General features: G+C 45.0%; 9 protein-coding genes across 33 annotated transcripts in view; 6 read left to right on the forward strand and 3 right to left on the reverse strand.

Annotated features, from left to right (window-relative positions):
* The first annotated feature begins 4,717 nt into the window (after positions 1–4,717).
* On the forward strand, positions 4,718–131,234 carry NTNG2 (netrin G2). Of its 11 annotated transcripts, XM_081179212.1 has the most exons (14): positions 4,718–5,052; positions 5,086–5,615; positions 9,206–10,351; positions 62,837–63,477; positions 88,150–88,322; positions 92,124–92,144; positions 94,388–94,453; positions 97,097–97,171; positions 99,666–99,737; positions 113,483–113,539; positions 116,412–116,486; positions 118,006–118,173; positions 120,707–120,841; positions 130,013–131,234. In XM_081179212.1, the coding sequence occupies exons 3-14, from the start codon at positions 10,139–10,141 to the stop codon at positions 130,234–130,236; spliced, it is 1,920 nt and encodes a 639-aa protein (XP_081035338.1). In that variant the 5' UTR covers positions 4,718–5,052; positions 5,086–5,615; positions 9,206–10,138; the 3' UTR covers positions 130,237–131,234. The 11 variants fall into 11 exon arrangements, with proteins under 11 accessions (XP_081035338.1, XP_081035335.1, XP_081035340.1 ...); XM_081179209.1 differs by having other exon boundaries at positions 4,718–5,615; XM_081179213.1 differs by lacking the exons at positions 4,718–5,052; positions 5,086–5,615 and adding an exon at positions 8,195–8,306.
* Positions 131,235–132,377: 1,143 nt separating this feature from the next.
* Positions 132,378–139,232, reverse strand: LOC308578627 (putative helicase senataxin). 9 transcript variants are annotated; one of them, XM_081179105.1, is made up of 4 exons: positions 139,000–139,215; positions 137,903–138,090; positions 134,822–134,909; positions 132,378–132,487 (listed from the first exon to the last, which is right to left on the reverse strand). In XM_081179105.1, exons 1-4 carry the CDS (start codon positions 139,018–139,020, stop codon positions 132,482–132,484), a joined length of 303 nt encoding a protein of 100 aa, XP_081035231.1. In that variant the 5' UTR covers positions 139,021–139,215; the 3' UTR covers positions 132,378–132,481. The 9 variants fall into 9 exon arrangements, 3 of the variants coding, with proteins under 3 accessions (XP_081035231.1, XP_081035232.1, XP_081035230.1); XR_014004044.1 differs by having other exon boundaries at positions 132,384–132,590; positions 139,023–139,214; XR_014004045.1 differs by having other exon boundaries at positions 132,384–132,590; positions 138,899–139,214.
* A 237-nt stretch (positions 139,233–139,469) lies between these two features.
* SURF1 (SURF1 cytochrome c oxidase assembly factor) lies at positions 139,470–154,943 on the forward strand. The gene is made up of 9 exons (XM_081179261.1): positions 139,470–139,625; positions 140,481–140,562; positions 142,097–142,224; positions 143,276–143,358; positions 146,911–147,102; positions 148,196–148,268; positions 148,366–148,528; positions 151,288–151,369; positions 154,427–154,943. The coding sequence occupies exons 1-9, from the start codon at positions 139,557–139,559 to the stop codon at positions 154,491–154,493; spliced, it is 939 nt and encodes a 312-aa protein (XP_081035387.1). The 5' UTR covers positions 139,470–139,556; the 3' UTR covers positions 154,494–154,943.
* A 431-nt stretch (positions 154,944–155,374) lies between these two features.
* On the reverse strand, positions 155,375–160,239 carry RPL7A (ribosomal protein L7a). The gene is made up of 8 exons (XM_081179276.1): positions 160,191–160,239; positions 159,828–159,948; positions 158,304–158,453; positions 157,825–157,965; positions 157,220–157,299; positions 156,513–156,643; positions 156,135–156,204; positions 155,375–155,542 (listed from the first exon to the last, which is right to left on the reverse strand). The coding sequence occupies exons 1-8, from the start codon at positions 160,191–160,193 to the stop codon at positions 155,438–155,440; spliced, it is 801 nt and encodes a 266-aa protein (XP_081035402.1). The 5' UTR covers positions 160,194–160,239; the 3' UTR covers positions 155,375–155,437.
* An 11,458-nt stretch (positions 160,240–171,697) lies between these two features.
* On the reverse strand, positions 171,698–181,056 carry MED22 (mediator complex subunit 22). 3 transcript variants are annotated; one of them, XM_081179270.1, is made up of 5 exons: positions 180,947–181,056; positions 176,819–176,966; positions 175,897–175,977; positions 174,071–174,279; positions 171,698–171,981 (listed from the first exon to the last, which is right to left on the reverse strand). In XM_081179270.1, exons 2-5 carry the CDS (start codon positions 176,939–176,941, stop codon positions 171,783–171,785), a joined length of 612 nt encoding a protein of 203 aa, XP_081035396.1. In that variant the 5' UTR covers positions 176,942–176,966; positions 180,947–181,056; the 3' UTR covers positions 171,698–171,782. The 3 variants fall into 3 exon arrangements, with proteins under 3 accessions (XP_081035396.1, XP_081035397.1, XP_081035395.1); XM_081179271.1 differs by having other exon boundaries at positions 171,698–171,975; positions 180,925–181,043; XM_081179269.1 differs by having other exon boundaries at positions 180,925–181,043.
* SURF6 (surfeit 6) lies at positions 181,050–187,568 on the forward strand. 4 transcript variants are annotated; one of them, XM_081179247.1, is made up of 5 exons: positions 181,050–181,161; positions 182,305–182,636; positions 183,369–183,614; positions 183,803–183,891; positions 186,823–187,568. In XM_081179247.1, exons 2-5 carry the CDS (start codon positions 182,543–182,545, stop codon positions 187,486–187,488), a joined length of 1,095 nt encoding a protein of 364 aa, XP_081035373.1. In that variant the 5' UTR covers positions 181,050–181,161; positions 182,305–182,542; the 3' UTR covers positions 187,489–187,568. The 4 variants fall into 4 exon arrangements, with proteins under 4 accessions (XP_081035373.1, XP_081035372.1, XP_081035374.1 ...); XM_081179246.1 differs by having other exon boundaries at positions 181,051–181,161; positions 182,308–182,636; XM_081179248.1 differs by lacking the exon at positions 181,050–181,161 and adding an exon at positions 181,179–181,232 and having other exon boundaries at positions 182,308–182,636.
* Positions 187,569–191,046: 3,478 nt separating this feature from the next.
* On the forward strand, positions 191,047–251,022 carry CCDC180 (coiled-coil domain containing 180). Of its 2 annotated transcripts, none has more exons than XM_081179178.1 (38): positions 191,047–191,177; positions 191,865–191,991; positions 200,829–201,022; positions 201,231–201,319; positions 202,042–202,151; positions 205,996–206,124; positions 207,087–207,197; positions 207,848–207,943; positions 208,679–208,842; positions 209,292–209,411; positions 210,927–211,006; positions 211,288–211,376; positions 211,613–211,735; positions 214,247–214,420; positions 215,938–216,053; positions 217,143–217,269; positions 218,131–218,170; positions 219,282–219,583; positions 221,513–221,730; positions 223,697–223,872; positions 224,908–225,088; positions 225,854–226,000; positions 226,660–226,804; positions 226,903–227,019; positions 228,129–228,227; positions 228,878–228,970; positions 229,475–229,668; positions 230,585–230,664; positions 232,774–232,909; positions 234,999–235,082; positions 236,239–236,311; positions 238,167–238,308; positions 238,582–238,742; positions 240,675–240,812; positions 241,460–241,571; positions 244,819–244,924; positions 247,581–247,719; positions 250,470–251,022. In XM_081179178.1, exons 2-38 carry the CDS (start codon positions 191,923–191,925, stop codon positions 250,599–250,601), a joined length of 4,806 nt encoding a protein of 1,601 aa, XP_081035304.1. In that variant the 5' UTR covers positions 191,047–191,177; positions 191,865–191,922; the 3' UTR covers positions 250,602–251,022. The 2 variants fall into 2 exon arrangements, with proteins under 2 accessions (XP_081035304.1, XP_081035305.1); XM_081179179.1 differs by having other exon boundaries at positions 219,282–219,547.
* Positions 251,023–253,085: 2,063 nt separating this feature from the next.
* On the forward strand, positions 253,086–266,523 carry GBGT1 (globoside alpha-1,3-N-acetylgalactosaminyltransferase 1 (FORS blood group)). The gene is made up of 7 exons (XM_081179254.1): positions 253,086–253,361; positions 261,605–261,738; positions 262,273–262,335; positions 263,564–263,614; positions 263,708–263,743; positions 264,744–264,878; positions 265,554–266,523. The coding sequence occupies exons 2-7, from the start codon at positions 261,671–261,673 to the stop codon at positions 266,236–266,238; spliced, it is 1,038 nt and encodes a 345-aa protein (XP_081035380.1). The 5' UTR covers positions 253,086–253,361; positions 261,605–261,670; the 3' UTR covers positions 266,239–266,523.
* An 11,379-nt stretch (positions 266,524–277,902) lies between these two features.
* RALGDS (ral guanine nucleotide dissociation stimulator) overlaps positions 277,903–285,640 on the forward strand; it is a 94,576-nt gene continuing 86,838 nt past the window's right edge. The window contains exon 1 of the mRNA XM_081179198.1: positions 277,903–278,612. Within this exon, the coding sequence (XP_081035324.1) occupies positions 278,592–278,612 (21 nt within the window). The 5' untranslated portion in view covers positions 277,903–278,591. The remainder of the gene's footprint in view (positions 278,613–285,640) is intronic.

The following is a 285,640-nucleotide window of genomic DNA, read 5'->3' on the forward strand; positions in this document are numbered from 1 at the left end:
TGATGTGCACAGTATATATTCATAACTGGGTCAATTATTTGGGAACTGGCGCATGAACACTGGAGGGAAGTGTGTGTGTGTCTGTGTGTCTGTATAAATATCCAGGTTTCCCCTCCCTCCCCGCCCCTGGCTGCTTTTTAGCTGAGCAGATCACCTGCTCAGTAGAGAATAAATGTTCATCCCAGTGCAGAGAGAGAGAGAGAGAAAGTGGAAGGAAAGCAGGAAGGAAGGAGAAAAAGTATAACTCAACCATCTTGTAGAGCTAGCTGATTATGCATTTTCCACATCAAATTGTCAGCATTTATTCAATTACTTCACTCATTATGAACATGTTTTTCAGCTACTAACCTAGAAATCTTTCCCATTCCTATCATCTCCATTAAAATGGATGTGCACCTGGCTCAAAAAGCTGTGGTTTTGAGCAAGAATTGATGTGAGGGGAACACACACACCCACACCCCACTGATTTGAGTGTGCAATTCAGGATTCTACTTTTCCAAGAATCCCTGGTACCAGTTGTTCGAAACCACAGGAGGGAGAAGTGTACTTGTGTGCGAATCCTGCTTGTCGGTTTCTCACAGGCAATTAATGGTCTATTGTGAGAATAGCAGGCTCTTAAATGTTCAATACCAGCTGATGGCCCTTCCACCAAGGTGGAGCCTGATCCTGAGAAGATAGAAGGATCTATCCTTTAATAACAATCAAGTACACCCTACGGCAGGTCTAGACAAATTCAACTCACTGGCCATGTCCCATTATGTGACAACCACACACACTGATATTTTTGCAGTTTCCAACAGACTGCAAAACCAGGATTTATTTCATGCTGGGAAGGGACATAGCTCAGTGTTAAAGCAATTACTCTGCATGTAGAAGTTCATAGGACTAGCCCTTCCAGGATATTGAAGCTGAGGCCTTCTGCATGCAAACCAATGCTCTGCCACTGAGCTAGGTCTCAGGTTCTGTTCCTAGTATCTCCAGTTTATAAGGATTATATTGGAGGTGATGGGAGACTCTCTGCCTGATACTCCAGAGAACAGCTAGCCATAATCAGAGTAGACAATTCTGAACTATGTGAACAAAGAGTCTGACCCTGGTATTAGGCTGCTTCCTACAATGGGCCACCCCATTGTGTCGGCCATCCCTAAAGACACTAAGGAGTCAGAACATATGGACTTGGAGGGAACTGCATCTTATATCCCTTCATAAGGAAGGCTGCTTCTTATCAACAGGAATCTTAAGAGTCATGCCTTAAGGTTCATGACAGTATTGTTGCTGAATGGATAGATGTCTCTCCGTGTTAAGTCAATTTCATTCCTATTACTAGTGAAACCTGTTACCAGTGGAATCCATGTCTAAAGATCCCTCTAGGTGGTGTAAAGCAAAAGAGTTCTAGAGAAGTAACAGCAGAGAGGAATGGGCAATTCTGCTGCAAGGCAAAGTGACACAGCTTGTCCCTTGTGGGTACCCTTAAAGGCAGCATTCCAATCAGACACACAGGGCACAATCTATTGACATCATTGAAATAAGGGAAAGCCCCCTTTCATTTCAATTGGGACTTTAGCTGGAAAATATATAGATTAGGCCACATGTGAATTAGAAGGAGGGAAGAAGAGGGATTGGGGCGCGGGTGGGATTTGGTTCCATTTTTAATACAAACCTCCCAAATTTGCACTTTTTTAAACTATATGTGAAGCAAAATGCAAATATGTTTCCAAATTTGCACCTTTCTAAATTTTGTGATATGGTTCTCCAACCACAGAGATGTACAAAATTCATATATATTAGGGGCAAGTGAGCAATAAATATGCATCTATTGCTGATTATATCATAAAAAAATTTATTAGAAACACTGCTTTCAAAAATGTGTGTATCAGACAAAATTGCATCTAAATTGTGTATATTAGGAGAAATGCAGCACACTAAAAAGTCTGGCAAATATTTATGAGGATTTATTTTTTTCCTTGCAAACTCATGTGGAAATGTGGCAAACTTTAAGACTGGGAAAACAAGAGAAACGAAAAGTGACAGTTTCATCTGTCCCTAGGAAAGGAGTACCATTTAGATGTTTTCCACCAAAATGCCTTGGAGCAACTCCATTTGGAGAAGTTGTTTAAAATGTTTGTTGGACAGGAAAGTTGTGGGAATATTGCAGTCCTCAAGACTGGATGTGGATATGCCACTGGAGCAAAACAGCAACAAAACATCCATCTCAAAACAAATGTCTTCATTTTAATGAGTAGAAAGACAAATTTCACATCTGATGGGTTGCTAATTATAGACTCTGCCTCTAAAAGCTCTCCCCCTCCTGTTTTTGTGCTTGCCTCCTTCCCCAGAGCTGATAAAGATCAGGAATTTTCTTTCTCTTTCCTTGAACATCAAATGGATCTTAAAGCATTTCCTGAGTTGGCTTGGCTTGGCTTGGCTATCCCTGCAATGTGATATATGAGACTCCAGCAGTGGAGGCAAATGGAATACATTTTCCCTGTGCCTTTGGTGAAACGCTTTTCTCTGGCCTTGCCTACACTTAGTGTACTTTATTAACACTGAACTAGCCCAGGACAGAGAAAGAACAGAGGAAAGGGATGGAAGGGGAGGAAGCATTATGAAGTTATTTCAATTACACATGTGTAGAAACACATGCATAGAACACTGGTGCTTGTCTACCCCTACTGAAACTATGGATGGGCTCTTTGCCTTCTTTTGTGTTGCTTTGATGAGCTGTAGCCTCCTTCAGATGTCCTCTTTATTCAGCATTCATCCTGGTTTGCTTCAACAAAGCTTATGCAGACATTAGACTATGTCTAGTCTATATTGAGCATTCATTGTGATTTGTTAGTGGTGAACTTAAGATGATAAGGAACATTTGTTCTGCATTCATCCTGATTTCCTTATGGGCTGCTTAAACATTCTCCCATTCATCATTCATTCACCACACACCTCAGTGCTTTTCCCTGTCACTTTCCAAACTGCAAAAAAATGTGTAGTTTTTTTTAAAAATGCATTTGTTATGCCAGAGCAAGAAAATGGTTTAATCCACTTTAATTGTTCAAATCTAAATTTACAGTAGGGATGCGGATGGTGCTGTGGGTTAAACCACAGAGCCTAGGGCTTGCCAATCAGAAGGTCAGCAGTTCGAATCCCCACGACGGGGTGAGCTCCCGTTGCTTGGTCGCTGCTCCTACCAACCTAGCAGTTCGAAAGCACGTCAAAGTTCAAGTAGATAAATAGGTACCACTCCGGTGGGAAGGTAAACGGCGTTTCCATGCGCTGCTCTGGTTTGCCAGAAGCAGCTTAGTCATGCTGGCCACATGACCCGGAAGCTGTACGCCGGCTCCCTCGGCCAATAAAGCAAGATGAGCGCCGCAACCCCAGAGTCATCGCGACTGGACCTAACGGTCAGGGGTCCCTTTACCTTTACCTTTAAATTTACAGTATGTGCTTGAATCCCTCCTGAAAAATACCGCCAGCCTGGGGGCACCCTATGTCCTGCTTTCTGGTTGTTTCCATTACTTCCTGCCTTGTTGTTTTTTCTTATTGATTTGATAATTTGATAACCATTGCTTTAATTGTTGATTTTATTGTTTTAAGTCTCTTTGTTTTCTTATGATGAGAAAGTAGAATATAAATTTTAAAGATGGGTGGGTGGCTGGTTAGATAGATAGATAGAATTTTAGTGTAGTTGTTTCCAGAAAATTGTTCCAGGTGAAAATAAAGTGGAAGAAGCGACAAGCTGTGTATAATTCTGTGAGCTGTTTGGAGGAAAGGGGGGATATAAGTGATATTGTAAGAGGATAGGGTGTTGGACTAGAATGGGGTCCAGCAAATGGACATTTGGTCTGTCCCCTTGTGATGCTAGCACCTGGATCTTATACATTAATTAATTAATTACTTGGCTTGTTTGTTTCATTAATACTATTTGTATCCTACCCTGATAACATTTGCAGTAAATGACTATGCAAACAATTTGCATTTTTTTAATAACTTTTATTTTTTTAAAAAAAAAATTAACAATAAGAACAATGTGCATTTAAATGAATTTAAATACAAAATAAAACATGAAACTATGAAATCAAAGCAACACAAGTACAACAAGAAAAGAAAACTCACCCTAATCCAAAGTTAAAACACATATTTTAAAATGGAGAGAATCAGACTTGAGGTTTTGTTTTTTTTAATGACCTGGGAGAACTTAAAGTTGTAGGTGACACACAAAGATGGTGCCAGGTGAGGTTCTCTGGGGAGACTGTTCTGTAACAGGGGTGCCACTTACTGGCAAGATTCCTTCTGGGGCAGACTCCCAACCTGATGCCCTATGGACGTCAACTTCCACAATCCCTAACCATTGGTCTTACTGGCCCAGGCTAATGGGAGTGTTAAGAGTCCAACAAAATCTGGAGGGGCCACAGGAGAGCATCCTCAAAGGGACCTACAGCTCTCTAACCTGCGGCAGCAGGCGAGGGTCCTTTGCGGGGAAAGGGCTTGTTCTGGCTAAATGAAGGTGCATTGGCTGAAGAGCTCCTTCAGCAAGACGCGGCTTGTCCTGCTTTTACGTTTTCCCCTCCCTTTGGGATTTACTTCTGTTTTCCTTTTTTTGTTTTGTTTTGTTTTTTGTTTCTTTCTTACAAGCGCTCTCTCTCCCTCTCTCGCACCGTGTCCCCCCCCCCCCTTGCCCTGCTATGGCTGCGTTTCCTTCCCGGCTGCACCTTTAAGAGCGCCCGGCCGGGTGGGATGGTGCGTGGTGTGTGAAGGCAACACAGAGGAAGTTACGCAGCCTGAATCAGGCGCGGGGATAAAAGCTCTGCTGGTGATTGAAAGTGATGGCCAAAAGGATTTGAGGCTCCGTGCCTGAACTTGGAGAGAGAGAGAGAGAGAGAGAGAGAGAGAGATGCCAGCTATCTATCCATCCCTCTCTTTGCATCCATCATCTACCCGCCCTTGAGTGCCAGCGAGGGGGATCGGAGCCGTCCTGCCCGCAGAGAGGCTGAGCAAAGGAGAGCCAAGGCTTCTTATCTGCGCTGTGTGTGTGTGTGTGTGTGTGTGTGTGTGTGTGTAAGTAAAACCCTCCCCAGACCGACCCGGGAGGGGAGGGAGGGGGAGCGTCGGGTGGGGAGCGAAGGGGATGAAGGAGAGCGGGATCCTCTGGTGGGGCGTTTTCTTTCCGAAAGGAAAAAGTTGAACTTGGCTCCTCTCTCCATCCACCCTCCCGGGCGCTGCCATCGCACCCAGACCTCGCTTTGGAAGCCCAAAGGAAGGAAGCGGAGATTTTAAAAAGCGAGAGGAAGGAGAAGAAAAGAGAGGAGGAGGGAGGAAAGGGACTTCTCTCGCCTCCTTCCCACCACGACCCCCCTTGGCCGGGCAGTTCGCTTCGTACACAACTTTGTGTATTGCAGGGGGGCGAGGATCCCCCAACGGCGTCCAGATCGCGGGCGGGACGCGCTGGGTTCCCGAGGGCACCCCGGAGGCAGCGAGCGAGGCTAGGGCTCGCCTTGCGTTCAGGGAAGCCATCCATCCCTCCGCCCTGCGCGCCGCCTCGATCTGGGGCTCTCTCTCTCTCTCTCTCTCCTTTCTCTCTGCTCCGTCACTGCGCCGGATTACAGGAGCTGCGGATGCCGGTAAGCCAAGCAGATCCCCAGCCCCAGCAGGGCGTGAGGAGACCTGGGGTGGGACGGGAGGCGTCGCCGCCGCCGCCAGCAAAGGAGCTGTTCTTTAGCACTCCCGGGCAGGCGAGTAGGGAAATTCCCAAGCGCCGCCGCCGCTGTTTAGCAGAGGGAGGAAAAGTTACCTAACAAGCGGCTCCTCCGGGTGGAGATGCGGCAGGCTTTGTATTGTGTTGTATTTTATTTATTTATTTGCTTTTATGGCTCTCACTATTTTCTTCTGAAAGCACCCTCTTATTATTAGCCCTTCCCGGTTCTCGCGGCTGACTTCTTCATCTAGGGCTACTTTTCTTTTGCCTCTGAGCAAAAGGCACTCAGGAGTCAAAGCAATCTGTATGGTGTTTAGTTACAGGTCTCTCCCCCTCCCCACCTTCTGACTTTCTCTTCTCAGCCGGCCTTTTCATCTGCTGCATTTTGACTAGACTACCCAGCGGTTCACATTTAATCTATTGTTATTATTAGGTCATATCCAGTGTTAATCCTACTCAGCAGAAACCCATTGAAATTGATGGGCACAATTTACTAAGGTTTCCATAAATTTCAGTGGCTCTATGCTGGGTAGAACTTCACTGGATTCAACTTCTTCTCCCTCTCCTTCTCCTTCTCCTAACAGTAAATAAATTAGGATTCACCCTCCTGATAACATCCTGCACACACACCCCTCTTTCTCACTCCCCCTGCCCAATCTTTCTCTGTAACTAAAATGTGCTTTGCTCCATGCATATGCTAAAATTATTTACAAAATTATAAGGGCAGGGAACGAGATACGCATGGACTTTAAAAAAACCCCTCATATTAATATTGATTGATTGGGCATAACTTTCTGAAATCCATCCACTCCCTACAGTTTGCTGTGTCTGCTGCTTCACCTCCTGGTGCAAGTTTTAAAGACATGGTCTCTAAAGTGTTTTGCCACTTGGCTTTTAATTTGCAAAAAACTTAATTTGTCTCTCCACAATATGCTCCCTCCCACAATGCCTAACTTTTTTCAGGTTCTTTGTCAGAGCCTTCTCATACACAAGTGAAGTTACTTGCAGATCTCTCCATCTTCTGCCAGAGAGTGATGTCATCCCCAATTGATTTTAAGACCCCAAAAATAAGTTCGTGCAAAGCAAGGGGCAATTTTATGACATCTTATTTCCTGTTTTCTAACCCGAGTCCTTGAAACATCTGCATGTAAAACATCAGTTTGAAAAGGGAACTGGATTTAAGGACGGGAACATGGAACACTCTGGGACTAGAAATATATTGAGGATGGCAGCTACTTATGAATGAAAGTTTTGTTGCTTCTCCTGGGAACATAATTCCTTCTCTGAGCTGTTAAACATTCTATTACTGTGTCTGTATCTCTTCTGTGTAGCACATTTCAGATTTATTTTCTAACTTTTTTAAAAAAAGACGATTAAAACAACACAATCTGTTTGAAGAGGATAGGGGTACGCCCCAAAATAAGTATCCAACTCCCGCCAAACCTCTCCCCCAAACAGATTCTTGTACAATCTGTTTCATACTCAGGCTTTCCCCCTTTCTTTTAAAAGTACCACTTCTGGGAAAGACTACATTTAATTGCCTGGTGGAGCAATCAAGTTTACTTTCTGCACTTAATTCCCCAGCAGGGCATTGTAACTCTGGGTTGCCTCTTTATTTCAGAAGCATGTTAATCCAATAAAAGAGAAAAGAAGGAAGTCCAGATACCCAGATAAAATCTAATTTTGTGGGGCTGGCTATCAGTCCCCTGTGACTGCCTTGTACTCTTAAAAGAAAATAAAGGCATTGATTCTGCTCTTCCTGGGAAGTGCAGTTTCTTAATAAATATCAGGTGAAGATTTATATTTTTGCAGTAGGAATTGAAACCCAACCTTAGCCAAGCTATTAGTTCCAGACCTTTTTCTTTTTTAAGAGAAAAAAATGACCCAATACTTACACCATATTCTTTGAAGGCAATGCTGGCAAGCTCTTTCCACAAAACACCTGTGATATTGAAATGCGGAATTTAATAATGAGACAGCTTGCCTCTTTGGCTTTCCACGAATACACACCAAATCAGTTTTATATTGTCTGCTGGGAATGTGTAGCATTTAACAAATGCAGCAACATAGCAACTGATATTATAGATGCCTTTCCTTTCTTTTCCTTTCCTTTCCTTTCCTTTCCTTTCCTTTCCTTTCCTTTCCTTTCCTTTCCTGTCAACCTGCTCCAGTGTAAAATTTTGATATTTCTACATTTCTGAAAATAGATTTGTCAGTTTGTCAGCTTGTTTTCCCCATTTTCAACTCTCTGCCACCATCCCCAGGCCCAATCCAAAACTAAATGTGGGTTTGGGATGACAAAACTATTACGCCTCTTATGTTATCACAAGAGCTCATGACAAATCTGATGTGATAAGGAAATTGTTTCATTTTTTAAAAAAAATCACTGAAAAGGCAGACATGATGTCAGCAAGGCTTATAGAGCAATTTGTGTCTCACTTTGCTTCATTATTTCCTCCCCACCCCCAATTTACTCATGACTTTAAAAATAGCAACCAGACTACCTTTCTTTGGGAGTTTATTCTGGGCCAATGCAGTTCAGAAAGGTGCCTCTAAACAGCTAGAGGGCAAAGCATAGAAGACGGGTCTTGCTTTTTTATCTGACTATCTTGATCAGGTTAGCTTTCAGCCTTTTATTATTATTTTTTAAAGGGTAGAAAAAGCATGCTTACTGAATAGGTGTGCCATTTCCCCTCTCCCCCCCCCCTTTCCTCCTCCCTTAATGTGCATGGAGATGTAACTGAAGATTTTGCATAGAAAATGTAGACTAACCAATAAATAAATACTCTGCATATCTTATTCAAGTGGTCTTTTCATAGGGTTGAGAAGTTGTAGAAGGGATGGGAAATTTAGTCTGCAATCAAGCTTTTCTCCAAACGCCACCATACTTTGTAGAATCTGCAATGGGATTTTGTGTGTGTGTTTGTGTGGGAGCAGTTTTGGCTTTGCAATGTGAGTGTTCATATGTGTGTTTTGTTCTTAGTCATTTTGATTTATGATTGAGGGTTTTTGGGTTGTTATTTTTCATATTTTTATAATGGCTCTATTGGAATGGGAGTGGGCAAGACTGCAGAGATGTTGAATTAAAGTCCAGTGAACAACGGGAGAGGTCACTGCTCTTTGTGTATTAGGAGAGCCTTAAATATGATTAGTCCTTCAAATTGTTTTTTATTAAATTTCATTGATCAAATAAATCCTCTGCATGGAGGCTGGACTGTGCCTCTGTTTGCCTGGTTATGTTATTTATTTAGCTTGGCTCTTTAAGACTTACCCATTTTCCTGTCTGGCCTCCATGCCTTGTCTTGCCTGTTCATGGTCCATTCTTCTTTTTCTTTAGGGGCTGTAATTTTTTCATCTGTCTGTTTATGGTAACAGAGATGTGACAATTCTGAGAAAAGCCTTTGCATAACCCACATATAACGTTAACAACCTTGAGAGTTACGCTCTCCCTTAAAACATTCTGTGGGGAACTCTCTTTTGCAGGTTTGACTTTTTCAATTTTTGTTGTGGTTTCAGGCAGTTTTCGCGAAGGAGTTAGCTGCTTTCTCCTTATGTCGTCAAGGAGAAGCAAGAAAAACTCAGGAGGATCCCCAGTCTGTAGCCGGAAGCTTTGGATACTTTGCGATAAAGTTGGTGGAAGCCAGCAGTAGTTTTCTATGAGTGCCTCCCTTCTCTTGAAAGAAGACAAAAGCACACCAGAAAACACCCACAGATATATCCAATTTTTGTTTTTTGTTTTTAAAAATAGATAGGCCACAGCTCCATCAACAGTGGACAAATTTGCCAAGTCAAACTTCCCTTGAGCCACACACTTACTTTCAAGGAAATTGTACTCCCAAAGATTTGATTAATGCCCTTTCCAAGTTCCATATCATGCTACATTATTTTTTTACATAAAATATTTTTCCCCTTAAAATAAAACATAGCATATTGCAGCTTCAAAGCACTTTAGAAAGCTTCACGTTGTAGCAGATGGGGAAATAAGATTGAAGAAAACTTGATCTAGCCCCAACCGCATTGCCTCCTTATACCCCCCCTCCTTCACTGATCAAATTTCGTCATAGAATCAGAACTCGATAGTTCTATCAATTGATTGAGGAGAGTCACCTCTAGATATTTTCACACTGATTTGGATGATCATTTATGCACACACACACACACACAATGAAGTTAAGGAAGACTTTTGATGACTGATCAGCAGGCCTGGAAAGTTTTGCCCAAATTCTCTGAACACGCTCATCTAGAAATGTATTGGCTGTAACAGAGACTTTCTTCTTGCCTAAACACGCATTTCAAGCGTCATCACCTGGACCTCCTAAGTGTTTGCTGTTTGTATTAGATGTGGAGTTTCCATGCTGATCCCGAAAGCCTCCCCTTGCCAGGATCTGCCTTGCTCAAAACTTTAGGCATCTCCTTTGCCCAGGATCCTTGCGCTTAGTCACAGCTGCCATGCTGCACCACGCTGCTTTCTTATTGCACTGCCTCCCACTGGTCATGGGACAGTATGACATCTGCAAATCCTGGGTGACCACAGACAATGGGCCAATGTGGGAATTTTACGCTTGCCAACCCAGGGCCGTGCCCATGAAGGAATACGCAACAGTACGAGTGGAGCCATCAGGAATCACCTGTGGGAACCCACCCCAGAAATTTTGCACTCATGTGAGTAGAAGTATTTATATTTTCTCATAGCAAAGTGAAACTAATGTGTCTTAAGGATCCTCAAGATCAAACACAGTTGTGTGAAGAGAGTAGGGTAAGTCAAGATATTGGGTTGTATTTAAAAAAGTAATTGAAATGAATGGGTTGTGTACAACATTGGTTAGAGTAGACCCATTTAAATGAAAAGACATGACTAACTTAAGTTTATCAATTTCAGTGGGTCTATTTTCAGTAGTCGGATACAACCCATTCTTTCAGAAGGGACCATGAGTGAGTGATACATCACTTGCTTTGCCTGCTGAAAGTCCCAGGTTCAGTAGGAAACTGTCCTGTACTGAGTCAGGCCATTGGCTCATCTAGCTCAATACTGTCAGCATGGACAGTAGCTCTCATGGTTTCAGACTGGGGATATTTCATCTGTACCTGGAGTTGCAAGGGATTCCACCTGGGACTGTAAAGCAGATGCTCTTCCACCAACCTATAGCCCTTTTGCCCCCATAATGGTATCTCCAGGTGTAGCTGGGAAAGATTCCTATCTGAAATCCAGGAGAGCAGCTGCCAGTCAGTGTAAGCAATATTAGGCCAGATAGGCCAATGGTCTGACTAAGTAAAAGGCATCTTCTTATGTTCAAAAGGCACAACGCCTAAAATAAGTGGAGGGTAAATGATTGGTTTAAAATGGGGGGATGGAATTTGTATTTGTATTTCACAAACCTTTCAAACAAATGATATACAGACAGAAGGGGGAGGGCCATAGTTCATGCGTTCATAGTTCATAGCATGCGTTTTGTATCCTGAAGTCCTGGGTTCAGACTCTTGAGATCTCCAAGTAGCACGTTATGAGGAAAACCTTTCTTTGCACTGTAAATCATCGTAGAAAACTTTGAGTTAGATGGCCTGGCTCAGTATAAGGCCACTTCATCTGCTCCCCTTGGCAGGGAGGTAGTCTGGGCATAGGATAGCTTCCCCTACTGTTATTACTGATGTACCTAATAGTTTGTGTTGTGCTCCTGATTTTAACTCTGTCTGACCTTGACCAAAGTCATCAGGGCCTTCATTAAAGATAAAGCGTTGCTGGCCCTTTCGGCTAACTGTATTGTCTCCTTTATGGGAACATGCATTGAGTGGTACTGGGAGGTAAGCTAGGTAGCTGCTTTTCCCACTAGTGTCATTTAACCATCCTGCCTGGTTGGTTAATGCAAAAGCAGTAGTGTTTTGTGCATGCTAACATAAAGCCCAGGGCATACAGACATTATTTTACCCGCCTCTCACTCACTGAAAAGCGATGTACACACCATAAATTTCAAGCAGATTTCCCCCAAAGCATATCAGGATCTGTAGTTTACCCCTTACTGATTTACAATTCTTGGTACCCTTAACAAACTTACAGTTCCGGGGATTCTTGCCATGTGTTTTCAAAGTATGGTTGGTATGCAGCTAGGACTGGGAAGAACCAGGTTCAAATCCCCACTCACTGGGTACCTTCAACCAGTCGCTATCTCTCAGCCTAACCTACCTCATAGTGTTGCTGACAAGGTAAAATGAAAGGGAGGACTATGCTTGGGAGGGAAGCAGGGTATATAACAGACACAGTGATCTTTTCCCAGTATATTTTTGACTTGCTTAACCAGTCGTCTTAATACTTCACTTCAAGTGCAGATACAGAACTTGTCCTGCCCTGGACAAACTTATATTTAAAAAAGAAAACAGCAGCAAAACAGGGGTGTACCTGGTGCAGTCATTTTGCTCAGGCAAATCAAGTCCATGTCAGTGCTTTGATGGGAGATCTGCCTCAGGTACCCATGTAGAGCTACTGTAAAGAAAAGTGGGATGAATGAATAAAATGGAACTAGGTTTTGTTGAGTTTGGACGCACTGACTGATTTTGCAAGATCAGCCCTTGGCCAAGCCTAAGCACCTGCGCCTGAAACAACAGCAGATGGCTTCTCTGTTCGCTCCTGCTTCCCTTTTTCAGTTTCCCTATGTATCAGATTTTAGCTTGAAAGCTCCTTGGGGCAGGGTCATCCTTTTGTACTCTGTAAAGTACCATACACCAGTGGTGCTTTATATAATTAAATCAATGCTTCAAAGCTCATGGGAAAGCCAATTCATGTTAACTTTACAGTGTAGAATATAGTTGTGTGAAACCAGCCCAATTCTGGTTTTCTATCTGCTTATTTGTATTTCCACCTCTTTGGAGGCGCTTCAGCCCATGCAGGATGTGGGAAAGGGCTGTAGCTCCATGGCAGAGCATCTGCTTTCCAAGCAGAAGGCTCCAGGCTGAATCCCTGGCATCATGTCCAAGTAGACCTGAGAAGGTCTCCTTCCTCAAATCCTGGAGAACCTCTGTCCATCATGGTAGAAGACAGCTTCTTGTGTTCCTGTTAAGCTGTCTTAGGTCTAGCCATATCATTTCACATAAATAAATACTTAAAGCACAGAGGTCACCATAAACAATTCCATTTTTATGGAAGAAATTTAGTCCATCCTACTGTCAAGCCCTTTGCTAGTTCAATAAAGACATTGAGGGGAATTGCTGCAGCTCAGGGATAAAGCAGCTGCTTTGTTTGCAGAAGGCTCCAGGTTTAGTCCCTGGCAGCCTCTACAGTTAGGGCTGGGAATACCCTCTGTCTGAAACCCTGGGCTGCTGCTGCCAGTCCATGTAGTCAATACTGAGCTAGATGGACCGGGGTCTGTCTCATTATAAGCAGCTTCCTGTGCTCCTGAGTTCAGAAGTTGTGTCTGCAGGACAACTTTATTATGAGTGACGAAGGAGTATTCATACATCTATGAAACCAATATGTGTGTGTGTGTAACATTATTCACTTTGCTTCACTTTTCCTGTTGTGAAATTAGAAGGCTAATAATAATGAACTATTTTCCTTGTTGGAGCTGGTATATAGAGGCATGTTTATGAAGTTACTGCTTTAAACCAGGCATAGGCAAACTTGGCCCTCCAGCTGTTTTTGGACTACAACTCCCATGATCCCTAGCTAACAGGACCAGTAGTCAGGGATGATGGGAATTGTAGTCCCAAAAATATCTGGAGGGCCGAGTTTGCCTATGCCTGCTTTATATACTACTTTCAAGGAACACTATTAATAGCTCATTAAGTAATACAACAGTCTTGCAAATCAGTCTATAAAAGCTATGAGCCCATGGAAAAAGAATTACTAGCCTGCCTGTCTACACATGTGCCTAAGCTAGTTATTTCAGAGGTACTGAATTGCCTGAAATAAAAAGGGAAAAAGCCATCCCCCTTTCCAGTTCACAAAAAACTTTCTCTAACTGGAGGCAAACCTTACTTGCCACAGGGCAGTGGGCACACGGCTTCTGACAAGCTTGCCATAGGACATGCCCAGCTGTTCATTTGTTTTTCACACCATTCATCAATCTGCCAGAAACTCTGCTGCATGAAGGCAAGTTGACAAAAATTTGGGGTCCTATTTAAGAAGCCTGAATGGCAGAGGGACTGATCCTGATCAAGGGAACACAATCTGTGAGGGATTTCAAAAAGAATGGAAGTGCTCTTGTGCAGCTCCTGCTCATTTCAATTGTGTGTCTGTGTGTGTTGCAAGAGAACTTCCCTATGGATTTCATCCCATGTTAATTTGCGTGAAGTGAGGAACGAAACTGTTCAGATTTCCTAGCTCTGGGCACCAGGATGTCCTGGGTCAGCTTTGACTCTGCTTGTCTTCCTGTAACACATAAATGGTACAGCCTCAGCAAAATGGTACTGAGGACGAGAGTGCTGCCTTGCATAACTTAAGGCACAAAGATAATGATCACCCAAGGATCAAAGGTAGAACTCAGAAAAACCTAAAGGTCGGTTTTAGATCTCATTATCAGCTAGGGGCTGCTGAATAATGGATGGAGAGGAGCATTAAGGGCAGATTTTCCCCCCTTCCTTTTTTAAAAAAGAGAATTTATTGAGCACCAGGCCTGTGTCTTTGTTGCCAAGCATTAAGAACCAGTGTTCGAAATGCTTGACATTTATTGGCTGTAATTACAGGCTGGGGGAGGAAAAAGAAGAAGACAATGATTTAATTTGGCTTGCTGGGTTTTGGTCTCTTAATCTGTTTTCAGTACTGTGGCTGAACTTTGAGGAGGTGAAGTTGTAACTGCGGAAAGAGCTCCCAAGCACATGCAGAGTGTAATAATCTCTGCAGGAAGATCAGAAGAGCTCTGCTGGATCAGACCAAAGACCCATCTAGTCCAGCCTTCTGTCATCACAGTGGCCATCAAATGCCCCAGGAGGAAACCTGTAGGCAGGACATGAGTGGAAGAGGCCTCTCCAAAGCTGCAGCTTCCATTCCATGTTTTTGGAATTTGCTGGGCGTGGCTGGACCCTGATGGATCTTATCTAAGAAATGAAGCCTTAGAGTGGGCAAGCCAGGCATCTGGTTGGCCTCTGTGAGAATGGGATGCTGGACTAAGATGGGCGATTGGTTTGATCCAGCAGGCTCTTCTTATGTTCTTAAGCCAACTGAACTGGCGGGTGCAGGAGAAACTTCATGGGCACATATCAAGGAGCAGAAGTAACAGGCCTCCAAACATCCTATTTAGTGATTATTCATAATGATTTGTACTTTGCTGCTGCTGGGGAGATCACATGTGATTGTACTTTCAATACTGTTTGCGCCTGCAAAAGTTTTGAGGTAGTCATTTCCAGTCAATGCTTATTCTGTAACTTCCTGCTGAAAAAATCCCATCACTTTTTATTTCACAAATGTTTCTGGTTTATTTTGGTTGAAGAACATGCTGCAGAATACATTCATAATAGAATACCAGTCTCTAGGAGCCCAGAGCTGGTAACAGCTTATGGTCACATCCACACCATACATTTAAAGCACATTACTTCCCTCAAATAATCCTGGCAACAGTAGTTTGCTAAAGGTGCTGAGAACTGTAGCTCTTTGAAGGGTAAACTACAGTTCCCAGGATTATTGGGGGGAAAGCCATGTACAGTGGTACCTCGGGTTACAGACGCTTCAGGTTACAGACTCCGCTAACCCAGAAATAGTACCTTGGGTTAAAAACTTTGCTTCAGGATGAGAACAGAAATTGCGCGGTGGTGGTGTGGCAGCAGCAGGAGGCTCCATTAGCTAAAGTGGTGCTTCAGGTTAAGAACAGTTTCAGGTTAAGAATGGACCTCCAGAACGAATTAAGTTCTTAACCTGAGGTACCACTGTACTTTAAATACAAGGTGTGATTGTGGCATAAGTGAGATCCAGGCACAGCTCAAAACATCTTACTTCCTGGAGCAAAGGATAAGATGGTGCCATTCTCCACTCCCATACAAAATGGCTGTACAGTGGTACCTCAGGTTAAGAACTTAATTCGTTCTGGATGTCCGCTCTTAACCTGAAACTGTTCTTAACCTGAAGCACCACTTTAGCTAATGGGGCCTCCTGCTGCTGCCTTGTCGCTGGAGCAAGATTTCTGTTCTCAATCTGAAGCAAAGTTCTTAACCCGAGGTACTATTTCTGGGTTAGTGGAGTCTGTAACCTGAAGTGTATGTAACCTGAAGTGTATGTAACCTGAAGCATCTGTAACCTGAAGTGTATGTGACCCAAGGTACCATGTACTGGCCATTGAATCTTACGTTGACACTGTAAATGAGGCAGTATCTTTTGCTGGGTTTGAGGCAGCAGGCTAGCTTCAAAAGCAGACCACATGGCACACTCAGCACTGGCAGAGGAAGGTGGGTGCAGGGGGGGGCGCACTGCTCCGGGTGTCATCCCCAAGCGGGTGTGACATTCGGTGCTCCGCCTGCCGACGACTCGGACTCCCACACCTCCCGCGAGCCATTGGGGGAAGGGGTGGGGGGAGCTGCTACTCTACTTTGCTGGTTTCTTCCTCTCCCCTTCCTGCTCGCCTGCCTCCTTCCCATCCTCTCCCCTGCCTGCCTGCCTGCCTGCCTCCTCTAGCCAGGAACGTGGCGCAGCAGCTCCCCCCTTCCCCTGAGGGCTGGCGGTGCATCGCGGGCGGGTGGTGCCCTGTTGCCCTGTGCTCCCAGCTGGAGGAGAGAGGCAGGCAGAGGAGAGGACGGGAAGGAGGAAGGTGAGCAGGAAGGGGAGAGGAAGGAAGCAGGATCAGTGGGTGATCGCGCGGCTATCCCGCGCCTGGGAGGGCACCCTCTGTGCCCCTTGGGAACGTGCCTGCTCTGGGCAGCGTGGGCATATGCTCTGCCACTTACACTCAGCTCTCTCCTCCAACTCTACCCCTCGCGATCTGCCACCTGAGGCAGTTGCCTCATTCTTCTTATTGGTAAGGCAGGTCCTGGTGACATGTACTCCATGCTCTGGTAACTTTCAGACTGCATTATTGCAATGTGCTCTACATGTGGCTGCCTTTGAAGATGACTTGGGAACTTTGACTGATCCAAAATGCAGCGGCTGTCAGGGGTTCTATTTCAGATGAATTGCTTGCCAGTTTGCTTCTGGGCCCTATTCAATGTGTTCACATGAATGTTTAAAGCCGTAAATGACTCAGGCCCCAATTATCTGAAACAGCACCTTCTTTCCTACAGACTGTTTAGTTGTTAAGGTAATTCTTCTACCCTCATGGAGCTCAGAAGAGGCCTAGGATAGGGCATTATCTGGGGCAGCTTCTAAACCATAGAATTCTCCTTTCTGCAGAGGTGTGCCTGGCACCTTAATTATGTAGTTTCCTTTGTATGCTGAAGACACACCTTTTTCTCCTGCCCTTTGACACCCAAGATATATCTTTCTAGTATTCATCCTATTCTCCTGACTGTAATTAGTCTCAACTGATTTTAATATTGTATTCTTAAAATATTGCAACCTGCCCTGGTATGTCATGGTGAGAGGCAGGTAAGAATTGAATAAATCATCATCTTGCGCCTTGGTGCGGATTAGTTGCCGTATCTCCTTTCCTGATCTTCATCTGACCAGCTTAGATCTTATGGTGGAAGGGGTCAGTTGAGTCATTTTTGATCATGTGGTTCTCTACCCCTTCACCCACACTTCTGCACGATAAGAATTTTTGTTTCTAATTATGGTTTTAAGTGATGTCTTAATGTTATTTAGTAGCTTTTATTGAATGAATACGAAAGGGACATGGGTGGCACTGTGAGTTAAACCACAGAGCCTAGGACTTGCCGATCAGAAGGTCGGCGGTTTGAATCCCTGCGACGGGGTGAGCTCCCGTTGCTCGGTCCCTGCTCCTGCCAACCTAGCAGTTCGAAAGCACGTCAAAGTGCAAGTAGATAAATAGGTACCGCTCCAGCGGGAAGGTGAACAGCGTTTCCGTGTGCTGCTCTGGTTCGCCAGAAGCGGCTTAGTCATGCTGGCCACATGACCCGGAAGCTGTACACCGGCTCCTTCGGCCAATAAAGCGAGATGAGCGCCGCAACCCCAGAGTCGGTCACAACTGGACCTACTTTTCTAAGTTGGGGCTGCACTTGCTGTTGGAGGGTGCATAAAGGGTCATAAATAAAGTCAGGGTAAGTGTGCTGCAGGCTGCATGGACTGGAAACACAGCCTTGCATTTCAAAATATCCCATTGTAGGCAAGCTTTGAACGTACGAAGGGTTTTTCCCCTCCTTCTCTTCTTCTGTTCTTTCCCTCTCATCCAACCCTGGCATGAAAGACATAAAGGGCAGGAATCAATCTGCCTTCACACACACACACACACACACACACACACACACACACACACACCCTTTAACATATTTCCCCCTTAAATATTAATTGTTGCCTTTTATTCCACCTGGCTCAGAGCTCAGCAGGAGAGGCATTTGATTTACCATTCACAAGCCTGGCTTTGTTTAAAGGGTCAAAAAAGAAACAGCAAAAAAGAATAGCCTCAGAGTTCTTTTGCGGCTACGCAGTCTTACAACTGAGGTGAGCCACACACACGCTCACAGAGCAGCAAACTTCACCTGAAAGGATCTCTCCCCTCCCCACCTCAATAACTGCATTTGAAGATTGACAAAGAGCCTTTGATAACAGGTTTTATATCACTGTAGCAGGTTCTGCTCCCCCCTCTCATGTCCCAAAATTATAGTTAATTTGCTTTGTACCATAGAACTCAGTGGTCTCTACCAATAAGTGGACAGTTACTTGCTACATTAGCATAGCCCATGGATGGGGAACCTCAGGGCCTGGGAGCCAAATTCTGCCCTCCAGGATTCCAGTCCAGCCTACGAGCTTATGTCCTCAACAAAGACATTTCACTCTTCAATTCTGTTTCAGCAGAAACTCAAACTTCTGTGGCTCATAGAAGCCAGCAAGCCTCCTCAGCCCTCCTTGGGCAACATTGGAGAGAGATGTCCCATTTTAGTGTTATTGTTATTATTTGCACTTCTGCAAATGTGAGAGTTCCCCCCAAGCATGCAAATATCCCTATCTATCTTTTTTCCTCAGTTGTCCTATTTTGGATCATCGCAGGGGCATTGAGTTTGCCTAGTATTCAAGGTTACTCTTGTGTGCGATGGGGCTTTCAGTGCTCCAACAGAACTTTCAAGGCCCCAGAGAATCAGGACCCGCCTCCCCGCCAAATGCAAACTTTTCTGGGTGGGATTTGAAAAATGGAGTGGGGTAAAAAGGTAAAGGGACCCCTGACCATTAGGTCCAGTCGTGGCCGACTCTGGGGTTGCGGCGCTCATCTCGCTTTACTGGCCGAGGGAGCTGGCGTACAGCTTCCGGGTCATGTGGCCAACATGACTAAGCCGCTTCTGGCGAACCAGAGCAGCGCACGGAAACGCCGTTTACCTTCCCGCCAGAGCGGTACCTATTTATCTACTTGCACTTGACGTGCTTTCGAAGTGCTAGGTTGGCAGGAGATGGAGTGGGGTAGGCCATAGCAATTGCTGAGGACTTAGAGAGGGAGAAAATTCCTCTGAAAAGCAACCTTCCAAGTTCTGAAGCCCATTCTATTCACATCTGGCTGCTCTTTCCACTCCACGGCGCATCCTTGCTGCTTATTAACGCCAAGGGTTTTGTTTTCACAGTTCTTGAACTCCTTCTTGTTCCTGTCAATGCCCTTCAGGCAGGGACACCTTAAAAATGAATTGTAAATTTCACATAAGATGAGAAGGAGGGAAGGAAGAAGGGAGAGAGATAGAGTACGTATGCCAGACAACAAATCGAATGTGTCCGTGATTGAAAATGGATGAGAAACTGTTCACCAGAAATACCTGTGCAGATGTAGCACATTTATGGTATGGCTAAAAGAAAAGAACTTTTATATGCAGACTTGCCCAAGTTGCATAATTTTGGACCCACTGCAGATTTTCACTTTTCTTGGCACAGAATTTTAATGTGTTTATTTAATGTAGCTGGGATAGTGGGGGTGGCTTCTCTAGCCCTGAGCCCACCAACCATATTTCCATTGCAGGCCTGTTTGTATTAGCGTGTCTGTGAATGAATCTCTCGTCCCTTGTGCAGGTGGTGCTTCTTTGAGACAGGAATGGAGCTCTTAGCATTATTGATGGGAAGGAGGGGCAGAGGAGTCTTTTGGTGGTGTCAGCAAGCTTTATTTTACCAGTAAATGGAGGCTGTTAATTTTGGCCCCAGTGTGTGGAAGATGCTGAGGGAAATGAGTGGGAAGCGGAGTGGGTGGCAGTGGGAGAGGGGGAGTATTTGCTTGTTTACCTATCAGTGATGCATTCACCTAAATTTTATTCCACTTTTTGAAGAACCTTTCCTAATTTTGCCAACTCTACAGTGCTTTTGTATGAATACCATTTCTTGTTAGTTTTCATTTTACATGTTTCTAGAGGTGTTGGGATTTCTCTTCGCTTGTAGAAACACAGGTGTAACGTTCAAGGGGATTGGAGTTCTCAATCAGTACTATATGTGTGTACTTGAGCTGTGCATGTGAGCCCCCAGTCTGATTCAGGGCCTGATCCAACCTGGATCTGATTCAGGGGCCTTGCACATTCATACGGATGGAAGGTGTCAGGGAAGGAGACATGCCTCTTCCTCCCCCCTCCCCCAGTATATTTAATCAGGGTTGAAAACCCTAATTAAACATGTGTTTGGGAGTGGGAGAAGGTGCACACAGGTTACCTTGGTGTCCTTCTCATTCCTCTCCTCACCACTAGACCACCCATCTTTTGACAGCCCAGGATCACACCATGCAGACTGATCCAACCCAGAGTGACCCAGGGCTGTTGATGCAGACAAATCCCATGCTGACTCAGATCAGACCAGTGCACAGCCCCAGTATGTACTCCACTCTAAAAAGAAACAAAGTTTTAAGAAACCTATGTTTTAGCATAGGGCTGGCGAAGGGCCCATGGATCAAATGTGATCCTCCAGACAGCTCTTATCTGGCCCTTGGGATACTGCTCAGGCCACACCCACTTCTCAGGCCACTACCGCCCCTCAACAACTATGCTCTGCATCCTCCTCAAGTGCTCCGACATGTGCTGTTGAACTGAAATAATGCTTCTTGCTTGCCTGGAAGGCAATAGAGAGATGTTTACATGTCTTGCATGCATGTGACTTTTGGGTGGCAGGTGTCCTGCCTCAGGCCCAACACACATAGACAGAGGCTCTTATGTGTAAGTTAGAAAGACATCACTATTCAAGCAAGTAACGGTACAGGCTTAATAGTGGACACAAGAGTTTAAGAGGTCTGATTCAAGGCAAAGCGTTCAGAACTGGACAGCAGCAAGTAAGGTGTCCCAACAGCTTCCATGCATTGCTCCACCCACCAAGCTTTTAAAGAAAAGGCATGATATGTTCACTCACAACACATGCTCACTTTGCAAGAATGTTTGCAACATATTGCCCTTTGGTGTGGATAGGTCAGTTCTCATCTGCAGAGATAGTGCCTGAGTCTAAGTGATGAAGCTTCACCCTCTTGTTCTGACTCTCACCTCCTGAGTTGCCTCTCCCCTTGGTTACCCATAAAGGTAAAGGGGCCCCTGGCCGTTGGGTCCAGTCGAGGACGACTCTGGGGTTGCAGCACTCATCTTGCTTTACTGGCCAAGGGAGCCGGCGTACAGCTTCCGGGTCATGTGGCCAGCATGACTAAGCCACCTCTGGCAAACCAGAGCAGCACACGGAAACACCGTTTACCTTCCCGCCGGAGCAGTACCTATTTATCTACTTGCACTTTGACGTGCTTTTGAACTGCTAGGTTGGCAGGAGCAGGGACTGAGCAACGGGAGCTCACCCGGTCATGGGGATTCGAACTGCCAACCTTCTGATCGTCAAGCCCTAGGCTCTGTGGTTTAACCCACAGCGCCACCAGCGTCCCATAGCTCTCCACAATTTCCATTAAGACTGCTGGAAGGCCGGAGAGAAGAGCCAGCATCCCTGCTCTTCTTTCCAAAGTGACTAGAGTTGAGGCACACCAAGGTGAGCCCCCTCCTTCAACCCTGGTTCCCACCAATCAGCCGTTCCCCGTACCCTCCTCCTGCATTGTGACTTGCCAACCCCATGCCTTATCCTGATATCACTGTGGGGCTCATGGCAGTAGGAATGTTGTCTAGTGTGCAAAAGTAAGAACCATATATGTTGCTCCACCACTTTTGCTTCAGGCTTGCCAATGTTTTACTTCTGACCATAGCTACCTCTGACCCTACCCAGCACTGGTGTGCAGCCCCTAGTATGTTGCCTAGAAGGAAATATGTCTCATGGTCTTGGGGGGGGGGAATCCTAATCCCTGCTTTAGCACAAAAAAATGTAAAAACAGAGATCTTCTTGAAGCTGAATTCTACACCAGTATTTGAATGTGTGAATTCCAACAGGTTTGCAACATCCACATAGCCCCGCTGCTTGTGTTTCTCTGCCATGGCAGTTTCTAAACTCTCCAAAACCTGAACAGCTCTTGAAGATGTTAGAATTACTTATTTGTTGTGTCTGTGTCCTGCTTGTCCTCCAAGGAGCCTGCAGCAATAGCTGAACGCTTCCCAGCTAGTTTCTCAGCTTTCCAGGGAGTACTCAAGGCCAGAATTGCATAGCATTTCAGAAGCAGAATTGTGTCTAATGTTTTCAAGCCATGAACCCCCAGTTGTGCCAATGTCTGTGCTATCAATTACTGTTTTATGTGAATGGCTACTGTTAAAAATGTAATTATCACTGTTTGAAGTCTTTTCAAACTTAGTCTGGTTTCTAACCAATACACTACATTGGCTCTGTGATGAAACTGTCTTAGAATTGTCAAGCATGAAAGCGTTTGGATATCACAGGATTTGGGATGTTGTGGTATGAAGGTTTGGGATCTGCTAGAGCAGGCAATGCCAACCTTTCTAGGCCTTTGTACACATCTGGCTGCCTTCCACCAAATCAGACTGAAAAAGGTTCCCAACCCCTGCTGTAAATCAAGAGGTAGGTGTGAGCTGGAAAGAACAGTTTCAAATAGATTGATTTCCATCAATCACTTTGGCTTTAAAAGCTGAAGAGGGTAAAGTGACTGTGTGTCACTATTAGGGATGGGTAAATCTATCAATTTCGTCTCCATTGGTTTCTCTATTTTCCAATCAAAGATTCAGTTCTCCACCTTTCTGCGGCAATGTGTGAATTTTGTTTTAAAAAGAATCATCATGAAAACCAACATTTTAGGGATGATCTCCTAATAAGCACATTAAATTGTGTACAGTTTTGTCTAATGTACTTTCCAAAGGGTAGCTGTGTTTCATTTGTTCAAGACATAAAATTAGGTGGTTTCTTATTAAAATACAGTGGTGCCTTGGTTTACGAACTTAATCCGTTCCAGAAGTCCGTTCTTAAACCAAAGTGTTCTTAAACCAAGGTGTGCTTTCCTATAAAAGGAATGCAAAATGGATTAATCTGTTCCAGACTTTTAAAAACAATCCCTAAATCAGCAATTTAACATGAATTTTACTATCTAACAAGACCATTGATCCATAAAATGAAAGCAATAATCAATGTACTGTATAATAAAACAGTATTGTAGATGATAAAAATGAAAATTAAATTTTTTTCTTACCTGCACTGATTATAGTCATTGTTTGGATAGGGGGGCTTTTATCCATTTCTGCAGTCAATCAATCAATCAGTAGCTGAACTGGGATCCACACAGATGCCCCCCCATGCTGCTGCGGGAAATGCTCCCTAGAGCGTGTGCCTCCCGCAGCAGCATGGTGGGAGTTGCGCTCCCGCAAACCAGCGGGTGGGTGGGTGTGCAGCTTCCCTCCCTCACAGCTGCAGGAAACACTCTCCTGCTGTAGCGGCACTGGGGGAGTTGCGTGCCTGCAATCCAGCTGGCTGGCGGGCGCACAGCTTCCCTCCCTCACGGCTGCAGGAAACGCATGATGACCCCCTTCTCTGCTGCTGAACAGCAGAAGTGTGGCACTCAAAATGGAAGTGCACCCCCAAACAGAATATGTTCAGATTTTTTAAAAAGTTCCCTAACTGGAACACCTTCTTCCAGTTTTGAAGTGCTTGCGCAGGGCCGTCTTACCCATAGGCACCAGGCTGAGAATCCGGGGCCTGAGAGCTGAGTCCTGGGAAGAGCCCGCCTGTCAGTTGGAGCGCCACGGTGGGCTCTTCTGCTGTGGGCGGCTCTGCACTTCAAGTTTGGAGGCGACCAAGCCAGTGAGACGCTGAGGCAGCAAGCCGGCCCCGCCCTCCTGCACACTTGGGACTGGGCAACTGGGGAGGGGCACCAGGTGAATCTTTGCACCCCGGTGCCGCATATGCTTAAGACAGCCCTGTGTTCATGTTCCAAATAGTTCATGAACTAGGCTGTTCGTAGACCGAGGTTCCACTGTACAAACAAAATCAAATTTCTCCCTACCTCTAGTCACAATTATGAGTTCCTTGTACCAAATTGCCTCCTAATATGGCCATGTAGTTCACTGCTGCTGAATTTGACATTTGTGTTGAGGACACCTTTCTGACTGTTGCCTCTTGAAGTTGTGTGTTTTTTTGTTTTGTTTCCTTTATCTATTGCTGGCAGGAGAAGGTTTTCTCTTCCACCCCAAAGGTTGATTCTGGCCACTCTGGAATTTGAGTCAGAGAACATACAAAAGGATCCAAAAGGAAGTGCCACTCTAGGTCTTAAATTAGAACATGCTGTGTATATTGAGTTTCCCACACAAGCCTTAGTTAAAACAGTTCAATGATCTATTTTATACTGCCTAAAGCTGGACTCAGTCTAACAGGAAAATAGGATCCCTCTGAACAGCAGAGCCTGCTCAGAAAAGAGACAGAAAAAACACAGTCTGCTCTTATTTGAAGACACTGGGGCAACAAAGCCATTTAAAACCCCTTTAAACACCACATGGTATTCTTTCCCCAAAGTTTAGCTTTTAATAAGGGCATGTATAAGAAAGGGAAGAAAGGGGGGATCACAAAGGAGGAGTATACGCAAGTAGCCAGCAGTTGCAGGGCGAATGTCAGGCAGGCTAAAGCTCAGAATGAGCTCAGACTTGCAATAGTTAAATATAATGAAAAAGGTTTCTTTGGTTATGTTCGAAGCAAGAAGAACAAGCAAGTAGTCCTCTGTCCTCTGCATGGAGAAGACAGAAATGCTTTTAAATCATAGCTGTTGAATGTAGTTAAGTGAGAAAAGTGTGCTGCACAAATTTAAGACCACGCTGCTCTTTAATAGTACTTCATGTGTCCGAGGCAGGGTGGTCCAACGTATGACCCATGGGCAACATGTGACTCTCAAGACCCTTTTTTTTGGCAGCTCTTGCTACGTACCAAAGAAGCATCACCAGCAGCAATGGGATTCCAAATACCTGGGGTCAGGGCCTTGCAGAGCCAGGCAGAGGCCCAGGCCAGGTAGATAACGTGCCCCCCCTTTTTTTTACCCTGGGGATAACTGAAGTCTTATAAATAAGTAAGTATATAAATAATTTCCACAAAAGTTATGCTGACAAATATTTTATTTCAAGGCTTGAACCGTATCTGCATATAAAGACAAAATGGGAAATATGCTGACCCAGGCCCCCTGTGGAATCGGAGGCCCGGGCCAAGTGCCTGCCCCCCCCCCCCCCCGCCTGGGCCTGCCTGGGGTACCTCCCCTCCTCCTGTTAACAACAGGCAGCAGCAATGAATCGTTGGTGTCAGAATCGTTGGCAGCAACAATGAACCCACGGTGTCCAAAGTCCTGCCTCCCCACTTTACCAGCTGTGGGTGTGCAAGGTGATTGGATGCGGCAGACTTTTGGTAGCAGGGGTTCTGCCTGATCAGCTATGGCATGGGTAGGCAAACTAAGGCCCCAGGGGCCAGATTCGGCACAACTGCCTTCTAAATCTGGCCTGCGGACAGTCCGGGAATGTGTCCTTTTATATAGTCCGGCCCCCGACAAGGTCTGAGGGACAGTGGACTGGTCCCCTGCTGAAGAGGTTTGCTGACCTCTGAGCTATGGTGTGCCACAAGGTATCCTTAGCTGTCCCCACAGGCTGAGGCTCCTGCTGCTACAGCTGTCTCTCTGTTCTTCCCGTCTATGGCTGGGTCTGGAGGGCAGGAGGCAAATGTCTGATGGCTGTGGCTGAATGGCTCTAGGGCACCTGCAGGGCAGGGCTGAGGCTGGGCAGCCCCTCCCCCATGGCCTCATTGCCCTGCATTGCCTTGTTCTCCTCCCCTTCCACCTGGGGGCTTGGACCTTACAGATGAGCTTAAGAAGGGCATATATAAGAAATGGAGCAGTAATCACAAAGGAACAGTATGCACTAGTAGCCAACAGTTGCAAGGGGAAAGTCAGGCTGGCTAAAGCTCAGAATGAGCTCAGGCTTGCAATAGAGGTTAAAAATAATTTTTAAAAACGGTTTCTTCAGCTATGTCCGAAGTAGGAGGAAGAACAAGCAAGTGGTAGGTCCTCTGCATGGAGAAGATGGAGAAATGTTGGTGGGTGACAGAGAAAAGGCGGAACAACTCAACGCCTACTTTGTCTCTGTCTTCACCCGAAAGGAAAGTGATGCCCAAGAAGGTGATAAGGAAGGAGCTGCAGCCCAAGATACTTAAAGAGGTAGTAAGGGAACACCTAGCTAATTTAAATGAATTCAAATCTCCAGGGCCTAATGAGCTGCATCCAAGGATACTAAAGGAGCTCGTGGATGTAATTTCAGAGCCTTTGTTTATGATCTTTGAGAATTCTTGGAGAACAGGTGAAGTCCCTACAGACTGGAGGTGGGCAAATATCCCCATCTTCAAAAAAAGGGGGGGAGGAAGACCCAGGTAACTACTGACCCACAAGCTTGACATCAATACCAGGGAAGGTCCTAGAACAGATAATTCAAGTACTGTTGTGGCCTACTTTGTCTGAGAGGTGGACCACCCCAGTCTGAGGGCTTTGAACATTAGCCCTTTGTGGGAAAGATGCACAGCATGAATGGAGAACCTCAGTCCCTCTAGGTGCAGAGGTGTCATCTAGGAAGGGCCAAGGCCCCCCCAAAAAAATTTCAATAAGAGGGCCAGTCCCCCTCAATATTCTGTGGCATGCAACAGGCCTCACAGGACCTCATCACAGCTGCAGCAGGCCCCATTGGACCTCCCCACAGTTGCAGTGCAGGGACTTACCCCAAAGCCACCCCCCTCTCCCCAGGGGTCACCATTTACCAGATCCACTTTGCACCCACCTTGATTTTTGCCTGGCTGGAACTTCCCTAAAAGTAGCCTCCTATACAAAGGTAAAATTCACACCTGTTGCTCCACCCACTTTTGCTTCTGGTCCTGCCAACCACTGGTATGTTTCCCCAGGAACTTGCCCAAAAGGGAGTGCATTTCCCCATGTCTGTTGTAGTGCATTTGCTTTGCATTCAAAAGAATCCAGTTTCTATACCCAGGTAGGACTTGGGAAGACTTTTGTCTGGGGAGCATCCATTAGGCAGTGTAAATCAGCCTTCCCCAACCCTCCAGCACCTTTCATGTGTTTTTGACTCCGATTCCCATCAGGCCCAGCCATGCTGGCTGTGAACTGATGGGAGCTGTAAACCAAAATGATTGGGGGGGGCAGCAGCTTTGGAAAGTGGTGCAGACAATTCTGAGCTAAATGGACCAACAGTATGGCTCTGTTGTTCTGTCCTGAATAGGGTGTGGGGCTCCGGTTAAGTTTTCCATGGAAGAGAATCTTAAGGGAGAATATTCACAATACTCCTGCTGGTGTGTATCAGGGGTGCCAACTTGAATAAAATACAGTGGTACCTCGGGTTAAGTACTTAATTCGTTCCGGAGGTCCGTTCTTTTTTTTTTTTTTATAAAATTTTTATTGGGTTTTCCGCTTTTATAGAGACAATACAGACACAAAAATAACACAAGACACAAACATGTATAAATTCAGCAGATCCTCATTTCATAACCTTGTTCCCTGACTTCCCCCCACCCCCCCTCGTGCATCCCAATTCCCAAGATTATATCAGCAAGTTGGTATTTCTCCTCTTAACCATCTTATTCATTTTGTTACCTCTTTTCTAATAAAAAAATTGATTTTCCTAAGTTGGACTTAAGTTCTCTTCCATCGATTTTTCATTTTATCTTGATTAAAAGTCATATTAACCAAACCCGAAAGTCTTAAGAGTTTTTAAGTATCTCCTCTTCCCTCCCTCCCATACCCGGTTTTTGTCCCTTCCCAATAAAAATCCCAAATCAAGATTCTCAGCCTGGGTTCCTCACGTCCGAGGCTTTCAAGTCTCTTTCAGTCCCTCTCCGCCGGTCTTGTTGGTAGTCCTTTATGTCAGTCGTCGAGTCTGGAAAAAGATCTTTCACCATCAAAGCATATTCTCTTCCCACAAGGAGATTTGAAAGCAACTGCTGGAGTATTTCCACAAAGCCTGTATCTTCAAAATCAAAGTCCAAACGGAGGCCCCAATCATATTTCTTTATTTTAAGTTCCTGTATTCCATATTGTCCCAGAACCTCCTCCTTCTTCTTCTGCGTCTTTCGCAGACTTGTGGTAGATATGTTCCCAGAGTCTCCTTGCTTGTGTTCCACAGATGTCAGCTTTTGGTTGTTGATTCCCAAGGTTACTTTCTCTTTTTCTTGTTTAGTCTCTTCCTCCTCTGTAGACATTGTTTCCCATTCAGCTGTGGATTCTTTCTCATTCAGGTCCTCAATACAGACAGCAGAGTTGCCTGTTCCCAAAGTCATAGTGATAAGTTGTTTATTCATGGCTAAACTCTGCTCTTGTAAGATTCCCACCAATTGAAACATCCTTTCGATTTCCACTAGTAACTTTCCATCCACAGCCATTGTATCCATTGTAGTTTCACAGAATTCCCCCTAGGGGGAATCTGGTTACTTATTAGTCTTTTCTCCAACAGTCCTTTAGCTTATTATTATTACTTTGTTTCCAACAATTTTAGCTCAATTATAACTCGTCTTAATCCAGAGGGATCTTAGATAGTAATTTTTCCACTTTAAACTGCCCGTTTGGCAGCTTTGACAGCTGTCAAACTCCGCAGCTCTTACACAGGCACAAAGGCAGGACGTTCCCGAGCCCGGGAGGGGGGGTTGTTTAAAACATAAAGAGGGTCTCCAAAACTCCACTCTCCAGCACAAAATTTCCTTTAGCTAAATCATGAAAGTTAGTGTCCTTTTTAACTCACCCCACCAAGGGTAGGCTCTCCAGCTTAGCTCTTATGTCGTTGCTTAGATCGTCTGCAGGGGGGGGGGTGCGGACTTCCTTTTAGCACACACCCCGGTCGTCTCCAATTCAGGGTAAAATTTTTAAAGTCCCAATCCGTCTTACTCACGGGTAATTCTTTCAGTCCAGATTTTCAAGGAAGAAAGTCAGCGCTCTCTGGTCATGGCTCGCGGCTTCGCTCCACCGAGGTAGCGATCGACTCTCAGTGCCACGCCACCCCCCGTATCCTCTCCGCAGCCTTTAAAAAGGCTCTTCGTGGATCAGGGGGGGCACTTAAGGCACCCGCCGAGTCTTCAGTCCGCAGGCTTCCGCGCCTGCGGTTTTTAAGGGTCCCCGCGTCGCCGGCGCGGAAAGACCCGTCCTCAGTAGAGCCGATTCCCTCCGCAGCTCGGAGGGAATCCGCCATTTCCAGATCGCGTCAACCCGGAAGTTCCTAATTCGTTCCGGAGGTCCGTTCTTAACCTGAAACAGTTCTTAACGTGAAGCACCACTTTAGCTAATGGGGCCTCCTGCTGCGCCACTGCTGCACAATTTCTGTTCTCATCCTGAAGCAATGTTCTTAACCCAAGGTACTATTTCTGGGTTAGTGGAGTCTGTAACCTGAAGCATCTGTAACCTGAAGTGTCTGTAACCCAAGGTACCACTGTATTGGGGGGGGGGGAGAGGCAGTAATCCCCGCCCCACATAATTAATGACATGACACTGCATGCACATGCCATTTGAATGACAGTGCCCCAAAATGGCAATCCCTCAAATATTTTATTGGGGGGAGGGGCAAAGACACTTTGGCCCCTAGGATGTGGCTCCCATGGTGTGCATCCCCCCCCCCCGCCAAGGCAGAAACAGCACTTGCTTCACTCCCTGGCGATTTAAGTTTCATTTTAGCACCACAAAACATAACCTGGCTTTTTTGCCCTTTGCAAATTCACCCTTTGCCTGTAAGGAACATATTGAGGTTGATGGTGTTTATATTAATGGAGAAATGTCTGAATTTGAGATTAGTACGCTGAAAGAATGGAATAACTTGGCATCTCATTTTATGCCAGTGATACAGCATTTACTGTAAGGAGGAACAAACAAAGGGCTCCAGAGACATGAAACTGTTAGAGAACTAGGTAAATTACAGAGGCTTTTTTATTAGAATTCTTGGAATATATTAATAGGGTGAAGTAATAAATGTTAGTACCCTGCTCTACAAAAAATAAATAAAAATACAACCTAAGTCAGTTTTTACCTGTGCAAATAATACTTTCTCCTTAGGCCTGTTCTGTGACTTCTTAGCTCTGTAACCCTGGTCAAGATTCTTAACCCTGCTGTTAAGTCATCCTTGAGTGTTAATGCTACCATATCACTCAGCACACCATTGGGATGTGCCAAGTAGCCCAGCTGCCAGCTTTCACACAAAGTGTGCAACTCTCTGTTGTGACTGAGCTTCATACACTTTTAAGGGTTCTACATCACCCAGAATTCTGATTGCACAGGGTTCCAGATCTCATGCAAGCCTTTGCACTGGTACAGCTGTGTTGCTTCAGAAAATTTTGCTCTTTGCACAGAAGCTCGGGGGCATGTTCTCAGGTCCTGTGTTAACCAACACAAGTGTTAATTCAGAAAAAGGACTTTTCAGTTTATTTAAACCAGCAGTAGGGAGTATCCATTCCAAAAGCCTGATTATGCCTTCATATTTGGTCCACCAGGCCATTTTGGCCAAGTCACACCCACCTGCCCTATACCTCATATCATAAGTGATGCCAGGTATGGGGTGGGTAAAGACCTAACTGGGTCAAATGGGGGCTTGCAGACACTGATGAGTGGCTGATGGGCAGTGTCTGCAGAGCCCTGTGCACAGCACTTACAAGCACCTGCTGTCAGCTGGTCATTGAGGTTTGCATAATTGCTGTGCACTGGGTTTAAGAATATAAGAAGTGTGCTGCTGGGGGTCAGACCAGAGGTCCATCTAACCTAGCTTCCCGTTCTCACAGTAACCAACCAGATGCCCTAATGGGAAGTCCACAAGAAGGACCTGAGTACAATACACTCTCCTGACCTGTGATTCCAGAAGGTGGCATTCAAAGGCATTGTGCCCTCAACAGTGGAGGACAAACATAGCTAGTAGTCACTGGTTGCCTTTTCCTACAGGATACTTTGACAAGCTCCGAGGATCAGCTGAATGGTAGCTTCCTTAGAATGCCATTTTGTTACTTCTAATTGGGGACTACTTCCTCTGTTTTTTCCTATACTGTATACTCATACTATTGAAGTTACCAGGAGGCAGTATCTAGATTGGTGGGGAAGGGAATGAATGGAAGAGGAAGGGTGAGTTGGAAGAGTAAGTGTTCTAATTCCCCACCACCCACAGAAAAGGGCTTGACTGCAAACAAGGCATATCTCTGTGGATGAATTTGACCTGCATGCCAACAGAAGGGTGGGAGTAAGGAATGTATTAAGAGAAATACTTTGTTTTGAAAGGATCTAATTGGTTTAAGTTATGGGAGGCTAGATTTCAGTTCAACATTAAGAGAAATCCCTTGCATCTCACAGGAGCTGGACAGTGGAACGAATCACCTGGGAGAGGCAGTAGGCTTTCAATTGCTGTAGGTCTTCAAGCAGAGGCTATGGAGACATCTGTTGGGGTTGCTGTAACTCTAGATTCCCTGCATCAAGGAGGCAATACAACTAGCTGGTCTTACCAGGCCTCCTCCATCTCTAGGATTCTATGAGTGTGTCACAGTAGTGCTGACAAAGTTGAACATTGGGTAGTGGTGGCTGGTGCCCAATGGAACAGGGAGCTTAGGGGAGGCAGGGAGCCCAATAGGAGGTGGAGCCAGGGCCAATGACAGGTGGAACCAAAACTAGATAAACTACGTTTTGTCCCCATCTTCCTCCCTGCTGACTTCTACAAGGGTAGCACTAAGACTAAGGAGAAGGAAGCTGACAGTCACCACCACCCCTTGGACAGGTAGCAACAAGGAGGGAGGGAGGTGGGGGCTGTCTGAGGGCAGACTGAGGTTGGTGGGGGCAGTGCCCCATTCTCCCTAATGGATCAGCCTCCACTGATTTGGGGGCAGAAGCCCATTTCAGCATAATGAGCAGGAGGGCCCCAAACATGGGCCTAGCCAGGATTTTTGCTAGTGGGGGCAGGCCTTTGTTAGGGGGAGCAGAACCTCAGTTAAGTATTTTTATTGATTTTGCCCCCACCCCACCCCACCCCAGCTACGCCTATGGCCCCAAACACAGCTGGGGGATGGCTTGCCAGTTTCTGAACTCAGTGATGGAATATACATTGCCATCTAAAGGGACTCCCTGCCCTCTCCTGCAATAAGATTGTGCCCAGAGTCAAAAGGATCCTAAGTGCACCACTGCTGTTCCCTTCCTCCCCCATGCTTAATAAGAAGTCTGAGGCACTTGGGTTCTCTGCACACCCAAAGCACTGCTAAGCTGTTGTTGAGCATGCATGAGTGAGTTGTGCATTTTGTTAGCTTGACAGATCCTGAAGCCACGCCTGTATCGGCCTAAATCTACCCTTATCTCCCCACCTCTGTAGTGGATTGGAAATAAGAAGTTTGGTGATTTGCAGCCTTTAAAGAGAAGGTACAGAGAGGGGAGATTTCAGTGCGGTAATTGGTTTACTGTCCACTTCTCCAAATATGAAGAGCCTTCAGGGTCCTTTGGATGGACTTGGGAAGCCTGAAATCAAACTAGTGATGGACAAATATGTTGATCTTGTTTTCTCTCAATTTCTCATTTTTAGCATCAATCTGAGCATTTTTTAAAAAAGCAGTCTTCACACAAAAATTCACCAGCCTTTTCGTGCAGTTCTAATATGGCGGTTTAGAAGGTGATTAATAAATCAGTGGTAATAACAATAATAACGATAACATGCACATTTTTGCAAGCAGTTTCCCTAGTATCATGAATCTATGCATGCTTTTTAAAATAGTAGTATATGCATTTTTGGCACACTGTGCCTCAGTACACACATTTTTGTACACATCACATGATTGGAGAACTGCATCACAAAACTCGGAGAAGTGTGAAAATTGAAGGATAGCTACATTTCTGTTTGTATATTATTTGAGGACATGCAGATTAGGCAGATGCTATTCAAACAAACACAGCCTTGTTTTTCCATTGGTAAAGTAGAATTAGTAGTAGTATTGGTAGTAGTAGTTTTGTTACATGCCAACCCAATCTCAGAGCAGTGACTCTAGGAGTTCCAAGCACTTTCCCAAGCACTAATTTTTTTCAAAATGAAAGTAAGCAGAGACAATGGTGTCCTTAGAATATCTGGTTTTATTCGCAAAGATATGCAGGCTGAGCATAGGATGGAGGAACTCGCAGCATTAACACTCCCAAAATCCTCTTTAGGTTTCCAGGGAGCTCCAAAGTTCAGCCCAGAGCAAGACATCTCTCTCTCTCTCTCTCTGCAGCTTCTGCTTTTCCCTCTTTCACCCAAAAACTCTGGCTATCATTCTCCTAGCTACCAACCAGGTGAGGTAGGTGGAAGAAAGGCCAACCCAGTTGCTCTCTGGCAACAGAGCAACGTCTTTGGATATGCTAAATTTATTAGCAAGGCAAAGCCATTACCTTGACTAAGGAACTGGTTTGGCAAGCTTCCCCTTATATATGGGCATAGCCAGGATTTTTTTTGGGGGGAGCAGGCTTTTGTTAGGGAGCCAGAACCTCAGATTTGTATTGATTTATATTGGTTTGTACTGATTTAGGGGGGGCAACTGCACCCCTGCCCCATCCCGGCTACTCCCATGCCCTTATACATTCTGCACTCACAGATACACAATCCCAAGGATTATAAGGGAACCAGGGTATCATACAGACCCCCCAAAGTCATAACAACAACAACAACAAAAAAAAATCACAGGCGTACAGATGCAAAGCACAGATGTAAATTGTTGTAACCTGCCCTGGGACCTGCCTGGGTGAATGGTGGGTAATAAATTTAACAGCAGCAGCTGTTAATATAAACAAGATGAAACCAGTGTCCTTCATATACAACAAACTGTGGTGCCTTGAACCAAACTCCCTGGCACATTTCCAAGTCACAAATCACCCTGTCAAATTTCAAGCCCCACTTCAATATTTTTATAAGAGAGGAACTTTCCAAAAATCATCTGCCGATGGAACTTTGCAGGGGCTCGCCCATGTTACAAAAGCAAATACAGCTGAAGTGGGGGTGCCTGTGCAATCTGGTGCATACGAGAGATAAAAGCAGCTTTTCAAATGTCATTTTCTTTCTTGCACTGTATTCCCTAACAATGATCCCTGTGATGAAAGTCAGGAATCCTTAGCAGCTGTCAGGGCTGTGGTCTCAAGTTCTCATGCTAGGGAAGAAGCATCGATACCTCCCCTTTCTTCTCGTGCCTCCGGAACAGCTAGTTGGATAAACAGCCTAATGTTAATTCAGGGCCAGTCATGAACTGCAGCTGAGGGATAGAAAGATAAATCTGCTGAGTCAAAATCAGTCTGTCCACAGACTCCCAACTGGATGCAGATATGATCTCTTCATATATCCAGTCAGGGCAGCTTGTTGTGGAGACCTGACTTGGGGTCATCACAAGAACATGACAGCCTGCTAGATCAGTCCTATGACCTGCAGCCTGTCCTTAGGGCTTTTGGTCAGACTTAGGGAGGAGAGCAGTGGGACATGCATGTTTTCGAAAGGCCAGGAATCAAAATTCCCTGTGTAACCATCGTCATTATTATATTTTTCTTGGATGGAATCCCTGACAACCTTTTCAGAAGCATATCTGGCTGTTCTTTGCTCCGCTCTCCTTTATCCTGCCATTCCACCTTCCCCTTTTCTCTTTCCTTGTCCTTCCCATGCTCAAAATTATCCAGGCCCCTGGTTTTTTTTTGGTGGTTTTTTTTAAACATAATAAAATATTTATGTCAGCATCGTGAGTCTGCTCTGCAAGGCCTGCAACTCTCAAGCTCGGGAAGCACACAGGCTTTTAAAGAGCAGGACAATTTCCCAACGTCCTAAGCATTTTCTGATTCTCTGAATCAATAACGCACTTTGCTCTATACAGCGACTGGCTTGTCTACTGCAGTTGTGCTCCTTTTTTCATATGATCCACCTGCTTATGTGTAAGTATGCATGGGAATGTGCGTTATTCCTTTCCTTAGTGAGAGCCAAGCCCTTCCAAAGCCTATAAGGAAACTGCTGAGCGTGGGAGCCAAGAAGCTTAACTCCTGGATGCCCTTAGTTGCAGCTAAGTGATAGGAAGTGATTCAGAGAAGTGTGTGTGTGTGTGTGTGTGTGTGTGTGTGTGTGTGTTCACCTGCAAAAAAGAGGAAACTGATCTATGCCTCTGTAAGGAACTGTTGTCTCTAGAGTTGCTAGACCAGGAGCATCCCAGACACTAAGAATTCAGGGCCCAAACCTGATACTTAGGGGGTGGCCTCTGGTGATGTCATGGGACAGGTCCCTGGAAACAGGTTGAGAGTGTGGAGGGCAGATCCCACCGAGTGTCTGTGCTATAATTTGCAGCCAGCTCCTCCCAGACTGAAGCTTACACTCTGCATGCACATTCTTATTAATATATCTATTAATTAAATACACTCTTGTCCACCTGTAGATTTAGGCCCTCCACCTGCTGCCATCTGGAGGGGGCCAGGCAAACATGGAGACATCTGGTCAGACCTAGAGGTCTGGTAACTCTAGGTGTCTCCCAGAGCACAGGGTACTTTTTGCCTTTGCATCATTTTTTAAAATATTGTTTTGTAGCTTGTTTGTTCCTCTACATTCCTTTGGGAGGGAGGGCGGTATACAAATGTAATAATAAATAAAAATCAAATAATGCAACTTTTGGTACAAGTTAGGATAGGGAAGGGCAGAAATTCAATTCAGTTCACATTGAAAGGCAAATTTGGATGTTCTTAGACAATATGGGAACCAAAACATAACCCTCCTCTGAAATTCACATGTTTCTTCATTTTGCAAGACCATGCTCCAACCAGTGTTTCAGTGTTCAGAAAATTGGCATCTGGTTGGGCACTGTGAGAAGATGCCAGGCTAGATGGACCATTGGCTTGATCCAGCAGGGTGGTTCTTACATAAAAATGAGAAACCAAGATAACCAAAATTATCAGATCCTTCCATCCCTGGAAACAGGTGACTGCAGTTTCTGATGAGATTTCTCAGGATTCCTTTTGGTTCTAGTGCCGTTACTTTTTAACTTGTGGCAATGCATGAGTGTGGCTGTGGAGTAGTGGCTACTTGGCCTTAAAAGGCAGATACAGTCATACCTTGTGGTGCGTTTGCTTCAAGTTGTGCATTTTCAGGTTGCGTTCCACGGCGACCTGGAAGTACCAAAAAGGGTTACTTCCGGATTTTGCCGCTCGCGCACGCGCAGACACGGCAAATCACGACCTGCAGATTCAGGTTGCATTCTGCTCATGTTGCGAATGGGACTCTGGAACAGATCCTATTCGCAACCAGAGGTACCACTGTACAATACCACTGGAGCTGGCTTGAAAGAGGAGACAGTTAAGTTCTAGGACAACAAACTTGAGCTACAAGGCCCAGTTCAGAGAAAAAAAGCTCCCACTTCCCTTTCTCTGTCTTTCCAATGCTACTTCCTAACCAGATTTTAAACTGTAGCTCCCAACTACAATGGTTGGAAGGAAACCATGGTTGATGCATACCATAGTTTGCCTGATTCATACAGCTTTGCAAGCAATGGTTTGCTCAAATCAGGAATCAAGAGAGGGTATGGGAGCACATAAAGGAGAAATGTGAAGGAGGCAGCACCTGAACCTCAAAGCCTGTTTCTTGCTCACAGTGGCCAAACCATGGGTATACCTCTGACGATATAATTTCCATTTCCCCCCTAATATTCTCCACAAATCCTCTACTATTCCTTTGCCTCCTCAGGGCTGGCTAGATTGAGCTGCCTCCACCTACTTCTGCAGTACTCAGGTTCCTCCTCCCGTTTTCCACACCCAGGTCAATGTAATAACAAGCATTCCCTCTATTAGCAACATTCAGGGTTGAATGCCCATTCTTATGTAGCCGAAATGGCACCACCCACACAAAAGGAAGGTGTCAAAGGACTCAGGGGTCAAAAAATATTTGGGAAAATAAAACTCTAAGGAACTTCACATGCATTACTCATGGCATTTTTTAATCCAGTAAGAAAGGGCATTATTATTATTATTATTATTATTATTCCCATATACCAAGACATTAGGGAGAACAGCACCGTGGATTTCCTAAGGCCAACAAATGACCTTGTAGCTGAGGCCTACTTGTGGAGACAGCATAGGAATCTGCGTTGTACTGAGTCAGACTATGAGCTCAGTGTCCTCCATACTACCAGCCAGGGTTTCAGGCAGAGAGTCTTTCCCATCCCTACTTTGAGATGCCTGGGATTGAACCTGCGACCTTTTGCAAGCAAAGCAGATGCTCCATCACTGAGCTACAACATCCCCCCCCCTTGCGTCTGAATTGTGTCACTTCAGATTGCCAAGTGAGGACTCACACAGCTGAAAGCTCCTCAGTACTTATAAATTCCCCACACATTAAAAATGCCTGGGACTGCTGCTATATTGTGCACAGTTCCTTGGAAGTGAGCCTTGTGGAATTCAGCATGACTTGCTTTTGAGTAAACATGTGTAGGATCGGGTGGCGCGTCACTCTGCTGCCAGTCGTGATCAAAATCGCAAACAAGTGGCTGCAGCTTCGTGTCTGTCCTTTATTTGGAATTCTCACTCACCCTAAGAGGATCAGAAATTTCTAGGTGGGCTATAGGGTGAAGTGAGGCTGTCATGGGGGCTCGGGGGGGGGGAGTATGTGTGTGCACTTGCGCAGCTGAAGCTGCATCAGATGGTGATGCGATTACCCCTTTAGTATGAAGGAGGCTCTTACAAATCACTCCCTGGAAGCTGGAGCTCAGGGTGTTGTTGTGTGCCTGGACATGCCCAGCCCAGTTGACAGAAGAGATAATCTTCTTAGGAACACAAATTTCAGCCCAGAATGTCATTAACCCCTCCCCCCTCTGCTATATAACCTATTTCTCTCTGCTGGGAGTTCGGATGCTTGAGTGAAATTCCAGCCATTTTTTTCACTGCAAAGATAAAAATTTAAAATGCAAATTGCCCAGTAAGATAGAGCATTCATCACAATGACATTTCACCCCACTCTCATGTAAATCACAGCACCTTTTATGTTCAAGTGACACCAAGCACAGAGTCCTGGTTAGCATTGTTTCATTACAGTGGTACCTCTTGGTACGAACTCAGTTCGTTCTGGAGGTCCGTTCTTAGCCTGAAACTGTTCTTAACCTGAGGTACCACTTTAGCTAATGGGGCCTCCCGCTGTCGCTGCTATTTCTGTTCTCATCCTGGAGCAAAGTTCTTAACCCGAGGTACTATTTCTGGGTTAGCGGAGTCTGTAACCTGAAGCGTCTGTAACCTGAAGCGTCTGTAACCCAAAGTACCATGGTACTTGGGAGCCAGGGAGTGGGAGGAAGGATAGCTTTGATTTGTTGCTTTAACAGGAAATTCCCTAGTAAGTTTTTTTTATAAAAAAAAAGCCATTCGCATCCATGTTTCTTTTAAAATGAAGCCATTTGCTTTAATGTGCAAAGTGTCATGCAGCTGAAAAATTGGGGAGGTGGAGCAATCAGTGGGAAATGGCATGTTAATATAATCACTATAACCTTGGCTAACTGACACTTTGTTATTGTGTGTTATTTTCGTGTAGCACATGAAAGAGCAAAAGAACAACCAACTTCTGTTCACTATGTACACAAAAAGAACCCTCCTCATAAATAGCAGAAAGCCATTTGGGGGCTGGGATAGTTTGGCCCAGGGGTCAGCAAGGTTTACCTCGCCTGGACCGGTTCACTCCAGCGGAGATCCCTTCTGTGGGCTGGATCGCGCGCACCTGCGATTTCCAGCATCTGTGTCTGCACAGACGCGATTTCCAGCGCCGCAGAAGCAAGTCCCAGCGCTGTGCTGCACCAGTTTAGTGCAGCACACAGGGACTCGCTGAGCAGGTGGCTCGGTTTGGGGCAACTTGTGGGCCAGTTAAACGACCCCTGTGGGTTGCTTGTGGCCCATGGGCCTTAGGTTGCCGACCCCTGGCTTGGCCTCAACAATCTATGCTCTGATAGTGTCCTGCATAGACTGCTGCAATACATTTTAATGTGGAGCTTCTCTTGAAGATGGTCCAGTTGGGCAGTACCGTCTTACACTGCATTAGAGTGCCTGTGCTATTGCTGGGGCAGAGTAAGGACTTCAGAGATTTCAATCAGCAACAATAACGGGAAGAGAAATTTCCATAATCTGCATGCTCATCTGGAGGTCAGGAATGGAAATAATGCAAGCAAAAAGGAGTGGTATTTACTGTCATAGGTTTTCGTTAGTCCACAAATAAACTAGTTTTTAAGGATGCTCAGAATTGTAACTGTGAAGGAGAAACTAGAGTCCCCAGAATTCTTTGGGGGAAGTCATGTGCTTTGGATGTGTGTTGGTGTGTATGATGCAGCTCTGACCTTAAGAAATAGACAGTAGAGGGTTGTTGTTACAAGGGAATCCCACCCTCACTCCGGGAACTGGCAACTGGAGCTGCCACTAGTTGCTGGCTTTTGACCTAGATGTTTCCAATTTTCTACTTCTCTTGTGTATTCAGACACATTTTTTTCCTGCCTCTCATTTTCTTTTAATACTATAATCTCCTAATACATACAGACCTAATATCATTACTGGGTTGAGAATGAAGGAGATGAAATAGAATAAGTGAAAGGAATTGTTGGGCCTATCTGTCTCTCTTTGTTTATTTCAATCTATTGAGATTACTGCTATCCCCCCCCCCCCCCGCTTCTGATGTCATGTTGCATATTGTTAGGAGTCCTGAGCTTCTCTGTTGGAGTTTGAAAGAGGGGTCAAAATACTAGTATATAAAAAAAGATTAAAATTGTGTAATAAAGCACCATGATTTTCTAAGCACAGTACAGAGATTAAAAGATAATATCAGTCCCTGTTCACAACCTCACATATTGGGGTAGGGTGAATTGGGAGGGAAAGAGGTAAATGCAAGTTCATATAATTCTCTGTTGTGGATGTTGTGCATGAAGGAGCAGACATGTACTCCTGTGATTGCTGAGGAACAAATAACACATAATAATAATAATAATAATAATAATAATAATAATAATAATAATAATTTTTATTTATACCCTGCCCTCCCCAGCCAAGGCCATGCTCAGGGCGGCTAACAAGCAATAATAAAAACAAGTTGAATGAATACAACTTAAAAACATGATTAAAATACAACATTAAAATATTGAAACATTAAAATATTAAAATGCAGCCTCATCACAGGAGGAAAAAGGAAAAAGGGAAAAGAAAGAGGGGGAGGGAATCAAACTGGCTCCAAGCCAAAGGCCAGGCAGAACAACTCTGTCTTACAGGCCCTGCGGAAAGAAATCAGGTCCTCCGGGGCCCTGGTCTCATGAGGCAGAGCATTCCACCAGGCCGGAGCCAGTGTTGAAAAGGCCCTGGCTCTGGTTGAAGCTAATCTAACTTCCTTAGGGCCCAGGACCACTAGGGTGTTGCTATTTATGGACCTTGAGGCTCTCCGTGTGACAGAGGCGGTCCCGTAGGTACAAGGGTCCTAGGCCGTGAAGGGCTTTAAAGGTCAAAAACAATCACCTTAAATCTGACCCTTATGTGGTTCATGTTGTTAAGGAAAAATTCCGGGGTGAGAGACTACTCAACAGCCCAGCTCATCGGGGTGAAAGTCCCCCCACGGGTCCATGCAGTCAGTAAAAGAAGGAAGTTCCAGCCAAGTAATTTGGAGCAAAACATTGGTCAGTAGACCACGACCTTTATTGTTGCACAACAGGTCCCCACAGGAGTAAGAACCCCAAGCATGGGGTGATATCCTCTTTTAAATCTTCCCTCTTTCCCCCAGAATACACTTCAAGCAGCATCATTGATATATCATCACTACATCACTGGCATGCCACAAATGGGGAGGGGTTTACAAGGGATGTGGGTGGCACTGTGGGTTAAACCACAGAGCCTAGGACTTGCTGATCAGAAAGTCAGTGGTTCAAATCCCCGTGACAGGGTGAGCTCCCGTTGCTCGGTCCCTGCTCCTGCCAACCTAGCAGTTTGAAAGCACTTCAAAGTGCAAGTAGATAAATAGGTAAACGGCATTTCTGTGCACTGCTCTGGTTCGCCAGAAGTGGCTGAGTCATGCTGGCCACATGACCCGGAGGCTGTACACCGGCTTCCTCGGCCAATAAAGCGAGATGAGCGCCGCAACCCCAGAGTCGGCCACGACTGGACCTAATGGTCAGGGGTCCCATTGTGTACACAAGCGTTACACAAGTCAACATTAGGTCACTTTATCAGACACCTTTCCCAACACCTCTTAAGTACCACCACCAAAAGAACAATAAAACTCTTTACACATCCTTGCCCTCAGAACTCTGGAGATGGGCTTTCAGAACACCTGACTTTCTAAACTGCCTCTGCAGATATCTATTGTTGCCCCCTTGGTCACTCCCTTGGTGGGGTGGGGTGTATGTGCTCTCACGCTTGGGGAATTATGGCGGGATGCCCTGTTCCTGCTGCCTACGTGACTTCCCACTTCTTGGTTCATGGAGGGAGATGGAGCCCAAATTCACCTTTCTTTAAGGGTTAAAACAGTGTTGGAATGAGGAGAATCAGTTAAAGTATGGATTTTCTACAAATTTATAAAGCCAGGTATCTTCCCTGAGCCGTCAAGTCGAAAGGATACATTCAGGCATAATATTTGCAATATTGTAACAACTTTAGGCAATCAAAAGATGTGTGTGTTGTGCGTGTGCGACTGATGGGGAGAAGGACTTGCGCTCATCATCCCGAGGCTTAAGAGTAAAGGGGGGAGGCGGAAACCCAATCTTAAAGATGTGCCCCCCTTTGTCATTTCCGTAACAATGTTATATTGCTCTATTATCATTAGTGCCAACTAGTGACTTTAGCTGTAACTGCGCTTACTTTACAACTACCCAATCCCATTTATTACCATTGGTGAAGCTAGGTATGTCCTGTTCAGGTGTTCTAAGTCCCTTATGCAACGAGGAGGAGGAGGCAAGTTCACTAGCACTGCTTGCCTGACACCAACCCTGTCATTTCTATACAAGTAGAATGATACAGTGGACGCTTGGGTTGCAAACGTGATCCGTGTGGGATGCACGTTCGCAACCCGCAGTGTTTGCAACCCGCGCCTGCGCATGCGCGGGTTGCGATTTGACGCTTCTGCACATGCGCACGCGCGATTTAGCAGTTCTGCGCATGCACGACCGCCGAAACCCGGAAGTAACCCGTTCCCGTACTTCCAGGTTTCGGCGGTCCGTAATCTGAAAAACACAACATGAGGCGTCTATAACCGGAGGTATGACTGTAAGGGTAATAGCTTTAGAGGAAGGACCATAGCTCAGTGGTAGAGCACCTGCTTTGCATGCAATCCCAATCACCTCTAGATAGGGCTGGGAGAGAACCCTGTCTGAAATCTTGGAGAGCTTCTGTCTATCAGTGTATACAATGCTGAGCTGGATAGGCTGATTGTCTGACTCAGTAGAAGGCAGCTGCCTAGGTTTCCCCATTTAAACCAGTCCTTTATTCAGAATAATGAGGACTGGAGTCAGACTTGGTTTTTAGGGGAAGGGTCATAACACAGTGGTTAGAGCATCTGCTTTGCATGCAGAAGTGTCCCTGGTTTGATCCCCATCGTCTCCAGGTAGGGCTGATAGAGACTCCTATCCAAAAGACAGAGAGCCACTGCCAGTCAGTGTGAACAATACTGAGCTGGATGGACCAGTAGACAGAGCTGCAATCCCCAGAGTTCCTGGGAAGGGGGATTGCTTGTTAAACCACTTAAGGCAGCGGTTCTAAACCTGTGGGTCCCCAAATGTTGTTGGACTACAACTCCCATCATCCCTGAGCTCTGGCCTTGCTAGCTAGAGGTTGCTAGCTAGAGGTGATGGGAGTTGTAGTCCAACAACATCTGGGGACCCACAGATTGAGGGATTGTAGCTGTGAGGGGAAAGGGGTCTCCTAACAATTCTCAGCACCGCTAACAATCTACAGTGCCCAAATTTATTTGCAGGAAGCAAGTGACTGTATAAAATGGTATCATAGCATTTCAAATGCATGGTTTCGAATGTGGCCTAGGAGAAAGATAAAACAGCAGTCCTTTGGGGAGCGGACAGGATTGGGAAGTGTGTGTGTGTGTGTGTGTGTGTGTGTGTGTGTGTGTATCTCCCTGACTGCATCCCTTGTCATCCTACCCTGTCTGTAAAATGACCAGCAAATTCCTCAGTTCTGAGGGTATGTTTATTAAAGTGAAGCTTACTTCAGTACAAAATTTGTAAAGAAGTACCCCGTTAAGGCTCCTGAAATCTCAAGTTGATTTGCATAGCACTGGGGTTACTCAATACTGCCAATACAAATGGCCTAGACTGTTTATATATATATTAAATCCTCCTAGAATTCTGCGTGCACACATTTTTTTAAAAAAAAGATAGAAAGGAGCGAGACACTGCTTGTTTCTCTATTTCTGTCCATGCACTAAGCAAGTCCCAGGAGAATGCATGAGCTACATGATGTTCATAAAAGTAAATCTGCTTTGGTTTGGGCTAAAGGAAAAGAGAGAGAAAGAGAGATGGTGGGAGGGGGGCGGTCTTGCCAAACATATCCCAGCTTATATGATTACTAAAGCTTATTCCAGTTGAACTGGGTGTCTCTTTCTGCTGATTCATGGCAACTGGAAAGGAGCATCCCTGAAAACTCCCTCGCTTCGGCCTGCCCCCCACCCCAAAGTTTCTGTAATGTGACCTTGGACTCAAAGAACCTTTTGGCTAGGGAGCTTAAAGGGGAGGGAGAAGGTAAATAGAGAACAATCGATAGCCCCAAAACCACAATGTGGGGAGAGGAACGGAACGACACCTGGGTGAGCCAGCATTCAGGCACCCTGTTTCCGCCGTCTGAATAATTCAGCACAGGCCTGACCAGGCTTACCAATAAACAGGAAATGCCTTTCCAGGTGGGAACATTGCTTTCTCTCTAACGGGTGCAAACAAACAGGAGGAGCAGGAACGAAATATTGAAGGCATAAATCTGTGAAGGCTAGTCCGTTAGGGTGAATAGGATGCTACCCCACCCAGAGCCGTAGCTTTGGGGGGCTAGCCAGGGTTGTGGGTTTTTTTGCCCCTGGTGAACCTTCAGAGAGTACCATTGAGACTCCTAGCCTGTGTGTGCGTGTGTGCACACGCACACACAAATGCACATAGGTGTGTGCGTGCTAAACTGGGTCTTTGATCCAGGTGAAATAAAGTCTAGTTTTGCCCCGCCACACCAATGTCTGTCTGTCATCAGCCAGTCCCTACATGCTTCCCATGTATTACCATGGTATTACTCCACCTGTCTTTGGCTCTGGCTACACCTGCTTTTGATCTTCCTGATCTCTCTGCCCTATCAGTGGAGGCTGGTCCATTAGGACAAACAGGGCAGGGCCCCCAGCTGCCTGCCTTCTTTCTTACACCCAGTCCAGGGTGTGGGTTTAGCAGCACTGGCTGTCAGCGCTCTCCTACTTAAGCTCAGTGTTGACCTTGAGAACTCAGCAGAGAGGAGGAGGGAGACCAAAATAGTCTCAGTGGGCACTGGCCAAAATCCTGACAGAAGCACTCATTCTCCCTTCTCTTTAAATGTCAATTGGCCAATACCATCACCCTAAACGGAGGGTGGCAAAGGCAGACCGCTTCTAGCGTTTTCAGCAGGATGTTCATCATTATCATCATCATTCATTTGACTGCTATCTTTCCACAATTGAACCATGCTCAAAGCGGCTTACCACATCAAAATATTTACCTAACAGCAAAACTATTACACAATTTAAGTAGTAATAAACAATAAATGAAAACAGTTTACCAAACATACAATAAGATTAAACAATCCCCACACGATTCCTAACAAGATCTAAGAATAAAGATTCAAAAACATTGTATTAACAGCAATAAAAATAAGCATCTCCAGGGTTAAATCTTGAACCTGATTAAAAAAACACTTCCAGACAATACCCCACCATGATATTCTCCAGGGATCTTGGAAGGCAGTCCTGAGTCTGGTCAGACAAGGTTCACATCAAATATCCTCCTTGTGGGAGGGGCCACCCCAGACTGACCCTGCCTTGCACTTGGAATGGTCAGGTCCTGTAGAGCTCCTTGGGATCTCAGTCCTCCTCCCCTACTCAGTTTTGTCATCAATTTCCCTCTGCCTGTGCTATCCTCAAGCCACCCCGCCCCCAGTTTCTCCCGCCTGATCTCCTTTGGAGAGCAGGGGGATGCTCCGGAACTTGTAGCGCCTCAGAAAGGCACCCAGAAAGACTACAGACCTCAGCAGGAGGAAGAGGAGGTGTGATAAGCAGAGAAGCTGCGAAACTGAGCCCAGTGGTCCTTACTCCGCCACTTTCCTTCCCTCCCAGTCTCTCAGGGCTGGTTGGGGAGAGTTTCCTATTGGAGCCCACAAAATGCCTGGCAGTGGAACTGAAGGCATCCTATCAGAGGGACCCCCATTCGCCTTCACAGCAAAGACAAATGGGGAACCAAGCAGTGCACAACCAGTTAGAGCAGCCTTTCTCAACCTTGGGTCCCCAGATGTTTTTGGCCTACAACTCCCATAATCCCTGACCACTGGTCCTGTGAGCTAGGGATCATGGGAGTTGTAGGCCAAAAACATCTGGGGACTCAAGGTTGAGAACCACTGAGTTAGAGACAGTGTAGTCCTACTCTCTCAGAAACTCCCAAGGTGACTTTTTGGGGGGAGGGGCATTTCCTGGTGTTTATTAACTGGATCAAGGGCATTGTGGCACGGACGGCTAGGGGTACTAGAGTCTTTCCCTCCTCAGCCCTTCCACCTCTACTGCATTCCCTACCAGAAGCCAAGGCTTCTGTGAAGAGAAGATCTGCCAAACATAAAAAGGGAAGAAGAGGAGAACCAGGTCACCCTCCCCCTCTTCTGCTTGTTCCTCCTCATCATTCCACTCCTCCTGTACCTCTCCCTCCACATCCCACTCCACTGTTTTGGTGTCTGACCACCCCCACAGTGGAAGTCATAAGGGACATAAACAAAGTGCAAAGCCTCTAGGGCTAGTGGAAAAGGGGGCAAAAGGTCTCACAGTAAACGGGTGGCAACTGGCCTCAGAATCTTCTCAGACTCAGGCTGATCAGACCAATGCATCAGAGGACAAGGAGGAAGGGGAACTCTCTGAAGAAGAATTGGAGCCACCACCCCTAAAGGATAGGCTCTTCCAATCCGAATTCTTCTCAGCCATCATGGCAAAGGCTAGGAGAGTCTTCAAACTGCCCAAAGAGCTTCCTACAGAGGCAGAGTCAACAACGACTTCCACCAAAGGGGCAAAGAGCGGGGCTTTTTTGGAAGGACAGCCACGCATGACCACTCTTCCATTTCTGGATGCATTCCAAGAAATATGTACCATTGAATGGGTGACTCCAGGACGCCAGAAGGCCTTCTATATGCTGGCCAACAAACATCTTTTTCTCACTAAGATCATGGGGTAACTGGTCACAACAAGCATGGATTCTCCAGTTGCAGCATTGTCTTCTTCAGTGGTTATTCCTACCAAAGGAGAATGAGAACCAATGAATGTATGTGACAAACAGCATGAGGCAGCCCCCCATAGCAATTCTGAGGCAGAAACATCGTCTTTCAGAGCTTCAGTAGCTACATCCATCATGGCTAGAGTAAGTATGCTCTGGGCTAACAAACCAGCAGCAATGGAAGATGTCCCACAAAACATCAAAGGCAGTCTCAAACTCTCCATAGCTGCCACCTTTCAGGCAGATGTGGCACAGGATGCCCTGCGGTTTCATGTGAGAGCCAATAACCCTGGGAATAGAAATTCATGGTACAAATTTCTGTTTTCCTCTGGGCATCCTGAGCAATCAGACTCACAGGAGGAGTCAGCCAGGACCCCACCTTCCCAGGCCTGGCTGCCAAATCAGACCAAAAAATTCAATCTAGTCTAGCGTCCTAGTGGCCAACCAGATACCCTACAAGCAGGACCTGAGCAGGAACAATTGGCATGGTTTAAACACACATTCCAGCTAAGCAAACATGTTTGAAGATTGTATGATGCAGTGCTAGTGAAGGGTGTGTAGCCTAGGGAAAGTTCCAACGGCCTGGAGGGTTACATTTGACCCTGAGGAATGAAGTTTACCTGCTGCTGAATTCTCAAATTATTTATGCAATGTACTGCTTGTGCTAGATATTAAAGTGGCTTTTGATACTGTCAAGCAGCCTTTTGGACCACTTAACTGGGTTGGGGTGGGCAACTCTTTCTTATGCTGGCTCCTGTCCTATCTGAGGGACTTACTAGGTAACAGTGGAAAATGATCATTTGGCCCCAGGGCTTTTTACTTATGAGGTCCCATTCTATCTTGCCTCCTACTTTTTTAAATGTTTACTCAACAATGCCGGGAAAGGTTATCCAATAACCTTTCATGGGCCAATAGCATCCAATTCTGTCTCTCCAACAGATTCTGGGGAGGTAGTAAAGATACTGAAACAGTGCTTGATAGTGGTTCTCCAGGGTTTCAGAAAGGGGACAATTTCTACCTGGGAATACTGTTGGGGATTGAACCTGGGCCTTCTAAATGCCAAGCCAATGTTCTACCAATGAACTAAGGCCAGTGTGCCTTATCTGTACCTTGTAAATTGCACTTCTAGATAGGATTAGAGCTGAGCTGAAATTCCTTAGAATTTAATTGTGTAGATTTTAATTTTTCTCCGGCACCACCCCTCTCCAGAAAAGGCCACTTTGCAGAATATTCTCTTATTATCCCCCACCATTTTGTATTTTTACTTGTTTGGTGGCCGCTGTTTTTGCTTAAGAAATTTCACAGAGCAACAGCAATGACAGTGCCACCCCCTGAGAAACTGTTGGATAATTTCTCTTCCCCCTGCAGAAATTCAGTGTAATGTCCTCCCCCTCCTAAATAAAAATCTGCCCACAAATAGGCTGGAGAATTTTGTGAGGCCATTTGCACATAGCTTCTGGATAGGACCACTTATTTGTCTTTAGTTTTCCACTTCCAACAGAAGCCAATTGCAAAGTTTCAGGGGAACTTTATAAACGTACTCACACTGAAAACAGGTAATGAATTTGGCCATGATTTGTGGGAAGAATTGTACAGAGCCCTCATTTTTAGTGGTAGGAAAGCCGATGTTCATTTACACTGGAATGTGTGTGTTTCAGCCCTGCTGTTTGATAGTCTCTGTGCTCATGTTTTACCACTTAACCAGCTATTAGCAGTAATCACTCTAAATTAATTATGGCTGCTTCCTTTCCCTAAATCTGTGAGTGGAGCGAAAATTAATTGCCAGCGAATATCTCCAGTTCAATGGGAATTCCATCCTGATCTCTTTCAGGTTATCAATTTGTGCCCTGGAGCATGAAATTTAATTACCTACAGATGTTATTTTTGGTTCCTGAAATCATCTTGCCCTTTCTCAAACTCAACAACATAGTTTGACTCAGAAAGCAAAAAAGCACTGTGATATTTTATTTTATTTTTTATTTGAAGAACATTCTGTTTTGTGGTTGGATGAAACATTCCTCCTCAAGCATGCCCTATAAAGCAGTGATAGAGAACCTCAGGACCAGAAGACCAAATGCAGCCCTCCTCCATGCCTCTATGTCTGGATCTCCAGACACTCCTCAGTGCAGGTCATGTCCTTAACCAGCTCTATTGTGGTTTGCCCCATGGGTGTATTATCCCCCTGGATGGAATGTGTCCTTGAACTGTGATAATGCATCTTGCTTGCCTGAATAGAACACGGAGAAATGTTGTAGCGTCTCATGGGCCTGGGTAGGGTATTCCCTGTGTGAGAAAGGCTTGCAATGGAAGCAGGAGGTTTTGAGAGAACCTCAAAAGCTGTATTACAACAGCAATAAATTATGTGTGCATTAAAATACACAGAGAGAGAGACGTGGGGGAGTATGCTTAAAGGCTACCAGAAAAGGCCAGGTGGAATTATCAGGGGGCGGAATTCCACAAGTGTGGAGTCACCACTTTAAAGATCCTGTCCATGCTACTCACCAGCCTGATCAATGTTTTTGGCAGGCCAGAAAGGGCCCCTGGACCAATCATGGGGATCAGACATGCTGGCATAGAGCCAGCAGCTCTTGAAACAATTTGGTTCTAGACCATCCAGTGCTTCAAAAGTTAGTATTAGCACTTTTAAATCGAGCCCTTTTTTTGAATATTTTTTTGAATATTATAACAATTAATGATACCAATCTCATTCATCATGTTATTTACAATTATTCTCCCTCCCCTCCTCTGGGCATCCCTCAACACCCCCTCTGCTGAGTTATTTAGTTTTATTTATCGTATCCTGCTTTTCCTACACAAAAATAAAATCCCTTATCATTTCTCTAAACTATCTGTTACTCAAATGAAGTTGTGAAAGTTTATTTATAGTGAATCCAGTCCATTCTGTTGTTTCTGCAAATAAACTGTAAATGGTTCCCAGACACTTTTGGAGTCCTTTTTGTCCTTCTCTCATAGTTTGTCTGTTAGCTTAGCCAATTCTGCATAGTTCATCAGCTTTTCTTGGCATTGTTCCTTGGATGGTATTTCTTCCGTCTTCTAATACAGTGGTGCCCCGCAAGACGAACGCCTCGCGAGACGAAAAACTCGCAAGACGAAAGGTTTTTTCATTTTCGATTTGCTTCACAAGACGAATTTCCCTATGGGCTTGCTTTGCAAAACGAAGCTTGCCCCCGCACCCCGGACCTCTTTTGAAGCAAGGGGCGGCAACGGGGAGAAGCAATTCTCCCCGCTGCCCCTTCCCTTGCTTTAAAACAGGTCCGGGGACAGAGGGGAAGGCGCGCGCGTGCCTTCCCCTCTCTCCCCGGACCCCTTTTGAACCAAGGGGCAGCCCCTTCCCTTGCTTTAAAACAGGTCCGGGGACAGAGGGGAAGGCCCGCGGCGCTTCCCCTCTGTCCCCGGACGGTCTCCATAGGAACGCATTGATTGATTTTCAATGCATTCCTATGGGAAACTGTGCTTCGCAAGACGAAAAACTCTCAAGAAGAAAAAACTTGCGGAACGAATTAATTTCGTCTTGCGCGGCACCACTGTATTGTGCAATCAAGATTCTAGCCACTGTTGTAGCATGCATAAATAATGTCCATTTATAAATAAATAAATAAATAAATAATTCCATTTTTCTTTTGGTAGCTCTTGATTTGAGATACCTAACAAAAAGGCTTCAGGGTGTTTGACAAAATTCATTTTAAACATTTTTTTTCCAATTCATCGTATATCATTTCCCAATATTTTTTAATGCATTTGCATTCCCACCACATATGATAAAATATTCCTTCCTTTTCCTTACATCTCCAATATCTGTTATTTTGTTATCTTCTTTGCCATTAAATCGAGCCCTTTTAAACAGATGGGTAACCAACTCAACTAGGGATGCCAGCTCCAGGGGACTGAGCCCATTTGGCCACTGCCCCATATTTGGGGGGTAGGGGCTGGGCCCCCCAATGTCCCAAAAGTGCAGAAGCAAAATGCAGAGCCAACTGCAGTGCAGCTCCGGTGGCTGGCTCCTCCTCCTCTGACTGCCCCAGCGGGGAAGTAGGGTTGAAACAGCCTCCTGCTGGTGGCACTCCCAGGTGGAGGAGGAGTCACAGGCCATTGAAGATGTACAGCTGTCAAGTTTGGCTCTGCCCCCAGGCAGCTCCTCCCAAGGTGCTGATGTCATGCACATAACATTGGGGTGTTAGGACATCATGCATGTGATGTCGGGACACTGGGACATCACGCTTCCAACATTGACACGCCCCAAAATCTCCCTCGTGAGCTGGCACCTCTGAACTCAATTGATTCAAAATTAATATAATAGGTTCAAACTCTACAGCCCTCAAAAGGACTAAATTTTACAGCAACTTAAATTTCCAGACTGTCTTTAAAGGCACTGCAGTTGCCTAGTCTGGATGCAACTGATGTATTAGTGCCTGAGGACAATTGACATTATTCTTCGTTGGTCCACAAAGCCACATATACAATAAAACCCACTGCCAGATTCTGGTAAGCAGAATCCTAGGAGTAGTCTGGAGAATTTGGCTAAATGTAAAGAACAGAAATGGGAAAGCTCAATGCAGAGGAATGATAATTCTAACCCTCTCTGTGTATGCATGTCTATGCTTTAAAACCAGGGTGGAGAACTCCTCAGCTTGTGGGCCTAATCTGGGCCTGCCTTGTGGTCCACTAAGACCCTCAGCAATTTTGGTAGGCAGGAAAAAAAATACTGTCTGCAACACTAGATAGTATAGAAGTTTAAACCTCTACACCCAGCCCAGTGCCATGATGGGGATTCAAATCAGCAACCCCCATTCAACATATTGACCTGAATCTCCATCACAGCACTAGGCTGAGCACAACAGATGCTTGCAAAAAGCAGGTTTCTTTCCTCTTCCCATCAGCTGATCGTGGGGGAGATGGGGGAGAAAGATGCTATCTTTTGTAGCATCAGCTTCACAAGGGAATTCTCCATTGCAAATTGCAAGTTTCTTTCTCCCCTCCCCCTCCACCCCATCAATTGATGGGCAGGACATAAAGGCACTTTGCTGGTCCTATGCTTGGTGCTTGGAGCATAGGGCTGGCAATGTCCTGTGCAGGGCAGTTTCCAAGTGCCTGACAGCCAGGTATTGGGAACCCTGGACAAGGGATTATGACAGCTGGGCAAAAAAAACAACCCACTTGGTAGTTATGTGATGTCATAATGACACCAAGTGATTGGCAGGTGGATTGTGCCACCCACCAGTCAAAGTGGGGATGGAACCAGACGAAGAGCAGGCCAAAAAATGGTTAATAAATAAAAAAGGTCCCTGCCCCATTCTGCAATCAGCTGAAAGCTGCAATGGATATTTTAATGCCTCTCTGTATGTCTTGCACCTGTGTCCTGGGTGTGGTGTGTTTATGCATGCCTGTAGTCCCTTCGAAGCTTGTCCAAAGGTGAATGTGGGCCTCAGGCTGAAAAAAAAAGTGAGCCAGCCTTGCTTAAAGCAACACCAACACCCAGCTGCTTAAAAGTAAAAAAAGCAAATCCTCACAAAAATTACTCTGGTAAGCAGCATTCCTTACAAATAGAATTTCAGGCTCTTGCTGTGCACAGGAGTTGATGCATGCAGGAGAGACGAGGAATGCAGAGTGCTTGGACTGGTTGTAGGGCTTATTTATTCTGGCTGCTGTTTATTAAAACCTTTCCCCAGCAGGAGCAGGCGCGGTAAATACACAGGCTGATTCATTAGTGCTCCTGACCATCTGCTCCTCAGAGCTGGGGCTGAGCTTTTGACTCCACAAGTTGGGTCAGAAGGAGGGGGTAGGGGGGCGGTCTGTGGCAGCAAGGTTAGAGATCTACACATCTCCCACGTCTGTTGGGTGTCAGACTCTGCCATGACGGAGAAGATTTATTTGAGGCATGGGGTGGGGGGGTGGGGAAAAAGAAGCTGCAGAGGATCCACTGTTTTCACCAGAGTGTGTGAGGCATCAAGTGGCGTTTGCATGCGGCTGCTTCCCACTTTCCTGTCCCCCTCCCCCTCCTCTCATAAAGTACCATTGTTTCAGACACAAGCAAATTATTGTTGACATGGTTCCTTCCTGTGACATCTTGCAGGATCTGGAGGAAATTCTATCCTAACTTAAGCGCTTTGCTGCTGTCCTCAGCAAAATGGGAACTTCGTAAACTAATCGGGTAATCTTTAAGCCAGAGGCCAGCAGCAGTGTCTTAGGACACCCAAGCTGGTACATAAGGAGCTCTCAAGGGTGTGACAAGGTCCTTAAGACTCCCAATGTCCAAGGGAGAGGGGGGGGGGCGCTGATAAAGGCTCCCATCTGAGACAGGGGATCAGTTCAAAGCCAGGGGCTCATATGGACACTGCCAGGCTCCCATAGCCTGCAGGTGGATTGCCCTCTGAATTAGGAGTGTGAGTGGTCCACAAACTGTGCAGAGAATCAGAGAGATATCCTCGTTCCTGTCATCACCCATTGACACAGACTTTGCAGGATCAACACCAAAGAAGCAGCCAGAGCTCTGCAGCAGGTGTCCCTTCGAGAAAGAAGTTCCTGTTTCAGGAGCTGCCTGCTTATCACCCCTGCTCCTAAGTAAAGTGCTCCTATAGGCAAGAGGTTTTTTTGCAGGTGGGTTGTGCAATATGACATTGGCGCAATAATACTGCATTAATGGTGGATTTCTATGGGACCGTCCACACATAATTCTGCTTCATTAGTTGTTCTGCGATGCTTACCCCCTCTGTGATGCTGGGGGGGGGGGCTCTTGCACTGAAGCACAACAAAAGCAGGACACATACAAAAAATCCCAGAACCTCCTTCGGTAGGAAAAGGATTTTAGCAAGAAGCTATGTGACATGCACAGTGGAAGTGAATTAGTGTGTCCACCCTGAATCTTCAGTGGATACAAACAGATTTGAAAATGGAACAATGCTTGACCAACCCAATACCATAATGGGCATGAATAATCAGAAATGCACAGTAAAAAGCATGTCTTGGGGAGATGCAAAGGTTTAGAGTGGCAAAGAACTGAAGGTCAAAATTCCCAATATAATCTGCCAGATATTGCCCCTGTGTGGCAAATAGTGTTGTAGAGACTAGACAGGGAGACTTTGTTCATTGTTGGCTTACAGAAACACACTCACTGATCGGCAAACTGCCACATAAGGTTTGGTCACTGAGATTGCTCACATCCCCATACTAGGGATGGATGAATTTGTCCATTTTGGTTTCTCATGTTTCTAGTCTTCAGTACGCTACATATCCGCATAGGTATAGACATCTTCACAAAAACGCATCAGATTTTTAATGCACATTTCTCTTAATATAAGCATTTTCATTTGCAATTTTGCCTAATGTACACCTTTTATTTTTGCAAGCCATTTCTCCTACCAGAATGCATTTTTGTATGCTATTGTCACTGATAGATGCGTTTTATGCACACTTTCCCTAATAATACAGAGTTTTGTATTTATTTGGGGGGGGGGTTGGAGAAGTACATTTGAAAATTTGGGGACAGGTTAGTTTTGAAGGAGGGAAGCAGTGTTTTGGTTTGGATGACACTTCCTAGTGAGGGTAGTTCTGCTAGCTAAACCGCTTTAAGCTTCTCATGCAAGCACCACTGGTTTCGAATCTGCTTTTGCCTGGGAAAAGCTCACCCAGATTCTACTGAGTATGATTAGAGTTCCTATATGATCAAGGGATTTGGAAAATAATGAAAACATAAGCATTGTATTTCAGTAGGTTCAGGTCGCATTCACACCATACATTTAAAGCACTATTCTGGGAGCTGGAGTTTGTTAAAGGTGCTAAGAGTTGTTAAAAGGCCCCCGTTCCCCTCCCAGAGCTACAATTTTCAGAGTGATGTAACAGTCAAGACCAGAGTTCAAATCCCCCCTGAGTCATGAACCTCACAGGGTGAACTTGGGCCTGTCACTGCCTCCATACCTAACCCATCTCAGAGGGTTGTTGTGAGGATAAAATGGGGAGAAACAGGAGAAACATGCATGTCAACTTGAGCCAGTGTGGTGTAGTGATTAAGAGCAGTGGACTTGTGATCTGGTGAACCGGGTTCGTGTCTCCGCTCCTCCACATGCAGCTGCTGGGTGACCTTGGGCCAGTCACGCTTCTTTGAAGTCTCTCAGCCTCACTCACCTCACAGAGTGTTTGTTGTGGAGGAGGAAGGGAATGTTAGTCGCTTTGAGACTCCTTAGGGTAGTGATAAAGTGGGATATCAAATCCAAACTCCTCCTCCTCCTCCTCCTCCTCCTCCTCCTCCTCCTCCTCCTCTTCTTCTTCTTCTTCTTCTTCTTCTTCTTCTTCTTCTTCTTCTCCTTGGAGGAAAGGTTGGATAGAAACGTAGTTGTTAATAATAATAATAATAATAATAATAATAATAATAATAATAATAATAATAATAATAAATAATGATAATGATAATGTATTCCTCTGTGTGTGAGTGTGCTTGTGTGTATGTAGAAACATTCTTTCATGTGGATTTTCAGTCTCACATCAAAAGAGCCCTACTGAATCAGGTCTAAGGGGGCTCATCTGATCCGGCTTTCTGTTCTCATAGTAGTCAGCTAGATGCCCCAGTGGGAAGCCTACAAACAGGACTAGAGCACAACACCCTTGTGATTTCCAGCAACTGTATTCAGAGGCTTAGTGCCTCCAACACTGAAGGTGTAACATAGCCTGCATAGCTAGTAGCAGCCACTTATAGCCTTATCCATGAATTTTTTGTCTAAACCCTATTTTAAAAGCAGGGCAAGCAAACTCTTCCGCATGACATCTTATTCTATGTACAACACGTGGGGGCTGGCAGTTAGTACTGACTCTAGAGTTGCTTCCAGATGACGCGGCACAGGATTTCAAGTGGCAGGGCTGCTGACTCAGTGGGCAGGAGCACCTGCAAGCCATACGCCATCCCTGTGCCCTTCACTGCCAATCCAAACAGCAAGCCTGACTCTAACAGGATCAGAACAGATGGCACTGTCCAAAACAGTTGCTGCAGCTCGAACACCCCTGCAATAGTCTCTGCTCTTCCTAAATTCCCCTCCCCTCTTCTGATTGAGTTCTCCAGAGCTAAATCTGCCATGGATAAGGGTACAGTTTGAATGCAGCCTATTTGTTTTTGTTTATTATTTATGCCCTGGCCTTTCAACTGCAGCTGCTCTTTCTCTGGCCAATGGAGAGGGCCAGACTGATCTCCCCCTTGCTGCAATTCTCCTCTGGAGAGCTAGGGGTGCTGCCTTCCCATGACCCTTGGTCCTATGGCCAGTGGCTGAGACCTCAGTATTCTGCCCTTCAACTCTACAGTCACAGAACAACTGGCAGTCTGAACTCAACGTTCTTTCTGGCAAGGAGAAAGGGGAAACGGCTGCCATTTTAGTTTCCCCCAAATGCACAGCATCTATTCTGGGCAGTGTGGAAAATATTAATGGTTGCTACTGAACTTAGTTCAGGATGGGTGCAGAGACCATATTCTGCTTGGAGTGCTGGCCCTTGGCAATTTTTGCAGGTGCCAGGAATGGGCCTAGCTTGATCCTTGGTTATGCCCAAGGCTACCAGGTGAGCACTACCCAGCTATGGGAAATTTTTTGCTACTTATTATACAGTGAACAAAGGTGGTTTGGAAAGGGAGCTGGGATTCAGAAGAGTCATCTAAATGAGAAGAAAATGGATACATTTAGGCTGTATTGAGCTGAACTCTAAGCAAGAGTAGGCCCATTGAAATGAATAAACCTAAGTTAGTCTTGTCCTTCAGTTTCAATAGGTTTTCTCTGAATAGAACTAGCAGTGGACACAACACCCTGTGTTTGTGTCCTAAGATCAACCTACACTGACTGGCAGCAGCTTTCCAGGGTTTCTGCCTGAGGTCTTTCCTAGCCCCTCCTAGCGATGCCAGGGAGTGAACTTTGGATCTCCTGCATACAGAGCTGGTACAGTGGTGCCCCGCAAGACGAACGCCTCGTGAGACGAAAAACTCGCAAGACGAAAGGTTTTTTCGTTTTTGAGTTGCTTCGCAAGACGAATTTCCCTATGGGCTTGCTTCGCAAAACAAAGCTTGCCCTCGCACCCTGGCCCTCTTTTGAAGCAAGGGGCGGCGGGGAGAAGATCGCTTCTCCCCGTTGCCAGCCCCGCAATATCCGGGGACAGAGGGGAAGGCGCGTGCGCGCCTTCCCCTCTGTCCCCGGACCCCTTTTGAACCAAGGGGCGGCAACGGGGAGAAGCGATCTTCTCCCCTCCGCCCCTTGCTTCAAAAGAGGGGACAGAGGGGAAGGCGCACGGGCGCCTTCCCCTCTCTCCCTGGACCCCTTTTGAACCAAGGGGCGGCAACGGGGAGAAGCGATTCTCCCCGCTGCCCCTTCCCTTGCTTTAAAACAGGACCCCTCTGTCCCCGGACGGTCTCCATAGGAATGCATTGATTGATTTTCAATGCATTCCTATGGGAAACCGTGCTTCGCAAGACGAAAAACTCGCAAGAAGAAAAAACTTGCGGAACGAATTAATTTCATCTTGCGAGGCACCACTGTACTCTATATCAGTGTTTCCCAACCACTGTTCCGCGGCACACTAGTGTGCCGCGAGATGTTGCCTGGTGTGCCGCGGGAAAAATTAAAAAATTCGAAAGATTTTTTTTTTTAAAGTCAAATTTTCGATTGGGGCGCCGTCACTAGATGACCCCTGGGGTTCCCTCCCTCCCTCCCGCTCTGCGCCTCCCTCCTCCTCCTCCTCCTCCTCCGGGGAGGCCCTTCCTGGCTCTCGGCCAAGGCTTGGCAGCTGCCACTCACTCACTCGCTCGCCCACCCGTCCCTCCATCCCTGCACCCGGCCTCTCCCCCTCCGTCCCCGGCGCGGGGGCTGCCGGGATCCGTAGTCCCCTTGCCCTTGGGCTCCGCGCCCGCGCGGGGTGCGCGAACTACGTTTCCCAGCGTGGCCTGGCGGGCCGGGCATTTTGTTTGAAGCGCTCTTCTCCCGGCCATGGAATAAGCGCGGCGGCGGCGGCCGGCCGGGCGGGCAGGGGCTCTTCCGCACAGACCCCGCGCAGCCTGCCTGCGCCCCCGCGGAGATCGGGCGGCAGGATGGAGCCCGGGGATCCCCGCGGAGGCGGAGCGGCAGAGGCGGAGGCTGCCCCCCAGGTAGGGCTGTGTCGGGGGGGGTTTATTTTTGCAATGCTGCATCCGCGCCGGAGGGGACGCATCGGACCGCGGGGAGACCCCTTGGCGGGCGTGCAAGGCAATGCATGCGTGCAGGCGTTGCATGGAGTGCCGTGCAATGCAATGGCAACGCGGCGCCCTGCATGCATGCATGCAACTTCCACCAGCGCTCCGGACTTGGCAGGTGAGGGGGGTCCCCAGTGGGCGGCAGAGAGAGCCGGGAGGGCGAAGGGGAGCCGGGGGGAGCAGCGCTGCTCCCCGAGCCGAGCCCGGGGGGAAACTTCGGTGTCGTTGCACCGGGTGTTGGAAGCGGAGGCTGGCGGGGGCCCCTCACCTGCAAAACCTGGTCGCCTCTCATATATTTCGTGCATTGCATTCATTGCCCGCTTTCTCCTCCAAGGAGCTCCCGGGGGCGCGCGTGGTTCTCCCCGTGTTATCCTCGCAACAACAGCCCTGCGAGGTGGGTCAGGCGAGTGGCCCAAGGGAGCACCCAGGGATTGTCCTGGCCAGGTGGGGTGATTTGAACCCTGCTCTCTGCCCGGTCTTCGTCCTCATTTAGCCCCCACATGTGCATGACTGTGCATGACTGAGGTTTCCCCCCCTCGTCTTGGCTATGGTGTGAGTCTGTCCTGTTAATTAATGGGGTTCTGCCTTCGGAGAAGATGAGCCAGCCCTCAAGGAGGTGATTATGTAATTTGCTAGCAATTCATGTCCCTCCCGGCGTGACGCTGCGCGCTGACGTCACGGGGCTGTAATGGTGGTGTGCCTCGAGATTTTTTTCATGAAACAAGTGTGCCTTTGCCCAAAAAAGGTTGGGAAACACTGCTCTATATCACCTTCTCCCGAATAACTCCATTATACGTTCAGGCACACTACTTTTTGTTTAGTGATTTAAATGACAGTACAGTGGTACCTCGGGTTAAGAACTTAATTCATTTCAGAGGTCCATTCGTAACCTGAAACTGTTCTTAACCTGAGGTACCACTTTAGCTGATGGGGCCTCCCACTGCCGCCGCGCCGCTGGTGTACGATTTCTGTTCTCATCCTGAAGCAAAGTTCTTAACCCAGGGTACTATTTCTGGGTTAGTGGAGTCTGTAACCTGAAGCATCTGTAACCTGAAATGATTGTAACTGTACCACTGTATTGACAACATCCCCCCCCCCCAGTAAGGCAAAACAGGAACACAGGGACCATAAAATAGAAGTAATCAGAAACAATTGGAATGTGTACAGTGCTTTAGATAAGTGTCCCTAGGAAAAGACATAATCTGACCCACTTTGAAGCCCATCTGTTTGTCTCTGATCTCAGGCAGCCACCCTTATAAATACTAATCTCTTGTCTTACCCCCATTAGGAGGCCCTGGCATACATCTCTCTCTCTCTCTCTCTCTCTCTCTCTCTCTCTCTCTCTCTCTCTCTCTGTGTGTGTGTGTGTGTGTTTAAATGAGATTGGTATTGTTTATCATTTCATTCTGACAGTGATAATAAGCTGAGGGTTTGGGTGGGCATTTCTTAAAAGCTATCTCTGCAGCTTTTACTGTTTGCAGCAGATGTCTGCTTTATTTAAAATACTCAACAGCTTAGCCACTAATAGCATAATTTCACTTAAAATATATTATGGGGGGGAGAGGAGGTTGAGCTACAAAAAAACTATGAATGTTTTGATCAGTGGGGTGGGGGAAGGAATTTGCCTTTTCCATCAACAGCCCAATCCTAGTGGTCTAAGTGGAAGGTGAAACTTCGGTTGAATTTGAGGGTTGCAAAAACAGGTTTTGGCAGCAGAGTGAGTTTCATAAAGGGATAACCTTGTTTAGCTTCATCCTTGTTGTTTTCACATCCCCACTGCAGTTGTTAGGGATGTAAGATAATTTTAAAGCAGGCCAACTTAAGTCACAGTTCCTGGACTTATACGAGGATTGGAATGCATTAATTCATTGGATCGCATACTTCTCTGGATTTTCTGAGGCACTTTTGGGTTGTTGTTTTTTTAAAATAAAAATATAGATAAATAAGTGCCTTTTGCAGGAAAGATGTGCACAAAAATGTTAATTTAGGGGAAATATATAGAACAGTACAGCCCCCAAAGAAAGGTTAGGGGGGATGCTTACAAAATGTTATTCAAGTGGGAGGTGTTCCTAAAATGCAAATATTAAGGGGTAATCCACAAATTAAATGTGGATTTTTTTATGTTATTGCTACAAAAAAAAAATGTGCAGAAAATGAAGGACTGATTAATTAATTAATATACCATTTGATGCCAAAATAAGCTTCTAAACAATTTTGGTTGTATGCATGCATAACTGTCACAGAATGGAAACAGGATGTAGAACAGACTCCCGTGAGAGGTGGTGGACTCTCCTTCCTTGGAGGTTTTTAAGCAGAGGTTGGATGGCCACCTGTCATGGATGCTTTAGCTGAGATTCCTGCATTGCAAGGGGGGTTGGACTAGATGACCTTCAGAGAACCTTCCAACTCTACAATTCTATGATTCTATGAATGGAAGAGGTTGAGGTTCCTAGCTGTTAACCATGATGGATAATGGATCTCCTATATATAAGAACATTATGTCACTGAAAAACAGGTGCTGAATTTGAGTGGGGGCAAGGAGATGAGACAAGGGAAGGCTCTTGTTTTAAGCCCTGATTCAGTGGAGGTTAATCCATGATGGCAAGTGGGGCAATGCCCCACCAACTCCAGTCTGCCTCAGCCAATCTCCACCTGCCTACCTCCTTGCAACCAGTGCAGGAGGTGGCATTGTCTGTCAACCTCCCTCCTTCATCTCAATATTCCCTAAGTGGAACGCAGCAGGGAGGATAGATTGTCCTAGTTGGCCACTGTAGAAACAAGATACTAGACTAGAACTTCTGATCTGTTCTAGCAGATCTCCTCTTATGCCCAAGTAACTGTCATGAGTTTCGAGGATAAATCTTGGAAGGACCGGTCAGATGAGGAAAAGCGGTGGGAAAATTGCAAAGAGCTGGAGGCTGGTGATCCTGGGAAGGAACTGTGTCTGAACCCCATGAGACATCAGAAGTGTATGGCGGGTGGGGAGCGTGACAAGCAAGGAGTTTGATTACAGTGGTACCTCGGGTTAAGTACTTAATTCGTTCCGGAGGTCCTTTCTTAACCTGAAACTGTTCTTAACCTGAAGCACCACTTTAGCTAATGGGGCCTCCTGCTGCCGCTGTGCCTCCGGAGCACGATTTCTGTTCTCATCCTGAAGCAAAGTTCTTAACCCGAGGTACCACTGTATAGGGAGGGCCTCAGTGGGGTATCACTGGATCAACCCTTGCCAATGTGTGACATTTTAATGTATTCTTAATCTTTGTTGGAAGCCACCCAGAATGGCTGGGGAAACCCAGCCAGATGGGCAGGGTACAAATAAATTATTATTATTATTATTATTATTATTATTATTATTATTATTATTATCCGGCCCAAAGTTCCTGTTCCACCTATGCTGCTGGACTCTCCACTCCCATCAACTCTAGCTGACAAGCCTACACGTACAGAGGGGCGTCAGACCCAGTCCATCAAAAGGAGTTCCCATTTGCTCACCCATCCTACTTACTATGCTAAAGCCATGCCCACCTAACTCCTACATCGGGGCAACCCAAGGGGCATGTCAACTGTTGGATCAATGACTTAACTCACTTAGCCGTGCATTGCACCTACTGTACCTTTGACCCTTGTCTTGCTTATGTACAATAATTATTTGAGCATTAAAGCTTTGAGCAGAAACTGTAACCCAAGTTCAAGCTGTTCATTCAGTGGGAGCCAGAACAGTAGCAGCCCAACTAAAGTGACTTGTACTTGGTGCTTGCACTACAATAAGGAGGCCTCTGCAGGCAGACCCTCTATATCCATGGAGAGGGACACCCACCAGATCCAAGGAGCCTTTTCTTCCCAGAAACTCCCATAGAATTCATTCATAGATATTATGGGTGATTTGCCCCACATGTCCAGAGGATGCTCTTCTGCAAATTCTGACATATCCTCCTGTTGGGTGATTTCCAATTAAATCATGCTTATGGTAAGTTCATACATAATGGGGTCCATTGATTTTGGTGGATTGCGACTACTCTTGGGTTATCCCTTACACTTAGGTCAACTTCCATTTCAAAGGTCACAGAAGAGTTATTAGAGGAAAGGAATAACATCTCCAAAGGTACATAAAAATTCTAATGCAGGAGAGAGCTGGAGAAGAAATGTTCTGACTCGTTCCATGATGTAGGAAGGGATATACTGTATTGAGGTGACATTTCATGATGTATGGAGTCATGCATGACTCACATCATTTGTAAAACTCTTACCTTTCTTTCAAGTTTTGGCACAGTGTTGCTTCCTTAGAAAGATGATGTGAGGATGATGACGATGTGATTATTAAAAAGTATTTGCTTCTTGTCCTTTTACAGCATTATGGAAGAGCTCGTAACTCATCACAGAGCATTAGGAGCATAGGAAGCTGCCTTATACTGAGTCTGACCATTTGTCCATCTAGCTTAGACTATTGCTGGCAGTACTTCTCCTAGGTTCCAGGCAGGAGACATTCCCAGCCTACCTGGGGATGCTGGGATTGAACCTGGGACTACCTGCTTGCTAAGTAGGTGTTCTGCTATTGAGCTACAGCCCTTCTGCATGGTTTCATGCCAGAGGCCCAAAGTTCAATCCCTGGTGCCTCCAGTTAGAGCTATAAAAGGCCCTTGTCTGAAAACAATGACAATGATGACATTGAGCATATTGGACCAATGTTTTTGCTTTCTTTAATGTAGCTTCCTAAGTTCCTATTCAGTTTAGAATAGTCATGATCAGTAGTATCCTTTCCAAAACTATCAAAGTGACAATTTTGCAGTAAAAAGCCCTTTTGTATCTAATGATTTTGTTTTTAATGGCTGCCATCCTGCATCTCTGCAGCTGCATAGGAACATAGGGACCTGCCATACACTGAGTCAGACCACTGATACATCTAGTACAACACTGACTGGCATCACCTCTTCAGAGTTTGAGGCAGGGAGTCTCTTCCAGCCCTACCAAGAGATGCTGAGCAGTTTGAACCTGGGACCTTCTGCATGCAAAGCAGATGCTCTATCACTGAGGCATGTCTCCATCCCAAATGAATCCCCTGTTAGTTCTTGCTCTTTGCCATCCCTTTCTTCTCTTGTTACTCTTGTTGTCCTTTCAGGAAAACCCATATATGTGTGATGAGTGTGATGCATCCAACCCTGACCTGGCCCATCCACCCAAGCTGATGTTTGACAAAGAAGATGAAGGCCTGGCGACATACTGGCAGAGTGTGACATGGAGCCGTTACCCGGAGCCTTTGCTGGCCAACATCACACTTTCTTGGAACAAGAGCATTGAGCTGACTGATGACATCATAGTGACTTTTGAGTATGGGCGTCCCACAATGATGATCCTGGAAAAGTCCTTGGACAATGGGAGGACTTGGCACCCATATCAATACTATGCAGATGATTGCAACGAAACCTTCGGCATGCAAGCGCGGAGGGTCAGGAACCTCTCCACCACCAGCGCCAACAGGGTCATCTGCACAGATGAGTATTCCCGCTGGCCGGGCTCCAAGAAAGAGAAGAATGTACGCTTTGAAGTGAGGGACCGCTTTGCCATTTTTGCTGGGCCGGAACTCAAGAATATGGACAACCTTTACACCAGGCTAGAGAGTGCCAAAGGGCTGAAGGACTTCTTCACCATGACGGACTTGCGGCTGCGGCTGCTGAGGCCAGCACTAGGGGGCACCTACGTGCAGCGGGAGAACTTGTTCAAGTACTTCTATGCTGTCTCCAACATTGAAGTCACGGGCAGGTAACAGGAGATCTATTTCCTTCCTTCCTTCCTTCCTTCCTTCCTCCCTCCCTCCCTCCCTCCCTCCCTCCCTCCCTCCCTCCCTTTTCCATACCTTTTCTTGGAGAGGAATAGTTGCTACTGAAGAATTTATTTACGGTAGTACCTCTGGTTACGAACTTAATTCGTTCTGGAGGTCCGTTCTTAACCTGAAACCATTCTTAACCTGAGGTACCACTTTAGCTAATGGGGCCTCCCACTGCCACCACGCAATTTCTGTTCTCATCCTGAGGTAAAGTTCTTAACCCGAGGTACTACTTCCGGGTTAACGGAGTCTGTAACCTGAAGTGTTTGTAACCTAAGATGTTTGTAACCTGAGGTATCACTGTATTTATTTATTTAACAAAATGCAGCGCTCTAGTGTGCTTCAAAGAACAATTTTCCAAACCACTATCTGTAGTGCCTCCCCACTCTGTTAAACAGCTTGCCTAGGCACTTGCTTCCCATACTGCTTGCTCACCTGCCTGCTGGTCTCCCATCATGCTGAAGTTGCCATGGCCACCTATTGAACTTTAGCATGACAATAGCCTTACAATTTTATTAGATAAAAAGAAAACATTGATCTTCTCATTAAAAAACAGGCATTTAGAAACATTAAAATGATAATTAAAATCAACAGTAACTAAGAAGAGATAAAATATATGTAATTTCTACATTTCTGGATAGGTTTGCCTAACAAAACTGGTTAGGCAATAAAAATTATTTTAAAATATCATAATATAATAGTATAAAAGACAAAGTAATCTAAATGAGAACAAAAGCAGAAAAAGAGAAGGAAAACAAAATATAAAGGTCTTTCTCAGATCTTAAACTTTGTCTCACACAGAAAGGGTGGACTATCTCACCTAGGAGCTTACCTTTCCCCTTCCAGTTTTCCACCCTGGGAAAAACAGAAACAAACAAACAAACAAACAAACAATAAATAAATAAATAAGACATGATTTTCTGTCTGTCAGTTACATTCCCAAAAAAATTATTCAAAGTATTCACTCTTAGGATGACATCCTTCACTAAGCAATATTGTCACTTAACAGCAATGTTTTAAGTGGGTGCTGAAAAGAAGAAGGCATCAGCAGGCAGGGAGTTCCAAAGTGTAGGTGCTGCCACACTAAGAGATCGATTGCTTACAGGTGCAGAATGAGTGTTAGGTGGCAAATGCAATTTAGTTTCATTAATTAAACAATTAATTATGGCGTAAGCTTCTGTAAGCTACTGTCTACAGATCTGCAGAGTGTTATCCTAAGTCAGCAGAAATATATGCACATGGGGGTAGATTGAAACAAAATTCAAGAAACTGGTCTGTGTCAGCGACGCTGCAAAATAAGCATAGTAACAATGGACAGATTCTGTTTACTTTAATTTCTCTCAGTTTCTCGTTTATTCCAATTTTAAGTTCAGCTTCCTACATTTCTGCATCTGTTTGCTACCCCCCACCCCACAAATTCTTCATGAAAATTTGTCAACATATTAGAGCACATTTCTCCTAATATATACCTTTGTGAATGCAGTTTTTCCTAATGTAAATTAATACTAATTCCCCCTAATATCACATTTCCCACTTTTTATGCACACATTTTTTTAAAGACATTATTTATTTGGAGAGCTGCGTCATAGAATTCAGAGCAGTGTAATTGTCAAAGGAGAGCTGTGTTTGGGCTTGTGGACTGTTTTAGGAAGTGTGAATTAGATACGTTTACATTAAAATGCCAACTGTATGGAATTTCTTCCCTACCCCTACTAAGGATGATGACATCTCCAACAGAGAAACTCACAGTTGGAAGTGTGTGTGTGTGTGTGTGTGTGTGTGTGAGAGAGAGAGAGAGAGAGAGAGAGAGAGAGAGAGAGAGAGAGAGACTCTATACCACCTAGATGGTTTGGCAAAGGAACTTGGCGGTTCCAGCAGGTAGCTCAATAGTAGAGCATATGCTTTGGAGACAGGAGCCCCCAGATTCAATCCCCAGCATCTCCAGATAGGACTGGGATATCCCTGCTTGAAACCCTGGAGAAGTGCTGCCAGTCAGTGTGGACAGTATTGAGCTGGATGGACCAATGGGTCTGACTCAGTATAAAACAGCTTCTTAGTTTCTTAACTTTGGGGAAGGGTTGTAGCTCACTGTTAGAGCCCCTGTTTTACATGCAGAAGGTTCCAAGTTAAGTCTTCAGAGCTAGATGGACTACTGGTCCATCTTATATTATTATCCATCTTATATTATTATAAGAACTATTAAATTATTACTCTGACAACATCTGTAGGGTCACAGGTTTCCCTTGGCTGATTGATACCACAAGACTTTCCTTCTCTACACTTGAGACAAGTGAAATCTGTGTTTATTGTTTATGAAGGGTGGTTTAGAAATATCATCATCCAGTTAAGCCCTTACTGTATGTTCCTTTTCCAGAGCCTCTCCTCTTCCTCTTCCTCTTCCTCTTCCTCTTCCTCTTCCTCTTCCTCTTCCTCTTCCTCCTCTCCTCTCCTCTCCGCTAGTGTGGCAGAGCACACACACCCCATCAAGCCCTACACAGCCATTCTTTAGGCATGTAGCTGGAGGCTGCTCTGACAGGAGACAATTACAGAATCAAATTACTGCCCCAAGAGGGATGGTTTCATTTGGAACTCTGTGTTTTTTGTGCTCTAGATTGGGATGCAAAGTCAGAATCTCCCCATGAAAGTCAAGTTATGGCATCATCATCATCATCATATTTATTCCATTGGGTAAATGTATATAAAATGTAATTTGTGGGAGCCAACCTAAAGGGGCTTTTCCTTTCCTGACATCAAACCCACCCAACCCCAGCTACTGCAGACTTCTTCCTACAAGTATAGAACATCAGACATGTGCAACCTTCTCAACATATTCTAACATGAATGCACTTCCCATGTTTTGTAGGAGCATAAGAAGCTGCCTTATAACAATGAGTCAGACCACTTGTCCTTCTAGCTCAGTATTGTCTACATTGACGGGCAGTGGCTTTCCAGGATTCCAGGCAGGGGGGTCTTTCCTAGACCTACCAGGAAATGTCAGGAATTGAACCTAGTGCCTCCTGCATGCAAGACATATGCTCTGTCACTGAGCTACTTAGCCACCTTCATTTACAAAGGAGGCAGGGAAGGTGAAGACCCCATCTGTGCTGTGAAGAGATTGAGGTGTGACGCTTCTGAATCAGCTCTGATTTCTGACCATTGAAGCATTTATATGTGATTCAGTTTGTAGGGAGATGGTTGAGACAAGCAATATGTGACCTCACTGTGTACCTTGGGCCAAGCAACCTGCAGCCCTCTAGTTCATGCTACTCAAAGTGCTGGTCCATGGACCTCTGCTGGTCTGCAAGCCATTGGCTGCCAATCTGTGGCGACTCCACCACTGCCTGGGTTGGGTGGAACACTTAAGAGATCAAATATGGTGACAGACCCTAACACATTGTGGAATAAAATTGTTGGTCCACTATATAATTTGAGAAGCACTGCTTTAGTTGTTGTGCTGCAGCTCCCATCATCCCTGAGTGTTGGCTATGCTGACTGGGAGCTGATAAGTGTTGGAGTCTAACATCATCTGGAGGGCCACGGGTCCCCCCATCCCTGCTGTGAGAGATATTGAGTGAGTCATTGGCCTTTCATCTTTTCTTTTGAAGAGTTAGTAGCAAAACATATTTCTTTAATGGGCACCAGTGGCCAGAAGTTGCTTGCTTAAATAAGTATATGAGCATCAATGGCTAGAAGATGCTTGCTTAAACAAGCATTGATGACTCTTGTTGGTTGGTAGCTATTTTAATGGGTGCACCTGACCTACTTGAAGAAAAACATTTGGCAGGTGCAATGTAGCCAGAAAAGGAAACGGAAGTCTTGAGCTCTGCACCTAGCTGGAGAAAAGGAGTATTGAGAATGCTCAATGGGCATGTTGTTTGCTTCTGTGGGGAACTGATGCTACTTGATAGACTAGCATGGCCTCCAAAGGTCTTCTTGCCTCTCCAGCATGCAGGGATTTGGTCTGCCTTTCTTCATCTTTTGGAAACTGAGACTCAAGGGACCAAGTAAAATACAGTATACTACTTGGAAAGTCCAGTTTTTAAAAAGGAACTAGTTCCAGTTAAAGTTTGAACTTTTACAAAACAAATTAGTTCAGTCCAAGTTCATCAAACTATTTTCTCGTTCGTGAAAGGTTCATCCTTGGCAAAAGAATTAATAAGTAAAAATCAACATTCATAATGTTGCAAACTGCTGTGCTGAAATACAGGGTCCAAAAGTAAATCAGGAACCACACACACAAGCAATAAGATGTCTGACAGATCAACGGTGAAACTTTCCCTATAATTGTATTTCCATACTGGGAAAAACTTACCCAGTTTAATTTTTGCCAGCAACTCAGCCTGCAAGTTGCTTCTGTTGGAAGACAGCTTATCTCTTCAGCTGCAAAGATACAGAAAATGCCTCACATTCCTTCTTTCTATTTGCTTTGCAATAGTGATTAATTGACTAATCACCCTTAGTGCTTCCGTGTAGCTGCCTAATAAGCCTTAGAGCACTGCCATATTTTAGAGAGGAGATGCTTCCATTAGCTGGGTACTACAACAGAAAAGACAATTCTTTATCACTTGGTCATGCTGAACATCCAGGCAGATTGTTCTTCATTGCTCCAGAGGGCAGGACTAGAACCAATTGGTAGAACCTGGATTGAGGCTAAATGTTAGAATAAATGTCCTAAGGATGAGGTGTTTGACAGTGGGACAAAATTGCTTCAGGATGTGTTGGGTGCCCCTTGAGTGGAAGGATTTAAGCACCTGCCAGGGATTTTTCAGCTGCTTCCTGCAAAGCAGTTCCTGCTCGGGGGGAATCTCAGAAACTCTCGTGGACAGTGAAGAGAAAAACTGACAGTGCTCCTAACTCCCTAATAGGCAAAACATCTACACACCTAAACCCAAACAAAACACAGAGTCTCCCTTCAAAAAAAGCAACCCCTCCCAATCTACCAACCAAAAGAAGAAGCACCAACCATAAAAAAAACTCTTTTTTAAAAATTGGGAGAGCCTTGGTGGTTACCATGGGAGGGCATGGGGGGGCATGTTGCTACGTTGGCAAGGCCAGGACTTGATGACCTCCCAGATTCCTTCCAACTCAAAAATTCTCTTTCAATGAGGTTATTTGTGAAGTTTAATTCCCTTGTGTAGCTTTTCGCTTTTCTACCAAATTCTTGTTTTTATTTTTCCGCCTCTCTGTTCCATACCATATGTTGTGTTTCGACCTCAAGCCAAAAAGAAGCAAAGTAAGGTGGAAAGGGGGGGGGACTGCAGAGATGGCTGGTTTCCCATCCTGTTTATGCGTTCAGTTTGTGCTAGACTTTTAAGTAGGAAGGTTCCGGGGAAATTTTGACATTTGGAGGGGGAAAGGAAGGGGTTTTTACCTACCTGTGTTAGCTAAGAACTTTTTAGTCACCACATGATAAGAGAAAAATTCAGTTCATTTCAAGATGTTTTGGAACTAAAAGGTGAATCTGCATGTTACTTTGATGAGTGGGCATCCCTAACCCTGTTTGCAGATAAGTGACAGAGGATGAGGAGGGATTCCATAATGGGAATTCAGGGCAGGAGGATATTTGCAACGGAAAGTGGGAGGAAGGGATCTATGGATCTCAGGAGCTACTGTGATCTATAGGAAGTTCCCTCGTGTGGCGAGCCCCTGAACCACAGGTGGTAGCTTCTCCATGGAGTACCTTCAGGCCCTGCACTGACTCCATCCATCCAGACTGGCCACTGACTCACCCAGGACAGAGAGGAGTATAAGATGACTTCCTGTTTGCAGCTGAGCCTTGCTCTGTTGACTGGGGCCTCAATCTGTAGCCAGTTTCTTCAAGCTTCCCTCATCTGACTTGTTTTCCATACTCATGACCAGCTTCACTGCCTTTCTCTAAACTTGTTTCAATTTCACTGTTTTCTGTGCTCAATGTTACCATTCCTCTGCTTCCCCCAAATCCCAAAATGGTTGTGGAGGGGAGGGCCATGTGATTGGAGATCAGTACATATCCATTTCACCATGTGGTTACAAGTGTCATACTGTGATTGCCTGCCACATAAAGCCTAGGTGTTTTAACCTATACTATGCTGTGCTGGTAGGAACAAGTCACTAATCAAATTCAATCCACTCAACAGTGCTGGTACCAGTGTTGAAGACAGGTCTCAGAAAGGTCAAGAGAGATCATGCGATTTCCCTTTCCTAGTGCTGTCATAAGTCTCCATCTTGAAATGTTTCTTTAGGGTGTATTTGTTTAACCATTTGAGATCCAAAATGGTCCTGGTATCACAATTTTTCTTTGGCCCTAAGAAATACATTTATTAAACCCCTGACTTCCTCTGAAGGATTGACAGGTTTGATGGCTCCTATCTCTGACCTAAACTTCCAAGTGTTTCTCTGGAGATTGAGGCATTGCAACAAAGAAGTTGTGAAGACGGGAAACAAACTCTAGAGCATAGCCTTGAGCAACTGTTTCCAGAACCCACTGATCCAAAGTTACCCTCTCCCAATGGTGTTCAAAAGCCAGTAGACTCACTCCCACTGGAAGAGAAGCAACACTAGGGTCTAAGTCAGGAAGAAACACCTTTGTTTCCTCCCCTCTGATTTTTTTGAAAGGAGGATGACAAATTTCCAGGCTTAAAGAAAGACAAATGCCAACCTTCCTTATCCTGCCTACCCCAACAGTTTTCAAAGGGCGCAAATCCCCTATTCTTGGAAAACTGATGGTTTCCAAAAGAGTCAGTGTGGTGTAGTGGTTAAGAGCAGTGGACTTGTAATCTGGTGAACCGGGTTCGCTTCCCCGCTCCTCCACATGCAGCTGCTGGGTGACCTTGGGCTAGTCATACTTCTCTGAAGTCTCTCAGCCCCACTCACCTCACAGAGTGTTTGTTGTGGGGGAGGAAGGGAAAAGGAGAATGTTAGCCGCTTTGAGACTCCTTCAGGTAGTGATAAAGCGGGATATCAAATCCAAACTCCTCCTCTTCTTCTTTCCTCAAAAAATACTTTTTCTTGTCCTTGGTTTCCACCATTTGGGTTCCAAAGACTCCCCTAACAGTTTAGCACCAAAGAAAGGCAAGGTCATGAGACGAGATTGAGTAGCAGCATTCACTGCCCACTGGCGTAATGAAACTTTCCTGCCAGCTACCATGAAGAAAGCTAGGGAATGAGGTGTACATTGCATATCTGCAAGTTCAGATGCATAAGCCATAAAAGAAAGCTCAGCAACTTTGCCAAAATAACTTTTGTGTCTGGATTTTCACGTTTTGAAATATGGCAACCCTGCATCTGATAGAATAATGGAAGAAGATGCTAGGGCATCTATTGGAGGATCCACCACTGGATTCTTTAAACGGTTCATAATCCTGTCTGCGAAGAGGTAGTGTTTGTTAACTCCCTTAGAAGACAGCTTAGCCTTACTAGGGATATTCCATTATGCACCCCAAATCTCATCAAAGGCTTTTGAGAATGGAATGGTAATGAGTTTGTGATTAGCAGAGGGAAAAGCCTCAGAAGCTCCAGTGCCCCCAAGGGCTGAGTGTTCAGTGGAGTTCACCGGCTTTTCCTCATTTAACTGTAACATGTGTCTGGCCTTAGCAAGCAAGGCCATAAAAACAGAAGTAGTAAATAGTCTAGGTTGAGGCTTCACAGTAATGACTTTCTCCTCAGACAAGTCCCCCTCCACCTTATCTGACTTCAAGGGTGATCTATCTGAGTCCAATAGTTTCCCCTGCATGACCACACATTCTGGGCAAACTGTGTCCATTAATTTAGGGGGTCTGAGAGCCAATGCAATCTGATGTAGCTGTCTTTTGGGCCACCACCTGCTCTTACTCCACCTGATGGATTGCAATCTGTCCTGTCCCAATCTCCACCCAAGTCCTTTTGGGAAGTAAGGGAGGTCTATTCATGGAAGATGTTTGGCTGTGTTTGAAACAAGAGTAATAACAAGCAAGTAGTAGGTCCTCCGTGTAGATAAGATGGAGAGAAGGCAGAACTGCTCAACACCTACTTTGCCTTTGCCTTCACTCAAAAGGAAAGCAGTGTCCAACCTGTGATGGCAGACTAAATGATGCAAGGAGGGAGCTGCCACCCAAGATAGGAAAAGAGGTGGTAAGGGAACACTGAGCTACTTTAAATGAATTCAGATATCCAGGGTCCGATGAGCTGCACTCAAGAGAACTAAAGGATCTGGCAGATATAATCTCACAGCCTCTATCTATAATCTTTTAGAATTCTTGGAGAATGGGTGAGGTCCCTCAGACTGGAGGCGGGCAAATGTTGTCCCCATCTTCAAAAGGTGAGGGGAGACTTCTGGGGAGGAAATGGTGGGATGACTGTCTTTCTGTTGGCTCTCCGCTGGCAGAAGATAATGATGTGGTGATTGATGGTAGTCAGAAGAAGGTCTGGCTATCAAATCACTCTGGGGAAAAAGAGTATTTCAGGGAGTAACCTCAAATGCTCTGATCAAAACTGTTTTCTGCTGTCTGTGCCTAGGGGCTTAAAGTAAAGGTAAAGGGACCCCTGACCAATAGGTCAAGTCGTGACCGACTCTGGGGTTGCGGTGCTCATCTCGCTCTGCTGGCCAAGGGAGCCGGCGTACAGCTTCCGAGTCATGAGGCCAGCATGACTAAGCCACTTCTGGCGAACCAGAGCAGCACATGGAAATGCCGTTTACCTTTGCGCCGGAGTGGTACCTATTTATCTACTTGCACTTTTTTGGTGTACTTTTGAACTGCTAGGTTGGCAGGAGCAGGGACCGAGCAACAGGAGCTCACCCCATCGCAGGGATTCGAACCGCCGACCTTCTGATCGGCAAGTCCTAGGCTCTGTGGTTTAACCCACAGCACCACCCGCCTGGGGGCTTAGATGGGGACTAAAACAAGCTGGTTTGCATTCGAAGACCACATAAAAACCCTTCATAGGTATAAGGTTTGCATCCTCTCTTTCTTAAACATTTTTTAGAGAAGATAAGCTGTAACTTCTCTCTAATTTCCTATAATTTCTCTGCCTACTGATTAAAACTCACAGTTGGAAAACTTGTAAGAGCTGCTTTCTGTCTTTAAGAAGAGAGTGTCTAAAGCAAAGCAAGAAGCCTGATTTATGGTTGACAATAAAGATTAAATGAACGAGGGAATTCCCTGTGTGAAACATATTTGTTTCTTTTTCTTCTTTTGAAAACAAAAATATTGCTGAGAAACTAAAAGTAATTTGGCCATTACTTCCTCTGTGGGAAAGAATCTTGTTTTGACTGTGATCTTAAGATGAAAATCTTAAGGCAGAGTTGAGACATATAAACATCCAGTATGGCAAAGGTATCTTTGGAGTTCCCAGTGACTGTTGGTATTGCATGGCTGTTGATGACTGAACAATTAAAAATGACCAGATCAATGTTTGATGAAGGGGGAAAGAAAATAAATCAGAGAGATTTGAACTGAAAAACGGAACTGTAGATGACATTGAAACTTCAGGCAAAATTGATGAAAAGCTGGCAGGACTGGATGATGAAACAGCAAAATTGGAGAAAGCAGATGGTAAGATGGAAATGCCTTTCATACAAGGGTTTGGAGAAGAAGGGCAAGAAAAAACCATAAATGGAGAAATGAAGAGTCACCTGGATTTGGCATCGATAGAGCTGAGAGAGAACAATGTTTTGGAAAAATTTCCGTCCTGGCTCTTCATCAGTTCTAGCAGAGAGAAAGCATTGTGCATACGATCTGAAGTGAATTTGGAGAATGATGTCACTAAATTTATGGTATGCTCCCTGGAAAAAGATTGGAAGAAGTGGAAGGTTCAATCCTAGAGGATATTGGAATGCTACACACAATAGAAAATGGAAATACAACAGGAAATGGAAACTGAATATACTGAACTGGGTGTGAATTAAAAGATATATAACAAGAAAAGAATTATGGAATATTATTTCAATATGTGATTTTAACATGGGCACAGATGGAAGAATTTACTATTACTCAAGATGGAGACATGGTTGTGGGAATTACTGGAGGCAAAGTTGATATTAAAGTAAAAACACAGTTGACATTTACAACTAATAATAATAATTTAGGATCCGCTCTTGGAATTTTTGTAGAAAAGTTATGAATTATTCTGAGACACTTGGATTTAAAAGAAACATTGTTTAACAGAAAGTGGAGAAGATGGGTGTTATCATGGAGTGAATGTATTTTTAAAAAATGTAACTGGAAGGTGAAAATCAGAATTTTTCTTTGTTTCTTTCTCTCTCTCTTTCCTTTCTTCTTTCTTTTTCCTTTTCTTATTCTTGTTTCTCTTGTGCTTTTCCCTTCATTTCTTCTTTGCTTGGGGCCTTTATTATGGTCCAGAGATTGTAAATGCATTGGGGTAGTAGATGTTTGATGGGGGGACTCTGGGTCGGAGACATAGAAAGGAAAGGAGAAACAAAGATCCCAGGCGAGAGCTGGAATGCGCTACTACCTTCTGTGAGTGTTAAGGGTTTAAAACTACCTTTAATAGAGGACTCCATACTCTGTTTTAACTTTTTGTAGTTGTTTTTTGTTTTATTTACATTAGTTTACTGTATCTTTTTGTATCATGAATAAATTTTAATAAAAATCTTAACGGCAGTGGGGGAGAAGACCCAGGTAGCTACCGACTGGTTTGACATCAATACCAGGAATAGTCCTAGCACAGATAATCAAATGATTGGTCTGTGAGCACTTAGAAAAGGATAATTACTAAGACTCAGCATGAGCTTCTCAAAACAAGCTATGTCAGACAAATCTCATTTCTTTTCTTTTTATAGAGTTACAAGCTTGGTGGATCAGGGGAATGCTGTGGGTGTAGTGTATAGTGATTTCAGTAAGGCTTTTGACTAAGTCCCCCATGATATTATTGTGGAGAAACTGGTAAAATGTAGGCTGGATGAGGTAACTGTTAGGTGGATTTGTAGCTAGTTGACTGACTAAATCCAAAGAGTGCTAACTAATGGTTTCATTTCATCCTGGAAAAAAGTGATATTGGGTGCCTCAGGGTTGTGTCCTGGGCCCATTGTTGTTAAATGTCTTTATAAACAACTTGGATTAAGGTATTGAGGGGATGCTTATCAAATTTGCTGATGACACCAAACTGGGAAGCGTAGCCAAAGCTACAGGACGGAATCAGAATTCATAATGACTGGAGAACTGGGCCCAAACTAACAAATAAATTCCAATAGGGACAAATATCAGGTACTTAGATACTTAGATAGGAAAAACCAACTGCAACAATATAAGATGAGGGACACTTGGTTTGCCAGTAGTACATGTGAAAAGGATCTAGGGGTCTTATTAGACCTCAAGCTCAGCACGAGTCAACAGGGTGAAATAATTGTAGCACTCTATTCTGCCTTTGTCAAACCACCTGGAGTACTGTGTCCAGTTCTGGAAATCACAATTTAAGAAGGATATTGACAAGCTGGAACACGTGCAGAGGAGGGTGACCAAGATGACCAAGAGTCTGGAAACCAAGGAATAGTTGAGAGAGTTGGATATGTTTAGCCTGGAGAAGAGGAGACCGAAGTTAGCCAACTTCAAATATATAAAAGGCTGTTTCACAGATGAGAGAGCAAGCTTGTTTTCTCCTGCCCTGGAGGCTAGGACCTGAAGCAATGGATTGGTGTTACAAGAAAGGAGATTCTGAATAAACATCAGGAAACTTTCTGACGGTATGAGCCCTTCAACAGTGGAACAGACTCCCTCAGGAGGTTGTGGGCTCTCCTTCCTTGGAGGTTTTTGAAGCAGAGGTTGGATTGTCATCTGTCAGGGATGCTTTAATTGAGATTCCTGCATTGCAGGGGATTGGACTAGATGACCCTCAATGTCCCTTCCAACTCTGCAATTCACTGCAGGCTTGCCTAGCCCATATTCTGAGGTACATTGGAGAGCTTGTGCTCAATCAACAATGGTCAGCTCAGGTCAATGATGTTACATTGGCAGGACAAATTATGCGATGCTTGCCAAACTTAGCTTTGGACCTGGCAAATATACTTGCTGGTTTCTCTCAGCACGTAGCATGTGATAACCTCCTCAATGAAATAATTTTTTTTTAAAAATTAAAAAATTGTCCGGTAGCATGTTAGAGACCAACTAAGTTTGTTCTGATACCCAGAACAAACTTAGTTGGTCTCTAATGAACTACTGGACAATTTTTAATTTATTTTATTTATTTCGACTGTGTCAGACCAACATGGCTACCTACCTGAATCTCCTCAATGAAGTTATTGAACAAGGAGTGCAGTTCAGTGGTAGAGCATCTGCTTTGCATGCAGAAGGTCATAAGTTCAATTTCTGGCATCACCAGGTAGAGCTGGGAATGTCCCCAGCTTGAAACTCTGGAAAGCCACTGTCAGTCAGTGTTGAACTAGATGAACCAATTGCCAGATTTGGTGTGAGGGACCTTCCTATGTTCTTTTCAAAGCAAGAATCTCTCACCTGGTAGCTGAATGCTTGCCTCTAGAGTAATAAGGTAACAAGTGACAAACAAAAACATCACATTTTGTAGTTTTGTTCGTAAGGTTAACCTGATTGGATTTGTAGTAAGGAATTGCTATTTGATGTTTCACAGCTTCTCTCCTTCCTTTGTTCTACTCAGCGCCATTTATTTAGAATTTATAAAGCAGCTACCCATGATGAAAATACTATAAAATCATTGAAAGTGCTAAAATCATTAAAGTGCTAAAATCATAAAATGCAGAATGAATGGTCAACGCTGAATCAAATTAACTCTCTGAAAACACTTAATGACACAAAAATGTTTTCATTGAGTGGGGCGATATCAGAACTGGAGGTGCCTGTCTGATTAAATAGGAACATGGTTGTAAAATGCTGATCACACAATGGGAAAAGCTGTAGTTCACATAAAAACCAAATATGAGATACCTGTGGGGAAGTCAGGAGTGATTTGACTGGTGTATAAAGCACAAGGCTGTTCTCTAGGTAGCCTGGTCCTGGGTTGTTTATACTAACAATATTTCCTTGAACTTAGCTTAGTGAACTACAAGCAGCTAGTGCAGATCTGCTATGGCCAAAAGGTAGCCTGTAACATCCTGCAGCAGCTGCAAATTCCAAAACAACCTTATGGGTCTCCTCAGCCTCTGTAATGTTGATCAGCTTGAAGAATACCAACTTTCCTGGTTTTGGTCTCTGTGGATGAGCCAAGGATTGAAATGGGGTCCTCTGCTATTCCAGAATGACCTTAACAGTATTCATTCCCTAGTCTACTGAGGGGCAATTTTAAAATCAGGGTCTTCTAATATGTAATCACTGCTTGGCATGAAAATACACTAAGGTAACTTCCAGATGAGCACTTTGATGTACATTCAGCCTGATTTGTTTGTGGAGCAATTAGATAACACTGGCTGTTTAATGAGCATTCATCCTGATTCAGTTGTGGGGAAAATAGATGGTGTTGTGGGATACCAACTGGAAACCGAGTATCACCATTATCCTATATTTCCTAAAGCAAATTCCTACCACTTTCCTCAAAAAAAGTCTGAACTTTTGGGGAAGAGGGTTTGTGTTGCAAGGGCTCCAGGTCAGCTTTCTCTGTGTAGCCAGAGCGATTGAATCCCACCCCACAAAATAGTGTTAGTGTGTCAGTACCCTAAGCCAGCCAAACCTAGCTTTTGGCCTGTGTCCTTGAGATTGAGAAAAGTTAGAAGCATAGCCAAAACTGCTGCAATGGGGGAGGGGGAGTGGCCTCTAGTTCTGGAGGACACGTTATTTTTATGCATCCTCCCCTCTCCCCTCTTTTCTTTCTTATATTCTTTTTCTTCCATCCTGTTCCTATTGATCCAATGGGTAACCAGAGAGGCACAGAACCTGGGACAGGAATAGAAATGAGAAAGCCCTTACTTGGCTAGCAGGCTCAAGTGCGTCAGACCAGAGAGGAGTAAATTGAGGAGAGGGAAGTGGAAAGACCTTTTCTCTCCCTGCAGATTTCTCCAGGGTTGTGTTCTCTTAACCTTCTGAGATACAGAGAAAAGAAGGCTCCCAGTATCTCCTTCCTTTGGCATTGAACGGGGATCAATCAGCAGGTGAGATGGAAAAGGCCAATGTTTGTTCTCTCTACCTCTCTCTCACACACACTCTTTCTCTCTCTCCCTTTCCTTGTATTCATGTATTCCCTTGCCGACATAATTTTCTCCCCTATTTAATATCAGGTGGATATTCAAGTTGCATGAGCAGGCAGGATGTTAATTGAAGTTAATGGGGTGCGTTCTGGACACATGGCTTCAGTTATGAGGAAACCGTTTTGAGAAGCGCAAATCAATTACTGACTCATGATGAAGGCTTCTCTCTTTGCCTTTACTGTTTTGTGCATCCCTACCAGCTCTTTAATTTTATTCTAAATGTCTTCTTAAAAAATCCTCCACAATTAACTAATCCCATGGGAAAGAAAGCTCAGTGCTGTTTGTTAATGCTACAAAATGCTTAGCAGCTGCAACCACAGGGAATAATAATATATAATAACAACAACAGCAATAACCACAGCAATGAAGCCCTGGCAGCTCTAGCATTTATCAAAGCACGGATTAATTAATTAGAATAAATTATTCAATAAATTATTTTTGGTTTTCTGCTTCATGTGGTGCAGTATCTTCTGATGGCCTGCAACACATTGTGTTAACAGCCAAGCGTTCTCTTTTTAAAACATGCTAAGAACCTGCATTTTCCTCCTGTGGCATGCTGTGGATCCTTCTGTCCATGAAATCCAGTCCAAAGCTATTTCCACAAACCAAAGGCCAGACATTGGCGGCCTTGAGGGTTGGGGTTAGGGTGAGAGGCAGTTCAACCACTTCATCAAGGCCCTGCAAAGCTCTGTTATAGGTCAGAAGAGTGCTATTGTGGTCCTCAGACTTTTTAGGGGGGTGAGAGGTCCTCCCTGGCAACAGTTTTCCTCCCATTATTACAAATGGAAGTTAATAAACTACAAAAGCTCCAGGGTAAAGCTCCCTTTCTGGTGGAAAGCTCCCATCCATGTCCATACAAGCATTTCCTTCAGATGTAAATAGCAGACTTACCTGTAAGACAGATTCTATAAGGATGGGGGAGAAATTTATTAAAGTCCACATTTGAAAGTGAACCTACCTAACGCAGTTTTCAAAACAATACATGAACATAGCCATCATAAAATTTGGAGACATGTGAATTTTGAAGGATAGCTGTGTTTTAGTCCACATATGTTTTCAAAATTTGTGAATTTTGTAGGTTCACATTGAAATGCAAACCAAACCAAATTTCTCCCTCATCCCTAGTGAACAACCACCTACTTCTGAGTGACAATGTGTTCATCAAACTTTGGGATTCCACTAAAGGTAAAGGTAGCCCTGCCCGTCAGGGTCAGTCGTGTCCGACTCTAGTGTTGCACGCTCATCTTGCTCAAGAGGCCGGGAGCCAGCGCTGTCCGGAGACACTTCCGGGTCACGTGGCCAGCGTGACTAAGCTGCATCTGGCAAGCCAGCACCAGCGCCGCACACGGAAGCGCCGTTTACCTTCCTGCTCGAAAGCAGTCCCTATTTATCTACTTGCACTTAGAGGTGCTTTCGAACTGCTAGGTAGGCAGGAGCTGGGACCGAACGACGGGAGCTCACCCCGCCGCGGGGATTCATACCGCCGACCTTTCGATCGGCAGGTCCTAGGCTCTGTGGTTTAACCCACAGCGCCACCCGCATCCCTTGGGATTCCACTAAACCTGCTCAAACCTTTGCATGGATTGTACTGTTTTGGCTACATATTAGCCAGCATGCAAATAACAAGTTTTCTTTTAGTGTTTACCAGGGATGGGGAACCCATGTCCTTCCAGATCTTGTTGGATTTGCAACTCCCTTTAGTCCCAGCTAGCATGGCCACAGTGATGATGGGAGCTGTAGTCCAACAGGCTTCTGGAGATGTTCCCCTTCCCTGGCACATAGGATGATTCAGTAATAAACCCAGAAGTCCCAGAGTGGGTCACTGTAGCATCACCCATCCTGGAGGCTTTCCCCTTTTGCTTTCTCACGTCCACTGGGAACCACAGCTCTGCTTCCTCTTACCTTGTACATCCCTGGCACTGACACTCCTCTCTTGTATCTGTCCAACCCCCAAAGTGCTGACTCGTAGCAACAGATGTTGCAGATGACTGTGAGAGAAGGATGCCCTTGTCCCCGCAACCTTTCCTTGGTGCCCTGCTGCCAGCATGCCTTACCTGTCCAAGAGAGCCTGCACATGTGTCCAACTGGCAGCTTTCAGACCTTACCTCATCATTTCCAGAGGAAGGGGGAAAGGCCTTGTATTAAATATACATAAACAAGCAACTCACTCTCAGCCTTCTGCTATCTCTACAATAAGTCCATTTTATCCTAACTCTGTTAGGATCAAATGCTGGATAATTCAACTTGATTGTGGATTGTTGAAGGTCCTGGGTTCAATCCTTGACAACTCCAGGTAGTGCTGAGTATGTCTGCTGCCTGAAAACCTGGAGAGCTGCTGCCAGCCAGGGTAAACTGAGCAAGATAGAATAGTGCCTTTCAACCAGTGTGCCGTGGCACCCTGGGGTGCCTTGAATGATGGTCAGGGGTGCCGCGGGCAACACTGGCCTCTGTCCCTCTTTCTTTCCCTCCTTCTTCTGATGCCCTTTTGCGTCTCTGCCTCCCAAAGGCTTGCACAGCTGTTTATTGCAGCAGCCCTGGCTATAAGCTCCGCAGGCAAATGGTGCTTCTGGGAGGCACCTCTCTTTGGGGCAGGGGGCGCAGCTCAGAGATCAGGGGCAGCAGCATCAGCTGCCTGGAGCACTCCCAAGGAGAGGGAAGAGGGGAGGAGGCTGAGGGAACACTCCACAAGGGAGGGTGTTTGGAAAAATGGTGAAGGGCTGCCAGCTCTGCAGGCAAGGGGTGACATAACTGGGCTCCTGAGTTCCACAGGGGTGCCTCAGAAAGAATGTAGTTGGTTAAGGGAACCATGGACTCAAAAAGGTTGAAAACCTCTGAGATGGTCTGATTCAGCATAATGGTCTGATTCAGCATAAGGCAGCTTTCTATGAGTTCTTAAATAAGAGCAGGGATTTAGGCTATAGAAATGATGCTGCTATTCCTGTTTCCAAGCCCACATGTGTGTACCTTGGCTGGTAAGGTCAAGGGACCCCTGACCGTTAGGTCCAGTCGCAGACGACTCTGGGGTTGTGGCGCTCATCTCGCTTAATTGGCCGAGGGAGCCGGCGTACAGCTTCCAGGTCATGTGGCCAGCATGACTAAGCCGCTTCTGGTGAACCAGAGCAGCGCACGGAAATGCCGTTTACCTTCCCACCGGAGTGGTACCTATTTATCTACTTGCACTTTTTTGGCATGCTTTCAAACTACTAGGTTGGCAGGAGCAGGGACCGAGCAACGGGAGCTCACCCCGTCGTGGGGATTCAAACCGCCAACCTTCTGACTGGCAAGCTCTAGGCTCTGTGGTTTAGACCACAGTGCCACCCATGTCCCTTCTACTTTGGCTAGTAGTCAGGCCAAATAAACTCAAGTTAAAGCAGAGCCTAAGACTGGTGCTCTAGCAAATGGGTGGTTTAGACAGGGATTGTGCGAAGGAAACTGGGGAGGTAGAAACATTTCCTCAAGAGGACATCCCCATCAGGGGTTGTCAGTCTTGGCCTTTTGGAGCTGTTCTGCTGTTCCTTATTAAATAATGCATCCTGATTGATTGGTCTGAAAACTGCTGTGTTGTGGGGTCAGGTTGCACAGGTTATCGTTTTCTGATTAGATTGATGATTCTCAAAGGTCAAATTCAAAAAGCAATTCTCTGACAAGATTGATCCTTTGGATGAGGATACTTCCCACCACCCTGCAGATGGGGCCTGACAAAGAGAAATGGCTGACCTGGAGCTGCAAGGGATGGAGCAGGAAGATTACCTGGATATTCCTAATGCATCTTACAGATGGTGTAAACTCATGTCTGTCTTTGGGATGCTAGGTCAAACAGTGTTCCTTGCAAGACCTTAGTTGCTGGAACAAGTTAAGCTTTGTAGAACTTCAGCTGCAACTCAGCTAAGCTAGGAATTGATATAGAGGAGATAGCAAAAAATTAAACCTGCTGCTTTATCAAAAAGCATTTTTAAAAATTAATGTCCCCCATCCTTTTGAAATCTATTCAGGAATGTTATCATAAAATAAAAATTGCAAAATCACTTGCCTTGGTTGAGATGTTTAGTGAAGGGTGGGCAATAAATGTAATGAAAAAAAATAAATAGTGAAGACTTTCACAAAGAAATAGCGGATAATCCGTCTCTCCTCCCCCTCCCCCTCCCATACACCTGAATGAGGACTGATCATTCTGATGATCAGTACAGCGATCATCATATGAAGAAGAAAAAAGGGGAAACTGGGAATGGGGGTGGATTGGAGTATCCTATCCATCATGGTATGAAGGTGTATCCTCAGCAGTGAGGATACCCCTCCATACCCTCATTTTAAAGTACCTCTCCCTACCCTAGTCATCTGGAAGAAGTGTGGGTGTGAGTTCAAATGAGGGATTCTCTAGCCCTGCCTCTGACTTTCTTGGGTGCTCTATTCAAAGTGAGAATGGCATGTGGTTTGAGGGTGCTGGGCATTTTCTGGTCTTGAGACCCTGGCAAATCCTCAGCCTCATCTCTATTCAACTTTGCCACCCCTCTGATTCTCAAAAACAAACAAACCTTTTTCAGAAGCAACTTGATAGCTCAGCTACAGGGCACAACTTTGCATACTGAAAGTCCCAGGTTCAGTCTTTGACAGTACCAGTCAAAAGTGTGGGAGCAGTCAAATTTCTAGAGAGGGATTGTTTGTCCAGCAGTAGATAAACCTCTTGTTTCCTCCTGGGCTGGGACAAACTTCCTCTACATGTGACCAGAGGTTATTATATTATATTATATTATATTATATTATATTATATTATATTATATTATATCCTCTCCTGCCTCCTTGAACCTTCTCACAAAAAGGAATTCTGGTTATCATGGCTGGAGTGGCGGCTGGATTTGGGGTGGCACGGCAGGTTTTGTTCACCCTCCATGCACAGCCCCTGGTCCTGCTTGGTGTGCACATGAGTGTGCCCCGGGCGCCAGCAAAGGATGCAACACCACTCTGTAACCCCCACTGAACTCAATGGGACTTATTTCTGAGTAGACATGCATAGGATTGCACTGTCAGTTTGTAATACTGATGTGACCCAATATATAGCAGGATTTCAAATATATCTTGGGAGTAAGTCCTAAGCAAACTGGAAGAGGCTGAAATGGACCTTATTGAGCTAAGGTGGACTGGTAGGCTAACTCCGTAGAAGGCAGCTTCCTATGTTCATACTGCCCCTTGGTTTGATCTGTGCTTGCTTCTGTAAGTAGGACTTTTCTCCCTCTACATCCCTAGGTTCTGTACCACAGTGAAGAGATGATGACCTGCAGTGACCCACGCTAGTTTGCTTTCCCTCTATGTGTATGGGCTTTTTTCCCTTCTTCTTTTTTTTATTTAAGGAAATTGCAGTAAGAGACGAAGGCAATGTTCCGTGGGCGTTCAATAATTCAGAGAGTCAGGCTCTGTGGCACCTGAGCTCTGGTCATTGCCTATTCAAAAGGGTGAGGACAGTCGTGCAGAAAACTCTGATCTGTGGGGGCATAAGGAGAAAGCCGTCAGAACCCAGACACAGGGCTACCTTGATTTGTATAATCTGGCAGAGGGAGAGAGAGAGAAAGAGAGAACTTCACATGCGCGCGCGCACACACACACACCACTATCACCCCAGACTGCCATTTGCAGTAACCCGCTCCCCAAGTATTTAAGTGTGATAGGTTTAAGTTATTTCCACTCTGTCCTTAGAAGCCCTTTCTGCAACTGGCTTTTGCTAGATATCTTGTTTGTTGGCCACATTTGCCAGCTCTTTGCTCCAGATATCAAATCTGTTCCACTTGCACCCCTTGGAGAACAAGTCCCCCGCTCCCGCCTCTGCTTCCCTGTGTTGGTTTTGGAGTGGAGCAGAACAAAGTGTCATCTGGTGAGTGAGAAGCAGGAGCGGGGGCTGCTCACCCAGCTTCTTCCTGGCCTACGAGTAAACAGTTGGTTGGAAAACAAGAGCAAGGATAAAAATAGCTCTGGCAGGGTTTTGGTTTTAATTAAAAAGTAATAATAATAATGAGGGACGCGGGTGGTGCTGTGGGTTAAACCACAGAGCCTAGGACTTGCCGATCAGAAGCTCGGTGGTTCGAATCCCCGCAATGGGGTGAGCTCCCGTTGCTCAGTCCCTGCTCCTGCCAACGTAGCAGTTCAAAAGCATGTCAAAGTGCAAGTAGATAAATAGGTACTGCTCCAGCGGGAAGGTAAACGGCGTTTCTGTGTGCTGCTCTGGTTCGCCAGAAGTGGCTTAGTCATGCTGGCCACATGACCCGGAAGCTCCCTTGGCCAATAAAGCGAGATGAGCACTGCCACCCCAGAGTCGGTCACGACTGGACCTAATGGTCAGGGGTCCCTTTACCTTAACAACAACAACAACAACAACAAATTGAAATCTACCAGCAACACACAAATGGCATTGAGGTGTGGGCAGGATTTGCTGTATCCAAAACCTTAGAGAATGTGTCAAAAGAAAGGTCCACTCACTGACTATTCATGGTGTTGAGTGCTGATTTTGGTCTTAAGTGATTTTGGCAAAGGAGTTGGGGTAAAAACATAGTAAGTAACACAAGCTATGAAACAGGGTAGCTGCTGTTTAAGCTACCCAGAACTTTTTCTGGAAACAAATAATCTCTAGTACTCAGTCTGTCCATTTGACCCTTCTGATGGACGTTGTTGAGAATATCCTAATGAAATCCTTTCAGATAAGCATGAGCTTCACTAGAAGATGATACCAAATCAGGCTGTGGATCCAACTTGCAGAGTATCATCTAAAACGACCAGAAGCAACTCTGCGGAGTTTCAGATGGGAACCTTGCAACTTGGAAAAAAAAAAATCCATTCACGTTTAAAGGCAATCCTACGTAATTTGTACTTTAAGCAACAATATGGGAACTAAAATGTAGGCAATCCTTAAAAATTCACACATCTCCAAATTTTGCAGGGCTGTTCCCCAGACAAGTAATGTGTACAAAAATGCATATACTTGGAAAAATGTACATAAATACGCTTATTTTAGTAAAAATAACACAGAGACAAATGTATTATATTAGTGGAAAATGCTCTGCAAAAATGTGAATATTAGGCCAAACTGCATACAAACATGTGAATACTAGGATAAATTCACACTAAAATCCTGATAAATGAGACCCATTAAAAAAAAAAAGAATGGCAAACTGACGTGGAAATGTAATAACCAAATTTAATATTAGAAGCATTAAAAACTGAGAAACCAGAATTGGCAGATCTGCCTATCCCTAATTGCAGTGTAGGTGCCAGTCAGATTTCTAGGGGGAGAAAGCGTTCCATAGCCAAGCTTCTCTCACAGAAAAGTAACTGCTCAATGGCAGCAGAGTGAGTGATGCTCAGGTGCTGTGGGAAGACAGGTAAACTCCCAAATCTTGTTAAATTTTGAAATGAGTCTTCTTAGTGGAAACAGACAAAGGAAAACAAAAGGAAAAAATCACCAGTCGGTAATTTTGTTTCTTACGTAAGCTGGAGATATACTGTAGAATTGGGACCAACAACAAAATATTGTAGCATGGAACGTTCTCTTCAGCATCCTTCTTTAGGTTACTCCAAGTCACGTTCATTCCCACCCAGTTTTCCATTTCTGCTCCACCTGCTTCTCTGACCCTCAGCCAGCATTTATCGGCCACAATGAACACTTGGTCTGCATTGGGTTTATTGGACTTCTCCCTAGTACTTTTTCTAAAGATTTATTGTACTTATGCAAACTGTAGTGGTGCCCCAGGGCAGGAGCCCCAGATTGTGAGCTTTCATTTTCATTTTAAAGTAAGTTTCTAGCCCTCCTAGAAAGAACATTGTGGGGCAAAAAATTGTACAGTGTACCTCTGGTTACAGACGCTTCAGGTTACAGACTCCACTAACCCAGAAATAGTACCTCGGGTTAAGAACTTTGCTTCAGGATGAGAACAGAAATTGTGCTTCGGCGGTGTGGCAGCAGCGGGAGGCCCCATTAGCTAAAGTGGTACCTCAGGTTAAGAACAGTTTCAGGTTAAGAACGGACCTCCAGGACGAATTAAGTTTGTAACCAGAGGCACCACTGTACCTTCTAAGTGATTTTTGTGACATGAGAGTGGTGTGACTGCCTTGTATATTAATCCTGGAAACTGAGGAATATTCCCTCTTGTTATTAGACAGCAGCAGCATGTCTAACAGCGTGTGTGTGTGTGTGTGTGTGTGTGTGTGTGTGTGTGTGTGAGAGAGAGAGAGAGAGAGAGAGAGAGAGAGAGAGTTGGATAGTGTTCCATAATCAGGACCTGCAGGACATAGCTGGCTTCCCATAAGGTTGTCAGATGTAGTTGTCTCTCTCCTTTTGTGATATGCCCCATCTCCCCCATGGCAGCCATTTTGTAGCTTTTGCCCCCAGCACTCTCTGAAAATACAAAATTTGTCCACTAGTCCAAAAAGGTTGGCAACCCTGGCATCCAAGATAGTCTTTGCTCTGGTTCCTCCAGTCTCTGCTTCTTCCATACACACACCCCAATGCCAGTTTATCCTATAATGCACCAATGTATTTTTGGCAAGAGTGGTTTCATTAGTGCCAGCTTGCACCTACAATGTCATGTGCCAATGTCATGTGACACTGTGACATTGCATGTGCGATGTTATGCAACATCATGACTCCCTGTGTGTGATGTCGCACAGCATCATGACATCCCATGCGCAACGTCGGCACTGGATATAGAGAGGGCTCAGCCCCCTCTTTAACTTCGGAACAGGCTAAAGTGCTTCCACCCCCAGGAGCCAGCACCCCAGAAGGACCTTGAGTGCTAGAAACTAAACTCTTCTTTCTTGGGAAAGATGTGTACATGATTTATAAGCTTGTTATGAAATTCCCATGGAAACCTTGGTGGAATGCCTGCAGGTTACAATAGCATTTCTAATAGAAATTTAAACAAGGATTTAGTTAAACCCCACCATGGTCAACTGGGAGAGTGCTTTGAGTGTAGCTGCCCCAACTTCACCTACTGTTTTTAACTTCTGCCCAAAGAGTATTTCAGGATTTCACTTCTTCCCCCTGCCCCTTGCTTAAATGTGTGTTTATATTTTTGCACACCTTGAGCCCAATTGACACCTGCTTGTTGTGTATGGGTAGTGCTGTTTTAGCTATGTAAGGACTGACACTCAGTGTCTGAATAATAGAGGGAATGGTTTTTATTTATTACACTTCTATACTGAAGTTATATGGGTGGTTTACAATAAATTATCCTTGCTTCTTTCATGTTTTCACTTCTTTCTCTCTTTATTTACTCCTGCCTGTCTCTTACCATTAAACTAGCCATGAACACTGGAGCATTAGGTTATATCCCACTTTCAGGAACCTTTAAGAAGCCAAAGTGCTGTGTGTGTGGATCTATTTTGAACTGAACATGATTGACTATTAACAACTCCAGCCAGCCTTGGAAATGGAGAAGCAATTGTAAATGGGCCCTGAGTTGTAATGAGAGGCATTCTCTGATCGTTACTTGCATATGCATTGATTATTTGATTTGGAACATCAATTATCTGTGTAAAAGGCTTTGACTCTAAAGAAGCTCATGTGTCAAACATGAGAAGGTAATGGAAGGACTTAAAAGTTGACATGGATGGAACAAGTGAATGGAACAAAAATCGAGTCCAGGGAGGGAAGGCAGAAGGCTGCACGACTTGTACTTTGTGTCTGTGTTAGTACTGTGCCAAAAAAAAAAATTCTCTGTCCTTTTTTACCATTTGCCATCCATTAATGAAAAAAGAAATTGCGCTATAGAACTTGTTATACACTATCACTTCTTCTACAAATGGGACTTTGGTGCTGATCTTCACATGAAGGCCCATAAAATATCAAGGTTTTCACCTGGTGCAAAAAGACACACGCAAGCACACAAAAAGCTGGGTGTACCTGTTTTCTCCCTCTAAACATTTATCTAGCACCTGCAGCCTCCCTAGCTGCCTATGATTCCTGCTATGAAAAAAGCCCATCAGAGGAGTTACCTCATGATTTTCTCCTCGGGCTTTGATTGAAACATGGACACCTGGGGAGGGTGCAGGTTACATGCAGCTGGTGTGATTATTTGTAGAATGAAAGAAAGGACACCTGCAGAACCCCTTGACCACTTCAAAAGCAAGATAAGCACATAACTGCCCCCCCACACTGCACTTGTAAGAATGACACTGAAATTTTCACTTCTGCTTTGACCATTTTCAAGTTGAATTTCTTTTCTCATTGGTTAACAGAGAACAGTAAAATAAACAAAACAACTGAAAAACAGAAAAATGCAGCACAGCACTGTCTTTAATCCATCACCTGTTTTCGTCACAGTTCAGAAATTGTGGCGTTTTGATGAATTTCTAATGCTTTTATATTGTAATGTTTCTGTGATGTGTCCATGGCTTTTTGTCAGCTGAAATTGAAAAAGAGCATTTATACATTTTTAAAGACTTCAATGGATGAATAAAATAAGAGCCAATCGCAGCCAGTCTGTCTTCTTTGTTCCTCTTGTAGGTGTAAATGCAACCTCCATGCCAATCTGTGCACCTTCAAAGAGGGAAGCCTCCAGTGTGAGTGTGAGCACAACACAACCGGTCAGGACTGTGGGCGATGCAAGAAGAACTTCCGCAGCAAGTCTTGGCGGGCAGGATCCTACCTGCCCCGCCCCAATGGCTCTGCTAATGTCTGTAAGTAGCTGTGCAAAACTGTGCTGATTTTATCCTGCCCTCTCCCTCAAGTGGTCTTTCTGCATTGGTGGTACTGCTGAGCACCAGTCCTGTTCGGAACAGGGTCTGCAGGGAGTATCAGCAATGCTTGGCCACAGACCAGGACCATGGATAGCTGCCCAGGCTAGAATCAGGTATAAAAATATATCTAAGTCTTCCACGGAAAATGAAAACAACAACAAATGGTACAAAAAAATAAAATAACAAATACAAATTGCTAGGCAGTGATTATTGATAATTACTAGCTTTGGAAACCACAGATGGAGGGAGGGAGTGGTCTGGTGCTCAAATCCTGCTTGTGGGCTTCCCATGGGCATCTCAGGATGTTGGACTAGATGGACCACTGCCTTGTTCCAGCAGGCTTTTCCTACGTTTGTATGATCTTATTGTGTGTGTGTGTGTGTGTGTGTGTGTGTGTGCGCGCGCATGTGGATAGAATAGATAGATAGATAGATGATAGATGATAGATAGATAGATAGATAGATAGATAGATAGATAGATAGTTCTCCTTCTCAGTGGCGTAGCGTGGGGGGTGCAGGGGGACCGGGCGCACCGGGCGCAACATCTGGGGGTTAGGGTTAGGGTGCGCAAATCCATGGGTTAGGGGGCGCAAATCCACGGGTTAGGGGGCGCAAATTACTTGCCTTGCCCCAGGTGCTGACAACCCACGCTACGCCACTGCTCCTTCTGACACACTTCCCTATGCAACACTTCCAAGGCCCTGGTCCTCACCCAGGGCCCCAACAAACTCACAGATATCACTCCTCAAAATCCCACCACAAGGAGGGTTCCTAGAACCTGCTATCATCACCCTGCACCACATTCACCCCAAACATTTAAAGCCCTATCTTAAATACTCACAGCTTCCTCCAAATAATTCTGGGAGTTGTAGTTTGTTAAGGGTGCTGAATGTTCTTAGGAGACTCTTCTCTCCCCCCACAGAGCTACAGTTTCTACAGTAGTTTAACAGTCAATCCCTCTTCCCAGAGAACTGTAGCTCTGTGGGGGAAGAGAAGAGTTTCCTAACAACGCAGCACCCATAACAAACTACAGCTCCCAGGATTCTTTGGGGGAAACTATGACTGCTTGAAGCAGTATCATAGGGATTAAAACGCATGGTGTGAATGTGACCCTAGCCTCTCCCACTAAGGTTTATGAGCTGGTACCCAGGTCTGATAGAGCGTCCTCAGGTTGGCCACCACTGGGTCCCATTCAGCACTCAAATCAGTGGTACTGCACAAATCCAGTTCCAGGTGACAGCAGATTTGGTTTGGTGAATTTTCCAGGGGGTCCAAAGGATGGTAAATAGGACTGCCCTCTGCTCACAGTTCTGCACACCTCTCCTCCTGCCTTTGTCATGGTGGAAGAGCAACTGCCACACCACTGGCTTTTTAAGCATCCTAAAGCATTTCCCAAAGATGCCACATTTTGTTCTGTCCTTCCTTCCCACCTTTGAGTGAAAATGTATCGGCTTTAGGGTGATCAAAGCAGAAATCCAGTCTCAAAAGGCCATGACAGGAACGCTTTGTTTTTGCCAGGAACCTGAAGACGTGGGCCCTTTGAAAGGGAACAAACTTGTCAGCTGCTGCTGAGTGCCTACGATCTTTCAAAGGAGCGACAGAGTTTTTTTGGTGCTGACAGGCACCAGGAGCTGCTGGCTCCCCATTATTCCATTATGCTTGCTTCTCACACTCAGAACACAGAGCCCAGGTGTCCTGCGTAGAGCCAGAGTCTGCAAGCTCAGGGCATGGGTGTCTACAGGGATTTTTCTAGGGCGTGTGCAAAGCCAAAACACTGAAACAGGTGGAACAGGCTAGTCTCACACAAAATTTGAGAAGAATGGTGCCCATGCATTTTGCCTCATAACTCAGGCTCAACAAATGCAAGGAGCTCATTATTATTATTATTATTATTATTATTATTATTATTATTATTATTAATGAAAATTGGGAATCTGCAGGTTATGTTTCATGGGGGGGGGGGGGCGAGGAGGACTTTCCTACCTGTCTCTTCACCTGTGAATGGCCATAGCTCAGTTTCCCTGTGTTAGATAAACCAAAGGAAATGAAGACGGGACTCCTGGTCCTCTAATAGTTGCTTCGCACATATAATTGTGGCAGACCTGTCTATATTAACCCTGCCATGTAGAGCAAAAATCCAAGCTTAGGAGTTTGCAAAAGCCTGGGCCAAAGTACGTTTTCAGGAGGTGCCTAAAACTGAGACTGCTGCTTCTTTGAAGGTCAAGACTGCAGGGGTCAGCAAACTTTTTCAGCAGGGGGCCAGTCCACTGTCCCTCAGACCTGGTGGTGGGCCGGACTATAATATTATTTTTTTGGGGGGGGGGGATGAACAAATTCCTATCCCCCACAAATAACCCAGAGATGCATTTTAAATAAAAGCACACACTATACTCATGTAAAAATACCAGACAGACCCCCAAATAACTCAGACATGCATTTTAAATAAAAGCACACACTCTACTCATGTAAAAACACGCTGATTCTTGGACCATCCATGGGCTGGATTGAGAAGGTGATTGGGCCAGATCCAGCCCCCAGGCCTTAGTTTGCCTACCCATGGTCAAGAGAGTCATTACAGTCAAACCGTGCAGCTCAACCCACAAAACAAAACTTTTGTTCAAGTTCTTGGTCTTGATGTCACTGGGTGACAGCTCAGCCATTCACAAGGTAGTTTCTTAGCCTCAGTCACCATCTGTAACATGGGAACAACAGCCTGTTGTGAAGACAAAGGTGGTAAGAGTGAGTACTGAGATGAATGCTCTCTCTGTCTGATTGTCTCCTCAGTTACTGTGATTTTGCAGGTGTCAAACCCTCCCCCAGGTCTTTAATCCAATATGTTTTGTAACACTTCTCAGCTATTTACAGTTACCCTATCCCCATGGTTTTTCACTTCTGCTGCTGTTTTACTATCCCCCCCCCAATTGCTTCCTTCACATAACCCCCCCCCTCCGCACCCCAACCAACCAACCAACCAGGGATCACATACTGGCTTTGATGACTTCACAATTATATCTAGGCAACTCCATTTAGCTAGGTGCTGTCATGAAGAGCAAAATAACTTACTGGTATAAAGGAAATAATTTTTATATTATTTACATGAGCACTGCAATTCTAATGAAGCATTCTGCAAAACTGCCTGTCCCTTCTCTACCCACCCACCCAGCCATACCCCACATTCTAGCTGAGCACTAGTAAGAATTGTACAGTCATACTTCATGTTGCGTCCACTTCATGTTGCGTCTTTTCGCGTTATGTCCTGCAGCAACCCAGAAGTAACGGAATGGGTTACTTCCGGGTTTTGCCGCTCATGCATACGCAGAAGCGCCAAATCATGCCGTGCACCTGCGCAGACACAGCACTTTGAGTTGCGGGCATTTCACGTTACAGACGGGCCTCCAGAACAGATCCCGTCTGTAAGACAAAGTACCACTGTACTAAACTTCATGCACTTGAAATGTGACTTATTAGTAATAAGCTGTTATGCCAAAACTGACAAGTATATATGACCCTACCTGGACACAGGGCAAAGTAAAAGAGCACTAATAAGTTAGGTTATCAGTTGGCTGATCCCCACAGGTCACTGCAGGTTACCTGGGTGCAAACCCCACCTCTGTGTTTTGCCCTGTGCCAGCTACCTTGACATCCGTGTGCTTATGAGCAAGCTTCCTGTTAATTAGCACCATGCCCTTCTTTGTATTTGCTGACCCTCTTTTTTCCCCTTGCCCTTCTTCTTTTCTTCCAGGTGCAGCTCCAAACTTTGGCAGTAAGTAGAAAATGAAACTTGAAACTCTGGGATTTGACGTGTTTGGTGCATGGTCCCTGTGCACGTTCCTTGATGGGGAGAAAGAGCGGCTGTTTTCACTGTCCATTAGCACCTTCTGGGCAATATGTCTGCTCCTCTAATTGTGCCTCATTTCCCATCCTGTCAAAAGAACCTCCTTTGACTTCCGTAACCTCATTGTCTCTGCTGCTCTGGCATGTTTTTCCCTCCCCATGAGGTTTGTTAGAACAGCAGAAGGGAAGGAAATAAAAGTGTGTGCGTGTTACCAAAATCACCAGTGGATGCCGTGAACTTTTCCCCTCAAGTATCACAGGCAGGACATTAAGTTCTCGCTGCCACTAGGAGAAAATTGTGTTAAGATTTTTCAGCTACAGAATCTAGTCTCTTTCACTTTCATTAGACTAAGGTGTGCCGTGGTGTGTGTGTGTGTGTGTTTGTGTATTAGGAAGATATATCGGGACATTTCAGCTGAGTATATGGACCTACTTTTTCCACACAACATATAGTTAAACTATGAAATTCACACTCACAAGATATGGTAATAGTCACCAACTTGGATGGCTTTAAAAGAGAATTAGGCAATTTATGGAGAATTAAGCTATTGATGGCTAATACCTCTGCTGGCAGAGTCAGTATGCCTCTGAATGCTAGTTGCATTGGACACGATCCATTGGGTTCAAATAAGTGGATAGCAATCAATTCCATTCTCACAAATGAGCTCAATAATACTTACTTCTGAGTAGGCATGCATTGGATTGTACCGTAAGTGTGTATTGTTGATATGGCCCAAGATACTGCTGGAAAGGCTTAGTACTTTAAATATAACTTGAGAAAAAGTCCTGAGAAAACTATCCTATGGTTTCTTTCTCCTCTCCCCATCCCAATCCTTATTTTTGTTTTGTTAGCAAATGAACGATCAAAGCGAGTTACTACCACAAAAGCTACTACCACTACAACTCCCAAAACCACTTCCACCACCACCACTACCACCACCACCACCACCACCACCACTACTACTACCACTACTACCACCACCACTGCTGCTCCTCCTCCTACTTCCACTACCACTGCTGCTCCTCCTACTACTACCACTACCACTGCTGCTCCTACTACTACCACCACACTTGTTACAACTCAGCAGCCAGGTGGGTGCCAAGCTGTAGTTTGCTAGGCACAAGCTCCTCATCCCCTTACTTGCTCATGTAGATCTACTAGAGCTGATTCTGCTGTTCAGTCTTCCGTCGCCCCCTCCCTTCTGCAACAGCTTTGTATGCTGCTTCACTATATTAAGTAGCAACAAATAATGCCATAGAAGGATGACTCTAGCCTCACTAGCTTGCCTCTTCACTTGCCTTGTAGGTGTGGATTGGGGTACGTGGGGGGGGGAATTACATTGTGCTTCTGCTCAGTTCTTTCCATTTGTCAGCAAAAGTGCTTGTTTGTTTTCAGACCTAATTAATACAGAGAAGGGCATTGGCAGGACAGCACACATTAATAATGTGCAGCTTCTTTTCCTTTAGGGCTGCAGCTGCAGTAACGCCTTAAAAAATGGGTGCTATGATGAGATGGGTGAAGGGGTGGGTGATCGGGTGATGTGGCAAAAGGGCAGATGTTCTGATAAGGTGAGCGAAATAACAGATGCTCTGATGAGGTGCAGGGCCACAGGTTAGCCACCACAATTTAATGTATCTAGCCATCAGTCTGAAACAGTGCCTCTGGTTCAAGTACCCATTTCGACCGTGAAGTTCATTAGGTGGCCAGTCATTCCCTCTCAGCCTTACCCGCTTCACAGTGACACCTCCTAGATCTTCTTGGAGAACACTCAAGATATAAATATAAAATATAAAGTAATATCCCACGATCCTTTGAAATGCCCAGGAGTTCTGTAGCAGTAACTCTGAGTTGTACTGTTAACATGTGAACATCACTGATTAAAATTTGCCCTCGCCAGTTAGTCAACTGAAACCTGAGCTGATTAATCTACAAGTTGAAGTGGTTAATTTTATAGCCCTGCTAACTCAGGAATTACCTATGAGACGTTGTACAGATGGTTATACTGTGCTTTAAGTTTCTCCAGAATTTTTCATGCTAGTCTTTTCCTAGGGAAGAGTTTCAAACACTGCTGAGAATCTTTCTCTGTACTTTCTCTTTTAATGTGTGTGTGTGTGTGTGTGTGTGTGTGTGTGTGTGTGTGTGTGTGTGATTCTTTTGTACCCTCTGAGCAGCCACTGTTAAGCAACCAGCTGATCTCCCTCCTTCTGTGTCTGTGCAAGAGGCAGAGATAAAAACAGGTATATTTTACAGATAGCTTGATGCTCCTAGTTCCTTAGCTAGTGCTTGCTTTTCTGCAGTACACCCAAAAGCAACAATAAACCAACGAAGGCAGCCCCAGACTGCATAGTATGGGAAACAGAGAGACCTTCCCATTGCCAGCCATTTTCTGGGTTATGTTGTTGTTTAAAAAAAGCAAATGCGGCTTTGGAAGCTATTTCATTAGACCAATGGTGGTAAGGAGGAGGTACTTAAACCTTTATCTTCCCCTATCCCTGCTTTTTGCCTTTCAAGGAAAAAGAGGTATCTATTGGCAGAGGTGGGTATGGGGGCCAAGGTCTCATAGTCATATAAAGGTTGATCCCTTACAGAATATGGGGCACTACTCCTCCAACCTCAGCCACCCTACACCTGCCTGTTTTCTTATTTATAACCAGTCCAGGGGGTAGCAGAATTGTCTGCCAATTTCCTCCTCCTTACTCACAGTTTTGCCCTTGCAGAACTCAGCAGGGAGGAGGATGGAGACAATACTAGTTGGCTTTGCCTGCCTTCCACTCTAACTAGTCTCAGTGGGCATCAGCCAGTACTGAACCAGAGGAGTTGTGGTGGTAAGAAGGCACATGAGGGCAGGCTGAGGTTTCTGAGACAGTGCCTCACTCACCCTCATGGACCAGCCTTCATTGCTGATAGCCCTGCTAGGTTGCTTAGGCACTAGCACCTGCCTGGGGGAGCCAGGCACTGGTACCGACCCTGGCCCCAGCTGCTCCCATCTCCATCTCTGCCATTCGCTCATGCTTGCCTGATTGCAATGTAAAACCATCCATGAATGTCACCGAGACACAAGGCTAAACATCTCAGGATAAAGTGAATTAATAATTCCCCCTGTTCTGTAAAAGCTGAGCCAGTGGAGGTGTGTGTGAATGACTAAAAAGCAAAATGCCTCCGGGGTGACTTTTTATTGTGACTCTAATTAAGCCCTTGCCAATTTGACGGGGGCTGTCATGGTACTCTGATTTAACGCCCTTATTAATATCAATTGGCTTCTGTCTCCCATTTCAACAGGACACGATCTGTTATCCACCTTTAAAGTGTGGCTTTAAAAAAATGGGAAAAGTTTTTTTTAAAAAAAATGAAAAAGTATATCCCTCTAAATTGTTTATGATCCAGCCATACTGGCAAGAAAATTACGTTTCTGTCGTTTCAGATTTTTCAGCTGAACACACTTCTTGACCCCGTCTCCTTCCACATTCCTCCTTAGGTTACTTAAATTGAGTTTTGATTTTTGTTTTTTTGTTTTGTTTTTCAAATTAATCCCTTTTCTGCCACTCCTTTTTATATTTTTGAGCAGAGACTGATAGCCCATAAAATTGATGTGGGGAAAGTACTGGCTGCCGAATAAATTCTTTTGTCAGCATTAGAGATAGGGGAGAAATTTGATTAGGTTCTCATTTAAAGCCAAATTTATCAAATTTTCAATTTCTGAAACAATACAATAACCAAAACAAAATTCATAATTATATATATAAAAAAATTGCCAGGCAGTTCTACAACCAAATAATATTTACACAAATGCATATGTTAGGGCAAAGTGTGCCTAAAAATAAATATATTAATGAGATAAACATATAAAAACGCATCATATTGTGAGAAATTGCTTGCAGAAATGCCTGTATTAGTCAAAACTACATATAAAAATCTGTTCTAAGGGAAATGCACACAAAAATGCTGGGGGAAATTCCAGTAGGGGTTTTAAAAAGAAAAATTGCAAATTGCTGCAGAAATGTTGGAGAGCCAAACTTAAGATTGGGAAAAATAAGAAACTGATTATTCCATCCGTTGTCAGAGATGACCAGATCCTTGCATCCCTAGTCAGAGGTGACAGGATCCAAAGGTCTCTCTTTGTGACTTCCCACATGCTACTTGTGGATTGAACATTAACAGCACTTGATTACATTCTGGGAGCAGGTGTAGGCAATTCATATTTCGCCCAGCAACCCAGCTCTTTCCTGGTGTTGGTGTTGTTGGAGTGTGCAAGAAGAGATGCATCCTTGTGCATCATGGGATATGGCATGGGTACATTTGGCAGGGAATTGTGGCTGAGCCACTGCCCCTCCTTGATATACATGGCCGCTGCTGTGGCATATGAAACATGTAGTTCTTTTGGGAGGGTGCCACCACGTTTCTGGGAAAAACTGGAATCCAGTGGGTTCCACCATGGTTCCAGTGACTTAATCATCATTGTAGGGTGCACCACATCAGCTCAGGAGGCTTCTGGGAGTGCACATTTCCCCTGTTCTGTAAAAGCTGAGCCAACAAAGCCTCCATGGATCAACAAAGCCTTTGCTGGATTCTGCTTAGTTTCTGTGGCTCAGCTGGGCCTCTCTGGAATCAGATTCTGGATTCCCATTTCTGGGTGTCTAGTGGAATTCAGAAGCTTGTGGTCTCATCTACTTCCATCTACAGGCAGCTTTAGGGTATGAGCAGAGTTTGTGCAGGTCCAGATGGCCTCACTACAAAGGGAAAGACTTTGCTATAGGGAAGTCAGAGTGGATTTTCATCACCTAAAGCACCTGGTGTAATATTTCTTGAGCCATCCATAAGACCCAAGTAGCAATGCTTTAAATCCCTAGCATAATACAGCTCTCCTATATTGCTTTTGCAAGAAACAACCAGCTCTTCTGGCGTGGCCCCCTTGCAAGCCAGCTCCTCCCCGGCCAAGACTGATGCAGGAACTGAAGGTAGGAAATACTCTGCTGAGACAAGCTGTCATAGCTAGCGCCCCACTGTCTCGGGGTGATGCTTAGGAGCTGCTTCAGCATATAGTAGAAATGGAGGAGAATTTTGATTCAGTTTGCATTTAAAGGTGAAGGGTTGTTGCCAGTGCTAATCCTACTCAGAGTATACCTATTGAAAATAATGGACATGCTTAACTTCTGTCCATTCATTTCAGTGGGTCTGCTTGGAGTTGGCTAGAACCCGAACTCACAATTAACACTTTCTGAAACGACACACAAACCGAAAGGTAGCCATCCTTCGGAATTCTCACTTCTCCAAATTTTGCAAGATGGCTTTCCGGCCAAGTAATGTAACAAAAATGCCTATACCAGAGGTAAAGTATGCATATAAATGCATATATTTGTGAAAACAATATACGGAAATGCATTGCTTTAGGAGAAATTGCATTGCTAAAAAAGTGCATATTGGTTGAAATTGCATCGGATATTAGGAGAAATTTGCACTAAAATGCTGATGCATTTTCATTAGGGGTTGGGGAATTCACAAACTGAGATAGAAATGTAAAGAACTGAAATTCAGATAGGAAAAGTGAGAAGCTGAAGTTGACATATTTGGCCACACCTGATAACTGTTAGGACACCTGCTTTGCTTTCCTTGTGTTAACTCTTGCTTTCCACAGACACCCCCCCCAAAGTGCAGAGCTTGATTCTTTTGTGTGGTTTCAACTGTGCTCTGCACACACAGATGGTGAGATGGGATTGAACCTCAGGGTTTTGACAGATGCATCTAAGGAGAGTGGTGATTAATAGCAGAAGTGACTGTTCTCAGCTCACTACTGTGGTGATATGAGAAGGCCATGGAAACCAGGCAGTTGTATATAGTTTGTATATAGTTGCTTGTGCAAAGAGAAACCAGTGTGGTATGTAGATTAGAAGTTGTTTAGACTAGCATAGGGCAATTCCCAACACCCAGTCTGTTGTATGTTTTCTGCTTGCCTAAAATGTGCATGACTGACATTGGTTCACAGAGACCTAAAAATCACTGTTGGGGTTGTTTATTTATTTATTAAAGTATCAGCAATGTTACCCGCCCCTTGCCCTTCCAAGTTTGTGCTATGGCGCTTTCTGTTCTAGGACAAGAACATGAGAAGCTTCCTTACACCAAGTCAGATCATTGGACCCATCTAGCTCAGTATTGTCTACACAGCCTATCAGCAGCTCTCCAGGGTTTGAGGCAGGAAACACTTCCAGTCCTACCTGGATATATATCAGGGATTGAAACTGGGACCTTCTGTGTGCAAAGCATATACTCTGCCACTGAGCTACGTGGCCCCTTTCCAAATAAGAACACAAGGAGCTGCTTTGTAGTGAGCCAGACCATTGGTCAACCAAGCTCAGTATTGTCTACACAGCCTAGCAGCAACTCTCCAGGGTTTGAGGCTGTGGCCTCTGCTGAGGGTTGAACCTGGGACCTTCTTCATGTCCAAAAAAAAAAAAGAGAGAGAGAGAGAGAGCAGAAGGCAGAAAAGCTTACTGTCCCCTGGTGTAGGTAGACATGAGTGTACAAGGAAACAGTTGCATCATCTATATTGAGCACTGTCTTGTAAGAAAGGAAGGACAAGAATCCAATCCGGTGGAGAGGGAACAGGGCTGGCCCTCCCAGTAGGCAAAGTGAGGCAGCTGCCTCAGGTGGCATAGGTTGTGGATCAGGGAGGAGTCAATAATAAGGTGTTTTGAGGCCACTGCTGTGTGTTCCACACTGCCTTCTCTATATGTCCTCAACTCACCTGATATACTCACCTTGGAGGCAGTAATGGCAGACTCTGTCCCATTGCTGCTAATCTTGCAGTAAGGTACAACTGACATGGTCAGTTCTTATACAAGGAAGAAACAGGTGTGTGGGCACCATCTTGTTTCTGCACCTCAGGTAGCAAAATGCCAGGGGTCCCCCCTGCCCATCTTAGGCTTTAAAGAATTTTTTTGCAAAGGCATAAAAAATTACCAGCATATGGTCACATCCATAGCATGCATTTAAAGCACATGACTCCACCCCTCCCCAAATCCTAGGAACTGTGGTTTGTTATGGTGCTGGGAATCGTAGCTCTGTGGGTAAACTACGGTTCCCAGGGTTCTTTGGGAAAAGCCATGTGCTTTAGTTGTACGGCGTGGATGTGACTCAGTCTCAGGCCATATACACACCATTTATTTAAAGCACATAATTTCCCCCCAAAGAATCCTGGGAACTCTAGTTTACCTCTCACAATTCCCAGCAGCCTTAACAAGCTACGTTTCCCAGGGCTCTTGGTGCACATGTGCTTTAAATGTATGGTGTTTATGCAGACTAGGTCATTATCTCTCAAACTCCATCTCTACCTCTCTCTTTACCCATCCCAGCTATACGTGAATTCTGCTTCTAAGTAGTCTTTGGGAGTCTTTTACAATAAGCCACAGTACTGCCTTAAAATGAAATATTCTTTCCAACTGCTGAAACACCAAGCTGTTAGGAGCTCAGCGAGACCAGTCATGAAACCCAAGCCTGCGCCAAGGGAGCCTCCCAAAAACATCCAAGGTAAGGTCTGACATTCATAGCCAACGTCAAGAGGGCTGGTGGGCATCAGGCAGGCAGGAGTTTTATTCTCGGCTTGTTCCAAACAATTTCAACTGGAGTGTGAAGCCTGTCATAATAGGTAGCCTTTCACAAATACCTATATACAAATCGACATTGACCTCCACTCTTGCAGCCAGTATGGCTCTGAATACCCGTTTCTGGGAATTGCAAGTGAGGAAAGTGTTGGTGTTGTACTCAGGTTCTGCTTGTTGTCTTCCCACTGGGGGTATCTGGTTGACCACTGAGAGACTAGAATGCTGGACTATAGGGGTCTTTTGGCCTGATCTAGCAGCCAGGCTCTTCTTATGTGCTTGGATTGTAATGCTGTGTATCGTTCTGGGTGTCATGATTTTGAAAGGGTATTGTAGAGCTGGAAAATGTACAGAAAATGGCAACAACCAAAAATGATGAAGGGGATGGAGCAAGCTGCCTGACAAGGAAAGGTTGCAACATTTGAAGCTTTTTAGCTCAGGAGGGAAAGGCAAAATAGGTGGAGCATATTGGAGGCATACAGAAAGTGGACATGAAGATGTTCTTTCCCTCTTGCATAATGTTAGATACTACAGGGTTATTATCCAGTGAGGCTTAATGCTGGGGGAAAGGAAAGGAAAGGTAAAGGGACCTCTGACCATTAGGTCCAGTCGTGGCTGACTCTGGGGTTGCGGCGCTCATCTCGCTTTATTGGCCAAGGGAGCCGGCGTACAGCTTCCGGGTCATGTGGCCAGCATGACTAAGCCGCTTCTGGCGAACCAGAGCAGCGCACAGAAACGGCGTTTACCTTCCCGCCAGAGCGGTACCTATTTATCTACTTGCACTCTGACGTGCTTTCGAACTGCTAGGTTGGCAGGAGCAGGGACCGAGCAATGGGAACTCACCCCGTTGCAGGGATTCGAACCACCGACCTTCTGATCGGCAAGTCCTAGGCTCTGTGGATTAACCCACAGCGCCACCTGCATCCCTTACCTTTGCTTAGTGCATAGCTAAATAATGGAGTTTGCTCTAAGGTGTAGTGGTGGCAAACAACCTCATTGTCTTTAAACGCAGGGTAGAAAAATCATGAAGGAACATGGTAGCACATGGAGTTCTTATAGGTGAACTTGAACTGCCTTATTTAGAAAAACAAACTTACTAAATGTTATACTCTAAAACTTAGAAAGAAAGGGAGGGGGTGCTTCTCAAGGTGACTGCTTGACAGCTTTTTCGTGACTATTAAGTCCATTTCTGGTTTCATTAAGCCTACCCCTCAATCTCAAAACATAACATAACAAACATGGGAATCTGCCTTATACTAAGTCTGGTTACCCCAGTATAATCTACTCCAACTTTTCCCAAGTGGTGCTCTCCAGATGTGGTTGGATTCCAACTCCCATCAGCCTCAGCCAGCATGCCCAACAGCCAGGGTGGTGGTTACTGGATTGCAGCAACATCCTGGGGGGGGGGGTAGGAGAACCAAGTTGGTGAAGCTTGGTCTACTCTGACCAGCAGTGGCTCTCCGGAGTCTCAGACATCTGGTAGCTGATCTTTTTACAACAGACCTAGAGGGATTATATCTGGGGCCTTCAGCATGCAAAGTGCATGCTTTGCCATCATGCTATGGAGATCCCTCCTCCTAAGAACAAACAGCACTGAGTGCAAAAAGGTGGCATAGTTGTGGCACAGCCAGTTGCTGAAACATGGGATGAAAATGCTTTAATTAGAAGCTCCTTTACCCAGGGCATCCAGGAACACCGCCCCTCCCACAAGCCAATCAGAGGGCGAGAGTAATTAGGCTAATATGCCATCCTGGTTTGACACAGTTAAACCTAATTAGTTGATCCTGTGATTCTTAACCCTTCTTCTCCCACACCCCTTTAAGCCTTAAGGGCTAAGCCAGCTCAAGGCTCCAGAAAGCTTTCCTCTCCCAGTTGGTTCAAACCTGGATGTCAAGTTGCAAAAGTGAAAAGGGTGGAGAAAGAATAGCTTTTAAAAATAAGATGTAAAGGAAAGAAAAATGGCTCAATGGCACCTGTGCAGAGCAGGTGGGGGAATAAACACAGGTAGAAATGTGACGTTAGCAGACATTTCTCTTGCCACGATTCTCATACATTCATTAACTCTCTCTCTCTCTCTCTCTCTCTCTCTATATATATATATATATATAACTCCTGCTTGCTTGCTCGAAAGAAAGCCTCTAAGTGAGTTACAAAGAGCAATCTATTCTTTTTTTACAAAGAGCAATCTAAAATATGCATTAAAAATACTAACAAAGGTAAACATTTAAAACAAATTGACATAATTTTTTAAAAATCAAAATATAAATCAGCAATTTTAAAAGAATGACACATAGTAAAATTACATATTAAAGCCCACCTTGCCAAAACAAACAAAGATGGTTTTAATTAGCAAGCATTGAAAACAATGCAGCAAAGTTGTCTGGCTAACATCAACAGGCAGGAGATGCTAAGGACTGAACCTGGAACCGCCTCGATGCAAAATGAATGCTCTACCAATGAGCAGATGCTCTATTTCTGAGTCCTGCATCTGAGTGCACAATTCCTTGAGCCTTGCTCCAGGTTCCCCCACTAAAAAGGTAAAGGACCCCTGACAGTTACATCCAGTCACGGATGACTCTGGGGTTGCAGCGCTCATCTTGCTTTACAGGCCAAGGGAGCGGGCGTTTGTCCACAGACAGTTTTTCCGGGTCATGTGGCCAGCATGACTAAGCCGCTTCCGGCAAACCAGAGCAGCACACGGAACTGCGGTTTACCTTCCCGCCAGAGCAGTACCTATTTATCTACTTGCACTTTTTTGGCGTGCTTTCGAACTGCTAGGTTGGCAGGAGCAGGGACTGAGCAACGGGAGCTCACCCCATTTCAGGGAATCGAACCGCCAACCTTCTGATCAGCAAGCCCAAGAGGCTCAGTGGTTTAGACCACAGCACCACCCGTGTCCCTTTCCCCCACTAAGGCTGATATAATTAACAGGGATGTGTGACAGGGTCTTTTTGGTGGAGGCCCAACAGTTGTGGAACTCCCTCCCATGTGAGATCACTAATGTCCTTTTAGGCAGGCAGGTCAGGCATTTCCATTCTGCCAGGTTTTTAATATGTGTGAATTTTATCTGCTTATGTTCTTGTGCCCCCCCCCCAAACTCATGTTTTATGGTGGCTGAAATTGCTATTTTTACTTATTTATTATTATTGTAAATTTGAAGTGCGGTTTTATTGTCCCGCAGGCACTTCTTAGAACCAAGAGGTGATATAGAATGGTTTAATGAATAATTAAGAGGAAATAAAATAAGAGGCTCCATGCCCTCACCCAAAATTCTTCCACTCCCCCTGCCAAAACTTGAGGGATCAGACAGGGTATTACTTGAATGGCAGAGAAATTCCCCATTGGCACAATTTTGACTCTTTTTGTTGGGCTTGGCAGACAGATGTTTATTTCAGCACCCCAGCTGGGGAGTCTGGAGTTTTATGTGCTGTAACATCCCAGCTTTTTAGTCCACAAGCGCCCAACAGCAGGATTCAGAGCAAAAGAACTGCCAGGCTCTGATCACTGGATGATCAAATACAACACAGAGACAAGGATTGGCAGGACAGTTGCTATGGCAACGTCCAGGTAGTAAGGCTTTCTTTGCCCTCCCGTGGATTGGAGCCACCTGGCTCAGAAGGCATCCCATGGTCCACCTGTTTCAGAGCTGTCAGGGGTCAGAGGGATATCAAGTCTGGTTCATGGCTTCGTGCTGCTTTAATTTCCTCTGATCTCGGAGGCTGTGTGAAATGAGGACAAGGGCTCCGGGCACAAAGGCATGGCATCCAATGGCCAAACACAGAAGCTTGGAAGACAGAAACCGTAACTGCTGGTGGCTTTGCAATCCCTGCAGATGCCAGTTATTTTGCCCTGCAGTCATTTTGGGAGTCTTACATGGGAACATAGCAAGCTGCCTTATCTTAAGTGAGGCCTTTGGAAAATCCAGCTCAGCATCACCTATGATGAGGGGAATCAGCTTTCCAGGTTTTCAAACGGAATATTCCAAGCCCTAACTGGATATACAGTGGTACCTCAGATTACAGATGCTTCAGGTTACAGACGCTTCAGTTTACAGACTCCACTAACCCAGATATAGTACCTTGGGTTAAGAACTTTGCTTCAGGATGAGAACAGAAATTGCACAGCGGCAGCAGGAGGCCCCATTAGCTAAATTGGTACCTCAGGTTAAGAATAGTTTCAGGTTAAGAACAGACCTCCAGAACGAATTAAGTTCGTAACCCGAGGTACCACTGTACTGGGGGTTGAACCTGGGACCTTCTGCATGTAGGCTAGATGCCTATCACTGAACTACAACAATAAAAAAGAAAACTAAGAAGAGATGTACTCCAGAGAGGTTGGGCCTGCATGAGATAACTCAGTTGGTAGAGCATGAGACTCTTAATTTCAGGGTCATGGTCATCAGATTTCTGCATTGCAGGTGGTTGGACTGAATGCCCTGAAACAAGTCACAGACTGAAGCAGCCATAGAAATTGTGCAGCGTAGCGCTCCAGTGTAATGTGTACAAAAATGCATTTACCATAGTAAAGTGATGCAGTGGAAATACCACATACAAAATGCATTGTGTTGGAGGAAGTTGCATTGCAAAACGTACATAGAGTGGTACCTCAGGTTAAATACGCTTCAGGTTACAGGCGCTTCAGGTTACAGACTCCGCTAACCCAGAAATAGTGCTTCAGGTTAAGAACTTTGCTTCAGGATGAGAACAGAAATTGTGCTCCGGCGGCGCGGCGGCAGCAGGAGGCCCCATTAGCTAAAGTGGTGCTTCAGGTTAAGAACAGTTTCAGCCTAAGAACGGACCTCTGGAACGAATTAAGTATGTAACCAGAGGTACCACTGTATTAGGCAAAGCTGCATATCAGGGAAAATTTGCACTAAAATGCTGGTGTATTTTGAAGAGGACTTAAAAAAACAACAACCTGCAAACTGATGTGGGAATGCAGGGAACTGAATATAAGATTGGAAGAATTAGAATCTCAGAGAAATCAAAACTAACAGATTTGTCTGTTCCCTTTCCATCTCTCCAGAAAGCCTAATCCCCACTGGATTGAGCACCTTTAAAACAACAACTCTTGCGCAGTTGTGTGCAAACAGCTATGCCTGCTTCCCCTTTGCCTCAATCCATATGGCCTGCCTTGATTCTTCCTAGCCCATCCCTCATTCTCTCTCAGCCACCCCAGGGGCAAAACTAGGCTTTATTTCACCCAGGTCAAAGATCCAGTTTCGTACACACACACCCCATACACATTTGCATACACACACACATAGGCGGGCAGCCTCAATGGTTCCTCTCTGGAGGCTTCACCTGGGACAAAAAAAACCCCAGCTAGCGCGCGCACGCACACACACACACACACACACACACACACACCAGCTCTGGCTCTGGCAATTCTTTCGTACTGAACTGAATAACAAGCAAAGTTTCTGGGGTATATGAATATGGCCATCTTCATTATTATTATTATTATTATTTTAGCAACTAGCAACTGGAAGACAAAATGCTGCCAGCTTCTCCTTAAAAGAAAACCAGCCCAAGACTACCCAAAAGATTAGGCTCTCTCTGCACGGCTTGCAACAGTTAACAAGGAAATGCGATGGAGGGGAAAACCTTCACCCCTAATATTTTGGCAGGAGCCCAGATCAGCTGTCAAGCTACACTTCTCCAGAGAGGAGGCTGGCAGAGCTAAAGGAAAACACAGTGATCCTTTTAGCTGACAGGCGCTGGGGTGGAGCAGGTGTGCAGCTCTGCTGGGCTCTTTTTGGGTTGCAAAGTGGTGCTCCCTCGAGCCGTCCTGCCAGCTGCTTTGCACGCCAAAAGAGCTGAAGCTTTGAATCTCATTCAGTCCAGAGTCCCTGCACATGCATAGGGGGCAAAGTGTTCACAAGATCGCTTAGTGGAGTTTAATTGCCCCTTCATAGCATCTTAAGCAGTTGTGAAAGGGGAAGGCTAAAAGGGTTGGCTTCCCCCATCCTTCCAAAGAGCAATTTTATGGATTTCAAAACCATTTGTATTCAATGGGTGAGTAACAGCTTGGGACTGAACTTTGGTACCCATGAGAAGGGAGAAATTTGATTCAGTTCCTATTTCAAGACAATTTTATCAAATTCAGTTTTTGAAACAATATGCAGAACAAAACTCAGCCTTCCTTCAAAACCCGCAGTTCTCTGCATTTTGTAGTGCAGTTCTCCAGCCAAGTAATGTGCACAAAAATGTGCATACTGGGGTAAAATGTGCAATAAAATGTGTAAAAGTAACATTCAAAAATACATCAAAATAGGGGAAATATGCTTTGCAACCATATATTTGTCAGGGGAAAAATTGCATACAATAGGGTCTGTATTAGGATAAATTCACACAAAAATTCTGATGAATTTTAATGAGAAACTTTAAAAAGAAAGAAAGAAAGAAAGAAAGAAAGAAAGAAAGAAAGAAAGAAAGAAAAGAAAAGGAAAGGAAAGGAAAGGAAAAGAAAAGAAAAGAAAAGAAAAGAAAAGAAAAGAAAAGAAAAGAAAAGAAAAATAAATGGCAAACTGATGTGCAAATGTGGAACACTGAACTTAAGACGGGGGGAAATGAAAAACTGCCATACCTCCTTGTTCCCTTGGGAAACCAACTCACTTGGATTTTGGAGTCTGTATATGTATCTATATATTTTCCCCAAGCAGAATTGAAACTATGCCTCGCAGTGAGTCTTGCCCTAGATCTTCTTGACTGATTGACAGGTCCGTCCTAAGAAGAAAAGGGAGGGGGAGAAAAATTGTTGCCACAAGGGAAGGGCGAGCTCAAAAGCTTTCCCCAAGAACTGCCAGATGCAAAGCAGGGTGTTTGATAGAGTGACAAGTAAACGGCTAAGCTACTGAGTCTAGAAAGGGTCACGTTTTGGAGCGCTGCAAATCTCTACAGTGGCAGTGATGGTGGTGATTACAAGTGGGACCTGCAACAGAACCTTGCAGTGTTCAGCGCTCCTTTTCCAGGATACTCCATTCCATCCCCATCCCAGTTGTTGTTGTCTATTTAATTTATATACAGCACTTCATTTTAAGACCGCCCACCCACACATTCTCCAACAGTCAACTAGCATGCCATATCAACTGAGCATACTCAGTCCTTGGTAGTTTATGTTGGACTACCTGCCCCCTCCCTCGTTTAGGGTTCCCACCTTAAATACTTTTTGTCCTGCTGCACACCTCACAAAGTGTGCTGATATCACCCTCTAGTGCTACCTAAGGATCTATGCTAAGAGAAGGTGTACGTTGTTTATATTATCCTCGCTCTTGATGGTAATGATGTTTTTCAACAACATGGTGCTGAAAGCAACCTACTAAGGAATATCATACAGCCATAGCTTTTGTTCCAGAGGATCAGGCTGAAATGCCTTGCACAGGCATAGGCAGACTCCGGCCCTCCAGATGTTTGGGACTACAATTCCCATCATTCCTAGCTAACAGGACCAGTGGTCGGGGATGATGGGAATTGTAGCCCCTTGCATAAAAAAGAGCAGCAGAAACAAAAAAGTAAAACACCAAACATTAAAAATGCAGGGCAAGCAATTCACAATTAGAGTTCCCATGAAACGTATGCTTCAGCCCAATACAGATGTAAAAGGCACGTAAGATGGATTTGTCTATTTCAGTTCCCTCAGTTTCCAGGTTTTCCACTCTTAATTCGATCCTCCACATTCTTGCACAGCAAATCACTTTTTTTTAATTTAAAGAAAAATGCTCATGATTTTAAAAAATAATGAAAATTCATCAGCATCTTAGAGCAAATTTCTCCTAATAAACACATTTTTGCATGCAATTTTGACTCGTTTGTACATTTTTGCAAGTAATTTCCCCTAGTATAATACATTTTAGTATGTCATTTTCAATGCTATATTAATTTTTATGCACATTTCCCCATAATATAATATGCATTTTTGTAAACATTGGTTGGTTGGAGAATTTTATCATGAAGTTTGGAGTGCATGAATTTCAAAGTATGGCCGTGTTTCCATTCTCATATTATTTTGCAAAGTGCCTTTAAATGTGAACTGGGTGTGTGTGGACATTAGGCTCTCAGAAATGTTTCTAAGGTGTGCATGGGAGGGACTCAAAGTAATCCAATATTATTATGTTAAAAAATTCAAAAGGAACTCTAAGCATGCTGAAAAGAGACAAAGAATGTCATAGAACTGTAGAAGGAAGCTCTGGGTGCACACTGTTCAGGGCTCAGCCTTTTCTCTCTCAACCTCAACTCACTCACTCTCTCAGCCTTTGCATATTAGCAGTCAGCTCAGCTCATCCCTCCACAGAAAAGCTCTGTTTCCAAAGCACGGCAAGGAAGATGATGCAGTCAGTTTCTCAGTTCTAGGAAAAGTGGCTGCGCTTCTTTCTCTTCTTCTATCAATTAAACCTTCACAACAGCAGTCTTCTTTACCTGATCATTTCTGGGGGGCTTGGCCCCGCCCCTCAGCAATCTTTGGGGACTTGGCCCCTTCTTCCCTCACTCTTCCAGGATCCCTAGGTGGCCAAGAGGTCCTGTGTGGGCAAGGGAGTTCCTCCACACTGGTGCCATCACCAATAAGGTCCTTCTCTGGGCTCTCATTGACTTAAATTCCTGAAAAGGTAGGATACAAAACAGGTGTTCACCAGTGGGTGGGAAGGGAGGAATGTTTAGAAAGAAGTGTTCTTTGGGACCCAGCTTGTCAAGGGCTTCTGTGGTTAAAAGGAGTGCCTCATATTGGACACAGGAAGCCAATCAGCAGGCTATGTCAATGAGCAAGTCTCAGAGTGATGTCTCAACCAGTCAATCCTCCATTTGCACTCTGAGAAACATCCAACCTGCCATTTGTTAGTGGCAGTGTAAAACAGAATATGAGCTGAAAGATGTAACACTTCTGGATGGCAAAGGTGACCAACTGCAGTCCATGTGCATATTCACTTTGGACAGTATCTTCCATGTCTTCCAGTTCAGACATTCTTATCATTCAGATTTACTCTGTCCACATTTCTAAGGACTGTCAGTTGGAGTATGGAGGGTAGCTCTTTACTTCATTAGCATTTGCTTCAATGGGTGGCTATCAGCTTTAAAAATGGATTTGACAAATTGATGGAAGTTGAGTGGCCAACAACAGCTGTAAGGACAACCAAATAAAACCTCTGCCTGTGATGGGTGAGTCATGCTGTGCTTGGAAGTACCAGACAGAGGCACCCAACTGTCCTCTGTTGGAAACAGAAGACTAAGACAAATGGAACTTGGTCTGAGCCAGCAAAGCACTTTGTAACATTAGAGACAAAGGTATTCTCTGTGTTGTTTATCAAAGTGGCTAGGGAGGACTAGTGTGAAGGGACACCACCTAAAGGTGGCTGTAATGACTTGGAGCATCTTATGGAACTCCTGCATACTATGTATACAGAATGGGCCTTAAAGGTAAAGGCAAAGGGACCCCTGACCTTAGGTCCAGTCGCGGACGACTCTGGGGTTGCGGCGCTCATCTCGCTTTATTGGCCGAGGGAGCCGGCATACAGCTTCCGGGTCATGTGGCCAGCATGACTGAGCTGCTTCTGGCGAACCAGAGCAGAGCATGGAAACACTGTTTACCTTCCCACCGGAGTGGTACCTATTTATCTACTTGCACTTTGGCGTGCTTTCGAACTGCTAGGTTGGCAGGAGCAGGGACCAAGCAATGGGAGCTCACCCCGTCGCGGGGATTCGAACTGCCTACCTTGCAATCGGCAAGCCCAAGAGGCTCAGTGGTTTAGACCACAGCACCACCTGGGCCTTATCTCTGATTAAATGAGGGGTGATTCAAACCCAATACCCCATATCAGGGGTCAGTGTGATTGAGCAGCTGCTAAGGCCCACATGTCATCCTAGCAAGTGTCTCCAGAGCCCCCAGGCTCCTTACTGTCACTGAGGAACCGGTGGCCACTCCAGATAATGGAGTCCCAGCTCCATCAGCACCAGCCAACAACACCAGCAGTCACGGATTATGGGAGCAGTAGTCCAGCAACAATTGAAGGATGACAGATTCCTCACCTCTGGCTTAGAGAACATGCTAATGGGGAAGCTAAGACTATATCTTTACTTCAGTTCAGGGAGAATAAATACAGGGAATAATTGACACCACTCATAAACTTGCAGGTTTCACTATCTGCACACATTGTGTTTTCAGGAAATCATTTATTAGGTGAGCGTTCACATAATGAGATAACGATTTCCACTGATTCCTATGGGGAGATTTCTAATGCATTCCCAAACATAGAATTTTGACCCCTAAACATCAAAATACCTCAGGAAAATCTGCTGAAACCTTACAAAAGGCAAACAAGGAAGGACAAAATGCTCTCTTACTTGTCTGATCGCTCCCTGTCCCTCCCAGTATGGTTTCTGGCAAAACAGCTGCCTTGGACCAACAAAACACAAAAAAGTAAAACTTCTTTAAGGCTGCTTATATGTTTGCAGCACTACATGCAAGTCTGACTGTTTGGATATCTGAATCTGCAGTGTGTATAGGAAGGTTTGGGTACCAATTCCTTGTGTTTGGATAAGTGTTTTTTTGCTGTTGTATAATAAGCATTTTGATAGTGGAACCTGTATTTACCATTAAGTGCAGTGCCACCTAGTGGCTAAACCATGCAAAGACACTACATCTCTGCCTGCTTGCCCCCTTCAAGCAGGGAAAATTGAAATACTTTATTGTCACTTGTACAACTTGTATACGTGAGAAAAATAACAGCAGCCTCCCACTCACTTTGATCCCTCTTACCGGAAAGTAATGCAGTGGGTTGCAGAGGGCAAGCAGCAGGCAGTTGTGGCTGTGGAAAAGCCTATTCTACCTATTGCCAAAGAACCTGGGAATCTTCTGCTAGTTGCCCCCTTATCAAGGAAGCCAACCCTTTTTATGCCCTACTCATTGGGAAGTTTTCCTCTGCAAGAACCATGGAAATGATGGAGTAGTGGGAGCTTGTGCAGGAGAATGAATCTGTGGTTTGCACCAATTCTGGACAAAAGACTATGGGCAAATGAACTTGGGCTGTGAGCCCATGTGCTTTAAGTGTGCTAAATGTCCTTTAAATGTAAGGTGTGACGTAGGCTAGATGGACTGTTGATGCAATCCAGTATATTTGCCACCCTCCCAATGTGAGCTGGGGCTGATGGGAGTTGTAGTTCCAAAACATCTAGAGGGCCCCAGGTTGGAGAAGGCTGGTGTATGGCAAGTCATATGAATGTGGGGGATAAGGGGTATCCTTGAGCAGCAAATTTCCTGAAGTCAGCAGATTTTCTCATGCAATTTGCCAGCCCTGAATATCCTTAGCAAGCTGGAAGGCTGCCAGTGACCAGAGTTGGGACAGGCATCACTTTTCCAAGAGCTTGAGATCTGGGTAGTAAATAAGCTGGTAGTTGGGCAAGGGGCGGAGGCGAGACTGATGAAAGCAGCAGCCTGGAGTGAAACATCTATATGCACTCGCTCTCTCTCTCGCTCTCTCCTTGGGAAAATGATTTGCGTCCCACCAGGGCCTCCTCCTCTGCTCTGAGCATGTTCGCCTTCAACAGCTTTGTAACACAAACAGCTGCAGCAGCCTGAGTATTGCGGTGCAATTCTGCATTGGCACAAACCTCGCTCCGTGGGGCACGCAGAACTCTTTGGCACTTTCCTCTGCCCAGCAGCTCTGCCATCACCGTAGCCCCGCAGAGATACTGGCACCCTCTGGGCTTTTTTTTTTTTTTTTTTTTAGAGGACTCTTAATGTGATTGCCGCAGTAATTGAAAAGAGTGTTTAGGGGAGGTGTGTTTGGATAAGGCGACTTGAGGTAAAGGAGGACAGCCAGGCTGCTGCTGGGCCTTGTGGATTTCATATGGTGCAGTCCTTCCCCCACCCCCACCCCAATGCACAGCCATCTGTGCAGAGCCTCAAAGTGTGGCACCCCTGTTCCGCTGCCCAGCTTTGCTGCCTTCTCCCCAGCCTCTGGGGGCAGGGAGGGACCAGCAAGAAAGCTGAACAGAACATCTCCCCTCCTGCTGAATTAGTGAGAGGGGAGGCATTCCAATACCCAGCTTTGTCACCAGACAGGAGGGGGAGATGTCCCCCATCGGCCTGGCAGTGTGACCGGGCTTTGCACTTAAGGGAGAAGCCAGTCCCTGAGCAGGAGGAGGGCATTCAGAAAGGATTTCCCTCCCTGCCTGGCACGGGAGACTTACAGAGTATCCCCCCCCCCCATCTTGCGGGCAACAGCAGGGTGTTTCACCTCCAGTGCTGAAAAGCATCATTTCCTCTTCTGTGCAAATGATTCCTGGCCTCCACTGTCTATGGTTATTCTAGTTACAGTCCACACTGGGCCTCTGGGACCTAGCTGTTTTATATAGGTTTGTAACCCATAAGGTTTGTGTGCCCACCCCCCACTGCCCTGCACAGGACATACTTTTCTGTTGCCCACCGTCAAAAGTCCCTCCCATCTGAAAAATGCAGGTGTAAATCTATTTTGGAAGTTTGTTTCTTCACTGTGCATTTAGACACCTCTTAGGATAACATAACCAGTGCATGATGGTTTTCATCTATGCTTGGATAACCTTGGGCACCATTTTGAATTGAGATGGCAGAGTGAACTTTTCAAAACTGTACTGGTGGCTTTTGGTTCCTCAGAATTCCTAAGCAGCCCCAGGTACAAACCTGCTAATGATAAGTAATAGAAAACTTGATCCTTGACCAACTTTCCCCAAACTGTTGCCTTCCAGCTGTTTTCAGTTTTCAGGTGTTTTGGCTGTGCTGGCTGGGGCTGATTGAAAGTTGCTGTTCAAAACATCTGAAGGGCACCAGGTTGGGCAATAAGTATTAAGTCCAACCCTTGGCTGTCCATTTCATGGCTGCTCTTGGATCCACTTTTACAGCATGAATTGTGGCCTGGTGGGATTCCTTGCAACACAAGTCTGATGGGGCCAACCTCTGAAAATCCCCATGCCTTTCAGAGTTGTGTAGAGAACAGGGGAATTTCCCAAGTGTAACTTCTCCCATTTCTGACCAACAGGCCATACAAATTTTCTCTTCTCAACTTTGAAAGACCCTTTGCTCTTCTCCTGTTTAGAATCTGGACAGGAATGAGGAGCCTGTGGCTCTTGAGATGTTGTCAGACTCCAACTTCCATCAGCCCCAGCCAGCATAAGCAACAGTTAGGGAGGATGGGAGTTGGTCCAACAACATCTGGAAGGCTACAAGTTCCTCGCTCTTGCTTTAACTGTTAAATCAGAACCATTTTGAGAAAGGCTTTGATTGGGGTTCCAGTCACTTCTATGCATAGCCAAACGGCAGAATTCACCAACACAAGAGATGGCAATAGCCACCATGTTTTAATGGCTTAAAAAGAGGGAGAGAGAAATTCAGGGAGGGCAAAACTACCAGTGCCTAGGTACCAGTTCCATTTATCAGGGACTAAATGCCTCAGAACAGCAGTTGCTGAGGATCACAACTGGGAGAGAGTGTGTTGCACTCCTGCTCTGCTTGTCAGCATCCCACGTGCATCTGATTGGCTGCTCTAAGAAAGAGGATGCTGGTCTAGATAAGCCTTTGATCTGATCTAGCAGCCAGGCTCTTCCTACTAATCTTCCTTCTAGCCCTGTTGGACCAGAAGCTGAGAATCCACCCCACCCCTCCCTATTTATCCATTGTTTGTGTATTTGTCTTTCATCTCAAACGCAGCCCCTCCCAAGAGCAAAATGGGTCATGGCGCTGCCAAAAGGCACGGCAAGAAATCAGGTAATTTTCTGATGGCGTGCTGAGAATTGGCTAGTGCGCTTGGTTGAAAGTAGTCACCTTATTGTCTAGCTCGCCTGCTAGTGGGTTTTGTTTTGCTTTGCTTTGTTTTGTGGCCTATAAATCTATAGCTAATGAGCGTGCTCCTTCCCATGCGTTGAAAAATAGGCCTAAGCATGTGCTTCCCTTGAAATAATTGAGAGAGAAACTAAACAGGAATTCCCATTTCTTAAGGAGACTTTAAATTTACTACTACACCCTGTGAGTGACAACTTTACTCAGGTTTAATCCTTTCCTCCTCAGCTGTGTCCTGATGGAAATCTCTTCCTGCAGCCACCCACTGCTACATTAAGCCTTGGGAGAAGGTGGGGGAAGAATCTCATTGATGTGCATAGCAGTTTCCATCATAGGATCATAGCTGGGGTGGAAATAACAATAACAATAATAATTAATAATAGTAATTTATTATTTATACCCTGGCCATCTGGCCGGGTTTCCCCAGCCACTCTGGGCGGCTTCCAACAAAATATTAAAATACAATAGTCCGTCAAACATTAAAAGCTTCCCCAAACAGGGCTGCCTTCAGATGTCTTCTAAAAGTCTGGTGTTCTTTTCTTTGGCATCTGCTGGGAGGGCGTTCCACAGGGCGGGTGCCACTACCGAGAAGGCCCTCTGCCTGGTTCCCTGTAGCTTTGCTTCTCGCAATGAGGGAACCGCCAGAAGGCCCTCGGTGCTGGACCTCAGTGTCCGGGCAGAACAATGGGGGTGGAGACGCTCTTTCAGGTATACTGGACCAAGGCCGTTTAGGGCTTTAAAGGTCAGCACCAACACTTTGAATTGTGCTCAGAAACATACTGGGAGCCAATGTAGGTCTTTCAAGACCGGTGTTATGTGGTCTCAGCAGCCGCTCCCAGTCACCAGTCTAGCTGCCACAAAGGAAAGGGTAAAGCACTCCCCTCATGGGCTGCAGTCCTGAATAATAACAATAACAACAATCCTGGTGTTGTTGCTAATGATACTTTTCATTCCTACATAGTCTGAGTCTAGAAAGGTTCAAGGCAGCACAAAGTCTTTTCCAGCAGGAGTAGGTAGATGTATTTTAGTTTGTGTGGCAAACATGTTTAAAGTAAACATGTTGACAGTTTCCAACCTCTTGGGTTGTTGCAGCAATAACAGCAAAAGATGCTTGTGCCGCTTTTCAGACTTAACAACTTTATTACGGTGTAATTTTTCCTAGACTAGACTCTACAGCAGTGGTCCACAAGTTCATTCAGTTGTCGTGTGCCTGTAAAAAATACAATTAAAAATCTTACAGCATCTAGCACAGCACCTTACCGTTGTTACAACTGGCAGACAAACTGTTAAGTGATCTGCCAAGACCTTCAGCAATTTTCAAAAGTGGTGCAAGGGAGGGAGAGGAAAGTTTGTGAACCACGGCTCTAGAGCAAAAGTGAAGAAGCTGTGGCCCTCCAGGTGTTCCACTTCAGCTCCCATCAGTCCCTGCAGTCAGCATGGTCAGTGATCAGAGATGGTGGGAGATGGAGTCTAGCAACATCTAGAAGTCTACAGATTTTCCACTCTGTTTGAGAGTTTGCTGTATCAGATGACTGGAGCATTCCACACATGGGTGGGTGTGACGAAAAACAGTGAAGTCATAGGAAAATGAATTGCAAAACAACAACAACAACAACAACAACCAGTCCCTGACAACCACCTTGATGCTTAGGTGTATGTAAAATAAGCACAGGAGCTTTTCATGAAACAGTTATGCTGTGAACCCAAACAACCTGGCATTGCTACATTAACTTACACCTTTAATAGGATTTTTAAAAGCCACCTGTTTTGATTTAGGCCACCCACAGATTATATAATTTAATGCTTGCTGTTCAGTGAGGACCATGGAAGCAACAGGAGGGTAATGAAAGGAGAGTTAGGGTTGCAAAGGAATGACTGCAAGTCTAATACAGCCTATCAAGCCACTTTTTTAAAAGGATAGATTCATAGAGGAGACAGCGCTATCAAGGGTTTTAGACAGGGTAGCTAAATGGAGCCTCTATGTTCCATGTCAGTATACCCACCTCTCTCTGAGCACCAAATTCTGGAGCAGACTGCATGCGACGGCTGTTGCCTCCATGCCCTGCTTGTGGGTTACCCAGAAGCATTTGATTAGCCACTCAGGGGAAGCAGAGTGTTGGATTAGAGCAGGCTTCTTCAACCTCGGCCATCCAGATGTTTTGAGACTACAGTTCCCAGCATCCCTGACCACTGGTCCTGCTAGCTAGGGATCATGGGAGTTGTAGGCCAAAAACATCTGGAGGGCCAAGGTTGAGGAAGCCTGGATTAGAGAGACCTTATTCTGATCTACTGGGGCTCTGTGTCTTTATGATCTTCAGCCTATAGGACCCCATCTGCACTCTACAATTAAAGGAGTATTGTACCACTTTAAACAGTTGTGACTTCCCACAAAGGATCTTTGGAAGTGTTAAGGGTGCTGGGGATTGTAAAGAAGCTCTATTGTAGTTCATAAGGAAGCTGTTTTCCACTTGTACAAAAGGAGGTGGGAAAATCAGTCTGGCTTTGGGCCTGACTACTGTGTATGTATGGATGAGCCCCATGAAGGAGGTCTGTAACGTGATGGCACTTTCAAGAGTCAGACTTCGGGAGAAGAAGATGGCAAAAATAGTCACTGTGTGGCAGGGGGCGAAATCTGCCTGTTACTGTGCTGAGACAGGATTGTAGTGGTGTGTCGCTGTGATTGTTATAAGTTGGTCTGTGTCCTGCTAAACCTGCTTCTCTGTAGCATAGAAGGTGTCACCTGTATGGGTCAAATAGGGGGAGGCAAAAAAAAAAAGTGGTGTCTTTTCATCTTCCCAAGAATCTCCCAAGGTTTCCAAACTCATCCGGCTCAAATCTGGCTCCATCCCACTGGCACCCGTTGAAACATTTAAAGGTAAGTTGAGAAACTGGGAGCAATTCAATGGTTGGCATTGAGTGTTGTCTGAAATTAATGGATCCAAGTTCATCCTGTTTGTTGATCTCATTGGGTCTACTCTGAGTAGGACAAGCATCGGATGCAGCCCAGGATAACTCTGAAAAGTTGCAAGTAAGTTGGAATTAAACAGTGATGACTGGTCCTACCGTTAGGCAAATGGCAGCTATTTCCCATGAGCCCCTGACCAGAGATGTGTGTGCCCCACAAACATGTCATGCAACTCCCCTCAACTAGCCCGCTGCCTTCAGGTGTGCCACTTGTTCCGGCATAGTCTTGGTGATATCAGTGGGGGCATCCCTGAGAGAAACAGCCTGGTTTCTTCAGGCTCTATTTTCCTTCCTTTGCTGTATAGTGTGGAGGGGGGAAAGCTCTGCCTCTTGAAACTCATTGGTGCTTTGCCTGTCCATCACTTGCCTGCTTCCTCTTCATGTCCGTGTGCCTTTGTCATTCCCCTGCTTCTTTCGCTCCATGCATTGCAGAATCAATCTTGAACTAATGACTCCAGCTAAAAGTCTCAACTGGAGAATGCATGCCTACCTTGTGTGTCTAGAATGTCATCATCTGCTCTCCCTCTGAAGGGATGGACATGCACAGAATGAGCTATCCTTGCTAAACTGTGAGAGGGGATTGTGACCCCAGCTACTTTGCTTGGGCATGATCCTTCCAGGCATGCCCTGCTTACCCTATCTTAAAATAAGCAAGGTCAAGATGTCAGGCCCTCAATATATTGCTGGACTCCCAGCTCCCATCATCCTTAGCCATTGGCCATACTGGCTAGAACTGATGCTCATTGGGAGGCTAGTGAGATTTGGAGATCCACAGATGTTCCCCATTCCTGATGCAAAAGATCATAGTAGCCCAGTGTGGAGCCAAGAGCTTCTGCGATGAGGTTTGCCTCCAGATAGATTCCTGGGGCCCTGCAGAAACTTACATTTGCTCTGGTATAACTACTGCTATTAGTAAGGGGGACTATTTTCTTCCCAGGAGATAATTTGCAAAATATGCTGTAAACAGATCCAGAGACTTAAAGATTCTAGCTATGAAGGCCTTCTAGTTCTCTTAGATCAGGGATGAAAAATCTGGTGCCCTCCAGATGTTGTTGGGCTCCCAACGCCTACCAACCTTAGCCAGCATAGCCAGTAGTCAGGGACAATTGGAGTCCAACAGCATCTGGAGGGCCAAAGAAGCCACACACACCCATCCCTGATCTAGGATACCAAACAAGGACATTCTGTACCCTAGGAATAGCCCCAAAGAGTAAAGAACCGGACCCCAGAATGGACCCCTAAACAGTGGCAGCTGAGCAATCAACCCAGCTGGTTGCATTCCCCTCTTCATGCGGCTAAAGCACTCTTTGCATGCAGTTCCTCTCCCTGCAAGGTGCCTTTTATTGCAACAGCCCCTGACACTGTATAGTATGCCAGAGAGAAGCTTGATTTCCCACCCACATATTTACCTGCTCCTTTTGCTTCCACAGATTGTGAATGTTACGGTCACTCTAATCGCTGCAGCTTCATTGACTTCCTGAACCTAGTGACCTGCATCAGCTGCAAACACAACACCAGGGGGCAGCACTGCCAGCACTGCCGGCTGGGCTACTATCGCAATAGCTCCGCAGAGCTGGATGATGAGAATGTATGTGTGGGTGAGTAGTGCTCAGTTTTGCTCAAAAGCCATGAAGCCTCCTTGTTGGTGTTGGTGTTACAGGTAGAGACCCTTCCTATTGTTTATCTCAGAGGCTATCCAAAGATGAGGGAACCTGTGGCCTTCTAAATGTTGCTTAAATACAAGGTCCCATCCCTGACAGGGTCCTCCAGATGTTGGTGGACACCCAACTCCCATCAGCCAGCATGGAAAACAGGGATGGTGGTTGGGTAGTGTAGCCAAACATCTGGAAGATCTGGGTTTTCCCATTCCTAGTTTAAAGCTGGCTGGGATAGTTCAGTCCATAAAGCATGAGACTCTTAATCTCAGGGTTGTGGGTTTGAGCCCTATGTTGGACAAAAGATTATTGCATTGCTGGGGGTTGGACTAGGTGAGCCCTGTGGTTCCTTCTTGCTCTACAATTCTAAGATTGTAATTGCCCTAAAGCAGGAGTAGCTCACCTGTTGCCCTCTAGGTATTGCTGGACTCCAATTCTCATCAACCTCAGCCACCTTAGGCTCTGGTCAGAAATGATGGGAGTTGTTGCCCAGCAACATCCATAGACCCATAGATTCCTCTTCCTGGCTTTAAGTGGTGATGGACTGCCTAACCAATTGAGTGAGTTTGTGCGTGTGTGCTGCCTCCCCCTTAACTTACTATTGTTATTTTTACCCTTTTCTGCCCATGGATCTTGTTAAGTAACTTCCATGATTAAAAACAAATCAAACATTGATACTTAGAGAACAACTCCTGCTATAAAAATGAAACAACTTCATGACAGCTGCAGATGAAAACCAACCAAACTTTGGCAATGGTCAAGCTCAAAATCCCTAGCTTTTGCCTAAATGTTGACATCTCAATAAGAAATGCTTCTGCATTGGAGTTGTTTTCAGGTGTTTTAATTGTTCCATCGTTTATGTGTTTGCTGCCCTGGGCTAGTTTTGGAGAAAGGCTGAAATACAATTTCAGTAAATAATAGTAATTATTAATACTACTACAAATCATCATCATAGCTGTGACTTCACAAAAACCTAGTCTTTTTGAGTGCTCATTCCTCCCCATTGACCTGGGAATCAGGAATTATTATTTTTAATCATTTTTATTTAATAAACCATATACACTTCTTCTTCTTCCATACCTCAGTGGTTTACAAAATGAATCCAGCATGGGGTCACTTCTTCTCCCATTTTCTTTGCCCATAGCTGGAGGACAGACTCTCTTTAACTGATAATACATAATACTTCACTTACTTCAGAATGTGGTACGCTATCCTTATTGAATTTGAGGTTTCCCCTGCTCATTCTGCAGCTCATTCTGCTCCAAAGCCCTACCCTGCCAGCCCCACTGCTGATATCCCCTCTTTATGTTGAAGATCAGTTGCTTCAATGCGCTCCACGTGGGGCTAGCTTTGAAGGTAACTCGGAAACTATAACAAATCCAGTATGCAGTAGCTGGACTGGTGACTGAAAGTGACAACCAGGACCATATTGCACCGGTCCTAAAAGATCTACACTGGCTTCCAGTACGTTTCTGTGCACAATTCCAAGTATTGGTGCTGATCTTTAAAGCCCTACATGGCTTCGGCCCAGTATACCTGAAGGAGCGTCTCCATCCCCATCATTCAGCCTGGACACTGAGGTCCACCCCCGAAGGCTTTCTGGTGATTCCCTCATTGCGAGAAGCAAAGCTACAGGGAACCAGGAAGAGGGCCTTCTCAGGAGTTGTGCGTACCCTGTGGAATGCCCTCCTGTCAAATGTCAAGGAGATAAATAACTTTACAAGTTTTAGAAGACATCTGAAGGCAGCCCTGTATAGTGAAGTTTTTAATGTTGGATGTTTTATTATGTCCATATATCTGTTGGAAGCCACCCAGAGTGTTTGGGGTGACCCAGTCAGACAGATGGGGTACAAATAATAACATTATTATTATAATCACCATATTTTTCACTCCATAAGACGCACTTTTTTCCTCCTAAAAAGTAAGGGGAAATGTCTGTGCGTCTTATGGAATGAATGTGGTCATAGCTGGCTCCCTTTCCAGCCCTGCCCCCTTGCCCAGGCCTCCATTGTTGAATGTTCTGCAGAGGCTGTTTGTCTCCCCAGTGACATGTGACTGGTTGATTAGATTATCATCTGGAAACTGTAGAAACGGCTCCCTTTCCTTTCCTAAAGAAGCTGAAGAACTGTGAGCTGAACCCCATAAAAACAGGAATTTTTTTTCCCTTTGCAAAGTAAGCTCAACAACTTTGAGCTGATCCTCAAAAAAAGGGGGCTTTTCCCCTTTGCAAAAGAAGCTGCACAACTGTGAGCTGATCCCAAAAAAACCAGGGCTTTCCCCCTTTCCTCCTCTAAAAACTAGGTGTGTCTTATGGTCAGGTGCATCTTATTGAGCGAAAAATAAAATATGGTATTTGGAAAAGGAACCAGACATTAAGCAGGAATTTCATGTGGTCCCTGAACAACCCCGATCTACGCTGACACAGCTTTTCTTTTTGTCCTGTTTTGTTCCTTCTGCACTGTTTTGGCTTTGACAGATTGCAACTGCAACCGTATAGGCTCAGTGGCCAACCGCTGCAACGAGACCGGCTACTGTGACTGCAAAGAAGGTGTCACCGGGCCAAAGTGTGATGACTGTCTGCCTGGCTACTACTGGAGACAAGGCTGCTTTCGTAAGCATCACTGTTCACCTGTAGCACAGGGGAAAGCTCTCCCACTTGGGCAAGCAGCAAAAGGGGGCACAGAGCTCAATGACAGCAGGAGATGGCTGGGAACAAAGGAAGCTGCCTTACAGCAAGTTAAGCCAATGCCCCCTCTATCTCATTATTGTCCACACTAGGTGTGAGGAGCTTTCAGTCCTCCAGATGTGGATGAATTACAACTCCCATCAGCCCCAGCAACCATGGCCAATGTCCACAGATGATGGTGGTGGGAGTTGCAATTCAGCAACATCTGGAGTGCCAAAGGTTTCCTGTACCTGGTCTACATGGACTGGCAGCAAGTCCCCAGCTTCTCATGTAGGTGCCTTTCTCAATGCTCCCTAGAAATGCTGGAGATTGCACCTGGGGCATTCTGCATGCAGGTCATCGGTTCTACTGATGAGCTATAGGTCTCCTGATGAACATATGGAGCTGCCTTCTACTGAGTCAGACCATTCATCCATTAGCTCAGTATTGTCTACACCAGTGGTTTTCAACCTTTTTGAGTAGGTGCGCTTGAGTAACCACATTCTTTCTGTGGCTCGCCTGGGGTTCCATTACAGGATGTGTGTAAGTGGGGATTTACCCCATTCCGCACCCACCCCACCCTGTTCCGGTGCAGTTTTTGGCATACAGGTAAGTGAAAGTGCACATGCTGACAGGAACACAAGCAATGCCACTGCTCTATAGGGGGACCAAGCCTTTCACAAAATTAGTGTTTGCATGGGGGTGCAGAGGGCAAAACAAGATACAGATCAGAAGCAGAAATCTTTTGTTATTGCAGGGAAGGGAAGTGAGAAACACACAGCGCAAGACACACATGCAGACATGATCCTTTCCTGCAACATTCTCCTTGCCCTACAAAGCTGGGTGACTGTTAAACAGAAGAAGGGTTGCTGGGAGGTGGGGTGGAAGAGGGGGAGATGTTGGGGGTGGAAGGAGAGAGAAACACAGGAGACACTCCACCACTTTCAGTAAGTTTTCCAAATATTACACATAAAATTCTGATACATATTATTTAAAAAAAAATATTTTCTATTTCCCAACCCCTCTTCCCCCTTTTTTCACCCCCCCCCCACTTTGCTGCACCCTATCTTTACTCTTTTTTATCATAATCATAACACAATAATCTTGATATATTTCCATTGCTCATAGTTCGAAACATGGTTGCAGGTTCTTCACATTTTAATATTTCCTCAAATAATCTGAAAAGGACTTCCATTCTTAAAAAAAAGCCAAAAAATACCCAGTCATCATTAAATTATCTTATTTTAGCTGTTCTGATTCAAGTAAAGTCCATTACTTTACTTATTCATTCTTCTTTAGTGGGAACGTCTTTCTCTTTCCACTTCTGAGCATAGGCAGTGGTGTCCAAACTTTTTTCAAAGAGGGCCAGATTTGGTGAAGTGAAGGGTCGTGAGGGCCGACCAAAGTTGTTACCCTTTTTTTAAGATTGAAGTTGTTGAGGTGTTTTTAGGATTTTACCCCAGGAGATAAACTGGCCAGATTAGACCCCTAAAACAGATTTTGGACATGCCTGGCATACAGTATCCTACCTGCTGTACATAAACAACTTAACCATCCTTTTTTGAATTTCTGTCCCTATAATCCCTAGCAGAAAAGATTCAGGTGTTTGTGGTATCCTCACTTTAAACAATCTTTTTTATCTCATCATATATTTCCCTAAATACCCTAGCTTTTTTACGTCTCCCACATATGAAAAAAGGACTGTCTGCTTGTTTATACTTCCAGCAGTTATTCTTCTTATACATTTTAGATAATTTATCAGGTATTAAATACCATCTATCATTTTGATATAATTCTCTTTTAAAGCATAGCAAGTGGTGAATTTCATGTCTACTTTCCACAACTTTCCCCATTCATTTCTATATTATGTCCTAAATCTTTAGCCCATTTTATCATTACCAATTTCACCATTTCATCTTTCGTCTCCCATTCTAATAATAGTTTATACATTTTTGAGATCAGTTCTTCTCTTCCTTCAAACACAATATTTTTGAAGTGATAGTGGGCAGCTTTGTCTAGTGCCCTTTGTTATAGTGCACTTTTCTGTTAGCACTCCATTTACTATTATACTTGAAAATTGTTCTGTATATATTGCTGCTTTTATTCCTCTCACAGTTTTCTCCCCCCAGCCCATAATATCCAATATTTTCCCCATAAAACTCTGCAAAACTTTATCAAACACCTTCTCTGCATCTAGAAAATCATTGCTAATTGCTTATCTTTTCTCTTTTCAAAATATTCTATAGCATTTAGTACAATTCTAACATTGTCTTTTATTTGTCTTGTCGAGAGAAATCCAGCTTGATTTTCATGAATCCAGTCCTTTAAGACTAATTTAAGTCTTCTAGCTAATATTATTGCAAACAATTTATAATCACATTTGAGAAAGGAAATAGGTCTATAGTTCTTCACCTGGGTTGGATCTTGATCTCGCTTTGCTATCAACGTAATATTAGAGTGTTTTCAGGAGTCAGGCATTTTCCCTTGAAACATAATATTGTTCATAACCATTTGTAAAGGTTGGGCTAAACAGCCTCAAAACCTTTATAATAACAAGCAGTTAGGATGTCTGGCTGTGGCACTCTATTAGTCTTTGGATCATTTATTGCTTGGTTCATTTCCATTGCAGAAATAGGGAGATTCAATGCATCCCTTTGTTCTTTTGTCAAGGTTGGCAACTTCCTTTCTTTCAAATATCTGCCCATTGCATCTAGGTCCTCTTTACCACCTTGATATAACACTGAATGATATTTTAAAACCATCTTTATTAGTTTTTCATTATACGTTATTCCTCCATCTATAGACAGTATATCAGATTCAATTTCCTCTCTTTTTTCAATTGCCAGGCCAGCAGCCTTCCTGGCTTGTTAGCAAATTCAAAATGCATCTGCTTCAAACATTTCAGCTTTTGTTTCATCTCTTGGTTTAGTAACACTAATAGCTGGGTTTATAACAGTCTTATCATTTGTACCAGTTTATTATCACTAGGTTTATCAACTAAACACTTTTCACAATTTGCTACTTCTTGTAATATGCCTTACATCTTTTATTTATTTATTTATTGCATTTTCAATTTTACAAACAAGAACACAAAAAAGCAAAATACAAGCATCATATTCCCTTTGACTTCCCTCCCACCTTTTGGTGGAATCCTTACGTTATAATTTTCATTCTGCATCTCCTCACTAACTTCAATTATTGTAAGTCCTTGGTCCATCCATAATTCAAATTTTTACCTACTAATGAATGTAATTGTTTACAATAGTTTTTCAAATACATTATAAACTTTCCCCATTCTTGTTAAAATTTTATTCTTCCTGGCTCCTGATTCTTCTTGTAAAGGTAAAGGTAAAGGGACCCCTGACCATTAGGTCCAGTCGTGGCCGACTCTGGGGTTGCGGTGCTCATCTCGCTTTATTGGCCGAGGGAGCCGGCGTACAGCTTCCGGGTCATGTGGCCAGCATGACTAAGCCGCTTCTGGCGAACCAGAGCAGCGCACTTGTAAGTTTTACCAATTCAGCGTAATTCATTGATGTTATCTGCCACTCTTCCTTCGTCGGAACTGTATCTTCTTTCCATCTCTGGGCTAACAAAATTCGGGCAGCTGTGGTCGCATAAATGAATTTATTCTGGTCCTTCGGAATCGCTGCACCTAGAATTCCTAAAAGAAAATGTCTTACATATTTTGATCTTGCACCTTTTTGATGAGTGCTTTGTTATATAAAGAAGCCTCTGACAACCACATTCCCAGCATCCCATACTGTATTTAAATCTGTACTTTTCCCAAAATTTAACTCAAAGAAGTCAGTCATACATGTAAATCCCTTTTGCTTTATCTCAGTCTTTCTTAACAAGCTGTCATTTAGCACCCTTCTAAAAGCAGCATTTCGTTGGCCTTTGATAATAGCAAATATCAAATTATGGTCTTGGTTGTATTTCAGTTTTCTTAAAACCAGATACTATGGGTTTTGATTTTTTAGAGGCTCCATTTGCTGGCTGAATGATCTATGAAATCTTTAACCAATGGGAATTTAAATCTCCATACATATTGCAGATCCATATTTTGTGCCACCTCAAAAAACACCTTTGGTAACTTACCCTCTGAAACCACATTGGGTGTAGTTGCTCTGTCCATATCCCCTGAAACCATATGACATTTCCATCGTATTTTTCAAAGAGTAGATAGTCCAACTTTTTACAAAATTCTTTTTTCTCATTTGGTGCATAAAGTTCCACCAACAGGATTTTACGTCCCACTGTTGTAATTTCCACACCTATTATTCTCCCTTCTTCATCTTTAAAAACTTGTTTCGGTTCCAATTTTGGATTCACATATAACACCACGCCTATCTTTTTTTGCTTTATCCGATGCAATAAATTCATACACACAGAGACACATATATAATTTTCTCATTTTACATACATTTTAACAAAACAAAATACAGATGTATACAAAAACAATCTACATTTCCTTCAGCTTCCTCCCCTCCTTTCTGTGGTTACAAGGAAGCCCTGCTTAGGGAAGTTTTTAATGCTTGGAGTTTTATTCTGCTTAATATTCTGTTGGAAGCCGCCCAGAGTTGCTGGGGAAACCCAGCCAGATGAATGGGGTATAAATAAATTATTATTATTATTATTATTATTATTATTATTATTATTATTATTATTATTATTATAATTATATCTTTCATCTCAATGTAATAGATTCTTGACCTATTTTTTATTTATTAAAAAATTTTCTAGGAGTCCTTTTGATATGTTCTCTTGCAGACAAATTATATTCAGTTTTTGTTTTAACAATACATGAGGTCTTTAAATGTTACTATTGAGTCCATTTACATTCCATGATACTAATTTATAAGCCATTATTTTGAAATTTTAAAGTCCTTTTCTCACAGAATTGTGTGGTTCCTTTGTATCTTGCTGTTCTTCCTCCAACTTCTCCAGTTGTTCTACTTCTGTTTCCAACTGTTTCTTCCAGGAATCTTGCGGTTTTTGCAAATCTGCACATCTTTATCTCTTAGCTTTGTAAGTAAAACTCAGTCCCTCTGGGTATTCCTATCTAAACGGTACCTTCTGTTTCTTCAATGCCTCAACCAAAAATCTGCGTTCCTTTCTTTTGTTTAGGATCCTTGATGGGATTTCCTTGAGAATTCCAATCCTCTGAACATCTATTTTTAGATGGTTTTGAAAACGAGTTTGTAGAATTTTATATCTCAGCGCTCTTGAAGTAAATTGCACCAAACAGTCCTGTGGGAGTTTCTTAGCTCTCACATATGATTATTTAATTCTATAATCTCTATCTATCAAATTCTCCATCATCTCTGGTGGTAGTTGTAAAAAAAAGACGCAAATTCCTTTCCTTTCCTTAAAATCTTCTTCCCAAAGCTCCAGGAAACCTCTAAATCTTTTTTAAAAAGAGATTCTTCTTGATACGTCTCCAAGACTGCAATCTTGTCCTCTAAAGTTTCTTTCTCAGCCTGGAGAACTGTCACTTGACCTTGAACTTCTCCTCTGCATTTTTTTGTATCTTGGCTCTCCTCAGAAAGTTTTTTTAACTGACCCTTCCAGTGATGTCCTTTTAGCCAAGTCTCTAATGTCACTGGAACAATCTTTAATGTTCTTCGATAACTCAGTCAATGCTAAAGTATTTTGTTCTAGAGGTAAATGAACTCCCATCAAAATTTCACTGGAATCGCCTTCAGCTGGCAGTGACGCTTTTCTGCCACCGGCCTTCGCCATTTTCGACATTGAATCTATCATATCCCTGTTTTACCACCAGATGGTAGTATACCCTCAAAAAATATTTGTTGCTTTCCACACTGATCTTCTCTTGTCATGCATGACCTTATTTCGCCACAAGACGGCAGTATTACATATAGTTTCTAAGAATATATGTCTGTTTACATTCCACAGTGCCCTTTTCCCATGATCCCAATCCCCAAATCTTTGGAACACAGCAAAGGATCCCTGTGGACTCATTGCACCAAACTCAAGTATTTATATTGTAACAAACGGAGTCCTTTCACTACAATTATTAATTGAAAATAATCATGGTAGAAACAGTTCTTTATATAATTATTAGTTTATGTCCTTCTAACCACTCCTTTCTTCCGCAACCCAGTGTTACTGTAATTCATCTTAAATCAGCACACATTCCATTTTAATAATTAAGCTCCTTTCAGTATAATTGTGAGGAAATTGGGGTAAAGAAGGTCTTACCAAATGTTCGTAGAGAAAATCTCCCTGCATCATTTGCCACCCCTGTTACTCACGGCAACAAGATGTTACTTTACTTAAAGTTCTTTAGACCCAGCACACAGATTTATTTTGCAGCTTGTTGTTCACCATTTTCAATGGGCTGGTGCCTTCAGCTCATCTTTGTAGTTTTACAGTCCAAATTAATTAGGATAGAAGAGAAAAGAGCCACTTCATGAACAGCCTGGCGCAACTATTCCTGAGGAATCATCAATGGAGTACCTGAATGGCCCCTTGTACCCATCTCAGACAGCGTCCTCCAGCATCGCTTACAATGGGGAAAGCCTCTTTTCGTGCTGTGGGCACCCTACACCCCCCGGTAACTCCTGGAGGGAACAAGGATGTGGTGCGGTCACTGCCATTTTAAAATCCCTCACAGTCCCGTCCCCCATCCCCCCGGTGGAAGAGTTGGCTTGCTCGCCTACTAGCTGCCCTGGAAGTCCATTCTGGTTTCTCTTCTTTCCGTATTGCTGCATTGCAAATTTAAGCATGGGACCTAGGTGTAAGAAAATCTGGAAGCAGGAAGAATAAAATAGCAGGCAACATTAGGCCAAAACAGACATCAGTTGGCCATAGTAACTGGCAGTCATAGGAGAATGCCATCAGTGTTGACAGCTGCTTTGATTTCACAGTTTTAAATCTTATTTTTAATCCCACCCCTTTGTTTTTCATTTATTGCAAGATCTTTTGTTGGGCAGCATGCAAGTAATGGCCGCAAATAAATTGGGGAGACTTTTATTTCTGTCCTAAGACGACCCTGGAGAGGACCAAACTTTGTGGCTTTTGGGTTGCTGCTAATATTACCCAAGTAAAGGCTCTGCAGTAAATTAAATGTGTTACAGATGCTTCCATCTCTGTCTAAATATGTGGCTTTGCAATCAAGCAAAGAGCTCTGGTTGCCCCATTTTGAAGAGCTACGAAAACTGAAGGAAAGGAATAATGATCAAACCTACCAGAGGGGCTGGGGCAACTTCAGGGTTTCAAATCCTCCACGCTGGGTATGAATCTCACTGGGTGTGACCTTGGGGGCCAGTCACTGGTTTTCAGCCTGGCCTACTTTGCAGAAGGGAGAGGTGGGGAGAAAGAACCACGTACACTACCTTGAGCTCCCTGTAAAACAGACGGATACCATTGTGCTAACACACACACACACACACTGTTGGGACTTACTTGCAAGTAGTAGGGATGAAAACTACAATTTCTCCAGAGCAAGGAATAAAGAACCCTTTCCACAAATGGCACCCTTCTCTCGTCCACCTCCAAAACACACACACACACACACACACACACACACACGACTTTAGCGATCTAGGTGCCTGCATGTACTGTTGGTATTTACTTGTAAGTAGAAGGCAAGCACCAGAGCAGTAAATAAGGCAAACTTCCCACATTGCATAGGCTGCTCCATAACTGGATTCCTCCTGGCTGGAGCAGGAGCAAGAGTCAGGCCGGGCTGGGGAGAGAGACAGAGAGATAGATTGAGAGAGAGATTGCAGATATGCAGGAAGGACGGCTGATGTGAAAGGGAGAGAGAGAGAGAGAGAGGAGGAGGGCCCTCCTGCGGCACCCCTGACCAAACATCAAGTCACTCAAGAGTGCCGAGGCACACAGGTTGAAAACCTCTGGTCTACACGGACTGACAGGAAGTCTCCAGGTTTCCACCCCATCCCCTGGACGTGTCAGGGATTGTAACTTGACCCATCCGCATGCAACATAGGTGCACTGAGCTCTGGCCCTTGAGGAGTAGAATGATAAGAAGCTGCCCTATCTCCCAGTGTCAGGCCACTGTTCCAAATAGCCCAGTATCCTCTACATTGCCTGGCTGCAGCTCTCTGGGGTTCCAGGCAGAGTTTCTCTTCTAGTCCTACCTGGAGATGCTGGATACTGAACCTGGGGTCTTCCACATGCCAAGTGGATGTGCAAAAGTTCCCAGCATCAATTCCTAGCAGCTCCAATTAACAATTCTGGGTAGCAGATGTAGGAAGGATGTGAGACAGACACACAAGGCAGCAGAACAGGCAAGACGGACAGGAGCTACAGCAATGGTGGCAAACCTGTAGCCCTCCTAATGTTGCTAGACTTCCAACTCCTATCTGCCCCTGCTAGCACAACCAGTGCTGAGGGTGATGAAAGTTGGAGTCCAATTACAGCTATGAGGGTGAAGCATAGCTCAGAGATAGAGCGTGTGCTTTGCACGTGGAACAGGCAGAAGAAAACTCACGAGCCCCAGCAGTATAGTCGGGGAACAGGGAGAGCCTTCCAGAGGGTGCTGCATTTCACTTTAAAATGCTGGGGACCTTCCTGTTCCTTCTGCTAGGTGAGGCCCTGGCCTTTTGCCCCAAAGTTCTGCCCTGGCGCCACCATTCTCTTGCCTCCAAATCAGACTGGAAAAGGCACTAGACCAGGAATGATGGTTGTGGTGGTGAGAGTGTCAGACTAGGACTTTGGAGGCCAGGGCACAAATCCCTACTCAACTGTCAAGCTTAGAATGACCCTGAGCTAGTCACTGTCTCTCTGCCTAACCTATCTCCCAGTGTTGTGATGAGGATAGAATACAGCAGGAGAAGAACCATGTACAGCACCTTAAGAGCCTTGGAGGAGAGGGGGAATATGAATGTATTAACAGTGGTGATGATGATCATGACAGTGAGACTCCTGCCCCAGTCCCAGGAAGGATGGGCAGCCATCAGGGGCTAGCAGGCAATAAGCGTCGCATAACAAGTTAACCATCCCTGACCAAGATAACCAACTTCGTCCAGAGTTGTGGTTTGTGTAGGGTTTCAAGAAAGTGGGGATGAGCCAAGGGGGTTCCCCCACACAAACAGAGTTCAGCCGCTCTCCCTGCCTCTCTTTCCACAGCTAATGTGTGCGACGAGGAGCTGTTGATTTGCCAGAATGGGGGCACTTGTTATGACAACCAGCGCTGTCTCTGCCCACCCAACTTCAGGGGTGTCCTCTGTGAGCAATCCAAATGTGAGGGAGAAAACAAGGAATGTGACTCTGCCTCAAGCACGTACCTCAACCTCTCGGCCTTCCTCATCAGCGTGCTGGGCCTGCAGCTGCAACACTTTTTGGACCTTTGAAGCCCAGGAAACCAGGGGGCGGGGGGGGGGGAAATGCCTCATGGAAGGACAAGAGGGGAAGGGAAGGAGGGAAGGTGCTCACAAGTTAAGGGAGCAGGGGGTTGTCTCTCTCTCTCTCTCTCCCCACCACCAGCCTCTCTTTCCTCCATCCAACAGGGAAGTGGGGAGAGAAGCAGAAGGTATTCAAGGGACTGTACTCTCCCCCTTCTGCCCAAGTAGCTGAGGACCCCGGCTGGAGGCAGCTGCAACATTTCAGAGGCAGAACTGACTCTTATCATTGGGAAGAAACAAGGTGCCACAACTTTGGGGTGGTGGCAGTGGCACTGGCAAAAGACTTGCCTCGCTTCCTCTTTCTGTTCAAGGGTGACCTTGCGACCCCCATTCCACTTTGCACAGGAGGAACCTGCCAAACGAAAACGAAACCATGCCACAAACCTCTGGCGCTTAGTTGCTTGGCTATTTCTCCTCTGTCCCCTTTCCTTTCCTCCTCACTCTTATTGTTTTGGAAGTAGCCCTCCTAACAGAGACTGGCAGCTATAGAAAGTCCAGGCTGCGGGGCAGGGAACCTGCAAGATTATACCCACCTTGCATCATCAGCCTGCTCCAGCACAGGCCTAGAATTATATTGTTGCCTACAAATCAAGTTGCTGAATTTATTAAGTTTTTGTACTTTTTTCAGTTTTTATTCCGTTGGTTGTGAGTCTTCGATTCCTCCCTCCCCCTTTTCTCGCACTCAAGACCAGAACTGAACAAGGCCTCTGTATCGCGACAAAAAGTGTAATGTGTGTTATCCAGGCTTCACCGTATAGTTTACGGTTCTCAAATACTTTTTATTTTGGTAGAGAATTATTTTTGTTTGGATTATAAATGTTCTAAAGAGAGAGAGAAGAAGAAGAAGAAAAAGAAAAAGATGAACCACCACAGCCTCTAGAGACACATCTTACCATAAGTGTTATGGTGTAATAATCCTACTACAGTAAAGCAACCTAATAACTGCTGCACGGTCTCAGTTTTTTCCCACCTTCCCACACACTCTGTTAATTTACTGATAAGAGCCTTACCAAAAAAAGGAAAGAAGCAGAAGCAGATAAAAGTCTCGTTGCATTTTCATGACACCAAAGACTTACGCACTACTGCTGGCGGGCTGTTGCAAATGAACACACAGGTTTCTTTTCAAGACTCATATAGCAGAATGCATTTCTGCAATTTCCCCCTAATTATTTTTACGCTGGTAGCCCAAGGACTGCTAATACGCACGGCATCAAAAGCAAATCTGGTCCTACTTGTGTTCCTATAGTAAGGGAGGGGAAGATGAGCAACAAAACACTGGGAGGAGTGTTCTTGCTTAGAGTGGCCTCCAGTGCTGTAGGCTACACCCAAGGGCATTGTAGTCCGGCACCATATTGGCTACTTTCTATATGTATGGGATCAAGAACATCAGTTAACCCACCATTCTGGATTTTATTCTCCCTTTCCAACTGATTCAGCATTGCATCTCAGATCATGTCAGGAGACTTGACCCCTTAAAATTTTTGGAAGTGGTTTTTTTTGGGGAGGCAGACTATGCCTGTGAACCTCAAGGATAAAGCTCTGTTAGACCTCATGGCTTGTCTGGGGGGGGGCACCATTGACTTAGCTTGCAGCAGCAGCAGCACATGACAAGCAAAGTGGCTGCAATCTCCTCTCCAGGAGTCCATGGTTAAGCTTAGCCTTATGTGCAAAGTGGGTCAATGCTATGCTAGACCTATGCGCAATAACCTCTGGTTCACCTCAGACAGGGCTAGAAACTCTGGTTGAGGCCACAACCCCCTGAAAGCAGCCTTAAAAGGCAAGAAAGAAAAAGGTGCTTTTCCAAGTAGCTGCTGAGGCTTTGTCAAATCACGTTTTAAACATTAGGATGAAAATGCACTTTGGCGACTCCTTGCCCAAGGCCTTCAGAGCACAAGAGCCACAGCTCACAGGAAAGGAGAATTCATGCCATGGGCAGCTGGAAGGTACACCTGAACTTAGCAAACTGAAGTTTCGTATCACACACTTTCTTTCTCGCACACCAATGTTTGCATTAGCAGTTACAAAGGGGTATGGGAGAAGGAAGGTTCTGCAGAACATCTGCTTCAAGATCTGCAATGTTTATTTATTACCAGAATGTTGCCCAGGAGCTTCATGTGACTCAGCCGCCACACTCACCGGCCCTCACATGGCTTTCTCCAGCCTCTGCTGTCCTGGCAGAGACTTCAGGATCTTCTTAGCACTACATGCAAAGCAAGGAATACTGTTGACATGGCATTTGAGGGCTTGATAAAGGAGCCTCTTTTCTGAGCATCCTGAATCAAGGCATTACTATTTTAATTTTACTACAAAGGGATTAAACAAAAACAACCACCACCAATGAATTATTAGGACAGGAGACTAGCAAGGGTTGGTGGCGATTTATTTATTCTCTGCTGTGCTGCAGGAAAGTGGGAGTCGATGACTGGGTGGGTCTTGGACTTCCCTTGCTTTTGGAGTGCACCTCTCAAACAGCTATCAGCTGGGGGAAATGGGAGCCTTAACCTGAAAAGTGTTCTTCACCCTTCCTCTAAGGCTGGCTGAATTAATCTAAAACACTAAAGGTAAAGGGACCCCTGACCATTAGGTCCAGTCATGACCGACTCTGGGGTTGCGGCGCTCATCTCGCTTTATCGGCCGAGGGAGCCGGCGTACAGCTTCTGGGTCATGTGGCCAGCATGACTAAGCCGCTTCTGGTGAACCAGAGCACCGCACGGAAACGCTGTTTACCTTCCCGCCGGAGTGGTACCTATTTATCTACTTGCACTTTGATGTGCTTTCAAATTGCTAGGTTGGCAGGAGCTGGGACAGAGCAATGGGAGCTCACCCCGTTGCAGGGATTCGAACCGCCGACCTTCTGATTCTGCAAGTCCTAGGCTCTGTGGTTTAACCCACAGCGCCACCCGCATCCCTAATCTAAAACACTAGAGACCACTAATAATGGGTGTCAGGAGAAATGAGGACAAACTTCCTCTGGATTGCACCCACTGGTAAACAGTGGTTTGTGAACATGCAACAGAGGATCCCTCCAATATGGCCGTACTCGGGCTATAAGGATCCTTCCCTCCTCACTGCAGTTACAAAACAAGCAGCAGCAGCAGGGAAACGAGTGTTTAACAGGAATCCGTTCACAACTCTGAACTTTACAGGAGCAAACCATCATTGCCAGGCCTTCCAGTGGACAAACCTGGATTGGAGGCCCTCTAGTGGCAAAGTCGTTATGGTACAAGGCTGGGGAAAAGGACCACATGAAGACTTTGCGCCCAATATGGGAGTAACTGTGACCTCATGCAGGAAAGTGCCAGGATGGAAAGGGGAGTCCCCCATGCCAGCTGCTTTATCCCCCGACTGGGCTCACTCCCAGCCCAAGCGCCTCCCTGGGAGACAACTGGCAGGATAGGAGTCTGATGGGACAGGGGCAACCAGCATGGCAGAGGACGGCATCCCTTTCTCTGCTGCCCTGCACACAGCTGGCATTCTAGCACAGAGGAAGGAGTGGGGAGCTTTTGTGGCCCCCAGAACTCCATCTCTCACCGCCCCTCATCATTGGCCAGGCCGGTGGCGCTGCTGGGCATCGCACATCTGCAGGGCTGCAGGATCCCCGGCCCTTACAGCATCTCACAAACACCTCCCAGAAATGCCATGCTTGGCCTTGCATGGAAAACCACAGTGTTCAATGGTCAGGAATGATGGGAGTTGTAGTCCAGTCCATTAGCTCTGGAATACCATACTGCCAGTCTAAGATCAATTGGTGAAAGAGCTAAAGTAACGTAAGTTTTACCATCTATGAAACCCGAGTTTCAGGTTCCTCTGGGCGCGCCCACAAGCAGGGACAAAATTGAGATGGCACTGACCCCCCCCCAACAGGACCTTCTCAGTGGTAGCTCCCTCTTTGTGGTGGCCCCCTCCCTGGGGAGCTGCGCCTGTCTCCCTCATTGTTGCCTTTCAGGAGGAGTTTGAAAACCTGTTTGTTTACACAGGTGCCTTCGGTGGCAGAAGGACACGGGATACGGGATGAGAGAATGCCTTTTCCAAAGAGGTTTAGAACTGTAGCTCTTCTTAGAAGGCTCTCTAAACCATTGTTTTGTGTCTGATATGTTTGCCGCCCTGGGCTCTGGAGGGCTGGACCTAAATTCAATAAATGAATGAATACATGTGGCCCAACATTTTCCCCTACCCCAAAGATTCAAAAGATTGAATTGTCTACAACACCTCTGGCCAGCCTAGATCCCTCCTGAAGTTTTGAACTGCAATTCTCACCTGCCACAGCCAGAGCAGCAAATCTGTGCCCCCTTTTCAAGGGCAGGCGGAGAGCACCACATATAGACACAGCGTACTGGGCCTGTTGGCACCCTGCTCCTCCAAACAACCCTATGAAGTAGGCCTGATTTATGGCTTTGGGAGGCAATGGGGGGGCCTTGGGCCAAGCCCCACACACTGCCAGGGCACCCCCACTGGCCCTCCAAGTCCCGCCTTTCTCTACAAGGAGGGCTGACGTATATATCCAGAGAGAGACTTCATGCCTTCTTCCACTTACCATGAGCGTCTTCAGGTGTCCCAGGATGAAGAGGCTGTACTTGGCTCGGGTGAGGGTGACATTCAGACGCTGCAGACTCTTCAGGAACCTGGAGAGGCCAAAACAAGCCACAGGTGAAGCTGGCTCAGGATGGACAGTGCCCCCCCCGTGTCCTCCTAGAATACTAGATGACCACAGTGGGGTTCACTAAATCCCTGCATTTGTAAGTGCACTACTAAAAGGTTGCAGGCATTCCTACCAAGGTTTCCATGTCTATGTATAATTTCAGTGGGCCTCCTCTGAGTAGAGACAACCCCCTGCTGCCATGTTTCTGCTTTACATTTTTTATTGGAGGCCCTGATTTTGATCAATTTCGTTAGTGGTGAATATTTATTAGTGATACTCATTTATACATGGTTTTTTCCCTTGCTTTGCAATATTTTAGCTTCTCTCTGCCTCCCCCATCGGTTTTTTTATGAAATACCTTTTAAGATTATAATTTAAAACACTCAAAATGGTTGTTTATCGATAGCTTTAATTATCATTTAATTCAATTGTTCCTTGGGTGCCTCCTTTATTGGACATCATTTGAGAGCAAAGTGAGAAGCTTGGGGCATAAATCTTAGAAGTCAGTCCATGATCTGCTTTTGCAATTTCAGCTACACCCCCCCACCACCATGTGGCTTCCAAGCACACAGTGCCCTTCCACCCCTGCCCCCAGGTGGAAAGGAAGTGGGCTGGTGGTGGGAACCAGCTTTAGACCTTAGCCACACATCCCTGCAGCACAAACCATTGGCGGATTAATATTATTTGTTGTGATTCATGTGAAAACTCTCTCGTTAATATTTCAAAACTGTGCCTGAATATTTTATTCATTCCAAAGGTGACTTGCAAAACAGAAAGGCACCATTAGCGCAGCTGTGACCTTTTTCTCCTTCTCAAAAAAACAGGAAAAACCCAAACCTGTAAAGAAAACCAAAAGAAGTGCAGCCCTGTTTGCCTGATTTCACCCCATCAGCCGTCCGTGGGGCCAACAATTCTGCCGGGTCACATCTGAGAGCCCCAAACCCCTTGCCTGCCAGGGAGGACAGGGCTTTGGGGCTCCAGTTCTCCTCTCCCCCAGTGAGACACAGCGGAAGCTCCCTCAGAGAAGCCATTTTGCCAGCGTCAGGAATGGGAAGTTCATTGCAGTAAGAGAGCTGCAGTGACGAAGCTCACATGGCCCAGGCCTGCCCTCACCCCCTGCAAAGACTATTGTGGGACCACAAACCTCTCCTCTCCTGGATTCCCTTATGGGCATCGCAGGGGGCTGCAAGAATGCGGCCAGAGACCAAGAGGGGCTCTAACAGACAGCTGTGACTGGTGGACAATGGCCCACACACTTCACCACCCCAAGGATTGACCCGAGCCCTAGAATGGCCAGCAGAGGCACCCCAGTTGACACATCACAAAACAACAGGAGATGTAGACTGGAGAGGTTACCAGAGTCACTGAGTGGGCTGTTGCACCTCACTTGGCCCTTCTTTAAAATGGGAATATATCCTGTTGCATAAAGAAATGATTGGGGGTGGGGTATTTTTGTACTGAGCTATCAATCTGCATACACTTCACTATCATCATCCAATAAGAGAGTTCCCTGCCCCGGGGAGCCTACAATGTACATTTTAACAACAGGGAAACAACAGAGAGAGAGAAGTTTTTATTTTATGAAATAAGTAAGTGCATGCAAGTCCAGCAAGGGATGGCTGCCCAAGTGTTCTTCAGCAGCAGGGAGGGCCTCAAATGAAAGGCCTCACCAGTGACATCACTTTTGAAGGAAGATAGGGAGGGTTATGGCGCACTGCAAGTGTTCTTGGAGAGGGAGTTCCAGACACAAAGGGTCAGCAAGGAAGTATCAGGGGAGTTGTTCAAAGGAACAGGAGGCCTTCCGGCCACTGAGGGTGGCAGAGATGAAGGAGTGAAGGTCACTGGTCAAGTGTTCCAGAGAGCAGGGGAGATGGTGAGTGGAGGAGAGGCTTGTCTGCAGCTGCAAGGAGTGCGCAATCTCCACATGCAGAGGCAGTCCACCTCTGAAGACAAGGTGCCCAGCTTGTGGGTTTCCTAGAAGCATCTGGAGGCAGTGAGGTGTAGTGGCTGGAGTATTGGACTAGGAGCTGGGAGACCAGGCTTCAGATCCCTGCTCAGCCCTGAAAGTGGGTGGCCCTGGGCCAGTCACTGCCTCTCAGCCCAGCCTACCTCACAGGACGGTTGTGGGAATTAAATGAGGAGAGGGACAACCATGTATGGAACCTTGAGCTCCTTGGAGGAAAAGGAAAAGGTGGGATATAAACACAATGAATAAATAAACTGGAGCCTTGGCTTCATCCAGCAGGGAGATTATGGACAGACTACTGCACTTTTGTACACCACAGGGATGGGGGAACCCTGGTCCTCCAGGTGTTGCTGGACAGTATCCCCCCGCCCCCAACAGGCCATCCTGACTGGGGCTGTTGGGAGTCCAGCAGCATCGAGAGGGACACAGCAGGTTTCCCAGCTCTGATCTAAGAATTTCACTTTTTTAAAAAAAAGCTCAGCAGCAGCAGCAGCTTGGAATAAATATAGCTACTTTCCACTATACAAATCCAGAAAAGCATCAAAGAGACATAATTCAACAGTAACATTTCAGAAATGGTTAGAAAGAAAGATTATTATTGTTTACGTATCAAATCAGGTTGCCAGAAGGAGTCAGGATGGATGCCTATGATCATGTGCAGAATTTTCACTCACCTGAGTACTCACCTATAGTGTCTGAGCAAGTGTATTCCCTCCCCCTCTAAAACACGCACACAGACACACACCGGATATGATGTCCAGGTGTTGCCAGACTACAAGTCCCCCCATCCCTGACCACTGGCCCTCCTGGCTGGGGCTGCTGGACTCCAGCAACATCTGGAGAGCATAGCCGACCCACCACTGGACTTGGGGGTTCTGAAAAATCCAGGATAAAGTAGAACCTTTGTCCACATTCAGGTTCATTCGTCCACATTCATTCGTCCACTTCTTCTTCTGCAATGTCTGTTGACTTGAGGTGAGATAATCAATAACAAAAAGGTGACTACGCACATGTCAGTTTTCAAGGCACGGTTGTAGACGTAGTTAGAAGGGAAGAGGCAGATATCAGGGTGCATCCTGTACTGAGTGGTCAAGCGCAGGACTGGAAGCCTGTCAATGACTTTATTCTGGAGCTGCGCATCCAGCTGTCTGCACAGCCGCTCCATCAGAGACTGCCCGTAGCCGTATTCCTCAGCTGTCTGCCAATATGGGAAAGAAGCAAGAGAAAGGAGGAGGAATGAGACTTTCAGTGGGTAGGTCAGGTGCAGACAGCAACTAAAGAACAAGAGGTTGCCATGTGAAATTGCTCCCTGCTCAGGGTACAGTTAACAAAAACTACCCCAAGTAGCCACAAAATTAAGGGTTACAGAATACAATGGTCGGACTTAAGCTCTCAACACATGCCACCAGATACAGTACTTGACACCATTTGAAAATTAATTCTGAACCAAATAAAACAGATAAACCCTTTTTTATCTATACCCTACAAAATACTCAACAAATTAACATTGGGCAATATGATCCTGTAAAACAGTTGTGGGAATCTGATTTAGGCATTAAAATTGAAGAGGTGGATAGGCAAGGCAAAAAAAGAAAAGAAAAAAAAGGTGAATCACTCTCAACTCATATATGAGAGAATACATTTAAGCTATTACATATATGGCATCTGACCCCACTGAAATGCACCTGTATTAATAAATCACTCTCACCTTGGGATTGGCAAGGTTGTAATACAATTGGTACAATTTTCCACATGGGGTGGACAACGAGAATGCGCACAGCCTTTTTGGCAAAAGGTGTTCATATAAATAAGACACACCACAGGAGAAGTACAGTGCACACCAAGTTTAGGACTGTTAACCACTTTCAGGGAAAAACAGCTTAACCTTTACTACAGATAACTCATCACTTATTGTGGCAGCACGCCTATCGGTGACACAGAATTGGAAGAGACTGGAACATTTACATGTTTTTCGCTGGAAACAAGTGTATGGACAATTGCCTTACTGAAAAAAATTGACAAGCGAGTACAAGCACTGAGCAGCACAAGAGCAGCAGATGACTTTATTGACATTTGGAATCCTTTCATTGAGTTTTCAAATGATAACCTGCACAACCGGCATCCTCATACAGTACACGTGTTCTCATAACACAGAAGAGTGCACGTGCCCGCTCCACGTTATCCCCAGGAGGCAGGACACTCAGCGCACGCAGCTCCCAATGGGGAGAACGCTGGCCTGACAACTATTAAAACTTCGGGTTTCCTGCCCTCATTGCCGCCATATGCGGGGTGAAAAGAGAGTGTTACTTATGCGGCGTCCTTCCCTCCTGAGACATTTCTATGTCCGTGAGGAGATGCTCTTTTTAAATAATGATGACGAGTGTGTGTGTGTGTGTGTGTGTGTGTGTGTGTGTGTGTGTGTGTGTGTGTGTGTGAGAGAGAGAGAGAGAGAGAGAGAGAGAGAGAGAGAGAGAGAGAGAGAGAGAGAGAGAGAGAGAGAAAGAGAGAGAGAGAGAGAGAGAGAGAGAGTTAGACGGCGAAGGAGCTCCCTGTGTGTTCTGTGACGGAAGCGCCTCGTAAGACCCACCTCTAAGGAGCCTTGGGAGAGCGGAAGTCGCGTGACCCAGAAGACGAAAGGCCCGTGAAAGGAGTGGGGGGTGGGAAATGTCTGTGTTTTTGCGGTTGCTAGGCGACTTTGCGCTGAGGGGGCCCTTGCGGGCGAAGGCGGGCCAGGTGGGAGCCGTTTTATTTTATTATTTCGATTTCAGTTTTTATTATTTTGGCCGTTTTCATGCTGCTAAATCACGGCTGTCTGTATAAAAAAACCTCGATGCAACCGCAAATAGAAAATGAGTTAAAATTCATAAAAATCAGAATTCCGTTAAAATGCCTGTCGGGACAATCTTTTCCAAAGGCAGCTCCCGCATAAGGCTGCACTGCCGTTTACCTTCGGGGCCTCTCACAGCAGCCTGACAGGTGGCAATTCAACAGGTCGGGCACGGTTCATCGTCCCCAGCCATGCGGGTGGAAGCATCTCCTGCTAAGGTTGCTTTTAAAAACCACAAAGATGATACAGGTCAACTTCGTTTATTAATTTGGGTAGATTAATGTGTCCATTCCTTGACAAAAGCCTCTCCTAAGGGGTTTGCGTGATATTGCTAAGTTGTCATTGGTCTGGTCTCAACTCTTCCTGTGGCTCTTATGAGGGTTATTTCATTCCATTTCTTACACTTTAGATGTGTTGCAAGTTGCCTTGAGTAGTGCCGGACAAGTCTAATAAGTAATAATATTGTGAAGTTCTTTTAACATACAAAGTGCCTTTGAGGCACTAGGGTTATTTTCCTACACAACAGCCAAGTGAGGTAGGCCATCCACCTTTCTATGGATGAGTATGGATGAGGATGAGAGAGAGAGTTACCTCTTTTTCTTCCCTTTTCTCTTTGTTTCTTGCCTGGTTGTTAACACTGGTATCATTGTTCATCTTTTGCAATTAACTCTTTTCCAAAAATGACATCTGAAATTCAGCTTCTTATAAGTTTCTATAATGTAAGGGGGAAATTCAATCAGCACCTTTTGTTTTGCTTTTAGCTCCCTTACTATGTCGGTGGAAGGACGTTGTTTGGATGCACCTATTTTAAAGCACCTTCTGGCCTGCTACGACCACATAAAGGTGAATAAAACCCTTAATACTTCATAATATGTTGACTTAGGAGAAGCTTGTCTGCTGAAGCCTGGTTTCTGTTTTCTTAATTTTATTTGCACAGAGGAGGGTATCCAGATGGACCAAAGAAGATCAGCTTCTACTTTAGCTGGTCGTATTTGCTAACCATATTCTATATTCAGGTTGCACTCCTGTATGTAGTTACCTAGGAGTAAGTTTTCTGGAATTCAGTGGGACTGATTTCTGAGTAGATATTTTAATTATATCTGTTTATTCATTTATTATTGTGACTTTTGAGTTGACATGTTCATTTTAGTTGTTGTTATCATCAAGTCATCTTTGTCGTCACCAGGTAGTTATTTATTTATTTATTTTGTATGCCTTCCTTCAGGTAAATATTACAGGGCAGTTGACCACATAAAAATACAATTGAGAACAAAAAACATAACAAGGCCAAAAAAAACCTCAATAACCCCCCTTCTCCCTCACACACACACATTTAAAAGGCCATAGAATGTTAATCAGCCCAAGGCCTGGTTATAGAGAAATGTTTTCGCCTGGCACCTAAAGGTCAGTATTTTTTTAAAAAAATATTTTTTATTAAAGTTTGGAAAAAGGGATACAAAGAATATTATCTATTATATTTTTATCAAAACTAAAATGTTAGTCTAAATAAAAATGCAGACCAAAAAGAATAAGAAAAAAGAAAGGAGGAATAGAGAAGAGATAGAGGGGAGAAGGCAAGAGAAAGAGAGGAGATAAAGAAAAAGGAAGAGAGAAAGAAAGAGAGAGAGAGAGAGAGAGAGAGAGAGAGAGAATAAAGGAACTTTCCATTCTGTCTGCTATATATAAACATTATTCTGATAATCCACTCCAATATGTAATGAAGGTGCCAGGCATGCCTCCCTGGGGAGTGCATTCCACAAATGGGGATGCATCTGAGGCTGGTTAGGCAATGACCCATTTGCCCTAATGTCTTCTGGCTACTGGCTGTAAAGGTTGGAAGTGTTGGAGATTGGTGGTTACTGCCATTTGCCATTTTTTAAACTCAGGTAGGTAAGAGAGCATCTAGGTGCATTCTCCCTTCCTTGGACCAGCAAAGTGGGGTTTTTTATATTCCAGGGCCATCTCAGGCTCCAGGCAATTGAGGAAAATATTCTGCTGATTACTGAAAAGAGGCAGCGAGGGCATAACTGCACTTTCCTCATGTTTGTTATGTCAGAACCATAGCAAGTTCTGTGGATCAGCTGCATAGCATCTGCCTTGCATGCTAAAAGCCCCAGCATCTCCAGGTAAGGCTGAGAGAGACCCATTGCCTGAAACCCTGGTGAGCTGCTGCCTGCCAGGGTAGACAGTACTGAGCTAGATGGACCAAGGCCTGACTCAGTATAAGGCAGACACCTATGTTCCAGAATCATTAATACAAATGTAGGTTATTGCTGGATATTAATGAATCTGATGCTAGTGATGAACCACGTACTGCACAGTGCTTCTTCCACAGATGACACAAACATTCCTCCCCCCCCCCTGTTGTTTTCCTCAGAGATTCCCCAGAGGCCTGCCTTGTCCAGGATTTCCACAGCTGCTTCTGCCAAATCTGGAGAGGATGTTGTGCTCAGGTGGGGCCTCCTCCTAATCCCCATAGCGACATTTTGCCTTGGAACGTGGCAGGTAAATGCAAACGCTGAATCTGAGGCTTGCTCTGTGAAGTCTCTTGATTCAGGGCCAGTGTTCAGAGATGTCTTCAGTTACAGCTCATAGCCAGTGCAAGAACCTCTACTGTGAGTTGTTTCCAAAATTAGTCATTATCAAAGATTGATATTAACAGGCATTTCTATCATAGATACATTAATTTCATTGTGTTTGCCCAGTTTAACTTAATGGAATTCAGTCCAACTCATTTACTATTGGCTGATGACATGGAGTTTTTATTTGAATAGAACTAATAAGCATTTGGAGTGCCGAGCGTGCTCTGGTCCATGGGGTTACAAAGAGTCCTAAATGACCAGGGACGCGGACTTATAAAAAATATTGGGGGGGCCCGGGAAAGCTCATGAATAATAAATAAGCTCATGAATATGCAAATAAAGTGGCTCCGGCCCTAAATAGGGCAAGCCATGCCCCCCCAGCCAGCCGATTGGCTGGCTGGGAGGTGTGGCCAGTCGGGATTCCCCTGTTCTCGCGGGATTTCCGGCAGTGCCTTGGCAGTGGCGGTGGTGCTGCGAAGCAGCGAGGCAGGAGCCCCCGCCCCCGGGGATTCCCTAATCTCGCGGGGGACGGCCGGGGCTCTCCGATTAGGGCGCGCGGCTGGCTGGCGAAGGAGCAGGTGGGGAGGAGGCGGGGGGCGGCGGCGGCGCTCTGCTGGAAGGGCGCCTGAGATTATTGGGGGGGCTGAGCCCCCCCAAAAATTTTTTTGAGGGGGCTCGAGCCCCGTCAAGCCCCATGGAGTCGGCGCCTATGTAAACGACTAAATGACTAAACCACAACAACAACAAATAAGCATTTACAGAATTTGAGAGGCGGAACCCACATTTTCCTTCAAATGTGCATTTTGTTTTGCTTTAAAGGAGGAAACAGAAAAGCTTACGTTTTTCATAATGCAAATACATCTGTAGTAAATCAGCTATCCTGCCTTGGTGGGAGGGAAATTTTGTGCTGGGGAGGGCAAATGTACGTCTGGTGTTGCCCTCAAGGCCCCTAAGAGCCCTTATGCCCATATCAGATTCAACGGCGGAAATGGAAGTTGAAGTTGATCTCTGATCTGGAAGCCAAGGTGGCAGCAGAACCGATCCCACTCCCAGCAGAGTAAGTATGTGAACTGGCTTGGAATCAATTACCGTATTTTTCGCCATATAGGACGCACTTTTTCCCCTCCAAAAATGAAGGGGAAATGTGTGTGCGTCCTTTGGGGCGAATGCAGGCTCCTTGGCTTCAGCGATAGCAACACGAAGCCCCAAAGCCTGCGCTCCGGAGGCTTCGTGTTGCTTTCGCTAAAGCCAGGAGAGTCTCCTCTTTGAGGCTGGTGGTGGGGGAAAGCAGCGCTTCCCCCCACCGCCAGCCCCACAAGCTGGGGGGGCAGCGGGAAGGCGTGCAACGCCTTCGCGCTACTCTCCGACCTGGTTTGGAGGCTGGCGGTGGGGGAAAGCAGCGCTTCCCCCCACCGCCAGCCCCACAAGCTGGGGGGGGACAGTGGGAAGGCACACGATGCCTTAGCGCTGCTCCCCGACCCAGCTTTGTGGCTGGCGGTGGGGGGAAGCAGCGCTTCCCCCCCACCGCCAGCCCCAAAAGCTGGGGGGGCAGCGGGAAGGCGCGTGACGCCTTCGCGCTACTCTCCGACCTGGTTTGGAGGCTTGCGGTGGGGGAAACAGCGCTTCCCCCCCCACCAGCCCTACAAGCTCAGTCGAAAAACCCACAGGAGCCGCGCGCTCTTTAAAGGGTGCGCAGCTCCTGTGGGCTTTTGCGGGAGATGGGGGAATTCCACCTCCCGCAAAAGCACGCAGAAGCCATGCGCTCTTTAAAGGGTGTGAGGCTTCTGCTAGCTTTTCATTTTTTTTAATTTTTATTGATTTTAATTTGTTTTGCTACATCAGACATTAAAACAAACGAAAAAAGCATACATCACACATACACACAAAAAAGAAATACATAAAAAAAGAAAAATAATAACAAACAAAAGAAAAAACATCTCCTAACATAAGATATCAACAAATTAGGTTACATTTACTAAATAACACACAACACTAATTGACTTCCCTTCATCTTGATTTCAGAATATATTATATGATTTTTTATCTGCGGTTTCTTTTCCTTAAGAAACTCTTTACATCACAAGTGTTACGTCATACCTACTGTAATTTTTAGATTTTTTACCTCTGTTTCCCTGTATGTCATAAATTTATTCCATTCTTTGTTAAACTTTATGTGTTTTTGATTTCTTATTTTCTGTGTCATTTTTGCCAATTCTAAATAATCAAATAGTTTGGATTGCCACTCGTTTATAGTTGGGATTTTTTATGTCTTCCAATTCTGCGCTATTAGAGTTCTAGCAGCCACTGTCGCGTACTGAAAGAGTGTTTGATCTTCCTTTTTGATTTCCTCTCCAATTATCCCCAGCAAAAAGGCTTCGGGTTTTTTTATAAAAGTATATTTAAAGATTTTTTTTTAGTTCATTGTAAATAGATTCCCATAATTTTTTAATAGGCTTACACAACCACATGTGATAAAAATCACCCTCCTTGATCTTACACTTCCAACATAATTTATCACCAGTTTTATATATTTTTTCCAATTTTACGGGTGTTACGTACCACCTGTACATCATTTTATACATATTTTCCCTGAGTGTTGTGCATGCCGAGAATCTCATACCTTTGTTCCATAATGCCTTCCATTTGTCAAACTCCATATTATGTCCGAGGTCCATTGCCCATCTCACCATTACCTCCTTCACTTCTTCATCCTTGGTGTCCCATTCAAGTAACAGGCTGTACATTTTCGATAGGAGTTTTGTTTTATTTTCTAGTATTTCAATCTGGAATCTAGATTTTTTCTCACTTATCCCATTCTTTTTATCTTCAGTCCATATAGATTTAATTTGGTGAAATTGGATCCATCCTGTCAATTTGTTCTTTATTTCTTCATAAGGCCTAATCCTCCAACCAGTTTCTGTTTTTACTAGCAAGTCTTCATAGGTCCATCTTTCTCCTTCGATGTTTGTTTTTTTTATTGTCAGGATATCAATTGGCGATAGCCACCAAGGGGTCTTATGTTCCAATAATTTTTTGTTTCTTTCCCACACTTCCAGCAGTGGTCCTCTAAAAATGTGGTTAGAAAAACCTTTATGAACCTTTTCCTTGTTACGCCATAGGTAAGCGTGCCAACCAAATCTTATGTTGAATCCTTCTAGATCTAACAAGTCTTTATTTTTAATAACAATCCAATCTTTGACCCAACAAAGACACGAGGCTTCGTAATACAACTTTAAATTTGGAACTGCAAATCCTCCCCTATCTCTTTGATCTGTAAGTAATTTGAATCTAATTCTGGGCCTTTTCCCCTGCCAGATAAATTTAGAGAGTATTTTCTGCCAATCTTTGAATACTGAGGTTCCCCTGATTATTGGTATATTTTGGAATAGTTTCGGTAGTAACAGTTTCGGTAGTAAACTCATTTTAATCACTGCCATTCTGCCCGACCAAGAAAGTTTTATTCTATTCCAAGTATCTAAGTCCTTCCTTATTTCTTTCCATGTGGTTATGTAATCGTCTTCCATCAAATTTATATTCTTCATCGTTAACCAGATTCCAAGGTATTTTACTTTCTTAGTTACTTTAATGCCAGCTTGAGATTCAAGATGGTTTTTTACCTCCTCTTTCACATTTTTAGTCATCATTTTAGTTTTTGTTCTATTTAATTTAAAGCCAGATAATTTTCCAAATTCTTCTAACAAATCTAACACCTTACTAACACTCTCCTTTGGATCCTCCAAAGACAACATAAGATCGTCAGCATATGCTTTCAATTTGTATTCTTTCACTCCAATTTTTATTCCGCGTATCTCTGGGGTTTTCCTTATCTTATTTGTAATTGTCTCTAGCATCATGATAAACAGAAGAGGTGACAGAGGGCACCCCTGCCTTGTACCTTTCGAAATTTCAAAGGATTCTGTTAAATTATTATTAATAATTAATTTAGCACTTTGTTGTGAGTAAATTGCTTTTATTCCTTCAAGGAATGTGCCCTCTATCCCTGTCTTTTCCAAACATTTTATAAGAAAATGCCAGGATACATTGTCAAGGCTTCTGCTGGCTTTTCTATGGGGGGGGGGAATTCTCCCAGCTCATAGAAAAGCCCGCAGGAGCCAAGCACCCTTTAAAGAGCGCGCCACTCTTGGGGGCTTTTCCCCGAGGAGGGAGAAGGGACTGACTGGCCATTTCAGTCCCTTCTCCCTCCTGGTCGAAAAGCCCGCAGGAATCACGTGGGGCTCCTGTGGGCTTTTGCGGGAGGTGGGGGAATTCCGCCACCTCCCGCAAAAGCAGGGAGAAGGTCTTGGAGTAGCATACACTGCGTGCAGTCTGTCCGCTGCTCCCAGAGCTGCGGGGGGGGGGGAATCATATTTTTTTCCTTGATTTCCCCCTCCCCTGAAAACTAGGTGCACCCTATGGGCCGGTGCACCCTATAGGGCGAAAAATACGGTAAACGTGTGGAGGGTGTGTGCTGCTTTTCAAAGTGCCTGTGCCACTTTAAACAAAGTAGCCCTTTTTATATTCTGCAGAATTTACGTAGGTGAAGCTGTTCCTTGCTTTGGACTGCAGCTCAGCCTCTCTTTCAAACCTCCTGCTTTCTGTCCTTTGACAGCTTCTCAGAGCTAAAGGAGTTGGAATACAGACCTGTCAAGGTCCGAGGGTATTTCATTCATGACAAGGAGCTGTACATCCTTCCACGTTCGTTGGTTGATTCAGAGAAAGAAGCCAGGGATGCTGGCCAGCTGATGTCCAATCCTGAGAGTGGTGCCAATGTCATCACACCCTTTTACTGCATAGACCTTGGGTAAGTATATTAACTGACAGACAATTTGGGCCACTGCCCTGTACTCATTTACTGGCAAACAATCTCTGTTGAAATCTGGGGCACTTGGCTGAGCAGACATGCATAGGATCGTGACATTAGAGAGGATCATGGCCCTTCAGTAAATACAGTCTGTATATATTCAGATTCTGCCTCATAACCATGAGGACCTGAAATGTTCTGCACTGTTTTTATTTAAGTCATTCTCTGGATTCTGTAAAAGGAGTCATAGCTTGTTTCAGAATGTACTTAAACCTGTGATGATTCGTTTTTGTTTTTTAACTTTTCCAAAAGTATAAGTGAAATTACATGAATTTAATTATAGGAGATAGGCATATCTCCTATTATCAAATGTATGTAATTTCACTAATATGTCTGAATTTTGCCTAGCATAGGTTTCTTTCACGTTGATAACAATGTCTGAACCGTCATAACGTAAAATGTCAATTTTCCAGGCACCTGACCATGTTAGTCTGTTGCAGAAAACAACAAGAAAGAATTCTGTATCTTCAAGGCCAACAGATATCTTCTGCCCTAGAACCTACTCTAAGGTGCATGGGCTGGTTAGCTAAGTGAGTGGATCTACTCTGAGCACAGAGAGGAGAGAGAAAAACCATTGCTGTGGAGTCAAAAGCCAAGTTACATGAAAGAGAACTGTTAGTATGTTAACAGTACTATGTAGGGCACTCATAATAGAATCCAAACAGAGTCCAATCAAATTGTCACAATGCAATGTTGATGGCTGTGTTCTTAACTCTTCCCAGCTGGCTAGCAAAAATAAGTTTTATATAAATGGACTTGTGAGTAAGCCAAATTGAATAAATGATGCTTGCTTCTGAGTATAGAATTACAATGTTAGGTGCCTTACAGCAGAAGTGGACCCTCCAGATGTTGCTGAAGTACAACTGCCATTGGCTCCAGCCAACATACCCAACAGCCAGGGGTACCTGGAGTTGTAGTTCAGCCAAGATCTGGCATGCCAAACATTGTCCACTCCAGCTTTAGGGGGCTGGGATGCTTCCATGCTTACAGAGTTTATTGTCTTCTCTCTCTCCCTTTCCCCCTGACCCTGCAGGATCACAATCCTTGTCAACAGAGGGTTTGTCTCCAGAAAGAAACTTAAGCCAGAGACAAGGTTGCGAGGACAGGTAGATAGCAAGGGATGGAAACTACCACATTATATATCATAAGATATTGTGCTCTTTTTTTAAAGGACAGAAACTGCTATTTGACTCTTCCTTGTAGATCCAAGAGGAAATTGAGCTCACAGGGGTGGTGAGGCTGTCAGAAACCCGCAAGCCATTTGTTCCAAAGAACGACATTGAAAGGAATCGTTGGCATTACCGGGACCTGGATGCCATGGCAAGAGTGACAGGAGCTGAGCCCATCTTCCTTGATGCAGACTTCAGTGAGTTCCCCAAGGACCTGCCTGGCTGTGTAGTCTTGGCTTTTAATAGGACTGGACTGCAACAGGCTCCTGACTTTGGGCCCCATCTGCATTTAAAACAGTATCATACCACTTGACACGGTCATGGCTTCCCTCAAAAAATTCTGGGAACTGTGGTTTGTTAACAGTGCTGAGAGTTGTTAGCAGCCCCCTCCTCCCATTCCTCTCCCAGAGCTACAGCTACAGTGGTGCCTCGCAAGACGAAATTAATCCGTTCCGCGAGTCTCTTTGTCTAGCGGTTTTTTCGTCTTGCGAAGCAACCCTATTAGCAGATTAGCGGATTAGCGCTATTAGCGGTTTAGCGGCTATTAAAGGCTTAGCGGCTAAAAGGCTATTAGCGGCTTAGCGGCTTAGAAAGGGGGGGAGCGAAAAAATATCGGAACACTCGCAAGACGTTTTCGTCTTGCAAAGCAAGCCCATAGGGAAAATCGTCTAGCGGGTTTTCCTTTCGTCTAGCGGGTTTTCCGTCTTGCGAGGCATTCGTCTTGCGGGGCACCACTGTACTAGTGGTTTAATAGTCAATCCCTCTTCCCAGGGAACTCTGAATCATAGCTCTGTGAAGGTAAGTTGGGAGGGGTGATATATCGATACTTTGTTCCTTACCGATATGAACTCCAGACCACAATCAAGGTTTCATATTTTTTCACCCTGTAATATATTGAGAATGCACTGCTCAGCTGATCTTGCAGGCAGCAGGCAGAAAGCAGCACTTTACTGCAAGGTAAACCCAAGTTTACTGCAAAGTAAATGGCCATTTCCTGCCTGCCCAATCTGTTTCCCCCTATAAGATCCACTTGTGTGCCTCTTGCTAGGCAGAATAGAAACCCAGCACGGTATCAAGCTAAGCAGGGTATTGGAGTCTACTCTGCCTAACAAGAGGCATGGTATGTGCCTTAAAACCCTATGGATCTTATCAGGAGAAAAATAAAATTTGTTTGCTTATTGGACTCTTCATTCCTCAGCAGTGCCGTGGGAAGATTCCAATCAGCAAACAAAGTTTCTGACTTGGCTCCTTCTTGTATTCAGGCAAGGAGGCATGAATTTACTTTTGCAGCAAAGGGCTTTATGCATTTTTGAAACTAAGGTGCAGACATTGCTGATGACTAGGCTGCTGTCAGTTCAAATTTTAATTGCTGGTTTTAGATATATTGTCATGTATTTTAAGTATTGTTTTTAACCAGTTTGTTTTTATTATTCTTTATTCTATGACTGATGTTTTTAAATGTTGTAAGCCGCCTTGAATTCCAACTTGGCAGGATATAAATATATTACATAATAAATAAATAAATAAAATAATATGAGAGGCAATGGGGTGGAATCCATGTACATTATTCTGAGGTTTTTTTGGAGGATGAACACTATACAGATTTAGTAAGTAACATATATATTGACATCTCTTTTTTATTGGTTTGGTTCAATATTAAGAATATTTTTAACTAGGATGTTTTTTACAAATTTAAAATATGTAAGACATATATCTACACTAAATTATAGAGTAGTATTGAGTAGAGCTACACACATGCAGAGCTACATACACGGAAGAATGAATTTCAGTGGGGACAAATGTGAGGTTCTACACTTAGGCAGAAAAAACCAACTGCACAAATAAAAGATGGGGGACACCTGTCTTGCCACCACTACATGTGAAAAGGATCTAGGGGTCTTATTAGGCCACAGCCTCAACATGAGGCCACAACCTCAACTGTGTGATGCAGCAGCAAAAAAGCCAAAGCTATTCTAGGCTGCATCAACAGAAATATAGTGTCTTAGTTCCGCTCTATTCTGCCTTTGTCAGACCACACCTGGAGTACTGTGTTCAGTTCTGCGTGCCACAATTTAAGGATATTAACAAGCTGGAACAGGCGGAAAGGAGGGTAACCAAGATGATCAAGGATCTGGAAACCTAGCCTTATGAGGAACGGTTGAGGGAGCTGGGTATGTTTAGCCTGGAAGAGAAGACTGAGAGGAGATAGTGTAGCCACCTTCAAATATCTAATGGGGTGTCACATGGAAGATGGAAGCAGCATGTTTTCTCCTGCTCTGGAGGGGGCAGGATCTGAATGAATGTGGAGTTCCACTTAGTTTAATGCCACTTATGTCAGAGCGCGGGTGGCGCTGTGGTCTAAACCACAGAGCCTAGGGCTTGCCAATCAGGTTTAAATCCCTGCGACGGGGTGAGCTCCTGTTGCTCGGTCCCTGCTCCTGCCCACCTAGCAGTTCGAAAGCATGTCAAAGTGCAAGTAGATAAATAGGTACTGCTCTGGCGGGAAGGTAAACGGCGTTTCCGTGCACTGCTCTGGTTTGCCAGAAGCGGCTTAGTCATGCTGGCCACATGACCCGGAAGGTGTATGCCAGCTCCCTTGGCCAATAAAGCGAGATGAGCGCTGCAACCCCAGAGTCGGTCATGACTGGACCTAATGGTCAGGGGTCCCTTTACCTTTATGTCAGAGCCAGGTGTGGATTGGGTAGAGCAGCCATTTGGTTGGTTTGCTATGCTATACAAAGGGTGAAGTCGGACAGGGAGTTACACAGAAAATCTGAGCATGGGAGAGCTGTATCATTGGCAAGGAGAGTGAGATGGGAGTGGGAGTTGAGAGCAGACTACATAGGTTTTCACTTATTACATAAAAGTAAGCTGCCCCTAGTGTTTGAATTTCTTTTCTAAAGGCTCATATTGCATCTGGTTCTGACTCACTGCTGTCTCTCTCTTGCAACCACAGAAAGCACAGTTCCAGGGGGGCCCATTGGAGGCCAGACAAGGGTGACGTTACGCAACGAGCACATGCAATACATCATTACCTGGTAAGTGACAAAACATTTGGGGTTTTATCTAGAGCTGGGCGATATTGGAAAAACATGATGCAGGAAAAGCTGTGAAAGCCAGCTAATGCTTCTTTATAGCTCCATCCTTATTTCAGACATGGTGATATGTCTGTATATTGTGATGTTTAGCTGGTGACAATATTAAATACAATATTAAATAAAATAAAGCAGGATATAGAAAAAGCAAGATTTTTTTTTAGCAAAACCCCCTAAAGATAAAACATTGTCAAAATATAAAATTATTGCAAATACAGCTTTCAGCATTGCTAAATAATGAGATTGAAAACAACATCAAGTGGATGAAACAAAGATTCTTTGAAGCAGGGAATAGACCAGGACGACTACTCGCATGGCAAATAAAGAAAAAACGAAAAGAAAGTCAGATAAATAAAGTAGAGTACGAAGGAAAGGTTTATGAAACGGAAGATGAAATCAATAAATGTTCTGTAAAATACTTCACAAAACTATATAAAAGAGGGTCAGAAACAGAACAAGAAATTGCAGATTACTTCTCAAAGAGGAAAATACCTAAAATAAGCAACGAGAAAGTGGAACAGTTAAATGCCCCTGTTACGGTAATGGAATTACACCAAGCAATTTCTAGTTTGAAAATTGGTAAAGCTCCTGGCTGAGATGGACTAACATCGTTCCACTATAAAAAATGTGAAGATAACATAGTCCTGCCTTTAAAAAATCTAAAGTTATCAATAGGAGGAAGAGTTTCCATAATAAAAATGAATGTCCTTCCCAAAATGCTCCTTCTCTTTCAAACAATTCCCATAATATCTGGAGAAACATGTTTCGAGGAGTGGAGGAAAGATATGACAAAATTCATATGGCAAAATAAGAAAGCTCGCATAAAATTTAAGCTCCTGACAAAAAAGAGAGGGGAGGTCTGGCATTGCCAAATTTAAAATTATACTATGAAGCAGAATGCCTTGTATGCCTGAAAGAATGGATCACTTTGGAAAAAGCAGATTTATTAAGACCTGGAGGGCTTTAACACGCCTACCTCGCATATGATAAGATCAAAGTCCATAAAGGCTTCAATAGTCACCTAATTAGGAACGCATTATTTAAAGTCTGGAGTAAGTACAAAACGAGACTGGAGCCAATGACACCATGGTGGCTCTCACCTCTAGAAGCCCATGCCATGAAAAAACTAAACATGAATAGGGAATGGGCAACTTACAGAGATTTGATAATGGAAGATCAAGGTAAACTTAGAATAAGACCGTATGAGGAAATAAGGCATTATGTCTCCAACAGAGGGCAATATATACAACTTGGAAGTGTCTTTAACTCGGACTCGAAGAGAGGCTTTGCTAAACAGAATTCATTAATGCATGAAACATTATTAAAAAACAAAAAAAATTCTATCTAAAATGTATAACCTTTTGCTAGATTTGGACATGATTGACGAGGAAGTGAAAGAGACAATGATTAAATGGGCGCGAGACTTTGGCCACACAATATATTTAGAGCAATGGAAGAAACTTTGGCAGGAAGATATAAGGTTTACCGCCTATAGTACAATAAAAGAAAATTTCATCAAAATGTTCTACAGGTGATATTTAACACCAGTCAAATTAGCAAAAATCTATAAACTGAAATCTAACCTCTGTTGGAAATGCAACAAGGAAGCTGGTACAACAATGCGTATGTGGTGGAGTTGCACCCCAGTTAAGTACTTCTGGGGGGAAATACATGAGTTGGAAAAAATGCATAAAATCCCAGAGGCTTACCTACTGGGCCTTTTAGGAAAATACCGAAATCGAAAAAAAGAATTTTCTTATACACGACCACTGTAGCCAGGATAGTAATAGCATCTAAATGGAAAGCTAAAAAACTACCTACAAGGAGGAATGGATTCTCAAATTAAATGAATATTTAAAATTGGCTAAATTAACAGCATCCATACGTCAGCAGTCAAATAAAAAACTAAAAAATGAATGGCAATGCTTTGATGGTTATATGACCAAATATTGCTCTAAAAAAGACATGCTAATAGATTAAGAATGTAAATGCATTAAAACAATAAATTATCAATGACATATGTACAGTGGTACCTCAGGTTACAGACACTTCAGGTTATGGGTTTTCAGGTTACGAACGTGCCAAAACCTGGAAGTACTGGAACAGGTTACTTCCAGGTTTCAGCACTCGTGCATGCACAGAGACACCCAATCACAACCCGCATGTGCACAGATGCGGCGCTGCGGGTTGCAAACGTGCTTCCCACACGGATCACGTTCGCAACCCAAGCGTCCACTGTATGTATATAGAGAAAATAAAAACAATCAGAATGCAATAAGGATAAAATTGATACTAGAGAAGATGAGTAGTGGTGGAGGGAAGTTAAACAGGGTGGTGGGTTTATTTTATTTTATTTTGGATAGTGTATAATGATTTAATGTTTCTTTTCTGTTATGTATTATTATTATTTTTTAATTAAATTGTATGACAGAACATCTAAATAACAAAAAACAAAAATCCTGATTCTCATCAAGGCCACCATCAAAATAAGTAAAGTGCACAGATGTGTATTTTGCAGTTTCCATGATTCTGGTTCTCTCTTGAATTTTTGGGAAATGATTGGTTATTTAAATGGCCAAATCAATGTGCCAAATGAAAGCAATGATGCATTGCAGGGGTTACACTACTCTTGGGTAGGGTTACCATGTCTGGGAGTTCCCAGACATGTTCTTTTAGTGGACAAAAGGCCCATTCAGGGGTACTTATAAATTTTAAAGGAAATGTCTGAGTTGGGGGGACAGTTTTTATTTTGCCTGACTCAGGCTGCTCTGCACACCCTGACCGCTGCCAGCCTGAGCCCGGAGAGGCGTACATGCATGCATTCCCTGGCTGCCGCCAGCCCAAACTGTGTGGCCATGGCCCCGCACACCCCTTTCCCCAGCTCGCTGTCCTCTTTGTACTCATTATGTGGCAACCCTTTGCATACATTTCTGACCCTAAAATTGTGTGCCCTTTGCAGGTTAACCTTGTCTTAACACTAGCTTTCTCCCTTCTTTGCAGGTATGGTTTGTGTGCAGCTACCTCCTACATGTGGTACAAGAAATTCATTCAGAAGGTTCACCTCTAAGACCTACAACTCCTTGGTGCAAGCTTGGCTTCAAAATGCTCACAGTAACTGCAGCCAGTCTGAGGTCACTATACAGAGGAACAGTCCTTCTGACTTGATTGCAGCACTTCAGTGACCAGAGCAAGCAGACCCAAGCAAGGAAGACTCTTGTGTTCTGCTGAAAGTCGGCTGCAATATATTAGAGCTGCAGTCTTGAATTCAGTAGGACTCACTTCTGGGTAGGCATGGTTAAGGGAGGAATTAGGATGATGGGGGCCTTAACAGGGAGGGTGAAAGCCTTTCAAATTGTAGTGCTTATCTTGGGTTGCTTAATGCTATGTAATCAGAAATGACATGAAGGAAATAAGGATTCAAGAGTATTAGTGTTTGTGCAAATAATCAGCATGTTGCTGATACAATATGATGCAAAGTTCCATGTAATGAAGTAGTAAATAAATCATGTCGCATATACAGCTTTGTTTCTTCTTGGCAACAATAATGACATCAAGTCCCTATCAAAACGAAGTATTGTAAACTTCTGAAGTTCATAGTTGCAGGGTATTTCAATTGCAGTCTCCCCTGTGAGCTGATCAATTTCTGTTGTCTTGTCAAGGCAGCTTATGAAATGTTCTAGAACCCAATATACTTGCAGCTAACATTGGCCAAAGCTCCATGAAGGTGTTGTTTGAGCTTTCACACCTGCAGAGATAAGCTTCCAGGGTGCTCATTTTTGGGGCAAATCTTAAATTCTCCCCCTTGGGACAGAAAATGGAGAAAGGAACGCTGGAATATATTCTTCTTAGGTGCTATGGAATCCCACTTCACTAGACAAGGCTACCAGAAGACATAACTGACAGAGCACCACACTCTAATCACTAAAAACTTACAGAAAACGAGAACACTTTTTTTTTTTTTGCTGTATTTTATTTTTATGGGAATAACTTCTTGAGGAAAATCTGATACATCTATCCAAGTTTAGTGGCCAGTTCTTTAGCCTTAGCTTTTTCAAGCTTAGCAATGCGGGCCACTGACTTCGGCCCCAGAAGATTGCCGCCCCAGTGACGACGAATCTGGAAGGAAAAAAGATTGCACACATGTCAAAGTGACTTACAAAACTTACAATTAAAATTTAGATTAAATGGTACAATTTGAGGATTTAACATTCACAGCAATAACCTGAGTGTCTGCTTTTAAGTACAAATTAGATGCAAAAACCACTACTGGAACAGAGACTCAAACCAACTCCACTTCCTACATTATAGCTGTGCTCTAACAAGTAGCAACAGTTTCAAACATTTTAGTACTATAGACACAGACTCTGGAATATTGCTAACAGGCTGTGTAACCCAATGGTGGCTCAAGTCCTTTTCTCCTGTGGGCATTTATAGATTCTCAATCCTGTTATCTTGCCCAAAATATTTTTAGATGCTACCAGCTCAGTGGGTCAACATGATACTGCTGTTCATTCACATTATTTCTGCTACACCATGAGGGAATTCTCTACACAGTGCTAGAATGAATTTTCATATTTGAGGCTGCTAGCAAGCCATTCCTGATTTCAGCAAGCTGGACAGTGGTCATGCCACTGCAAGGGAGGGGGGCACTTTCCAAAAGCAGACAAATTAGTCAATATACCCACAGATCCTATAGGCACAATCTTACCTCATCGTATCTCTCATTGTAGTTGGTCTTGACAGCTTCCACGAGTTTAGCTAGAGCTCCCTTGTCCTCGCTGCAAAGGAGAAAACAGATTCAACAAGTCAGTAATTGAGTCTGAGTTATCCAAGTAGACTACAATTTAAAATACTGCTTTAAGTGCCACTTTTCAGGGCAACGTTCTCTTAAGGGGCCCCACAAAAGTTCATTGAGCTTCAGCAGTTGTGTTCATTCAATTCACCATGGCCAGATGCGGAAGGAGGAAAGGCTTTAGCAGCTGTTTAGCTTGCAGTTAAAAGTGTAACTGCCCCAAACCACACCAGCCTCTTCGGATTCTTCATTTGAATTAGAAAATAGGCGAAAAATGTTTTCAGGGCTACTTACGGATTAACCTGAGTGAAGGCAACACAGGTACAGGTCTTTCGGTGGACAAGGCGGCCCAGCCTTGCCTTGCCTTTGATGATGCAATAGGGCACTCCCATTTTTCTGCACAAGGCAGGCAGGAAAACTACCAGCTGGATCAGAGAGGGGAGAAGAAATGCTTTAAAGTTGGCGGTGGTTCAGTTTTTAATACAGTAGGAATGAGGAACTGTGGCCCTCCAGACTTCACTGGACTCCTAATTCCCATCAGGCCCAGTGGTTAGGGGTGATGGGAGCAGGAGTCTAATATCAGTGCTTTCCCCATCCCTGCTTTACAACAAGGGCTCTGGCAATTGCTCAGGGTTAAAAAGCTCGTATAATTTTGCTCTTCACAGATAGGGGTCAGGTGAAGAAATTCAAACATCATTGCAAAAGCCATACCCTGCTCTATAAAGAGTAAAGTTTGAAGATTTGTTAACAAGACTCAGTGATGTTGTCCAAAGTAAGTTGTACAGCCAAGCACATTTCAACAGTCACCATAGTGGCCTGGCAACATTAAGAATTATCTAGAGCAGGAATGGGTGACCATTTTGTTCAAGTTAAGGAAAGAAACAGCAGAAAACAGCCGTGCCTACAAGAATGCAGTGGCTGCTATTCATTTTTTAAAAAGCCACTTAGGAGCATAAATCTGAGCTTTCAGGTACAAGACCCCGACTCTTGCACCTCCTTACCTCAACGGGGTCTACATCGTGTGCGATCACCACCAGCTGCGCCTTCTTGTTCTCCACCAGAGTTGTAACGGTGTTGACACCTGCAGAAAAAGTCAGTTAACTTGAGTCGGCTACAAAAGTTTATGTTTTCCCATGTAAAAATAAATAAATCCGGAGCTCCCTGCATGTGGAAAAGCACAGTGGCTCAAGTGGTGTTAACAAAGCACCAAGCTGCCAGCTTTTCCTAGCCATGTCAAGGACTAGCAAAGGAAGGGCCTGCTACCGCTCAGGGTTAAAAAGCTCGTATGTTTTGCTCTTCAGTCTGCAGTTCAGGTGAAGAAATTCATACATCATCGCGGTAGCCAGTGTGGTGCAGTGGTTACCTGGGCGAAACCAAGGTTCAAACCCCAACTCAACCATGGAGCTCACTGGGCAACCTTGGGCCAGTCACTGTATTTCAACCCAGCCTACCCTACAGGCTTGTTTGCGAGGGTAAAATGAGGAGGGGGAGAACCATCTATGCCATCTTGAACTTTTTGGATATCAACACAATAAATAAATATGGCCAGCTGTCCAAGCTTTCAATCAACCAGCTTAAATGTACAAATATAAAGTAGGAAGGTTACCTGCTCTGAGCACAGGAGGCCTCTTGGTAGGGACGTCGCCTTTCCCTGCAGCCTTTTGCTCTGCACGGGCCAGCAGCCTCTGCTTCTTCTCTTGCTTCGTCTCAGGCCTGTATTTGTGGGCCAATTTCAGAAGCTGAGTAGCTGTGGAAGACAACTAGAACCGTTCAGAGGAAAGCCTCTCTAACACCATGTTCCCATTATCCCCCTTCCCTAAAGGACATGACTTTTGTGCATCAGCGATCTTGGTGGTTGGGAGTCATCAAGGAAGCTCAGATAGCAAATATTTTGCTAGCATCATCTGCACACAAAGAAAAACCCTTTCTTACTATAGCACTGTGTGAAACTAGTTCTCTCACACTTGCCTCTTTCCAGCAAGCTCCCAAAACATGGGGTGCACATTCAATTCAAGGAGTCTGAATAGCTACCTCACCTCCTTCTGCAACCCCACCTTAGAACCAAGGAAAGGAGCCGGCCTTCACCTGTCTGGCGGTCCAATGCTTGAGTGAACTGGTTAACTGCTGGAGGCACCTTCAGCCTTTTGTAGAGGATGGCTCTTTGGCGCTGAAGTCGGATATAACGAGGCCATTTCACAAAGCGAGTCAGGTCCCGTTTGGGCTGAATGTCCTGCCCTGAAAGGCAGAATAACAATTCAAAATAACTGCTTCCTTAGCAATTACTGGTTATCCTTTTTTATTCCTGGTTTTCAGCCCAAAGCAAAGGTGGCAGGAGCATCAGAGATCTTGGTGGATAAGATTGTCAGCAGCATCACTCAGATAGCAAATATTCTTTTGCATCATTTGCTCACAGCCCAGAGAAGCTTGGCCTTCCAAAACATAGTGGAAACACCAGGCCCTTCTAAATGCCTGCCAGAAAGTTTACTACTACATAGACCCTAATTTAGATAGAAATCCACTGATAAAGAAAACATATTTAGCGAGACAAGCAATTAAGAAATATATGATAGATTTAAATTTAATAGATCTGTGGAAACTAATGCTCCCTACTACCAAGAGAGAATTCACTTCACTTTCCTATCACCAGTGCATCAGAATTTCTTTCAATTAGACCAATTTTTAACGTCTTTTGCTATAGTTGTAATATGGATAATGCTTTTTTGATACACATACTTTTACAATGTTTCACTCTAAGTTTTGTGTTGGATTATACAAATATGTTACTGAGGAATTTCAGATTATCAGACGGGCATATTCTTTTGAACGATATCCCCCTGTACCTATTGTATGGAAAGTGACAATGGGACAGTAAAAATAGATTCTGCATGCCCTAATGGTGGCTAAGGGACTGATGAACTGGAAGAATAGTTTTAATTCTCCATAATCAATAGCTTGATAACATGGCAATATTAACAACACATGAACAACCACTTATAGATGCACTTTCTTTGGATAAATATATTTGGAACCAGTTTATACAGAAAATACTAGGTTACTGGTGAACATATTTGTAACAGAATATTAAGACTATACATTAGTCTTAATATGTACAGAAACATAATTGAGTATTTTTCTTTTCTTTTAATTCTCGTTCACGTTTTCCTTTTCTAATCACTTTTTTAAAAAATGAAATTCTTCCAATGAAATATCAATTTAAAAATTGCTACTGCCTAAGGCCTATACAGACATTTAAGATTAGATCCCTCCTCAATGATCAACTGATGCTTGCTTTAAATTATTTTACTTTAAACTTGCTTTTAATTTTTCTTCAAAAATGATTTTACTGTATGGTTTTATGCTGTTGCATAACCTCAGCAATATATTTCTAGGGTACAGCAGCAGATAAATACTTGTTATAAATAGACAAATAGATAGTAACTGGTCAAAATGCAACAAAACCAGCAGTATTCCCCATACACAGGTATTTTAGAGACAGGCGTATTTCCCACTTCCCGTGAAAGCAACTTTACTCCTGTTTAGGCTCCCTAACGGATCAACAGGGCTGCAGAGACCCATCATTCCAACCCCCAATTCCTTTTTCCAACTCACCGATGCCGAAGTTCTTGGGCCTTTTCTCAAAGAGAGGATTTACAACCTTCTTTGCCTCCTGTTTCTTGACCACGGCAGGGGCCGGAGCCACCTTCTTCCCCTTGGCCTTCTTCCCCTTGGGCTGCGTACGTTGAAAGAACGATTCGGTGAATTCCCTACCAAAAGCGGGCGAGCCGCACACACATCGGAGGCCTGCACCAGGCCCGGGGCCCCAAACCGGTTCCCCATTTCATCCGCTCTCCCAAAATACAAGACGCCAGGGTGTCCCGTGCCTCCCCTGCCAGAAGAAACCCAACCATTAGCCTGTTTAGGGGACCGATGGCGGCGGATTGAAAGTCCGCCGCTACAACAAACACAACTCACCATCTTGGCTTCGGCTTCGAAAAGGAAGGGCAGGAAGCGCGGGGCAGGCCTTAGAAATCCGCGGAGCGGAAGTAAACTCTATAGTTATACGTCTATGGTCGTTGTGGCTTTTTACCGTAGTGATGCAAGCCTATAGGAGGCCGCTCCTCATCCATAGAGAATCCTGGTCCGTGCCTAGAGCGTAACCGGTTTATTGCCGGTGACAGTATCAAAGCGAGCATGCGGCTGCAAACCACGCCTGCGCACGAAAGCAGGCATGAGGAACGCGTGGACGGTCAGCCCCAGTCAGCGTAGCTTGGGGTCACGGGACACTTAGCGTACTCCATGCCGATTATGTTGTGAAACGAGCTATATGTTTAATTAATAATAAATAGTTCAGCAACACCCTTCTTTCCCCAACTGACCATGTCTGCCCAACGTTATTTCCTCACTTATTGCCCCTGTACATAAGACACAGATATTTGTGCAGTGATGTACAACAGCTCCTAAGCATGTACAGTGTGTGTTCCCTTAAGTTTCTAATCAGAGTTAAAATGAAGCCCTACCCACGCCCCAAAGAAGCAAAGTATCCAAGGACACATGGCACAGCTTCTCTCCTAAGCTGTTGGGCTGCCCACGACCAAAATTCCCTGAGGCACTTGTCGCCACCTGTCCTGTATAATACAGGATTGTCCCATATTTGAATGTAAAACGCAACGTCCTATATTGAAACAGTTTCGTCCTGTATTTCAGGTCCGTCCCTCCCCCTCTCGCTGCCAAGCTACGGATCCTCTCCAAATGCATGTGTCCGAAAGGGTGTGTGAAAGGTCATGTATTTAAGCTCTGGGTAGCAAAGCACAGATAAATTCACATGTGTGTGTGTGACAAATTCTAGTGGGGTCATCCGGTTAGGCTGCAATGGATGGTAATGGATTGCTTTGAAGTCACTTCAGCACCAGTGGGGGCGGGAATCACCCACCAAACACCCCACCCTACCCTGTCCTGTAGTTTGCTAGAACAATAGTGGCAACCCTAGCTCTGGTGGCTTGTGTTTATAAAAGAACCACAGGCAAAGTTGAGCCTTGAGACTAGTTGCCGAGGATGAAATCCCCCCCCTCCCGCACCCCTGCCTTCTCTGTTGTAAACTCCACTTCCCACATTTATGGAACACTCTTCCTAAAGGAGAGATTTAAGGTCCCAGATTAAATCCCTAACATTTCCAAGTAGGGCTGGGAGATTCCCATATTCATGGAGTGCTGATGTCAGTCAGTATATACAATACTGACAGCATACCCTCCAACATTTCTCTGATGAAAATAGGGACATCCCATTCCATAATTATAATTTTATTATTTATACCCGATACATCTTACTGGGTTGCCCCAGCCACTCTGGGCAGCTTCCAACATTTATAAAAACAGAAAACATTGAAAAACTGCCTTCAGATGACTCAGGGGTAGGATAACTCCACACCCTCCAACATTTCTCCAATGAAAATAGGGACAACCGAATGAAAAGTGGGACATTCTGAGATCAAATCAAAAACTGGGCAGGCTTTTCTAAATCAAGGACAGCCCTGGAAAATAGGGACACTTAGAGGGTCTGTACTGAGTTAGATGAACTACCGTATTTTTCGCCCTATAGGGCGCACCGGCCCCTAGGGCGCACCTAGGGTTTTTTTGGGGGGGGGGAATAAAGAAAAAAAAATTATTTCCCCCCCAGGCGCAGGGGCTGGGGAAGCCCGAGCTTCCCCCGACCCCAGCCCCCAGAACAGTCTGCTATCCGCAAGCCTTGGGAGCCCGGCGGGAACTCCCACGGGCTCCCCAGGCTTGCGGATAGCTTGCTGAAGCATGGAGAGCGAGAGGGGTTGGTGCGCACCGACCCCTCTTCCTCTCCAGGCTTCAGTGAAAGCCTGCATTCTTTCTTTTTTTAATATTTTATTAAGTTTTATCAATAGAAAAGTTCAGAAAAATACAAAAACAGAAAAATACAAAAACAGAAAAATACAAAATTACAAAATACAAAATTACAAACATTAAACACAAAAAAAGAAAAAGAAAAAACACATATAAAAGAAAACAAAACTCCCTCTTTCTTGATTTCTCATCTTTAGTTAACTTATTTTCCTGACTTCCTCACGTCTCCCTTTTTTGTATCCCTTTTAAAAATTGGTTCAGCAAATTCATATCCTATTAGTTTATCTATTATCAATCCCATCTTACATTTTACCTTGTTGCTAGAACCCCTTCAATTCATTTCAATGTCATCAGCATTCAAAAATTTTACAATATTTCTGTAAATAAGTTTTAAATTTCCTCCAATCTTCTTCCACCAACTCTTCTCCCTGGTCTCAGATTCTGCCAGTCATTTCCGCCATTTCCATATAGTCTATTAGTTGCATCTGCCATTCTTCCAAGGTGGATAAGTCTTGTGTCTTCCAATGCTTTGCGATGAGAATTCTTGCTGCTGCTGTAGCGTACATAAAAAAAGTTCTATCCTTCTTTAACACCGATTGGCCAACTATGCCCAGGAGAAAGGCCTCTGGTTTCTTGGGGAAAGTATATTTAAATACCTTTTTCAGTTCATTATATATCATTTCCCAGAAAGCCTTAATCCTTGGGCACGTCCACCAAAGGTGAAAGAATGTACCTTCAATTTCTTTACATTTCCAACATTTGTTATTGGGCAAATGATATATTTTTGCAAGCTTGACTGGAGTCATGTACCACCTGTACATCATTTTCATAATATTCTCTCTTAAGGCATTACATGCCGTAAATTTAATCCCGGTGGTCCACAACCTCTCCCAGTCAGCAAACATATTATATCCTATATCTTGTGCCCATTTTATCATTGCAGATTTTACCGTTTCTTCCTCAGTATTCCATTTCAACAGCAGATTATACATTCTTGAAAGTATCTTAGCATTGGGTTCTAACAATTCTGTTTCTAACTTTGATTTTTCCACCTGGAAACCAATTTCAGTGAAAGCCTGCATTCACCCCATAGGACGCACACACATTTCCCCTTCATTTTTGGAGGGGAAAAGGTGCGTCCTATAGGGCGAAAAATACGGTAAATGTTAAAGAAAATAAGGAGGTTGGCTTTTGCTGCCCAACTCCCCAAGGGACTGAGTCCACTAAGTCCATGATTGGTCAGAAAGGAATGGCGGTAGGATGCACTGAAAGTAAGGCAGATCTTTATTTTTCTGTTGCAACAGAGTTCCCTCCCCTCCTTGCAAGGAGGCAAGAGAGACCTATAAAGGTGCGCAAGCCCCTATAAAGACTTTGAAAACTGCCCACCCTGTAGCCCAAGACCACCCCAGAAACATCATACATACATTGCAGAAGGTGGTCTCCAGCAGAAATTTGAGTGCGTTGCTTCTCTCCTGTCTACCAGAATACCTGATAACGCCTTACTGATTGCATTTTCTGGGTAGCCTAGCCATTCCTTTGAGATGGTAAATACTTTAGTTCCTGAATCTCCTTTTTACAAATTTACACCTTATTTATAGTCTGCTCAGTTTAGCAGAAACTTGCCAGACTGGATTTGCAGGGAGGATTTGCAAGTGAAAAGACAATTGGAAAGTTTCTCCCATCCTCCTGCTGCAGAGAAATATTTGAGGTCCTTTGGGGAGAGTCAAAATGGTTTCAGGATTGCTCTCTTGTACTATTTTAGACATGTGGTTTATATGCTTATCTATGTGTGTTTACCTTGTGCATTTATGAACATTTATTCTATATATGCACCTGCCTGTTCTGCCTTCTTCCAGTTCAAAAGGGCCCATGCATTGGCGATCACACATCAATTGAATCACACACCTAATCTAGTTCCTGCCTGTATATCAGAAATTGAATCACTTCTCTGCTCTTTCACATGCCTCTAGTATCTGTGTTACATCCAATCAACAACCGTTTCATTTTTATTGTCTACAAAATGGGAAAGACACACTCATATTTTCAGCAAAATAACACAAAATTGACTTTATTCATTTTTTAAAAATGATTTTTATTGAAAATTTTCAAATATACATTTTCATCATTAAATATGTGATAGGAATTTTGAGGTCTTAGATATATGTTAAATGTTCATAAGTGTACCAACCAAGCATGTACATAGATCAGCACAGGAAGACCAACTTGAAACCATTTTGATTCCCAAACTGAGCAAATGTTTTCTCTGCAAGGTTAAAGGAAAATGGAAAAGCCTCCCCATTGTCTTTTCCTTCACAAATCCTGTCTTGAGCTCCAGGGAAGGGAATTAAAAACATCTGTATAAGGCCTTGCGCGCCATTGTTCTGGGTTCCTCCTCCTTCCTGCGTGTGGTGAGCAAGGACCCTGTTGCAACAGATCAATAAAGATCAGGCTTACTAGCTGCTTTGCTTCTCAATATTCTCTGGTTGGCCTGTTATTTTCTCCTACCAATAGGGAACCCGCGTAAGGACTCTATATGGCTCTTGGATACCCCATAAGGGGAAAAGGGCAGATTTTTGTTTACAACAAATAACCACCATTGTAATCTTGCATTCATTGACTTCCCTCCTTCCCCTTCCATGGTTCTTTAAATTTTCCAAGATCTGCATACTCTAAAAGGGAAAATAAATCCATATAATTTAGTCCCGTCCCCCCAATTATATCTGAAGGGGAAAAATCCATTTAATTTAGCCCCCCCCCCCAATTATATCTGACTACTGTTGAATTTACCTTAATGTTTTCACTTGCTTAGAGTTATTTTCCAAATATTCCATTAAGTTTTTCCACTCTTCTTTATAAACTTGACCTTCTTGCTCTCGTAGGCCTGTTAACTCTGCATATTCTACCATTTTGAGCTGCCATTTCTCTTTCTTAAGAGCTTCTCTCACCTTCTAGTTTTGGGCTAACAAAATCCGAGCTGCTGTAATTGCATACATAAATACGTTTTTCTGGCTCCTGGGTACCTGTCTGCACCATTCCTAAAAGAAACACTTCTGGTTTGGGGGTAAATGTTTTTCTAACTAAAACATTTTTTTCCATCTCATTATGCAGTAATACCTCCACGAACGTCCACCTTGTGTAGCGTCCATTCCGACAAACATCTGCAGCAAACCCTAAAGTACCGAAATGGGTTACTTCCGGGTTTGCCGCTCGCGCATTCGCAGAAGCGCTAAATCACACATGCGCAGAAGCACAAACTGCTCCACACGCATGTGCAGATGCGACGCTTTACCCTGTGTCCATTTTGGCTAGCGGCCAGGGCTCCAGAACGGATCCCGGCCGCAAAATGAGGTACGACTGTATATAATTTCCCAATATTCCTTAACTTATCTGCATGCCCACCACATATGTAGAAATGTTCCTCCCACTTCTCTGCATTTCCAATACATATCAGATTTAGATTTATACATCTTAGCTAATCTGCTTGGAGTTATATACCATCTATGTATCATTTTCAGATGGTTTTCTTTTAGTGTGTAGCACGCAGTAAATTTCAAATCTTTCTTCCATGGTTTCTCCCAGTGGTCAAATTCAATATTATGCCCTATATCTCTTGCCCAGTGAATCATTGATTATTTTACCAGCTCATCTTTTGTTTCCCACTCCAATAACAGCTTATACATTTTGGATAATATTTTTTCATTATTTTCTAATAGGATTCTCTCAAATTCTGAGCTTTGGTCCAATTTTTTTTTTTTTTAATTTATCTTGAACCATTCATTTAATTGAAAACACTGGGGAACATTTTTTTTTGTTGTATTGACACCTGCAGTTGTTCTGACCTAATTTTGATGTGCTGATTTCATATCAGAAGTTGGTTTTGTTCTGTACGCTCTAGGGTTTTTTGCAATTCATGTTTTCATTTTTCACCATAATCTTTGTTTTTCACAATGCAAGAATTCAATATTTTATTAAACACAGCCAAAGTAGTACAATATGAGTATAAATGTAAGTGACTTGTATAACATTGAACATGACATGTATAGTATTTAAAATGACGTGTATATCTATGTACAGTTGGAGGTATGCAAAAAAATGTATTCCATTAGGATGCACAGTATACTGGGGAACAATTTTTTCCCATTTTCTCTTGCATGAGCTTTTTCAACTGTTCTTATATGTTCTTTCAATGCTGATTTCAAACCTGAAATTGATTTTTGTGTACATGCTATAGTTAACTTGCAATTTCTGACTTTTGCCGATGTCATATTTACACTGGGGATAAGTGGACACTGACACGTTGATCTACCTTAACCACATGGTAATTATTGTTTTGCAAACTTAATCTTTCTTTATTTTTACAGTTTTGTAACCTAAATATTTGCATTTTTCAGATTGGACCATGGCTTTTTCAAGTAGACAAAAATGTGTAAACAACCCTGATGCCTTTTGTTATGCTATTTTTGTCTGGTCAATACGATGGGTATCGGCAAGAAAAACCGACATGCTGTCGCCTATCCCAGTATTCCTTCAGCAATTAGACCTATCCCGCACTCTGAGGAACTCCCAATTCCAGTTTTTAAGGGGTTTGTCTCTTCTGAAGATGAAGGAAGTGAACATGGTGAGGGAGCACAACTGGATCATCTGTGTGGATCTCAAAATGGTCAATTTCTTGCTTGGACAACAGAAAGGCTTTACCAAGTACCTGAATAACAATTGTAGATACCACTGGGAAACAAAAATAGAAGTCACTTGTGTGATCCTTGGGTTCTTGCCAAACCATGGGAACCCCAAAAGGCATACTCTTCAGTTTTCCTTTTGTCCGGTCTCTAAGCATTTCCTCACAATTGTGACAAACAATATGCGGAGCCCATTTCTTGTCTTGGTCGCCATGGGGAATTTCAAAATAGCTTTTATAGGCATGCCTCACAAACGCTGTTATATTGCATCTTTGACGAGGAAGTGCATAGCAGTCACATATATAACAAAAGGCATCAGGCAGTGTCCCCAGTGTAAATATGACATATCGGCAAAAGAAATTGCAAGTTAACTATAGCATGTACACAAAAATCAATTTCAGATTTGAAATCAGCATTGAAAGAAAATATAAGAACAGTTGAAAAAGCTCATGCAACAGAAAATGGAAGAAAAATTGTTCCCCAGTGATATTGTAACCAATCTGCTACTTTTTTTTTTATTTCTTTCACTGTCTTCAGTCTGAGTTCCTTCTCCGAAAAGTGCAGGAATTTTCTGTATGTCACCCATTGCCTGACCATATTTATTCTTTTCATAGTAATGGCTTCCATTGGCAATAAACACAATGGAGTTTTCCTTTCCAACAAGTTCTTATTTTTCTCCCAGACTCCCCGATTTGAGAAACTCTTATGTATCTTAGAAGGTGCCATTCAAAATATGCAACTTGGCAAATCTCCAGGCCCGGATGGGCTCACCTCCAAATATTATAAGACTTTGAAAGACTTATTGATACAACCGTTGTTGGAGGTTTGTAACCAGATTATGGAGGGGAGGAGGGCACCGGAAACGTGGAAAGAAGCATTCATCACATTGATACCCAAATCAGAAAGGGAAAAGACCCAGCTTAAGAATTACCGTCCCATCTCACTCCTGAATGTGGATTACAAAATATTTGCAGACATTTTAGCGAATAGACTTAAAAATGTATTAAATGAAGTAATTCACAAGGACCAAGCAGGCTTTCTCCCTGGTAGACACATGTCTGACAACACTAGGAACATTATTGATATATTGGAGCTGTTGCGAATTAGAAACACAAGGGCAGCCTTAATCTTCATTGATGCGGAGAAAGCATTTGACAACATTTCTTGGATGTTCATGAAGAAAAACTTGAAAGGGATGGGAGTGGGACGGGGGTTTGAAAATGGACTAGAAGCAATTTATTCAGAGCAAAAAGCTAAGCTGATAGTGAACAATGTGGTATCGGAGGAACTGCAAATTGAAAAAGGGACACGACAGGGGTGCCCTCTATCCCCTCTGCTATTTATTTATGTTCTGGAGGTATTGCTGAATATGATCAGGGAGGACCAGTTGGTGCAGGGTATAGTGGTCGGAGCGAAACAATACAAATTGAAAGCTTTCGCAGATGACTTAGTCTTGACAGTTCAGGAGCCAGAATCTAGTACAAAAAGAGTTCTGGAACTTATCTTGGAGTTTGGTCGGGTGGCGGGATTTAAGCTAAACAAACAAAAAACTAAGGTTTTGGTCAAAAATCTGACACCTACAGAGATAGAAGGGTACCAGAAAGAGACAGAGCTAAGTGTGGTTAAAAAAGTGAAATACCTGGGGGTATCCTTGTCCACTAAAAATTTAAACCTTTTTAAAGATAATTATGAAAAATGTTGGTTGGAAATTAAAAAAGACTTGGATATTTGGTCAAGATTGAAACTTACCTTGTCAGGCCGAATCGCAGCTATAAAGATGTGTGTTTTGCCAAAAATGTTATTCTTATTTCAAACCCTTCAGGTCGTGGACAGAATGGAATGTTTTGGAAAATGGCAGAAGGATATCTCTAAGTTTGTCTGGCAGGGCAAAAAGCCCCGAATAAAATTTAAAATACTAACTGACTCAAAAGAAAGAGGGGGGTTTGCCCTGCCGGATTTAAGGTTGTACTACGAAGCTGCAGCCTTCTGCTGGTTGAAGGATTGGTTTTTGTTGGAAAACACCGATGTCCTAGATCTGGAAGGGTTTGATAATGTGTATGGTTGGCATGCATACTTGTGGTATGACAAGGCGAAGGTTCACAAACTGTTTAGAAACCATATTGTCAGAAAATCAATTTTTGCCGTCTGGATGAAGTACAAGGACTTATTAGAAAGCAAGACCCCGAGGTGGTTATCACCAGTGGAAGCCAAGATTTCTAAAAAAAGGCCCAATATGGAGGCCTACTGGCCAAAATATTGGGAATTGATTGAAAGAGTTGGAGATAATTGGAAGCTCCAAAGCCAGGACAAATTAAAAAATAAGGTGCGAGATTGGTTACATTATGCTCAAATTCAAGAGGTATTTAAAATGGATAAAAAAGTGGGTTTTCAGTTGGAGAAATCGAAACTGGAGACGGAGTTACTAGAACCAAAGACTAAGGTACTTTCGAGGATGTATGACTTGCTGCTTAAATGGAACACACAGGATGAGACAGTTAAATCTGCTATGATAAAATGGGCACAGGATGTAGGACACAACATTATGTCTGAGGACTGGGAAAGGTTATGGAACACCGGTATGAAATTCACGGCATGTAGTGCCTTGAAAGAGAACATTATGAAAATGGTATACCGGTGGTACATGACCCCAGTCAAGTTGGCTAAAATATATCATCTTTCTGATAATAAGTGTTGGAAATGCAAGGAGGCAGAAGGGACATTCTTTCACCTCTGGTGGACCTGCCCGAAAGTAAAGGCCTTTTGGGAAATGATACATAATGAGCTGAAAAAGGTATTCAGATATACCTTTGCTAAGAAACCAGAGGCCTTTCTTCTGGGCATGGTGGACCGGAAGGTGCCAAAGAAGGATAGAACTTTGTTTATGTATGCAACTACAGCAGCAAGGATCCTTATTGCAAAGTTCTGGAAGACACCAGATTTACCCACACTGGAGGACTGGCAGACGCAGTTGATGGACTACATGGAGTTGGCAGAAATGACTGGCAGAATCCGAGATCTGAGCGAAGAAACAATGGAGGAAGACTGGAAAAATTTTAAGGACTATTTGCAAAAATACTATAAGTTGTTTGAATGTTAAGATTCGCACGATTAAGAAACGTCACGCTTCTGCAAATTATCTAAGTAAATGATAAAGTAAGTAATGATGAAAAAAAAACGAGACAAATTAGAAACAAAATATTATGTTTATTAAAAGTCTTGAAAACAAACTACAAACTTCTGAAATTGGTAACATAATAAACTCAAAGGTACAATAAGATGTGAAACAAGATAATAAATTGCTGAACTGGTTAGAATAATGAAAGCAATGTTGAGAGGATGCGAGGAGGTCCAAAAGAAAGGGAATTTGATGATATTTAACTTTTGTCTTCTTTTTTCTATTCTTCTTCATATATACATATAAAAAAAATGTTTCTTGTATGTTGATATGTAAATTAATCTGTTAACCTATGGAAAGAAACGCAATAAAAAATTTTATATATAAAAAAGAGAAACTCTTATGTATCTTAGCTTTCCCATACCATAGACATGCATGCCAGCCAAATTTAAGATCATGACCTTTCAGATCTAATGGATAAGCATTTTTTCAAACCAATCCATTCCTTTAGCCAGCAAAGACATGCTGCCTCATAGTATAACTGTAAAGGGTGAAGGAGGGTAAAGCCTCCTCTTTATTTATTATCTATCAGAGTTTTATACTTAATTCTTGGTTTCTTCCCCTGCCAGATATATCTAGAAATATCTCTGAAGCAGCACAAACTGTTGACAATCAGGACAAACTGGAATAAAAACATTTCATTTTGATGGCTGAAATTCTACCCATTAGGGAAAGCTTCACTCTCCCCCCCCCCCAGCTCCAAAACTTTCTTGATCTCTTTCCAAACCTTTGTATAAAAATTGACTTTATTCAAACAATTTGTTAACAATTAGAGAAATATACATTTTTTCAATTAAACACCCCCCACAAAATCCTACTTTTAAAAATGCCACAAACATGTTACAATCAAGTGTTCAAGTGAACTGGCATCAGAAGACTAATGCTGAATATACAACTAAGGTCTCTTTTTCAACTGGCACTTCTCTTCTGCCTTTAAACAGCCACCTGACACACATCCTTAAACTGACAAATCTCCTGGTTTGGGTGGAGGTAAAACAGAGGATACCAGCCCACATGAAGCTGCACATAGACATGGCCAGTTTGTCTGGTTTCTTTAAAGAAAGGTTGGAAGTAGTTTTGTCAGTAGTTTTGAAATGTTTTAGATGGCCCAGTCCGGTTTTCAAATACATGTATGCTAAGGTCCACATCCAGACTTTTACCAAAGTGTGAGCAGATGGTTTTCAGAGACGGGTGTGGTAGAAAGAGGCATGAGCTTATACAGTAAGTAGTTACATGATAGGGCTTTAATTCCTTATACAGCTGATCGGAAGGAAAAAAACCAAATACTCTAGCAGCTGGAGTATGAGAAAAGGACTAAGGCCTGTTCCTTCAGTCGAAAACAACCCTTGAACATTGCTCCCTGAAGCTACTAAATAGAGCAGGTATTTGCAGGACAGGGAGCCTTAGCTTACACAACTGATACGGAGGAAGAATACAGTACTGAAAACGTAGTATTATTACTTTTTAATAGTTATTCTTAATTTAGTACTAGGGCCACCAATTTTTTTCATTTTGTTTACAGCTTCTGCACCTTCAAGAGAAACCGACCATGTAGACAAAGACACTCTTCTTATAATTTTGTACCCAGTGGCAATAATTTCAATGGCTTAAATTTCTGCCATCTTGGGCTGCCTTGAAGGAGCTCCTGCTCTAAAATTCCCATTCAGATACTAAAATGTCAGACTATAAGCAATAGCATAACTTTTCCCCACAAGAAATTCCATCTAAGAGAGCACAGTTCCCAAGGGATCTCGTAGGCAGGGAACATAATGTTGTCTTGATGCAACCACCGGAACGTTCAACTGTCAAAACGCAACAAAGCTGGGGAGAATTGCAGGCTCCCTTTTCAGGCGTGCTCCGTCGGGCCTGCTCCATGCCCGTTGATGTGAGGGTGAGAAGGAGTGGACCCCTGAGGGGCCGGAATGTTCTCCTCCATCATGGCAGCCGCCAGAGGCATGGCTAGGCCTTCTGGGGAGGACATGGTCAGCTCCTGTCTCCAATATGCTTCACACAGCGGGAGGTCGTTGGTGTCACACAGACTGTAGCTTTCCCCGAATGAGATGCCCGTTAAGGAGAAAAGGACAGTGGAAAGCCACAAGAGGGAAAGAGAGAGAGAGAGAGAGATACAGGAGGGAGAGAAGATGAGAAAAGCAAGACAGAGGCAACAGTGTTAAGAAAATAGCAAAAAAATGGGGGGGGGGGAAGAAGCAACAACTAAGGTTAAGAACGTAAGAGCCCTCCAAGATCAGGCCAAAGGCTCATTTAGTCCAGCATCCAGTTCTCACAGTGGCCAATCAGATGCTAGTTATGGGAAGCCCAAAAGCAGAAAGCAAGTGCAATAGCACTCTCCTTACTGGTAACAACAGCTAGTATTCAGGTTATACCGCATCCCCTCCAAGGTTTTGGAAAGGGAGTCTTTCCCAGCTCTGACTGGAAATACCAGGGATTGAACCCAGAACCATCCTCATACAGAGGATGTGCTCTGCCACTGAGCTATTGTTCTTCACCTAAAAACAAAGCAACACTTCAGTCTTCATGATACTGAATGGCAACATAGGAAGCTACCTCATCCCGAATCACAACACTGGTTCATTGATCCCAGTATTGTGTCCAGCATTTTAGATAGGGAGTCTCTGATAGAGATGTCGGGGACTAAACCTGGGGCCTTCTGCATGCAAAGAAGATGCTATACCCCCCTTTTTTAAAAAAAGATGCTGCAGGTGTGTAACCATTTATCTTGGTCCTTCTTGCTTGTGGAAATCCTGCTCTGAAGCAAACAAGAGGAGCAAAAGAAAATAAAGCAGTGGAAGAGTTTTGGAAGGAGAGGAACAAGCTTTGCATAAGACAAGCAGGGGGAAGGAGGTTTTCAAAAACAAGCTGTGGGTTCGCTTAAAAAAATAATGTAGTTATCAGCTGAAATGACAATTATATTTCCCCACACACACTGCTGTTTTATTTACAATAAAGCTTGCAGCAAATATTTTTAATGGGATATATGTGTGTGTATAATAATAATAATAATAATAATAATAATAATAATATAATGGCATAACAAAAGAATCCTTAAAATATTGCTTTGTTTTGATGCATCTTAACATTCTGGAACTGGAAACTCATGGTCCAGTCATCACAGACAGAAGAAAAAAATGCTTATTATGTCCAATCCTATGTATCTTTACTCAGAAGCAAGCCCCACTCTATTCAGTTGTGGTCCCTTTCAGCTAAGGGTGCATATGATTGCATCCTAAACCCCAAAGTTCCATATCTTCTTGACTGCAGCCCTTCAGATGTTGTTGTTTGACTACCCCATGCTCGTACCATGCATCAGATACCACTTTAAACAATCATGGCTACTCCTGAAGAATTTTGGGAGCTGTAGTTAAGTACTATTGGGAGGCCCTTGTTCGCTTCATAGACCTACAATTCCCAGAGTGGCTTAACAATCAATCCCTCTTCACAGGGAACTCTGGGAATTAATTGTAACCCTGTAATCTCTGCACCATTTGAAAACTACAGCTCCCCTAATTATTTGGTGGAATCCATAACTGTTTAGCATGGCATCATAGTGCTTTAAATGTATTGTATGAATGTGGCCTAAAGCTGCCATCTTCATTTATTATTTATTTCATAAAAATTTATACACCACTTGATTGTAAAAAAAGCTTCAAAGCAGTTTAATCCCACTTAGATAGGAACAAACCCCAATGAATTCAAGAGGACTTACTTCTGAGTAGACATGGTTAGGATTGCAGTTTACACTGACTAGTGATTAGGGTACTCTGGACAGTTCAAGATCTAATACCTGTTCCTGTTTGCAAGTCATTTAGGTGACAAGATCACAGTGCCAATGAGGGGGCAGGAGAGAAGCTTACCTCCACATCTCTGTGGAGAAAGGCCTAGTTACATGGCGTGCTTGCCCTCCAAAATGGCCACATCTCACGTCAAACATGAAGTACTGAATAAAACGGCTTTGGGGCCCGGATTCTTTGGGTGCTGAGAATTTAGGGATGCTTTTTAAAACAAGGACAGTTGTTATTTTCACAAACATTCTGCCCCACCCTACCCCCACCCCATGTCAGAAACAGGAAATTGTTGTGGTTACTATAGGGCAACCGTCCATGGCTTCATTTGTACCTGGAAGAGTAATATTCTTCCTCCAGCTCATAGAGGTCTATCGAGATCTCATCACGCAGGGCAATAAGCTTCTTGTCGCATTCCTCCTGAAGGCTGCGCAACTGTTGGTTCCGCTGGTTGATGGCTTCGTTGACGGAAGGGAAGTCATTGAGGATCAGGAACTGTTTTAGGTCAGAGACAAGCTTCATAAGAGACTCACCAGCCCGAACCTAGAAGAAATAAATTCAAATTATTTATTTTATACTTTTCTTTTCTTTTATATCGTAAAAAGAAAAAGTGTCAAAGCGGTTTACGAAAAGAATAAAACAATGAAATCATAAGAAAAAAGAAAAATACCACACTACTATTTAAAACAGGGGTAGGCAACCTAAGACCCGTGGGCCGGATGCGGCCCAATTGCCTTCTAAACACGGCCAGCGGACGGTCCGGGAATCAGCGTGTTTTTACATGAGTAGAATGTGTGCTTTTATTTAAAATGCATCTCTGGGTTATTTGTGGAGCATAGGAATTCGTTCATCCCGCGCCCCCAAATATAGTCCGGCCCACCACATGGTCTGGCCCACGGCTGAAAAAGGTTGCTGACCCCTGATTTAAAACATTCAATGAATAATTAAAGTCAATGACAAGCTGGAAACCAAATTAAGATGTGTCTGTCTTCTACATGTCTGGACAGGCTTAGCCAAGCAAAAATGTTTTTGGCAGATACCTTGGAGTACAGTGAGGGCACCTGCCTGATGTCAATGGACAGGGAGTTCCAAAGCATCAGTGCTGCCACCCTAAAATATTAATTTCTTACAAGTCCAGAACAAGTATTACAGGGCATTTGTAACAGTGCCTGCTCGACAGATCAAAACAGTCCACTGGGCATATATTTGGTAAGACTATCTTGCAGGTAAACTGTTCCCAAGCTGTTAAATGCTATATATACTAATAATAACACCATGAACATGGCCCAGTAGCAAATGAGCAATCCTTGCAGGTCTCTTAGCTTGGGTGTTATATGCTGCAGCATTTTGCACTAACTGCAGCTTCTGGAATGAGCACAAGGGAAGCCCATATACAGCACATTTCAGTAATCTAATCTTGACATACAGCCCCAAATTACCCTGAATGTACAGTGGTGCCCCGCAAGACGAATGCCTCGCAAGACGGAAAACTCGCTAGACAAAAGAGTTTTCCGTTTTGGAGGTGCTTCGCAAAACAAATTTCCTATGGGCTTGCTTCGCAAGACGACAATGTCTTGCGAGTTTCTGCTGGTTTTTTCCCCTCCCCCCTTTTTTCTAAGCCGCTAATCCGCTTATCAGCTGATCCGATCAGCAGATAAGCCGCTAAAAGCTGCTAATAGCACTAATCCGCTAATCCGTCAATGGGCTTGCTTCGCAAGACGAAAAAACCGCTAGACGAAGAGAATCACAGAACGGATTCTTTTCGTCTTGCGAGGCACCACTGTATAACAACAACATTTTATTGCTCACCCTTCTCCAGCAGGTCCCAAGGCATATTAAAACATAATTTTTTTTACTGAACAGTTAAAACAAATCACATTCAAAGGAATTGGTGGATCCTAAAACACACACATCTCAACAAAAACAAGAAGACACACTTCTGTGAGGAGGGAATTCCACAATCGAAGAGCTGCCCCAGGGAATGAGCTGTCCTAAGCTATCAGCACCCAGAACTTCTGAGGGTGGCAGAACAACCAGAAAAGCCCCTCTGCTGATCTCAAGACCTGAGAGGGTCTGTAGGGAAGAAGGCAGCCTCTCAGGTATCTGAACACACCCTAGAACCCACCCAACATATCCTCCCATTGGATGCTTTTTACTCACAATATTTGCAGCTCTGACTTGCATCTCATAGTTGTCCTGCTCACCTTGGGTTGCCCGAGAAACTTGGGTTTCTTCCTCAATCTACAGCAAATGTTAGAAAAAAAGCTTTTACACTGGGTTCAACATCTTTCTTCCACTGTTCTGCAGAGAAAAACAGCCCTCTCACTATCCTCCATGAGATTTTATTGCATTCCCTCTGCCAGAGGTTCCAAACACTTTAGGCGAAAGCAGGCATGGGGAACATGTGACCCTTTAGATGCTGCTGGACTACAGCTCCCATCATCCCTGACTGCTGACTATGCTGCGTGGGGCTGTTGGGAGATGGAGTCCAAAATCATCAGGAGGAGCCACTGGTTCCCCAACTCCGCCATAGAAGAAGCAACACCCCCAACAAGTAAAATGGAGGCTTCTCATTCAATCCTTATAGGAACATTTAGGCCTCCCTTCTATTCTATAAATTTGAAGCAGTATTATACCACTTTACACAGTCATTGCTTCCCCCAAAGGATTTTGGGAACTGTAGTTTCTTAAGGGCACTGACAGCTTTTAGGAGACCCCCTATTCACCTCACTGCGCAACAATTCTCAGAGTGGTTCAACAATCAACCCCTCTTTACAGGGAGTTCTGGTAACTGTAAGCTCTGGTAGGGGACTAAATATCTCCTAACAACTTTTGACACCCTTAACAAACTACAGCTCCCAGAATTCTTTGGTGGAAGTTATGACTGTTTAAAGTCATATCATAGGGCTTTAAATTGAATGTGAGAATGTGGCTGCAGATTTCCCCTAGCTTTGACTTAAAGCAATGATGAGGTAATATTTTTATGTTCCAATTAGGTAAGCAAAAACTTTGAGTTTGGATGGAAGAAAGAATACCCATAACATGAGGTCCCGCAACCCACCCACAAGTAATCTTCTCATACCTTTGCAGTTTTGACTATTTCTGTGAAGTTATCCATGATAGACTTGATGTCATCTTTCAGCCTCTTGTTGTAAGACTGAAGGAGGGTTTCCTTGCTCTGGGGGAGCACGCGCTGCTGCGGCATTGTGGTGGCAAGTAGAGAATCTTAGCTGCTCACCAAGAAAGGTCAGAAAGAGTTACAACTAAACAACAATTGAAAGTCAAAGCTTTATTACATATATTTCAAGACAACAGTCTTGAATGAATAAGCCATTCATTACAAGCAGTGAGTTGCAACATAACCAGACACTGGAAAGAGCTTTCTAGCACAGTAGACAATTGGTACAAAACAGTTTGGAAACAGCCCTCCTTGACAGAGTAATAAATAAACCATGGTTGACATAATAACAATATATTTTTATTTGGATGCCGCTCATCTGACTGGGTTGCCCCAGCCATTCCAGGAGCCTCCCAACAAAATAGTAAAATGATAAAGTATCAAATCCAGGGACGCGGGTGGCGCTGTGGGTAAAACCTCAGTGCCTAGGACTTGCCAATCGTATGGTCGGCGGTTCGAATCCCCGCGGTGGGGTGAGCTCCCGTCTTTCGGTCCCAGCTCCTGCCCACCTAGCAGTTCGAAAGCACCCCTAAGTGCAAGTAGATAAATAGGTACAGTGGTACCTCGCAAGATGAACGCCTCGCAAGACGGAAAACCCGCTAGACGAAAGGGTTTTCCGTTTTGGAGGCGCTTCGCAAGACGAATTTCCCTATGGGCTTGCTTCGCAAGAGGACAGCCCATAGGGAAATATCCGGGACAGCGGGGAAGCGCAGCGCGTCTTCCCCACTGTCCTCGGACCTCCTCCGAAGCCGGGCGGTGGGGCGGGAACGCCTCCTCCCGCCGCCGGGCTTTGGAACGGTGCTCCGAAGCCAGGCGGCGGGGCGGGAACACCTGCCCCCGCCGCCGGGCTTTGGAACGGTGCTCCGAAGCCGGGCGGCGGGGAGGGAACACCTGCCCCCGCCGCCGGGCTTTGGAACGGTGCTCCGAAGCCGGGTGGCGGGGAGGGAACACCTGCCCCCGCCGCCGGGCTTTGGAACGGTGCTCCGAAGCCGGGCGGCGGGGAGGGAACACCTGCCCCCGCCGCCCGGCTTCGGAGCATCGTTCCGAAGCCGGGCGGCGGGGAGGGAACACCTTCTGAAGGCGGGCGGGGGGCGAAAGTCTTTGCTCCCCCCTGCCTTCCTGTCTCGGAGGGCTTTTGAAGGCAGGCGGGGGGGAGCAAAGACTTTCGCCCCCCGCCCGCCTTCAGAAGGAACACCTGCCCCCGCCGCCCGGCTTCGGAACGGTGCTCCGAAGCCGGGCGGCGGGGAGGGAACACCTGCCCCCGCCGCCCGGCTTCGGAGCATCGTTCCGAAGCCGGGCGGCGGGGAGGGAACACCTTCTGAAGGCGGGCGGGGGGCAAAAGTCTTTGCTCCCCCCTGCCTGCCTGTCCCGGAGGGCTTTTGAAGGCAGGCGGGGGGGAGCAAAGACTTTCGCCCCCTGCCCACCTTCAGAAGAGGTCCAGGACCTCTTCTGAAGGCTGGCGGGGGGCAAAAGTCTTTGTCCCCCCTGCCTGCCTTCCCAGTGGCTTTTAAATCGCCCCGGACAGCGGAGAAGTCCTCCGCTGTCCCGGGGCGATTTTAAAATGCCGCCCGCCAGCATTTTAAGATCGCCCGGACAGCGGAGAAGTCCTCCGCTGTCCCGGGGTTTTTTTAAAATGCTGGGGGTGGGAAGAAAAACCCTTGTCCCCCCCCCCCAGCCTTCAGACGAGGTCCGGGGACAGACTGTCCCCGGACCTGGTCTGAAGGCGGTTTCCCTAGGAACGCATTAATTGATTTTCAATGCATTCCTATGGGAAACCGTGCATCGCAAGACGAAAAACTCGCAAGACGAAGAGACTTGCGGAACGAATTAATTTCGTCTTGCGAGGCACCACTGTACCGCTTTCTAGCGGGACGGTAAATGGCGTTTCTGTGTGCTGCGCTGGTGCTGGCTCGCCAGAGCAGCTTTGTCACGCTGGCCACGTGACCGGAAGTGTCTCCGGACAGCGCTGGCTCCCGGCCTCTTAAGCGAGATGAGCGCACAACCCTAGAGTCGGACACGACTGGCGCGTACGGGCAGGGGTACCTTTACCTTTACCTTAAAGTATCAAATAGTAAAAACTTCCCTAAACAGGACTCCCTTTAGATGTCTTCTAAAAGTCAGATAGTTGTTTATTTCCATGACATCTGAAGGGAGGGCATTCCACAAGGTGGGCACCACTATTGAGAAGGCTCTCTGCCTGGTTCCCTGTAACTTCACTTCTCACAGTGAGGGAACCACCAACAGGCCCTCATTTCTTGATCTCAGTGTCTGGGCTGAAAGATGGTAGGGCAGACACTCCTTCAGGTATACAGGGCCAAAGCTGTTTAGGGCTTTAAAGGTCAGCATCAACACTTTAAATTGTGCTTTGAAATGTACTGGGAGCCAATTTAGATCCTTTAAGACCAGTGTTATATGGTCCCGGTGGCTGCTCCCAGTCACCTGTCTAGCAGCCACATTCTGGATTAGTTATAGTTTCCGAGTCATCTTCAAAGGTAGTCCCACATAGAGCGCATTGCAGTAGTCCATGTGGGAGATAACCAATGAATGCACCACTCTAGTGAGACAATCTGCAAACAGGTAGGGTCTCAGCCGGCATACCAGATGGAGCTGGTAGACAGCTGTCCTGGACACAGAACTGACCTGTGCCTCTATAGACAGCTATGAGTCCAAAATGACTCCCAGGCTGCGCACCTGGTCCTTCAGGGGCACAGTTACCCCATTCAGGACCAGGGAGTCCTCCATACCTGCCCGCCTCCTGTCCCCCCAAAACAGTACTTCTGTCTTGTCAGGATTCAACCTCAATCTGTTAGCCGCCATCCATCCTCCAACCGCCTCCAGACACTCACACAGGACCTTCACCGCCTTCACTGGTTCCGATTTAAAGGAGAGGTAGAGCTGGGTATCATCTGCACACTGGTGAACACCCAGCCAAAACCTTCTGATGATCTCTCCCGGCTATCTCATATAGATGTAGAAAAGCATGGGGGAGAGGACAGAGCCCTGAGGTACACCACAAGTGAGAGCCCAGGGGTCTGAACATTCATACCCCAACACCATTTTCTGGACACAGCCCAGGAGGAAGAAGCAGGACCACTTTATAACAGTGCCCCCTGCTCTAGATGGCCCAAAAGGATATCAATGCTTCGGGGGGGGGGGGGACTCAATTTGCAACAGATCCCAACAGTTTCTCCATCAACTGCACATCTCCATGACCCACCTCAAAATGGATGCATTACAAAATACATACCCACTGGTCACATTCCAGCCTATTTTGCTTCATTAGCCTTAACCAACTTGGTGCCCTCCAGAACTCTACAACTCACATCAGTCCCAACTCTGTGATAGACTTCCTCAGCATAAGGCAGCTTCCTATTTATTTAGGGCCACAAATGCTGGACTGCTACATTATTTTTTAGAGGAAAGGACTATAGCTCACCCAACCTGGGAGAGCTGTTGTTAGTCAGCGCAGACAACACTGAGCTAGATGGAGTAATGGTCCGACTCAGTACATGACAGCACCTTACTCAAACCATCACTTTTAGATCTGGAACCTTATTTCTGAAGAAGGTCCTCATTTCGTGGAGAGCTGGGAGAGTGCAACCCTGGAGAGCCACTGCCAGTCAGTGCGGGTCACATTAAGCTAGATGGACCAGCTTTCTGACTTGCTATTATGGGAATCATAAATCCCAAAACCTTAAAAGCCAACAAGACGGAGAAAGGCTGATCTGAACTCGCCCAGCGCTCAACAAACGAGACTAAGGGGTGCATCACCCCCTGTTTAAGAAGCCTTCCACCCGCAATCGTGCTGCAATACTCCGGGCACCAATTCAGAAAAGTTTCAGCCTTTCTCCCGCCGGAGTAGTAAACACACCTGTCATTGAAAGCACAAGAATGCATTTGAAAAGTGAGAGAAGTCCGGTGCATCGCTCTCCTGCTCTGCAGTCACAAAAGAAGTCTAAATAAAGAGATCGATTATCTAACAAATAAATATTAGTATCTCAGTATCTTACTCAATACATGTAATCCTCTTACAGACAGGCGGCCATTTTTCCTTTTTCTCTTGCGAACGGTTCCTCCTTCACTGGCTACGTCCAGCCCATGGGGCGGGGAAAACGTTTCCTCCTCCTCCTCCCGAAGCTCCTCCAACATCCCATAATCCTTCGCCTCCTCCTCACAGGGTCTATCAATAGAGCGCCGAGCCGTTCACAAAGGGCCGTGGGCTAGTTCCGCCTTCCTCTCCAGCCCAGGTAAGTGACCAGCTCACGAGCTACGTGTAGTGCGCTTTTGCGATTCCTCCAAGAGAAGCGCAAGCGTTGAGGTGAACCACACGGGTTGCAGCGCCTTCTTTGCACGCCCTGCGATCCCGGTTTAGGGGAACGCGTGCCAACCACTAAAAAGCCTTAAGGGGGTGGATCTCCGCCAACTGCTCACTGGCCAGCCCTACACAGGATGGGAGATCTCGAATAGAGTCGGTTTGCCTTACGCCTACACATGAAATGATCTCTCCTTCCTGTGAGCGGCCAGCATGTGTTGGTTCGCACGTGGCGTTAGACGAGCGTACAACCTCTGTACATAAGTTGTTTAGCTGCACGCTCCTACAGCTATTCATATTTTCTTGTTTGGGAAACTGTGTACACAGTAGTTGATCAGTGCACTCTACACGCAAGCGCTTGTGCGTGCGTAGAAACAGCTCTCTTTAATGTGTAACCCTGCACACGTGTTTGCTGGAAAGTAAAATTTAGCTGGCTGATGTGACACGTGGGGGCTGTTCACCCGTTCTGTTAAACAGATGTACAATTTGGGGGTGCCCATGTGTACAAATTAGTTAGGTCTGCTCTTGAACAACCATTCACATGTGATATTAAGGAGTGTACAATATGTACACAGGGACGCGGACTTAGAAAAAATATTGGGGGGGCCCGGGAAAGCTCATGAATAATAAATAAGCTCATGAATATGCAAATAAAGTGGCTCCGGCCCTAAATAGGGCAAGCCACGACCCCAGCCAGCCGATTGGCTGGCTGGGAGGTGTGGCCAGTCGGGATTCCCCTGTTCTCGCGGGATTTCCGGCCGGGGCTCTCCGATTAGGGCGCGCGGCTGGCTGGCTGGCGAAGGAGCAGGTGGGGAGGAGGCGGGGGACGGCGGCGGCGCTCTGCTGGAAGGGCGCCCGCCCGAGATTATTGGGGGGCTGAGCCCCCCCAATAATTTTTTTGAGGGGGCTCGAGCCCCCTCAAGCCCCATGGAGTCGGCGCCTATGTATGTACAATCTGTATACAATAGCTTTACAAGCCAACAGATGTACACTTTTTATTTTCCTGACTTGTAAATATCAATCCATGAGTCTCCTTCAGTTTACTCATGTCATTGAATAATTTCTCTCTCTCATTAAGCAGGATGAAAAGCGAGTATGCAAACGTGGCCCCATGAGTTTTGTCCACTTTGGGTCGACGTAGCAGAAGCAGCCTCACACAGCATTCTGGGTAGAAGTTTCGAAGGGAGGATGATCGGAATGAACAAGACATCTTTGACTTAGAGGCACATTCCCCCTGCGAGACCATCCTACGATTTTATTTTAATTTTTGGTTTATTTACTTTTAACTTTTACCTTCACGAGACTTTGATCCCACAATGGCCAGTTTAGTCAACAAAGACTCTTACCTGCAGAAATTGGCCAAGAAAATTTGCACCCAGGAAGCTCCCGAGCCACGAAAAAGGAAATTTGGTACAATTATCTGATGCTGTCATTTACTTCTCTAGAGCAGGGTTTTTTGTAGTAGTGCAGCCTCCTTGGTTATTGTAATTATTTTCATTTATTTATTTCACAGGATTTATATACTGCTTGTGATGAAACCTCAAAGTGGTAGTACTTAATGTTTTCCCTTATTTTAACCACAGCTCATTTTAGATTATAATCTGCTCAGGAAAGGGTCCTGATGCCACAATGGAATGACAGTAGTGTGTTTTGAAAATGCAACTTGGAAAAATTCAGCTGTCTTGTCTTGGTGCTTCCTGAAGACCTCCAGAAGTTGCTGGACTACAACTCCCATCATTCCTGATCAGCCATACTGGCTAAGGTTGATGGGAGTTGGAGTCCAGTAACATCCGGAGGGCGTTCTAACATGTATGTTCTTAGGCATTTACAGTGGACGCTCGGGTTGTGAATGTGATCTGTGCGGGATGCACGTTCGCAACCCGCAGCTGTGCGTCTGCGCACGCACAGGATTTGGCGCTTCTGCGCATGTGCGACCACCAAAACCCGGAAGTGACCCATTCTGGTACTTCCTGGTTTCGGCGATCCGTAACCCGAAAAAACACAACCTGAAGCGGCTGTAACCTGAGGTATGACTGTATTCCTTGCAGAAATGTTTGCGCAGCATCTTGTCAACCAGATTGCAAAATATTTTCCTCTCTTTGTTTAATGAAGTCTTGTGTCTCTGCCTTCAAACATTCCCAGGAACTGGACTGGGAGACGATAGCACCCAGCCAAAGAAGAAGAGGAAGAAGAAACAGAAGAAGCAAGGCAAGATAGTGGGCACCTCTCTGGGCAAGCAGACAGCACCTGGGGGCAGCCAAGCATCACCAGCCAAGCCAACAAATGCCAGTATTCAGAAATCTGGCCCAGTTATCCATGCTGCACCCAGTTCCAGTGGATCTCAGAATACTGGGGGGAAAGGGGACAGAAGCCAAAACGATGTTGCAGGTGAGAGTGTTTCTACAGCCAGTCAGTTAAGCTACTGGGCTGGTTTCTCACATAACTCTAAGCAATGGTTTAGTAACCCATATTTTAGCATTATGTGTGAACCAGGCCACTGAGTTTAGCTGAGTTGAGTTTAGCAGCAATTTGGGTTGGGACACAGGTCATGTGCTTTCTCCTGTTTCCCCTTACAGGTGGTGACAAGAGCACAGCCGGCTCATTTTCAGCCATGAATCTCTTGCGGCAGAGACTGCACGAGAAGATCCAAGAAATCTCTGGCCAGGTAAGATCAGCACCCTCCTTTAAAATGTTGTCAAGATGTGGAGAAAGCCTGGAGAATCCAAAGCCAATTTTAGCCTGTGGGCATATGCCAGCTTAATTTGGGAGCAAGCCTTGTTTAGGGCAGTGGAACTTGCTCCTGATTAAACACCCACAGAATTGCACTGTTAGATGTGTGGTGGAAATATTCCCATACCTCTAGTATTCTGGTTCCAGTTGATATCATACTGGCTTCTGTTCTACCTTGATTTGAACTAAAACAGTTCACCCATCTTTGGAGGCCAGATTTTGGAGGATGTGATGGGGGGTGGTTGATGTATAATAGGGGTGGGGATGTTGAACAGCCAGCTCCCATCAGCCGCAGCCAGCGTTGCCAGTGGTCAGGGATGGTTAGAAACATCTGAAGGGCTACAGTTGAATGTATAAATATAACACACTCTTCAGTCAGGCCTGTTTGTACTTTGTGATTCTGTTCAAACATAGCATGGGTGAGAAATATTTGGGTGGAAAAAAATCAGCTTTTTAATAATCTTAGCTTTACTGCTTTCACTCTAAAAAGCAAGTTTATAGATCACATGGCTGAAAATATAAGCTTATAGCAATGCATTCTAAGCTTCCAGTGTCCGATGCATCTTACCCCTCCCCATGAGAAAGATAGGCAGTGATCCTATGATAAGCATGAGCCTAAGTGAGCAAATGAAGAACCTTTCTGTTGGTTCAAGGAGAGAGAGAGAAAGGTACAGTGGTGCCTCGCAAGACGAAATTAATCCGTTCTCCGAGTCTCTTCGTCTTGCGGTTTTTTCGTCTTGCGAAGCCCGGCTATTAGCAGCTTAGCGGCTATTAACGGCTTAGTGGCTTTAAGAAAAAGGAAACAAACTCGCAAGAACTCGCAAGACGTTTCATCTTGCGAAGCAAGCCCATAGGGAAATTCGTCTTGCGGAACGACTCAAAAAACGGAAAACTCTTTCATCTTTTGCGTTTTTCGTCTTGCGAGGCATTCGTCTTGCGAGGTACCACTGTGTATAAGAATGAGAATTCCTGGATACCACGATCCAAGTTTGGGGCAAGTACCGTATTTTTCGCCCTATAGGACACACTTTTTCCCCTCCAAAAATGAAGGGGAAATGTGTGTGCATCCTATGGGGCGAATGCAGGCTTTCGCTGAAGCCTGGAGAGCGAGAGGGGTCGGTGCACAGCCCCACAAGGTCGGGGGACAGAGGGAGGCGGAATGCCGCCATCCCGCTGTCTCCTGAAGTGGTTTGGAGGCTGACGGCGGGGAGACCCCGCCACCAGCCCCGCAAGCTCTGGGGACAGCTGGGAGGCGCAGCGCGTCTCCCCGCTGTCCCCGGACCTGATCTGAAGGCGGGCGGCGGGGAGAAGAGCGCTTCTCCCCGCTGCCTGCCCCGCAAGCTCTGGGGACAGCTGGGAGGCGCAGCGCGTCTCCCCGCTGTCCCTGGACCTGATCTGAAGGCGGGCGGCGGGGAGAAGAGCGCTTCTCCCCGCTGCCTGCCCCGCAAGCTCTGGGGACAGCTGGGAGGCGCAGCGCGTCTCCCCGCTGTCCCCGGACCTGATCTGAAGGCGGGCTGCGGGGAGAAGAGAGCTTCTCCCCGCTGCCGGCCCCACAAGCGCCTGGGGGGGAAATAAAAATTTTTCCCTTTATTTCCCCCCAAAAAAACTTGATGCGTCCTATGGGCCGGTGCGTCCTATGGGGCGAAAAATACGGTACTCTTTGGCAAGAGAACACCAGCAGAGATTTGAAATAGCAAAATACACAACAAAGTAAAGTATGGAAATAAAGGTTTTTAGCCTTTTAAAATATGGCACTTAAAGTAAGTCCCAAAGTTTCCCTCTTTCAGTAGCTTTGAAAAAGAACACATTTGGCAAATTAAAAAGTTTACTTACAACCTCTCCAAATGACACATTCATGTGCTTTTCCATACAGCATCCAGAAAAAGCTGCACAGGCAGTAAAATGTGGCTTAATTACAGTGGTGCAAGTTCCTAAATCATTGGTATAGGAAGAGTGACTTGTGAAAGCTGAGCAACCACCATATCGTCTTACACCTGAGCTGCTCATGTAAACTGGGAGAGAACAAAGCCTTGATTATCCAGTCTCTCCCAAAGTGAGCTAAGCACATTGATTGTATGAGGCTAGTTATCCCACAATTCCAATAACATTTGCAGTATTTAGGTTTTTTCTGTAAACATGTAATATATAGATTGTGTGTGGGTGGGTGGGTGAGAGAGAGAGAGAGAGAGAGAGATGAAACTGAGATTGATCCAACACTGTTTAGTTAATAAATAGTGACAATTCTAAGAGTACTCAGGATGGAAAATTTTTAAGAGATGTGACATATACAAATTATCCCTTTAAAATTACTATTATTATTATTATTATTAGCTACAGAGAAATTAGCAGAGCGGTTCTATAATACTGTCTTCAAAGTATGTCCCACTGAGTTCAATGGGGCCTACTCTTGGGTAAGTAGGTTCAGAATTGTAACCTAAATTTTGTTTTCCAGATTAAGTCCACAAGGTATCAGGGTCTTGAGTGTACATCCTCCTGCTATTAAGATGGATTTTATGGTTGTTTTGTAGGAATAAATTGGACAGGTTGAAGCAGTTTCCATTTTGGGGGTCAATAGTGATTTATAAATCATGCATAAAAGTATTTTATCCCCCCACCCAATATTCTGATTGTGGCATCCAGTAATGTATAATTACATTGTTAGTCTTCCAGCTGAAATTCTCTTGAAGGAAATAATCCTTGCTGGCTTTCGTGCTTTTAAATGTAATGGTAAAGATAATACAGTGACCAGATTTACAATGATATATATGTTAGTGCTCTTTTCTAGGCACTGTCTTTTTAGCTTAAAAAGTTCACTTTCCTCTTTTGAACGATTCCTCTTTCTTTTCAACTTGCTGTTTCTTAACAGGGAAACAGCAAAGAGTTGTCCCCAGCAGTGTTGGAGAAGAGGCAACGAAGGAAATACGAGAAGGAGAGAAAGAAACGCCGTAGAAAAGAGTTGAGAATGAAAGAAAAAACAGAGAAGAAGGAGGCAGAGGAGGCTTCAGCAGCCATTTCAGAGCCCCAGGCCCCAAAGAATGACACCAAGGTTGAGATCGTCTTCAATAAGGTTGAAGTCCATGAGGAAGGGCTTAGCAAAGTGGAAAAGAGGAAGGCGCTGAAAGGCAACATTACTCCACTGACAGGGAAGAATTACAAGCAACTCCTGAGCAGATTGGAATCTCGGAAGAGTAAGCTGGAAGATCTGAAAGACAAGGATGAGGGGAAAGCCAAGGAGCTGGAGGTGAAGATGAAGTGGACAAATGTCCTGTACAAGGCAGAAGGGGTCAAAATCCGCGATGACGAGGACCGGCTGAAGGCGGCCCTGAAGCGGAAGGAGAAGCGCAAGGCCCAGCGCCAGAGGCAGTGGGAGAAGCGGACTGAAAACGTAGTGAACAAAATGCAGCAGCGGCAAGACAAGCGCCGCAAGAACCTCCAGAAGAGAAAGATGGCCAAGGTGGAGAAGAAGAAAGCCAAGGCTCGCAAAAAGGGTCGCATCCTGCCCGAGGACCTGAGCAAAGCCAAAATTAAATGAATCAGGCTAGTGGACCATTGGAACCCACTCCAAGGCAGGTGCTCACAGGGCTCATTAATAAAAGCTATTTTGTAGTGGAACATCTGAAATTCTTTATATCTAAATCTCCTTGCTTGTGAGATGACTTGGAGTCATCAGGCTGTGCAGCTAGACCAAGAAGAGGGAGCTGCTACACTTGAGATGCAAAAGAGATATATTTCCACAAGACTGTTTCTGTGGTCATACAACCCTGAGCTATACCAGTTGATCAAGTGGATCTTTTCATCCCTCTCCCTGAGTCAGGATAAGAGAACCTTCAGTCTGGGTGCTAAATGTGGCCTTCAAAACCTATCTTCCAGACCCCCTGGCACAGCTTAACACCCTCCTTGAATATTTTCTACCTTTAACTGTGCTATGTCTTTTTTCCCCCTTGAGTAAAATGTGTATTCATTGCTCCCCTCCATTTTTGCTTTTGCCCTGCCCATCAACTGGCATACAGCCCCTTGAAAATATCCCAGAAGGGAACACAGCCCTAATTTCACAAAATCTCATCAACAGGAGCTCAGGAAGGAAGCAGATGAATTCAATATCATAACAATAATGGGATGCACAAAAGTTGAATGTTATCTTGAAAATACTAATTCCAGAAGTTAATAAACAGTACCACTTTTCCATAAACCAGTCAATTTGAGATTTATAATAGCTTTTTGTGAAATAAGTTTGTGCAGTCCTTTTTGTGGTGGTTCCAGAGTTTTCAGGTATGAGGCAATACACATAACTTCAGTTAGTAAGTTTAATACTGTTTGCAAATCCTGTTTTTTATTTCATTTTCATTTCAACTTTTCAATAATGTATAATTTATTTTTTCATCTGTAGTTAGATGTTAATCTGTTAAATAACCAAAATACTGTTCCAAAAGTGGCTTATTTTAGAACAGACCCCAAAAGTGGGCATAAGATCAACTTGGGAGGTGTGGTATCTTCAATATATATTTGATGAGTTTATAGTATTTAGCCTATGTAGTGTAGGAGATAACTATTTTTTATTTAAATAGGTATATATTTGAAATTTGCATTAATCCAAATTAGGTGGAAAGGAATTATGAAAGGAAAACATAAAGCTGAAGGAGTGTCTTTTATTCGCAATTGGCAAACACTGATTTAAATCTCTATTACTTAAAGGTTGGGGTAAACCCTTTTATAAATAAAACCCCCACTTTTATAGGGGATAGAGTAGCTCCCCTATGAGGAAAGGTTGCAGCATTTGGGACTTCTTAGTCAAGAGAAAAAGCGAGTAAGAGGAGACATTACTGAAGTATATAAAATTGTGCATGGAGGTAAAAATGTGGGCAAAGAATATTTCTCTGTCTCAACACTAGGAAGTCATGGACATGAAGCTGAATGTTCGTGTTATAGGAAAAAACTGCTCCAAGCACCCATATAGAGTCCTTAAGTGGGTTCCCTATCTGTAGGAAAAAATAATAGGCCAATCAGAGAGTATTGATAAGCAAAGCAGCTAGTAAGCCTGACATTTATTAAACTGTTGCGTGCACACTTCTTCAGATAACTGAAGACATCCTTCAACTAAGTGCACATTTAAAATATGAATAGAATGCAAGCCTGTGACCTGTATTCAGGAATTCAGTAGTTATCATAATGAAAGAGTGGCCAGGATGCCCAGGTAATCAAATCCGGTAACCTGGCAGACAGGAAGAAACACCACACCCAGATTTCCACCCCTTCTCTGGTGTATTAAGGGGGTGGTCTTGGGCTACACCCCTTCTGTGATGTATGTATGATGTTTCCGGGGGTGGTCTTGGACTGCAGGGTGGGCAGTTTAAAATGTCTGTATAAGGGCTTGGGCGCATTGCTAGGGTTCCCCCCCCCTCCTGTGGGGGGGAGTACCCTGTTACAACAGCTTTAATAAAGATCTGGCTTACTAGCTGCTTTGCTTCTCAATACAGTGGTACCTCAGGTTAAGTACTTAATTTGTTCCGGAGGTCCGTACTTAACCTGAAACTGTTCTTAACCTGAAGCACCACTTTAGCTAATGGGGCTTCCTGCTGCCGCGCCGCCAGAGCACGATTTCTGTTCTCATCCTGAAACAAAGTTCTTAACCTGAAGCATTATTTCTGGGTTAGCGGAGTCTGTAACCTGAAGCGTATGTAACCTGAGGTACCACTGTATTCTCTGGTTGGTCTCTGTTATTTTCTCCTACTGATAGAGAACCTACAAAAGGACTCTCTGTATTGGTTCTTGGGTACCCCATAAGGGAAAAGGAGCAGTTTTTTCTCATAACAGTTTCCCTTGTACATTTATGAACGTTTACAGTATTTTATATTTGTGACCTTAGAATTCTTATAACACTGGAGAATTCAGGGCTGGTAAAAGAAAATACTTATTCACATAGTGCGGACTGGAATTACCGTAACTCCCAGATGAGGTAGTGAAGGCCACCACCTTGGATGGTTTTGAAAGGACTGATAAATTCATGGAGGATAAGGCTATCAGTGACTCTTATCCACCATGGCTATGTTCTGGCTCCAGTTATTGGCCCCCTTTGGTCTGATCCAGCAAGGCTTCCATTCTTATCAAAATCCCCCTTGATTGGACAAGAAGCTTTTCTTATCTGCATCTGTAAGTTCACAATCAAGGCATTAAAGAAGTACAGTGGTACCTCGGGTTACATATGCTTCAGGTTACAGACACCGCTAACCCAGAAATAGTACCTCGGGTTAAGAACTTTGCTTCAGGTTGAGAACAGAAATCGTGCCGCCGCCGCGGAGCAGCGGGAGGCCCCATTAGCTAAAGTGGTGCTTCAGGTTAAGAACAGGTTCAGGTTAAGAACGGACCTCGGGAACGAATTAAGTACGTAACCAGAGGTACCACTGTGCCCATCTCCTGTTGCTTGTCCTAAGCCCCTGGTGTGGATAGACTGCCTCTGAAAATGGAGTTTTGATTTTGCCACCAGGTGGGGCCTGTGATCTCATTTTATAAGGGGATGCAAAACAATTTCTCCCCAGTTACCCAAGCAAATCCCCTCCATAAACTGTGGGTGCCCACCTGTGTCCTGACAAAAACACACGTATACTAATGAAATCTGCCAGACAGCTCTGCGGCTGGTGTGTGGTCTGTTTTGCTACTTCCCATCTTTTTAAAAACAACACGTTTTTACAATCTCCCCCCCCCCCAATAAAAAAATGGAAAGGTGGTAACCTTCAATGCAGGGCATCTTGAATTGAAAATCAGGATTCAAAATGCAGAAGCATCTTGACGTTATTCTAAGTTTTAAAAGGATTCAAAGTCGGAAAGGTTCTGTACACGCTCGGACTCTTATTTACCACGCAATATTCTGGTGGGGGAAATTATGGAGGAAAACAACTATAACAACTAGTACTCTATAAAACGCTGTTATCGCTGTTTCTAACAAGATTACTGTATAAGTGACCAGGACACAATGACGAACTCGTAAGACAAAACAAGCCCCTGCCGCTCGTAATTTTTTTTTTAACCGCTTTCCGCGTCTCTATGGCAACAACTAGTCACCGGAGCGGCCATGCTGAATCCCGTCGAGTCTCGCGAGAGAATAACACGCACTTTCTCCCTTCCTCTTCCCTGCTCTTGATAGTCACCATGGCAACCAAAAGACGCCGTTCTTGGCCTAGCTGCCTTGAGGCGGCTTTTAGGACTGGCTTTCCAAGGGTTCCTCAGGTAAGGTTCGCTGTCGGGTGAGAGAGGGGCAACGGCGGGAAGAGATGAGTTGAAGAGGAGAGCCCCCCCCCATACGTGACAATGAGTTGCGATCCTTTCCTTTGCCCTAAAGGGGAAAGTAGCCACACGCCCAGCTAAGCATTCTGGGAGAGCAGCACATGGAACGAATCCGTCCCTCCCATCACATTTAGTTTGGATCTCAAATGTATCCCTCGTGGCAGGACCTGATGCGAGCCACAAAAGCCATTTTTCTCCTCTCCTCAACAGGACTTGGGGGGGGGACCCCACTTTTGGTTATTGCCTAATTGCATTTGATGATTTGCATGAATAAGTGCTGTAAATAAATTTGCACAATTAAATGCAATCATTAATTTTATAAATAAATGACAGTTTTGTTTAAAATTGCTCAGGGCACTGGCACCCAGATAGGTAGATGGCAGATAATGGGGAGGGAGTCCACAGTTGCAAATAAGACTACAGCTATAATATCATAAAACTCCACTGAAATACACTGGCATTTACTGCTGATACGTATATGAGTCAGTTTGAGGTGCCATGCAATTACAAAAAAGTCTTGTTCACAGCAGTATCTCCCCCACTCGCCATTCCCAACATCACTCAAGGAATGACACCAAACCATTCAATTATTTCTTTCTTTCTCTTTCTTTGCATTTTCCTTTTTCTCAGCTAACCCAAGAAAAAGTTCAGCAGCAAACCAATCGAGCGCCTAGGAAAAGTCTGCAACATGACCCTAGTGGGGGTGTCCCGTGTTGTCCCCAGTGGGAAAGTCTACAGGCAGATATTTGATGATGAGGTACAGCAATGACAGAAGCTAGAAGACCTGATTGGGCTGGGGCGGGGGTGGTGGGGAATAGCATCCCTTGAAGCAGGGATGGGGAAATGCAGGCACAGAACTCTCCCTGGGCTACACCTCCTCTCCCTAGGCCACACCCCTGTCCAGCTTTGGTTAGTAGATCTGCAGATTAGTAGATCTACAGGTTCTAGTAAAACACACACACACACAGTAGATCCTGCAAGCCTTCGGTTTGCCCACCACTAGACTTAAACTCCAGCAGAGGCAGTTGCAAAGTTGGGTTAGAGCAGTCCTTGCAAACCTAGTGCTCTCCAGGTGTTTTGGACTAAAGTTCTCATCAGTCCTAGCCAACACAGGGTGAAGGCTGTGTGAAATTTGTGTCCTAATTCTTTGTAGGATGTCTTGCACAGGATCACTTGGGGAGTATCTTGTTCATTATGGTCTGTATCAACCATTTTAAGATAATACCCTCAAACCAATGTGAAAACATCTGGAGAGACTTCAAGTCCATAAACTTGTTCTAAGTAATGGTTCTAATTTCATGTTGCTATTAGACTTTTCCCAAGAAATGACAGGCTACCTGCTATTGTTGCAGTTCATTGTATTTTAAATTACATGTAAAAGCAATAAAACATATTCTAAAAGAAGAAGAAGACTTAACACATTTAAGCTTTTAGGGTGTGTGTCAGAGGCTGCCTCAGGTCTCAGCTCACAAAAGACCAACGCCAAGCTCTTCTTATATACAAGGATGTTTATTGCAGTTCATTATTGATTCCACAACCGAGGCGCGCAGCCCCGAGTCTCTAACGTTAGACATTTGAAGTCCCCTCTGAATTGGTCCCGCCCCTGCACCAACTTAAGAGGCTTGTGCTAGACCACCTATTCCTGTCTTTCCTTTTCCGCAGGGTCTTTCTGCCCCCCTGGGTTCCTTCCCTCCTGCTCTCTCCTGAAGCGGATTCCTGAGATGCCTGTTCCCCCCTCCTTCGTGCTTTGGGGCTGGGCTCCTCCTCCGGGCTTTCTCCATTTCCGCGCGCCTCCACATTTGAACTTGGCGCTCGCTCGCTACCCCTGACCTTCCTTTTGACACTTACATTACTCCCTGTACTACTCTCCGCCTCTTCCGCCAGGACGTTCTCCCCAGATCTCCTTCCCCTGTCTCTTTCCTGCTCCGCTCCGTGTGTCACACTGGGAACCCCCCTCTCTTCCCTTCGTTCCTGCTGGGAAGCCGGCCCCGATCTCCCACTCCCGCTCGGGGTTTCCCTGCTGCTTCCCTGCTCCTGGCAGGTCCCCCCTGTGACCCCCCCTTGTCCTGACTAGGGGCGCCCCCTCCTGAGAATCCTCTGATTCACTTGAGAGACTCATGGAAGATCTCAAGTCATTGTCATCCTCTTCCTCACTGTCCTGGGATTCTTCCTCGTCGCTCTCCGTCTCCTCCCTCACCTGTGCCTCTGTCTCTGAACCCCTGACATCCATCCCCCCCTCGAAGCCCCCCCTTCCCCCCTCCCGCTGCTCGGGCGCAGGTTCCGGGGGCTCCGTCGTTGCGGAGGTCGCTGCCGGACACAGGTCGTCGACGTCGATCTCCTCTGCTTCCAGTTCATTGTTTGTGTACTCGAACCCATTGTCCTCTCCCAACATGTTCACGTCCTCCCCTCCCCCTGTTGCCTGGGTGGGGTCTGCTTGCCAAGGACCCACCCGCCACCTCATGCGCCAGTCCTCTTCTGGTTGGTCGTCCCACCAGTAAGAAGGGTCGGTGTCCACCCCCGAACACGATCCCCTTGGAGGGCTCGACGCTGGCGTCGTCTCCTCTGCGGAGGAGAACCCTCGGAAGGTGCTGGCGGAAAGTGTGGGCGTAAAAAGCCAATCGTCGAAAAACTGTGCTGGCATGGGCCTGTGTGGGAAAAGGGCATGGAACTCGTCCTTGAGGAGGGGTTCGTCCAAAGCGTAGTCCGGCACCCAACTGTTGGTACTGGCCAGGGCGCCCTCCCTGGCGAGAAAATATTCTACTCCCTCTTCCCCCCATCTCGAGTCCAGAATCTCTGTGACCTCGTTGACTGGTTCGTCCTTAGGTGACCTCCCCCTCTTGGGCGACTCCCTGCTTAGTTCCGGTGCCGTCCCTGACTCCTGAAATCTGTGTGGGGCCCTGTAGGGGGTGAGCATCGACCTATGAAAGACCGGGTGCATTCTGGAACCCTCGGGGAGGGCCAATCGAAACGCTACGGGATTGATCCTGGCCTCAACTTGGTACGGCCCTAGTTGCTTGTGTCCTAGCTTCTTTTTAGCTAACGACTTGGCCGGCACCGCTTGGGCCGCTAACCATACCCAGTCTCCCACCTGGATGTCTTCCCCCTCCCTCCTGTGTTTGTCCGCCTGCACCTTATAGGCTTGTTTAGCTAGCTCTAAATGTCTCCGTAGCTCGTCGTGCACCTCTTGCAATTCTGCTGCGAAATGGTCGGCTTCCTGTGGCTCCCCCTCCCCCGTCGTTACGAGCCCCGGGAAGGTTCTGGGATGCCTTCCATTGTTAGCGAAGAACGGCGTCACCCCCGTAGACGCATGCTTCGTGTTGTTGTAGGCAAACTCAGCCATCGGCAGGTAATCCACCCAAGCCGCGGGTCGCTGATTGGCGTAACATCTCAGGTACTGCTGCATGATCGCGTTGACCCTCTCTGCTTGGCCGTTGGTCTGCGGATGTCTCGCCGACGACAGGTTGATTTTGACGTGCAGGATCCCTAGGAGCTTCCGCCAGAAACTGGACACAAACTGGCGCCCCCTGTCGGACAGAATGGACCGTGGCAACCCATGCACCTTGAACACGTGGTCGATGAACAGTTTGGCTGTCTGCTCCGCTGTCGCCACCTTCGCGCAAGGAATGAAATGCGCCATCTTGGTGAACAGGTCTACAACCACAAGCACCGCCGTCTTGCCTCGCGAACTGGGCAGATCAGTGACAAAGTCCAGCGCCACCCTCTCCCACGGTTGCAGTGGCGTTTCCAGCGGTTCCAGCAGTCCCGCTGGCTTCTGGTGCACTGGCTTGGACCTTTGGCACGTGTCACACCTGGCGACGTACTCCGCGACCTCCCCTCGCATCTGGGGCCACCAAAAGTCTCTGGCCACTAATTCCGTTGTCTTTTCCTTGCCGAAGTGGCCAGCGCTGGGTGCGTCGTGCAACTGCTGCAGAACCTTCGCGCGGAGATCGTCTCCCGGAACGTAGAGAGCACCTTTACGGGTCAGCAGGCCGTCGCGTATCTGGAACTCGTCGTCCTTCGCTGTGCCCCTCCGCACCTCTTCCATCTTGGACTGTGCGAACGGATCCGCCTGCAACGCGCGACGCACCGCCTCCAGGTCCACGGCGGCTGAAGCGCACGCCCACGCCTGCGGTGCAAAAATGTGCTTGGCTGCCACCGGTGCCGCTGCCTCGAGATACTGCGGTTTCCTGGAGAGCGCATCTGCTATGACATTGTTGTCGCCTGGGATGTACTCTATCCTGAAATCGAAATCCGCAAAGAACTCCGCCCAGCGTATGTGCCTCTGGCTCTGTAGCTTCGCCGTGCGCCAGTACTCTAGGTTCTTGTGGTCCGTGCGGACCTGCACGGTGTGCTTGGCTCCGATGAGAAAGTGCCTCCACGCCTTGAAAGCTGCGTGGATGGCCAGCAACTCCCTGTCCCAAATGGTGTAGTTCTGCTCCGACTTTCTGAGCTTTCTGGAGTAGAAAGCACAGGGCCTCCAGTTTCCCTGCGGGTCTTCCTGTAAGAGGACGGCCCCCACTGCTCTGTCAGATGCGTCAGTCTCCACCCTCATGGGCCTGCCAGGATTCACGTGTAACAGCTGTTCTTCGGACGCGAAGAGACTCTTAAGTCTCCTGAAGGACTGCTCCGCTTGGTCCGTCCAGGTGAACTTCTTCTTCTTGGAGCTGAGAGTGTCCGTGATAGCTGCCGTCTCCTTGGCGAAACCCCTGATGAACTTGCGGTAAAAGTTGGCGAAGCCGACGAACCTCTGGACCTCCTTCCGATTTCGCGGGCTCTTCCAGTCCAACACCGCGCGGACCTTGGCGCTGTCCATGGCTAGTCCCCTGTCGGACAGCCTATAGCCCAGAAAATCCACCTCCGTCACGTCGAATTGGCACTTCTCCAGCTTGGCGTAGAGCCTGTGCTCCCGTAGCCTCTGCAGGACCTCCTTCACGTCGCTCTCGTGAGCCTCCGGCGATTCTGAGAAGATCAGAATGTCGTCGAGGAAACATACGCACTTCTTGTAGAGGAGTCCCGCTAGCACATGATGCATAAAAGCTTGGAAAAAGTGGGAGCCATTTTGGAGACCAAACGGCATAACTCTGTATTCGTAGGTGCCCAACGGCGTGAACATGGCCGTCTTCCACTCATCACCCACTCGCACGCGTATGAGATTGTAAGCTCCGCGGAGATCCAACTTGGTGAAGATCTTCCCTTTCCGCACCGTCGCGAGCAGGTCGTCGATCTTGGGCATGGGAAAGGCCGCGGGTTTTGTCTTTGAGTTTATGAATCTAAAGTCTACGATCAGCCTCTTTTGGGGCGTGTCTTTCTTCTTCACAAAAAACACAGGACTGCCCCCTACAGCCTTCGATTCTCGGATGAATCCCCGCTGCAGATTGTGATCTATGAATTCCCGGAGCTCCTGCAGCTCCTCCTCGGACATGGAATACAGCTTCACAGGCGGCAGCGTTGTCCCTGGCAAGAGATCAATAGCGCAATCGTAGGGCCGGTGAGGTGGCAACTGGTCAGCCTCCTTCTCGCAGAAAACCTCCAAAAACCCCTTGTACTTGAGGGGTACTGCTTGCGCCATGCTGAGACGTAGCTGCTGCCCCTCCTCTTGGCCCTCCTCCTCCTGACCGGTCTGGATGCAATGCTGCGCGCAATAGGACGAGCTGAAGGTGAGCTGCCGCTGGTACCACGCCATGGTCGGGCTGTGCCTATCCAGCCAACTCATGCCTAACACTATAGGCGTGTCTGACAGGCGGGTGACGTTGAAACTGATGACTTCTCGGTGATTGCCAATTTGCATCACCATGGGCGGCGTCTGTTGTACCACTTGCCCCCCCAGCAGCTTCCTGCCATCTACTGTGACGACGTTCAATGGCAGCGTGGCTGGCAGAAGCTCTATGCGATGCTGCTTGACGAACTGCACCCCCACGAAGTCTGTGTTGCTCCCACTGTCAATTGTGATGGGGACCTCCAGGGTGCGTCCATTAGGTAGCTGGAGGGTTGCAGTGAGCTGCACTACAGGTTTGGGTGGCAGGGGGTCTGTAGGCTGCAAAGGCGCTGGGGACTGCTCTATTGACTTGCCTGGCTGTGCCCCAACATTGCTGATTCCAGCCAGGCATTGTCGTTTCCCTGATACAGCTCTTCATGTTGTGCTGCTGCATTTACTGTCGCCAAGGCTGCAGTGTGCTGCCGGAGCCTCTGGGGACACTCTTTCGCCATGTGCGTTGCACTGTCACAGACGTAACACTTCCTGTTCCCTCTAGGAGGCTTCTTCTTGACTGTTCCGGACGCTGGGGCTCCGGCTGCTGACTGAGCCTTTGCACTCCCCAGTTCCATAGGCTCCTCCCCTGGCTGCAGCTGAGGGGAGAGACGCGGACGTCCTGGATCTCTGGGAAACAAAGGAGGCACTCTAGACGGTGCGTGAAGCTGGCTACCCCCCTCATTGCGCCAAGGGCGTTCTTCCTGGCGCACTCCAATGGCAAGCGCACGCTGCACCACGTCTGCCAGGGTTTTAGGTCTGTCCCCCCTAGCCAGCTCATCCTTCACCGGGCCAGAGAGCCCCTCCCAAAATAAGTCTCTGACAGCCAGAGAATCTTTCTCCCATCGCAGCACATTCAGCAAGGCGAAAAAGCGAGCATGGTACTGACGTACGGAAGCCTTGCCTTGCCTTAAACCATGGATCTGCTGGCGTGCCACATCCACATCCACGCTAGACTGAAAGCAAGCGTCCATGCATTTGATAAATTCATCAGAGTCCCTTCGAGCAGGGCAATCCTCGCGCCACAGATTGCGCAGCCAAGCCCTCGCTTCCCCATGCAAGTGGGACACAATGAAACCCACTTTCTCCTCTTCATCTTTAAAGTCGTCGCGAAGCAAATGCAACGCATATTCTACGTCTGCTCTAAAACTGGGGTACTGCTTCAGGTCCCCATCGAAGTGGGCTACCAAGTTGCCTCCTCTTCTGCCCAGTGCTACTCCAGCAGCTTTGGCCCCCGGGAACCCCACCTGGCATGCATGATCCCACCTGGCTTGCAGATCTTGGCACCGCTTTTCCGCCTCTTCCCCCCTCTTCTGGGAGATCGCTACCTCAGTGGTAAGCTGGGAGACTGCGTTGCGTAGCTCAGCTATCTGCTGCTCCATACTCATGGCTGCCAAACTTCGTGAGCTTTGCAAAAAAATTTTTTTGCGTATCTTTGGGAGGGGACTTACTGTCAGAGGCTGCCTCAGGTCTCAGCTCACAAAAGACCAACGCCAAGCTCTTCTTATATACAAGGATGTTTATTGCAGTTCATTATTGATTCCACAACCGAGGCGCGCAGCCCCGAGTCTCTAACGTTAGACATTTGAAGTCCCCTCTGAATCAGTCCCGCCCCTGCACCAACTTAAGAGGCTTGTGCTAGACCACCTATTCCTGTCTTTCCTTTTCCGCAGGGTCTTTCTGCCCCCCTGGGTTCCTTCCCTCCTGCTCTCTCCTGAAGCGGATTCCTGAGATGCCTGTTCCCCCCTCCTTCGTGCTTTGGGGCTGGGCTCCTCCTCCGGGCTTTCTCCATTTCCGCGCGCCTCCACATTTGAACTTGGCGCGCGCTCGCTACCCCTGACCTTCCTTTTGACACTTACATTACTCCCTGTACTACTCTCCGCCTCTTCCGCCAGGACGTTCTCCCCAGATCTCCTTCCCCTGTCTCTTTCCTGCTCCGCTCCGTGTGTCACACTGGGAACCCCCCTCTCTTCCCTTCGTTCCTGCTGGGAAGCCGGCCCCGATCTCCCACTCCCGCTCGGGGTTTCCCTGCTGCTTCCCTGCTCCTGGCAGGTCCCCCCTGTGACCCCCCTTGTCCTGACTAGGGGCGCCCCCTCCTGAGAATCCTCCGATTCACTTGAGAGACTCATGGAAGATCTCAAGTCATTGTCATCCTCTTCCTCACTGTCCTGGGATTCTTCCTCGTCGCTCTCCGTCTCCTCCCTCACCTGTGCCTCTGTCTCTGAACCCCTGACAGTGTGAAAGTCACCTAAAGTCTCTTTGGCGTATTCTTCTCCCTGCTGGTCTCATATGCCTTCAGCTTGACTGAAGACAGTGTATACTTTCATTCGAGGAGCGACAGGGTTTGTTCAACCTGACACATCTCTGTACCAAGGCAAAAATGTGGCGAGTCCTTATCTGAGAGATGTTCGCAGAGGACGCAGCCTTGACAGTGCACTCCAAGGAAGCTTCACAAAGACACAAGCCTGCATGAAATTTGGCCATACCACCAGTCTGATGAAGACCAACATCCTGGGTGAGAACACCGCCAACACTCCACGCATCAGCACTGGTGACCACACACTTGAGGTGGTAGGCAATTTTGTCTACCTGGGTTCCACTCTAACCAGCAACCTTTCCATTAATGCTGAGCTGGACAAGCATATTGGCAAGGCAGCTTTGGCAATGGCTTGCCTCTCCAAAGGGTATGGGAGAATGTGATGCTAACATCTAATACCAAGATGAAGGTCTACCAGGTTTGCGTGTTGAGCACGCTGCTGTTGCACACTGTGTGTTGACTTGTGGGCAACTTACAGCTGCCAGGAGCAGTGCCTCAACGCCTCTCACATGTGCTGCATCAGGAAGATTCTGGGCATCACATGGCAAGACAGAGTTTCAAACAAAGATGTGCTCTCCCAGGCCCACAATCCCAGCATGTACACATTCCTGTCTCAACAACATCTATGCTGGCTTGGTCATGTCCACAGAATGGAAGATGGAAGAATCCTCAAGGACAGTGGTGTCCAAACTTTTTTCAAAGAGGGCCAGATTTGATGGAGTGAAGGGCCGACCCCAGGAAATAAACTGCTGCAGGGGCCAGATTAGGCCCCCAAAATGGACTTTCTACATGCCTGTCCAAGGATGTGCTCTGCCAGAAGCTGGTTTCATTAACCAGGCTTGTTGGCAGACCAACTCTCTGTTACAAAGATGTCTGCAAATGTGACAAGAAGGCTGGCAACATCAAGCCTGTGTGGGAATTCCTTGCAGATGACTGCAGTGCCTGGAGACAGTCAATCTGGTCATGGGAGGAATGATCACTGGAAGGAGCGCAGAGGGAAGAAACACCATAGTGCTTCTACAGTGGCACAGCCAGGCACCTTCATCTGCCCCAGCTGCAACAAAACCTGTCTCTCCCATATCGGTCTCTCTTCACCCACAAAGGCACACTCCTCTATTGTCTCCTAAGACAGATGAACGCCAACACAAGCTTTTGGGGACTCATGCTCACTTCATCACATAGGTGAATTGAAATCTTAGTATACATGTTTATAAGGGAGAAAATTGTAGTGTGGGAGTTGTATGGCAAAATCTTTCCCCTTATTTTTTTGCATCTCATTGCCATTCAAACCCTGCCTTACAATTTTCTCCTTTATTCACTTGCCAACTTTCACTTCATTAATCTTGAACAAGATGCTTTAATTCTAGCTATTAAAAAATGACAACAATATATTATGAAGAATTAAATCAGGGTGGGACTCATAAGTACTTAACTTTGCTTGGCAAGTGCCCTCTATTTCTGGTGAGTATAAGCATGCCCTCTTTCACCTTAAAGGAAGAAGTCTAATTATTTTTATTTTGGCTTTGGCTAGATAAACCTTGTGCGCACTCTGGGAGAAGCGAGAAGCAAGATAGCCCAGCACAAGCTTCCGCAGATCCCAGGAACGATTCCGCTGGTGAGGGATGTGGAAACCTGCTCAGGCAATGGGTTTTTATCACATCGTCAGCAGATGTGGGTTGAGGGAATGCCCAATGATGACATCACTGAAAATCCAGTGCAATACAAGTAAGGAACAGAGTTATGATGTTATTCTGTGCTGTCAGGCCTGTTGGCCAAATGTGGCCTCTCTACTTGACCCTTGGAACTTTTTCCAGGCCACACCCCTCACTCACCCTTACTTCAAATCCCAAGTGTTTTGACCTGACTGGAATGTGTTCTTGAACTCTAATAATGTCTCTTGCTTCAAGTTTCTCCCACTCTGTTTCTATTCCAGAGAGGCTGCAACACTGGCATTTTTAAAGACTCAAGAAAGTGAAAATGTTATTGCTGCCCGGGAAGTCCGAGGACTTGCTGAAGTCATAAGTAAATGTTTACCAATTTAATTCTGGCACCATAATCAGTGTTTTTAGCAAATGTGGTATCTTTCATTTATGCAGACTACCAGCTATACTATTGCAAAGTACTCTGCTTGGGGCTTCATTTGAAGATAGCTCAGTAACCCGCAGCCAGTGCAGAACACTACTGCTCAGTTTTTGGCCAATACCTTGCCAGTTGCACTGGTGGCCACTGCATTCTCACACTCAGTTCAACCTGATGGTGATAGTCTTTAAAACCCAAAATTGTTTTCCTGATAGTAACACCTTGAACTTAGGCTGTTACCAAATGGGCCACCAGTGCAGATCTCTGAGCAGAAGTGTTATATGCTGACAGGGCATCCTGTCAACAACCATGCTGCAGTATTCTGCACTAATTTTAGTTTCAAACCCACACAGAGTTGACTGCAGTAATCCAATCTTGAAGTCACCAATGCCTGAACTATTGTGGTCAAGCCCTCCCTTTTTATTGTCTGTAAGCCACTTATATGTTTTATTACAGTTAGTTAAATAAAAGAATGAGTAACTATGAACTTGTGCATAAAACTGAAGATGCAACTAAAATGTGGCAGGCTTCTTTAGCAGCATGAGAATGTCAGCTAACCCAGTGGTTTTGTAAAAAACCCCAAAACACATTGCTCTCTCTTTATGCTAGCCTGGCATGAGTTCTACAGCTGTGCAGACAGTCTAATCTCCCTCCCTCCCTCCCAGTTCCTGAGAAGAAAAACAGTGACATTGTGGAACGTATCTCAGAGAGCAGGAGGTGCCGTTACGAAGAGACGGTGGTGACGCTACGGCAGGAATTGGCACGCGTTGGGAAGGTAGGCAGCCCTCTTCACCACATTAGTGCATCACTATTAATAGTACTAGGGATGGGATAATCTGTCCATTTGCAATGTGAAGCCAATGTGGTGTAGTGTATACGAAGCTGATGAATCAGGAAATAGAATGGAAGATTAAACAGATGAGGCAAAAGACATTTGAATCGGCAAATAAGTGTGGAAAATTGTTGGCCTGGCAAATGAAAAAAGACAAAAACTTAACACTATTACGAATTTGGAAGTGGAAGGAAAGAATATACAGAACCCAGTGGAGATTAGGAAGTGTTTTCAGAGGTATTTTAAACAACTTTATACACAGGAGAAGCAGAAAGAAATGGACATTGATCGATTTTTGAAAATAAATGGACTACACAAAATCTCTCAGGAAAAACAGCTAATGTTGAACTATAAAATATCGGATCAGGAGGTGGAAGGGGCCATCCAGAACATGCAACTAGGTAAATCTCCAGGACCAGATGGTCTGACTTCAAGATATTACAGATCTTTGAAAGAATGGTTAATACAACCATTGAAGGAAGTCTGCAATGAAATATTGGAAGGGAGAAAGGCACCAGAGTCATGGAAGGAAGCCTATATTACACTTATACCAAAAACAGAGACTGAAAAGACACAGCTTAAGAACTACCTCCCCATATCGTTGCTTAATGTGGATTACAAAATTTTCGCAGATATTTTGGCTAAAAGATTAAAAAAGGTGTTAGCAGAAGAAATTCATAAAGACCAAGCAGGCTTTCTCCCTGGCAGACATTTGTCTGACAATACGAGGAATATAATTAATATTCTAGAAAAACTACAAGTGAATATCAATACTAAGGCAGTTTTGATATTTGTGGATGCAGAGAAAGCCTTTGACAACATTTCTTGGAGTTTTATGAAGAAGAATCTACAGGGGATGGGGGTAGGCCAAGGTTTTGAAAATGGTATAGGTGCAATTTATTCTGAACAAAAGGCAAAATTAATTGTGAATAATGTAGTGACAGAAGAGTTTAAGATTGAGAAAGGGACACGACAAGGTTGCCCAATTTCTCCATTGCTTTTTATATCGGTCCTCGAGGGTTTGTTAAATATGATTAGAAAGGACCAAGAGGTTAAAGGTATACAAGTGGGAGCTAAACAGTACAAACTGAAAGCATTTGCTGATGACTTAATATTGACTCTACAGGAGCCAGAATCTAGTACTAAAAGGGTATTGGAACTGATTCAAGAATTCGGACAGGTAGCAGGTTTTAAGTTGAACAAGATGAAAACTAAGGTTTTAGAGAAAAACTTAACTGTGAATGAGAGAGAGAAATTTCAGGAGGAGACAGGACTAACATTAGTTAAGAAAGTGAAATACTTAGGGGTTAACATGACTGCAAAAAATGTGAACTTATTTATTAAGGATAATTATGAAAAATGTTGGACTGAAGTGAAAAAGGATTTAGAAATATGGACAAATTTGAAGTTATCATTGTTAGGCCGAATCGCTGTGATAAAAATGAATGTGCTGCCAAGGATGTTGTTTTTGTTTCAAACATTGCAAATTTTGGATAAGATGGATTGTTTCAAGAAGTGGCAGAAAGATATTTCCAGATTTGTTTCCAGATATTTCCAGATTTGTTTGGCAGGGCAAGAAGCCTCGAATAAAATTTAAGATATTAACCAATGCTAAAGAAAGCGGTGGATTTGCCCTGCCAGACCTTAAACTTTATTATGAATCAGCTGCTTTTTGCTGGCTGAGAGAATGGCTGCTTCTTGAAAACACAGGTGTGTTGGATTTAGAAGGTTTTAACAATGCATTTGGCTGGCATGCATATTTGTGGTACGATAAGGTAAAAGCACATAAAGCGTTTAAAAATCATATTGTAAGAAAAGCACTGTTTAATGTTTGGATAAGATATAAGGATTTGTTAGAAAAGAGAACTCCAAGATGGCTGTCACCAATGGAAGCGAAGGCACAGGAAAAAACTCAATATGGAGGCCAAATGGCCAAAAGATTGGGAAATTTTGGAACAAGATGGAGACAGAATAAAATTGCAGAGCTTTGAAAAATTGAAAAACAAAGTGCGAGATTGGCTCCATTATTACCAAATAATGGAGGCTTACAATTTGGACAAAAAAGTTGTTTTTCCAGGTGGAAAAATCAAAATTGTAAACAAAATTGTTGGATCCAAAAATTAAGAATTTGTCAAGAATGTACTTGCTGTTGAAATGGAATACTCAGGATGAAACGGTGAAATCAGCTATGATTATATGGGCACAAGATGTTGGACATAACATAATGATGGCTGACTGGGAACAGTTATGGACCACAGGTATGAAATTCACGGCATGTAATGCCTTAAGAGAAAATTTAATGAAAATGATTTATAGGTGGTACATGACACCAGTCAAGCGTGCAAAAATTTACCATTTGCCCGACAATAAATGTTGGAAATGTAATGAGACTGAAGGTACATTTTTTCACCTTTGGTGGACATGCCCAATGATTAAGACATTCTGGGAGATGATTTATAACGAAATGAAAAAGATATTTAAATATACTTTTCTGAAGAAACCAGAGGCCTTTCTCCTGGGCATGGTCGGCCAATTGGTGCCAAAGAAGGATAGAACTTTTTTTATGTATGCAACAACAGCAGCAAGAATACTCATCGCGAAGTATTGGAAGACACAAGATTTACCCACCCAGGAAGAATGGCAGATGAAGTTGATGGACTATATGGAACTGGCGGAAATGACTGGCAGAATCCGAGACCAGGGAGAAGAATCGGTGGAAGAAGACTGGAAAAAGTTTAAAGACTATTTACAGAAATACTGTAAAATTAAGGAATGTTAGAAAAATGTTGGAATGAAGTTATATGGCTTTAGTAGAAATGTTATAAGGAATTAAGTATAGATAGATTAATAGAGTATTAAAGGGAAAAATAAGGTTAGAATGTGTTAAGATAATTATAGGATAGAAAACAGAGGAAGATGGAAAGGAATTGCTGAAACAATTAATAGAAGTGGAATACAAAAAGGGAGGTGTGAGGAGGTCGTGGAAATAAGTGAATGAAAGATAAGATATTGAAATTGGACTGTGTTTTAAATGGTTTTTGTTTTGTTTTGTTAGTTGTTTGTGTTAGTGTTTTGTAGTTTTTTTGTATTGTATTGTATTGTATTGTTGTGTTGTTGTTGTTTTTTTGGTTTTCTGTAGTGTTGTGTTTAAACGGTTGAAAAATTAATAAATATTATTTTTTAAAAAAAATGTGGTGTAGTGGCGTGAGTGCTGGACTAGGACCTGGAAGACTAGGGTTCAAATTTATCCACTTGGCCATGGAGGTCTCTGAGTGACCTTGGGCTAGCCACTCACTTATGTGACATATTTTTCTAATACATACATATTTGATGCACATTGTTTCGTCCAAGCCTTGTTTCGTCCAAGCGTAACATAACTCACAGGGTTGTTGCTGTGAAGATAAAATGGGGAGAAGGAGAACCATGTACATCACATTGAGCTTCTTGGAGGAAGGTTGGGATATAAATGTAATAAAGAAATAAAATTCAGTTCTCTCCGTTTCTCATTTCTTCCTATTTTAAATTCAGTTTTTCACTTTTTGCAACAATTTGTGAATCTTTGCTTTAAATCCTTGTGAAAATACGCTACTGCTTTAGTACGGATCTCTCCAAATGTTTTGTGTTCAGTTTTGACTATATAGTTTTATGCAAGAAATTCCCCCTTATGTGCATTTTCATTTCATTTTTCATTTATGTGACACATTTTTCTAATACATACATATTGATGCACATTGTTTCGTCCAAGCCTTGGTAAGTGTTACCCATCAGATCATCTTCTCTGTTTCAGGAAATGGAGGTGTGTTTCTTGAAGCCTGGGAAGCTATTTCTGACCAAGCTGTCAGAATCCGATCGCACCATTGAGTCCCTTTTCCAAGTTTCCTCTGAGAACCTCCACTTGGAGACTTACACCATGGAGGTGAGGGAGTGCCTCGCAACTCAAACTCAAACAGGGCTTGAAGGCTGCCTGCCACCTTTTCTTGCCGCTCTGGCTGATACTTCTGGTCACCCAAGATCCTCACTGCTTAGCAACGGGGATGAAGGGCCTGGCAGTCACTGTGGGTAGCAGAATAAGGCATGCTGGAGATAGGAACATAGGAAGCTGACATACTGCATCATCCCTTTGACTCATTCAGCTCAGTATTGTCTACACTGACTGGCAGCGGCTTTCCGCGGTTTCAAGTTGGAAGTCTCTCCCAAACTTACCTGGAGATCCCAGGGCTTGAACCTAGGAACATGGAGAACTTCCTTATACTGAATCAGAACTATGTCTCTTTCTACCTCAGTATTGTCTACACTGACTGGCAGCAGCTCTCCAGAAAGTCAGGCAAGGGATATTCCCAGCCCTACCTGGAGATGCCAGGGATCAAACCTGGGGCCTTCTGCATGCAAAGCAGATAGGCTGCCACTCAGCTACAGCCCTTTCCAGGAACATAGAAAGCTGCCTTATACAAAGTCAGACCATTGGTCCATTTAGCTTAGTATTGTCTACACTGACTGACAGCAGCTTTCCAAGGTTTCAAGCAGGGGCATTACCAGCCCTACCTGGAGATGCCAGCAATTGACCCTGGGACCTCCTGCATGCAAAGCAGATGCTCTACTAAGCTACAGCCCTTCCCTCCAAAGGCTGTGACACATGGGCGTAGCCGGGGGGGGGCAGAGGGGCAGCTGGCCCTCTAAATAAGTACGAATACAAATACTAAATACAAATAAGTACGAATATGAGGTTCTCCCCTCCCCAACAAAAGCCTGCCTCCCCAACAAAAATCCTGGCTACGCCCATGGCAGTGAACAGTACAGTGGGATGGGTTGAAAGGATCTGGCATGCCAACAAAGATCAGCTCCCCTGTGTGGAAATCACATTCCATTTCTACTTTGCAGGACTTTGAGAGAATGTGGAACCTTGTCTCCAAGGAGACCTTCAAAAGAAGGCAGTGGATTAGAGAGCTGGACAAAGCCTTACTCAAGGCAGAGGTAGATCGAACTGAACGGGTAAGTACAAGAAGATGCTAACAGAGAGTACATGAATGATTGGGGGTGCTGCTGCTGTATGCTTGTTGCCTAGAAGGAAATGCAGCATCAGCATGTTGCCCAGAAGGAAATGCAGCCCTTGGAGCTGGAAAAAGTTCCCCATCCCTGCTATGGCTCCTTGAAAGGGTCAGAAATAGTTGTTTCTTGCTGGCACATATGTCTTATTAGGAATTGGCCACTTCAGTGAGATGGTGGAGGTTTGTCTCTTTAGGTGAATGGGGCATTGCCTCACCACTCTTATTCTGTCTTCAGCCAATTCGCACCTGCCTTCCTCCTTACAGTGAGTCTAGGGGGTTGCCCCAGCTGTTAGCTTCCCCCTGCATAGATTCAAAGTGCCCCTTGTGGAACTCATCGGGGAGAATGATGAGAATAAAAGCTAGAATTGGTTGGCTCTGCCTGTCATTGACTCTAGTTCTACTTATCATTGGCTATGGCTCTGCCTACACTACAGCTTACATCCCTGCATTCCACCTCACCCATGGCCACCATTTACCACTGGCTGAGTAGCCCAGTGGGATGGTCCCCCAGCATGTCCCTAGCAATCTCAGCAGAGAGGTGTCCTCACCATCCTGAACACTTTTCTTACCCCCTCCCTCTGCTTTGGTTTCCAGATCAAACTTTTGTTGAACAAATATAATAAGATCCTGGATGACATTTCCTATTTCCTACCCTCTGATGTCCACAGGTTCATTCACAAGGAAGCCATGGTAAAACCTTTCTGCTTGATACCTGAAATTATCCAGTAAGATAACCACAAGTTTTGCTTGATCCCATCGCCACCCCTGTAGTTCGGAAATGATTGAAAGTGGGCATATTTGCAAACCTAATTCGGGTAGCAGAATTGGGCATTTTAAAATAAAATTGTGGGGTGTGTGTGTGTGTGTGTGTGTGTGTGAGAGAGAGAGAGAGAGAGAGAGAGAGAGAGAGAGAGGATATCTGCAAGATCAGCATAGCAACCGGGAAAGAGGGATGGGATCCCTGAGACATTGTACGTGAAAGGAGCAGAGAGACAAGACAAGGACAGGTTTGCCCTGGTGTCCTCAGCACAGCACCAAGGGTGCACAGGTGCCTGTGATACCTCAAAACCCTCTGCACTCTTTTCTCTCTCCACTTCTTTTTTTATCTTTCCCCCCCTCTTTGGAAGTGAGAAAGCAGTGAAGAAAGCAGACTGACCAAGAGGGGAGGAGGAACCTACTCTGGGCATTTCTGCTTTCTGCCCCATCAAATCCCAGTGGGTTACCAGCCACCATTGTAATGGCACCATAGAACAATTAAGGGATGTGTCTAGCTAAGGTTTATTCAGAGTAGACTCCTTTAGATTACTGTACCTAAATTTGTCTTGCCCATCATGTCCTCTGGGTTGAACCAACTAATCTGAAGTCTTCATCTCTCTGAAAAAGAGAGATTCCCTTGCTACTCTCATCTACATCTTCCAATTTCAGATGATCAACCAAGCCCTGCTGGCCAATCGGAGAGCAATAGCCAAGCTGTTTGTCAACCTGATGGAGGCAGACCTGAAAGGAGACATTTTCTATCATCGCAAACTGGAGGAGAGAATAAAGACCTGGAGAGCCAAATGGAAGCAGAAGATAATTTACAGTTTCAGGTCTGAAATTTCATTTATTTATTTATTTAGAGTATTTGTACTTTGCTCTTTATGCAAAAGTGGTTCCCAGGTTTGCATATAATTGGTTAAAACAAGACAGTCCCTGTCCTCAGGCTTCACAACACACAAGGAGAAAGGGAGAAGATGGGAAGAGGGTGGAAATCAAGCTCAGGAACCAGTTCTTAAACAGTTGTTTTTATAATGGCCAGCTATCATAGTTCACAGATAGAAGGTACTTAACAGAGCTGGTCTTTTGGTGAACTCTGCTTCTCATCTCTCCCGCTGAGGCAGACTGATTGAATGGTTGCCCCCAGATGGCAGTTTGGGGGAAAGAAGGCATGATGGAGCAGGAGATTTGGGCAGTATAAGATGGGTGTGGCTTTTCAATCACACAGTATCCCTTGCAAAAAAGAAAGCCCACATTTAATGTTTCTTGTCATGTCCTATAGACAGTTCATGGAAAGTGAAAGAATACGGCATCCGAGTGCTGTGAATGTGGAGCTGGCGAACATGCTACAAGATCAAAAATCACTCACTGAGAAGAGAACAGCACTGTTATATTCTCTGGGGTAGGTGAACAGGAAAATAAAATGTAACTCCTCATTCCTAAGAACGTAAGAATAGCTTCCCTGCTGGATCAGGCCAAAGATGCTTTTATTCCAGTACAGTGGTGCCCCGCAAGACGAATGCCTCGCAAGACGAAAAACTCGCTAGACGAAAGGGTTTTCCGTTTTTGCGTTGCTTCGCTAGGCGAATTTCCCTATGGGCTTGCTTCGCAAGACGAAAACGTCTTGCCCTTTTTTCTTAAAGCCGCTTGAAGAGGTGCAGTTGCGACGGACCGTGCTTCGCAAGACGAAAAGACTCGCGGAACGAATTATTTTCGTCTTGCGAGGCACCACTGTATCCTGTTCTAATAGCAGCCAACCGGATGCACTGTGGGAAGCTCACAAGCAGGACCTGAGCATAACAGTAACTCTCCCCTTATGATTACCACCAACTGGTATTCAGAGGCATATTACCTCCCACGGTGCGGACAAAACAAAGCCACCCTGGCTTGTAGTAGTGATGTTTTGATGGTGTCAAATTATGGGTGGTTGGCAGATGTGTATGCAGGCCAGGGACTTTAACATTTTACTTCCCCCTATGGTCCCAAACCATATTGTCCCCACCCCCCATGCCAGCAGTTTTCACAGGACGTTTTCCTTATGCAACCTGTGGGGAGGACTCCAAATTGGGGCCGTGGGGGGCAGAGGCAGTGGCGGAGCTTCATGCTCCAGCACCAGGGGGTGGAGAGCAGGTGGGGGCGGGGCTGGCGTGTGTCCCAGGGGTGTGGCACGTCACCTGTGGGGGCGTGGCACCCAGCGCAGGTGGGGGACAGCCACGATGGCACCCTACCAGGATCGCGCTGCTGGGGGCAGTGCGCTCCCCTCTGCACTCCTCTTCCTCTGCCACTGGGTGGAGGGCATCCAGTGTTGTCAGTTTGTGTAAAAGAAACAACCACCTGCACATATAAAGGCAGATATAGAACGCTTAACAACCTGGGCTGTATCCAATGTTAGCCATGATCAAAGTAAGCCCACTGAAGTTAATGACAGATTTAGACCCATTAGTTTCCATGGGCCTACCCGGTAAGTATAGAATCATAGAATTGAAGAGTTGAAAACATCCTCAAGGGTCATCTAGTCTAACCCTCTGCAATGCAGGAATCACAGCATTCTAGGACAAACATGGGATACAACCTGTTGTTCAGTTTTTCCATTTGGCTCCCTGTATCACCCAACTCCAAGCTTAGCAGTAGGAGTGCTGTCAGCCAAACTACGTGAAAAGAAGGGGAAACCTGCTACCTCCACTTATCTCACTGAGCCCCCAGTCCTAGCCCACAAATTTCCAGATTTTCTCCTATGCCCAAACAATACACTCCCCCCTTCAGCTTTCCCTGGAAAAGTTCTCTGTGGAACTTTCAGCTCAGCTATATAACTAATATGTGACCAGTGAAAACTGGGACCCAAATGAATTTTAAGATTTGTCATGCAGACCTCAAGAGCTTTATGTGCTAAGTGTTTCTCTGTCTCTTGTCTTTTTAGCAATATGCTGCCTTTGATGCAATCCAAGGCTGAATTAAATGAGTGGTATGAATCTGTGGTGGCTTTAAATAAGCGGATAGGTAAGGAACAAAAGTTTTGCTATTTTTATTTAGAGCAACAATTTACGGTATATATTTACCAGATTTCCTAACTATAACCCTTCACTTTAAGGTCTCAGGGCAGGCTACAAGAATATAATATACCATTATAGAAATAAGATGAAATCTTTATAATGATAAAAAGCTGTTCAGATGGAACAAACAATGCTCCACATGTTCACAAACAGAAAGATATAATATTTCATATTCAATCTTGTAACCACCATATCCAATCTTGTGTTAATTTTAATTTTTGTCTCAAGATACCCACAATGTCCAATACTTAATGAAAATCCGTCTCCAGTACGAGAAAGTTTGCCAGGAGTGTTTGTCAAAGGTGCAGGAGTGTAAGGTTAGTGGGCCAATCAGTTTTGTTGAAAATATGTGGATTCTGTTTTTCAGCCTGACTACAGATGAGAATAAGAGAAAATCTGTTGTTGTTGTTGTTGTTGTTTACCCACCCTTCACTCTAAGGTCCCTAAATGAAAAGCGATATTAATTCATAATAACTGAAACACATCAGTGGAGTCAAGGCTGCATATTTATGAACTTCACTACTAATAACACTTTCTCCCTCTCCAATTTTAGAACACACTGATAGATAAGAAAATCTGCACGGAAAAAGAGGCTGAAAGGATTGTGAATCCAAATTTCTACCAGTTAGTTGGGAAGTTACAGAGTCGCTTTGAGCAGGAAGTAGAAATGATGGACGTAAGTTTGCCAGTGTCTCTTCCTAACACGTTTCCTGCAATGCATCCTATTAGGATCAGAGCAGCAGAAATGAACCTGCTGCAACTCAAATTGAGAGAACCCATGGTCTGTGTAGCAGTTCTCCTTGTGGGTCAGATGTGGCCCTCAAGGCCTCTGCATTTGGCCCTCAGGACCAGTGGCAGAAACTGAAATATGAAAGCTAGGAGCTAAATGGCACCTTAAACCTAGCTTATGGGCACAACTACAGAATGTTTAGGCGTGTTTTTTTATAACATGAATACAAAGCTGAAAATGAATGAACTGCAGCTAAAATATTATGTTCATTTTTCACATGGTCTAGTCCTTCCCCTGCCCACCTCCCCTAATATTCTTAAGAGGGTCTCTTTTCCAGTCTTCAGAGAGTAGCTGGCAGTGGGGAGGCAGAAAAAGGTACTTTCCTTGCACTCTGCAGTTTTAATCTGAAATCTTAGCTCTGAAACTGCTTGCGCTAATGACATTCCCTGTTGCAAAATGCACTTATGACAATGGGAGTTTCAAACACTGCTCAGGGCTCTTCCCACATCACACCTTTTCCCTAGGCACCTTCTCTCCCTGAGCCACACTCTTCACCAGTTCCTCCCTAGCATTATCTATCAGGCTGTCTAGGGGCAATGCAACCCAGATGCCTCAACTGGCACCTTTGAGATGCATTCCTCTATTTTATTTATGTCACTGGATGTTTCCTTGGGAGGAGGAGCAGAGGCGTCTTTCCTATTGGGCTTACTGGTGCCTTGCGCCAGGGCGCTGTCCTCTCAGGGGCGCCCCAGCGAGTGAGCGAGCTGCACAGCTTTGCCAGTGGCCTCCCCTTTCCCTGCACCCACCAGCTGCACCTTGCCAACCATATGGCTGGCGGGCATGCAGCTTGCCTTCCAAGCCTCCGCAGGAAGAGAGCGATCCCTGCAGAGGCCTCAGGTGGAAGCTGCACCCCGCCAGCTATATGGCTGGCTGGCATGCAGCGCTCTCTTTCTCCCTCTCTCTCTCTCTCTCTCTCTCTCTCTCTCTCTCTCTCGCCTGCCCAGCCTGTGGGAAGAGGGAGGTGGGCGATGGCGAGGCTACGGAGCTTCCGCACTGGGTTTGCAGCCCTGTTTGCAGGGTCCCCTTGCCCGCCCTGTTCAGCTACATCTAGCCCGAGCTGTGAGTAGCAGCAGCTGCTGCCCTTGTTTCTCTCTCTCCCTGGAATCCTGCCCTGTGTTTAATGTTATGGGCAACTCTATCCTGGGGAAGGGAAGCCTCCTCCCTTCGCTTTTCTTCTTCTTCCTCCTCCTCCTCCTCGGGGGTGGGCTCCTTCTCTGCCCCCCCCCACCAACAAGGTCCCTAGGGATTGTAAAGCAAGCCAGACCATTTAGCACCGACCTACTACTACTACTACTACTACTACTACTACTACTGCCCTCCACCCATAGATATCAGGGCGGCTCACAGCCTGAAACTACGGTACTAAGCACATGCTAAAAACTAGAACAAAGGCAAACCAAACCAAGCCAGCAACCCTCCTTCTCCCTTATTTGGGAAACAAGCCTGTTAATTGCCTGTCCAACTGAAAAAAAAGGCACTGAAGGTTTTTGAGATCAATGCAAGCTAAAAAGCATTGCAGGGGGTTGGGCTAGATGACCTGCAGGGTGCCTTCCAATTCTACGTTTTTCTGAGAAACACACACACACAACCCAACTATGGTCCCTCTGCAGTCCTCGCCCCAAGCAACTGTGTGTGAGACTTGCTCCCCAGAAAGTGTGCCTTGTCTGTGGTTTTTGGTCTCTCGTCAGCCCTCTCCCCCCAATCTATTCATATTCCTTTCTCCCTAATCTCCAGTATTACATTTTCCTCTGGTTGAGTCTTAAAACAGAAAGCCCTAGTTCCCAACTGTGTTTCTTGCTGCAGTCCTACTGTCTACTCAGAAGTAAGGTCCTATTAGATTCAGCAGGGCTTACTCTCAGGTGAGTGCAGTTAGAGTTGCAGCCTTTGTGACCCAAGTTTTGGGTTCTTTTTAGGTTCAGGATGTCACTGCTTTACACCCATCCCACAATATTTGAAAACGTCGGCTTTGTACTTAAACACAAATTGGCTGGGAACTTCATTGTCTGTGTCTTTATTAGTTTATTTAAAGAAAGGATGAATTAGAAGAACTGCTGAGTCTTGAATGAGTGTTGCTTTGGGATTGAGGACTTCATTAGATTTTCTTCTGCCTTTTCATTTTATTTTGTTCTAAGGGCTTGTTAGAGATAACGTGTAAGTGTGGTGTCAGCTCCCAAAAAAAAGGTCAACAACTCTAGGAAACGTGGGGGGGGGGGCACGCCAGAGGGATCTTTGCACCACAGCGCCGGATATGCTTAAGACAGCCCTGAGGAGGAGGTTGTGAATAAGATTGGTCCTCACTGATTTAAATTGGGCCCTACCCATCCTCAGCTAAATGCTGATTGCATCTGCTAACAAAAATCCTAAATCACAAATTCTTTCCGTTTGATTTCTCTCCAGGACCACCTAGAACAGTTGGTTAAGCACACAGAAATCAACTGCAGGAATGTCTACCAGTACTTCCAGGATGCTCTCACTCTCTTTGATGCCCACAAATGCAACCTTGTTCATCATGAAACCGAGCTTCACAGTAAAATGAATGAATGCCGAAACAAGCACGAAAATCTAAACAAGGTCAGAGTAGGGGTCTGGTTTAGTGAGGGATGGGAGGACAGAGAATACAATGTGGTAGGCCATATCAGAGATCTTGGTGGGGACAGAAAGAAGAAAGGTTGTTGGCAAATCTGCATGAACTCTTGCATCTTGAATCAGCCATGTGCATTTGCAAAATTTATTTGCACAATTTAATCTGCAATTTTTATTTTCACGTGATTTTGCTTTGGCTTAGTCTATTGAGAAAAGCAAGAACATCAAGAGAGCTCTGCTGGATCAGGCCAAAGGTCCACCTAGTCCAGTATCCTGTTCTTACCCAGTGAGCTCGGGGACTGAGTAGGGGATTTGAACCCTGGTCTCCCGGTCCTAGCCTGACACTCTATATCTATGGCACCACTTTGACTCCGGTAACATAAGAGCATAAGAAGACCCTTTCTGGCCCATCATAGTCCAGCATCCTCTTCTCATAGTAGCCCCAATGGGAAACCCGTACTCAGGACATGAGCAGAGCACTCTCCCTACTTGTGATTCCCAGCTGGTAGTATTCAAGAGCCATACTGCCTTTGACAGCCATCATGACTAGTTGCCACCGATATCCTTAACCTCCTCCTTGAATTTGTCCAGTCATCTTTTGAAGCCATCCTAGTTGGTGGCCCTCACTGCCTCCTGTGGAAGTGAATCCCATAGTTTAACTGTGTGCTGTGTGAAGAAGTCCTTCCTTTTACCTGCCATGACTCTTCCAAAAGTTGCCCTCATTGGACAGACAGCCCTGGGTTCTAGCATTATGAAAGAGGGAGAAAAGACCTCTCCGTATCCATTTTTTCCAAACTATACATAATTATGTGCATCTCTATCATGTCTCTGCTTTTTCAGCTTTTCTCTAAAGTAAACTGCATAGTGACCCCCTTTTCTCTTAAATAAGCTTAACTAAACTACATAGTTATTGTTTGTAGCACTGTATTCTCTTCTGTTTTTTAAATTTACTTTAAGTTTCAGAACAAAAGTTTTCCCAAACTAGCTTACAGTCAGTATCCTAAATACATTTTTATATCACAGTCTAATAATTTCAGACAATGAATAAACAAAAGCAAAAACAAATTTTGGGAACAGTATCACAAAAATGCTGACTTAATATATTTTAAAAATTTCTTTAGCACCTCTTGACCAATTCCTGAATGTTTCCCTGAATATCAGTATGCTTTTTAATCATTTGACTGGTTGCCTTATTAAAACAACGGCAACTGTATATTGGCAGATTGTCAGCTTAGGTAGATTCTTTTAGAAATTGAAATATGTGTGAAATAACTTACGATTTTAGAAAACTCAACCTGCTGCTCACTGTAAAGCTGCCTTATAACTGTTTTAATTTTTATACCCTCTGAACACACCAGTCCCAAAGTAGCTTGGAGCAGCAGTGGAAATAAACTCCAGCCTGAATCACTTCAAGTTTTAGCTGGTTTATCTGCCCTGTCCCAAGTAATTAAGCCTTTCAGCATTAACCATTCTAATGCCGACTGCTTCCTTCCATATGGGGCCAGCTAAGGGAAATTAATCTGGATGTGACCGTGGACAAACTGAGGACCCAAAGTTCTGATGAAAAACTGAAGGCCCAGCTGGAGAAGGTTTATGCTGTTTTGGACTTCATTCGAGCTGGGTATGTTTCAAGCAGTGCAGGTGGCAGAGGAAGCACAAATGCTTTGGGCTAGAGATAGATTACAGTATGTATATAAATCCTGTGAAATGACAAACAAGCTGCTGTGTTCTTCTCACTGCATGTTTCGAAGCTTATCTCCACAACTATAGGGACTATAAACTTGCTTTAAAAGAAAACTCTGCAAATGCTGCCCTAGGTGTGCCTGTCAACCAATAAGAACAATGTGCTCTCTGATGCAAAAAACAGTGAATGGACTGAGACTGAGTCTTCACTGGAATTCTAGGATGTGAGCTGGGACTTTTCAGGGCAGATGCCTAGTCTGGTGAGCTACCATAGGCTGCATGTTTCAAAGCTTTAGAGCAGCCTTCTCGGCCAGATGTTTGGGACTATAAAACCCATCATCCCTGACAGTTGTTGGGCATGCTGGCTTGCCAGTTACACATGCCAAGTCTACACCCACATTGAGGAGATGCAGTAGCAGGACACATGCTTTGTATACAGCAAGTCGTTAGTTCTGTCCCCACTCTCTCCAGTTAAAGAAGATTTTGATGTCAAGAATTGCCATTAAAATTCAAAATCCAAAACCAACATTCTTGATTCAGTGGTTCTGGTTGAATGAATGAAGTTCGCACAATGTTTACTCAATTTAGTTGTAAGTCATCTGTCATAGATGTTTGAATATTCATTGCTGCAAGTTGGGATGCCGACAGATTCTGGCAGTTGTACACGGTGTCTGTTGTTATCGAATGTTGACTTCTACTGCAGCGGCCTCTGATGTCAACCTCTAATCCTACATTGCACATATTTGATGAATTCTTGCACAATCAGATAATATCTGTGGCAAAATTGTTAAATAGGTCCTGGGAGACACCAGGGTTCAAATTCCGCACTCAACCCTGAAGCTCACTGAGTGACCCTGGGCTAGCTGCTGCCTCCCAGCCTAACCTACCTCACAGGGTTGTTGTGGGGATTAAATGAGGAAGGGGGAGAACCATGTATGTCACCTTGAGCTCCTTAGAGAAAAAGGTGGACAAGTAATGCAATAAGTAAAAATAATTAAAAAGTTTTGGTTTCTTTCTTTGTTTACAGATATGCAACCTTCCAACAAGATCTCTTGACTAAATTATCCGCTTATCCAGACTGTATTTTACGCAGCCTGAATTCTTACAGCACCTCTGTCAGCCGGTATTTTAATGTGTGGGAAGTCTACAAAGGGGTATGTAGAAAACAAGACTTTGAATTTGACACTTTTGTAACTTAAGTAGGTGCAGGCAGGTGCTGCATCCTTGCACATGTTCCCCTTCCCTACACTGAAATTGACTTCTTGCTCAGTTCATCTAGCAAACAAAATGGGAATAAAAGGGTACAGTTAGTAATTTATTTATTTGCTGTTTTCATTTGTTTTATTTATTACATTATTACCTTTCTTCCCAAGGAGCTCAAGGTGGCAGTACATAATTTTCCCCCTTCCCATTTTCTCCTCCCAATGACCCTGTGAGGTAGGTTATGCTGGGAGCGAGTGGCTGACCCAAGGTCACCTAGTGAGCTTCATGAAGATACCCGTTAAAGGAGTGGGGACTGTCTTTTCTTTCTTTGAACTCAGTTAAATTGATGGACTGTGAATGTGTTCCTTCAGGGCCCAGTTGCATTTGTGACATTCCTAGTCCTCTTGAGCAGCCACTTGTCACCTGACTCAGAAGAGGTAGAGTAACAGTGTGTGAAAAAGGAGTGGAGTTGATCCCCAAGGAAATGGCAACCCCACACACATACACAAAGCTGATGAAGAGCATAGCATGGATTCCAGTGTGTTAAAAGCCCCTGAACATGGTTTGGGGGATTGGGAACATGCCATCTGAATGCATTTTCTCTCTCTCAGACTCAGCCTTCCAAACCTGTGTTGACCTACCTGTAAGGGTTCTTGTAGAGATCAAAATAAAATGCTGTCAGTGGCATGCAATGAGCACCCAAGAGCGCTGTGTAGATGTCATGCATTAAGTATTATTTGTGAAAAATAATGAATTATCCTTTTTAATTCTTGATATTTTTTCTTTTCCCGCTTTCTTTTTAAAAAAATCAGAAGCCATTCAAGCAAACTGGGGATATGGGTGAAGAGGAAGGTAATTTCTATCCTCCACAGTGTAATATAGTATTTTAAAAAGCACAACTTTGCCTCTTACAATCATGAGAATCAGTACCATCCAATCAGGCATTTTGTTCCACATGATGTCAGCATTGAACCTCCAGTATTACGGTACCTATCCTTTGGAACTCCCCACCACCACATACCTAACAGGCCCCTTGTCTGTTGACTTTTCAGGCCATGGTAAAGGCCTTTGCTTTTTCCACAAATATTCATCCCAGTTTGTTTAAACAACCCCTAAGGTCTCTTCCTTCAAAACCCACCATCTCCCTCCAAGATTTTCAGGAAGGGGAGGCTGCCCTTGAGTGAGACTACTTAACCTGTAAGAGATGGCAGTGTGGAAAGTAAGAACACATATCACCAACACCCTCATTGCCAACCCTCTGGAGGTGACCCTTGTGTTATTTTTTCCTTTTCCTTTTCCTCAACTCAAGGGTGGGGAACTTCAGGTCCAGAAGTCAAATATGGCTCCCTAGGCCACACTGTCTACTAGCTCTGCTTTGCCCCCTCCTTGCATATTTTTGCCTAGTTGGGCTAAGTCCTTGAACTCTGGTTTTGCCTCTTGCTTGCCTGGACAGAGGCAGGAGAGCTGTGGGAGGGTGGGTGAGTGTGTGTAGAAATCAGCACTATGGTGATTTGTAGTGTTCTGCCCACTTTTGCCTCTGGCCCCACCCTCCACTGCCATAAGGCCCTCAGAAATTTACCTAGAAGGGAATGTGGCCCTCTGGCTAAAAAGGGGTTCCTCCTCCTCCTCCTCCTCCTCCTTCTTGTTTTAGTATTCATATGCCTAGCAATTCATAGAGGGACAAATGGAAGGAAGGCCTCTGTCTCAAAGCTTACAATCTTAAAAATGCAAGGAATTACAGCCTTCCATGTGCAGTCTAAATGCATGTTAAGTTTATTCACTCACAATTAGCTCATTGCTCTCTCCTTCTGCCCCCTCCCTTTGCTGTCTCCCTCCCCAACTGTGAAATTTTAACTGTAAGCTCCCTAGGGTTGAGGCCACCTCCCTTGCTTTAATTTTTCCTCTTCAGAGCACTGGATGGCACCTGTGTTCACAATAATTTCATTTTATGCTCTTTGGGCAGAAATGGGGGAGGACATTGAAGAGTCGGACAGAATTGAGGAGGGCTTCTCTGAGAACAAAAGCGAAGAAGAAGAAAAAGAGGAACAGCAGGTGGAGGTGAACCCAGAAGCTGAGGAATCGAGAATTACCGTAGCAGGGGATTCAGAGAGCTCTGCTCCAGAAAGCGATGGAGCACTCATCCCCAGAGACGGCAGTTTTATCCTGGAAAGTGACAATGTGGAGAAATCTGATGAAGGGAGCAGTTCTACTACGCAAGAGGCTGTTGAGGTCCGTGACGTGGAAAATGCCACAGCACCAGCATTTGTGAGTTTCCACCGGGTTGGGGTGGGGGAACAGGATGACTTTAACAAACACAGAATGACAGAGTAGAAGCAAGACCTGAGCACAAGAGTGCTCTCCCTTCCCTTGGTTTCCAGCAACTGGTATTCAGACGCATTTCTACCTCCAACCATAGAAGCCATGCATGGCCATCATAGTAAAGGCCGTTGATAGCCGTCTCCTCCACGAATTTGTCCAATCTTCTTTTAAAGCTATCTAGGTTATTGGCTATCAGTACCTCTTGTGTGGGACGCGGGTGGCGCTGTGGGTTAAATCACAGAGCCTAGGACTTGCCGATCAGAAGGTCAGCAGTTCAAATCCCCGCGACGGGGTGAGCTCCCGTTGCTCCGTCCCTGCTCTTGCCAACCTAGCAGTTCAAAAGCACGTCAAAGTGCAAGTAGATAAATAGGTACCGCTCCGGCGGGAAGGTAAACGGCGTTTCCGTGCGCTGCTCTGGTTTGCCAGAAGCGGCTTAGTCATGCTGGCCACATGACCCAGAAGCTGTACGCCAGCTCCCTCAGCCAATAAAGCGAGATGAGTGTCGCAACCCCAGAGTCAGCCACGACTGGACCTAATGGTCAGGGGTCCCTTTACCTTTACCTCTTGTGGAAGTGTGTTCCATAGGTTATCTATGTGCTACATGAAGAAGGACTTCCTTTTATCTGTTATCTTTCCTTTCCTGTTATCTTCTAACATTCAGCTTTGTTGGATATCCATGTGTGCTGTTGTAATGAGAGAGGCAGAAAAATCTCTCTGTCCACTTTCTCCATGCAATGCACATTTATTTGTGTGTGTGTGCATAGCATAGTATTTTGCATTTTTCTATTTACATATCATACGTTACCATCAAATATTCTTTCCACATAGACTTCCTAGCCTAGCCTTCCATGGTGTCTGTAATATGTCTGGTATTGCTGTATATCCATATATTAATCCACCATACTTTTTCCTTTCTAATTCTTCTTTGTATTTAATTGTTGTTCAGAGAATCACCCCTACTTGTAATTTCATTTTAGTATCATTTTTTTTAAAATACTCCCCAAAAATTTCCCATTCACCCTTTATTTGTTTTCCATCCTGATTCCTTATTTTGGCTGCCATGCTTGCAAGTTTGGCATATTCTGTCAATTTATGCAGTCATTGTTCTTTTGTTGGTGTTTCTTTTCCCGCCCAACTTTTAGCATACACTATTCTTGCTGGTGCTGCAGCATTAAAAAAAATATTATATAGCCTTGCAGGGAGCTCATAATCAAGTATTGCTAATAGAAAGGCTTCTGGTTTCTTCGGAAATGTAAATGGGGGGGGGGAGATGAGCTCATTGTAAACCATCTCCCAGTATTTTTGGGGTTATTTACACTGCCAGCACATATGTATGAAAGATCCCTCAATCTCTTCATGTTTCCAACACAGTTTGGACCCTCTCTTGTACATTTTAACATTTTAACTGGGCATCAGATTCTACTGCCATGCACAGTTTTAAGCATCATGTAGTGTTTTCCTTGCCTTTTCTCTAAACGAAAATATCACATGCACTGCAATGTTTCTTCATATATTACAGTGCATGATTCCTGCGTCCCAGGAATCCTGGGAACTGTAGTTTAGCCCTCAGAGAGCTGCAATTCCCAGCATCCTTAGGAAATTGCAAGATTTTGGGGGGAAAGTTATACTCTTTAAACCTAGACAGCCTAAGAGGTCTTGTGCAGCAGGTCCAGTACCCCCCCAAGACTGGACATACTGTGATATAAGAAAAACAATGAAGAATTGCACTGGAAAGGTGTGGGATGAAACCCTTCATTTGCTGAAACATCATCTAACCTCCCTGCAAACAATTCTTACCTTATGCCATCCACTGGCTTAAATGTTGCTTTTAATTGGGAACCAATGTCATGGTTTCTCCCTTTGCCTCATCCGCAGGTGAGGCTCTCTAGGACACCGTCACGCCTGATGGAAATGACCACTGAGTTCTTCACTACATCCAGTGGAAACACTTACAAGGCAGTTCTGAACTCACCAAAGCTTAAAATCAAGAAATCTGAGAAATATTATGTGGGGAAACTGAAGGTGAATTTGCTGCCCTCCTACCTAGAGCAAGTGTACCTCTCTGAGAGTTTCTTTACGGATGTGAGAAGGCAGTGAGTAGAACTTCAATCTCTTCTCTTAGTTTACAGCTCGATCCCATCTTCTGTGTGGGTTATGTTCCAGTGGTTTGTGCATAAAAGCAAAATTACACAAAGCCAAAACCACCCCGACCCCTGAAATGAGGTTGGGGCCATCTAAGATCTCAGACTGCCCTGCAGGATCTTGCAAGGGCTTCTAGAGCCCTTGCATGGTCCTCCCAGAGCCTAGTAAGCAAGGCAGAGGGCTTAAAACTCTTTCTATGAAGGGAAAGACCCCTGGCAAACAAGGCTGCCTTATCCACTTTTTATTTATCTAATTTTTTTGTTGAGTACATAAAGTTGTATTTATGTAGGTGAAGCCTGTGTGAGATGCAATCAAGCTGTAGTTTAATGGCATTTATTTATATGTTTTAATTAAAAACATTTACATGCCGCTTAAAAAACATTTACATGCCGCTTGTTGTCCTACCACCAGCGGGTGAAGACTGTTTTGTTCCAGCAGGCTTTTGGAAGCCTACTGCTTTTAAGGAAAGGGCTTCTAAATAGCACAACATTGTTTTTACTACTTGCATTTTAATATTTTTTTTGCATCTGTTATAGTTTTTAATTCTGTTATAGTTTAATTACTATCATCTTCTATATGCTTTTAGCTTCCTGTGTGTTTTATCTGTGTCTTTTTTAGCTTTTGTGAGCAGCCTTGAGTCTCAGTTCAGGGAAGCCGGAGCATAAGTACATTTTAAAAACAATACGTTAGTAAAAACAAAAATGCAGCCCAAAGCCTGAAAAACAGCAATATAGAAACTGGTGTGGACAAAAGTGCAGAAAACAGATGTCCCGTAGATTTCAAACACATAAATCCGGGTCTGATTTATAGGCCAGGGAGAATGCCTGAGTAAAGACACAAGTCTTTGTAAGATATCTGAAGTGACTGATGGCTGCTGCTTCATGTGTGACAGAGGGAAGAGCCTTTCCCAATATAGGAACAACAGTAGAAAAAGTTTCTGAGTCATCACCCTACAATATTTTGCAGGGTGCCATGTCACAGGTAGAATTTCTCTAGATGATCTAAGCAATCTTACGGTATTAATACAGAGGCACATAGCCTTCCAGGTAAATGCCTTTTTCAAGAAGAACAAGAACGAGAAGAAGATTGTTCAAGGCATCTTTCAGCATAAAAATCAAAACAAGATAGGCTTCTGGCTGTGGACTACCCTCTGGACATTCCATTGCATCTGATCCTAAGGATCTTTAGCATAATTGGGGGAAATGAATGATTGAAGTTTGAACGTATTCATTCCTCTGAACCTGCAACCTCCTTCAATGGTGGTCTTGGAAGGATTGTTGCTGTTCTCTCCCCCCCCCCCCACAAAAAAAATTTTCAAGACTTTATTATGAAGTTAAAATAAGAATCCAGTAAGAAATAAGAAATAAAAATTTAAAAGTAAATTTCCCCCCATAAAGCCATTACTATATAAAATACATTCTCAAGACTACACATTGAATTAGATGTTACAAAAACAAACTGACCCGATACAGAAAGAGTACAAACCAAAGGTTACAAATACAAGCCATATTTCATTGGGATTTGCCACCCCCATGATTGGCCTTTCATATAAGTAACAAATGGCCCACCCACAAAGAAAGCTTCCCATCACATCTCTGACTCACCACTTCTGAGCAAGAGAAATGCTTAGCACAGAAGCTCATACATAGAAATGTGGAGGGAGGGTGCTTAGCTAATCCAAGGATGGACAGTTCTTCCCATAAACCTGGAGCAAAGCATGTTTCTACTTTTTAAATTCTGAAGCAAAGCATAGCCAGAGTTGCCAGAAGCCTGTGAAGCTCTGGGGTTCACCCACATTGCGTGATGCAACACAGTGAACACTGATGAAGTAGAGATGAGAACTTATGAGAGAGAGATTTGTTCCTGTAAGCAGAAGGATGCCCCAACTTTTCCCTTCCTTCTCTTTCCCCATCACAGAATCCGGCTGCAGTTTTTTGAACACCTGGAGAACTGGTATTCTGAGACGTTGTCCAAGGCCTGGGTCATTGTGAACTCCAAGAAAGAAGAGATCAGCGCTGAACTGCAGCTGCGTGCTCACCTTCATGAGCCAAGGCGGGAGCGCATCGAGAAGGATGTCTACGATGTCAGAATGGGTATTAATGTTTTCACTGCTGCTTGTTACCAATGTGACACAATTGTTTCAGCTAGCCCACCTACTCCCCACTAACACTAAGGCCACATCCACACCATACATTTGAAGCCCTACAATACCACTTTAAACAGTCATGGATTCCCCAGAAGAATTCTGGGGGCTGTTAAGGGTGCTGAAAGTCATAAGAGGGGACTTCCTAGACCAGGGGTCAGCAACTTTTTTCAGCCGTGGGCTGGTCCACTATCCCTCAGACCATGTGGTGGGCCGGACTATATTTTGGAAAAAAAATATGAACAAATTCTTATGCCCCACAAATAACCCAGAGATGCATTTTAAATAAAAGGACACATTCTACTCAAGTAAAAACATGCTGATTCCTGGACCATCCACAGGCCAGATTTAGAAGGCAATTGGGCCGCATCCGGCCCCCGGGCCTTAGGTTGCCTACCCCTGCCCTAGACAGAGGACTAGGACCCAGGAGACCATGGCTCAGATTCACCTCAGTCATGTAACTCACCGGGTGGCCTTGGGCCAATCACTGCCTCCCAGCCTCATCTACCTCACAGGGTTATTGTAAGGATGAACTGGGGAGGAGGAGAACCATGGACACGGACTCAAGCTCCTTGGAGAAGAAGATGGGACAGAAATGCAATAAATAAACTGTAGTTCTAGGAGGGGAATAATGAGTCTCTGCAAATAATATAGGCTGATTTGCTATATATGGTTGTGCCCAGCTGTTAGGTTAAATTCCCCCTGCCCTCCACCGACCATTGTCACCCTGGCCTCAACTGGTAGGCAGAGGATCAAATTCAAAACGTTGACAAATTTGTGGAGGCTGAATTTATAAAAAGCGAAGGCAAGGATGGGTTTTTGGAAATTTGTTCAGTATGAGCAATGGCACCCCTTGGCATTGCGGGGGGGGGGGATATGGATTGCAAGGCTTTCCAGATTTATCTTACTTTCAACTCCCACTGGCTTGGACCTAAAGCATTCTCTCACCCCACCCCTGCACGCCTTTCCTTCCCCCCCCCCTCAGCGGAGCTGCGATTTCACAATGACCGCTTAGTGCGACACTGCAGTGGTGTGGTGGAGGCCCTGAATAAAGAAAAAGCCGCCTTCTCCAAGCTCCGAGAAGACCAGAACCGTGTTAGCAAGACTTTCCGGCGGAAGATCCAAGACATGGAGAACATCTTCCTGATGGAGACCAGGGCAGAAAAGTCAGTTGGGGGAGAGGGGGTCGCACAGCTTTCCCCCATGCCTCTTCAGTCCCAGGGAATTGGTTGAGCAGGGGCTACCTTATCACAACATCAGGTTTCCTGAGTGCTTTTGATTTTGGTGGTACTTCTGGATCCAGGTCTCTCACTGGAGGCTCAGTGGCTAGAAGTGCCTTTTACCAACTGTGACTAGTTCAACAGCTATGGCCATTCCTGGACCAGGGAAGCCTTGCCACAGTTGTTTATGTGTTGGTTACTCCAAGACTGGGTTGCTGCCATGCACTCTGTGTGGGGCTTCCCTTGAGTTTGATCAGGAGGCTGCAGTTAGTGCTGAATGTTGCAGCACATACACCCACTCAATCACTTTAATCTGTGGAACTGACAATGCCCCTGATGCCATATAATACCTGTTCTGTATTTGTAAGAACTCGAACTTTTAGTGTGGTTGCCCCTACACTTTGGAACTCCCTGCATGTTAACATCAGGAAAGGCACCTTCATTCTATTCTTTTCAGCACCTGCTATAACACTTTTGTTTAGGCAACCCTGTCCAGATGCTGAGAAAGTTGATGCAAGTTTTACATCAATTTTCAGTCAGTCGTTATTGTAACTTTTTGAAAGCCTTAAATTGTTATTAATCTTCTTATTTACAATGTTATTGTTTTATCATTTTTGTAACCCACTTTGAGGGTTTATTTGTTTCTTACAGTCAAGCTGTTTAATATAAATTTAAAAAACTTTGTTGGTATATCACCATCTCCTTTCTCAGGCTGTTGAGTCTCAGCAACAATATGCGCACTGAGCTGACTGACCACGTGGAGGTGATGCAGCTCTCCCTTCGGAGCTACAGGCAGTACTTGGAAGAAGCACTAGGGAAGCTGCGAGACGCAAACACTGACTTCCTTAAAGCATGCAGGTATGCCAAGATCTGTTCAGCAGTGGCTAGTGTCGTGGATTCCATGAGGTGGGGTGAAGCCCCCGAGGCAATGCCCCTGTGGGTGCCCCACCACTTCCACTGCCAGCGGAGAATGGGTACCAGCATTGGTGCTTATTTCATGAGATCTCACAGAAATCTCACAAGATCTCTCATAGTTCGAGAAATCTTGCAAGATTTTGGCGCTGATGCGCCGCTCCGATATCAACACTACTGTGTTGTTTAAGGCAACTTTACTTAGTCATGGTAACCACCACTGGGAAACCCACAAAAGTGGAATCCCCAGGCCTATAAATTCCCTATCTTAGCTTTGTACAAGTGCATAAATTAAGCCACGTTCCTGTCCCCCTCCTCCTTCCCCTGCTGAGTTCTACAAGGGACAATTCTGAGACTTGAGGAGGAGAAGGAAGCTGGCAGCTGGTGCCACCACCCCTTGTAAGTGAGAAAGCAGGCAGGTGGGGGATAGCTGAAGGCAGACTGGGGTAGGCAAGGTAGTGTCCTACTTGCCCTAAAGAGGCAACTTCCACTAAGTCTTTATAAGATCCTCCTATACAGGTGGAATCATAAACAGGGCCTTTTCCAAACTCAGGCCATCCAGAGTCATAGCATCCTTAACCGGTATTTTTCATTGTTTTTCCCAGATTATTTGCTGATGGCGGAAATTTTTCTCCTGAGGAACTAGATGGCTTCATCAAGCGCCTGCACAAGGAGAGTGGGCGCATTGAGTTTGTCGAGGGCTTGATCATGATTGACCTGGAGAAGATGGAGTCTTCTTACCTGGAGCAGGTGAGGAGATGCCGGTCTCCCTGTTCTAGCAAGATAGAGGTTGCATCAAGAACAGCGAGAAGAATAAAAACTCTTATTTTTCCCTGCTGCCTCCCAAGGCTACAGAGGTCATCAACAGATATGAAAGCAAGTTTCGTTTTCTGGCACTCGACCGGCTCTTCATAGAGAAAATCCAACGGTTCTTGACGAACACTCAAGTGAAAATCAAGACAGAGGTGCAGATAAATGAAGAGTATTTTATTTTACTTTATTGCCAGAGTGGGGAGAGGCAGGCATGGAGCTTTCTCCTTTACCCCCAGCTCAATGACTTTTTACCTAAAGCTTTGAAGGGCTCCAGATTACTTCCTTGGATGTTTGACAAGCCCTTACTCATCTTATCCTCCCCGTTAGCACTTGCACACAAACAGCAAAAGGGATAAAGCACAGGAAGGACCCCCAGAACTGAATGAGTCCTGGTGGGAACGCCAGTGAGACCCGCCTTTTTTATTTATTATTTCATCTATTACGTTGCATTTATATCCCACCTTTTTCTCCAAGGAGTTCAAGGTGGCATTTGCAGTTCTCCCCACACTCATTTAACCCCCACAACAACCTTGTGAGGTAGGTTAGGCTGAGAGGCAGCAACTGGCCCCAAAAGTGAGCTTCATGATGGGGGGTGGCATTTGAACCCCAATCTCCCAGGCCCTAGTCTGACACTCTAACCACTACACCACTGGCTCTCTGCAGCAAATGCTGAGTAGAGGATGGCAAAAGAGACAAGAAGGATTCTGAAACAACATATCATGCATAGCCAGAGATGCACTGCAGATCACCAGTATAAAGCTCTCAAACCACTGGGGGATGAATTCTCACAAAATTACAGTGGTACCTCGCAAGACGAATGCCTCGCAAGACAAAAAACGTGCTAGACGAAAGAGTTTTCCGTTTTTTGAGTCGTTCCGCAAGACGAATTTCCCTATGGGCTTGCTTCGCAAGACGAAACGTCTTGTGAGTTCTTGCGAGTTTGTTTCCTTTTTCTTAAAGCCGCTAAGCTGCTAATAGCCGTGCTTCGCAAGACGAAAAAACCGCAAGACGAAGAGACTCACGGAATGGATTAATTTTGTCTTGCAAGGCATCACTGTATCTCCTGCAGATTTCCCCACCCTTGCCTTTCTCCTTAACTGGTAAACACACATCTGGGGAAATGCATTTGCCCAATTGTAGTTCTGCCACTGGAAGTCCCATATCCCCTTGTATCAGTGTCAGCCAGGAAAACCTTTCTCCACTTACCTTCTGCGAATCTCAGTTAAGCTTTTGACTTCAAGTTCCCCCTTTTCCTTCTTAGGTGGCAAAATCCAATTGGCAGACGCAGACGTTAAACTCTTACATGGAGAAACTCACCAGAAGGATTGATGCTTGTGCCCATCCCACTGCAGATAAGGAAGTAAGTTCCAACAGCATGCAATTAAAAATGATTTGTCTTTTTGCTGCAAGGGGTTCAAGTCACATCCAGTGGGTTTTCAAAGTCTGGAATGCAGACCTGGAAGCTTGTCAGGGATTCCTCAGTAAGGGGAAATGAAGCTGGGCATTGGAAGATTCAGGACAAACAACAAGAAATGACTTCATGCAGCACATAAACTATGGAATTCTCTCAGCTGGAACTTACCAGAACTCAGTTCCAGCACCTCTCAGGTGGGCGCCACTGCTATTCTAAGAGAACGAGGGAGGTGTTCATGGTGAGTTCCAGCACCTCTTTTTTTAGAAAAATAGCAATGTTAATACAGTGGTACCTCTGGTTACATACTTAATTCGTTCCAGAGGTCCGTTCTTAACCTGAAACTGTTCTTAACCTGAAGCACCACTTTAGCTAATGGTGCCTCCCGCTGCTGCCACGCCGCGCGATTTCTGTTCTCATCCTGAAGCAAAGTTCTTAACCTGAGGTACTATTTCTGGGTTAGGAGAGTCTGCAACCTGAAGCTTATGTAACCTGAAGCGTATGTAACCCGAGGTGCCACTGTGTGTGTGTGTGTGTGTGTGTGTGTGTTTATATTCAACAAAATCATATTTAGTGCCTGGTTTGTTTATTTCTCTCAGTCTGTAACTTCAGAAGCACTCTATGAGTTTGCCACGTTTGTGATGGAAGAACTGAAAAAGAGAAGCAAGTATCTCAATTGCCTGCTTGAACTGGTAAATAGATCCACATGGTGAATGATTGTAATGATTATTATTTGTCTCCCCAGTGCCATTTGTGTACAATGCACTGCTAAACAAGAATAACATAAGCAAAAAGACAGTTCCCTGGCAATCAGTGGGCAAAATGACACATGATGTTGATGGGGAAATTTGCAGATCTGTAAAGCTTAAAGCTCCCCCTTTGGGGAAGGGCTGTAGCTCAATAGTAGAGCATCTGCTTCACATGGAGAAGGCCCCAGGTTCAGTTCCCAGGATCTCCAGGTAAGCATGGAAAAGACTCCCTGCCTGAAACCCTGGAGAGCTACTGCCAGTCAGTGTAAGCAGTGCTGAACTAAAAGGATAAATCATCTGACTTAGTATAAGGCAGATCGCTATGTTGTTCTTGTGGCTTCCCCCAAGGCACTTGGCTAGCCACAGTTGGAAACAGGAACCTGGGAAAATTGACCTTTGGTCTGGTCCAATAGGATGCTTCATCTGTTTTGCTCCTTTCCGACACAGGACCCTGTGTTCTCTTATGTACAAGACCCCACAATCCCTACCTCCGTGACAACCTCCATCCAATCAGACAGCATGGTGCAGGAAAGCAAGACATTTGTGATGGGTGTTGAATGCACATCACTGTTGAACCCAAGCCGGATGGGGAAGCCAGCCTTTGACGATGCAGCGATTAGTGTGATCAAACACCTCATTGGGTAGGTATTGAAGGGGAAGGGGCAGGATGGTCCTGGTTCTTGCAAAAGTGGTGGAGACTGAGAGCACAGTAAACCCTAAGCCGATCAGCAAGGAGGGAGATGCTCATGAACAAATGCCTCCAATTGGTTTTTAAACTCACTGCAGAGAGTGGTACCTAGCAGTGGTGGCTGTTGACTGTTGGGACTGGGAGGGCAGAAGGAAGGGACACCCAAAAGGTGGTGGCGCCAAAGTCAGAGGCAGGCAGAACCAGAGCCAATCACAGGCAGCTGGTTAATTCTTGTTTTATCCCCATCCTCCTCCCTGCTAAGAGGGCAAAATTGACTAAGGAGGAGGAAGCTGATAGCCAGTGACCAGTTCCCCTGAACTGGTTGTAGGAAGACAGGCAGGTGGAGACTGACTGAGAGCAGACTGCAGTTGGTAGGGTGGTTCTCCACTCACCCTAATGAGGGCAAGGAGTAGCCAATGTGGTGCCCTCTGGATGTTTTTGGACTCCAACTCCCATCAGCCCCAGCCAGTGTGGCTAATGGTCAGGGATGATGTTAGTTGTAATCCCAACAACATAAAGAGGACTTCATGTTGGCTACCCACTGGGAAAAGTTACTGCTAAGACGATGTGGGCAAGAAAATGAAAGTGTCACAAAACTCCAACAGAGAAAGAGTGCTTAAATAAAGTGCACGGAATTGGCTGAGACAAGTTAATTGAGCTCTAGTCCACAGGAGGGAAGGGAGTGTTGACTTCACTGAAAGATGGAATTGCTTTGTCAAATAGCAGAATACAAGTAAGGGAATGTAAGACTTGAAGGACCTCTGTTTTTGTAAATAATATCAAAAAAGGAAAGAAAGCTTTATGGGTCAAAAGACATCCCCTACAAATTCCCAGGATCTGAGTCTTAACCTGTGTTGAGCTTGTTTCAGATCCCATCGCACCAGAAGACTGACAGATGCGCAGCAGGAGAAAGAGCGCTTGCAGTCCGCTGCAACAGAAACAGCACCAGGTGGGCACAAGGAGACCTTCCATGCAGGCAATCATTGCAACCACACAGCTTAACTCAATGGGTTTTTACGGATTTCTTCAATTAACCACACCAGTTGCAATGCTTAAGACAGCTTTACTAGATCACAACAACAGCAGCCACTGGGAACCTGCAAAAGCAGAGTTCACAGGCCTATAAATTACCCAGGCTTTTATAGAAGCATTCCCTTGCCTTAGCCTTACTCACACACCTTGAAATCAAGATGCGTTCTCTGAGGAAAAGTGTGCTTGATTCAGCAAGAAGAATTCACTGTCTGCTTTCTGTCAAACTGGTCCAAGGCTGAATTTTTCCAGTACAAACATTCTCCACCCCGCAAAAAACAAACAAACCATTCTCAACATATTCTTAATACAGTACAGTCTGCAGAAGCAGATTCTCCTAACTATATTATTTCGCACACTGTTTTTACATACCTTCACATGTAGACTACCTATCAATCAGTATGGCTATCCACCACAGGGTTGCCAAAACTTTTTGGGCCCGCTGGTCACAATTGGAGTTCTGACAGAGTACTGTGGCTGCTGGTCACAAAATATCCACCATGCAGATGCTCAAGGGAGAGGTGGAGTCTGTGCAGATGGGAATCGAGTAGGAAGAGCAAGCAATCACTCTCACACTTTGGTGATTTGGGGATGAATATTTGCTGAGACCTTTTTCAGGCACCAGAAGAGGTCCCTGGGCAGAGTGCATGGTGTTGGCGACGCTTGCATTGGCTAGCATTGGGTTTGGCATTGGGTTTGGCGTCAGCTACTGGAGACTTTGCCCCATTTCACACATAACCACCTCATAAATAGTGCTCCAAGGCAACAGGACTGTAAACACAATATATTACTAATGAAGTTTACAATAATGTAGACAAAATATCAAACAAAGTATTCATTTCTACCTGCCTATCATTCTAGACCATTGCAGTGGTTTCCCCCCTCTTAGAATTGAGTAACTTTTTTGAAGTCCTCCCAGTTGTGAAAACTGCAATCAGAGCCTTGAAACAGAGGAAGATCTTTGAAACAGGACCGTATCCAGAAATCTGTCTTTTTGTCAGCTGCTTAGAGCATTCTTCAGTATAACAATAATTACTTTTGGGGTACACGGTTCTTTGAAAGCCTCACTGAAATGTACACTTTGCAATTGTAATAGTATTTTGCCTCCATTGTGTAAGCTTCGTTATTAATTTATTGTCCCAGGTTCAGTCCCCAATGGCATCTCCAGGTAGGGCTGGGAAAGATACCCTATCTGAAACTCTAGAGAGCTGCTGGCAGTCAGTGCAGAGAGTACTGAGCTAGATGGACCAAGTTTCTGGACGTATAAAGCAGCTTCCCATGCTGCCTTGCTCACTTTCAAGCCTTTCTCTGCAACCATGAGGTCTAGAAACAAACTTAGGTTCACAAAAACAAATTATAAGTATTCTGACAATCTCAAGGTTCTGCCAACATGGCCTGTAACACTCTGTAGCCCAAGCACAACAAGGAAGAGATACGGCTCAGTGGTAGAGCATCTGCTTTGCATGCAGAAGCTTCCATGTTCAATCCCCAGCACCTCCAGGTTGGGCTGGGAATGTCCCCTGCCTGAAAATCTTGAGAGCTTCTGCCAGTGTAGACAGTACTGAGCTAGATAGTCCAGGGGTCTGACTCAGTAGAAGGCAGCTTCTCTCCAAGAGAAGAGAGTGCATTTTAGGGGCTGTATTCAATGCTGTTCCTACTCAGAGTAAACCCACTGAAATGAACATGAACTTGGTTTCTTGATTTCAATAGGTCTGCTCTGACTAAAGCTTAGTTGGAGACAACCATAGGAGGTGTGATCCCAACAAATGGGGCTGGCTTGAGGATTTGGTGAGGATCTTGGCTAAGACAAACTCTGTTGACCCACTCCGCTGCTCTCGTTCAATTCAGAAGTGATGTTGCATGGAAACATTGCCTCTAAATTATCTGTGCAAAGTGAGAGTAGTGGGCCTGATATGAAAGGTGGAGCTCTCTCTTTCCTGACGTTTGGGGCCCCAGGAAGCACTGGAAGCCATTGACATTCTGAGCTGTCCCCACCTGCCACTTAATGCCCTCTTCCATCTTTTCTTAGAGCTTATGCCAAAACCATTTTCTCCGGCATTCTCGGGTGGAGCCTCCCATCGCGAAAGCACCCAGGTTGCTCAAACCAACGTGTCTCTCACGTCTGCACGGAAATCTAGTTCCTTTGGCAAGCAGATGTCAGGAAGGTGAGGAAAACAAGAAAATTGTCCCCTCCTTCTGTTTCAGTGGCTTCTCCCCCTCCCCTTCCAACCGTACCCCATCCCCACTGACACACACTTGGAAAGGACATTTTTCAAGAATAACTCACAGACACTTCAATGTTGTTTTTTAACACACCCAAATAAATCAGCCTCAAATAGGATTATTCACTGACAATTTAGTGGTAATGACACCTGACCTGTTGAAAATGGGAGCAGCAGTACATGGGAGCGCTTCACAACTTGGCAACACAGTCAGGTTAAAATTTCAAAATCTGAAGCTTTATGCTTCAATGTACCACCCAACATCCAAAAAGCTTTCACAGAACTCACAGGCATTAGACTCTGTCACACAAAGCTTAGCTATTTAGGAATAATTATAACAAGTAACCTTAACAGACTGTATTGACAAAATATCCTCTAGTATGGCAGACAGTACTTCAGAACTTCGCAAAAAAGAGAGCAAAACCAACTTTACTCTCCTGGACAAATTAGCAATGGTAAAAATGATGACTCTACCAAAATTGCTGTTTCTATTCCAATCACTAACCCACTTCGATCCCACTTAACCAGATACCAAAGTGGCAAAAGTTCTGCGAAAGATCCAAATTAAATTATTATACTTACTTTGAACCCATCTCCCATGTTCATCAATAGACCAGCACTTTATATTGCTTCATTGGTAACATAAGAGGAAAAATGACTATTACAGTGGTGCCCCGCAAGACGAATGCCTCGCAAGACGGAAAACTCGCTAGACGAAAGAGTTTTCCGTTTTGGAGGTGCTTCGCAAAATGAATCTCCTATGGGCTTGCTTCGCAAGACGACAATGTCTTGCGAGTTCCTGCTGTTTTTTTTTTCTCCCCCCCCTTTTTTCTAAGCCGCTAAGCCGCTTATCAGCTGATCCGATCAGCAGATAAGCCGCTTAAAGCCGCTAATAGCGCTAATCCGCTAATCCTTCACTGGGCTTGCTTCGCAAAACGAAAAAACCGCTAGACGAAGAGAATCACAGAACGGATTCTTTTCGTCCTGCGAGGCACCACTGTACTCAGACTTAATCTAAGCACAACCATGAGAGCTCCTGGCTATACAATGTTGAATGTTATTTGTTAACTCTGTTCTGTCCTGTTACTCCTTTGTTTTTGTTTAAGCCAATTCACAAACCAAGAACTTATACATTAACTACTAATGGTGAATTATATGTTGTAGATATTGCTGCAAATTTATTATGCTATTTTTGTGATATGCAAATGACATGAGAAGGTGAGGGAGCTGGGGGCAGGGAAGGTAAACAGTTTTATGCAACTAAGTCTTAGAATAGACCCACTGAAATTAATGAACCTAAGTTAGATTTGAATGGATCCACTCCATGGAATGAAAAAAGTGAATAGAGAAAAAAATATTGTCTTTTTCATAACACCAGAACTCATGGACATCCAACAAAGCTGAGTGCCAGCAGATTCAGGACATAGCAGGGCATAGTTATAACTATGGAACTCATTCCCAGTAGTGGCGGTGGTGGCCACCACCTTAAATGGCTTCAGAAAAAGGATTAAATAGATTCATAGAGGAGAAGACTATCAATGGCTATTGGCCACGATGGCTATGCCCCGCCTTCATGGTTAGAGGCAACAGTGATTCTGAATACCAGTTTCCCACAGGCATCTAGTTGGCCACTGTGAGAACAGGATGCTGGGTTAGATGGGCCTGATACAACAGGGCTAGCACTGGATACCACCCCAAGTTTTTACCTGTGGCTGAAAAGAGTTGTCAGCCAAGGCTGCAACTGAAATGACTAGAGTGGATTGGGAGCTGAATTCCAAAGCATATGGAGCGCACCAGCTTAGGAAAGGCTAGCCCAGATGGACTTGTGTCTCATCCAGTAAGAGCTCTGTTTGTGTTCACATGGCTCCAGCTAGGACTTCATGGTGGCTTGCCAATATTTATTTATTTATATTTATTTATAATCAGTGATTATATCTCTGTGATATTGGGGTGGGGTGACTAACCAACTTCTGGAAGAAACAGAGAAGCAACCACCACCACCCTGCTCTAAATCCTTTCTTTTCGAGAACAGTGTCAGCTCCATACAGAGATATACAAAAACCACTCGGATTGAGAGGAAGATGCAGATCTTTGGAGACAAGCCAAAAGACAATGAGTAAGCCCCATGGTTAAGATTTATGCTTTGATAAGCTTTGTTAGTCTGTTCTTCAGCTGAAGAGGCTCCTTCAGGTGACTTACAGTGGTACCTCGGGTTAACTACTTAATTCGTTCTTAACCTGAAACTGTTCTTAACCTGAGGTACCACTTTAGTTAATGGGGCCTCCCACTGCCACTGCACTGCCGCCGCACAATTTCTGTTCTCATCCTGAAGCAAAGTTCTTAACCTGAGGTACTATTTCTGGGTTAGCGGAGTCTGCAACCTGAAGCGTCTGTAACCCGAGGTACCACTGTACAAGGTCACTAAAGCAAAGCAGTCCCTGCCTCCATATTTAAACATTAAAAGAAATCACATTAAAGGAAAAGGGCAAAAGGAGGGGAAAAGGAAAGCAAAGGAACTCAGACACCGGTTAGTAAAGTTACAGCAGTTATAATGGCCAGATGGGATGGTAACAGATTCAGGTTGCCTGGTGGGTAAGTTGAGGAAAAGCCAGAGGGTTATGGGTCTCTTAGGATGGCCAATGGAATACCACGGCTTCCCTTTCTCCTCCTTCTCTGAGTTGGCAAAGGAGAGTGTCCTGACCCCAGGGGAATACTTCCCTTCTTCAAGGAACAAAGCAATAGATTCAGACTAGGAGGCGGAATTGCACTCAGTGCCAGCCCAAGAGGTATATACTGAACCAAAGCACTGACTCAAGAGCAGCCCATTTTGCGGGTATCTCTCTGCATTGCCCTCCTCTGAATCCATCTCAGAAGCCCTAGTGAAACCACAGTCTCCCCTGCTTTGTCAGAGCGGATGTCTACTAAAGCTGGCTGGGCCCCTTTAAATGAAGAAGCTCCTCCCACCAAAGCCAGAGCTATTAGCTATGACAGCTCCAGCTCCTATTTAAGGCACAGTCTGAGGAAGATGGGCGCTGAAACAACATCTGAGCTCTTCTTTTATGGAGCTACCAGCCTGAGCCCTGCATGGAGATGTCCAGGGTGCAGATGAGGCCTTGCCTTACTAAGGCCACATCTCAGAGCAGAACACTGGAGATGATTCTGTCCAAATGGAATTGACTGAGCCACATGCAGTGTACTGATAATGGTAGTACTGTAAATATTATTAAATCTACTCCTAGGCACCTCCTTTAAACCCTTTTTTCCCCCTTTAGTTCTGAACATTTGAAAGGAATTATCTTCAGCATCCTGTGGGACAACTTTGATATTATTATGAATTCTGCAGAGGTAAGGATACTTCTGCTATGGCTAGTTCTGGATTTATTTCCTTTTTTCCTTTTTAATGATCCTGGTAATGCAGCTTCAGAGCAGAACCAGCTGTTAGGAGAATCCTCCCCCTTTCTAGCAATAATACATAGCAACACTTCTTTTGCATCCTGGTGCCATCACGTTCTGCCTCCACCATTGTTGACAAATGATGCGGAGTTGTGAGCAGGGCCAAGAGGCAAATCTTTCTGGGCTAGTAGGGCAAGGGAATCAATATTGCAGGTAACTCACAACTTACATATATTTAACTTGCGCACATTCAGTTTTACGTGCTTGACCTTTTATTTTTTTACTTTTTAAATTGAAAGTAGGCAGGCATCCAGGAAACAAAGAGTTTGGCGATCCCACCTGCCATTGAACCCAATGTGTTTTGACTATATGCGATTTTGACATTATGTGCTGTCCCCAGAATGTAACCCCAGCGTAAGCTGAGTCAGCTGTACTTATTTAAAACATATTCACCCTTCTCTTCTGCTGAAAAAAAAGACCCCAGGCCAGCTTACAATGACCAGTAATACAATAGTACAGCAATAAAAAGGGGGGGGGGGGGAAGGATTGGGAGGGAGGAGCAGCAAAGCAAACTCAGGCACTGTCATAGTTCCAGAATCCAGCAGGTAGTAATTCAACAACTATTGGGCCTGAATCTAAACACAAACAGAAGAACTGCTACTTCCTTTCCTTCTGGTGGCCCCAGTGCCTGCAGTTGTTAGCTGGAGGGGGGGGGGGTCTCTCAAGCACAACAGAGGGTCCCTGGCTCCTATTTCCTTTCCATCTGATGGCTTCCTCAATGTTTGAGAGTGCATAGAGGCTGGGTTTGTCAGGAAGGAGGTTCCCAACCTAAGCCTTTGCAGGGTTTGAACTGTGTTGAAATAGACCTTAAAAAGAAAATGCAGGAAAAATCAGGTTTGTCAGCCAGGGCCCTTTCTAGGGTTGAAGGGACCTTTTGCAAAGTCCCAAAACCCTGCTCCCCAGTCCCACAAATATGTTTATGGGTCCCTTGTGGCTCCTAAGAGGCTTCCTTGGGCAGTAAGCAGTTTATTGCTGCCAGTTTTTTCTCAAGAAATGCCCTGGATGTTGAGTCATTCCAGGACACAGACATGGATGATTGTGGTAAGAGAAGTGGCCATAGACACCACCACAAGCACCTGGTAGCCCCCAAGGCAATCCCCATGTTCTTGTGGCAAAAGCCACTTTCCCTTTTCACAGTGCATCATAATGACTCGACATCCACTGTCAGCAGCAAAGACAGTGGTTGTGAGCTGCCTTCCACTGCTAAGGGTGTGACCTCGGATGCTGCTCCAGATCAGGGCCGCCAAACTTCTTAGTTCACCAACCCCTAAAGCTTTATGAGCTTTATGTGCTCATAAAGGTGTTATCAGCCTCAACCCAAATTCTTATTTAACTAAGAGGCATGAAATAACAGCATATCAAGATTTACTCATCATCAGTCACCATTACTAGGAATCGTAAAACATAAAAAATGAATTAAATGCTGATGTTCCTCATTGGCAAGGGGTTGCATTCTGTACATGCCCATGCCATTTATATATCATACCCTTAGCTCCTCATTAAATTTTTCACACTGTATCGCCAAAGCTTCTCTGCCACAGCCGGACCCTTTTAAATCCCTAGTTTCATGCCAGCACAGTCCCATCAGCCTGGGGTTGGACAGGATGGGCGGACAATATCAACCCCCTTGCCTGGCCAATATAGACCCAACAAGGCTGTCCTTGCATCTCTGTTGCCCTCTTCTGTTGCCCCAGGGCTCAGAATCTTCATCCAGCTCTTTTTTTCTATCCTGTTCCATGTTCCAAAGGAATTCTACAAAAAGGAAAAGCATCAGATCACTCGGCCAGAATATTTGCAAGAAACCTATGATTTGTGTGTTGACGTGTTGGGGCAAAAGCTACTGATGTATTTACTGCAGGTAGACGAGTATCGTGTAGCCTGCATTTCTGGTAAGTTTGGGCTGCAATCTTTTACCCATTTCTCCAGTGGGGAAGTCCTATAGAATTCTAGAGTTGAAAGGAACGTGCGCACCCCCACAAGGGTCACCTTATCCAACCCCCTGCAATGAAGGAATCACAGCTAAAGAATTCCTGACAGGTGGCCATCCAACCTCTGTTTAATAACCTCCAACAAAGGAGAGTCCACTGCCTTATGAGAGAGTTAATTCCTTAGCTTGCCGGGAAATAGCACTGTTTCTTTTCTCTTTCCCCCAAACCTTACAGAGTTCCGGGATCAGCTGAAGAGCTTTGAGGAACAGCTCCCTCACATTGTTCAGATGGTTATTGGCAAACTCCACCAAGATCATGAGCAGCTCTTCATGGATTCCATGGAGCAGATACGGCACAACCTACAGGAACAGATGCAGAAATGGGACATTGCAAAAGTAGGTTGTGTGAGCATCCTGGAAGGCACCACCCTATTTCTTCCTCCTCCTGGCCCCTCAGTCTTAAGACAGGAAAACACCTTCAGCAGCCCTTGCACCTCACATCATAGGAGAATTCCAACAAAAATGGGAACAGAAACTAGCACCACTGGTTTCTCTGGCCCACATCCTTGCAAGCTGCTGCAGGAGAGGAACTGTGAGCAACATCATGGGAGAGGTGATTCTGGGACCAAGGTGAAACTGTCACGCTCCCTTTTGCCTTTGCCAAGACGTGTAACATTTTTAGTTCAATTCTATTATATTTATGTTAGTCGTTCCCAAAGTGGGCAGTACTGCTGCCCCCTTGCTTCTTAGTGTCCCTCCTAGGTAATCCCACCCCCTTGGGGGGAGGCGGTACCACTTTGGGAACCACTGCTGTAACGTGAGAATAGCTCCCAGACGGAATAGGCTTTAATTGTGAAAAGATTTCCTTTCACATTTTTGCAGCCAACAAGAGAAATCTAGGCACAGTCTCTGTTCATAATTTGTTCAGATCGGTCAAAAGGTAGGCCACACAGTATCCAGAAATTTTGAGAGAACAAAAGTCACAAATCTGATTTGAAGGTTGTTATAGGAATGATAGGAAATAAGCACATGAGCCAAATACTCAATAAACCCTGCCCCTTCAGTAGCCAGAGACAGGAGTAAGTGAGCAATAAAAAAACACCCAGGTGTCAATGTATTTAACTCTTTATTCAGAGAAACCGAAGCAGCACAGGCCTAGTGATCAAAGCAACTCTTCCCAGTAGGTCTTGCCCCAGTGAGGCAGATGTGAGGACTGAAGGTGCTTGCTACCACTCTCTAAGGCTCTTCCACTGTTTCCTTCCCCAGCAGCCTAGGGCTCCTTTGTCTTGTCTCTTTGCTCCACTCCACCATCTTCATTTCTCTGTGTGTTCTGGGAGACCAGTGAGGAGGGGAGCTGGTCACAGCAGGAGACAGAGCTTCCCTGGCATCTTCAGCAGTCTGCCTCCACTCTGCCTCTTGACACCTCCCCCTCTGCTGCTGCCTCTGAGCCTGGACTGCTCTCTACCACAGACTGTTCCTGTTCACTAAACCCTGTTACCTCTTCTGCTTCCAACATGTCCTTCTACCAACCTGCTTCCTCTTCTCCCTCTGACCACTCATCATCATCCCACCATCAATCCCCTGTCTCTGAGCCTTCTTCCCCTGGAGGTTCCCTTGGGGGTTCCCTAGCTGGTGCCTCCCACCGCACCTCTGCATCCAGCCAGTCCATTAATATTCAAAGGGACAGAAATGTTCACTGCAAGGAGTGCCCTTAAATCTGTATCTTTTACACTGGCCTATTGTGTTGCCATTTTATTGTGTTAATTATGAAATTCATTTTTGCACCGTTTGAATTTGAAATATCTTCCTGTTGTAAGATGGTTTGAGCATCTTTTTTTTTTTTAAGTGGAAATACAAATGAAATTATAAATGAATATGATTAGTATTTGCTGCTGTTACTTTCATCCCACAAACAATATGTCACTGATTTTGCTCTTCCCCCACCCCCAATCTGCATTTGTGTTACATTTCATAGAATCATAGAATTGTAGAGTTTCATCTAGTCCAACCCCCTGAAATGCAGGAATCTCAGCTAAAGGATCCAAGACAGGTGGCCTTCCAGCCTCTGCTTAGAAACCTCCAAGGAGAGTCCACCACATTCCAAAGGCTTCTGTTCCACCGTCAAACAGCTCTCACCATAAAAAGTTATTCCTACAGTTTAGTCATAATCTTTTGAATCCATTGGTTCAGAATACCAATGTCCTTTCCGTTGACATAAACAGGGCAGAATAGCATAATCACAATGTAATTTGCATGCACATAGCTCATTTCGCACTGCTGTTCTAATGAAAACTGAGCGCATGTCACCCTTTGACTGTTCAATTAAAGGAGAAGAACAAGCACAAGCTGCGACCGAGTCTGGGCCACCCTGACAATCTGCCCCAGCTGGAGGCTCTGTGCCAAGAGGAGGAGGAAAGGCAGAAGGAGCAGGCCAAAGGGATCCGTCTATCCACCAAGCAGCAAGAGGTACCTTTTTCTTTCAGATTTGCCACCTCTTTAGAGTTCAGTGCAGAGATGAAATCATTTAAGGTATGGAGTGATGGAGCTTCACTTATCCAGACATTTTCACTTGTGGGTCCTGTACTCTTGTCATCAACTACTGGGACCAGAACAGTCTGCAGTTCAAGGGACGGGCTGCTTCCTTGGGTTGGCCTCTTTTTATCTTTTATCCACCAGACTTTAAAGAACATAGGAAGCTGCCATATGTTGTGTAAGACCATTGGTCCATGTAGCCGAGTACTGCCTACAATGCTTGGCAGTGGCTCGCAATCCTCTGGTTCACAGGGTAAAAAAGGCATGGTATGCATGAGAAAAGGAAGAGGAGGGAGGAGGGGAAAACAAGCTCAAGCTCCAGTTCTTAAAGTCACAACTGATGACAAACTGAAGTCTTGCCCTTGATAAAGGGTAGTCCCCTGAAACACTTTCCCCCTGTCCCATCCCTACCCCCCCCCCCCCCGATCAGACTGAGAAGCTGACCTGGTGACAGCATCCAGGCCAGGAAGCCACACCCAGTCTGAGTCTAGAAGGCAGTCAGCACCCCAATTGAAAGAGAAGCCCTTGTAGAATTTTACCTCCACACAACATACACTGTGCCACTTGTTGTTCCCCAATAGGACTGTGTCATCAACTGCGCCCAGAGATTTGTCTCCAGCCTGGCCGCCACCACGGAAAAGATGCTTGTGGAGATGGATGCCAGCCTCACCGTTGACGATGTGCAGCAGGGAAGTACGTCCAGGGGAATGTGAATTCTGCCATGGTTTCCTGACAGAAGGAGAGCTTACTTGTGCAGCAGAGGAAGGTGGCAAAGTGGACTATAACACTGCATACAGATGATGGGGATATCACATTTGAATGCTCTCTCATATATGTACATGAACATAACAAAAATTTACCGCAAGCACAATTCTAGCATGTTGGGAGAGAGGTTGTAAGTTAGCCCTCTGACTGCCATCCTCATTTTCTTTATGCAGTAACCTTTAACTTTAGCATTTTACACTGTTAGCTGTTCTGAACAGCCTTGGGAGGAGGGCATTGTATCAATACAGTAGGCAAATAAGTAAGCGCAGCCAGCGTGTTTTGCATGTTCTTCTCAAGGGCACAGAGGAGGAAACTTGTGAGGAAGCAAAACACAGGAAGTGGACTTGCTGTGAGAGAATGAAACCCTAAAGTGACAACTCGTGTCAATTTCATTTCAATTTCTCTCTCCCCCAACCTTAAGCTCAGTTTACCACCCATCATAACTTTGCAGTTAATCTTTAAAAAAACAAAGTAGTTGTGGAAATTCATCTGTCTTTTAGTACATTTTTTTCCCTATTAAGTCACATTTTTACAAGCAGTTTTTCCCTTATGGAAATTCGCTTATGCGTGATGTCTTCATACATACAGGTATTTTTAGACACATCCTTTTATATATATATATATATATAAATTTTTATTGGTTTTACAAAATTTTTAAAACAATACAAACATATAAAAAGACATACAAACACGTATAGTTTCATGACCTTTTTTTCATAAACCTTGTTTCTCGGACTCCCCCATACCTCCCCTTTCTGCATCCCAATGTCCAAAATTTTCCAGCAACTTCTAAGTTAGTTCTGTCAAACATATGCCTTCTTAATCTTTCCTTCAGTCTAATCTTATATCGCTGTAACCCTTTCTTTCTCAAAACCTCGACATTCTAACATTCATCAAGTTTATAATAGTCCTTAAGATAGATTTTAAATTTCTTCCATTCTTCTTCCGCCGTCTCCTTCCCCTGGTCGCGGATTCTGCCAGTCATCTCAGCCAGTGTCATATAGTCCATCACTTTCATCTGCCATTCTTCCAGAGTGGGTAGATCTTGTGTCTTCCAATACTTTGCGATAAGTATTCTTGCTGCTGTCGTAGCATACATAAAAAAGATTCTCTTTCTTTGACACCAACTGACCGACAATGCCCAAGAGAAAGGCCTCTGGTTTCTTAGGGAAAGTACATATAAGTACCTTTTTCATTTCGTTATATATCATTTCCCAGAAAGCCTTAATCTTCGGGCACGTCCACCAAAGGTGATAGAAAGTACCTTCAGTTTCTTTACACTTCCAACACTTATTATCAGGCAAATGATAAATTTTTGCTAGCTTGACTGGGGTCATGTACCACCTATAGATCATTTTCATAATATTTTCCTTTAAGGCATTACATGCCGTAAATTTTATACCGGTGTTCCACAACCATTCCCAGTCAGCAAACATAATGTTATGACCAATGTCCTGTGCCCACTTAATCATAGCCGATTTAACTGTTTCATCTTGTGTATTCCATTTCAGCAGCAAATTATACATTCTTGACAAATTCTTGGTATTGGGTTCTAACAATTCAGTTTCTAATTTTGATTTCTCCACCTGGAAGCCAATTTTCCTATCTTGTTTGTAGACCTCCATTATTTGATAATAATGGAGCCAATCTCGTACTTTAGGTTTCAATTTCTCATGACTTTGTAATTTCAATTTATCTCCATCTTGTTCCAAAATTTCCCAATACTTTGGCCATTCGGCCTCCATATTGAGTTTCTTCAATGCCTTAGCCTCCAAGGGTGACAACCATCTAGGGGTTTTGTTTTCCAACAAGTCTTTATATCTTATCCAAACATTAAATAACGCTTTTCTGACAATGTGATTTTTAAAGGCCCTATGCACTTTGATTTTATCATACCATAGATATGCATGCCAACCAAATGCATTATTGAAACCTTCTAAATCCAAGATATCTGTGTTCTCGAGGAGCATCCACTCTTTCAGCCAGCAAAACGCTGCTGCTTCATAGTACAGTTTTAAGTCCGGCAGGGCAAATCCCCCTCTTTCTTTTGCATCTGTAAGTACTTTAAATTTTATTCTGGGCTTTTTGCCCTGCCAGACAAATTTCGCAATGTCTTTCTGCCACCTCTTGAAACAGTCCATCTTGTCGAGAATCTGCAAAGTTTGAAACAAAAATAACATTCTAGGCAATACATTCATCTTAATAACTGCAATTCGGCCTAACACATCCTTTCCCCAAATTTAAACTCATTTTCCTACACATTTTGTGGAGGAAGTGGAGAATTGCATTGGAAAATTTAGCAAAAGAGAGTGTGAATTTGGAAAGATTGCTGTTTCAGTTTGTATATTGTTTGGGAGGTGCAGATCAGACAGAGTTTGCATTAAAATGCAGACTGCGCTGAGTTTTATCCCCCATTCTTACATTAGAAGCTGACTCCTATCTTGCTGGTGTTAATTTTGTTTTTTGTTTTTTGTAAAAGCTTTTTATTTCATTTTATAATGTATATAAAACAGTTATAACAACAGATGAGAAACAAAACTATTAAAATAGGCCCATTGAATGAGTACAGTTTTACATGGATTAAAATAACAAAAGTCCAAGTAAAGAATATTAGCGTTACTAGATTATCAAGTATTGTTCCATATCTGTCAGGCTTGTGACAAGGGTTATCTTGACAGTGATAGTTCTGCTATACAGTGGTACCTTGGGTTACATACGCTTCAGGTTACAGACTCCACTAACCCAGAAATAGTACCTCAGGTTAAGAATTTTGCTTTAGGATGAGAACAGAAATTGTACTCCGGCGGCGCAGCAGCAGCAGGAGGCCCCATTAGCTAAAGTGGTGCTTCAGGTTAAGAACAGTTTCAGGTTAAGAACAGACCTCCAGAACGAATTAAGTACTTAACCTGAGGTACCACTGTATATGTAATGAAAGAATGCCAGTACATATAATTAAAAATGTCTGCAGGTTCTAGTCCTTTTTGTGTGATTTTCTCCATTACAGCTATATTCCAAAGCAAGAGGTACCAAGTTTCCAGTGTAAGATATTGGACTGTTTTCCATTAAGTTGCAATTATTATTCAAGATCATATACAAGACCAATTCTTTCGACAATATATATCTACCTTGGCACCATCAGAAATATTCAATAACAGTGGCCTTTCTCCTGTGCCAGAGGTGGAAGTCTCCCGGGAAAAGACCTGTACCTTGATCCGTCGCAAGAAAGCCGGCCTTTCCTTAGAAAGAGAAGAATACAAGCTGGTGGCTGAGCGGGGAAGCAGGTAACATTTTGAAGCCATCTGATGGGGGAGTTTGCAGGCAATCCATCCATGCAGTAGAATTTACCTGGGGTTAATTTGCTTTGTAGTCCCGTACTGAGTCCCCAGCATCTGCAGTTCAAGAGTGCTTACAGAAAGGCAGCTCTTAGCACAGGTGTGCAGAGCCTCTGGCACCGCAGGCTAAATTAGGCCTGCCAGTGTTCCTTATTTGGCCTGCTAAACCATTCTCCCCATGCCTGGCCATGTCAGAATGGCAGCTCTTAGCACAGGTGTGCAGAGCCTCTGGCACCGCAGGCTAAATTAGGTCTGCCAGTGTTCCTGATTTGGTCTGCTAAACCATTCTCCTCATGCCTGGCCATGTCTTTCTCATGGGTGTGGCAGGTAAGATGTCATATGTGAAGCATAGGGCAGATAAAGCCATAACTGCAAAGGAATAACCAGGAGGGCACGTCCAGTTTTTTCTGTTGAAAGCAGGAGACTGGCTGTCATTTACTGCTGCCAGGTAGACGCGAAGAGATTAATTGCAACTATACTGCAAGGCAATGAAAAGTAACAGGTGATGCACAACAGGTGTGTCATAATTCTTCAGAAATAGAATCACAGAACTGTGCAGTTGGAAGGAATCACAAAAGTCATCTAGTCCAACTCCCTGCAATGCAGGATTCTCAACTAATGAAACCCTGACAGATGGCCATCCAACCTCCGCTGCCGTATTTTAAATCACCTGCTAGAACTGGCTTCACCAATCTGGAGGAGTGGCCCCTTTTGGATCTGGCCCACCACAAAGTGGCTGCCTGCCCCTAATTCAGCTGTAAGTTAAATGCAGACATGCAACTAATTTTCCACACTATGTGGGGATACAGTCAGGGGTGTATCTAGGGATTGGCCAGGTTGGCCCACACCAAGGGCGCAGGACCAGGGGGGCACAAAATTGCACCTCTCCAGTCTGCCTAGGAGTAGCTAGGAGCCTGCCCACTCTTCTGCAAGCTCCACTGCCCTGCAAGGGGTGGGGTAGGGGCACCAATGCATCTCTTTGTCAAGGGTGCAAGGGATCCGAGGTACACCTCTGGGCAAACTGTTTTTGAATCTCTACATCCCTACCATGTTCTTTTAATGTTAATGGATATTAACGTTATCAGGATTGAACTAGATGACCCTCAGGGTGCCTTCCAACTCTACAATTCTATGAGACAGCTGTGAGGGTGGGAAAGAGACGGTCCCTAAACACAGTCCCTCTGATAGTGAACTTGGGTGGTAAGTGCCCATAGGAACGGAGCCAAAATAGGGTCATTGGAAAGCAACAGGGATGCTATCAACCTCTTTAAGAGAACCCCAGAACCGGCAGAAAATAAAAGGGAGGGGGGAAACCAAAGCTGAGGAATAGGAAACATGGGAAGCTGCCTTATATTAAATTAGGCCATTGGTCCCTCTCTAGCTCATTGTTGTCCCCATTGACTGGCAACAGCTCTCCATGGATTCAGGCAGGGATTCTTTCCCAGTCCTACTGTTGGGGATTGGATCCAGGAACTTCTGAGTGCAAAGCAGATTCTCTGCTGCTTAGCTGTTGCCCCTTCCCCAAAAGGACTGAGCACGCTCAGCCACATACTATTGAGTGTTAACTGGAAAAAAGAAAGGAAAACTGGAGGCAGGATGGGTGAGGAAGGAATCTTCTACTTATAGGAACCAGGATGGGGATAAGGCAAACCGGCATGAACCCTGAACAGGAGTAACGGGCAGTGAGGATAATGCTGCAAAATTTTATGGCTAGCCCTCCTTGTCCTTGTTTGTTGTTGTTGTTTAGTCGTTTAGTCATGTCCGACTCTTCGTGACCCCATGGACCAGAGCACGCCAGGCTCTCCTGTCTTCCACTGTCTCCTGCAGTTTGGTCAAACTCATGCTGATAGCTTCGAGAACACTATCCAACCATCTCGTCCTCTGCCGTCCCCTTCTCCTTCTGCCCTCAATCTTTCCCAGCATCAGGGTCTTTTCCAGGGAGTCTTCTCTTCTCACGAAGTGGCCAAAGTATTGGAGCCTCAGCTTCAGGATCTGTCCTTCCAGTGAGCACTCAGGGCTGATTTCCTTAAGAATGGATAGGTTTGATCTTCTTGCAGTCCATGGGACTCTCAAGAGTCTCCTCCAGCACCATAATTCAAAAACATCAATTCTTCGGCGATCAGCCTTCTTTATGGTTCAGCTTTCACTTCCATACATCACTACTGGGAAAACCATAGCTTTTACTATAAGGACCTTTGTTGGCAAGGTGATGTCTCTACTTTTTAAGATGCTGTCTAGGTTTGTCATTGCTTTTCTCCCAAGAAGCAGGCGTCTTTTAATTTTGTGGCTGCTGTCACCATCTGCAGTGATCATGGAGCCCAAGAAAGTAAAATCTCTCACTGCCTCCATTTCTTCCCCTTCTATTTGCCAGAAGGTGATGGGACCAGTGGCCATGATCTTCATTTTTTTGATGTTGAGCTTCAGACCATATTTTGCGCTCTCCTCTTTCACCCTCAATAAAAGGTTATTTAATTCCTCCTCACTTTCTGCCATCAAGGTTGTGTCATCTGCATATCTGAGGTTGTTGATATTTCAATTTGGGAGGGTTCTGTGTGTGTTATTTGATTGATTGATTGATTGATTAAATGTTTGTTTGTTTGTTTAGGACCTGGCCTGGAATCCCAAGAACTACCCTGGTGGGTTTTCCAAACCAGATCATCTGTCGAGAAACCACCTCACTGACGACATCCAAGACCACCCTGGGTCACATGGCAGCAGTGAAAAAAAGGGATGCTGTTTATGTGGTAAGGAACTGTGGGGAAAATGCTGTGGCCTCAGCAACTGATAGGAAAAACAGTTGCTAATGTGGGGTAGGATTCCATGCAAAAGCATTTCATGAAAGGTCGAAGTTGGAATTATTAATTACTTTTGTTTGTTACTTACTGCAAAAAATGTCTCAAAGTGACTTACAAGTATAAAAGCATGAATACAAAATGTAAAAGGAATTTAAAAATATTCAATGAGCATCAGTTAAGTAAATGTGCTACCCTTCAGCCTGGTTCAGAGGCTCCAGCAAAATGCTGCAATTAGAGACTGTTGATTGGGACAGCCTATAGCCAGCACATAACTCTGGTGTTCAAAAGCTTGCACTGCCTGCCCCTTCCAAGTCTCTTTCTGGTGTAATTAAAGAATAACTTCACCATTCTATCCTTGTGTTCCATCCAAGAACAGTTCTCCCAGTTTTGGAGACTATCCACACAGTATAATATAATACAGTGGTACCTCGGGTTAAGTACTTAATTCGTTCTGAAGGTCCGTTCTTAACCTGAAACTGTTCTTAACCTGAAGCACCACTTTAGCTAATGCGGCCTCCTGCTGCCGCCGATAATTATTTTTTATTTATAACCCCCCCCCCATCTGGTTGGGTTTCCTCAACCACTGGGCGCTTCCCAACAGAATATTAAACAGGATAAAACTTAAAACATTAAAAACTTCCCTAAACAGGGCTCCCTTCAGGTGTATGTGTGTATACACTGCATTAATCCAGAAACACAATGCCTAGGGTTGTCTCCCACTCAGTCCTAATCAGAATTGATGCACTGAAGTTAATGAGCATAACCAAGATCCATTTATTTCAGTTAATGGCTGCACAAAAGAGTAAAGCCGCAAGATAGCAGCTACACACCAGTAAACAGCTTCAATTGGCTATCTAAACTAAGTGCGAGTAGCCAATGGATCTCAGACCCTGAGTTAGGAACTTCCCCTGCATGTGAAGGCAAGCTGGTGGATTGAGTGGACAAGACCAATAATGGGTCCAATGGTCAAGAAGGCGGTTTCTGCATGTACTGTAGAGAAAAGTGAGGGGCAGATGAGGCTTGTCAACCTGGGAAGGTTGCTCATCTTGGACAAGGAAAAGTCTGATCCTAAACATCTGCTGCCTTGCGACTATACAGACAACAACCAATTTATGTGTGTCTAATTGATGCACGACTGCGCACTCATAGCACAGCAACCTGGAAGTGGTCAGAAAAGGTGGAAGAATGGGGCAGTGGCAGAATGAGACAGAGCAGGCGGGGGTCAGGAATGTAACCACCGCGCAAATCGGTAGTTGCATGTACCCATTTGTGTAAAAGGCTTTGGGAATAAATTCAAGGAAGAATGTGAACCCATTGCCTTGCGGAACATGTTTAGGAGAAGAAAAGGCTAAGGAGTAAACCCTACACAAATCCAGAGCGGAGTCCCTAAGACGGTCAGATGGCGCCTTATACACCTCCTTCTGGAAACTCCTGCCCCCAAGCTGGTATCAAATATATTCGTCTGCTGTCCTTTGGACCACATCAGCTAGGCCAAGAGGGGGGTCTTGTCATCTGGGCAGCTCAGGACCTCCATACACACTGCCTAGGCTTGTGCTCAGGATAGGTAATTTTGGTGCTGCTAACACAGCAAAAACAATGGAGGAGGCAGCAGTTATGAGTTACTGGTCTCTGTGGCCACAGCAGGTGCTGTAATTATTCAGTGGTTTGACTTCAGCCCTGGAGGTGCACTCTATTGTCTCTTGAGACAGATAGATGCCAACAACTCTTGAGTGGGCTCCATCTCTGGAATCTGAGTGCATAATCATTAATGGAAATTAGGGGGAGTTTTGTGTTTTTTTAAACTCCACCCTTCAGTCACCCTAGGTGTGAGTACAGAAAGATAGATTCCTTCCTTCCTTCCTTTTATTTGCATGTGGCAAGGACATTTCCCAGCCAAAGGAATGCACATGACAAAGAGTTAATTCTTTATTTATTGTCATAGATAACAATAACAGTTGCTTCTACAGCTCTGGAGACCTATGCACACCAGTCTAGCATCTGGGCAGCTATTCCCAGGTTTTGTGCTCAATGGAGCAGTTGCAGCATCTGCAGAACACTCCCCCCCCCCCCCAGTTTATGTACCTTCCCTTGATGGGTTGTGCACATGTAGCTGGAGACCACACCTGTGTGGAAGCTGCTTTTGCTCTTCCTGCTTCAGTTCTCTCCTGGTTCTGGGAGGCAGTGGTGCAGGGGAGGGAGGGGAAGCACCCAACCTTTCACTTTCCTGGGCTGCCTCTTCCTCCAGCTCTAAAGCTTCCCCTGCCTCTATTTCTTGCATCCTGGCTAGTACGGGTCACCACAGACTACTGCCCCCTTCTCCCGAGTCAGACTCCAGCCCTGCTTCCCCCAGGGCATACTCACCAGTGTCTTGCCTTACTGACCTTGACATCATGCCACTCTTCAAGCGTGCTTAAAGCAGCTTACAGAATAGCATAACAAAACACCACAACAGCAAACATGACAACATACCAAAAACACATTTCAGTACTATACATATAACAAGACTGCATAAACAACACCCAGCATCCGATAGTAAAAATGCCAAGGGAACCTGACTGTTTCACCTTTGTCCCAGAAACACCCCTCCCATGCCGTTTTCCCCACTCCCTCTCCAGTGGCGACTTTCAAGGCTTCCAAAGGCAAATATGGATTTCTTTGGTCCTTATTTTGCATTTTCTGGGTTTGTGTTGCTCACACAGGGATTCAAGGAACTGTTGGAGGTGGAATTTGCCCGGATTAAAAAGGAGAAGACAGCCCTTCTAATGAAGGCCCAGCACTGGACAGACTGGTGGAAGAAGTCAGTGCAGAAGATCAAGCAGCTCTACGCATGAATCTGCCACACTCTTCTGCCTTCATGCGTTCTCATTTCTCTCTGTGTAAGCAATAGACACTGTCATGTGTTCTCATTTCTCTCTGTGTAAGCAATCTATCCACCCCCACCCACTTGAGTAAATATATTATTTAGCAATCAGGCGTCCTTGTTTTCTAACACCCTGGGTTAACTGGTGAGAGGAATTGCAAATGGGAATTTGAATCAACTGTCAATCAGTTGAAACTCTTGACAACACCTCAGAAGGGTTCCCAGAGGAACAAAGAGGCTGCTTTACATCAGCTCAGACTGCATGTCTGGGTCTACTAGGGATGGATGACTCTGTCATTTTCACATTTTTGCAAGCTTGGAATCTAATTCTCTCAGCATCAAAAAAAAAAAAGAATCATAAAATAAAAAGTCCTCCTGAAAACTTGTCAGCATTTTAGTCCATGTTTCTCCATATATACTACATTTGTTAACACAGTTTTGTCAAATATACTCAGGATTCTGTCCAAGTAAGTCTTACTCATTGTAGACCCATTGAAATTAATGGGCCTGAATAATTACTAGAATATATTTTTCTGTGTCATTTTCACCAATACCATAGAATTGCAGAGCTGGAAGGGACCCTGAGGATCATCTAGTCCAACCCCCCCTGCAATGCAGGTATCTTTTTGCCCAACAGTCCTTATGCACACTTTCCCCTGATATACACATTTTAGTACATGTTATTTGGTTGGAGAACTGCATTGGAAAAGAGTGGATTTGGAAGGAGAGACAAGTTTCATTTCATGAGTTGTTTTGGGAAATGTGAATTAAGTGGAAGAGGATTTGTGTTTTTCTGTTGAGGTTTTTCTCCAGTTTCATCACCTCTTTCCTGCTCATGGAAGTACACAGAGTGAAGAGAAGAAGCCTTCATAGGGATGGGCAAATCGATCAGTTTCTCATTTTTCTAATCTTAAATTCAGTTCTCCACATTTCTACATAAGTTTGAAATTATTATTTTAAACCCATGAAAGTTCATAAGCATTCTAGTGCAATTCTTTTCCTAATATACACGTTCTTTTATGGAATTTCCCCTAATATGCACAATTTTGCAGAGCAGTTTTCCCTAGTATGCACAATTTTGTGTACAGTATTGGTTTATACGTTGTTTCAGAAAGTGCAGATTAGATATGTTACCCTTTAAATGAGAGCTGGAACCGATTCCCTCCTCATCCATAGCTCACGCTCTATGACCCTGTTTTTCCAGAGTAAGGTATTGCATAAGGAAATGTTGAATAAAAAATAGTTTCATTAAGACTAAAAGAAATTCCTGCTGAACCTGCCTGACAAGTCCAACTCCATGGGTTTCAGTAATTCCTTTCCTAATATCTCATTCCCATCTCCCTTGATAAGAACAGCCTATCACAAAAAAACCCTCACCAACTTATAAATTGTCCCTGCAGCAAATCAACAACTCAAGGGGTTTGCTGCTCCCTCCTGCCCTCTGGGGATTTTATATAATTAATCAATCAGTCAATTAATTAATTAATTATATAAATATGTATGTACTGTTATGTCATTAAAATTTATCAATACAGTTTACAACAATAAAAACATAAAACCACACACTAAAAGCCAATGAACTACAGTGGTACCTCGGGTTCCATACGCTTCAGGTTACAGACTCCGCTAACCCAGAAATAGTACCTCGGGTTAAGAACTTTGCTTCAGGTTGAGAACAGAAATCACGCGGCGGCGGCAGCAGGAGGCCCCATTAGCTAAAGAGGTGCTTCAGGTTAAGAACAGTTTCAGGTTAAGAAAGGACCTCTGGAACGAATTAAGTACATAACCAGAGGTACCACTGTATTGTGGAAGGATATTTTCTTAGTTGTCTGCGTAGGCCTGGCGAAACAGAGTTATTAGCAGGCATTTAAAAGGTGGCACAGAAGGTGCCCGCTAAATCTGTTGACTGGGCCATTGACATCTAAGGCTGGTTTTCTTGTCAAATGAGCCTCACCAGTTAATTCGTGGAACCACCTATGTTCCTGCAGGTGATCTCAGTGACTGAGCTAGGATTTAAGGGTTCAGGTGGTCTCTGAGGTACCATGGACCTAAGAGGTTCAGTGCTTTGTAAATTAACACAGGAACCTTAAATCTGGCTTGGCAGTAAGTGAGCAGCCAATTGTCAACTTTTTTTACGGACCTGAACCTTTTGGGCTGGGCTGAAAATATAGATGCAACAAAATATACAGTAGAGAGAAATGAAACGAAAGCAAAAGCAGAAATCTAGGCAATAGTCACAGCACAAGGGAAGTGGCTGTTTTCACAGAAAGCTCTAAGTGTGGGCAAAATGCATTTCCGGACAAGAATTAGTCCATTAGCCTCTCACAAGGCATGCCAGGAAAAAGCAGAACTCATAACAGCCTAGCTGCAGGATGAATGAAGTAGAATGTTTCCTAGGGTAGATAGGCAGACATCATTTATGGGAAATGACTAATGCATGAAGGGGGTGGCTAAGGAATGGGAGGGGGGGAAACTCAAGCCATGTGAGATACTGCCTTTCGAAATTTTCCTGCTGGTTCACCACACAACAAAAGGATGTGGTCTGTACCATATCGGCTTCCGGCAAGGAACCAGAGGCACCACTGGCCATAAATATGAACACAGGAATCAGAAGAAAGAAGCCTGAATTTTCAGCTGTAAACACACCTTAAATGCTGAGGTCATCTTGACTGCCTTGCTCCAGGGAGCTGCCACCGAGTTCACAGTCTCTTCGCTGATTTCCTTCTTTCTGGTAAGCAAATCTTTTCCTAGACTTTGGAGTTAGGCCTTGGTATCGGAAATTTTAGGGTCTGAGGCAGGAAAGATAAAATGCTGCAGTGTCCAGCCAACAGGATGAACAGCCAGCAATAATCTTTCTATAACACACGCCCAACCAGAGGGATATAAAAAACGTTGAATGGCTCCAACAAGGCGGCAGAAAAGCAGACAGTCTTTTCCCTCATTAATGCCTATTTTAAATGAAGAGTTCAACAAAATAAAATGGATGGTTAAGTAGTTGCTGCTGTTTAAACTACAAAATAAATATTCCAACTATTTCAAATCAACTTTAAGCACCAGGTTAAGTACTCTAGAGAGGTGTTTCATCATTCCATGGGTTTTTTTTTTTAGAAGGGGGTGAGATGAAGTAACTTCTCAGCTCTCTTGAATCTCTGAGCTATGAAGAGGGAATGGTAAAAGGTGGGAGGTAAAGGTAAAAAGAGGGGATGCAGGAGGCACTGTGGTGTAAACCACCAGGACTCTTAGGCTTACCGATCGGATGATGGAGTGAGCTCCCTTTGCTCTGTCCCAGCTTCTGCCAGCCTATCAGTTTGGAAGCATGCCAGTGCAAGTAGACAAATAGGTACTGCTGTGGTGAGAAGGTAAATGGTGTTTCTGTGCGCTCTTGCACTTGTCATGGTGTCCTGTTGCACCCGAAGCTGTTTAGTCCTTCTGAACTTAACCGTCCAGGGGTCCTTTGCCTTTACCTTTTTACGTGGGATAATTTTCCTTTTAAAGCTTCCTCCCATGGCTGCCTTTTAAGCCAAACAGTGGAAATGGGGGTAGAGAGAGGCTTCTCAGTGCTCATATGCCCTTTTCCTTGCTGCAAATGCCTCCCAGCAGAGAGCAGCTCAGTAAAAAAAGAAAGCGGGAGGATTTTATGGGCTGCTGTGTGAAAAAATCTATAAAGAGAGATGCAAACACACAGAGACAAACCAAATATACACAAGAGTCAGGAAATCTAGTCTCGCTTCATATTTTCTCACAAGTTCCATAGTGCAACAGGAAGTAAAGCATCACATCTGCACACACAGTTCATTGAGGTGCAGTGTTTATTTCAAAGCTGATACCCGCCCTGACTGAAGATTTGGCCTTCATCTAATGCCCTCCAGCAATTTTGTTGCTCAACACACTTTCTACGTTCCCTAGCATGAATATAGCTGCCTCTCCAGGGTTGTAGGCTGGGACCCTCTGATTCCTTCAGCTGGATGAAAGCATGTGGAGAACATAGGAAGCTGCTTTATACAGAGCCAGATCGCTGTCCCATGCAGCTCAATATTGCCTACACTGACTGGCAGCAGTTCAGGATTTCTGGCTGGGTTCTCTCCCAGCCCTGCCTGGAGTTGCCTTTGGGGATCAAATCTGAAGCCTTCTGCTTGCAAGGCAGATGCTCTACCACTGCGAGTTAGATAACCAACAAGCGGTGAGTAAGAATGATTCCTTGGATTCCTTTTATATTGATCTGGAAGTGAAACTGGGAGAGAGACTTTCCCAACTGTTATAAGAAAAAACTGCTCCTTTCCCCTTACAGGGTATCCAAAAGCCTTAAGAGTCCTTAAGTGGGTTCCCTATCAGTAGGAGAAAATAACAGAGGCCAACCAGAGTATATTGTGAAGCAAAGCGGCTAGTAAGCCTGATCTTTATTGCAAAAGAAAAGTACTATTGCAACAGGGTCCCCACTCACCACACACAGGAGAACCCAGAACAATGGTGTGCAAGCCCTTATGTAAACTCTTTAAATTGCCCACCCTGTCGCCCAAGACCACCCCCCTAAAACATCATACATACATCACAGAAGGAGGTGGTCTACAGCAAAAATCCTGTTTGCCAGGATACCTCATAATGGTCACTGACTTCATTACCAGAGCAGTCTGGCCATTCTTTTGTGATGGTTAATAATTTAGTTTTTTGTTTCCCCCGCAAAATGACCCCTGAATTTTTGAATTTTATTGATATTGATGCTGCATTTTATGTTGTATTTTATGCTATTTTTAAGTCGCATCTTAATCAATGTTTAAATTTGCTGTTAGCTGCCCTGAGCCCAGTTTTTAAACCGGGAAGGTTTAAAAGGTTTATTTATTTATTTTTATTTTTATTTTTATTTTTATTTTTATTTTTATTTTTATTTTTATTTTTATTTTTATTTTTATTTTTATTTTTATTTTTATTTTTATTATTATTACTTTAATACAGGCTTTGTAAGCAAAAAGAGAATGGAAAGGCTTTCCCCACTGTAATGGTTCTAGGGGTTGCTTGTGTGTAAATCAACGCCACCCTTGGCTGGTTGCCTGAATGAACCCTTTCTGTCTCGACAGCCACACGCCCGTGACTGTCTCAATCGCTGGCAGAATCCGTCAGTGGGCGTTTCTTGAACTTCTTCCAGCAAAGAAGCTCTTTGACGCTTAGTCTCCACCTAGCTTCCCTGCGCGGAAGCCTTCTGCGTAGGGAGGGTGTGGGCATCGGAGGACCCGTGCTCTCCCCACTCCAGAGTCTTGGAGCCACCTCGCCGATTCCCCCATCTGCCCCCCTTCTCCACTGGTGTTACGCTGATTTCCTTCCCCAGAAGATGTGCTGCTTCTCTCCCTCCCGGGACGCTCTCCAGAATCCCTCTGGAGCCCTCCCTCTCCCTCTGGCTCTGATGGCAGTTCCCTGACATCCACCTCCTCCCCAGGACCCCCTCCACCCCCTGCGTGATTTTCCGATACAACCTTGTCTCTTTCCTCGGCCAACGACGCGGGGAATCCCCTGAAGGAGCTGTCACCATCCTCTGAGGATTCAAAACCAGCCTCCCACCCGCTCCGATCTCTCCCCGCACAGTGGGCCTCCCAGTCTGATTCTTCTCCCTCTGACACCCCACCTCCCTCCTCTCTGGAGGCAGGAAAACCCACAAAGTCCCCTCCGTCGTCTGTGGTTCCAAATTCTTCCTCCCAGAATCTCGCTAGTGGTTTTGGCTTATCCGGGAACAAACTGTGGAATTCTTCCACCAGATACCCGTCATTGATTGACTCAGCGGGAACCCACGTGTTTTCTGACCTGGGTTCTCCCTTCCAAGCTACCAAGTACTCCACCTGCCGACATCGCCACCTTGAATCAACGATTTCCGTGGCTTGGTTGCGGTGTTCCCTCTCCTCTACCCTCGGGTGGGTGGTGATTCCTCCCGCCCGCCCCGGAAACTCTCGCCCTTCCCTGTACGGTGTGAGTAGTGACCTATGGAACACCGGATTATCTTCTTGCTGTCTGGCAACTTGAGTTTGAACGCCACTGGGTTCACCTGCTGTGCTACCGCAAAAGGCCCCAGCCGCCTCGGCTGCAACTTCTTGCACCCTCCCTTTCGGAGTAACCCTTGGGTTGACAACCACACGCGGTCTCCCACCCTTATGGCCTCCCCCTCCCTACGGTGCTTGTCCGCCTGCCTTTTGTAAACTTCCTTGGCCTGCTCCAAGTTCATCTTGAGTTGTTGGTGCAAGGCCTCCATTTCTTCTACAAACTGCTCAGCCGCGGGTACACTCCATGCTTCCTCCCCCCCTTCCCGGGAAGGCCCTGGGGTGACACCCATAATTGGCCATGAACGGGCTCATTCCCGTGGACACGTGTTCCGTGTTATTGTACGCAAATTCAGCCAAAGCTAATTTCTCTACCCAATCGTTCTGTCTCTCGCTGACGTAGCAGCGTAGGTATTGTTGGAGTATACTGTTCGCTCTCTCTGCTTGCCTGTTGGTTTCGGGGTGTCTGGCCATCGAAAAGCTCACCTCGACCTGTAGCAAGCTCATGAGCTTCCTCCAGAACCTGGAAGTAAGTTGTTTCCCGCGGTCCGAGATTACCCTTGAAGGAGCCACGTGCAGTCTGAAAATGTGATCCACAAACAACCGGGCTGTCTCCTGTGCTGTCACCGCGTGCGAGCAAGCTATGAAATGGCACATTTTTGTCAGTAGATCGACTACTACCATGACTGCTGTCTTCCCCCTTGACTTGGGCAAATCTGTCATAAAATCAATGGACACCACCTTCCAGGGCCTTCCCAGCGTAGGTAAGGGTTCCAGTAACCCTGCGGGGGCAGCCCTCTCTCCCTTTGCCCTCTGGCATCGGTCGCACCCCCGTACATATTCCCGTACGTCTTCCCTCACCTTTGGCCACCAGAACTGCCTGGTGACGAGCAGCATGGGCACTTTGGGTTGTCATGGAGCTGTTTAAGTACCTTCCCCCTCAAGGTCTCCCCCGGTACATACAGTGCCCCCTTATAGTACAGTACCCCTTCCTTTTCCTCAAACCCTCCATGGTCTTCCCTTCCGTCCCAGAGTTCCCTGATTTTTGCTTGAGCGAACGCGTAGTCTCTGGTAAGCCCTGCCAGTTCTCGTTTCCCAACCAACGTTCCCCCACACACCCATCGGTCCTCGGGAAACACGTGTCGGGTTTCCGGTGGTCCCTCTCCCTCCAAGTATTCCGGTTTCCGGGAGAGAGCATCTGCGCTTACGTTTTCCACTCCCGGCACGTATCTGATCTTGAAGGAAAACTTGGTGAACTCCTGGGCCCATCAAACCTGTCTCTGGTTGAGCACTCGCGCGGTCCGCCAGTATTCCAAGTTCTTGTGGTCAGTACAAACCTGGATCTTGTGCCTTGCCCCTATCAACAGATGTCTCCATTGTTGAAACGCCACGTAGATTGCAAGCAGTTCGCGGTCATACACTGTGTAGTTTTGCTCTGACTTGCTCAGCTTCCTTGAGAAAAAGGCACATGGCCTCCAGTCCTGCTTAGCCCCGGGCTGCAAAAGGACTGCTCCCACAGCTCGGTCGGACGCGTCCGTCTCCAGTCTCATGGGCTTCTCCAGATCAACGTGCAGGAGCTGCTCTTCCGAAGCGAACGCCTTCTTCAGCCTTTCAAAGGATTGCTGGGCACTTTCTGTCCACGCGAACTTCTTTTTGCTACTGAGACAATCTGTTATGGGCGCTGTCAAGTGAGCGAAGTTCTTTATGAACTTCCTGTAGAAGTTGCTGAAGCCTAAGAACCTTTGCACATATTTCCGGGTTTTGGGGGCTTTCCATTCCAGCACTGCCTTCACCTTGCCTGGGTCCATAGCTAGGCCCTTGTCTGACAACTTGTACCCTAGAAACTCGACCTCCCTGGCGTGAAATTGGCATTTTTCCAGCTTGACCCACAACTGATGCTTCTGCAGTCTCTGTAGCACTTCCCTGACGTCTCTGACGTGTTGCTTCTCATTGTCCGAGTAGATTAAGACGTCATCCAAAAAGGCTACGCAATTCTTGTACAGCAGGGGCCCCAACACGTGGTGCATGAATCCTTGAAAACAGGCGGAGCCCGATTGTAATCCAAATGGCATGACTAAGTACTCAAAGGCCCCCAGGGGGGTGAACATGGTAGTTTTCCATTCGTCCCCCTCCCTTACCCTAATTAAATTGTATGCCCCCCTGAGGTCCAGCTTGGTAAAAATCTTCCCCTGCCTCACCCGGGTTAAAATGTCATCAATCCTTGGCATTGGGAAGGTCACGGGTTCAGACACCAGGTTCAAGGCCCTATAATCTACGACCAACCTGGGCTGATTGGTCCCCTTTTTGTCTACAAAGAACACCGGACTGCCCCCCACCGCTTTTGATTCCCTTATGAACCCCCTCTTCAGGTTCTTATCAATAAACTGCCGCAACTCCTGCATCTCCCGGTCTGATATGGCGTACAGCTTACCCACCAGCAACTGAGCCCCTGGGAGTAGGTTGATTTGGCAGTCAAAGGGCCTGTGGGGGGGGGTAGTCTATCTGAAGACCTCCTTCAGATCAGCATATTGCAGTGGCACCTGCCCTTGTTCCACGGCCAGCCCAGCAACCCTGGCTACTGTCATTCTTGGGTTCTCCCCTCCCAGACAGTGTCCTAAGCAGTAAGCTGACCCAAAGGTGACTGACCGCTGATGCCATGACACTACTGGATCATGCAGTGCCAGCCAGCTCATTCCCAGTATTATTGGGGGTCCTGCCAGTGTGGCCACGTGAAAGGCAATGGTCTCCGTGTGCCTGGAAACCCTCATTCGCATTGGCGGGGTCTGGTGTGTCACTTCCCCTCCCAGAAGTTCCCTGCCATCGATGGTTGTCACCTGCAAGGGAAAATCCAGAGGCAACAGGTGAAGTTGGTGCTCCAGAGCAAAGTCTCTGCTGAAGAAATTACACGAGCTGCCCGAATCCAGCAGTCCCTTAACCTGTGGAAGGCCCTCCCACCAGATGTCAAAGAGAACAACAACTACCAGGCTTTTAGAAGACATATGAAGGCAGCCCTGTTTCGGGAAGCTTTTAATGTTTGATGTATTATAGTATTTTAATATTCTTTTGGAAGCCGCCCAGAGTGGCTGGGGAAGCCCAGCCAGATGGGCGGGGTATAAATAATAAATTATTATTATTACATTATTATTGACAGGGTGCCCATTCGGGAGTTCTAGCACCACTTCTATGGCTATAGCTGCCTTGTGGGGGGGGGGTCAGGCTGGGGCACTTCTATTGGTTGCTGGCCTGGCTGCTACCGCTGCTGGTTGGCAGCCAGGTGCTGTTGTTTCCCTGCACCTGCTCTTCCTCCCCCTTCTCGTTGTGGCCTGCTGCCCCCACCATCCCTTGCCAGGCTTTCCTTTGAGGGCAGACCTTAGCAAAATGTCCTGGTCGTTCACAGAGGAAACACTTCTTGGTAGTTTTCCAGTCCTTTCCCTCCCTTTTACGACCTTCGTGGGAGTTTGAAACCTCGTGTGCGCGCGCGCCATCAATTTCCATTGGCTCTGCCGCCTGGGGAGGCTCCCTCGGTATCTCAGGAATGCGGTAGTCATGGAAACGTTCCCCTCTCATTTCCCGCTTCTCCTGAGCCCGCGCTTCTAGGTGTACGCCTATCGCGAGCACCGCCTTTGTGAGCTCATCCATCGACTGTGGGCAGGGCGCTCGGGACAACTCATCTTTCACTTCGGGGGAAAGACCCGCCTCAAACAACATTTGTATCGGTTCAGAGTCCAGATCCCACCCGAGCTGGTGTACTAACATTGCAAAACGCGACCAGTAGCTTCTGACGGACAGCCTCCCCTGCTTGCAACCCATCAGTTCCCGCCGTGTCACGCTTTGCCCCACATCGCTGGAGAACATTGCGTCCATTCCCTGAAGGAATTTATTAAGGTCCTTCAAGGCATCATTTTGCGTCGCCATTAGGGGCCTGATCCATTCTCTTGCCTCATCCTGCAGATGCCCCACAATGTAAGCCACCCTCTCCCCGTCGTCAGCAAAGTCATTTTTCTGCAGCTCCAAAGCGTACTGCACTTCTGTTCGAAAAACATTGTAGTCTTGGTGCTTCCCCCCAAATTTGTGTACCAGCCCTTCCTTGCGATGGGGGTGGCTCTGACCTGTGCATCCTGAGCCCGTCTTTCCTCCAGCCGTGCCGTCAGGATAGCTACGTGCTCTCCAAGTCTCAGTTCCTCTCGACCAGACTCCGCACCGCAGCTGGCTGCTCCATCTCTTCGGCTGTTCCTGTTTGGCTCATCTTGCTGCCTCTCCGGGGCTACGCACAAGCAACGTCAGGGACTAACGGATTGCTGTAATGGTTCTAGGGGTTGCTTGTGTGTAAATCAACGCCACCCTTGCCTGGTTCCCTGAATGAACCCTTTCTGTCTGGACAGCCATGCGCCCGTGACTGTCTCAATCGCTGGCAGAATCCGTTAGTGGGCGTTTCTTAAACTTCTTCCAGCAAAGAAGCTCTTTGACGCTTAGTCTCCGCCTAGCTTCCCTGCGCAGAAGCGCAGGGAGGGTGTGGGCATCGGAGGACCCGTGCTCTCCCCACTGGTTCCCGGCGAAGAGTCTTGGAGCCACCTCGCCGATTCCCCCATCTGCCCCCCTTCTCCACTGGTGCTACGCTGATTTCCTTTCCCAGAAGATGTGCTGCTTCTCTCCCTCCCGGGACGCTCTCCGGAATCCCTCTGGAGCTCTCCGGAATCCCTCTGGAGCCCTCCCTCTCCCTCTGGCTCCGATGGCAGTTCCCTGACACCCATTTTCCTTCCTTACTGCAGAGGAATATTTGAGGTCACTGCGAGAGTCAAAATGGCTACAGGATTGCTCTCCTGTACTATTTTAGACACGTGGTTTATATAGTTATGTATGTGTTTGCCTTATACATGTACAAACATTTATTTTATATTTGAGACCTTAGAATTCTTATAACACACCTCTAATGTCACTTTCATTACTTCCCTAGGTGAAACCAACAAAACATCTGGACTTTGGATATCCTTAATTCTTCTTTTGTTCAAACCCAGGAAACATGAAACTTCAGAAACTTATCTTATCTGTCCTTGCACTCACCTTTATCACCATCTCCTTTTTTATCGGGTGAGTCTCTTTTGCTGAATATCCTGTTCACAGCAGCCACCAACTTGGATGGCTTTGAAGAGGATTAGACAAATTCATGGAGGAGAAAGCTCTCAGTGGCTACTAGCCATGATGCCTATGCTTTACCTTCATGCTTCTGAGTACCAGTTGCTGGAAGCCACAGAATAAATGCTGCCAGCCAATGTATACAACACTGAGCTAGCTGGAACAATGGTTCTCTATGAGGCCGATTACCATGCTTTGAGGAAAATCGCCTCCTATGCTAAATCCTTATTGCGTCTTGTAAACACAGAACGCAAAAATAATTCTGAATTAAATTCAGTATTTTTCACTTGTAATACTAATCAGTACCTAATCCATTCCCACCATGTAAATATGAGGATTGGAGAAAAGTACAGCCTGCCACCTCCACCATGCCAAGTCCAACAAGACCATTTTATTGTTCATTTCCTTGCGGATGCCCCCATCCTGATAACATTTCTCAAGTCCTGCACAACCTTTATGCCTCTTTTAACTGCTTTTTTTTGTCCCCAGGGTTTTGATTGGGAAAGGACCGACCCACTACCTTCCATATTATCTTCCATGCCCAGATCTCTTGTAAGTACCATAGTGAGATTTGGGGGCTAAACTGTAGAGCCTCAATACTCCATCCAATGCTATGTGATTAGCCATGGTCCCTGCATTCTAGGGCAGAAGTTTTCAACCGTTTTGAGTCCACGGCTTCCTTGACCAACTGCATTCTTTCTGTGACACCCCTGTGGGGCTCAGGAGCCCAGTTATGTCACCCCCTGCCTGCAGAGCTGGCAGCCCCTCGCCCCTTTTTGAACACTCTCCCTTGTGGAGTGTTCCTTCAGCCTCCTCCCCTCTCCCCTCTCCTTGGGAGTCCTCCAGGCAGCCGTCTCTGCAGCCTCTGGTCTCTGAGCTTCCTCTGAAAAGAGGTGCCTTCTCACACTGCACCAAAGTGGCCTGGGACTTGTCTGCCTATTCCCAACAGCAAGGGCTGGTGGACTGGCTGGCTGCGGTCCCTTGCCCATTTGCTTGCTTACTCTGAGGCCTCCTCAGCTTCTGCCAACCAGCACCCCTTGGTCAGCCCAGAGCCACCATTCGCATGGGGAGCTTGTAGCCAGGGCAGCTGCAACAAACAGCTGTGCAAGGCAGAGATGAGAGGGCATTGAGGGAGGGAGGGAAGGAAAGAGGGACAGAGGCCAGTGTTGCCTGTGGCACCCCTGACTATCATTCAAGGCACCCCAGGGTGCCACAGCACACTGGTTGAAAACCACTGCTCTAGGCAATTAGACTAGATTAACTTTGGAGTACCTTGTAGCTCTTCAGTTCTATGTTTTTTGGTTGCAAGAGTGAGGTGTCAAACAAATTGAGCCTGTAGGAGCTTTGAAAATAGGAGGAAATACCACTGTCACAGGCACTGCATAATACTTGTTCTGCGCTTATAAGAAATCAGTATGTTAGTGTGGCAACACCTCTACTTTGCAACTCCCAGCCTATTTATGTCAGGTAGGCATCTTCACTATACTCTTTACTGAAAAGATTTTTGTTCAGACAAATCTATCCTCACAGAACATGTAGGCTTGTGTTTTAAGTATGTTTTTAGCCAAACTGTTTTCATAACACTTTGCATCTTTAAAAAAAATAAATCCTGTTTTTAACTTTCCTTTTCTTGACAATTTTAATGTTTGTTTGCTTTTTGCAAATTGCCTAGAGGTTTCATTTCCAATTAAGTAATATACACCTTTAAAAAAGACACATGCACACAAACAAATGAATAAATAAAAGTTGAATTTCCCTTTCTCTCTCTTTTTTTGGACAGTGCTTTGAAACTACAGTACAGAGAGGAGAATTCGCACCAGCTTTTCCCACAGTTAGTTCTCTTCCACTTGCTTCTTCCCTAAAATTGCTGCTTCTTTCTTCTGGAGATTTGTTCTAATATATGACTATTTATTATCTTTTTCAGATTCTTTTATCCACAGCCAAAGTCTGTGCAACAGACGTAAGTGCCAGAAAGGACTGGCCCGATTCATATATTCTATTTATTAAAACTTTTAACAAATTTACTTTGTTGTTTTTTTTTTAAATGCAACAAAGCAGTAGACATTGTACAAAAGTTTCAACGGTGATAAAAATTGAAATAAGACAAAAATTTAAATGTAAATAAGAATGTAAGAAAAGCCCTGCTGGATCAGGCCAATGGCCCATCTAAGTCCAGCATCCTGTTCTCATAGTGGCCAACCACAGAACCCAACAAAAAACCCCAACCAGGATCTGAGCACACAAGCAATCTCACCTCCTGCAGTTTCCAAGAACTCGTATTCAGAAGCCTTTCTTCCTCTGACCATGGAGGCAGAGCAGAGATATTGTTGTGGCTAATAGCCATTGATTGCCTTGCCCTTGATGCATTTGCCCAATCCAAGTTAGTGCCTCCTGTGGAAGTGAGTTCCACAGTTTAACTTGGTGCTGTGTAGTTAAATAAATTCATGAATACTGGTTAATTAAAATAAATTTCTGGCTTCAGAGGCCTGTCTAATTAATACCATTTGAGGTGACCTCTTATAGAAGTCCAGGATGACTTTTCCTGAACTCGCAAGCATGTTCACACTTCTCCGAATTTTTGCAGTGCTGTTCTCCAGCTGAGTAATGTGTAAAGAAAAAATGTTTGTACTAGGACAAAGTGTGCATTTGAAAATGTATATTTTAGTGAATAGAACATACAGAAATTCATTATATTAGTGAAAGTGACTTTGCAAAACTGTGTATGTATATTAGCCATAATTGCATATGAAAAATGTGTGTGTATCAGGGAAACTTGCAGAAAAATGAAGTTTCCGGAGTACTGTACTTTAAAAAACAACAACAGATGGAAACATGGAGAACTGAACTTATATTCGGGAAAAATAAGAAACTGAAATTGACAGATCTGATCACCAGTAGCATCCTATTTGCTCAATCAACACTTCTGACATTGCATTGCTTTATTTTCCTGGTTTCCTCAGGCGCTCTGATGTGCTCACCGTGACTCCGTGGCTGGCCCCCATTGTCTGGGAGGGGACATTCAACCCTGAAATCTTGGACAGCATCTACAAGCCTTTGAACCTTACCATTGGAATGACTGCCTTCGCCGTAGGAAAGTAAGCAGAAAGGGCAGGAGGGGTTGGGAAGGTCTGCATATTTGCCGAAATCTAAAACATGATGTGGGCTGTAGCAACTCTGGTTATAAAAGGCCTTTGTTACGAGTGCCTGGCACAGACCCCTGGGCTTAAGGACATAGGATGAGCCCTCCTGGATCAAGCCTAAAAGGTAACTCTCCTGCAGTTTCCACCAAGTGATATTCAGAAATATTTACTGCCTCCAACAGTAGAGGGAGAAAACAGCCATCAGGATTAATAGAAACAAAATTTTAAAAAAATCCTTCCTGTAGCACCTTAGAGACCAACTAAGTTTGTACAAACTTAGTTGGTCTCTAAGGTGCTACTGGAAGGATTTTTTTTTAATTTTGTTTCAACTACGGCAGACCAACATGGCTACCTACCTGTAACCAGGATTAATAGCTTTGTGGAGCTGCTGCATTTCAGGATGGGCAGCCCTAGGCCACATTGACCCCTGGTCTGATTCTAGCCTACTTTGCTCCTGCCTTATGGGGCCTTAGGAGCCTTGGAAGCAGCCTTATACCAAATTAGACCATTGATCCATCTCACCCAATACTGCATGCACTGACCAGGAGCAGTGCAGCTTGAAAATCTGCTTTTTAAAAACTCTGCCCTGAGCAATTGCTCTTAATATATATATCTTTAATGTTTGCTCAGATACATACGATTTGTGAGCCATTTTTTGGAGTCAGCTGAACAGCACTTCATGGTGGGATACCGTGTGAACTACTACATCTTCACAGACAACCCCAAAGACATCTCCGTTGTCCGCCTGCAGCCTGGGAGAACCCTCCACCTCATCCCTATAAAGAAATATGCCCACTGGCAAGAAATCTCCATGCGCAGGATGGAGGCCATAAACCGGTACATCTCAGATACAGCCCACCGAGAAGTGGACTATCTCTTCTGCCTGGACATTGACATATTGTTTCATAACCCGTGGGGCCCAGAGACCTTGGGGGAGATGGTGGCCGTGATCCACCCAGGCTACTACAAGGCCTCTCGGACAGCATTCCCATATGAGAGGAGACCTGCTTCCACGGCCTACATCTCTGAGGAAGAAGGAGACTTCTACTATTGTGGGGCGGCCTTTGGAGGCCTGGTCAAGAATGTCTACGAGTTCACCAGGGCTTGCCACATGACCATATTGGCAGACAAGGCCAACGGCATCATGGCAGCTTGGCAAGAGGAGAGTCATCTGAACAGGCACTTCCTTTCCCAGAAGCCTTCAAAGCTCCTCTCTCCGGAGTACCTTTGGGATGACACAAAGTCAAAACCACCTGAGCTGAGACTCATACGGGTCTCAGCATTGAGCAAGAATTATAGGGAGGTCAGGGACTGACCCTAGTTGGGTCCATCTTGGCCTCACTGTGTATTTCTGGGCAGAGGAGCCCTTGGGATCAAATTATTTGGACCTCCAGATCCATTGCGGAGTTGGCAAAATCAGACACGTCCCCCAACCCCTGCCAAGAGTGCCACCCCTTTCTCACAGGCTCTGGACCTGGTGTCTTCCATGGTGACACTAGGGCTCTCCCAGTTTGTTTTGGGCCACACACATCAGGCAGGCTACACGCTGGATTTGATCTTTGGCACAGGCATAGATGTGATCATGTCCCCCTCTATGGAGGTTCCAGTTTGATTGCTTTTACTTCTATAGAAAAGGAGCCTTTCCTCTCTTTTTTTAAACAGCATTCTTCAGTTCTGCATTAGTTCCTGCTTATTAAAGAGTGTAGTAACCTTTCTGAAAAATGTGCAATGCTGCCTCTTCATTGTCCTGTTATTCTCTTACATGGTCTTTTGGCTTTGTTGAAGCCCTCTCATCTGGGCTCCTGAGCTGGGTCAACTTCACCAATGGATTCACTATCCAAAAAAATCAATAACCCTAGGCGGACAGACCAGTTCTAGTGGTGTTAATAGTTTTGTGGGTTCCTTGAGGTTGGTGGCTGAGAGTGTTATTAAGCAGTCACTAAACGAAAGGGGAAAGCCCAATAATATCTTATTCCTACATCTTGCAGATTGAGTATTATGTGCCAAAGTTCCCTTCATTTAATCAGTGTCCAAAAAACAAAAAACATCATGATTGGATTATTGTCACAAATTATTATTTCAACCTTTCTCAAAGCCTTTCAAATCTCATTTTTCTTTTTAAAACAGTGGAAGCTCATAACAATACCCTTTGGGGTGCTGTGTCCTGCAGACTGGCTGGCAGTACTTCTATGCATTCTTCATATTTTCTAGGGACAATTCCAGGCAATGTCTAACAGTTTTAAACCACTGGATTATCAATCCTGTAATATTATCTCCTTCTGCCTCCTTTTTAATCCTGTGTATATTAACCCTTTAGTGACTATTTCCCACTTCTTCAAGCTTAATGCATTTATTTTCCCTAAGCAGCCTCTTAATTTTTGCTTCAAACTTAAATCCACTGCTGCAGAAGCTGTTTCAGCAGTACCCTCCAGCTTTTCCATTATTGTATTTACCTTTGCTTCCAGAGAAGCTATTAATTCCTTCTAGGCTTATATGATTTTGGCTTTTAAGGGAAATGCATTATGCTTCAAACTATTCCCTGAATATGGCATCCAAGTATTTTGGTTCTACAGCTGTATTTTCTGCTATTTTAGGAGGCACAGCAGTCATTTTGTCTTCTTCACTTGTTTATAGGGGCCTCACATGAAGCATTGAGCTAAGCTTCCCTGTTTGGGGTGAGTGAAATGCTGCTGTGGACATTCCCTTAGGCAGAGGGGAGAAGATTTATTTTTATTTTAATAAATCCTGTGCAATCAAACAGATTTTAGGTAAAACTGGCACCCAGGGGAGGAAACTGTTCTAAGTGGCCATTTTGGTTTCCGTTCAGCCACACCCATCGTTGCGGTTGCTGTTGTTGTTTACTTTTATTTTTATTTAAAAGCATTTCCTGCACCTGGAAGGGAGTGGGCAAATCCCTGGAGGTCTGGCAACCCTATTCCCTGAGCTTTCTAAAACACAGCTACTCAACATTTCAGAGTAATGCTTCAAACTCTTTTTTGTACTATGTACTGTATCTAAATAAATCCCTGCCGGGGAGCATCACCTGTAAGTGATTTCTAACCCAGCAGCCTTAAGAGGAAAAACCAACAGGGCTTTATATAGTAAATCCTGGTTTTTGTTCCCAAATATATATTTTTAAAAGAGCTAAAGAAGGTGCTGATTTTAAACCCAGTCTCAGAAATGACCTGTGTGTGTGTGTGTGTGTGTGTGTGTGTGTGCGTGCATGTGTTATAGCTATCAACTGTCCCTTATTTGGCGGGAAACTCCCTTATCCCAGCGCCGTGTCCCGCTGCTGTCCCTTATTGATGATGTCCCTTAAATTTCCCGGGTTTCAAAGGAAGCAGCTCCTCTCTCTCTCTCCCTGCCTGCCGGCCAGGGAGGAGGGAGGCTCCAACTGTGTTCACCCCCCTCCGGCCTCCTCTCACCAGCCTCAGCCCCCGGGAGCCTGAGGCCCTTCCGCTGCCACCCTACTCGCGGCCGCCAAACTGAGCGTCTCTGCCTGGGGCCTCCCCTCTGCCCGCCACTCCCACTAGGCCGTACTGCGGCTGCGCCACCGAAGGACCCGGATGAGATGGGCAGCCTGGCGTGGCCTATGAATTGCTGAGGAGCGAGAGAGGAGAGCGAGGGCAACCATAGAGAAAGCAGTTCAAAGAGAAGAGGAAGAGGCGGAGGCGCGGGCAGGTGTTCCAAGGGCTAACCATAGAGGGGGAAAGCGGAGGAAGGACCGCAAGCGCTTCTCCCATAGATTTGTAGTGGTAGACTAGCATAGATGGTCTGATCTGCGGGTTTACTTCGGGCGCTATTCCCCCCCCCTTCCTCCCGCCCCGCCTGGTGGAACTGAGAGCTGCAGATGGAACACGAGAGAAAAGACACAGAACTGCAGCAGCATCTTCGTAGCTTGGACTTGGTTTTGCACGAAAAGTGTTTGCTGCTTTTAGTTATTTAATTGCAGTGTTTCATCAGCTGGTGTCTTGAGCAGCAACCTCTGGAAACGAAGGGCTAAAAACCGGCGCTGCTCTCCCAAATTATCTGGTCCCTTTTAACTTTGTATTTCAGCTGGTTGACTAAAATCCCTTATTTTGGCTGCTGATCCCTTATTTTCGAGGCTGCTGGTCCCTTATTTTCAAATCTGTAAATTGACAGCTATGGGTTTGTGTGTATCCTGTTTTTGTTGTGCCTATAGTGCAAGACATAGCTGTCAACCTTCCCTTTCTTGTGGGAAATTCCCTTATTCCAGCACCCTTTCCCGCTGCTATCCCGGATTGTTAGATATCCCGTAGACTGTCCCTGGGACAGGTGAGGCCGCTGATCCCTTATTTTCAAGGCTGCTGATTCTTTATTTTCAAATCTGAAAGTTGACAGCTATGGTGCAAGAGAGCCCCTTCCAGGCCTCGATAATGCAGTGCAGAACAACTGAGGCGACATCTGCACTTTACATTTAAAACACTGTCATGGCTCTCCCCAAGGAATCTTGGGAAGTGTTGTTTGTTAAAGGTGCCGAGAGTTGTTAGGAGACCACCATATTCCACTCATAGAGTCATAATTCCCAGTTACTTTAATAAACAATCCCTCTTCCCAGGGAACTCTGGGAACTATTGTGGCTCTGTGAGGGGAATAGGGGGCTTCCTAACAACTCAGCAGCATACAACAAACTACACTTTTCAGAATTATTTGAGGGAAGACATCACTGTTTAAAGTGGTACAATGAGAACTTTTTAATGTGGCATTATTCACCAGTATGGAGCACTGGCACTTTTTTTTTTTTTTTTGCTGTCCATGGCAGCCATTTTATGCTGCCACCGATTACACTTTTATCGATATATGAGTACCAGCCCTCACTCTTTTGCCAAATAAAAGCAGCACTGGGTATTATAGTGCTTTAAATGGATAGTGCTGATGGGGCTGCAGTGTAGATAATACCAAGCTATGACTCTGCTATACAGCTGCAAACATAACGTATGAAGTGTGTTTTGAGTGCATTATACAAATGTGGCACTAGGTGGCACTGATGAGCTAATGACAAATTTCATCTATATTTTTAAACTATTTTTCTAAAAAGCATTTTCACAGCGTTTTTTATATCTGTGTAGATTCAGCCTTGGAGACACCAATGGTCTGACTCAGAAGTCATGGATTCCCCCCATAAGAATCCTGGGAGCTGTACTTTTTTAAGGATGGTGAGAGTTTCCCTGGGAAGAAGGCTTGACTGTTAAATCACTCTGAAAATCGTAGCTCTCTCCGTAGAGTGGGGGGGTATCCTAGCAACTCTCAGTACCCTTAACAAACTACAATTCCCACAATTCTTTAAGCCATGACTGCTTAAAGTAGTATGATACTGCTTTAAATGTAGAATGCGGATGTGGCCATAGAAAGCAGAATGATGTGTGGATGGTCCAGGATAAATCCATCACTAATGTGCTATTATTACATAATGTGGCAGAATGCAGCCTACAGAAAATAACACTAGTCCGAAGGGGCCCTGGGACAAATTGAACTGGTAAGATTTGTCAATCCCTATAGAGAAAAAGTGAAAGAAAAATGAGAGGCAGATTCTATTTGCCTTCTAATTAAAATTGGTAACTTTTGTTTATGAAACTGTGTTAATTTTCTCTTCCCTCAGTATCTCAGAAGGGCTCCTTTACAATCAATAATATTGTCAAAGGCACCAATGCAGGTACCGTAAGTGTCTAGCAATATATTGATTAAACGTAAACACGATGGATTAAACAGCAGATGATTCAGTGGAAAAAGGAGACAATCAATTCATTAAATTAAATATTGTTTAATTGGCAGACAAGTACAGCACTGGAAGTCATGGGAAGAATCCCCTCTTTACTATGAACAGTTTGCGAATATGAAGGCTAATTTTTTGATCACAATAGCAATTATGGGTTATATCCAATATTAGTCCCACTTAAAGTAGAAGGTTTGAAATTAGCAAACATCACTAGCTAAGGAGTAAAGCTTAAAAGTTTATTTATTCATTGGATTTGTTCAGAAAAAGAAGAGCCATGCTGGATGAGGCCAGTGACCCATCTAGTACAGCATTCTTTTCTCCCAGTGGCCAACCAGGTGCCCATAATGGGAAGTCCACATCCAAGACCACAAGCAGACAACTCCTTTGCTAGAACAGCTTCACTGGCTACCCATCTGCTTCTGGGCACAATTCAAAGTGCTGGTAATGACCTATAAAGCCCTACATGGCTTAGGTCCAGCCTATCTGAAGGACCACATTGCCTCATATGAACCTGCCTGACATTGAGATCTTTTGGGGAGGCACTTCTCTTGGTCCCACCACCCCCACAGGCAGGCTTAGTGGGGACCTGGAACAGGGCCTTCTCAGTGGCTACTCCCAGACTTTGGAACTCCCTCTCTGGATAAGCTAGACTGGCTCCCTGCTTGCTATCCTTCTGCTGGCAGATAAAGACTTGTTTCTTTTTTTTCCAATTTTTTTTATTGATTTTCCCATTTATAACAAAAATGACATACAAAACACACAACAAAGAAAAACACATTACAATACAATAAAACTAAACACAGGAAAAATTATTACTTCAGCTATCTAATTCTCAAAACATTGATATCTGACTTCCTCGAAACCCCTCTAACTGAATTTCATTATATCACCTGTATATCAGTTCTCCAAATTCATATTTCTAATAATATTAACTCCTATCATTTACTAACCTCTTTTCCTTTATTAATATTCTAATCCTTGCTATTTACTAACACATGTTCTTATTCTACCCCTAAGCCTATTCGTTACTTCCAATAATTTTCTAATTATCTTACTGTATATCACAATACTTAGCCAAATAATCTTTAAATTTCTTCTAATCTTCTTGTATCTCTTCTTTCTGGTCGCGGATTCTTCCAGTCAGGTCAGCCAGCTCCAAAAAGTCCAACTTTTTCTTCGGCCATTCTTCTATTGTTGGTATCTCTTGCAAATTCCAGTTTTTGGCTAGTAGCAGTCCAGATGAAGACTTGTTTTAACAGGGATTTGGGAAACAACTGCTTTTAATTAAAGGGCTGGTGCCGTGCTGTTTTTATTGTAATTATCTGTATGATTCTAATAGAGCTCATATAGATATAGATATAGCTATGTTTTAATTCTCTTAATGCTTAATGGTTTCGAATGGGTCCCCCCCCCCCTGTTTTAGGTTGTTCATATTTTATCTGTAAGCCACCTTGTGTCCCTGTCATGTGGAAAGGCAGGATATTAATAAATATGTAATCATCATCATCACCACCCCACTACCTGTCTGGCTATCTGCCTAACAGTGCAATCCTATGCTTGTCTACTAAATACTGCTGAGTTCAATGTCTCTGAGGTTGATGGATATAAACAGGATCGCATTGCAATCTTTTGGGAAGAGGGGAGTGGGGTTGGGAAAAAATATTATACTAGCTCCAATTGGCTAATGACCCTCTGATGGCAAATGTCTGAGAGGCAGGATTGCAGAAGGAGGGGAACCAAGGCAGGTGATGATCTCACCGAAGAATGAGGAGTGGAATGTCAAAGATGACAGAATTAAGCAGGTCTTGTTTCCAGGGAAACGGCTCCCAAAAAGCATGGGAGGGAGGCAGGAGGATGTCGGGGGAAGAGGGAGATGGTGAGAAGGAGAAATTCAATTAGGCAAAAGCACAGAGTGCAGAATAAGATGGTAAAATGGAGGCATGGTCAGAGTGTGCTCTGGCTACTTTATGTCAGTAAGAACCAGAATCCAAGACCCACACCCTGCCCCAAGTAAAATAACCACTGGAGCCCCCCACCATGTGTTATCAATGCTCGGCTGGGTGACTGGGCCCGGCCACCATTTATCTTTCCCAAAATGCCTGGATTACAGGCATTGTGGGAAAGTTTTATTTATTTTACTTTTTAAAAAAGGAATTTATCCCCTGGTGTGTGTGTGTGTGTTTTTAAAAAAATCTCTCTATGAAAAAACCCCCACTGAAAATACAAAATGCAAAATGTATGATCAAAACGTTGGAAACATCGGAACGTTCGCAAAGTGCAAAGCCTTCCCTAAAGAAAACCATTTTAACCAGGTGCCTGAAAGCCAGTACGGCATAGTGCTTAGAATGTCGTACTAGGACCCGAGGAAGACTATGGTTCAGATTCCCCCACTTGGCCATGAAGCTTTAACTGGGTGCAACTTTGCGGGCCCATCACTGCCTCAGCCTAACCTACCCCACAAGGTTATTGTGATTAATTGAAGAGGGAGAAATATATATGGCCTATTTATTTAGTTATTTATTTTGCAGCCAGCACCTCTTTTTCTAGAAAAATAGCATTGAGTAAAATAATATTTGGAATGCATATATATATATAATGTATTTGGATAATAATACCATATATATACATATATACTTGGCGTGTGTGTGTATGCAATTAATGAATAGATACATAAATAAATAAATACATATAGTCAGAGCCTTCCCCACTGGTGAAATTAGGCTTGAACAATAAACTAACAGAGTGGCTCAGTCCAGCTGCCTGGTGCCTGTTCAGAGGGCTGTGTTGGATGCAGGGGGAGGCATAGGAAGGCCTGCTGGGCCTCCGAGGCCCTCGCAACTGTGTGAGGATGCCAGGTGACAGCTTCAAATGGAACCATGATCCCAGTAAGCCACAACCCAGTACTGTGAGCATGAGCATAGCCAAGGGAGAGCCGGGGGGACGGGACAGGGAGGGGCACCTGCCCCCCCATCAATAAAAATACATAAACGTACATAGCCAACTGAGGTTCTGCCCCCCCCTCCACAAAAGGCCCGCCCCATGCAAAAAAAAAAAAAATACTGGCTATGCCCATAACCGTCAGGTATGTGAGCCAGTGTGGTGTAGTGGTTGGAGGAGTGTTTCACTCGGACTTCGGAGAGCAGGGTTCAAATCCCACCTCAGCCATGTGGGTCACTGGGTGACTTTGGACCCAGCGCTGCCTGTTCTGGGGATTAAATGAGGGGGAGAACTATGTGCACCTCCTTCAGCTCTTTGAAGAAAAAAAAGTTGGGATATAAATGCAACCAATAAAAGCAAAATAAAGAGTATTGACGCTCACAGAAGTCACTACCCTTAAGCCCAAAAATGTCGTGTGAGGCTGTGACCAATATGTTAGGACTTTGGCTGGGGCAAGATCTGAGTTCAAATTCCCTGCATATGCTGCCCTTGGGCTGAAAATGATTCCCAGTCACAGGGCAGGAGTACCAGCTTGGCCCCGTGACCATGGGTGCCCGGGGCTGTGGGTGCCATGCAGCGTGCATGGTCCTGGCACTGAAATTTGTGGGTGCCCGGCCCCTTCATGGGGAATTTTGTGGGTGCTCGGACACCAAGGGCCCCAGGGAGTTGGTACCTATGTCACAGGATTAAAATATTGAACCCTGCAGTGTAGATTGCGAAACAAAAGAGACAGGAATAGCCTTGCAGCATCTTTGCCAGCAGATGGCGGACCATCCCTTGCAGAAGTCCATTGATGTTTGAGTTGTTTCTTTGCTGGCAGACCAGTTAATGTATGCTACCACAAGCTCGTCCACGCCAAAGAGCAACAACACTGCATGCACTTACGGACCCAGAATCGCTTGTCTACTTGCAAGTAGTATATGAGGGTTCATAGGAGCCAACCCCTAGGACCAGAGGAGTCTTCAACACCCCCCAAAATATTTGAGTGACCCAGGCCCCTCAAAGTTATTGGAAATTCCCATTCAAATTATGTGTGTGTGTTTGTGTGTCAGGGTTTACCTGGGCCCCTCCAATATTTTATTCAAATTGGCACCCCTGTTAAGGATTCAAATGCCCACTGAGTGACCTTGGCCCAGCCTCTCAGTGTAACCTACCTCACAGTGTTGGCGTGAGGTTGGCGTGAACCATGTACACCACCTTGGGTTGGCGTGAACCACAGGGTTGGCGTGAACCATGTACACCACCTTGCAGAAAAAGATGGGATATACGTGCAATAAAATAAATAAGGTGGGTGGGAATAGATACTGACACCCACATCAATGAAAGAATGATAAGAAGGTGGTGTGGTGGGGATTTGAGCTGCAGCCCACCCATACACTGGCCTAGTCTCGTGTGGTGGTCTAAACCCCACCACCACCACGATAGCTGGCACTGGCTGAATCACGCTTGTCGCCATCCTCCCCGACTCTTGAAACCCCGAATGCTCTTTTATGAAAAAATAATAATATAGGCAGGCTTCGCGTTACCAGAGCAACCCTCTCCACCATCGCCACCACCGCTGCTCTGCCCTCTTCACTGCTGGCATGAAATTGATCAGGCAAGGCTGGTTCCAGGAGCTTCTGTTCACCTCCGCAGCATCCCCGGGGGCGCCTGAAAATGTTCAGGCTTCTGTGTGAATGGAGATCAAGCGGTTGGGGGCGGGCATTGCTTTATATGTCGTAGCCTTGCAGGGCGCTGGGGGGCCGTTAATTGGAAGGGCCCTGCTGGGTCTTCTGTTCCTGTTAAGAGCACATGTTGCAGGCCCGAGGACTGAGCCTACAGTGGAAATATCCCATGCAGAGGACCTGGACAAAAAACCGTGTTCCACCTGTGGTGTAGTTGTTAAGGTAATGGTTCCTAAACCTTTTCGTGCTACCACTTTCTTGGTTCCATAAACTCGTCCCCAGTGCCCCTTACCCTACCCCATAAAAAGTATTAATCAAAACACTGGTTTGCATGAACATAGGAAGCTGCCTTATACTGAGTCAGACTCTGGTCCATCTTGTTCAATGTTGTCTGCACTGACTGGCAGCAGCTCTCTAGGCATTCTCCCAGCTCTATACAAATTTAATAAAGAATAATAATAATAACAGACAGGAGTGCCTGGCGTGCTCTGGTCCATGGGGTCACGAAGAGTCGGACACGACTAAACGACTAAACAATAACAATAATAATACCTGGAGACAGCACTAGGGATTGAACCTGAGACCTTCTATATGCAAAGCAGATGCTGTACCACTGAGCTACACCCCTTCCTCTAAAGATAAAGTAAGATTCTTGTGAGTCCTTACAGTTCTGCATTAAAGCCCGAATTAAATAAGAAGCTGACATCTACTGAGTCTTTGGTATTGTTTACACTGACTGGAAGCAGGTTCTCTGGGTTTGGGGCAGGGAACCTCTCCCAGACCTCTATGGAGATGCTTCTGCATGCCAGACAGATGCTCTGTCACTGATCTATGGCCCTTCTAAGGAAGATAATGACAAAATAAAATTTGAAACAGTAACAATTAATTTATTCACAACCCGATTACAATTATTTAAGAATCATAGAATCATAGAGTTGGAAGGGACCACAAGGGCCATCGAGTCCAACCCCCTGCCAAGCAGGAAACACCATCAGAGCACTCCTGACATATGGTTGTCAAGCCTCTGCTTAAAGACCTCCAAAGTAGGAGACTCCACCACACTCCTTGGCAGCAAATTCCACTGTCGAACAGCTCTTACTGTCAGGAAGTTCTTCCTAATGTTTAGGTGGAATCTTCTTTCTTGTAGTTTGGATCCATTGCTCCGTGTCCGCTTCTCTGGAGCAGCAGAAAACAACCTTTCTCCCTCCTCTATGTGACATCCTTTTATATATTTGAACATGGCTATCATATCACCCCTTAACCTCCTCTTCTCCAGGCTAAACATGCCCAGCTCCCTTAGCCGTTCCTCATAAGGCATCGTTTCCAGGCCTTTGACCATTTTGGTTGCTCTCCTCTGGACACGTTCCAGTTTGTCAGTGTCCTTCTTGAACTGTGGTGCCCAGAACTGGACACAGTACTCCAGGTGTGGTCTGACCAGAGCAGAATACAGTGGCACTATTACTTCCCTTGATCTAGATGCTATACTCCTATTGATGCAGCCCAGAATTGCATTGGCTTTTTTAGCTGCTGCGTCACACTGTTGGCTCATGTCAAGTTTGTGGTCAACCAAGACTCCTAGATCCTTTTCACATGTACTGCTCTCAAGCCAGGTGTCACCCATCTTGTATTTGTGCCTTTCATTTTTTTTGCCCAAGTGCAATACTTTACATTTCTCCCTGTTAAAATTCATTTTGTTTGTTTTTGCCCAGTTCTCTAATCTGTCAAGGTCGTTTTGAAGTGTGATCCTATCCTCTGGGGTGTTAGTCACCCCTCCCAGTTTGGTGTCATCTGCAAATTTGATCAGGATGCCCTTGAGTCCATCATCCAAGTCGTTGATAAAGATGTTGAATAAGACTGGGCCCAAGACAGAACCCTGTGGCACCCCACTAGTCACTCTTCTCCAGGATGAAGAGGAACCATTGATGAGCACCCTTTGGGTTCGGTCAGTCAGCCAGTTACAAATCCACTGAGTGGTAGCATAGTCAAGACCGCATTTTAGTTTAATTACAAAACTGATGAACTTGATTCTTTTCCTTTAGACTGTTAAAACATTATATATATATGCCTTGTGCCCATCTATATTTTGAAAAACAACAAAAACAAAAGAAAAATTCTGTATTTGCCTACATTGGTGCATCTTTAAAAAAAATCCAATCAGGCACTCTGCACATGTTGAGAATAAATTTAGCCTTCAGATTATTAAAAAAAACACACCCTCCTTTGTTCCATTGTTGTTTGGCTGTTCTGTCCATGCTCAGAATCCTTTAGATCCCTACAAAACAACCCCTTTAATTTTCTCCCTGTAGACCTGTCTGCAGCCAGTCTGGGTGCAGCCAACCACCAAGTCAACAGGAGATGCCTCCTTATTAGGCAACCTTTATCTAGGTTACGGTATATAGATTCGCCTTCGAGGAGGGGAAAGCACTCTGCACGCGCTCAGGGGCCTCCCACCCAACGATGCCTTGTGGTTTACTGTGTCTTGGAAACGCGAGGTGGCGTTTGCTAGCTTGGAAAAAATAATGTGGGAGACGGGGAACAGAGTAAAAGCGAAGAGGCGATCTTTTAAAAGCCTGCTGGCGGCTGTTTGAGTCATTTCAGTCCCCCCTCCCCTTCGCACGCTCACTACCCCCGCCCTTTGCAAATTGTTGCAAGCTGCGCGCAACGTTCAGAGCGCTGTCTCTCTCTGTCTGTCTCCAGACTCCCCAAAAGCAGATCCATTTTTTCCCTTCCTCTTCCTGCTTTCTCTTCACCCATGGACCTCTTTTTTGCAGGAGAGAGACCAGGAGGGAAGCAGCGAGGCGCTCCTCTCCCCAAGCAGCGCGGGGAGACAACAATAGGAAATTGAAGAGGCCGGGGGAGGCGGAGGGAAGCGAAATTGACTAGCAACGAGACTGTGCTGGTGGCGAAGAGAAAAATAATAATTCCTCCTTTGCTGGACGCAAAAAGCGGCTGCTGTGTATAGGAGAGTTTTATGGAGCCGCCGGCTGGGAATCGCCCTAGTTCCGCCCGGAGAAGGAGATCAGGAAGACGGGATTATTATGGGCTTGCCAAGAAGACGCTGAGCTACTCCCGGGTGGTGTTGGCAGGGGTTGGAGCATCGCCAGGCTCGCTGGAGACCTGCTGCCGCGGCCGCTTTTCTTAACTGGGCAAAGCCAGGCAGCAAAGACTCTTGACAAGGCGTAAAAGAGGGAGAGCCCTTTCCTGAGCTGGATTTATAACCGCATGGCAAGCGACCAGTGAGTGACCCAGCGATCAGGGCAAGCGACCCTGAGTGGATTCCTCTCCTGCGCCTTTTCTCCTCAAACAGCCTTTGGGAACGATGAGCGGGAGATGATGATGTTGGATAGCCAGGTAAAGGACGCGCGCTTTTGCAAAGGCTAGAAAATAATAATCGTGATGGTAGAGGTGGAAGGGGCCCCAAAGGGGGCATCTAGTCCAACCCCCTGGTAATACTTTGCAGCGCAAGCGAAAGAGCAGCCACCCCCCACAAATGGGGGGGGGGATAATAGGCAGGTCTTCGCCCCCGAGAGTTTGCGATCTGGGGTTTGCCAGCAGGTGGAAAACGGACAGGTGGCTTATTTAGTCAGAACTGCTTCTTGTTGTTGTTGAAAGGAAACTGCCTTATATAGCTTAGTACTGTCTACACTGACTGGCAGCAGATCTCCAGGGGGTCTGTACCTGGAGGGGCTGGGGATTGAGCTCTACCTCTCTGCTATGACTTTCCCCCCTAAAAATGAATTAAGAAGCTTTTAAGAATGGCTCAGAATTAAAGGCTGAGTTAAATAGGGATATATCGAGGTGTCTTATACTAAATCAGCACAATCTATGCTGCCTGACACTAGCTCTGATTTCAGGCAGCAGTTATTGCCCAGCCTTACCTAGAGACAACAGGGATTGAACCCAGAGCCTTGTGCATGCAGACCAAGTGCTCTACCACTAAGCTTTGGCATTCCCCTCTAAAAAAGGAAGTAAGATTCCAGTCCTCATGATTCTGAATTTAAAGAAGGGCTGGGGAGCTGACTTCTGCTGAAGTCAGTCCATTGGCCCCTCTTGCTAAGTACTGCGTACACTGACTGGCAGCTGCTCTCCAGGGTTTCAGACAGGGACTCTCCCCCAGCCCTACCTGTGGATGCCACTGGGGATTGAACCTGGGCCCCTCTGCCACTGAACTACAGCCCTTCCACAGCTTATGCTGTGTGTGGCATCTAACAACATAACATAAATGAAAATGCTTTGGTCTCTGCCCCACAGTGCTTCAGTCTACAGTCGGCCCCGGATATACAGAAGCTGATTGAATCTTTTTATGAGGAAGACCTTATCAGTCACCTCCCTGCCTTATGTTTGATCTTCTTGGAAAGGGAGGAGCTAAGGTGGACCTTTGGCCTGATCCAGCACAAAAGCCCTTGTATTCTTACAGTATGATTAGAGAGGAGAAAGACAGGCTGACTGGTGGCTATATGAGCTATGCCAACAAAATAGAACGTCCATTTTCAGGAGCAGTTTGCCTTTCAGTACAAACCAAGGGTTAGGTGATCATGAAAGGCTATTCCTCCAAGTCCTTGGTCTTGAGCTCTGTGATGCTTCTGACTGGCTGGTCTCAGAGGGTTCCTGCCCCCCCCCCCCGCTCTAATCTAGGAAGACAATTCTCGAGTTGACTGTGGGTTGGGGGGGGGAGTGGAGACCAGATGAAACTAAAAAAAGATGTACATGAGCAAATGCAATTTCAGGACATTCTGTAAATGAATATATATACACAAGGGTTTCCACTCTGGATGTGGTGAAGATCACATGAATTAGAAGGGGAGGCTATCTCTGAGCATGTGTCGAGTGCTTCCCACTAACACAGCCTTTGCCAACCCTCCAGAAGTTTAGAACTGGAATTCTAAGCAGCCCTAGCCAGCACGCTGGTAGTTGTAGTGCAAAACTTCTAGAGGGTGTCTGGTTGGCAAAGAAGGTGGCATCCCTTCCCCCAAGTGTTCTTAGGAAAGCACATTACTTCCCCTCAATAATCCTGGGAACTGTAGTTCTTTAAGGCTGCTGGGAATTGTACCACTGTGAGGGGGTAAAAGCTACAGTTCCCAGGATTCTTGGTGTGTGTGTGTGTGTGATGTGTTTTTAAACATATTATGTTTGTTGCAACCTGCTTTTCAACAGGCCACACCAGTGGTTGAGTAGCTTCCTTGCATGTAGATTAAATCCTTGGCATCTCCAGGTAAGGCTGTGAGAGATCCCTACCTGAATCCCTGAGTCAGTATAGTACTGAGCTAGATGGACCTGTGGTCTGTCTCAGTAGAAGGCATATTCTTCTGTTCCTAGGCACCAGCTCCAGGACTTGTGGATTAATAATGCTGATGATATAATTATAGAATGCCTCTGAGCATGTGCCGTAGGCCTTCCCACACCAGATGTACTCATCTAAATTTGGGACTGGGCTTCCAGCCAGCTCTGAAGCCCTGGCACTTCTAGCTGTCCCCCACCCCTTCCAGTTAGCCCACAAAAAACATTTTGCGCAATGGGGTTGTTGATGCTTTTGTGGGTTTGCCAAATTATCACCTTCACCTCTGCCGAGAGGACATGCTCTTAGCTGTATTACGCCATCCCTGCTTTGCTAGGGGGTGAGGGAATTCAGCCTCAAGAATTTCATTTAATTCCCACCATGAGAGGGAACCAGGAGTTGCTTAGAAAGAAGAAGGTTACTTTCAGGAAACCTGTCTAACATGGTTTGAGATTCCTGTCATCCCTTCTCATGAATCCTTGCAGTGTTTGGAGGATGCTGGGGAAGTCACTTTTGTGGAGTGGGAAATTTGTGTCCCACCATGATCCTCAGCGACATAGGAAAAGAATATTCAATAATTTGGCCAGTTCAGGAGTATCCCGGAGCCTGAGATTTGAAACCTGAGATCTGGGGCGGCCCTGATGATGTCATGGGGGGAGGCCTCCTAGTGATGTCACAGGGGTGGGCTTTGGAGATGGAGGTTAATTGGGAGAGGAGAGCAGAGGAGAGGCACCCCAGTGTGTCCCTTCTATAATTTGCAGTCAGCTCCTGCTGGGCTGAAGCTTGCAAGTTGTATGCACTGTCGTCATCATTTTTATTGTCATTATTACTATTATTAAAGGCCACCTCGCATACCTGGAGATTCATGCCAATCAGTTGCTGCCTGGAGACGGCCAGGCAAACCGGGAGACTTTGCGTCAGACCTGGAGGTCTGACAACCCTAGTATGAAAGGATATTAACTTGTCTCTTACAGTTGGTCTGAGCAACCAGTGTTTCAGGAGCAGTAATGGTTTGTGCCTATTTGGCCTGGTGGGGCAGAAGGCAGCGACCCCAAGAAGTAGATGGGGCCAGAAATGAGTGGAGACAGGGCCAATGGCAAGTGGAGGCAGAGCCAACTAATTATGGTTTTGTTCCTATCCTCCTCACTAATGAGTTCTGCAAGAGCAACTAAGGAGGAGGAGGAGGAAGCTGGCAGTCTGTGCCACTTGCTGGACTGGTTGTAAGAAAGCAAGCCCATGCGGTCAGTCGGGTATACTTGCCCTGGACCTCAGAGGACTAAGCTGGCTGGGGCCCCCACCAGGGACCGGCCAATTTTTTGCTTGAGTTTATAACTTTATTCTAACAAGACTCCCACCTTGGGCCTCAGACAAGCTCTGCACAAGGCTGAGAGAGGATGTTTGGCTGAGGACAGACTGAAGTTCATAGGGCAGTGCCCATTTCTTCCTAATGGACCAGCCTCCACTGTTTGGCACAGCACTGGTACTGGAAATTCTCTCCCTCTTGCATATGTGTGTTACTCAATGCTCGCTCTGCACAAGCTCAGGTGCCCCTTCTGTTCAGTTCCAGGACAGTGTCATAGCTGGAGGACAAGCCTCTTTGGGATATTTTACTCTCGTTTTAAGCCTTACGTGACTTTAAGTAGCCGAAGGACCCAACACATTTTCCCAGCTGGCTGCTGGAAAACCCCCAATCAGAGCATGAAAGCAATATTCCGACTCAGATATCTGCCCCCCCAATGGTGCCATCAGGGAAGGATTGTGGGGTCCAGGGTCCAGAACTCCATGTGGCAAGGGAGATTCCACTTGGCGAAGGGCTGGTTTTTTCATATTTTGAAGCACAGAATTTTTACCATCTAAATAGCAACCCCTTCCATAATACCATTAAGTCCAGAACTGAAGACAACAAGAAGACGGCCACCAACCTGGATAGCTTTAAAATAGGATTAGACAAATTTGCAGAGGATAAGGCTAGCAATGGTGACTAAGCCCAGTTGCTATGTTCTACCTCCTCTTTTGAAGGCCGTAATACTTTGAATTGCCAGTTTCTGCAAACTGCAGGAGGTGAAGAGTTGCTGTTCTGCATGTGGCCTTCCTTTTGGGGTGTCTGGTTGGCCACTGTGAGAACGTGATGCTGGACTAGATGGGCCACTGGCCTTATCCTTCTTATGTCCAAACTATCCCACAGGTGCCCAGTATTTGGTATGTTAGAGAGATACTGCAGCTGTACCTGGAGGTTCCATTTAGCTATCGATTCTATTTCAGGAGAAAGGGGGTGCCATACTTGCTTTGATTTAAAGCCATACTGTGGAAATGAATTGGAAATGTTATATATATCCCCCCTTCCTTTTACCTTCCTTTATGGGTATCTCCTCTGTCTAAGAGGAGTATATTTAAAATAACCTTGGCAGGCTTATCAAGAAATATATCTCTTTCACATCCTGCCTCTTATGAAAACATCTGGCAGTGGGCATGAGAGTCTGCTTTCCTTTGCTCTGGTGTTTGGTCTAAGGAGGTGTTTGTTACAAAACCTTCACTTTATAGAAATACCAGAGTCTAGCCACAAGTTATCAACAGCCCTTATTCTGAAGGAAAGCAGCTGCCCTACTTGCCTTCGATGCAGATATGGTTGCCACAGGTGGGTCCAGACATTTAACTGTTGAACTGTTTCTGTGCTGCAGAAACAGATGGTGTTCTGATTTATATGATCTGCTGTTGTACAGTAATGCGGTTGTGTAGGTGGTTGTATGTGTGAAGAATCAGTTTCATTCTTTGTGTTTAAGTCTTGTGGTTTGACTACAAGTCATGAGATCTAAATGCACTTGATTTTATGGAAGTGTGGAGTGTTCAAGAAGGCTGGGGTTATGTCAGGTTTAAGGGACTGTGTGTAATGCAGAAGTGGAAGAAAGTCTTGATAGCCAACACAGACACACAAGTCTCAGAATGTGGTACAGTATTAGCATTCAGAGAACCTCAGCTTTCACTTGCAGGGAATCAAGTTTCTAGTTCTCATTTTATTTAGGATTCTGCCTTCTACTGAGTCAGACCATTGGTGCACGTAGCTCAGTATTTTCTACAATGACTCCATGTTTTTTGTACCTGGAGATGCCCTTGGGGGTTTAACCTCGGACCCTCTGCATGCACAACACTTCCCCAAATTAATTTATCTGTCAATTATAGTTCCCAACCCCCTCCCTTTCTCAGCTTTCTCTTTTAGGTCTGTAAAAATGGTCCTAGAATATTTTAAAGTAATCAGATATCCATTTATGTCCATGTTTTTTGAAAAATAGCTTTAATAGCTGTTAAAAACAGCCAAATTCTACCTTTCCTCCAAGGAGTTCATGGCATACAGGCTTCTCTCTTTATCCCTGCACAACAACCCTGTAAGGTAGGTTAGGCCTGGAGAGAGTGACTGGCTTAAGGCCACCCAGTGAGCTGCGTGGATGAGAAGGGATTTGAACCCCACTCTTCCAGGTCCTTCACCTCCACTAAGAAATGCTTGTGCTGGTAGTAGTAATAATAATAGCAGTAGTAGTAGTAGTAATAATAATAATAATAATAATAATTAATAATAACAATTTATACCCCACCCATCCGACTGGGTTTCCTCAGCCACTCTGGGCTGCTCCCAACAGATTAAAAACAGAATAAAACATCAAACATTAAAAAGTTCCCTAAACAGGGCTGCCTTCAGATGTCTTCTAAAAATTAAATAGTTGTTTATTTCCTTGACATCTGATGGAAGGGCACACAGGGTGGGCGCCACTACCGAGAAGGCCCTCTTCCTGGTTCCCTGTAACCTCACATCTCACAGTGAGGGAACCGCCAGAAGGCCCTTGGCACTGGACCTCAGTGTCCAACCTGAACGATGCGGGTGGAGATGCTCCTTCAGGTATACTGGGCCAAGGCTGTTTAGGGCTTTCAAGGTCAGCACCAACACTTTGAATTGTGCTCAGAAACGTACTGCGAGGCAATGTAGGTCTTTCAGGACCAGTGTTATATGGTCTCGGTGGCCACTCCCAGTCACCAGTCTAGCTGCTGCATTCTGGATTACTTGTACAGTAGTACCTCAGGTTAAGTACTTAATTCATTCCTGAGCTCCATTCTTAACCTGAAACTGTTCTTAACCTGAAGCACCACTTTAGCTAATGGGGCCTCCTGCTGTTGCCCCACCGCTGGAGCACGATTTCTGTTCTCATCCTGAAGCAAAGTTCTTAACCTGAGGTAATATTTCTGGGTTAGCGGAGTCTGTAACCTGAAGCGTATGTAACCTGAGGTACCACTGTAGTTTCTGGGTCACCTTCAAAGGTAGCTAGGGCTATGTCTGCTTAATTTTTTATTACGCATACAAGCCTTTGACCTTTTGCCAGCTCTGATCAGCACCACCCTCCCTGATCCAGGATTACGTCCCAATCAGCAATGAAATACGAGTTTCATTAAATGATTTTTTTTCCTTAGGGCAGGCTGCACCTGCCAAAATCCAGTCATGCAACAAGTGTGCAAAAGAGACCTTCCTCTCTGGCCATGCACAGTATGTATGTGTGCACTTTGTGTTGAATGCTTTGGACAATCCGTTCCCTTTGAGAGAAAGAGCTGGAGATTCTCTTGGAACAACTCCCAGGAATTATTCAGAGCCAGGAGTGGATAACTTTTGTAGGTTTATGGATGCTCCTGGACTCCAGCTCCCATCAGCCCCAGCCAGCATGGTCAACAGCCAGGAATGATGGGAGTTGGAGTCTAAAGATCACTAGAAGAACACAAGTTTCCCAGCCCTGATCTGCGAAACAGCCTGCAAGAGATGGAGGAATGCCTCTTATTTAAAAGAGGCATTCCCTCATAGGAGAAAGAGGGGGCAATGCCTCTCCTTATATTAGAGATGGGGAATCTGTGCCCCTCTATATAGTGTGGGACTCCAACTCCCATCAGTCCCCATCAGCATGGCCAACAGTCAGGGGACAATAGGAGTTGTAGTCCAGCAACATCTGGAGGCCTCCTCTAAGTTAGCGGTCTTCCACTATAGATCTCCAGCTGTTGTTGAACTGAAACCCACATCACCCCTGGCTGTTGGCTAAGCTGGGTCTGGATCAGGGGTCTGCAACCTTTAAGA

This window comes from Podarcis bocagei (genome assembly GCF_964188305.1).
Source record: "Podarcis bocagei genome assembly, chromosome: Z".
In the NCBI taxonomy this organism is placed as follows: domain Eukaryota; kingdom Metazoa; phylum Chordata; class Lepidosauria; order Squamata; family Lacertidae; genus Podarcis; species Podarcis bocagei.

What these genes read in the sequence shown, in the direction of transcription:
- NTNG2 (XM_081179209.1), top strand. Translation starts at nt 10,139, where the DNA reads ATGCTGCACCACGCTGCTTTCTTATTGCACTGCCTCCCACTGGTCATG. An exon ending in CCCAGAAATTTTGCACTCAT is followed by an intron (nt 10,352 to 62,836) that starts GTGAGTAGAAGT and finishes TTGTCCTTTCAG; the next exon opens with GAAAACCCATATATGTGTGA. An exon ending in GACTGATGCAGGAACTGAAG is followed by an intron (nt 97,172 to 99,665) that starts GTAGGAAATACT and finishes TGAAACACCAAG; the next exon opens with CTGTTAGGAGCTCAGCGAGA.
- LOC308578627 (XM_081179104.1), bottom strand. Translation starts at nt 139,020, where the DNA reads ATGAGGATGCCGGTTGTGCAG. An exon ending in TGAGGATGCCGGTTGTGCAG is followed by an intron (nt 138,091 to 138,999) that starts GTTATCATTTGA and finishes CCATATTGGCAG; the next exon opens with ACAGCTGAGGAATACGGCTA. An exon ending in CGTGCCTTGAAAACTGACAT is followed by an intron (nt 134,910 to 137,902) that starts GTGCGTAGTCAC and finishes TGGCCTCTCCAG; the next exon opens with GTTCCTGAAGAGTCTGCAGC.
- SURF1 (XM_081179261.1), top strand. Translation starts at nt 139,557, where the DNA reads ATGTCTGTGTTTTTGCGGTTGCTAGGCGACTTTGCGCTGAGGGGGCCC. An exon ending in TGCGGGCGAAGGCGGGCCAG is followed by an intron (nt 139,626 to 140,480) that starts GTGGGAGCCGTT and finishes TTTTGCTTTTAG; the next exon opens with CTCCCTTACTATGTCGGTGG. An exon ending in CCGATCCCACTCCCAGCAGA is followed by an intron (nt 143,359 to 146,910) that starts GTAAGTATGTGA and finishes GTCCTTTGACAG; the next exon opens with CTTCTCAGAGCTAAAGGAGT.
- RPL7A (XM_081179276.1), bottom strand. An exon ending in AGCATTGGACCGCCAGACAG is followed by an intron (nt 157,966 to 158,303) that starts GTGAAGGCCGGC and finishes TGTCTTCCACAG; the next exon opens with CTACTCAGCTTCTGAAATTG. An exon ending in GCCTCCTGTGCTCAGAGCAG is followed by an intron (nt 157,300 to 157,824) that starts GTAACCTTCCTA and finishes CTTTTTCTGCAG; the next exon opens with GTGTCAACACCGTTACAACT.
- MED22 (XM_081179270.1), bottom strand. Translation starts at nt 176,941, where the DNA reads ATGCCGCAGCAGCGCGTGCTCCCCCAGAGCAAGGAAACCCTCCTTCAG. An exon ending in AAATAGTCAAAACTGCAAAG is followed by an intron (nt 175,978 to 176,818) that starts GTATGAGAAGAT and finishes CATTTGCTGTAG; the next exon opens with ATTGAGGAAGAAACCCAAGT. An exon ending in AAGTCAGAGCTGCAAATATT is followed by an intron (nt 174,280 to 175,896) that starts GTGAGTAAAAAG and finishes TATTTCTTCTAG; the next exon opens with GTTCGGGCTGGTGAGTCTCT.
- SURF6 (XM_081179247.1), top strand. Translation starts at nt 182,543, where the DNA reads ATGGCCAGTTTAGTCAACAAAGACTCTTACCTGCAGAAATTGGCCAAG. An exon ending in AAGCCAAAACGATGTTGCAG is followed by an intron (nt 183,615 to 183,802) that starts GTGAGAGTGTTT and finishes TTCCCCTTACAG; the next exon opens with GTGGTGACAAGAGCACAGCC. An exon ending in TCCAAGAAATCTCTGGCCAG is followed by an intron (nt 183,892 to 186,822) that starts GTAAGATCAGCA and finishes GTTTCTTAACAG; the next exon opens with GGAAACAGCAAAGAGTTGTC.
- CCDC180 (XM_081179178.1), top strand. Translation starts at nt 191,923, where the DNA reads ATGACCCTAGTGGGGGTGTCCCGTGTTGTCCCCAGTGGGAAAGTCTAC. An exon ending in AAGATAATTTACAGTTTCAG is followed by an intron (nt 208,843 to 209,291) that starts GTCTGAAATTTC and finishes CATGTCCTATAG; the next exon opens with ACAGTTCATGGAAAGTGAAA. An exon ending in TTTACGGATGTGAGAAGGCA is followed by an intron (nt 221,731 to 223,696) that starts GTGAGTAGAACT and finishes TCCCCATCACAG; the next exon opens with AATCCGGCTGCAGTTTTTTG.
- GBGT1 (XM_081179254.1), top strand. Translation starts at nt 261,671, where the DNA reads ATGAAACTTCAGAAACTTATCTTATCTGTCCTTGCACTCACCTTTATC. An exon ending in ACCATCTCCTTTTTTATCGG is followed by an intron (nt 261,739 to 262,272) that starts GTGAGTCTCTTT and finishes TTTTGTCCCCAG; the next exon opens with GGTTTTGATTGGGAAAGGAC. An exon ending in TCGCACCAGCTTTTCCCACA is followed by an intron (nt 263,615 to 263,707) that starts GTTAGTTCTCTT and finishes TATCTTTTTCAG; the next exon opens with ATTCTTTTATCCACAGCCAA.